At 35.8% G+C, this 243,793-nt stretch overlaps 4 protein-coding genes across 11 annotated transcripts; 3 read left to right on the forward strand and 1 right to left on the reverse strand.

The window, feature by feature from the left end:
• Window positions 1-3,577: 3,577 nt before the first annotated feature.
• LOC6033272 (nucleosome assembly protein 1-like 1-B) lies at window positions 3,578-4,659 on the reverse strand. The gene has a single exon (XM_001843691.2). The coding sequence runs from the start codon at window positions 4,600-4,602 to the stop codon at window positions 3,625-3,627; it is 978 nt and encodes a 325-aa protein (XP_001843743.2). The 5' UTR covers window positions 4,603-4,659; the 3' UTR covers window positions 3,578-3,624.
• Window positions 4,660-49,878: 45,219 nt separating this feature from the next.
• Window positions 49,879-76,625, forward strand: LOC6033271. The gene is made up of 5 exons (XM_038255542.1): window positions 49,879-50,660; window positions 68,165-68,338; window positions 73,865-73,974; window positions 74,040-74,186; window positions 74,685-76,625. Exons 2-5 carry the CDS (start codon window positions 68,165-68,167, stop codon window positions 75,646-75,648), a joined length of 1,395 nt encoding a protein of 464 aa, XP_038111470.1. The 5' UTR covers window positions 49,879-50,660; the 3' UTR covers window positions 75,649-76,625.
• Window positions 76,626-80,559: 3,934 nt separating this feature from the next.
• On the forward strand, window positions 80,560-82,018 carry LOC6033270. Its single transcript, XM_001843689.2, has 2 exons — window positions 80,560-81,463; window positions 81,533-82,018. Exons 1-2 carry the CDS (start codon window positions 80,648-80,650, stop codon window positions 81,794-81,796), a joined length of 1,080 nt encoding a protein of 359 aa, XP_001843741.2. The 5' UTR covers window positions 80,560-80,647; the 3' UTR covers window positions 81,797-82,018.
• Window positions 82,019-119,417: 37,399 nt separating this feature from the next.
• On the forward strand, window positions 119,418-236,405 carry LOC6033267 (trissin receptor). Of its 8 annotated transcripts, none has more exons than XM_038255889.1 (11): window positions 119,441-119,514; window positions 119,773-120,601; window positions 184,289-184,598; window positions 188,820-189,443; window positions 192,612-192,756; window positions 199,441-199,600; window positions 211,779-211,976; window positions 212,151-212,312; window positions 221,636-221,853; window positions 227,658-227,859; window positions 236,240-236,377. In XM_038255889.1, exons 4-11 carry the CDS (start codon window positions 189,038-189,040, stop codon window positions 236,285-236,287), a joined length of 1,539 nt encoding a protein of 512 aa, XP_038111817.1. In that variant the 5' UTR covers window positions 119,441-119,514; window positions 119,773-120,601; window positions 184,289-184,598; window positions 188,820-189,037; the 3' UTR covers window positions 236,288-236,377. The 8 variants fall into 8 exon arrangements, with proteins under 8 accessions (XP_038111822.1, XP_038111816.1, XP_038111819.1 ...); XM_038255892.1 differs by having other exon boundaries at window positions 120,000-120,601; XM_038255893.1 differs by having other exon boundaries at window positions 119,442-119,514; window positions 120,104-120,601.
• The last annotated feature ends 7,388 nt before the right edge of the window (window positions 236,406-243,793 follow it).

Here is a 243,793-nt window from a genome sequence, read left to right on the forward strand (position 1 = left end):
ATTTTATTTTTATATTTGACATTACTAGACAAATTAGAAAATCTTAAAAAAATAGAAATATCTTAAATGTCTGAAATAACATAAAAAAACAACAAAAAATTTAACCAGTCAATGAAAATATTTTTAGATAATTTAAGATTTTCATGATTTTATGTTTTATTTTTTTTTAAATATTATACAAATTATCTTTAAGTCACAACCGCCAACTGAGGAAAATTGGGACTATAGTCTGAATTGATACAGAAGATTTCAGAGCAATAAATTTGGAAATCTGTGTGCTAATTGTTTTGTTCTGTTCCTGTTTTAACCGAAATCAATTTTTAAAAATCATATCATTATTCAAAAAAATACTAAAATAGCTGTCTTGATTCAAAAAGTTTGACCTGGTTTGTCAATAAAAGATGTTTGATGAAAAATTATTTAAAATAGTATTTACTTTGTTTAATTTAAAATCACGAATATACGTAGCAATTAAAAAAAATTAAATTAAAATATTAAGCGCTAAATTTTAATAAAAAAATCCTTAAAAGTCTAGTGAATGCTGATATAATAGGAAGTTTTTTTTTATTAAAAAAAAGTAATTTTCAGACCAAAATTTGTTTTTTTTTCAAAAAAAAATATAAAAAATGCAATTACAAGTCATGGATTCAAATTTTTTTATGAAAAAAAGTATTGCGAAATAAATTTAACTATAGACCAGTTGTTTTACAATCATTAATTCTCAAAATTTGTAACTGACTGATACTTTTTCGATACCCTGCATCAGGGGTGCTCAAAGTTGTTGGGGGCCGGGCCAGATTTGGCCCTCAAATGAGCTTGCGGGCCAAATTTACAAAAGAAGTAAATAAAAAAATTAATTACGTTTTTTTTCAATTTAAGGGACAAGAAATACGTCTAGGTATAAGTTTTTTTTCTGTTATATGTTAAAATTTCCGCTAATTTAAAATAAAAGATAACTCAAAATGGCAGTTTTTTTACCGATATTGTTGAATTTATTGTTTCAGGTATTTGAAAAAAGTGTACTTTTGTTTTCAACAAAATTTTACAGTTTTGTTTCCATATTTTGAAAATGGTGACATGAAAACTGAACAATTGTGAACAATAATTGTGGTTAATGAAAAATCATTAAGAGCCATAATTTCAACATATCATTTAAAAAAAATGTTAGAAAATGTTTTAAGCATCCGTAAAGTCAAACGGCAATCAATATTTTCAAAAAAAAAAATTAGTTTCGACTTAAAATATTTTTTAGCGGAAAAACATTTATTCATCCAAAATTCATTAAAATTCAAATTATTTTTAATAAATCCAAACATGCTTAAATAATTCTAAACGCTGATAAATGCATTTTTTAATGATTTCGACTGATTCCACTAAAATTTCCATTGATTTTTTGAAGTTTTTAAAAAATATTTTGCTTTTGGTTTTTCGATCCAATTTTTTAACAATGGGGGAGGGCAAGGTTAGTCGAAAAAAGCTTTGTAATATTTTTGCAACAGCCTTGATCCTCCGATTTCAACATTTTGTCTGACTGAATCAGATGGTAGTCAATCAGATTCGTTATCTAACTGTAATGAGTTCGAATCCCGAAGGAAGGTTTCTAAGTGCTAAGCATGTTTGAAGGTCAGTTCATAAAAGGGTCATTATGATTTTCAAATTAATATAGAATACTTATATTTTTGCAATTATTACATATTTCTTTCTAAATAAAATTTGAACGTATTATAATTATTTCCAAAAATCTTTGATTAGAGTTTTGATGATATTTACTAGTTACTCACATTGAAACATGTGAAAAACAATTAATTATTTAAATTTTTGAACAAAATATTTGTGTTTAGAACAATCAATATATTGATAAAATATTAGTTTTTTTTATTTACAAAAAACAGTATTAAAAAGTTTAAAATAAACCTAAATAAAAACATGATCATTCAAAATGGGTCCGCTGGCCACATAAAATCACATCGCGGCCCTGCCCTACATAGTGATTCCACAAAAAATCAAAATATTTTAAAGAAAGTCCAAACATCGTTGCTCGTGTGCTCTTTTGTTCTATCTAGATAGGAATCTCAATAAGCTTGATGAGCTTTAATAGACATGATGAGCTATTCAGGAAAATGCATTTTTATTTTTCAGTTAATCAGGCTTGAACTTTCATCATAATTATGAAGATTTTTTTGAAGTGTACATAAGTGTGAATCTAAATAAGCAAATAAATTATCATTATTAAACATAAAGAAATAGATTTTTTTTTATTAATTTCTACAACTAAATTATAACAAGATTAACACTTTAAAATATCGAATTCCTTTTGAAACTGATTTAAAATTAAATTATTCATGAGAATTATCAAATTGCTAAGGCTTTGGAAATCATGTTCTTTTATCTACACTCAGCTTTGGTGACGAAGAAATAAATGGTGAACCATACATCACAATCTCGCTAATATTTGGAATTTTTTTTTAAGGTAAAACAAATATTCTTATCAAAAAACAACGAAGGAATCAACACTCTGATTTCTTTTAGATCTTCGCTTTAGAATTTTAATTCGATGTTGAGATTTTTCAAAAAAACATATTTACTTAAAAAAAAATTCAATAAGGTTTTATCAGGTCCCAACATAACTTTTATTAAGTTTTAATGTTAAATAAATGCATGATTATTTTGAATAAATAACCATGGTTACGTTATCTAATCTAAGGTTTTTTTCCAGAAATGAATATTCCCGATTATATTCGTAATTTTTTTTATGGAAATTTAATGTATATTTTCAATCATACGAGTGAAGTTGAAAATAGTTGAATTCTTTTGTTGTTAATCAAGCTCTAAAAGATAACGGCTTAGTTGCAAGGAACACCAAACTTTTATGAACTACTGTATGATCGAACAAAGGTTTGTCAAAAAAAAAAATTATATTTCATATCGTTATCAGCCACGTTCTGGTCCTTTATTACTTTTTTGTATATTGTGCACTATAATAGTTCAAAGGACTCAAACCAAAAAAGATAACCCTGCTCTCTCCCACTCCAGAACCCCTGATCCACGATCCATAGAAAACCGATACCAAAAAGTACATAAAAAAACGTCGCAACAACAAAAGTAGCGAAAAAACAGACGACGCACATGAATAGAAAGGGCAGACAAAAACATGCTCACGATAGAAAAAAAGTCGAGGCGGAAATTGGTTAGATCATTAGTAGCATCCACACACAAACGCACACGCACTTACAAGTGTCACCCGGAGGCGCCCTTTTGAGGCCCGACTCCGTCCAATCGACCGACCAGCGAACATCAACGATTAGGAGATTACGAATAAGCCGACACAGAGAAGGAGAGCTGGTTCGCTACTTGATGGTTCCCAAACTCGATTACAACGACGACGACATGCTCTAGTTGTAGTGGAATCGGAAACGCTTATCTGACGTCAATTTGGAAGGAATTTTATTGGTCACTGGTGTGCTGTCCTCGGCAAGGGCAAGTGGAATTCAATGAAAGAATTAGATCACTGGGAGATTTGCTCTTTGTCTTTTGTCGTGTTTGTAGAAGTACAAAGAAGCTACGTTGAACATTGGAACTCTTTATTGAACATTTATAACCAACTCCGGACTGGTAACTCGTACTTCAAGCTTCCTCCTTCAACTCCGCCATCTTCGGGTCTCGTTCCTCATCCATGCTGTACACTCCACAGACGGCTTCCTCCTCCAGTGAGTCCAAAAAGTCCTCAACATCGTCATCATTCTCCCCGAGGAAGAACGAGACCGCCCTCGGAATTACGCGTTCCTTGATGTAATGCCCAATCTCAAAGTCCATCTCCAGAAACTGCGCGCTCAACTCCGGATCCGTCTTCTCGTACAGCTTCTTCGGGTTGAAAAAGCTGAAGAAGCTATTGACCATCAGCTCCCGCCGCTGGCCGTCCTCATCCATCACCATTTTCGTCGTCAAATCCGCTCCCTCCTTCCACTGAATCTCCTGCCCAACGGTATTGTAAATCTCGAACCCGTCAAACGCAAACATCTTGTCCTCCGTCGGGCAACACTTCATCAAATAGCTCTTCTTCAAAATCCGATCGTTAAAGAATTCATTCGGCTCGAACTCAAACAGCAAATCAAACCCTGCTTCCGGTTCCTTCCTAACCTCCGCCCTCACATCCACCAACCGCCGCAAAACCGCCTCGTCCTTCTCCTGGATCATAACCTGCAGCACCTGGGTCATGCTGAACACGGTCAGCCAAAAGTCCGGCACGCCACGCGCCTGATCCGCCGCATCATCGCCCATCCCGGCAGCCCACCCCGTCGGCAAATCCTCCGGCTTCAACTCGTACGACCCGGTCACAATCTGGCGCCGCTTCTCGTTCGGCTCGCTGAACCGGCTCTGAAAGTCCACCTCCAATTCGTGCACCTTCCGGTGGAACTCGGCCTGCTGCTCGATCAGATCACGTTGGTTACGGCGCAGGGCGGCGACCTTGGCCCGCTGTGCTACCGGAAGCGACGCGATCCGCTTCATCTGGTTGATCTTGAAGTCCAGGTTGGAGATTTGGCGCAGCAGCGATTGGGAGCGCTGCAGGCGGATCGATTGGGACGGGGGCGGCAAGGTGGACATTTTCGTGGAGGAAGTCGGTGGGTTCTTGAGGGGATGGTTTTTAATAGTTGATTTGACTGCAAGTTGTAACTGAATGATTCTTGATTTGCAATGGTTGCTACGTTTTCATGTTTTCAGGAAAAAGTTGGGATCAATTCAAGTGCCACCCTAAACTTGCCCTAAACTCCGGATCAACTTCTGTTTGCTGTAAAAAAATGGGATGGAAACATAAATATTCAAGAGTTTTATTTTTGAAAGTTCTCTTTGATGAATATATTGATGAAAAATTCAAAAAAGTTTTTTGATGGCTTGAGCAAATTTTAGGCATTATTTTAAAACATACTCATTGGTTTTATTGAAGAATAAATTAATAAAAAATAATTACCTTTCTTTATTTTTTTAATTCATAAAATTGAATCAATCTCTTCTATTAAATATTAATCGAGGTTGAAGGCTTTTCAATTCATAAACTTAAATTTTGGACTAGTTTGCCTCTATTCCTTAAAAAATCCAATGGATTCAGTAGCTGGTTAATTCAAAATAGGGATTTTGCTCAAATCCTAAAAAGCGAATGGGAAATTCTCTACCAACTCACGCGAAATCGGGAAAGTTGCCCCGATCCCTCTTCGATTTGCGTGAAACTTTGTTCTAAGGGGCAACTTTTGTCCCTGATCACGAATTCAAGGACCGTTTTTTGATATCTCGTGACGGAGGGGCGGTACGGCCCCTTTCGTTTTTGAACATGCGAAAAAGAGGCGTTTTTCAATAACTTGCAGCCTGAACGGTGATGAGATAGAAATTTGGTGTCAAAGGGACATTTATGTAAAATTAGACGCCCGATTTGATGGCGTACTCAGAATTCTGAAAAAAAAAAAACGTATTTTTCATCGAGAAAAATACTGAAATAGTTTTAAAACCTCTTCCATTTTCCGTTACTCGACTGTAAAAATTTTTGGAACATGTCATTTTAAGGAAGTTTTACTGTACTTTTCGAATCTTTAATGACTTGGAAAGGCCATTTTTTCATTTAAACCAAAATTTTCATTTTAAAATTTCGTGTTTTTTCTTACTTTGTAGGGTTATTTTTAAGAGTGTAGTAATGTTCTACAAAGTTGTAGAGAAGACAATCACAAAAATTTTGATATATAACATAAAGGGTTTGCTTGTAAAAATCACGAGTTATCGCGATTTTGCGATAAAAAGGTTTTGAAAAAGTTGGTCGGCGTTGATCATAGCCGTTCATTGTCACCCGCGACAGACACGGACGACGAAACAAAGAGAAACGCAAAAAATAACATTTTTGCGTTACAAAGTTTCACGCAAATCGAAGAGGGGTCGGGACAACTGCTGTGTGAGTTGGTGGAGAATTACCCACTTACTTTCCCAGTTATTTTCGAACGACAAAACGGCCTAACAGTAATACTTCTTAATAAAAAAGCTTAAAAGTTTAAAAAAAAATACTAAAATGGGTTCTGGAAAGTTAGCACTTATTCAATTCCGTAGATTTTGTTTAGTTATTGTTCAACTCATGCTGAAAAATCTTCTTTTTTCAACTTGTTGGCTATAACTATAAAACTATTTTCAACTATATGATTTGAGGTAAATACTCAAATAAAATTTTTAAACCAACTAGACACAAGCTAGTTGAATTGAGGTTTTATGGTAGCATCTTTAATGCTTATTAGTTTTATTTCGACGCACGCAGCAACCAATATGTATGAGCTGATTAAAAGGCTCAAAGAAGGTTTTATATCTCGGACATAAATCCTGGTGACAAAAGAAGCCAAATGGCTTTCAATAAGGTTTTATGAAAGTTTTAAGAGAGTCTTGAAAACCTGATGGGAATGTCATGCCAAACGGTTTTATGGCATGCTTCTTTTAAACTAAGGGTGTTGTAGCTGTCAAGTGACATACGGCATACAAAAGCTACTTAAAACCATGTGCTCCTAAAAAAGAATTTATCGCGGCCAAATAGCAGTGCATGAATAAAGTGCTGATTGCGTGGTCTGATTGAATGTGATTAACCGTAATCTTGGTAGAAAAAAAAATAGCAATAATAATCCTGACTAGGTTTTTACAAAGGTTTTGATGAGTTTGATATGATTCAGATTTACAACTGTAACTGATACCATAAACGTCTATGTATAGGCTTTATAAATAGGCCGTGACAACCTTTTTTTGGGCTTGGGGTTTATCGGGGTTCTGGGGAAGTAATTTTAATGTTGGTTTTGGCTGATAGATTTTATAGCGGTTGAGGCTGTTGCTATAAAGCCTAAAATGTTACCTGCGTAAAAAATAGAATTTTATTTATTTGGCTGTAAAAAAAAGTCAGATAAACGCAATGTGTAAATTAATTATGGAAACATTAGCGTTGAACTGCTCTCCAAACTTATGTACATATTCTTTTAATATTATAGAAATTTATACAAATATGGTTAAAAGTTGCTTAAAAACACAGTAGCACAGCAACGTAATGAAAGCTAAAATTAGATAAAAATATCAAGTTCATTTTAGGATTCTTCTTTAATACTCGTTGAATCCCAGCTCAAATTAAATTTGCTCTAGATAAGATAATTTTCAACCATAAGAGCTGATATTTGGAATGGAAACCAATGTATATCATGACTCACTTGATCAAAATAAACTCAGTTCACGAATTTCAAATCATATGGTTTAACATTTACTCGGAGTAATGTTCTTCATTTCTGGAGTTTTTTTTTTTTTGAAAAGGACCAATAAACCAAATTTTCAATTTTTGCTTTTTGGGTGTTTTTTATACCCCTGACTCAAGGCGGTTCTAAAAACACCCAAAAAGCAAAAACTGGAAATTTGATTTATTGGACCTTTTCGAAAAAACTCCAGATTTTTACTTTTCTTGATAACACCATCTTGACCACGATAGAAGAAAAATGATGGCTTTCACGGCTTCTGATTTCCCCCAAATGGATGGATTTCTGACTCATCCAGCTTTTTAGGTTGTTTTGTTCTTCTACAGCCCGGGCTGCAGATAAATAAAATACTCTGGCAGACGCTCCGGCGAAGAAATTCCTTTCAACTTCACGGTCACGGTTTTTGCGGTTTCGCCTCCAACTGAGGTGAAAAGCAAACCTTTATGACGGCTGATAGAGGTTTCCATCACTTACACCATGCGGGCGATGGTCAAAGACCCTGCTGCTGGCTGCAGCCAGCCACCAGCACCCATTAGTCATAACCGTCTGGGAGGTTATTTCGTCTAAAATAAGCAATTTTTGTTGTGATGATTCGCAAACCTTTTCTTACATTTTATTTGAAATTTTAGTAAAAATGTTTACTTTATAATTGTTTAAAAGTTAGTTTAAAAAAAATTAAATTACAATAACAAAAAATTACATGTTTTTGATTACCTCATCCACCAAACCAAATCATCAAATTAAATAATACTCAAACCATCTCAACTATGACGCCAAGAGTTCATTGTTCTAGCGCCAAGCATCAAACCGTGGAGTTCTGCAGTGAACGGACGCGGCATGCCAATTATGCTCGCGCGATGATGAGCCAAAGTATGCGCGATAGTCTGAGTCTGAGGAATGATGGAAAGCTTTTTGCCACAATTCAGTCCGCTTCAGCTTAGGTGAAACGTGTTCAACAAAAACAGTTTTTCGCATAACTGTCCTTCGTGTTGATTAGTTTAAAGTTAACTTTTCAAATTCAAATTAGGTCAAATCTCAAGTAGGATTTAAATATATTTTTTTACAGTTTTATTATTAATTTATCCAAATTATACATTTATGCATTTATCAGCTTGCATAACTTATCCTATGAAAAATAATTGTACCGTGGAGAGAAGAACTTTGGATTAGTCACCCCTGTACCCAACACCCTCGTCTTGCTTCTTGCTTTTCTGTTCTATACAGAACAATCGTATTTAGCAACTCTGACTAAGTGTCAGATTGTGATCGTATCATGGTGGTTCGTCATTAGCAGTGACATGTGATTGAAAGGGGTTACGTTTTCTGTTAATTTTTGTATAAAGTAAAAAGTAATAGCATTATTTCAATTGAATTTGAGAAATTACTTCAAACATGTATAAACATACAAAATAAGGAAAACTGGTAATCAAAAATGTCATGACCCCTTAATTTGAGAAGCACCATCCATACAAGCTAAACATTTGCGAGAAATGGCACCTGGGGGAGTCGTTTATGGGAGGGGGCTGCTGGTTTGCAAACAAATGTACACATTATTGCCCCACCACATTAAGGGTTCAAATCCAAATCAGAAATTCACATTCCACCACCACCCACGCCCCCGGGAGATATGTTTTGCGTGGTTATGTGGCAAATAATAATTAGCTGTATTTATCAGCCCAACCGAGGAGCGCAACAGAGTGTAATGTTGTTTTTGCCAAACCGTTATGAGTTGCTGTTGTATTTTTTGGGTGAAAATAATGGAAGCAATTACGATTGCTATTAAATATTCACGATTGCCGTAAAAAGATGGATTTAAGTACCGATTGTCCACTGGGGAGAAATTTTAAGTATTAATTTCAAATTGGCGAGTCATCGAAGCGGACTCAATGGATTGGAACAACTATTGATTGTGTGTTGAGATCGTGAATTTAATTAGCTTTGTTAGGGGTGATTACGCACATCTCGTAAATTGATTGCCAATTACGGTGGTTCAGCAGATGACTAGGGTCTGGTTCAATTTAATTCCATTAATTATTTTTAGCACAGTATGACAAGATTATGAATAAAGAGAGACAATCAAACCTTTTCAGATATAATACAATTTACAAATTAGGAAATAAGTGAAAAACATAAATTTTATTTTGATTTTACAAACTTAGAAATCAATATTTTATTAAGTAAACTTGTTTTTGTTTCAACAATTATTAAACAGTTAGAGTTACACTGTACGTTTTTACGTTTAAATTTTTGCTTGACTTTTCTTAATGGGATGAAACCTTGTCTACTATGTGTTTATTTGAAATCTATGTTAACATTTTATAAGAGCATTAACACTTATTTCCGACATTTCAAAAACTAGTATAAGGATAATTCTCTACCAACTCACACAAGATCGGGAAAAGATGCCCCGACTCCTCTTCGATTTGCGTGAAACTTTGTCCCAAGGGGTAACTATTGTGCCTGATCACAAATCCAAGGTCCGTTTTTAGATATCTCGTGACGGAGGGGTGGTAAAAAAGGTGTTTTTGGTACAGTTGCTAAGGTATGACAATAAACAGCTCGGTTTGGGTTCTAGAGTGACACGAAAACCGCACCACGGCGCACTTGATCTTGGTGTTCAGTGAAGAATTCATCAAAATAATGATCTGACTATTAAAAACGTAACTTAATCCACCCTAGGGTGGTTGGTGCCTTCCTCACATTTAAAGGGTGCTATCCAAAATATACACAAAAGGGCGATGTTTTTCAGTGTTTTATCAATTTGACTCATTATTCATACCACTAGATTGAATAGTCTTCATATTGCAGGGCACTTATATGCTTAAACCTTATGATAGGGTAGCCAGATCCCCAATCCAATTCGTGCTTGTTAAAAAGGTCTTTTGATTATCTATCCAACGATATGTCGCATGAGAGATCCGGACAACGTTTTCATCAAAATATCTGAGATCCGGCCTCCAAAGGTGCATAAATGACACTTAAGTGCTTATAACTTTTGATAGGGTTGTCAGATCTTCAATGTCTTGGACGCGTTGGAAAGGTCTTTTGATTACCTATCCAAGGATATGTCGCATGAGAGATCCGGACAACGTTTTCATCAAAATATCTGAGATCCAGCCTCCAAAAAGTGCATAAATGACACTTAAGTGCTTATAACTTTTGATAGATTTGTCAGATCTTCAATGTCTTGGACGCGTTGGAAAGGTCTTTTGATTACCTATCCAACGATATGTCGCATGAGAGATCCGGACAACGGTTTCATCAAAATATCTGAGACCCGGCCTCCAAAATGTGCATAGATGACACTTAAGTGCATATAACTTTTGATAGGGTTGTCAGATCATCAATGTCTGGGACGCGTTGGAAAGGTCTTTTGATTACCTATCCAACGATATGTCGCATGAGAGATCCGGACAACGTTTTCATCAATATATCTGAGATCCGGCCTCCAAAAAGTGCATAAATGACACTTAAGTGCTTATAACTTTTGATAGGGTTGTCAGATCTTCAATGTCTTGGATGCGTTGGTAAGGTCTTTTGATTACCTATCCAACGATATATCGCATGAGAGATCCGGCCTCCAAAAAGTGCATAAATGACACTTAAGTGCTTATAACTTTTGATAGGGTTATCAGAGCTTCAATGTCTTGGACGCGTTAGAAAGGTCTTTCAAATACCTTTCTGAAAATGTATAACATGACAGGTTTTCTTACAAAAACCACCCTTTTTACAATCTTCCGAACTTTAGTCAAAATTGTTTTTTTAACATAACTTTTGAAGTACTTAACAAAACTGCATAATTTTCAATAGCGACTTATGGGACCCCAAGACGGATCGAATGACGCCAAAACGGACAAAATCGGTTCAGCCAATGTCGAGATAATCGAGTGACAATTTTTTGATCAACATTTCACCACACACACAGACATTTGCTCAGAATTTGATTCTGAGTCGATAGGTATACATAAAGGTGGGTCCAGGAGGTCTAATTGAGAAGTTCATTTTTCGAGTGATTTTATAGCCTTTCCTCAGTAAGGTGAGGAAGGCAAAACATTGTGGTTCTTGGGAAAAGGGTGTGTAATTTTATCAAAAAATTTCCCAAATTTCCAATAAAACCTTTATAATTTTTTCCCTTATTTTCAATAACTTTGCGTGCTTCAGGAAAAATGTTCTTTGCATCATTTCCCATAAGAAATGATATGATCTGAACCATAAATCATGTCCAAGTTGACTTATAACAGTACTTAATTGAAATAGACGAAATTTCGCCCCACAGAAAAAAGTTCAAAAACTTCAAATGAGGATAACTTTAATTTTTCCCGACCAAAAATTTTCACACCGCAAATGAACGGGGATGTTCCATACTTTCATATATATATGACAGTTTTCTTGCTAATTCTCAAAAAATTCTACCCAATGTTTTGAAAAATATTTATTTGAATATGTTTAGAATTAGATTCAATGAAAGCGAAAAAAGTGTAATTTATAAAGGAAAAAAGAGTAATTGGCTATTGAAAAATTCAAGCTGAAAAAATTAAATGTGAAAAATAAGTAGGCAAACCTCGTAGTTAGCAGTCTGACTAAAAATTATTAAACGACGTTTTGTAATATTTGGAAGTTCCTTGACATCTCGTTCAAGGATACATCCGATTTTTGCACCACCCAAATTATTTTGGTTATATACTTTTAAAACAATATTTTTTATTCACTCATTGTTTAAAAATGCAATATACACCTGTCCAGTTGATTTGCAATCATTAGTTTTCATTTCATTAGTTAAGGGAGACTTGATCCCTGCATTTTTACAGTCACTGGAATCAGCTTCAAGATTAATTTATTGGGCTGGGTTTTCTTACATAGTTTCCTTTTGTATAGTTGTACATAACTTACTGCAGTTTTAACCTTTTTTCAAAAGTTTTGTAAACAAAAATTTCCAGCTTTTGTAAACATGCTTAATTTTGGTCTAAAAAATAATAATTTAAGTTTTTAAATATTTTACATGCATAACTTGTTATATTTTGAACACAAACGTACAGGTTTTATGTGAAATTGCTGTAAATTATAGAAAATTAAAAGTTTGGATGAATAAGAAACATTTTGCTTAAGATTACTTCAAAATGCTGAAAGGGGAATCCCCTAACATTTTGAAAATGCCGGTTAAAAATATTTTTTTAAAACGCATTCATCTGATGAAATACCCTTACTAGCCAAACATAGATGATTGTTTAAGCTTTCAATTCATGCAAAAAGTTTATAGTTTTGTGAGAAATTGACAGAGTTATGTGCGATACAAAAAAAGGGGATCAAGTCTCCCCACTCTCCCTATTTTTATTAAAATTTTGTATTTTTTTGAAAAAAATATTTTTTTTTGTGCCCTGATTTTTTGGACCAAAGAGGGGGCGAAATAAACTTTGAAACATATTTGCAACGACCTTACTCATAAAAAAATAAGTTTGAATGAAAATAATATACTGAATAATAAAAAAATTGTTAACGTCAAAGAATCATCTATTTTGTTCATTACGTTATTTATTAAAATTCTCTTAAACCACACCCGCCACCCACGATTTTTATTGATGGTTCCAACAAACAATTACTTTTTTTAGTACTTTTTTGAACACGCTTTTCAGGATTTGAGCAAAATCCCGATTTTGGCAAAATCCCTGTATTAGATATATAAAAATCGCGTCTGGTTGCCAAAAACAAGACGGTGCTGTATTTAAAAAAATCATGTTTTTCCCTCATCTATAGACGAAGTTTGGTTGTGTGATGTTAAGAGTAGATAACGTTTCTCACTCAAAGAACTGAAGATTTTGTCAAATCCCATACTCATGGAAGCAAATCTTAAAGGATAACCAAATTCAAAACAATTTCATCTTGGCTGTAATCATTTTTCCATCTCTATTTTCACTCTGCAGATTTCACCACCAACCAACTTGCATAATTTTCATGATGTCAAAAGAAAGAAAGGAGCTTTTCTGCTGCATAAATTGGCTTTGGAAGGGGTTCCCGTTTAAGACGAAGTCACCAGGACCAGCACATTGTTCTAGCGCCAGTTCCTTCAGTGCAGTGCATTCTTCCTTATGCAGCGGCAGCACCAGAGTTCACCCAGAGATTGCAGCACTTTTTGACATCCAGATAGGTTGTTGAAAGTTGGCACGGAGGAAAATTTTGCGTAAAATTGTATTCATTCATATTACAGTGACTTGCGAAAAAATCTATCAGTGTCTTCAAATTTATTACCAAAAGCACTATAAATTCTCCGAAATGAAATTTTCGCCCGCATGGGCCACAAAGTGACACCAGTGTTTTTTTCTGTCTTTTTGTCGCAAGGTCTCCTCTGAATTTAGGTCAGCTCCTTGGTGCAGAGTTCAACCGCCAACGACAACGACACCCTCACCACCAACCAACAGCACCGACTTCAAAAAGAGGCGGCGAACTTTGGTTGGCCACAAGAATGAAGGATCAATTTCAGGCGAATCTAGCGTGAAAACCAAAGCTAATGTGGCACATGAAAAGGACCAAGGAGAGAAGGCGACTTCCCGCTGAGGGTCGTCGTGTAACGCCTTTTTTGGGACGATGATGATGATCTCTGATTTTGGAGAAAACCACAATAAATCCTTGGAAAATTGTAAGATCTTTGTTGGATATGGAGGCAGCCAAGGCTGGGTCTGGGATCTTACTGTCGGCATGCTGTCGTGAAGTATAAGGAGGCTGGAATCGAGATTTATGGTGAGGGCCTTGAAGCAAACATTTCAAAAATAAACTATTTTCATTAATTTCGTTTCGTTATCTCTTTTGTTCAATATATAACCGTTATAATAATTTATGGAACAAATAGCCGAAAGAAACATTTTCAGCACAATTCGTACATTTATCCAACGAGGTTCCTCGAGCTACTACCAAAGATCTGCTGGCCAAACCATCAAACGCGCAACAAGCACCGAGGGATCGCCCAAAAAGTGCACCAGAGCGTAGACCAACTGCAGGAACATATTATCTCATATTACAAGTAGCAGCAGCAGCATCATCTTCCTCTCTTCCCAAGCCGCCTTCCGAAAGCTGTGAAACATATGGACGTTTAACATAGATTTTCTCAGCTTTTTTGGTCCGTTTGTCGGTCATATTTTTTTCCACTCCACTCCTTCTCCTCAAGACTTTTTGTCTATTCCATTCACATCGTTCAATATGTGCCATCTACTGTTTCATAATACGTTATCACTTCCCGTCCGTTTTCTTCCGTTGAGTTTGAGTTTTTTAAAGTTTTTTTTAAGCCATCTTCCTCATTCCGGTCCCGAACCTTCTTCCCGGTTTATTTTTGTTCAATTTTTTCTACAATAGTTTACATCACTGCGTTTTATGAGAATTTTTTTCCAGATTTACTCCCAGAGCAGTTGTACGATTGACTGACCTTCCGGGGATGCACCACCACCAGGGCGGAGATCTTCCGAGAAGTGGCATCAAGTGGCCTTTGAGTCTGGTGCTGCCCCTGACGGACGAGTTGCATCATCATCATATGGTGGATGATGCTGATGAGGTTTGTGTGCATTTTTCAAGAAAGCAACTGCAGTGGCCGGGATTGGTTCTGAGAATTTGCCAATACGAAAACTTGTGTGGAATAAGAAAAAATCACATCTGGTTTGTCCAATACGTATTTATCTACGTTGTTTGCATTTGATTTGCATGTAAAATTTTTAACAGACACCATTCTCTTCAATGTCTGATGACTGACCAATATCGAAAAACGAATGCATTACATCTAAAAATATTTTCAGAAATCAGTTAGAGTGTTATTCACAAACCACGTAGACCTTTTGAGAAATATTGGATTATGCGATTGTGTGCCCATACAAAAATGGTATTTGGAAAAATCAAAAATAAGTTTTTTATTAAGTCTTCGGCAAATTACAGGTCCTTGACAAGGACTTATGATCAAGAGCATTTCGTATTTTAAAAATTTCTGTATCTCGAAGCCTTTGCCTAGTATCAAAAAGTAGTCAAGGACAAACTTGTAGTCGATTAGACGGACTTTCTGCAAAAAAAAAAAAAAAAAAACACGGCACTTCTATGAGATTTTTAAATTTTAGGGGTTACATACATGTAGAAAATCACTAAATTTCATATTACAGAAAATTTATCGGAACCACTGAAAGGAGAATGGGCAAATTTGTATGGGAGCTGGTCCAAGGATGTACACGAACGGGAGAAACTTTATTCGAAAGATCTCACCGAGGCATGAAAAAAAAGTCTTCTAAACGAACTCTCTAAACCCCGGGGTTTAAAAGTTACATGTTGTTGAAGTTTGAGTATTTTGGGTTAAAATGTTCAAAAAGTCGTATTTTTGCTATTTCTGTAATCACTCATAAAATCCTTATTTCATTATGGATTTCGATCATCTTGACTTAATTCGACGCGTATCAGCAAAAACTATAAATCCTGATATGTTTTAGCATGATTGAAACATGACTTCTCTTGTCTTTATCCGTTTAAACCGTTTGTGCAAGAGGCTTACCATAGAAACAAGTCAAAACTTGAAGATTTTGAAAACGAATTCTACCCAGACTGCTTCAGTGAGTATGGAAGGCTACAGTGCATTGTTGTAACAACTTCTTGAGATGTTCTGGCTCATCCAAGAACTCCTTGGAGTTAAGACCGGTGGGTCTACCGCCGTAACAAGCAAGAAGTCAGTGATTTTTTACCACTGATCATAACCGCATAGCTTCAGTGTGTAAGCTAGACTACTTTGTTACTTTGTTCAGTGTGTAAGCTAGACTACTTTGTTAATGTTTTAAAATGTCCTGGGTCATTCTAGGACTCACTGAAGTTAAGAACTGTGGCTACCGTAACTAGCAAGATGTCGACCGGTATTGCCCACGGATCATACCCGCATAGCTTCAATCAGTATAGCAGACTGCCTTTTTAATGTGTTGGGATGTCTTGGATCACCAAAGGTCTCCCTGGAGTTATGATCTGTGGCTGTTAACTCCAGTGAGTCCTGGGATGAACCAAGACATCCCAACACTTTAAAAAGGCAGTCTGCTATAATGATTGAAGCTATGCAGGTATGATCCGTGGCCAATACCGGTCGACATCTTGCTAGTTACGGTAGCAGACCCACAGTTCTTAACTTCAGTGAGTCCTAGAATGACCCAGGACATTTTAAAACATTAACAAAGTAGTCTAGCTTACACACTGAAGCTATGCGGTTATGATCAGTGGTAAAAAATCACTGACTTCTTGCTTATTACGGCGGTAGACCCACCGGTCTTAACTCCAAGGAGTTCTTGGATGAGCCAGAACATCTCAAGAAGTTGTTACAACAATGCACTGTAGCCTTCCATACTCACTGAAGCAGTCTGGGTAGAATTCGTTTTCAAAATCTTCAAGTTTTGACTTGTTTCTATGGTAAGCCTCTTGCACAAACGGTTTAAACGGATAAAGACAAGAGAAGTCATGTTTCAATCATGCTAAAACATATCAGGACATATTTTTGCTGATACGCGTCGAATTAAGTCAAGATGATCGAAATCCATAATAAAATAAGGATTTTATGAGTGATTACAGAAATAGCAAAAATACGACTTTTTGAACATTTTAACCCAAAATACTCAAACTTCAACAACATGTAACTTTTAAACCCCGGGGTTTAGAGAGTTCGTCCATAATACTTTTTTTCATGTCTTGGCGAGATCTTTCGAATAAAGTTTCTCCCGTTCGTGTACATCATTGGACCAAATCTGCCCATTCTCCTTTCATGAAGATATTACATGATAAAACTGAGTTAGAGACGAATTTAAGCTAAACATTTTGCCGCGTTTTTCTCAAACTTTTTGAGCGTTTTTCTCGAAACACCGAGTTGATTTACGGGTGCCACGATATCTCGAGATGGGATGGACCAAATTAGCTGAAATTCAGCGTGAAGACGCTCAAAACATATCCAGCGTGCATGACGAAGCCCGATTTTAAAATTTTGCTTTATAAAAAAAAATCAAAAACTGACGATTTTTATATGAAAAACTAACTAAATCCACCTATGTGGTTGATGCCTTCCTCACTTTTTACCAACAATGGGTAACATTGGACACATATTTCAGCTATTTTTTTAGATCCAGAAAAATAAGTACACATATATAACTTAAGTGGTCATAATTCGGGACAGGGTTGCCAGATCTTCAATGTTGTGGACTCGTTGGAAAGGTCTCTTGATTACCTAACCAACGATGGGTCGGATGAAGGATCCGGACATTGTTTACATACATTTAAGTGAGATTCGGCTTCAAAAAAGCACATAAATATTACTTAAGTGGTCATAACTCGAGACAGGGTTGCCAGATCTTCAATGTTGTGGACTTGTTGGAAAGGTCTTTTGATTACCTAACCAACGATGGGTCGGATGATGGATCCGGACTTCATTTACATGCATATAAATGAAAAACGGATATATGTGAAAACACATTTTTATACATAACTTTTGAACTACTTATCGAAACTTCAAACAATTCAATAGCGATGTATGGGACCCTTAACCAAGTCGAATGCAACTGGTTTGGTCAAAATTGGTTCAGCCAGTGCTGAGAAAACTCAGTGAGAATTTTGGTCACATACATACATACACACACACATACACACACACATACACACACACATACACACACACATACACACAGACAGACATTTGTTCAGTTTTCGATTCTGAGTCGATATGTATACATGAAGGTGGGTCTTTGAGCTTTTAATGAAAAGTTCATTTTTAGAGCAGGATTATAGCCTTACCTCAGTGAGGAAGGCAAAACACAAAAATATTTTTATCTTTCTTTTAAAAAAGGGTTTTTAAAATCGGCACACAGGACCGGTTTAACGAGTCTTCACCAAAATTTTGAGACGATTTGATCAAGGCAGTGTTGAGATATCGTGGCATCCGTTTTTTGAAACTGCTATCTTCAAATAGCTATATAAAGTGTGTGCTGACACTAACCTCTGACGTTTTTTTGTCGATTTACATGTATGTAACCTCTTAAAATTTCATTAAAAGGTAATGGTTTTTGCTCCCTTAAAATTTTTGAGGAAATAGCCTAAGATGATACAAAAAGAATCACGAAAAATGCTTCATTGAATTAGGAGATAGTATTTCCATTCGAAAGATTGATAAATCGCATTAGTTGAAAAAATTACGACTTGTTTGAATTTCGATCATTAGCAATGCAATATCTCGCTTATATTTGTCTGATTTATGCTGTTTTTATGGGAAAATTGCTAAGAATAAAATTCTTTACACGTTAATTTCAAAAATGGACTTATTCAAAAAATCCAAAATTTACTGATTCTAACTGGAAGTAACTCGAAAATGTTTTTAACTAAGATTACCGCACGGATAGAAATTCTGTAAGCTAACACATTAACTCTTTATTTTTTAAATTTATAATCACTGAATTGTTTTCAAAATCGTCAACATTTTTCTTGATTTTGCTTCAAATGCTTTCAAAATATTTTTTTTTACGAATTTGGAAACATTTCAGTGTTTACGAATTCAAAAATGTAGAGTTACCGAATTAGCTTACAAGATTCCTATCCGTGCACCTGTTCCCTCTTCGATAATTTTCAACTGCCCTTTTTGCCTTCCTCACTGAGGTAAGGCTATAATCCTGCTCTAAAAATGAACTTTCTATTAAAAGCTCCTAGACCTACCTTCATGTATACATATCGACTCAGAATCGAAAACTGAACAAATGTCTGTGTGTGTGTGTATGTGTGTGTGTATGTATGTATGTGACCAAAATTCTCACTGAGTTTTCTCAGCACTGGCTGAACCGATTTTGATCGAACCAGTTGCATTCGACTTGGTTTAGGGTCCCATACATCGCTATTGAATTGTTTGAAGTTTCGATAAGTAGTTCAAAAGTTATGTATAAAAATGTGTTTTCACAAATGCCGGGATCTCAATTATATGCATGTAAACGATTTCCGGATCCATCATCCGACCCATCGTTGGTTAGGTAATTGAAAGGCCTTTCCAATGAGTCCAAGACATTGAAGATCTGGCAACCCTGTCTCGAGTTATGACCACTTAAGTGATATTTATGTACTTTTTTGAAGCCGGATCTCACTTAAATGTATGTAAACTATGTCCGGATCCATCATCCGACCCATCGTTGGTTAGGTAATTGAAAGGCCTTTCTAAAGAGTCCAAAACATTGAAGATCTGGCAACCCTGTCTCGAGTTATGACCACTTTAGTGATATTTAGGTACTTTTTTGAAGCCGGATCTCACTTAAATGTATGTAAACTATGTCCGGATCCATCATCCGACCCATCGTTGGTTAGGTAATTGAAAGGCCTTTTCAATGAGTTCAAAACATTGCAGATCTGGCAACCATGTCTAGAGTTATGACCACTTAAGTGATATTTAGGTACTTTTTTGAAGCCGGATCTCATTTAAATGTATGTAAACTATATCCGGATCCATCATCCGACCCATCGTTGGTTAGGTAATTGAAAGGCCTTTCCAATGAGTCCAAAACATTGAAGATCTGGCAACCCTGTCTCGAGTTATTACCACTTTAGTGATATTTAGGTACTTTTTTGAAGCCGGATCTCACTTAAATGTATGTAAACTATGTCCGGATCCATCATCCGACCCATCGTTGGTTAGGTAATTGAAAGGCCTTTCCAATGAGTCCAAGACATTGAAGATCTGGCAACCCTGTCTCGAGTTATGACCACTTAAGTGATATTTATGTACTTTTTTGAAGCCGGATCTCACTTAAATGTATGTAAACTATGTCCGGATCCATCATCCGACCCATCGTTGGTTAGGTAATTGAAAGGCCTTTCCAATGAGTTCAAAACATTGCAGATCTGGCAACCATGTCTAGAGTTATGACCACTTAAGTGGTATTCATGTACATTTTTTAGGCTGGATCTCACTTAAATGTATGTAAATTATGTCCGGATCCATCATCCGACCCATCGTTGGTTAGGTAATTGAAAGGCCTTTCCAATGAGTCCAAAACATTGAAGATCTGGCAACCCTGTCTCGAGTTATTACCACTTTAGTGATATTTAGGTACTTTTTTGAAGCCGGATATCACTTAAATGTATGTAAACTATGTCCGGATCCATCATCCGACCCATCGTTAGTTAGGTAATTGAAAGGCCTTTCCAATGAGTCCAAGACATTGAAGATCTGGCAACCCTGTCTCGAGTTATGACCACTTAAGTGATATTTATGTACTTTTTTGAAGCCGGATCTCACTTAAATGTATGTAAACTATGTCCGGATCCATCATCCGACCCATCGTTGGTTAGGTAATTGAAAGGCCTTTCCAATGAGTTCAAAACATTGCAGATCTGGCAACCATGTCTAGAGTTATGACCACTTAAGTGATATTTAGGTACTTTTTTGAAGCCGGATCTCATTTAAATGTATGTAAACTATATCCGGATCCATCATCCGACCCATCGTTGGTTAGGTAATTGAAAGGCCTTTCCAATGAGTCCAAAACATTGAAGATCTGGCAACCCTGTCTCGAGTTATTACCACTTTAGTGATATTTAGGTACTTTTTTGAAGCCGGATCTCACTTAAATGTATGTAAACTATGTCCGGATCCATCATCCGACCCATCGTTGGTTAGGTAATTGAAAGGCCTTTCCAATGAGTTCAAAACATTGCAGATCTGGCAACCATGTCTAGAGTTATGACCACTTAAGTGATATTTATGTACTTTTTTTAAGTCGGATCTCACTTAAATGTATGTAAATTATGTTCGGATCCATCATCCAACCCATCGTTGATTAGATAATTGAAAGACCTTTCCAATTAGTCCAAAACATTGAAGATCTGGCAACCCAGCCTCGAGTTATGACCACTTAAGTGGTATTCATGTACATTTTTTAGGCTGGATCTCACTTAAATGTATGTAAATTATGTCCGGATCCATCATCCGACCCATCGTTGGTTAGGTAATTGAATGGCCTTTACAATGAGTCCAAAACATTGAAGATCTGACAACCCTGTCTCGAGTTATGACCACTTAAGTGATATTTATGTACTTTTTTTTAAGCTGGATCTCACTTAAATGTATGTAAACTATGTTCGGATCCATCATCCGACCCATCGTTGGTTAGGTAATTGAATGGCCTTTCCAATGAGTCCAATACATTGAAGAACTGACAACCCTGTATTGAGTTATTACCACATAAGTTATACATTGTGTTCTTTTTTCTGGATCTAAAAAAATTATGAAACCACTCATATACCCATTTTTGGTAAAAAGCGAGGAAGGCATCAACCACATAGGTGGATTAAGCTAGTTTTTTTTGTACGGTTTGTTTTTCGTTTAATACGGAAATTTAATCATGACAAAAACAACCTGTTTAATTTAAACTGATTTTTTTATTTGACCAAAGCTTTTGATAGTTAGACACTTTTATGTAACTTTCAGTTTGTTTAAAACATTTTTTGATAGTTTGTCTGGTTTTCGTCAGTTTAAAGTTGATTATCATTGATTTTTTTTCAAATTCCTCAAAACACATATTTATCCAAAGGTTTGTGAAAACCTGTAAAAAATATAATTCACAAATGTTTTAGTGAAAACAGTCAGAAAGATTTTATTCGTAAAAGCAAACTTGACATTTCGTAAACTTTTAAATGTTTCACAAAGAACATAAAGATTGGATTCTGCAAATCACATCAATTTCAAAAAAAAGCTTTTTGATTGCAAGATTGATTTGCGTTTAAAAATGTTTTTAATGAATAAAAAGAGCGAATTTTCAAAGATTTGGAAATTGTGAATTATTCAAACTTCACTGCCCATGTTCGCATAAATGTCCCATGAGAAAAACGCATTTGAAGTTTGTCCCATACATAAGGCTACGTGTTAAGTTTTCGCGAATAAACTGGATTTCCTCCTGATTTCTTGAACAAAGTACTGGATGTTATAGGCTCTTTTGAAAGAACACACAATTTTGAACCAAAATGCATCAATAACTCGAAATCGATGAAAATGCATATGGGACTTTTATGCGATCAGGGGCAGTTCATGCCTTTGTGAAATAAATTTTGTCCATGTTTTTTGTGGCACAAAAGTTGTTTTTTTACAACTGAAATATTTTTATATTGAGAGCTGCCAAAACTGTATGGAAAATCTATGGAAGAACCAATGCTGTAATATACCTGTTTTGGTCATAGGGAAAGCCTCAGCCAATTAAAACATTACAAATAAAATCCATTTCCGATATTCGTGGAGAATTGCGCTATTGCTTTGCGTTGTTTTAAATACATTCTTGAGTGAGAAAAAACATGTTTTTTCAGAAATTCAAATAAAATCAAATAATATCAATATTTCAATAACAATTGAAATTCAAATAAAGTACAAAACATTTATTCATGGGAAACAAACGTTCTTTTGAAAATTTAGTAGCAAAGTTTCAACATGAAAATCACGTTAAATTGCATTTTAGTTTCCCCCCCGAGGATCCATCTTTATTATTATCCCCCAACAAAAGCATCGTAAATTCTAAACTCTCTCCAACATTCCGGCAGGACCCATAACCCTAAAAGAATTCGGGCACTTTCTTCCCAAACTCAACGCATAAAACCTTTATCTCTCAACTCCACACAGCATCAACTCCCCCGGAACATTATGGGAAATTCGCTCCCGAACCACGGACAAACTAAAAGGTTGATGCATCGTATTTCCATTAAAAAAGGTTTTTTTCAACGATTTTTTTTCTGATGAATCACCGCCGCGCTGCATATCAGGAAAGGAAATTTGTGCTTGTGTGGGAACAGAGAAGGATCCGCCGCGAGGAACCATATGGCCAATCCGGGAATCCTTCCTCCAAGTGGAAACCAGAAGCCAACTGGGAACCGTTGCGCTAGTGGAAGAGGTTATTAATATTTTTTAAAGATTCTTTTTCACGGGGTTTTTCACGGTCTCTGTTTTTGACGTGGCCCTGGGAAAACTGAGCAGCAGCAGCTTGAAGGAATTGCTCAATTTCTTGGATGGCATTCTGGAGAGGATCTGTGAGAACAAGAAAAAAAAGATGTTTCTGAAATAAAAAGGTTCTGCACAGAGTGGTGCATGGGAAAAAAATCAAGACATTGGAGAGAAGTGCAAGGTGCTAAATGGTGGCTTTAGCTGATCCACCAGCTGTTGCGAGGTCGGGAAGGAAATGAGACTGTTCTAGGACATGAACGGACAGGCTGCCGGGCGATGATGATGGACGACTTGTGGAAATGAAAAGTCGGAAGCTTGTTATCTGACAGGAAGGAATAAGATCTGGAGAGGAAATTGGAAGCTGTACTGCAGTATAAATTGTACAAAAACTTAAAAAATAAAAAAAATATAGATTTTTTTAGCATTCAACTTTTTGAGCTGATCTGCTCATCTAGAATTCATCATTTTTTGCCGCCACAAGCTCTAGTTTATGTCACTTTTGATCCACGGAGCACTACAAAACCCCATCACCATCACCATCTTCCTCATCCAGCAGCAAAAAGTCATCTCAGCTCTTCTCATCTTCCGTGGACGAGGTTTTCCCACACGTCGAGTTTTCGCTTCGATTTCATTTTTTCCGCCCCATCTTCACGTTTTCATTGTCGTGCCCTTGGCTGACGAGATATGCTGTCGTCTTTACGAGCGGGAATTCGTCACTCATATTTAGCTCATCTGAAGCGTTTAGGATGACTTAAAGTTCCAAATACATCTCGCAATTTTTTATTAGAAATTATAGTTGTCAAATACCAGAAAAAAAACATATTTCTCAAAAAGTTAATTGTGTAATTTTTTTTTTTGAAGCTGAAGATTGACCCACTAATCCTAACCTTATGATATTTTTTTATGTAAAGATTTCTGCCAAACATACCAGCAATGGAATCTCAACGATCTTATCGTTGGTTCAAACTTAAAAATTACCCAAAGTTAAAAAAAAATAGTCACCCTATTGCCCAAACAAAGCCCAAGAAGTGTTGCTCATCCCATTTCAGCATTTTTAGGCGTGTGACATTCATGCTCTTTTTTCTCACTCACTCATTCACTTTCATTCGCCATTTGAACTGCTCGCTTTATGCCTCAATGTGCTGTTCTTCATATCTCTTTAAAAACTCTCGCTTTCGGTGAGATTGGCGTGAATGTATGCTCCACTTTTGCTTCCGCACTGCTGGGTTTTCCCCCCGACCATCAACAGCGTCAAACAAATTTCCTTCCTTTGACACAGGTCTGGTGTTCCAGAAGATATGAGCTCTTTTGGGTGGGATTATGGAAGATGTGTGGCCTTTAGTTACGAGAATAACCCGATAAAAAAAGCGATTGACGTCAAAAATGTGACGGAAAATTACAGTTCTTTAGTTTTGCATTTTATTTTAAACTCCAGAAAAAGAATTTAGAAGTGCATAATGTTCTTAATTTTATAAACTGTACACTTAACTTGATTCTTTCATTAATGACTTTAACTTTTTCCTATCCAACTCCGTTTCTAGACGGGGTTTGATCTAAAAAGTCAGCAAAAATCCTTATTTCACCCAATTTTGAATACTCATAAATCTATAAAAACGAGTTATTCTGATTTAAAAAAAAATCACGAGTTTGATGATTTTACTTGTTTTATGCAGCTTATAATTTAAGTTTATGCCAACAAATGTGAAACACACCCAAATTTCAAAAAAGTGCTCGATGGAAAAAACAGCAAATATAAAACAAGGAAAGAAACGTTTCACTGTAGAATAAAGGTTGCTCAAAAAGACCCAAAAGAAATTTGGGCAAAAGATGGTAAAGCTCAATCTTCAACTTCAAACAATTTTTATTGTCTATTTTGTGTTCTTAAGCAAAGCTTGCAAATTTTTTTTCCGGTAAATTTCTACAAAAGAAAAAATCATCTAAAAACTTATGAATGCAGTAAATTTATGCCAAATTCCTATCTACGTGACATTTTTTTACGATTTTTACAATAGCTCGGATTCAAATCGATTAAATTACTTCTGTTAAAATTGTTTTGTTGCGGTATTCTTGAGATTGCTTTACTGAGAATGGCAAAGTCTTCCATTTTGACAGCTGATTGAAGTTGAAGTACATTTTTGGCCAAAAATGACCCCTCAAAAAACAATCTTTTGAAATTAACTTCCAACATTGTAGCATGTCACAACGAATCCCTTGTCAGTGGTTCTCTATGATTTCGTAAATCGACTTATCTTTGTATTTTCTATTTAAAAATGTTAAAAGAAGTAATTTTACAGCATTAGTTTTTCCATACAAGTCTCCATACAATTTTTGGGGCTGATCATACAAAATTGGTATGCAAATGTATGAATTTATGTGTGAGAAGAGACTTTCTGATCGATATAGTGTCTTCGGCAAATTTATATGGGTGATTCTCCACCAAAAAAGTTGGCCCGACCCCTCTTCGATATTCGTGAAACTTTGCTCTAAGGGGTAATTTTGGTCCCTGATCACGAATCCAAGGCCCATTTTTCGATATTTCGTGACGGTGGGGCGGCACGACCCCTTTCATTTTTCTGGTTTTTTACTAAGACACGTTTTTCAGTGATTTGTAGCTCGCAACCGTGAAGAGATAGAGATTTGGTGTCGAAGGGACTGTGTAAAATTAGACGCCCGATTTGATGGCGTACTAAAAATTCCGAAAAAACGTATTTTTCATCAAAAAAAGTAAAAAAATAGTTTTAAAATCGCTGCAATTTTCCGTGACTCGACTGTCAAAAACCGTGAGACATGTCATTTTATGGGAAATTTAATGTACTTTTCGAATCTGAAATAACCAAGATATGTAATTTTTTCATTTAGAACAAAAATTTTCATTTTATAACGTGTTTTTTCTAACTTTGCAGGGTTATATTTTAGAGATAATCAATGTTCTACAAAGTTGTTAAGCAGACAAAAACAAAAATTTTGATACATAGACATAAGGGGTTTGCATGTATTCTTCACGAGTTATCAAAATTTTACAAAAAAGTTTTTTGAAAAAGTTATGATTTTGACCATTTTTGACCAGTTTTTCAGATTTTTAACCCCAAAAACTCAATTGTGTCCATTTGAAAGTTTTTTTTCGAAAAGCTCGGCTAATTTTGCATAAGAATGACCCCTTGGACGATTGTTGTGGCTTGTGCATTGCGAGAATCAGAGTTTTTTTTAAAAAACATATTTTTGTGATGAGTGAGTGTATCCGGCTTGGGATTTGTATCAGCTTATTATTTCAATTAAATGTTCCATATATAGTAGAGCAATTCTCTACGAAATCGGTCTTTTTTCTTAAATTTCAATTTTTGTATTTTTTAATCCGACTGAAACTTTTTTGGTGCCTTCGGTATGCCCAAAGAAGCCATTTTGCATCATTAGTTTGTCCATATAATTTTCCATACAAATTTGACAGCTGGCCATACAAAAAAGATGTATGAAAATTCAAAAATCTGTATCTTTTGAAGGAATTTTTTGATCGATTTGGTGTCTTGGGCAAAGTTGTAGGTTTGGATATGGACTACACTGAAAAAAAATGATACACTGTAAAAATTTTTTTGGTGATTTTTTATTCAACTTTTTGTTACTAAAACTTGACTTGATAAACCACTATTTTTATTTTTTTTATATGTTTTAGAGGACATCAAATGTCAACTTTTCAGAAATTTCCAGGTTGTGCAAAACATCTTTGAGCGAGTTATGAATTTTTAAATCAATACTGATTTTTTCAAAAAATCGAAAAATTGGTCGCAAAAATTATTCAACATCATTTTTCGATTTGCAATCAAAAAATACTTTAGTGAAATTTTGATAAAGTGCACCGTTTTCAAGTTAAATCCATTTTCAGGTGACTTTTTTGAAAAAAGTCGCAGTTTTTCATTTTATAAAATAAGTGCAAATATTTGCTCACTTTTGAAAAAAATATTTTTGAAAAGCTGAGAAATTTTTCTATATTTTGCATTTTTGAACTTTGTTGATACGACACTTAGTTGCTGAGATATTGCCATGCAAAGGTTTAAAAACAGGAAAATTGATGTTTTCTAAGTCTCACCCAAACAACACACCATTTTCCAATGTCGATATCTCAGCAAGTAATGGTCCGATTTTCAATGTTAATATATGAAACATTTGTGAAATTTGTCGATCTTTTCGAAAACAATATTTTCAAAATTTTTAAACCAAGAATAACATTTTAAAAGGGCGTAATATTGAATTTTTTGCCCTTTTGAAATGTTAGTCTTGATTTGAAAATTTTGAAAACATTGTTTTCAAAATGATCGGAAAATTTCCCAAATGTTTCATATTTCAACATTGAAAATCGGACCATTAGTTGCTGAGATATCGACATTGAAAAAGGGTGGGTTGTTTGGGTGAGACTTAGAAAACATCAATTTTCCTGTTTTTAAACCTTTGCATTGCAATATCTCAGCAACTAAAGGTCGTATCAACAAAGTTCAAAAATGCAATATATAGAAAATTTTCTCAGCTTTTCAAAAATATTTTTTTCAAAAGTGGGCAAATATTTGCACTTATTTAAAAAAATGAAAAACTGCGACTGTTTTCAAAAAAGTCACTCAAAAATGGATTTTACTTGAAAAGGGTGCACATTATCAAAATTTCACTAAAGTACTTTTTGATTGCAAACTTGATTTTACACCGCACCTTGATTTTTTTTGCAAATCAAGTATTAGTGACAAAAAGTTTAAAGAAATAACCAATTTTTTTTACCGTGCATCATTTGTTTTCAGTGTAGTCCATATCCATACCTACAACTTTGCCCAAGACAAAAAAATCGATCAAAAAATTCCTTCAAAAGATACAGATTTTTGAATTTTAATACATCATTGTTGTATGGCCAGCTGCCAAATTTGTATGGAAAATTATATGGATAAACTAATGATGCAAAATGTCTTCTTTGGGCATACCGAAGGCACCAAAAAAGTTTCAGTCGGATTAAAAAATACAAAAAAAATTCGAATGACCGAAATCTGAGAGAATTGCTCAGTAGAACTATTTCACAGGAAACTTATTTGAAATTTTCCATTTGATTAGCTTACAACTGACAGTGAAACAAGTTGAAAACAAAACCATGCAATGAAGCTTTAAATTGGTCAGGTGCAATTAAGACCAAAAAAATAAAAATTTAAAATACAAGCCACGGTTTCAAAATTTTGATGAAAAATGTGTTTTAAAATGCATGTTACACCAGTTCAGTTGTTTTGCAATCATTGGTTTTCAATATATTTGAGTATTGAGAGAATTTTGTTGTACATTGCTTTGGAATTTCCAAAAAATCGAAATATTTTCCATCGAGCCCAAACATGGTAAATATAATCAAAAACGCAGGAATATACATTTCCAATCGTTTTATGTTGATTGAACTTCTGTTTCTATTAAAATTTGGAATTTTTAAGAAAAATATTTGTGTTGCCTCCTGATTTTTTCGGCTGATTTTGAAAGAGATTTCAAAAAATATTGGCAACGGCTTTAATTTAATTTTTTTTTTTACCTCAACAATATTAATGTGTCAAGGTCAAGTCTAAATATGCATAATTATAAATTTTTTCTCATTACGTATCCATCAACGCATTTAAAACAAAAAGAATTCCAGCTCGAAAATTAAAAACAAGAAACTGAAACGAGCAAAACCAAAACAAGAACATCGCTCAAACACATTTCAAAGCTCGTTTCGCGTAAAGCCAATCGTATAGTGCTTCTTGCTTGTGCATATTTGAACAGTTCGGAGACTCGGCAGGCAGACACGGAGGGAAGAAAACACAAAAAAAAAACAAAACGTAAAATTAAGCATTGCATGGCCATTATCACCCGCACACTCCCGCGCGCGCAATTTATATTCTTCTTTTTTTGTTGGTATGTTTACCTTTGTTTTAGCGGGGGAAAAAATGCCAAATGTGTTGTTATGCCGGACAATGTGTAGAAGGGCTTGGTTATTGTCTAAATGTTAGTTTGTGCGTTTGTTTTGAAGGTTTGGCGTGGCGTAAACCAGAAGAAATGTGTGTTGAGTAGAATGTGTGTTTCTGCCTGGTGATGATGTTTGTTGAAGGTACTGTTTCGTACTACTTTGCCTTGATTGGATGCGTCCGGTAGATTTACTTGGAACAGAGAAAGAGTTCTTCTTGTTGTTGTAGTTGATGGATTAGACTTTAAACCTAAATGGATGGTTCCTTGATGATCTATTAGACTGCTGAAACATTCGGAGAAAATTGGGGCACACGTGTATTCTTCAAAACCGAAAAGAGTGAATTTATCAACATTTAGGGTGAGAATCAGGAAATAAGGAGGAAATTAGGATCAAATCCTTAACCAGCCAAACATACAAACATGTACGAGAATTCTCCCTTAGTTAATGTAACAGTCTAAAAACTAGTTATATTTTAGTCTAAAGATGAAAAAACGAACACTGATCATTTTAGTAACCTTTTCAGGATGAAACTAACGTGGGCCCTCCACTGTTAACGCATGTATGTACGTAACGCTTCCAACCAACGCATCAACGCCACGTGTCGACCTTACAATTACCGTTTCCTTTGAAAGTTCACTTACCCGCAGAGACAAACTGGCAAAATATATAAAAACAATCCTAAAGTTGCGCAGCCTACACCCAGCTCTCAGGCCTGAAGCCAGCAGTCTGAGAAGTCTGTGACGGCTAAATTTGCGACAACGATCAATCGCAGTGCCTGGAACTCGTAGGCTGACTCCACAACTCCACATGGCTCTGGCGACAACATAATTGTACCAAACAACTCAACTCAGACCAGACTTCTTTTTTTGTTGTTGTTGCTGATGTGGGGTCCCATAAAACGGCCAGAAACGCCCTCACAAAGTGTCACGCCGAGCGTTGCGGAAGGTTCGGCAATGATCACCGTCAACCCCCGCTCCGCTCAGTCATGATCACTCTTTCTGGAAGGTCTCATAACCACTGTTATGTTTTTTCACAACTCTGTTTTATATTTTCACCACCATTATTAATGAAAGCGTCATTTTCGTCGCCATAAATAATGTGGCAATAAAATGTATTAGAGACCGCCATCAGCGGCGGCGGCATCTCTCTTAGTTTGTTGTTGTTTTGATGCACGCACACAGAAACACTTTTGGATGAAAAAGTTTTGCTTTTAGCGCACTCCCACACGTGAGAGCGCAACGCCAGAAAGCGCACGTGGTCGTTTTATTGATATGTTTTGGTGTTGCGGAAGTGATCACGAGGCTGTCTGTGAAGGAAAGAGTCGTAAATTGATCTCAGTGTAACAAATTTCACGATTTTTTTTTGTGTGTTTTGAACACCATTCGAAAAAAAAATCGGTATCCTGGGATTTTTGGGTAATATGATTTTTTCTATTTTTTTTTTGTTTGTCACAAAAAAACAGTTTTTCCATACAAGTTCCAAGATGAAGCATAAGCAAATTTGCAATGAAGAATGCTTAAAATATTTGAAAAATTACTACAATTCTTAATATTAGATTGGTCTTTTAAAACATATTTTACCGAGGTTAAGAAAATAAGTATTAATTTTTAAACTAACAATATCACGGCAAACTATTATAACTTTTTTTATGAATTAAAAACAATATTTTAATGAAACAAATGTCATCTTATAAAAGGAAATATCAACTGTCTAAATTTATTTTCCAAGGGGTGCTTTTCCATAAACAAAATTAAAAAAAAAAACTTTTCAAAAAAATTCTTTTATTTAAAAAAATAAAAAAAAATGTTAGTTTCAATTAAGGCCGTTGCAAATATTTTTCAAAATATATGTCGCCCCTCCCCCCTCTTCAAAGTTGGCCTTAAAAATCATGGGGCAAAAAAAATATTTTTTCAAAAAAATTCAAAATTTTCATGAAAATTAAAGTTTAACCATTGAAAACCAGTTAAAATGCATTTTCCCACGTTTATAATCATATTTAGCATGTTTGAACTCCTTTGAAAACATTTTAAATTTTTATTAAATACAAATGTACAGAAAAAAATCCCACAACTTTTTTTTGGGGAAAAAAATTCCGTCAATACCTCGATATTTTCAAAACTAATGATTGGAAAGCAACTGTACGCCTGTAAAAAGCATTTTAAAACACTTTTTTCATCCAAATGTTGAAACCTAGGCTTGTAATTTCATTTTTTTTATTTTTTATTTTTTTGCCCCCTTGACTTTGGTCAGAGCGGAGGGACATAAACTTTGAAAAATATTTGCAACGGCCTAATGAAAAAAAAAAACAAAATTAATGTGCAAACTTAATTTTTTTTAATTATTTTTTAATTTTATTTTATTTAAAAGAAATTTAAATTTTATGGAATCAGAGTTCTAATTAGCTAAAAAACAATCTTCGTTAAAAATCATATTTTGCATGTTTGGGCACGATGAAAAATAAATATGTTGAATCCATGTAAAATTCCGATGTACTGTAGCGCAAAGCAAAGGATTGCAAAACCATGATTTGTAAATTAAATTATTATATTTTTTATTTCAACTAACCAAATTTGACTAAAATGAGGTCGCATAATACGAATTTGTTGTTAAAAATCAGAAAATTGAAAAATTCGAAAAAAAAACTCGACCATTTGACGGATAATCGAACTTCTGATAATCGAAACTTCGGATAATCGAGTCTAATAGACTGTATTGAAATCGATCATAACCTACAATTTTGATGAAGACAGCAAATCGATCAGTAGAGGAAATTCTCGTTTGTTTGTCAGGTTAAGCACTCGCTCCTAACTCCATCCAATTTACTGATTATCACTATTCAAACAACTAATTTTGCAAAACTTTTGATAGAAACTTTCTTGCTCACTTCTTATTGAGCTATTTATCACTCGATTTCAGTTGAAAACGCTTTTAATTAGCTTTAATTACGGCTGTACGGATTTTTTCCTTACCGTACGGATTTTCGACTCTCTTCGCGGATTTTTAACAGGCTGAAATTTTTGTACGGAATTTTTTGCATGATACGAATTTGTACGGAATTTTAAAAACTAAAAAAAAATAATTGCTTTTTTGATGTGGCCAAAGCTTTTCCAACTAGACATTTTTATTTAACTGTCTGTTTGATTTTAAATCAATAGTTCTCATGTTTTCCTCAGTTCAAAGTTGATTAACAATAAGGCCGATGCAAACAAATTTCAAAGTTTTTGTCCCTCGGATCTGGCCGGGAGGGGGGGGGGGGGCAAAAGTAAAAAAAAAAAATAATATTAATATTGAAATAACAAGCCCTACTTTCAATAGTTGCATGGAAAAGGTGTTTTAAATTGCATTTTACACTAGTTCAGTTGTTTTGCAATCATTAGTTTTCAAAAATGTAAGATTTGACGAAAACAAAAATTTTAGCTAAGAAAAAAAAACATTTTGCGATGATAAATATTGAAAATTTTCAAAAAATCAAAAGATTTTCAAATCAACCCAAACATGCTAAACACAGGGGAATGTATTTTAAATTAATTTCAGCTGATTGCACTTCAATTTCCATTGAAATTTTGAAGTTTTTTGAAAAAAAAAATTTCTGCCCCCTGATTTTCCGGGTGAACTTTAATGGGGTGGAGACAAAAACTTTAAATAAAATTTGTACCAGCCTAATTGATCTTTTCAAATTACTTACAAAACATATTTAGCCAATAAAAGTTCCAAAGGTTTTCACAAGCTTGTAAAAACATAGGAACATTTGAGTTAACAAATCTAGCGTTTTTTAAAGGTCCTATAAGCTATTGTGTTCACATGTTTATAGAACCTGTTCAATAAAAACTCTGGAAATGTTTTCGTGAAAACACTGAGAATGATATTGTTCGTTAAAACAAACATAACATTTCGCAAATTTTTAAATGATTCTGCAAATCGCGGCTTACTTTGTGTAAGCACTCTGATAGCCAAGTGAAATTTGTCACCTGTACAAACGACACAGTTTTATATTTTTAATTCGCAAATTCCAAATTTATCGAAATAATTCTTTGACAATTTTTGTTATACCATGGTGTCATATCGGCAAAATGTACGGATTTTTGCTCAGCAAGAGTTGGTAGCCTTAGCTTTAATTGAATGTCCATGTGCTGACCTGCCAACATTAGAGGTACGCTGAAATTAGGTGCCCCCTAAATCCTTTTCTTAAGATACAGATTTTCGAATATTCACTAATGATGGATTCGTTTAACAAAATAATGGCATGGACAAAGTTTTATCTTAACAAAAAAAAACACAAAATTTAAAATATCGAATTAATTTGCAAAATTGTAGAGGAAAACTATGTTGAGAAAATAAAAAAAAACGTCATATGTAAATACTTTTAAAAAGAATCTTACCTATTCGTTTTGTTATGATCACTTTTTTTCTAGCAACGTTAGAAAAGGGCACATGAGCATTTTGGCAAACTTTAAAAATATCTGCAACAGCCTAAAATATAGAAAAAATGTAACATATTCACCATGAACTCAACCCCAATATCACATGATCCAATTTCCTGACCCCTCCAGAGAAGCTGTATAAATCATCTTCTGCTTAAGCCCGAACCCCGTCGTTGCGCGTCGACCTGTACAACGTTTCGTAACCTTCCACCGGCAGACCCTCATTAAACCGATGGCCACCGCCAAAAACTTCATCTGGTTTAGGTTGAACTGAACCAGCCAGCAGCAGTGCGTTTTCAAAAGATCACCCCGACAATTTATCTTGTAGCCAACGCAACTCCACGCAACACTGTTGATGCTGCTGTTGGTGCCCTCTAATCCGGCCGCCAAAACAATCCGCGCGACTTTGCAGCATGGTTAGATACTCGATAGAGAGGCGCACCGAATCGGAAATGTCGTCACTTTGGGGGTTTGCTGAAGTTACACTCAGTTCTAAGTTTAATTTTTGGTTTAAATCTGAAATTATTGAAAAAAAAATATTTTCTATATTTTTACTGAGTGTACGCTAAAGCAGATCTTCACGGTTTCATGAATGAAACCAGACCAGAGTTAGTAGTATACGTAGGAAGCACCTCGTCGAGCCACACATTACCTTAGCGGGGGCTTTGAGTGGGTCGTTGAAGTCGCGCGCGGGGGAGGCCTATGCTCAGAGTTGGCGCCTGTTCGTGAATTGCTAGTTAGTAACGCGAAGAAAAAATCGCTCCACCAACGCTGTCTGCTGATCGATAACTAGGGTCTAACAGCAATTATGATTGATTTGCCCTACCGCCTGTATTGGAGTTGACCTTGAGGGTCTCAAGTTAATTATTTAATCATCAGTTTTTCGGGGGAGGCTCTCAACGAGCTCTCGGTATGGAAGTTAGGTAGAGTAGGTAGTGTTTGCGTTGGTTGATGATCCCACGATTGACCAGATTTCGTGCCAAAATGATCTCCTCCATGGTTGAGATTGAGCCTACCGATCACCATATGTGTGCGGTTTGTTGTATGCAAATGAAGTTAGTCCGACACGTAGGTGGTCACACGGTGTGGGTTTCGTTCTTGACTGAAGCGGTTCTTGAAAAAGACTTAATAAATTAGGCTGTATTATGTCATTCAAATTGTCTGAGTAAAGAACTGAGATTTCAAAAATTGGGTTGATATTCCTTTGAAGATTGATCTAAGGATGGAATAATCACAAAACAATTAATTTCGCTTGCGAACTTGCTTCACCCGCCAAAGAGAGAGGAGGCGAATCACGCAAAGGAAAATCGCTCCCGAAATTCTCCAAGAAAATCAATCTGCTGATGATTTGTGAATTTTCTAGTCACCACCACCTCAAATCATTTATTTCACTTTGTTTACACACATTCCCCATCTACAAAATGTGACAGGTCATTTTTCGACTTGTGACGTTAAACTTGTAAGTGTAGTAGTGAAAAAAATGTTTCGCCGAATAGACAAGATGATGATTTTTTTTATTAATTTTATCAATCTTTCGTGCGCGAGGGAGGAGAGCCATGCTCCCTTCGGATTTTTTCTATTGAGGCACATCCAAACATTTTCTTTTGATGATGATTATTCCATCGCTGATCACTAGTTACCCTAAATTTTCATTATTTTTTATCAATTTTAGCCATCTTATTTGATTTAAATAAAAGCCTTGCAAAAAATAAAAAAAATTAAAATATGTGATTAGTTTACATGCTTTGTTATATTTTTGAAACTATTTTCGAAACAAAATTAGCGAAACTGTTATGAATCATTTAAAAAGGTGAAAGGATTATATTTTTGAGTAAAAAATAGTTTGCTTGCAAAAGGCTACAATTTATAAAATTAATTACAATCTCGTTGAATGTATTTTAGAATATGTTTAATAATTCAAGTTGTCAGAAGAAAGGGACCATCCATAAACCACGTGAACAGTTTTTACTACCTACGGGGCTTATGGATGGCCCTAAATTAGAGTGTCCAATTTCCCAGAAAATTTTCGATACATTTTCCGGGAAATCCCGGGAAATTTTCAATCTATTTTAAAAATTGTTCTGACCATGGCTCTGATTAATATATGGCAACATAACTGTATGGGATAGCGACTTTTAAGTGTGAAGATTAATTAAAAGCTTGACGACTACAAGTTAATGTATATTTTTTTCAAATTTAATAAGATCAAATCGTACAATTTATCAAAAAATGATCTTTGGTATTTTTTGTTGAGAAGTATTTTTATTTCAAAGTGTTTGGACAGTGTGTAAAATGAAATCATAATCCACAATCATAAAACTTCAAGTAAATTTAGTGAATTTAGATCAGTTTGAGAGAGTGTGGTTTGATACATAAAGTTGAAGTGGAAAAAAAAACTTACAGAAATTATGTTTTCATGCCAAATATTTATTTAGAACAAGTCTGGAGCAACATTTGAAAAGGGCGCATAAGCAATTTGACAGCCAGCACTATTTTGCTAATTCTGAGCCAAAAGTAAACTATTTAACAAAATCCGCCGTGTTAAAAGGTAGCTGGGAAGGCCAACTATTAATTTACATTTCGAGTTTTGTGAAAAAGTTACCTGTTGGCTCGGAATTTGCAAAATGGTTCATGCCGTCAAAATGCTTATCCGCCCTTTTCTCGTGTTGCTCCAGAAGTCATACTTGTTTTAAATTATACGATAAATTAAAGTCATTCCACAAACAGTCTTAATTTTCATAATTAACCCTCTATCATTAATTGTTGCACCGATTCTCTTGTTCTTGTGCTTCAAATTGTAATTTCTTATTAAACGAATTGGTGCAATTCATCTCATTTCTTGAGATCATGGAATAAAAAACAAATCTCAATTTTGCTTTGGGAGTCAATATCTTTTTTTAATCAAACAGCTCCAATAATTCTTTAAAAAGCTAACCTAAATTGTAATATTTTGCTTTCATGAGGCTAGATCTATTTCCAAATCCTTCAGGAACTAATATTATCAGAAATAAATCTTGATTAAAATTTTTGTGAGCATCTGATTATTTTTATTTGAACTTAACAATAAGTTAAATTGTACAAAATTATGTTGATTATATCAATTTTTTTTTCAAGGCATTTTTATAAAAATCATAATCAAATCAAATCAAAATCATGATGGTACCAAAAAGTTAAGAAAATGTATGCCTTCAATTGGATTCCGGGAATTCCCAGGAACTTAACCAATTTCCCAAAAAACGGGAAATATTTTTTTACGGTAAATCGTGGGAATTTACGGGACTTTTTTCCCAGGACGAGAAATTGGACGCTTTACGCCCAATTTAGGTACCAACATTGTTTTTTTTTTTTTTTCGGAGGTTTAATATTGTAAAAAGAATGAAAACTGATACTTAAAGGTCTATTTGTGATTCATTTTTACTAAATGAAACAACCTATCAGAAGCACCACCAACCAGTGTGGCAGTTCGCGAATCGGCTACGGTTCACCAGAAGGTAATTCATCACCCTTCAACTTCTTGGCGCACCATGTGGATCCGATGCCGTCCTCCCAGAGAAGGACACCGCTGGGGGGAAGCGCAAGCAATTCGAGCCCCATTAGCGTGGCCTCCGAAGAAGCCGCCAGAAGCTATCCCAGCTGGTATCATGTGGCCAATACGGTTCGTTGGGCTCAAGTTGATGGCTTTCTTGGATAACATTTATTTTTATGTTAAGTTTTTTCCAAGTTATGTCTGGATCTTGCCCCACCGCAAAGACATAATTCACAGCCCGGAAGATTTATGACACAATTGGAACTCAGAACAGATCGCCTCCCCAAGTCTTTAAACCACTTGTCGATGCGGCTAGTTGCAGCCACTAATCGCGTTCCTATTATCTGGTTCAAGTCGTTAAAGATTTAAGAAATTGCCTGAGCTATAAAGTTCAGACAGAACACTCCTCATTCTTGTCTCTCTCACCATATCGGAGGAGAATGAAGATGATATCACTCACCCCCGACTTAATATGGCAGCTTGTTCGGCATGTGTTGCATTGCTTTTGCATAAACTGTGTACACTTAGTCAGACTGCATAGATTGTCTGGACAACGTCGATTCATGCCGGGACGTTTTGCTCATGTTTTTGTGTGACGCAAGAACGTGATAAAAACGATGAATAAGAAATTTGCGATACTCAGTACCATAAATCAAATTCCTCTCACTATGTGGGGAAACAAACGCAAGTCAGAGGCCTTACCCCAGGGATGACCGAACTTTACAAGAGGTCTACAAACGATCATCATCATCATCTTTTTTTGTCTTCTTCTTTTGGTTGGTTGAACTTTGTCGAGTAAACGGCCTGAACGAGATTTATAGTTTTGCGACCTCCTACGAAAAAAGGGACTTTCATGCAAATCAGCATAGAAAAACATAACAGCAAAACGAAAAAAAAGGTTTTGGCCAAAAGTGATTGTTTACTGCACTGGAAGTAGACGGGTACTTTTATGGCTGGGTTACTGAACAATGTTCGTTCGGGCATGACGTGTGTGACGTAGGATGAAAGTAACGGTTTTATGATGTGGACCAAAAGTGAGCAATGTTGGGGGTTGAGTTGTGCCCTAATGATAAGGATTTTCGATGTTACGTCATTATTTTACATTAGTTACGTCAAAATACACGATACCATTTTGCGTCATTCTGCAAAAAAATCTTGTTCATAAATAACTTAATTATGATTCATTCCTAAAGTTACGACTTGCTTGTGTACACAGCTAAAAAAGTAGTAATCCAACTGCGTGTAAAAGGCCTGGGTGTAAAATATATATTGCATTATTTTATGCAATTTTATGTGATTTTACACCCTGAAATATGTAGCCCATCAGTATGGGAAACCTACTTGACCGAAATGTCAAGCCCTTATATGCGTTTATCCTTAAAGCTATTCATTGGTCTGATGACCGAGGGGGCTAAGGCGCCAGTCCTTACTGTTGGTGCTTGGTTTTAATCCCGTCGGTTGCAACTTTTTGTTGTGTTTGCAAAAATTGTACATGCAGTGTGTAATATTAAGTGTTTATTTTGACGAAGGTGATGTGCATGCTTTTGCATGCGATTTTACCATCGGATTGTTTGCTGTGAGTTCTCCCAATAAATAGCAACAATTTCTGAAATTTAATTTTTGTACTTTTTGATTCGAATGAAACTTTGCGAGTACCGTAAACCTGGGTGAAATTGATATTCTGAAGTATTTTTTTTTTTTGCAAAATGAAAATAAGAGTCAAATAAAAACGGAATGATATAGTTTGTGAAATCATAGTGCGCATGGTATACAAGTTTCAAAGAGTTGTTTTAAGAGATCCTATAATCTAATGTGTTTCTGATGTGTATAGGACGTTTAAAAATACTCTAAAGGTTTAAAAAGTATTTCTAAAATTAATTTTAAACCAATTTTGAAAAAAAGAATAGTGCTAGTAAACTAACATCATAAAAACATTGATTAAATTCACAGCGAAAAATTCGATGTTAATATCGCAAGCAAAAGCATGCACATCACCTTTGTCAAAAAAGACATTTAACATTACACGCTGCATGTACAATTTTTGTAAACATAAATAAAGTTTCAACCGACGGAATTCTAAACCCACCATCATCAGTAAGGACTGGCGCCTTAGCCCACTCGGCCATCAGACCGATGAAAAGCTGAAAGGATAAACGCATATATGGGAGCGTTCTTTTATTACGTAACGCAAAAAAACTGATTTTAAGACCCCCTCCCCCCTTCGTAAGAAGATTTCCATACAAATTTTAAAAATTGTGTATGGAGCGTAACACGGCTTCCGACCCCCCCCCCCCCCCCCCCTACTGCGAAACGTAATAAAAGAACGCTCCCTATCAGCTCTACATTTCGGTTGAGTAGGTTTCCCATACTGAGCTACATATTCCAGAGCGTAAAACTACATAAAATAGCATAAAATAATGCAATAATTATTTTATACCCTGCACTTTTACACGCAGCTGGATTACTACTTTTTTTGCTGTATACTGTCAAAGTGCCATATTATTTTCACCAAAGATAAATTCAAAGCGGAAAACGAACTGCATTGTCGAATTCGTTGTACAGTTTTAAACTAAGAACAAAGCATTGTTCAGATTCATAAACATTTTTCCTAGAACAATTTTCTAAGCTTATTAACATTTTATTTAATCATGCTACAAAATTTGTTTTTTTTTCTGATGGTAATAAAAATTAATATTTTAATTAAAAATAAAATTTATTATGAACTTTGATCAAACATGGAACTATTTATTTACTTAATAAAAACATTATGATTAGGGCTAATGATTTTTCTCGGCACAAAAATTTAAATTACGCGGCATACCGTAAAACGGGGTGACTTTGATAGCCGGGGTGACTTTGATAGGTTTGCGATTTTTCCGCAAAATGAAGAGTACAATTAAAATACGTAAAGAATGGTTCAGAAACATACTGACCGTGGTAGAGAAGTGTTCAAAATACCTCATGAAGAACTTTTCATAAATTTTTGAAAAGTTTATAAAGTTAGTTAACTATAGTTGAGAAAATGTGGATGAAAGTCATTATTTTAAACTTCTCAAAGTGTCATGATTTTCTCAATGAACATGATTTTTAATCGGAAAACGGAATGCATTTTTGGATTCTTTGGACAATTTTCCACTTGGAGAAGGTTAAATAAGTTTGTAAATAATAAATAATATGTGTTTTTGAAACACAATTAAAAAAAATCTCCAAATTTATAGGCAAATTCAGTTGAACAAATTTCATGTAAAATGTGAAAACTTGTGATTCGTGCTTCGAATTCAGTTTAAAATTCAATATAAATCGATAATTTTATAAACAAAACTATTTTTAATAAATTTCAGGCAAAATTCCGACTTTTTAACAATTTTACCTAAAATTTATATGTATTTTGTTAAAAAGCTTATAAACTTAGTTAACTTAATATAAACATTGATTTTTTTCTTACAAACTATATCAGCTACTTTAGTGATGGTACATTTAACGTACAAATAAAGTTTGAACATCTTAAATATGATTTTAACAAGAAAAACTATGACTATCAAAGTCACCCCGGAATTAAAACCAAGAATTTTTAACGTAACTATTTTCTAAACACTATTGAAAAAACTTTTTTTTCCAAAATAGTGCATGGACTTTGTGTGGCCTACCCAAGTACATGTTTTAAAAATAATAATCTTGAGAAAAACCTTACCTGTTGGAAAATATTCTAAAAACAAATTGAAATCCTATCAAAGTCACCCCGGTTTACGGTACCAATTTCAAAACATTGGAATTTCACGGCGATTTCATTGTTCTCTAAAATCTGCTGGATATTGACGCAAAAATGAGTAGTTAAAAAATAATTGAGTACAGAAAAGTCACTGAAAAAGTTAGCTTTTGTTTTAGATACAACAAATAAAAACCATGACAAAATAACTACGACAAAAAATATAAGCTCAATTTTGTGAAATTTTGTAGTATTTTCAAAAGCAGATGTTTGGATTCAACTTACTTGTTTTTAGAGAGATTTTTTAAATTTAATTTGCTTTACAAACAAAACACATTCTAATCAATAACTTCAGTGAATGTAGAATCTGTAAAATGAAAAAAAAATAAAAAATTGTTTGCTTTAATGTTTTTATTTCGCAAATGGGAAATTGGAGTATTGCAATAGCTTAGGCAAAATTCTATATTTAACAGGTTTGTCAACATTTTTTATTCATAATGTCATAAAATTATAAAAGATTTCTAGGAGCTTAAAGAATATTCTACAACATGTTGTATTTAAAACCATACTGAATTTAAAAAAAACATCAATTATAACAAAAATATTCTTTTTTTTTATATTTTCCTTGCGTGTTATGCAATTTTTTCATCGTAACTTTAATAAATTTAACAGAGAAAATAAAATAGATGTGCTTTGTTGAATTGAAGTTTCTTTCACATTATTGGTTTAAATTCGTGTATAATATGGAAAAAATCTTCATTTGTTATTGCATGCTGCAAACTTCATATTGTATTATCCATGGCATGTTTAAAGCAAAACTTATTATGCATGAGATTTTTAATCAATAATCTGCATTTTATTAAACATTTTAATAAGCAATAACTCCAAAAATGAGTTCCAAAATAACTGTTGAAAATCAAGTGGATTGCATGAATTAAAAAATCAATGTTAAATACTCTGATGTACAATTTGACAATAAAATACTTAGAATTTCGCGAAATCGTGAAAAATCACAAGCCCTAGCTATGATATTATTTAAACAAACATTTTTTTTTAATTTTAAGAAACACAGTGACTGTCAAGGTAACTCAAATTGAAATAAAAAAAAATTAGCAAAACAATTTTTCAAAGATGGTCATCCTGGTTGAACGGCTGTAAAGTTACAAAAAACAAGAAATTTAAAATGAAAAAAAAAACAAATTGGAATAAGTCCCCCCAATAAATTTTTCATAAAATGGCGTGTGCTTCAAATATTCTACAGATAAGTAACAAAAAATGGCAAGATTTTTAAATCTGTTTTTGTTTTTTTTTTTTTTTTTCGTTGAAAAATACGTTTTTTGGGATTCCGAGTATGCCATTAAACCGGCCCGTACCTTGATGCAACATTTTCAAACAATCCCAATTTTAGACACCAAATTGTAGAAAACACGTATTTTTTCGAATATTCGAAACTAAAAGGGCGTAAAAAGATATCGAAAAATTGAGTTTATTTTTCACTATCTGTTGATTATTTCAATTATGATTGAAAAACAGATTAAAAATGACTAAAAGCAATATGCGAATTGTTGCCCATCCCATCAAAAACCACCAAAGCTCTCAACGGTCAAGTTCTAGCCGAGATAGGTCACGTTCTGTGCTCTCCGACTACTTGCCGGTACCGCTGGAAGTGTGGCTGCTGGCTGGCTGATGGTGTCTGCTAATATTTGCTACAGTTTGTTAATCACTTCTCTGCGCGTCTCTTGCCACTCCCTCCGAAGCCAGCAACAGGTGGCCAACAAATGTCGTTTGCTTTTTTGCCCTGGACCGCCACCAACTTTTGTTTTCTTTACACATCAACAACACGACATCAGGCAAGACCCAGTCAGCGGACATCGGAGGACAGATCGCTTATGCTTTTCCCAGTATTGTGTGGTTTACTTTTAATGGGAGTTTTTTTTTCTGCTCATTTTTGCTTCTCTTTTTAATTTATTTATTGTACTTTTTGAAGCTGTGTTTTGTTGGCAACTGTTTTGTGCTTTACCTAAAGTGTCGGACTAAATTGGACCAAATTAACCAACGCCAGGGTTGATGAACGATGGTCTGCTTGATTGATGATCGTTTGTTGAGGTTTACTTTGAAAGTGATGTAATTTTAGTGAAGAAAAAGATTAAATTTATTTAAAGACATTTTAGAAACTAGATGATGGTAGATTATAAAACTATGTTAACAAATGTTATAATTTCAGTAATTGTTTTATTAGTTTTTTTAAATGTTCATTCATTTCAGAACATGCTTAAAAATACTTTACTTGCTTTGGTCGACCTTTCAATAGCGACCAGTTCTCGAAGCAAGTACCATTTCAGAAATTTGGTCCCCTGGTAAAGGTCAACAAGATATTGATTCCATTTTGCATGTCTACCCGTCTGAGCTGGTGCTGGCTGGTACCTCGAGAGCTCAAGAGGCAAATTTCCTGCGGTTTTCCGCAAGAATAAAGGCAGCTACCATCACCGGATGGTGACGGGTTGGGGGATCAATTTAAGTACATCCGTACTCGGATGATTGTTTTTAAGAGTCTTTGTGCCAAAAGTTTTACTTTTCTTTACTTCACTATATATATATATATACAAGTTTATATTTTTATGCTGTTTATAAATACACTAATGAGCGAGTTGTGGCGCTATAACCACGGCAAATAGAGTCCAGGGCATTCGTGGAAATACAATGTCCCATCCCAGAGGGTCCCGGAGTACCAAACCTTCTTAGCATGGTGCTCCCAACGAATACAACCAAAATCTCGGAGCGTATGGTGGTGTGTCCCCACGCTTCTTCCTCCCCTGTCGATTCAGAATTGTGTTGTTGTTCGAACACTCTGTGCTCAAACTCAACTCAATTACGAGTCATCTCTGCGATACGGCTTTACGCAGTAGGCCTGGCCGGTTTAACGCTTGTGATGTTTCAATGCATTCTAATGCAATGGCGCACTGCAAATGTTAATAAATGACAAGAAGAGTGCTAGGCGTCATCTAACCTAAGGCACTCTCCAGGATCCCTTCGAAAGATTGGCTGCGCTAGGGTCTGATTAGATTAGATTAGATTAGATTATGCTGTTTGTAAATACACTAAGCAATTTTAAAGATATTGCATTAATTCCGCATTTGCAGCATTCCAAAAACAATGTCTGGCCTTTAAAAGGAAGTGGTTACCGGCTCGATGATCCCTGATCCCATATTCAGGACCTATTCTTTCTCCCATCATATCAGTACATGGAAAAACCGATCGAAATTTTTGTGGTAAGCAGGTTTTTTGCTCCTTTATACAAGCGATTCAGACCAGATTTTCGAATGAGCCTACAAGGATCTTAAACCTGAACAGACAAAAAAAAATATCAAAAATTCACATCACCTTCACACAAGCCCAATTCACCGTCCTCTCAAAAGTGCCACCACAAATTGCCCCCCATCCCTCAAACCCTACCACAACCAATCTCGTCTTCCCCAGGGGGCCTTGGCCAGAGAGGAATTTCTCATGCTTGGCTGCCACTTTGACGTTGCGATGCTGCGTCTTGGCATCTCATCTGCTCCAGCAGCAGCAGCAGCAGCAAAAAAGAGCCCATTTAATTCGCTTTTGATTAGGTTTTTGTCACGAGAAGAGCGCGCGAATACTCCGCTGTTGAGCGAGCGATCTGAACCGTTGATGATGCTCTACTTGAGCGGTTCCTTTTCCTTCCGACCGTTGCGTTGTCGACGACAATGTTGTCCATTGGCATGCACTCTTGAGAGCGGCAACGAACATCTGCTGGGTAGGGGTCGATAATGATGCTAGTTTGAAATTTTGGTTGAGTAGAGTATACAGTAATTTTATAAATTATTTCTAAAAAGGTTGATCGATTCTAAAAAGGTTAGATCGAAATTCAGTAAATTTATTAGTTTTTAGCTTTTTCTCGAGTATGAATACCCGTCTTTGTCAAAGTTTGTATGATAATCTGGTTTGGAACTTCCAAACGGCTTTTAACACATTTACATATCCCATTCCCTAGAATAGACCAATTATCAGAATGCCATACCCCAGAAATCTTTTTTCCCGGTTGGCGCATTCCTCAGAATAAAACATTCCTGGTTGCTATTGTTTTTTTTCTGATGAAGTGTTTATTTTATTGAAAATTAATAATAGAACTCAGGAATTATCTTTTTTTGGTTCATTAAAATCTTCAAGTTCTTAAATATTTTTATATTAAAAACTTCCAATAAAAAGGAAAAAGAAGAGTGAATTTCCTGTTCTTGTAAAAAATTACTCTTCCTTCATAAAACCTTCAAATCTTAAAAAAAAAACAAGGATAATATCTATTAGAGGTGGGCAAATAAAGAGCGAGCCGCTCAAAGAGCCGATTCACTGAAAAGAGCGAACGAACCGTGGCTCACAAAAAAAAGAACTCCGGTCTTTTAAAAGAACCGTTTTAATGCGGCATGAATTTCGTTATGAATATAATTTATTGAATTTCCATAAAAATGTTGTATTAAATTTCTTTTTGAGAATTGAAAAAAAAATCAAATATTTCAAAGCTTATAAAAATAAATTTTCTGAACAAAATGACAAAAAAATCATTGCACAACTGATTGTACATTAAAGTATTATCGGAATACAAATTTGAGAATAATTTGTAAAATATTTGTAAAATATTACCTAAAATCTACTGAATACTATGGAGATTTTGGAAAAAATCCTTTTGTTCGATTAAACTTCAGCGCTTGTACAAAAGAGTTCACAGAATATTTTCTCCAAATAAAATATCTGCATTAGTTCAATTCTTGCAGAAATAAACGCAGTTTTAAAATTAATCGCAATTTTTCCAGCATCCTAGATTTAAGTTTGGATGACATTCAACTAATCGAATGTTCTTGACATAGAGACCACCAAGACTTATGGTTTTCAAGAGCATCTTCTCGTTTTCAGTTTAAATTTTTGTTAATTAAATAATTTATAAAAGTCCAATGTAAAATAACTTATAAAAAAACCTTTTCATCAAAATTTTGAAAAAGAACGAAAAAGCCGTTCAAAAGAACGGCTCTATTTAATGAACGAACGAAAATGAGCGGCTCCTAAAAAAGAGCGGTTTTGCCCACCTCTAATATCTATGAAGTTCACAAGGGATGGAGCAATTCTTCAATTCTCTAGAAATAGTTCAAGAAGAACTTCAAATCAAGCTTCAAAACTTAAAACAAAAACAAAAACAAAAACAAAAACAAAAACAAAAACAAAAACAAAAACAAAAACAAAAACAAAAACAAAAACAAAAACAAAAACAAAAACAAAAACAAAAACAAAAACAAAAACAAAAACAAAAACAAAAACAAAAACAAAAACAAAAACAAAAACAAAAACAAAAAAAACAAAAACAAAAACAAAAACAAAACCAAAACCAAAACCAAAACCAAAACCAAAACCAAAACCAAAACCAAAACCAAACCAAAACCAAACCAAACCAAAACCAAAACCAAACCAAAACCAAACCAAAACCAAAACAAAACCAAAACCAAAACCAAAACCAAAACCAAACCAAACCAAAACCAAAACCAAAACCAAAACCAAAACCAAAACCAAAACCAAAACCAAAACCAAAACCAAAACCAAAACCAAAACCAAAACCAAAACCAAAACCAAAACCAAAACCAAAACCAAAACCAAAACCAAAACCAAAACCAAAACCAAACCAAAACCAAACCAAAACCAAAACCAAAACCAAAACCAAAACCAAACCAAAACCAAAACCAAAACCAAAACCAAACCAAACCAAAACCAAAACCAAAACCAAAACCAAAACCAAAACCAACCAAACCAAAACCAAAACAAAACCAAAACCAAAACCAAAACCAAAACCAAACCAAAACCAAACCAAACCAAAACCAAACCAAAACCAAAACCAAACCAAAACCAAAACCAAAACCAAAACCAAAACCAAAACCAAAACCAAAACCAAAACCAAAACCAAAACCAAAACCAAAACCAAAACCAAAACCAAAACCAAAACCAAAACCAAAACCAAAACCAAAACCAAAACCAAAACCAAAACCAAAACCAAAACCAAAACCAAAACCAAAACCAAAACCAAAACCAAAACCAAAACCAAAACCAAAACCAAAACCAAAACCAAAACCAAAACCAAAACCAAAACCAAAACCAAAACCAAAACCAAACCAAAACCAAAACCAAAACCAAAACCAAAACCAAAACCAAAACCAAAACCAAAACCAAAACCAAAACCAAAACCAAAACCAAACCAAAACCAAACCAAAACCAAAACCAAAACCAAAACCAAAACCAAAACCAAACCAAACCAAAACCAAAACCAAAACCAAACCAAACCAAAACCAAAACCAAAACCAAATCCAAACCAAAACCAAAACCAAAACCAAAACCAAAACCAAAACCAAAACCAAAACCAAAACCAAAACCAAAACCAAAACCAAAACCAAAACCAAAACCAAAACCAAAACCAAAACCAAAACCAAAACCAAAACCAAAACCAAAACCAAAACCAAAACCAAAACCAAAACCAAAACCAAAACCAAAACCAAAACCAAAACCAAAACCAAAACCAAAACCAAAACCAAAACCAAAACCAAAACCAAAACCAAAACCAAAACCAAACCAAAACCAAAACCAAAACCAAAACCAAAACCAAAACCAAAACCAAAACCAAAACCAAAACCAAAACCAAAACCAAAACCAAAACCAAAACCAAAACCAAAACCAAAACCAAAACCAAAACCAAAACCAAAACCAAAACCGAAACCAAATCCGAAACCAAAACCAAAACCAAATCCGAAAAACCATGCCATTAGGATGGCCTGCGCCATGTTAAGGTGGTCCAAATGGCATTTTCGTCGATTTTCACAAAAAAAACTTTTGTTTTTAGCAAGGAATAATGACCAATTTATCTCTCCTGGACGCAATAAAAGTGATTAGTGATTAAATTCTAGGGTAACATTTGAAAAGATCGTAGGCAAACTTAACTTTTCAAATTGTTGTAGTTTTAATTTAAAAAGTTGGATTTTTGCAATTTCCCCGCGTGGCCCGTCGAAAAAAAAAACAGATTCTGGAGTTTTTTTTTGAAAAGGTCCTATAAACCAAATTTTCATTTTTTTGCTTTTTGGGTGTTTTTGAATACCCCTGACTCAAGACGGTTCTAAAAACAACCAAAAAGCAAAAATTTAAAATTTGGTTTATAGGTCCTTTTAAAAAAAAACTCCAGAGATTTTATTTATAACAATAGATTTTAAAGAAATTATGAAATTTTATGTAAATTGTCTGATTTGAATCATAAAAAAAACTAAGTAGGCGTTGTTTATCATGTCAAACGGAATTAAATTAAGAAATTTTGGAGAAAGTTTATTTTTTTAAATTTACGAAATTTTACGAAAATCTAAAATAAGGTCAAAATGACTCTATTCGACGGTGCATCTTCTGCACTTAATCCACCACTACCATAAATGAACAATTTTTCATCAAAATCGCCTTACGTTGTCCCCAATCATCATCAGGATCACCATCACGATCATCATCTTCAGCACCGTTGGCCGTTCAGTTTTATCACGGGACATTTGGCCCACCAGCACTCGCGTGTGTTCTACTGTTGACCGCGAAATTCGGCGTTTTCGGCGAATTCGTCCCGACCTTGCTGCGTGCATTAGTTCCCATCATCGGTTCGGTCATCTCGCAATTCTAGGTGCTCTCAGGGACTGATATCTGTACGAATGACATGATGCATTTAGATTTTAGTTCAGCGCTGATGGTATTTTCCCGGTGGCCAACGGGGAAAATGCAACGGCCGTGGACGTGGGATAGCCGTCATCAGTTGGCAGACAGCAGATGATGCATTATCGTCGTGCATTCCTGGTCATTTCGGACCGGGCAATGAATCTGGCTGGCTGCTAGTGGGTACTCACTGTCCACGGAATGGAGATTTTACGCGATTTGGACGAATGATTCTTTCATTTGACGGAGCTTTCATGGCGTCGTAATAAATCAAGGACAACGTAGACGTGGAGCTCTTAGCGGGAAATAGATGTCCAAATCTGGGTTTATGATTTCTGGGAAAAGTATGCAAACATAAAAGTTGTTTTTAAAACAAATTTCAGTTGAAACTTTAAATATGACTAGCAAATTCTCAAATAAACACTCCCATACAGCTCAATCTGATGTTTAAATTACTATGGAGCAAATTTATCTGTCGATCTGTCAACATTATTCAAGAACCCATTTACCGCACCCGTCTGACTCCTAATTCCATCACAAACAGGGCGTAGATTCCGATCTTTTGCACTTAAAAAGTCACAAAGTTCAAGGAAGAACACTGCGGTGAAGGGCGACTCCAGAGATTGCAATCTCTCAAGGGTGTCTCTCCACCAACATATCCCGGATAATTAATTTCTTTAAAACGTATACTTTCATGGTTACGCACGACAAAATACGACATATTCCCCCAAATTAACCCCCATCAGAAGGGGGGAAAAGAACCCTGGAACGCATTACGGCGCAGCAAAAAAAGAAGGTGAACCCATTTTTTGCCATTCCCCGACTTCGTAAAACCACTTCGCAAACATCAATCTTCCTGTAGCTGCTACTAAACCTCCGTACCCGGACAATGTTTACCCAAAGCAGCGGCCCCCTCTCGTTCTACATGTGTTCCAGACTTGCTCCGCGTACACTCCAGCGTGTTCAGCGGTGCGTTCCCTTCAATCCAAACTCCACACGGTTGTACAGCCGAGTAACACCAACATCAACAACATCTCCCGAGCCGTATAGTTTCGGGTTATGCATAACTGTCTGGCCTCTGTCAACCCGGAGAGCTTCCAGCACGCAACTCCGTCTGCACAAACGCCGCTGGACAAACTCACGAGCACTGAAGAAGCTCCGCGAGAGAGCGGAGAGGTTCGCTTCTGTTGAACAATCAAGTCTACTGAACGAGAGCAAGCAGCGTAGTCGTCGATCAACAGAGAGAATCGATCAACCGGCGAATGAGCGAGAATGGCAAACTACGCGAGGAGAAGAGAGGGAAGCGTCGCTTAAGCCTCGGCTGAGTCCGATGCCGCAAGTTAGTCCAGCTTAAACCGTACACGAGAGTGGAAGTATTGTGCGCGTGATTCTTGTCGAACGTCGAGGTGTGTGTTTGTCAACGCGAAGAAGCTTCCAGTGGAGCAGCGCACAGTGTTTACAGAGAACATCGACGGGATTTACCGACCGGATGGACGGCGTCGGTCCTCAACAACGGTCAGCATTGTGAATGAAGGAGTACGTTCTAAGAGGGGAATACAGTGTGTGTGACGTCCGTGAAGAAGACGTCGAAGAAGCGACTGCGCTGATAACACTCTGTTTTGATTAGTTTAGCGTGTACAACTATTGGGAACAGACGAGGTCTTGGAGCCGCGTATCAGTAACGTTCCGGGCATTGTTGTGAAGAGTCAGAGTGAGTGCGGCTTCGCTATTTCTGGATTGCGTGTTTCGCGAGCGTAACCTACTGATACCATGGGAATGTGGCGGCACTTTAAGTGAGTTCTGTGAAAAGAAGCAAAGTGATTGTTGTGGAGACAGCTTAACCGTAAGCGAAGAGAGATAAGGGGATTTGCTAAAATCCGTGTGTGTCTTGGAGGAAGAAATTTGGAGTTCAAGACAGTGGATTATTTGTGTGTGCAGAGCTACGGCCTGTTGCAACTGTCAGGAAAATGATTTAACGAACAAATTGTTCGCCGATTGCCCACGGAACACCAACGGAGTCTGTGCGCCTGTTCACCGAACCGGAAACGCGCTTGGAGATAACCTTTTCTTGGATTGAATCAACGACAGCCACTGAGGCATAACATAGGCGGAGACCCGAGCTACTACATCAAGGTGAGTAATCGCGCGCCCTTTTCTCGAACTCCACCGAGTGACACATCGCGCGAGCGTCACCAAGTTCCAGGAATGACCAACAGGTTGAGCGCCAACCTCGTCCGCTAATTATTCGACATTCTTCACCTCGTCGGCGATAAACAAGCTCGAGCCCTAGAAACGTGCTCATCTGTGTAATTTATGGGTAATTTATACGCGCCGAGCAACCTCTTCGTCGAGTCTTGAGTTCACGCTCGAGCGGAGTTGTAGGTGAGCGCACCCGCGCGCCTCCTAGAACCTCGCGCGTAATCTCCGGATGTTACGCTCTAGCGCTAGCGCTGGCGCTCCGACATTTCTCGAGTTGGGAATTCTAATCCGAAGGCGCTGGAACGGCCCTGCAGGTAGGGTTACCAGAAGGTCGGCGGTTCGCCCGAAAACTCGCATAATCACAGAGGGCGCTCTTGCCGAATCTTCTTCAGCGAATGAAGAGGTAAAGGGCGGCAACTAATTGATTGGAGGTTTCGGCAAGCAAGAAAAAGAGCGAAGATTGTGAAGATCATCGCCAGAAGCGCGCGTTGGTTTTTGCGCTCTCCTCTCGTTATCGCTGCGAATTTCGGGAGTTCTTCTGGGCGGTTGCGTGTTGACGGGTTCGCGATCCAGACGTGGCTTGCCGACTCTTGGGCGGACAGCTGGTTGATTCGGTTGTATGGACGAATTAGCCACATCTGGTTAATTTGAGGGTGAACCCCCCGAGCACAGTGTATTGACAGAACAATTGACTGATTGACAGAAGTTTTGTACTTACCCAGTGACTTCAACTGCACACCTGCTCTCTGAACACTTGTAGATCGAGTGATCTCACTTTGTACTTACCTGTCTCAGAAATTTGTCGAGTCAGGTTGAGGTATCTCAATGTTGAAGTCCGTAATAGAACGCTTAGAATGTTTTATTCAAATTTGTCTGCAATTAACTGCCAAATTTGATAATTTCGACTAATTGTGAAACCTCAGTCTCTCGAAAACCCCAGTTTGGCCAACGACCCGTCACTAATCGCTCCCTTTTGGACGCCCTGGAACTCAAACACATTGTAATTACCCCAATTGAAACCCACTCGATAATCGCTCTCAGTTCATAAACCCTTTTGCTAATTATCGCATAATAGTTTACTGTCGATGAGCAGCCACTACCAGCACCAAAGACAATGGAGCCCAAGACAATTTGCCTCATAAACACTTTCGCCGTCCGTCCGCCGTCTCGCCACACCAATTGCTGGAATTCGACGGATCCTCCCTCTTCGAGTCATCTAATCGTCTTCTAAACGTCTCTCCGGTCATTCCAAGAGCACATAATTTTCCACTAAAAATAGAGATTTCCTCCGCCTCTGAGTTCGATCTCCGAGCTGGAGAAAAACACAGAAAGCAAGAAACAGAGGAATTTTTTAATAATTACCTTTGTTTTTCCTCCTATTTTCTTAAATAATTGATCTCCGAGAGCGAGAGGCGGTGAGTAATGGGGGCCTCAATCGCTGGATCGAACTCTGGCGAGATTAGAATCCAACTTTGACTTGGTTCGATGAGGCACGAACGCCGGAGAAATAGAAGAACTTAGAACATCGCGGTGGGGAGGTTAATTATGGCCGCGGTTCGAACTGTTGGATTTCGGGGGGAGAGCAATTTGAAAATTCTTTCGGATTACCGGTTTCGAGAGCCCGTCCTTGGGATCAAGCTTTCGCGAAGTGCCGAGTTGGAAAAATGCCAAATGTGGCGATGTTCTGAACTGGTGCTTGTTCCCTCACTAATTCGACGGAACCACTGAGGGTGAACTTGAGCGTCGTTGGCGTTACATCGAAAACAGTCGTGTAACGCCAGCGGCGTAGTTATCACAGATTGACAGGTTGGGAAAGGGGTTTCACTGTAGCGTACTTACCGACAACTGGATTATCTGCAACTCTGCTGACTATACTTACCCGTAACGGAATAACCTAGAACACTTACCTGCTAGCAGACGTCACTACCCTTGTTTGCACTAGCTTTATGTTGAAGTCCGTATTAGAAGTGCTTCTGAGTTCACCGGCTTAGCTGTAGTGTTGAATCACTCGCTGAGTTCGATCATTTCACGGAAATAACAATTCACTAACTGCGTTCGACCGGACACTCCGATTGCCCCCCGAGGGCATCTTTCTCCCCACGGAATTGTCCCCTGTCTTCGGGTGGGGACCATTTTGATAAATAGTCAAATGGCGGCTTCCTCTCGGGCACGCAAAACTGGACTATGGGACCCGAAAAAGGTTACCGTAACGTAAGCAAATTTCACGAAATGATAAATTTTGGCCGCCCCTAATGGTCATTTCAGCGCCAGTCGATTTCACCAGCGGCATCCGCCGCCATTAACTTCCGGCACGACCCCTCTTCGATTGCAAATCCCCTCGAAGACCCCGGAGCGACCGCGGAGTTTTGTGTGTGAATAAATCATACACGTTGCATAAAGCCGGGCCCCGTTTAATACGAGAATAATGAGACATTCTAATCGGGTTTGATTAATCATCTTTCCGGGCGTACCTTTCACCAAGTCCAGCTTTCAGCTGGAAGTGCAGCTTTCAATTTGGAGAAAGGTCAGAATTCCGAGCGGGATACAGTTATCTAGTTCGGAAGCCGCAACCTCGCAAATCGCATATCTTCCCCCAATCGAACGTAGAAATCCATTAAACTAATGTGCTCATCTGTGTTGAAAGCACGGTCCGAATTCCAAAACGCAGAACTCGAGATTAGCTCCGACAAACAAAACCGACCTCGAGGGTAATTATTACCATCATCATCGGGGCTTCTCATCGTCCATAATTCGCTTCCTCCAGAAGGTTCAACCTGGAGAACTCCGGGTTCTCCGAAAAAAAAACTCCAACTCTTCCGAAGCTGTAGCATCATCATCTGGGGGAGAGTGTTGCCAGAAATGGCTCCCATAAAGTTGTGAACGTGCTGGGCAGTTCGATAAATTTAAAGTTCTCTTTTCTATGTTGTAAACTGCGCGTCTTGGACGACCTAGCCTAGCATTCCCGGGATAGATTTCAAACGACACACACTCACAAAGAAAATGGGTTCCGTAATGGGTCTGTCTAGAGGAGAAGGGGGACAGGAAGTTTCAATTTATAATTTACATTTGCTTGCGTTGTCTGGAGGCAGCAAGGGGGATCTCTTGCGCGAATAAAAGTTACCTTAAGTAGCACAGCATCAGCGCGCAGAGTACATCACTGAGTGCAAATAAGTGTGCTTAGGGCAGAGTTATGTGAGGCGGATGGATGGGTGATGTTTTCTAACGGTGAGTTTGCGTAGCAGTGGCTATGACATAAAAGCAACATGTAGGGGAAAGTGGGGCAAGTGTAACAAGCTAAGGAAATGCTTGTTATAACCCATCAAAAACGTTAAAAATTTGTCGGATTTTTTTATAATCATCTTATTCCAGGTCTTGACTAAGACTTTGATAGAACAGGTTTTTTAAAAATCCAGTTTTTGACTGTAAAAAACTGATTTTAAAATTTTTGATTTTCCGTGCGTTCTACTCAACTAGTGGGGCAAGACGAACAACCCGTTGGGGCAAGAGGAACAATGCATGAAATAACATGTTAATTTGCTAACAATTGAACTGTTATAACTTAGGTACATCAGATTAGAATGTATTTGAAACGTTTCTTTAATATTTAGATTAATTAATAATATTTTACTAAAAAAATGATCGTTAATACAAAAACAAATTATTACTTAGATGAAAAAAAGGAAATTTTCATAATATCAATATATTTTGTATGGATTTTTTTTATCAATTGTTTATCAGTTTTTAAGTACTTTTATGTATTTATTTTCCAATAAAATATGATGTTGCAGCAATTCGTATTTTTTCCATAATAAAAATCCATATGGTACACTTGCCCCACCTGAACAAGATTTGTTAAAAGCTCTCAACAAAAATAGCCAAAAGTTAAATCATACTTTATAATAGGTGCAAGTCATTGGTTGGAACACTACTGATCTAGGAAAAATAGCATTTTGATAAAATGAGCCTTAAATCGAACCCTAAGCCTTATTTTGTACTTTCCAAATATTATAAGAAAACAAAGGTTTTGAAAAAACTTCATTAAATCTCATGCCCCGTGGCGTTTACGTCGTTTTGGCGGTTATGTGGTAGTAGAATCAGCTAATTGCATTGCTAGCAACAATTCCTCATACTGGAAATAATCAAAATTGTAAAAATTACGGCCGTACGAGCGATTGTTCCTCTTGCCCCATATGGTCGTCTTGCCCCACCTTCCCCTACTACTTGACTTGGGTTGAGTATAGTTGAATAATAGGTCACCCGAGACTCATCTCACTGATGGGGTATGATTTCATCGTTGAGATTGATTTGTTTTCGGGGAGGCTCGCCGAGCCCCCTAATTGGGACGGTCGTCGTTTTACGATGGGAATAAATGTGATGGAATGTGGCGTTTCCTGTGATTGCACAGGGCTGGTGCACGTTTCAGCGAAAACAGTCGTGAAACGTGACACCGGACTGGTGTTTGACAGTTTGACAGAGTTGACAGAGATTTGTACTTACCAGATATCCGGATGCTGCTACCACTTACCTGCACGTCAGCTGGTTCACACTAGAATCTTCACAGTACTTGATGTTGAAGTCCTTAATTGAGAAGCACTTCAAATTTTAAAACATTACTAACCAGGTTGGTCAAAGTTGAAGTCCGTTTATGTGATGTCAATTTCCAAATTCTTTGAAAAACTCAATATCAACGTCCGTTTTAGAGCAAACCTCGATTTCGTCCCCAAAAAAGCAGCTTAACTGCTCAAGAATGCAATCCGTCATGACTGATGCGACGAACCCTTCCGAGAACTTGTACCCGGCTTAACCGCTACCCAAGTAAATCCTCACCGACGTTTTATTGTTCATCATCATCAATTCAGCACAAAAACGACACTCAAGCGGTCGAATCGAAAACAAAAGCTCGAGGACAGAAATAAAGAAGGTACCAAACCGCAGCGCGAGGCCAATTTTGAATACCAAATACCTTCGTTGTTGTGTTGGACGTGGTCATTTTTGCTGAGCTTGCTGCAAAAATAAAAACAAAAATAATAAAAATATAATTACCATTCTCATTATAGCGGCGGGGCTCTGGAAAGCCGTTGCGCAGTTGTCATTTGTGTGGTTTGCAGGAAGCATTAAGTTGAGTGGATTTCCGGCGCGCACATCAACGTGACAAAAACGCCGGGGAGTTAATCTCCGCAGAACTAATCTCCCCGGGGAAATTACCGCCACTTTGCATGGTGGAACGGAACCCAAGGTCACCGTTTCGTACACACACGCGAAATCCAACTTAGCTGGAAGAATTGACAACTGGGTGTCAACGGCCTTAACCGCGCCAAGGCATCACCGTTACTGAAGCGTATCTTGACAAACTACGCGACAAATGGAATAAAGATGTTCGATTTGTCACTTGCAGTAGCGCAAAAAGTTGAGCGGCAATCCGCGGAGATCCGAAATTGGCACCAGGGAGCTAGCTAGCATTTATCACAATTTGGAGCCCGGATTTTTGCTGCTGACGACACTGATAGGACATGTTCTCCCAGCTCCATCTTGCGTTGACACACGTCTGCCAATCTATCGGCGAACCCCTTTTTCTCGAAACATACATCATTCACGTACGACGACACACAATACGAATTCGATTTGAAGCTTGAAGCGAAGCGACACTCCTGGCGGAAATTAGAACCATGTTACGTGGAATAAAACCCATCCTTCCGGTTCTTTCAGGAGGCGAGATTCTTTGTAGGAGGCGAAACATAATCCGACGCAACATCGGGGTGTGTAAAATTATGATTGAATCGAGAAATAGCTCATTGTCAGCTTCGTTCCCTATGGGTCTTTCAAACGGGAAGGGTGCCGCCTACGAAAATCTGCTTTATTAGGGTGGCTGGGAAAGGGACGAACCCGTTCTAAGCAGAAATTAATTGTGAGCAAACCTTCCAAACAAGGCAAACATTTTAAGGAAATTGCTGCACCAAGTCGGTCAAATATTTAACCTTCCAATCGATGCTCCAGAAAGCCCAGAGTACGCATACGATATCGTATTTTTCTCCCTCTTCTAGGAAGAGACTCTAGCGCCAATCGCCCACACACTCGTCGACGTGCCTGTTGCTTCGTTGGACGATGTTGTTGTTGGTTGTGAGTTCTTAGCTTGCAGTTTTTTGCCACATCCTCCGGTTTTATGAAAAGAGAGCAGTGATGGAAAACTACAAGCTTAAATCACTAATTGGATGACGTTTCAGCGAAAACAGTCGTGAAACGTGGAACCAACTTTGACAGAATTGACAGGAGCGTTGACAGATTACTTTTACTTACCATATGTATGAAAACTGGAACAAACACTTCAAACCTACCTGATTACCAGATGCACGAAAACCGGAACAAACACTTCGAACTTACCTGCTTGGCACCACGCAGTGCTTGATTTTGAAGTCCGTACTTGAAACGTCAAACGATTTTTTTTTCTTTGTACTGAGTTTTTACGTCCGTGTTTGGGAATCTCATCAATTTCAAGGGATCTTAAAAGTATTTTTCGCGACCATCCATCCTTTGATTATTATTTCGTCCAAAATTCACCATCGCTGCCCTCAACCGATAAAAGTTGCACTTTTGTTTCACTCGAGCACGTCAGGACTCCTGCTGTGCAAGGATGTGTGTGTGCCGAACATGATGCTGGTAGAGACTCCCACTCCGCTGACGAGCATCCTCTTCTCCATCAAGAAAAGATGAAAAATGATCCGCCGGAGAGAGGAGTTGATCCTAATGGATGCGTTTAATTGAATACCGCTTTCGAAGTTCCGTTCTCGGGGCTGTAAAGTGGAAAAAAGGACCAGGAAAAAAATAATCTCCTCTGGTGGCGTGCGATAATGGTGGCGATCGAGATAATTGTCGGAATGCCACCCACGAGCGCCGGAGGTGTGATGGCGGTGACACAGGAAACAGGATCCTGGAGATAAGCCGCTTAGGCGGTTTCAAATGGGTGCTTAAAAGGCGGAAATTAGTTGGAATTTTCTCGAATTATTAAGGAAATTTATTGTAAGAAATAGTACGACTAATCAATAGTGATTATTCATTGCAGACATCAAGTACCTAATCAACGAGGTTATTATGTCGAGCAGCACTCAATCTCCCCAATATCGGGAATTACCGTTTTTGTACACGTGATTTACGTCCTACGGCGTAGCACTACCAAAAGTGAACAGTTAAGCCATTGTTTGCGGAAGAGCCATTGTACGTTTTGGGGTGAAACATTGCTGTCATGTCTTGTTAGCTACTAGTAATGCACGCTGATAAAGCGGAACACCGATCAATCACGGCCCTCCCGGAAAACTAGGGCAGCTCCGTGCGGGCAATCGGGCACCCAATTTGGACGCAGCCGGTTCCAATCAACACAAAACAACTTCCACAACGATGATTGATGGTGAAGAAACAACTTGTATCGTAGTTCAATGAGCTATCGAAATTGGAACAATTCAACGCAATCTTTAAGGAGTAGGTCAACAACCCTCCGGATCACCCACGTGGTTTCAAACGTGATTTCAGCCAAAAATCTTCAACTGTCACTCATCCCCGTCAGTGCGGACAAATTTGCACGCCCAAATAACTCAGTTGATGAGCCACTGGTAGTATAATCGTCGTCGTCAGTCAATCACTTCCCACTTCGCTCATCGATTATGAAATCGAAAAATTTCCTGTTCTATTTACATTCTCTCGAACCGAGCACGAACAAAAGAAATACAAATCGTTATGAGTTTGATGAAACTCTCCCGAACCCCGGATTAGCCTCCCATTGGCATTCCGGGCACGCAAGGTCCGTGACAAATCGGAACGCCCGGCAGGGGGCATCTTCTCGATTTCGTCTTCCCCCGCTCGGATTAAGTTGTAAAAACTCGCGTGCGCTCTCTCTGTTGTGATGGGCGATTATGATCGTTGGACGAGTCAATCGCAACAGCAGGAAATTGGGACGGCGGTGCGGCGCGCCTTATCAGTCGGTGTTGATGAACTCCGCTCGGTCAACGATTTCGGTTGCGATTTGCTAACAGAGGGGTTCGGGGGGAAAGTGTCCCCGCAGGCTTGGCGTTGCAGCGCAAACAGTCGTGCAACGCGAAGCGCTGCCAAGCGTGACAGATTGACAGAGTTTCACTGTGTTGGTACTTACCGAAATGAGGTTTGAACTGGAACAACTACGTTACACACTGGGGTACTTACCGGATGCAGCTACAACTCGAACTGCTGCGCAGTTCGCAGGGGGGTACCTCGACTTAGACGTCCGTAATCGAGATGCGCGACTTACCTGATTTGAAGAATTTTCGTTAAACCTATGGGATACCTCAATTCTGAAGTCCGTAATTGAAGCGTCAACAATTCTAATCCCCGCACCACAAACTCATAATTGCGCAACAAGGTTGCGCCCTTTCGCCTCGGACCATGTCGAAAGTGTAATTCCAGCACTGAAAGCATCACAATTAAGGCTTAATCAGCCACGCGAGCCCCACCGGCGTCCGACAACGGCCGGATAAATGAAGCCGAACTAACGCGATTGTGCGCGAGGTAATCGGGCTCGTGAAAGCTCGTAACCTCAAGTTGTGTAATGATTTCTGGGACTCGACGGAAGCTCGGGGAGCTCTCGCATTTAAATGCGAGCAGGAGTAGCAGTGTTCGGTTGGTTGAACAGGTGATTGCGAAGGAATTCGCAGGAAACTAAAGACCCTTGAGAAATGTGGCACCCCCTGGAAGGCAGGGTGCATGACGAGAGGGTGTCAAGAAATGTGGGAACCTGCCGCAGCAAGTAGCCTTGCTGAAATGCAATAATATGTGTGGGAATTTCTTTTCCTTCTCCTGTTCTGTACACACATTCGCTTGGGATCCTTTTTGCCCTTCGTCATGGTAGCGCAGGTTCAGCCTCACCATATGGTGAGGCTGCACCCACATCACGTCTTCGCTCGGGATATCCGCAATGAAATTTCATCTCCGTGTTTGCACTCGTTTTTCCTGAATCACGGATGCTGTTCTACAAGACTGCTGTTTGTTCCGTTTTTTTTAGCTGAATTGGGTTTAAAGGTTCGTCGCTTCCGTCGAGTCTCCCAACTTAGAACCAAAACGAGAAACGATGCTCAATAAATTTGCTTCGATTGGGTCTTCACAGGGCGAAATTGTCTTCCGCTGGAAGACAAAGACTCCGACGAATTGGACATGGCAAAAAAAAAAAACAGTACGACAAACTGCAGTCGGCAGCGCGCAGTGAATTATTATCGTTTTATGGACGCTCATCCAAGCGTGATTCCCGGCATGCCGACAGTTTTGCTCTGTTTTGCCGCCATGAATGCCATGATGGAAATCCAAGCGATTTCGTAACCATGCTCGGCTGGAAAGTATGACTGCCTAGAACGCCATCGTATTGCCAGCCAATAAAAGCATAACATTTTCACACTGGACAAACAGTCGTAAAATTCTCCCCCAATCGATGAAAGTGGTGAGGATTTCAACATTCAGCTCAGCCGATTTCCGCGTGATTGTTCTGACCCGATAGAGATATTCTGGAGTCGACGCGCAACTTTAAGCTGTTGATTGATTTGATTTATTAACGCGCTTCGATGGTGGATCTTGCGCAGTCCATATATATGCAAATACGTCGCGTTACTCCGTTGAATTTGAAATATGGGTGCTCGTACGGCACCCACCCGTCGAAACCATATTTTCATTACATTTTCTGCCTCGGTAGCTCTTGGAGGGCTGGCAAAAATCTGGGGAACCGCAGCGAGAGGATGGTTTGCTGGAAGCCCACATGAGCAATTTATGTGCATATTAAAGTAAAAACATTTTACAATATGAATAATTAATTCATTGAAGCCCCGGCTTCTGCTCGCGGGAGTCTTAGCTTGGCTCCACTTAGAGCCCAACGTCGGGGACGAACTCGTTCCCGCTCTCGTGGGGATATTACGCAGACATGTGAGCCAGGATTTATGGTCTGGCGGTGGCACAAAGGCAGCCTTGTTTGCTCCTCGTTTGCGTCGTGATAAGAACCCGTCGTGCAAATACGAGGCCCGGTTGTACACTCCTGCGACAGGATTACACCGGATAATCCACTTTGGAGCGGGATTCTTGACGTTCGTCGCTCTCGGGAAGCAAACTGGAGCGTCTGGCGTTGCAGCGAAAACAGTCGTGCAACGCTAGTGCCTTTCTTTGTTGACATATGACAATTGACAGGTACTTACCGGATTTTGCTGCTCTGGAAACCACTGTTTTTGCACACTTGTACCACTGATTTCACTGCATACACTTGTACTTACCTGAAAACATCGAGTTTTGGGACTGTCGTTAAGGGGTAACTCGATGTTGACGTCCGTGATTGGGAAACGTACCGTTATTACTAAGAACTTACCGCCGTAGATCAAGCTTGACAGCAATTCTTCTCAATATTGATTTGAAGTCCGTATTTGAAATGCAAATCCGCTCAATTTCCAACGCTGCGTGGGAAATCCAGCTCCGGACGTTTCACCGCCCAAAACCCGGTAAATCTCACACGATCCACATTGGGCGATATGCTAATCCCAAACTTCCCCCTTCTCTACTGGTTGTGGTGCGTGCTTCCGGCAAAAAAGGGAAACTCTTTGTATTCATCGACGAACCTCACCGCACCTCGAGAGTGGGACTTCCGTTCTCCAAACCTCCAACCAGCCAGCCACATGTAATGGAATGTAAACATAAACAAAACACCCGGACCTGTCTGGCGTGTCGCTCTCTGGACATGGGCAACACTCGGTGCGAGGGAATTTTCATAAATTCAATCACAACGAGTGATTTGATTAAGGGGCTAGGGCCGTTCTAACCCCGGTTTCCGGTAGCTGTTGTTTTTGAGCTCTTGCGCGCGCTCTCTTTTATGTAGATTTCATTGTAAACAATCATCACGCTCGCGCAGTTCCGGAGTTTGACGGGCTTTTTGGGAGCGATGCCGACACAATAACAATAACAAACCAGCCGTGATCATATTTCGCCTCTTCCCCAAAAAAGGGCCCCGCGCGTAATGCAATAAACAGCAAGACCCCGTCATAAATATCAATAAAACGCATCGCGTAGTCGGTTCCGTAGTCGGCTTAATTGCCGCTCGGGCGATTGCGCTGATAACCCTTTCCGGCCCTACCAAGAACCGGGTGAGGCTGACCGGAGGATGACGGGAAGGCCAATTTAAAATGGTCCACTTTTTATTGTCGTCAACGAGGCGTTGAGTGGCGCGAGCCGTTTCCTCCCGAGCATCCGTCAGACGCACATGTGCTCAGAACGTGGAGTTCTAGTGAAAAACTCCGACAGGAAGACGGGGTGAAACGGGGAGGGAAAACGTGAATTCTTTCATCTTCTGCGGTGGGTGCACTGAAATAAAAAACTTCTGTTTAAATCATGTGTTTAAAAGAAGATTCACACTAACGTCTTTTCAAAATCTCAGTAGCATCTAAAGATGCTACATTAATTTTGAAATCGCTAAGCAGGGCATTGCATTTCAGCGAAAACAGTCGTGAAATCAATGGACTGTATACTTTGACAGATTGACAGAATTACTTGCCAGATTTTATTTTATAAGCGCCAACTTCACTTCACAAGACTTACCTGAAAAATTATTACACACAGTAATCACTTACCTTCTTCAGTTAATGAAATAATTTGAACACCTATCTTTAGTCTGAAGTCCGTAACAGTAATCCAAAGCTCCGCCAAGCACAACTTCTTTCCGTGTACCTGGCGTGCGCCAAACTGGTTACCCGTGGTAACATCTTAATGTTGCCGGCAAGTGCCGCTGGCCAGCATCCGCCGCGTGACTTTGCAAGGCCAGCCAAATCGCTGGAAAGGGCTCAAAACGGGATCAAGCTGTTATGCTGCTGCTCACATTCTTTGCCGTAATGCTCTCTCTGGAGTGCCGCTTGGAGGCCTTCCTGCCTAGAAGATGGCACAGCGCTGATACACGCTGCGAGCACAGGATGTCAACCGGTTGTGTCCCGTGGCGTACTAATCTGCCTGCGAACATCTCTCGCGATGACCTGGAATGCGTGCAGATTTTTTTTTCTGGGGCACCAAGATCCAAATTAACGTCCGGGAAGCATAAATTTGGCGAGCATTTAAAAACTCATAACATATTTTCGGTGGTCTGCAGAATCATTTCTCCGCCGACCACAATTGCATGCCAGCAGTTCATCGGAATTGCTTTCGAAACTGTTCCCGGGCCCCGAAACACAAAACTTTTTTATTAAATGTCGTTCCTCAGCCCCGAACAAACAGTCGCAGTCAACGAAGAGAGAAAAATAAAGTCCCATAAAAGCGAAGCGGATGTCCCTTTGTCACCCGCGCGTTGTACTCCCACAGTCCCAAATCAACCCTAGACAAAAACAACAGGAAACTGCTGGCCAGCGCGCCTGAAAGGTCCTATTCAAGCTGAACTTTGACTTTCCGTTTTGACGTGGAAAAAGTCGAAACTCACACTGTCATCGTCGCTTTTCACTCTCCCCTCCCGAAAATTCAAATCAAACTGTTTGCCCTTTTTTGCTTTTAAAATTGTTTTGCAGTGAAAGCGATTGACCCGCGCGAGTTGCTCGGGAAATTGATTTTTGCATCGCTTTTTTTGCAACTGGTGTCAATTTAGAGAGAAGTGGTTTTGCAGCTGTTTGCGCGGGAAGTTTTCCATCATTAAGACTCTAGATCGATCGGTAGCGATGCACAGGCCGTGTAACGTGATGTTAATTACGCGCGGACATGTGCGGAACGTGTGGTGTAAATTGAGCGATTTCCGATTAGTACACTCAAAACAGCTGGTGGAGAACTTGTGCGCGTGACGCACTGTTTTTTCGACCACTTTTTGAGCGTAGTTGACAGTTTTGACGGATTGACAGAATGTACTTACCGATTCGATTGATTTACACTTTTCACTAGCACTGAGTACTTACCGATGTTCCTGGATCAACACCTCAACTTTTCCAATCGGATCTTCTGAGGTACCTCAATTCTGACGTCCATGTTAGAGAAATGCACTTTTTACTTGCACTTACCAGAATTCCTGGAACAAAACTTCAACTTCAGTATTCTGATCCTGTGAGGTACCTCGATTCTGACGTCCATGTTAGAGAAATGCACTTTTTACTTGCACTTACCAGAATTCCTGGAACAAAACTTCAACTTCAGTATTCTGATCCTATGAGGTACCTCGATTCTGACGTCCGTGTTAGGGAAGTGCTAAAAGATTTACAGTTTTCAGCTATAATCTAAATGAAGTCGGTGACATCAAGCGCTCTTATTAGGAAAACTTGAGACATAAAAGGACAAAGTGACGTAACCACCATCATTTAACAAAGTAACGTACGTGCAAGTTCAACTCAATGCTTAAGTCTAATTTCAAATTGGTAACTGACGACACAGCTTCACCGTTTCCGGTTATCCATCACCATTGTTCCGGGCGGCCTGACAAATGACTTTCGTTGACGAAACCAACGCAATCTTGCAACATCGCTTTTCATCGCGCCACACCAAACGAACCTCCGCAAAGGGAAAGTAATTAGACCGAATTATGTGGTGCTTCTCTCGCAGCTGAGATCCAAACCTTTTTTTTCACGCCAAATTCAGCGGCATTGTTCAGTTACGGTCCCCGAGTACCGACTGCTGTTTTGGGCTAATTTGAATTCATCATATTTGTTTTCCGCGCCATGGTTATTTGTAGCCTTTGTGAAGGGACTGCCGCCGTCGACTTACCCAACAAGTCGTATCGAAACAGCCGCTGGGAACCGAGGGTGTCCAAACTCTTTGTCAACGCGTGACTTACCTGCTTTACGTCACAATATCTCATCTGGAGGTGGCTTCCGCCATCTTTTTTTGTTGTTGTCTGAGATTGCGAGTTTGGGTGACGCGGATTTTCCCAGGGAAAAACAACAATGGCCACCGACGCGGGATGACCATGGGATGGCACCGAAAGCGACTTCCAAAAGTGCAACTCACGCGCCAGGGCGCGCGCGCACGCGATATGACTTTTGAGATTTGTCGAGAGGAACATGAGCTTTTTGTACGATTGAGTACGATTTTCGCACGTAAATTAGCATTGGACGGGGGTCGTCGCGGGCACGCGAACGGTGGTCTAAGCGCTTGGGAAGTCGAGATTAATTCGGGGTGATAAACATAGCCAGCAGAATGGCGGTTTGTTCTCATTTTGCTGGGATGGTTGACTGACGTGGGGGCATTAGGGGTGTCAAAATCTAAGAATCTTGCTAGGTATCTTAGTTTTGACATCGCTAAGCAGACGTTGATTGCATTTCAACGAAAACAGTCGAGAAATGCAATGAACGTTTGAACTTTGACAGATTGACAGACGTACTTACCGCACATTATTCACTACACTTAGCTGGACATCAACCTACACTTTTCACGAAACCGCATGTACTTACCTCTTTGGCTTTGGTTATGATCTCAAAGACCTACCTAGAATTTGACGTAATTGAAGAGACACTCTGATACTTTCACGAGATCAAATGAACTTACCTCTTCGATTTCAGTTATGGTCTCCAAGACCTACTTAGAATCTGAAGTCCGTAATTGAGGTAAAATGTGAGAAAAGTGTCGACGTCATTTTTTGCACTGATTGCATCACCAATCAATCTTCGCCTTCATCCCAAAACCCATCGAGTGTCGCAACGACCATGTAACCGACTCTAAAATTGGACGGAAATTATGTTCGAAGACCTTTCCCGTCCGCAGCACACTAAATTGTCATCAAACCCGAATGATTCGGCGCCACTGATTGACCATTGTGGCTTCAGGTGAAAGAACGCTCGTCTTAGATAACCCACAGCGGAGTGCTTCCGTAGATCATCAGAGGAAGTCGGTCCCGTCGAAAGACAACGCAAATTCAGCGCGTTGCGCTGAGGAGAGGAGAGTGAGGTTATATTACGCGACATTAAAATTAATTAAAATACTTCATCATCGTGAGGTTGGCGGGGTGGCGAGGAGGTCTCCATTATAGTCGTGTGCACCATTGACGGTGATGGCGCAGCGCGCTGATGGATTTCGGTTTACGAGCGCCTCTCGCATTCCTGCGCTGGATCCGTTTCCGAAAAAGAATTTGTTCTCGTTCCTAGAATGTTCGTGGTGCAAGAATTTCATTGATGCTTTCTCGCTTTTCTCGGGGGAGATTTCCCCTGGGAATGGGATGGCCATCGGTCATCCCGGCGAACCTAGGTGAAGCAACCTAAAAATAATGCTCCAATCTCAGCGAGCCATCAACGACCAGCCGAACGACCTTTGAAGGAATTTCAACACTCCCAGACCCTAATCTTCTCCGTATCACGCCGCGTTCGATGCGGCCAACCCGACGTGTTCCTCCCACGGCGACGAATGTGTCCAGCTTCATTAGTGAATGATCAAATCACCTCCGCCGTCGTCGTCTTCTCCAAAAACCCGAGGTCGTAAAACGCGCTACACGAGGCCACAAATAAAACTCGTCGTTACAATTCCAAACAGCTTCCTCCTTTGATGGTCTCTCACTAGGGTTCATTCGTCTAGATTAGACCACATTCTTTCGGCTAGTTTGCTTTTACCCCCTTTCCATTCACAATTTTTTCTCTCTTTCCCTTGACTTCTTCAAGTCTTCGGAACCCCACGAAAAACCCCGGGACAGTGGCTATGTTTTTCTTGCCCAAAACTCGCGTTCCCTTTAAAGTTTTCAAACTCTCTCTCTCTCTGTTTTGACAACGGAGTTAAAGAATGTTTCGGTTTCCTCGCGTAACGGGCCCTGCTACGGGTTGTCCGGATGCAGCATCCGCTCACGCGTTGTAATCTTCACACACACTTGGCTGATTCGCGTGCGGTGTTAATTTGCATAGAATTTCGACGACCTGGTGCTGGCGATACGGTTGCGGTTCAGTCACCTTTACCTGTGCCGACCCAGTTCCAGGTGGAAATTGGATCGCAATGTGAACCGACAGCGCCGCCAACAACAGTGCGACGGAATGTCTACAGATGTGGTTTTGCGGTCTCACGTCGGTTGGAGGTTTGTTTGTTTGCTGTCATTCTTTCTCACCACCAGCAGATATGCAAATCATACTCGCTAGTCAGAATTTCGAAATGATCTACGACTCGGCATTGTGGGTGGTGGCTACCAGTTGGAATGACTGTCATTGTGGCCCTAATGAACTGTTGTTCGGATGTATTGTGTTTCAGCGAAAACAGTCGTGAAGCACAATAAACATCTGGGTGGATTGACTGGGACAGATTGTTGCCGTACTTACCTGGGCGGAATTACACGTTCTGGAGCTTACACTGAGTACATACCGATTTAGACTGAGATATTCACCACTTCCACATATTAACACTAAGTACTTACCGTATGAACTCCATGGCTTCTGTACTGACCTACCTTGAATCTGAAGTCCGTAACCGCAACCTGAACTCTCTCGACCTCTTTCGTAACTGAAGTCCGCAATAGTAATGCTATCCGCTCAACCAATCGTCCAATGACCCCTCGTTTGACTCCACAATGTCCGCTGAACAAACCCGTCGCCGGAAAATTTGCCCAACCATTCACAAATCAATTAAATTTCATCAAAACGCACCAGACTTCCTGCCCTTTTCTAGTTTTGCGAGCGCGCGCGACATGCCGGAAGACTACCGGCCACCGGAATAAATCACCAAATTCCGGAAGAATCGCGTTGGGGTTTTCCACGCGCGCAAACCCAGAGGAAACAATAAAACCGCTGCTGCTACTGGAACTTAAAACTGTGGGAATCGGACTCCGCAAAGGGAAGAGAGGGCGCCACGGCGAACTCGCTGGAACGTTGCCTAATTTAATTAATCTACCGGGAAGCTGAGAATGGAATGTAGCGGGAGAATAAATCATCACCTTTGGCTCAGCCGAGCGACCTCCTAAAAGGCGTAATTACTCATTCATGTAGCTGCTCATCTCAAAGTGTTCTCGAGCCGAGCGAGTGCGCCCTCTCGAGAAGTGCGCTGCTCTCGAGCACCCTCGACGAAGTGGCCATTTGAATGGTTTGGAATTTTTAATTCCAATTTAAAGTTCAAGCCCGGGTAGAATCAGTTGGACACGGGTCGTCGAGGGCGTCAATGGGCGCTGACATTGTGAGTTAATTAAGAGCTGGAAGCGTTCCGATGCACCATATTGTGCAGCAGCAGCATCGGAGTGATAACTCCAGGAAAACCAGGCCACTCTCGTCACACACAACACTCTCGGTGAATGAACGCTCGCGAGAGCGGAAAACGATCCGGTTTCCGTAATTGGTCAATTAGCTACCGCTCGCGAAGTCGTCGTAGACGACGACGTCACCCGGGAATGTCTTGGCGGAGTTTGTCACGGTACCGCTGGCGTGCAAACCCAATAAATTATGCCTCATTAGCTGATACCGCGAGGGTTGGACCCTCCGGGATTCGGACGTTTGAACTTGAAAGTTACTAAATTTCTTCTTTTTTTTTCTTTTCAGATGCTGAAACACGTGCAGGTCTCGCCGATGCGCAGCCGGTCCGACTCGCTGTCGATGCGATCGTCGACCTCGTGCGCGTCCTCCCTGTGCGGAAGTCCCGAACCGCCCAACGAGCAACTGCGAAGCCACTCGCGGGCGTCCAGCTACTCGAGCCTGAACGAAACCATACCGCAGGTAGGTCACCAACATTTTTGTTCTTCAAATCAGTTTTCCCAAAATCAAAATCTTGAAATGTTTCGCCCCTTAATTACTGCCCCCGAAAAGCTTTCCAATTAGTCACACAAAGAAAGGCAAATTTTCGGCGTTTTGCTAAAAGACAATGAAGCTGTTGATTTTGGCTGAGAGCACTTCACCTTAATGAGCCGTCAGTTGTCAGCGTCCTTCGTGCCAGGACGCCATCTACCGGTAGTGCACCAAATCACAACGTTGCTTCTGCATAAAATTATCTTCCACAATTATCTATTGTTGGTTGCAATCAAGAATTTTTGAAGAGTCGAGGCGGACCTTAATTATTCCGCGCTTCACAGCGCGACCTCATAACTCTTCGTATTTGTGAGGTTCGCTCCCTTGCAAACAATTGAAAACGAAACGCTTCGCACAATGTGTTTATGTATGAGTTCTGTTGCGGTTTTCCAGTGCGCACACACATTACACATTTAGCGCCATCTCGCTGGTTTCGACAGAATAAAATGTATATTTATCATATTTTTACCACGAGCGTGCCCGCAGCATCCAATATGGTGGCGCTCCGCGCGCACACACACCAGTCAATCTTTTGTTTTCGCACAATATTTTAATTAAAAAACGAGCTTCATTTACGCTCTCTGGTCTGGCTTCATTCTGCGCTTTTTGCCGCAGCTCCCAGACCATAATTGCAAAATATGACTAATTAAATCTCACTCACTGGTAGGTCTTTTTGTGCAGTCTCCTCAGTTGGTTGCGGATTTGAACACTGCAATTTTATCATCTTACCCGCCTGCCCACACAACTCTGTCTTATCGCAATCTCCAGTAGTAGCACCAGCACAGAAGCTCTCAGTACGGCACGGCGGTTGATTTCCCAGGCCGAGTTGCGCCGAGGGTCGGACAGGAATCTGTGCCCCAAATAGCCTGCCAGAAAGCAACAGCAACTTTTTTTTGCGAGCCAGCACGGTTGAAAATCGAAAGTTGAACTTCCGGTGCGAGCAAAAAGTTGCTGCTGCGTTTCAGCTATTTGGAAAATCTGACTCCAAGGTTGACCGGTGAGAAGGATGTTCCAGCGGACGAAAACAGTCGCCGTGGAACGTCGAGCTCAGCGTGGTTGACAGGGTTGGGTACTTACCGATTGGGAACAGCAGCTGGATCAAACACTGTTATCACTGGTACTTACCTGAAGATGCTTCAAATTGACACTTGTTGATATTTGGTATATCAATGTTGAAGTCCGTAGTTGAGGTGTCAACTGCAATCTATACTTACCTGAAGACTTTCTCAAATTGATACCATGGTTGATACTTGGTGTATCAATGTTGAGGTATCAATTTTAAAAACAAACACGATATTGTGTTCATAAACCCTGAAGTCGTTGCTTTCAAAATGCAAGAAGGACGATGCAACGAAAACAGTCGTTAAACGTCGATAACTTGCTCGGGTTGACATATTGACAGGGTTGTGTGTACTTATTGATTGGGAACTGCAGCTGGATCAAACACTGGTTTTATCACTAGTACTTACCTGAAGACACCTCAAATTGACACTGTAATGTCAATTTGGTGTATCGCTGTTGAAGTCCGTAATAGAAACATTAATAACACACAATTAGCTTGCTTCAACGATTCAATTTTCGGTACATCAACGCTGAAGTCCGTAATAGAGGTGGAAGCCACAACTTCCAGCGACCTCAGCCGATTCCGGTGTTTGTACCTGCCCGAATCGCGCTCGCCCATCGGAATAAATTACGCTCCAAGCTTGATGTCCCGTAAAACCCCGTCCCGAGTGCATTGTTTTCCCCCAAAACCATTCACCACCACAGAACGAGAGAACCCTTTGGGCCATAATTTCCCCGCAAACATCCGGCCATGTGTGCGCACCAGCTCGGAAAGAAGGTTCTACTAGGCGCGCACGTGCTCAAAACTCATCAACAACAATCGCAGTTTAACGCCCCCCCTCGCTAGAGGCAGAGTAGTTCTCGTATTACCATCCCAAAGACCATAAACGCGCTGCGCTTTTCCCATTCAGTGACTTCCTTCCAGAGACTTAACCCGACATCACCGGAAGGACGGTTCTTTTCAATTTTAATATTTTCCAGTTGTTGTTTTACGACCCGCCAAAGAGTTACGCGCTGGCGGTTCTTCAAAATCTGATTACGGTTTGAAGCGGGGGGAGAGGGGTTCTCTACGCTGTCATTCGGAATAATTGTAAACATGCACGATTTAGCAGATGGCGCACGTGGCCGTCGTCGATGGTTGAATGGCTTGCGTGGCGCACGCCAAAAAAGCGGCAGCGATTGTCATTCCAGCGGGGGTCATGCTGGGTGGTCATTAGGGGCTTGCGTCCAAAATTGAACGCTACAATGAATAGCGGTAGATGGTTATCGCCAGGGGGGCTTCTGATTTCTGGCAGCGGTCCAGACGCGCTGGAATCTGTTGCAGTGTCCGAAATCCCGACGGATGGAAGTCCTGTACTGGTCTTCAACAGTTGCTTTAATAAAGCGACTTTAACGCAATGGCGCAACAGCTGTTGTCTCGCAGATCGCAATCGTTTGTTCGCAAAAACGTCCTTTGTTTACCCCCCAGATGAAAACAACAAAACAAAAACCTTCAACATTTTCCCAGCGCCAGCCAGCTTCCCATAGTTCCTCGTTGGCCAACTAATAAATTACTCGAGCCCAAAACAAAAAGTTACACACACTTTGTTCAAACGCCCAAGTTGCTCGGCAAAATTTGCTGGAATTTCCCACGCCACCGCGCGACTCGGTGGAAACTGGAGCCACCCACCCAGCCTAAAACAATAACCGGCGTCAATGTGGGGGGAGAAACAAATTACGAAAAAAGCGATCACGAGCGATTTTTCTCGCGCTTTCTCTCCCCGTCAGCTGATGAAAAGTTCACGCTTTTCACGATTAAAGATTCGATGGCTGGGCTGATAAACGATTCTCAGCTCATCTGCACATGGTTGGGTAATTAATTGCATGCGGGCGAACGAAAGTGAACGCGCCTCACGTGATTAGATAATGGCGCGAACTTTCCCTTTCAAGGTGTGGTGGATCCCTTTAAGGGGGATTGACCTCCAGGCGGAAACAGCCGTTTGGAATCTTGAAAGGGTTTGACAAAACAGATTGTGTACTTACCAGAATATGATTGACTAACACTCATCACTTGTACTTACCAGATTCCTCCTTCCTTACAACACTCCACACTCTTACTTACTACGTACTTACCTGTTTTCTACAAATCGCTTGAATTCTCACTTTATATTCTAATGTTGACGTCTGTAATAGAGATCAGCATCGCAAGATGCCCTAACGTAGGAAACTTCACTAATTTGCATCACCAGTACTTACCATGAACTTCAACAAGACTGAATCTTCACAGCAGGTACTTTGATAATGAAGTCCGTAATAGAGGTGCTAATCTTGCCAAAACGCCCGAGTGTAGGCAACCCCTTCTAGCTACGCAAAACTTTGTCGTCCCACTCAAATGAACAAACCTCATTTTTGGGCAGCTCCAACGACCCAAAAAACCCAAGATTATGTCCAAGAAAGTGCTTCCTAATTAGAACGTAACACCCGTCCAGAAACCAAAGCCATGTAATCTCAAACTACCCCCCTCCAAAAAGTCCGCCAACTTCCCGTGCCGTGTCATTTGCATTCCTCGCGATGACAGGGCCGAAAGCCCGCGTCTGGAAAGTTTACGCCATAAATCTTTATTAGGCGCAAGGGTTCGAGGCCGCGGCACATCTTCCCGCACTAATTACCCCTTCATTTTACGACCCCGCGATTCCGGCAGCAGCTTCGCCACTACAAATTAGATTTAATACGATAGGGACCGCGGCGGCGATGGTTCCGCGTTCGAAAATTAGCTGTTATCAAACAGCAATTTGGTCACCTGGGCCTGCTCGCTAGGGGTGGTCTTCGGCACATCAACAATGGTCTGCACTTCCGCCGCTCTCGGTTGGTGTGGAAAGTGAAATTGAATCACGGTATCGGATTCCGCCGCGGTGAACCCTTAGCTTAGATGATCGCCCCCCGAGGGGTGGAATTTCCAAACAATGGGGCCCGACCTGGCTGGGCAATTAATCGAGACCGATACGGCTCCGATTGCGGACATTATTGGGCTTCACCCGGACGATGGGCGCGGAGGAAGTGGTGAAATTCATTGTTGATTGATTTGAACACCACTCGAAAGGTTGGGTGGTGAGTTAATTTGAATAGCTGAGAAGGACGTTCCAGCGAAAACAGTCGTGGAACGTCGAGCTCATCAGGGTTGACAGATTGACAGATTTTAGGTACTTACCGGTTCCTGGTTCAAATCACTTACTTGTCACTTGTACTTACCTGATCAAACTTCTAGATTTTCAACATTTGGTACTTCGATGTTGAAGTCCGTAATTGAAAAGTTTTAACTCCAAACACTTGTACCTACCTGATTCAGCTTTTCTCAAAAGAGCAGGTGGTATATCGATGTTGAAGTCCGTAGTCGAGACGTTGATATCAATTTTAAAGTTCGCAGAACACCCAAACCTGTATCTGTAATTATTATCTCAAAGAGTAAGAACTCATTTCCTCTGACCGTCAACTGTGCCATCTGGCTGATGGGTCGCTCAATCCCACGTAACAGGAGGCAATCCCAGCCGGAAGGGTCTCCCGTGTCCCCACCGCCATACCTCCCCTAGGACCCTAATTATGGCGACGCGAACTCCGTATGGCCACAACAGCATCCGCATCGCAGCCGAAAAGGGAAAACATCTGCGCTTCTCGGCTTACACTTTCCGCACGTCCTGACCGTCCTAAAGGCGAAGGAGGATTCCGCCCGTGATGAAATGCGATGAAGAGAAATAAATCAACACTCTCACCCTCGGTCCAGTTTGATCCCTCAGGGCACGGTATCCTTTCGTGAAATTCGCTTTTGCTTCGCAATTCGCGCACTGGACCTCGGTCTGGACGATGGAAGAAATTTTAAAAATTGCGTCTTTCTCCCCAAGTCGCCGACAGCTGGGCCAACTTCAAGCTGCATTCCAGGTTCTGAAATTGGAGCTCGATAAACAAGTCGAGGGGCCATTTCTTCGTTGTTTTGCGACGAGTTGTGGTGGCCATCGGAGTGGAAAATTTTTGCGGTCCGCGCCAGCGGTTCCGCATGAAGAACTCAACCGACTAGACTCCGCGCTTTGTTTGGCTCTAAACTCTAAATGCCATTGCGGCGGCGGCGGCGTCTATGCTAATGGCACGTCTCAAAAACCCGGGATATCGGGTGTTGGATTTCTTCGTTTAAAGGGATTGAGTTACGCCCGCGCTAGACGGTTCCTGGACGGCAGATGTTCTTTCCCATTTTCTTCCTTGAAATTTGTTGGGCAGTCCTCCTACGTGCAATTTGTAAACAGACTCCGTAATTTCGACAATTTGTCACGCCCCCTCAACAGGTTGAGGCGAAAGTAGCAGGTGCCGATGATAATCGCACCCTGATTAACCATTATCTGACTAACAATTTTCTCCTCATTTTTCCAGACCACCATCAAAATCTACACCGCCTGTCTGCGCCAGGACATCGAGTACAAAACGTTGGGAATCTCGTACGACGCCACCAGCAAGAGTGTCGTGCAGCAGTTGCTGCGACGGTAAGTTTAACCTCAGTGTGACCTTGAAGACCGCAAGCTAACCTTTACTTTTTTGTGTTTTACAGATGCAAAATGCGACACCGAGACCCCCGGCTGTTCTACCTGACGATGGAGGTGACCGTGCGCCGGCCGGGCGTCAAATCTGTACTGGAGCTCGACGACGAAGCCCGACCGGCGCTGTTGCAGGCGTGCCATCCCAAGGGGGACTCCAGGTAGCAAGCTTGATAATTGATATTGATAATTTGACAGACTTTGACTGTTGACAGAAGTACTTACCAATTTTTGAGCTTTAATCAGCAGATTACCGAATGATTACACTTGTACTTACACGATTGGCATTTTTTTTGTACTTACCTGAACTTGGGTTCGACTTTGAAATCGGATTCCCACTAGGTATATCAAGCCTGAAGTTGGTATTTGGGAAGGGAATATGAAATTTCTGCGCAAGACTCTTTCCATAAGGTTAGCAAAAAATACTAAATTGACAGTTGACAGACAAACTTACCAGATGTTGACTCTCGAACTGAAATGTTAACACAAATCACTACACATGTATTAACCTGTGCTCCGACTGTTTCAAACTTAGAACATAAATATAAATAACACTTTCACTTACCTTGACTTTGTTTGACTATGATTTGATACGAGGTCATCGAATCTGAAGTCCGTAATAGAGAAGTCATAAATTGAACTGTTTTTTCTCCTTCCAGATTTTGCCTCCAGCAAAAACCTGGCGGTCTGATCCGGGTGCACACGTCCGCCCTCCAGCCCAACTCGCAGTACAAGTCGCTGCTCATCTCCGAGGACACCACCTCGGACGAGCTGCTCTCGCTGCTCCTCTCCTGCTACAACTCCATCGAACCCGTCGAGCAGTTCTCCCTGTACGAGGTGTGCCCCGGCCAGGAGTACCAGCGCAAGCTCCACCCGGACGACCTCCCCCTCAAGACCCAACTTCAGCGCCAGCAGAAGAACGAAATTATGCACTTTCTGGTGCGGAGGAACCCGAACTACCCCCGACGGCGCCAAATGCTCGCTCCAATCTCCGAATCCACCAAGCACTTTATCATCAGCCCGAACGGCCACCACCGGTTATCGCTGCACTCGACGACCTTCCCGCTGAGCGCCGTTACGACCCCCACCAACACGCTCATCTCGGACATCGTGGACGGAGTGTCCTCGCTGAACACGCTGCCCAAAGGTCGACTAGCATTACGCGAGTCCTGCCTGTCCAGCTCGTCCTCCAGCTCATCCTCCTCAACGACCTCCTCCTCCTCTTCCTGCTCGTCAAGTTCCGCCAGCACCTCGTCCCTCGAGGACAACAACAACGACGACCGAACGAGCTGTGCGGACGCCCAGTGCCACCGGGACGAACCTCCCGCCATCAAGTCCAAGAACCTGGACCGGTCCGTCCAGGCACCGCCCCGCCCATCCAAAGCCTCCCTCCTCCCCTCGCTGCTGACCGCCCCGAACGCGCCCTCCTACAACCCCGTATACAACATCCGGGAAATTCGAACCGTTTGCAACTCCTTCTCCGCGCTCGGAATCGACAAAAAGCTGGTGGACATCAGCGGAACGACACCGGGCTCGACCGCCCCAATCGTGCGCAGTGCCATCGTCAAGGAGGCCGTCAACACGGACCCGATGAAGGGGGTGGGAAATTTCATCTACATTTGAGCGACCATCCCGCCCCAGGGGAAATCGAGACAAAGAGAGCAGAGTTCTATTATTATATATTTTGTTTCATCCTAGTCAAAGTTATTAATGTTATTAAATCGATTTTATTTGATGTTTTTTTTCTGCTGCGAAAAAATATAATTCTGTTTCGTGGTCCTGCGAGAGTGAGCTTCGCACAAAGCGATCAAAGAAATGATGAGACTCGAAGTGTGGTCTCACAACATAAATCACGGAAGAAGATGTAATTCAAGCCAAAATGGAGAAAACGAACCCCCTCGTAACTGCTAAGGTGTAAAGTTCTAATTTTTGTACTCAACTCCGTAATCGAATCTGTAAAGTTAGTTAAGAGAAAGAAAGCAAATAACCCAAATCGCCCTAATCCCACGTGTCGTCAGCGTTGTGACAGCTTGTCATGCGAACCACTTTGAAGAATCGTGTAAACAAAAACAAATCTATGGATGACAAGTCTCCACAACGTTGACAAATACACCGCTGCTAGAAGAATAGAAAAGAAAAGTTAGTTTATTTTTTTCGGAAACGAGCGCTAGATGCCAAAGAAATCAACCGTTAGCGTGTGTTAGTATGTTTTGAGCAAAGTCTCTTTTCAAAGCGAATCAATAGAACCAAATATACACAAATTCTCAGTTAAACACACTTAAGCAAACCTCCAATGAAAGTCAATCGAGCTATATTATCGTACAGGTGAAAATATATTAAATAATCTCAGAGCGTAGTCAACGATTGTATTGAATTTGCTAAACTCTTTTTTTTTTGCTAGTTATGAAGTTATTTTTGTAAACCCACACAGAAACACATACTCCACGAAACCAACACATACACAAACACACAAGCTTGTATAATGTAAATGATTATTTAGCTTCTAAGACGAGCAAACCCCGTCCAAGGTTTGCGCCAACCTGCCCAAAATAAAGTACGAGGACAACGAAGAAATATCGTTGATTGAGTGAAAATTAAAACGTGCCTTGCCTTCTGCTTTTTTCCCTCGCTAATACATACCGAAAATTGAATCCATTTCCCGAAAACGAAACTATTGGCACTACGCCCCCCGGGGCATGGCCTTCCTCTAACGTGGGATTTCTGCTCCAGCGCCTCTGACGAGACAGGAGAAACCGGGACCGACGTTTTACTTCACCATCCGATAGAAGCTCAGTGGATAAGGCGGGAATCGAACCCGCGTCTCATAGCATCATCGGGATCGGCAGCCGAAGCCGCTACCCCTGCGCCACGAGACCCACGAATCCATTTCCCACTTTCGCCAAAAAAAAAAAACGCTGGTTTGTGAATCCTTTTCTGTGCGTGAGATTATCTTTCTCCTTTTCCCCTAAGATTGTTCATCGAGGTGTAAAGATCCCAAAAAGATTGGATCGAGAGAGAAAAAAAATATCGGAAAAGGGTGGAGCGCGTCTTGATGGAATTTTTATGCTGCGACTCACTGGAAAGCGGCGGAAAGTTTCAAATTTTCGCCCAACTTGGAAGCTTGGCGTTGTTCTTTTGCACCCCCGAAGGTTATCAGCTCCGACGATAAACCGTTAGTGGCGATGCGTTTGGGTATGAAAAAATGAAAGAAAGCATTTAGCAGGAAAGGGTTTTGTTCTCGGGAAAGGATGCTTCTGTGCACGGAATTGGTCCACGATGGTTAACCGTTCTCGAATTTCGATAGATTTTTGCCTTCCTCACCTCACTGAGGCAAGACTATAACATCACTAGAAAAATGAACTTCTTAAACACACCTTCTAGGTATAGCTATTCACGTATACTTATCGACTCAGAATCAAATTCAGAACAAATGTCTGTGGGGATGTGTGTATAGACATGATATTTTTCCACACGATTATCTCAGAACTGGATGAATCGATTTTGGCCGGATCCACCTTATTCTGTTCGGTTTGGGGTCCCCTAAGACCCTATTAAATTTTATTCTGTTTAGTGAAGTACTTTTGAAGTTATGCCATGAAAAAGTTTTTTTTTTTTTGTAGCTACAAAAAAGGGTGATTTTTACATAACCTCAAAGGCCGGGTCTTTTTTCTTACACGCGAGAGTCGCGCAGCATGCGTATCGTCTGGTTGCCACATTGCTTAAGCAGTGTCTGCGTCTCTTCTGGAAAAAGTCTTTATTAATTATGTTGCTGAATACATAATTTTGTCTCGACAAAGATTTACACGATCTTAAGATAAAAATTTGGTAATTTCAACAAAGTTACTTCGAATGATATGCCTAACAACTTTCTACAAGAAAAGAAAGTAGCAAAAATATTTTTTATAATCAAACACCTATCTTCGTCATATGGAGAGTTTGATGCTCGATTAAAGCTCTAAAAATACGATTTAGGCTATAAACTTACCATCAACAGCACCGCCTCGAGTAAGCACGCAAATGGATGCCACTTACTTGCCAAAAAGATCAAATTTGATGCACTTTTGATCTCAATTTCTATTTTGCGAGAATATTTCTCATCATTTTGTTGGCACACACAGTGACACACGTGAGAAACCCTCAAACGCTTAATGAATATCGCCAAAATCTGGAGTTTTTTTGAAAAGGACCAATAAACCAAATTTCCAGTTTTTGCTTTTTGGGTGTTTTTGAAACCGCCTTGAGTCAGGGGTAGCATAGCATTGGTGTCTACCCGTAGCTGCTACTTCGTTATTGACCAGGACCCCAAAACATTGCTCCGTGGACCACAGATGAAAAGTAGGAACCAATCATCACCCCTTCGCAATTTTCAAAGGTCCCTATCATGCTGATCAATACCGACGCCGGCCACGACCAGAGGTAAGACACGGGGAAGTGGATGGGAATGTTAGTCCGATACTTGAGTGATGGGACCGCCAAATCGACTGCGTCTCCGACAAAGTATCACATGAGTTTTGAGGGGTTAGTAAGATGGGTATGAGGTCAGGAATCACTGTGGTAGGTGATGCGACCATAAGCAATTTGTTTATCGGTTGAAATTTTAAAAATCTTAGGCAGCCGGCTGCGGAAAGATAGCTATCTAGGGATTTAAATATAGTATTAATTCGACCGCGATTCTCCAGAAATTCTCCGTCGGCGTGCCTTCCGATCAACGGTGATGTAGGAAGGGCTTCATTTATTGAAATGATTATTGAAAGGGCTTAATCCAGCAATACGACTTGCTAGTCTCAAAAAATAGGTACTTTTTTATAGAAAACTATAAATAGAGAACAACACAAAAAAACTCATCGGCCAACGAACGCGAGTGAAAAAAAAAAACAATGAAAAAAAGAAGGTAAAAAAACAGAACTGCGCGTCCCGAAAAGCACCACACTACTGATGCCATTATTTAATTATAATAGCCAATCACCCCATGCACTCGAACACCGACACAAAAGAGACGGAAAATAACACGAAAAAAAACAGGACTGCGCGTCCACACAGGCACCGCACTACTGATGCCATTATTTAATTATAATAGCCAATCACCCCATGCACTCGAACACCGACACAAAAGAGACGGAAAATAACACGAAAAAAAACAGGACTGCGCGTCCACACAGGCACCGCACTACTGATGCCATTATTTAATTATAATAGACAATCATCCCATGCATTCGAACAGCGACACAAAAGAGACGGAAAATAACACGAAAAAAAACAGGACTGCGCTTCCACACAGGCACCGCACTCTGAAACCGCCTTGAGTCAGGGGTATTGAAAAACACCCAAAAAGCAAAAACAGGAAATTTGGTTTATTGGTCCTTTTAAAAAAAAACTCGAGAAATCAACTTTTCACTTTCGCTTACTTTTTCACGGCGCTTTCGATACAAAACTGCCCCCAACTTTCGGCAACATAAACATAATTAGCAAGCGCCTTAAAAAAAAAAACAAACGCGCCAAGTCTTTTGACGTTTGACTTTTGACTACCCATTCCAATCGAAGGCTGAAGAAAACCGAGCGAGAAGCGAAGACAAATAAAGAACCAAGGGTGGCTACCAACACCGCCTGTTAGAGTGAACCAGTGATGCCGGGAATTGTTCTCTACAATTGCTACTCTTTGTGAGTGTTCGCTTAAAATTTCATCAATTTTGGCTGCACTAAGCAGACCCAAAAGAGCGCTGGAAGAAAAAAGAACTAAGCTGAAAATAGGAAAATGGGCTTGGCCCAATGCACTCGACTGATTAGAATGCATTTTGAAAATATTTTTTTTTCAAATGCTTGTAAAAGGAATAGAATAATTTTTAGTAAAAGTGAAAATAAACAGAAATATTCACAAAAAGTTGCTCTACTCGCTGGTCTGCTTGGTTTTAGTAAATTTGAAAGAACACTCCAGATTATCCAGCATCATTCAAACAAGACCGCTTATTAGGCTAAAAATGGGTATATTTCCCCTATAAGTATCTAAAAAACGAGATACGAAAATATTTAAATGACTTACACTCTTCTCAGATTTCATGCTCGAGTGCAACTAGCTCAATTAAACGAGCGCCGTGCTTAAGCGATCAAATTTATTTTATAATCGTATTGCCAAAAATGGCAAGATTCAGTTTATCTTATCCAGCCCTCAATAAGTTCAATGGTAGTTAACACTAGAGATAACAATATACACCTCTTATTTCACCACTTGGCCCAACCTTATGCAATTGTCAAATATTACCTTGTATTTGTTATTTGATATGGACTATTTGAATGTGACATTTTGATATTGTTATCATACGATCGTATTTTTTGGTTGCTTATATTTATTATCAATGGCAGAGTGCCAAAGTTTTTTTTTTACCATCCGTAGTACAAACTCTCGCTCTCATGTAACACTATGCAACAAACCCCTAACAGTATGAGTACAACGCTCGAGTCGTGTGTACTGATAAGATATCAAGCGACTTCTCTCAATTCATCGTTATATGTATTGGTGATGAAAGCTATTAAAGTCCATGCACGGACCGTCTAGCCGATTAAACCAGTCCGCTGAGTGAACTCCACCCATTCACAAGTATACACCGCAGCTTCCCCAGCCTTAGAGATGTCCGGTCAGCGCAAGAAGATCACTCCGATGTTCAACGACTTTCTGTACGAGGCCATCAAGCGGATCGCCGTCGAGCAGGGCTTCACGCCGGAACTGTTCTCGGTGGACTTTGACGAGGAGACCTGTCTGGAGTGCGATGGGTTTGTGAGTTTCGTGTTCAAGGCGATAATCAACGGGGACGATCGGGAGTTTGTGCTGTGGTGCAAGGTTCCGCCGAATGATGACCCGCGGTCGTTGGCTCTTTTTAAGCGCGAGGTGTTTTTCTACCGCGAAGTGTTGCCAGCGTTCTACGAGTTCCAGGCGGAAAAGGGACTCGGTGAGGAACAGCAGCAGCCGGGGGAGGCTGGGTTTTACAGTGCACCGAGGTGTTATCTTGCGCATTGTGATACGGAGAAGGAGGAAAGTGAGGCGGCTATTATTTTGGAGTACGACGAGAACTACGAACGGTGGGACTGGGACAAGTTTGAACCGATCAATGTGGAGCACTCGAAGCTGTTGATGGAACAGTTGGGCAGGTTGCACGCGATCTCTTTCGCTATGAAGGAACAGAAGCCGGAGATGTTCAGCAAGTTTCACGCCAAAGACGTGCTGGTGGAGAACAACGATCTGGTGACGCTGATGAAGGAGTCGTTCGACCGGGCGTTGACCACCATGAGGACTCGCTTCGCGGCGGATCAGGACAAAATTCAGCGGATAAAGGATGTCGTGTTTCAGCAGCTCACCGACTGTGGCAACCCGGACAAATCGGAACCGTACTGTGTCGTCAGCCACGGCGACTGTTGGATCAATAATCTTATCTTCACTCATGACGAGGTAATTGGCCAACCCCCAAAAAGTTGTGTTACAAGTTGTCTAATCTATTTCCCCTCTCTCTTTTTTTAGGATAACGCTGCCAAAAGTGTAATCTTGACCGACTGGCAGGCGTCGCGATACGCGAGTCCGCTACTCGATTTAGGCTACTTTTTCTTCATCTGCACCAGTGGCCAGTTCCGGCGGGAGCACCTGGACGAGCTTCTGCAGCACTACCACGGTGCCCTGCGGGACCTGCTGGACCGGCTCGGCGGAGATACGGCACGGCAGTTTCCGTTTACGGCGCTGCTTCGGTTGGTGAAACCGTACCGGGACGCGATGCTCGATGGGCAGTAGGATGGGGGCGACGAGAAGGATATAAATCATACGAAAATGGGATGTGCACCAGCAGGAATTGAAGGTCAAGGAGCAATTTTCTCGGACGTAATATTGTTTGGGTAGATTTGTATTATGCATGTACGAATTGTGTATTTTTAAGCGTTCATAAAGTACAAATGAGTTAACAATATGATGGTCATTCAAAAGTCAATAAAATATTAATTTCCTGAAAATATAAAACAGACATTCGTTTATTTTCACGATAACGCTCCAATGTTCAAGTTCTGGCCATTCCCTGTGCGTTCATCCGCGTCCCAAAGAATCGATTCCAAATCTCTGCTTTTCAACTAATTTGCCCTCTTGTTTGCGCTGTGCTGGTTGACACAGCTTCCGACGGAGATTTGTCAAAGATTTGGCCCGGAATGATTGAAGAACAAAAAAGAAAAAACTCCGGCCAGACCAGCATAAAAAAATGCCAAATGATTTGAATCCCGAATCTCGAAGGTCACTCAAGTGATCAGGAAAATCAACCATCCGTCCATCATCAGACCTTGGAGAAGAAACACAAAAAAGTTGGACTTAAGAAACCGCCGAGCCTCGTCAAAGAGAGAGAGCGTGATGGTTGTCGGTCTTGTTTATTTTCAATTGATTTTACCCATGGGACGACGATAATGATGAGGAAACAGAACAGCACACAAATCAGCTTCGGTCGGTTTAGGGTCCTTTTCGAGTACGCGCGTCCTTTTGTGGCGGCCATTAGTGATGTGGTGGAGGCCGTAATCCTGGGAAAACTTCAGGAAAATTTCCCAGACTTTACCGAGCTTTGTTTGCCAAATTGTGTCCTGGGAAGGCATTAAAAAAGTCCAGAGATTTGTCTCGCAGAAATTTTAGCGATTTAATTCAATAAAATTGATTCCAGACGAAATTAAAAATGTCATCCTTTTTCAGCACAAAAAACATCTTTGCCGTTCCAAACAATCAATAAAAGAAAATTTGCGATTTATTGTCCGTTCCCGCGTAGAGAAATCAATTCACAGCGATAATAAATCAGCGATCCCCGCGGGGATTTTCACCCCCCTAGTGGTGGTCCGCGCAGATTTCAGCGAAGCCATTTCCAACCGATTTTCCTATTTGAACGGGTCGTAGTCATTGTTGGGGCGAGACCGAACGGTGGATCTTCTTTTTTTTGCAAATTGAAAGATTATTCCGAACTACCTAGCTCGGGACCGAGCGATTTATGTTTGGAGATTTGACTAACGGCGCTGGAAAAGGTTGTATGGGAAGATTTATTATTCTGCATTTTATAGTTGTAAGATGTTTCAAAGGTAGTTCTGAAATGATGTTAATATGATTTGTCCAGTGCTACTATAATGATAAACCCTCTCAAAGGATTTGTAGGGAATTAAGTTCACAGTTTTATTGAATTTCATATTAAATTTGGTTTGCCTAAATCAGATGAAAGCCACTCAGAATCGTAACCCATACGGCTTTAGTCAAATTTGCACGTTTTATAGTCCATTTCCAAAAATGTATTACGATTTTTTTAAAGAAATTAATTATCTTTAATCACGTTTAAACATGTGACATTGATTCGGACCAAAATCGACGTCGTCGTGCTATCTTGTCGCACCCACCATTTCGACGTTCCGAGAATAATGCATTTTAATGTTTGACCTTGAATAAACAAAAACAAAAGCACGCAATGTAAACAATAACATGTTTTGTTTGACTGACCATTATGTGCATTGTCCCGAAGTTTGGTTGAAGTTGGTTGCTGGAGTCCCGAGTTATAATTACAAATGTTTACGGTAGACTAGCTTATACGTGCGTCAAACGCATCATGACCTGAAATCCTTTGGCCTTTTGTCGCACTTACATCAATTTTCAGGAGTGACAAGATAGCACGACAAGATTGAAACTACTTCTATATGAAAAGTGACAAAAATTTTCGGAGCTTTTTTGGTTTTCATTAAATATCTTAGGATTGAAATCGAATTTTGGGGACCTGTGAAGGTGAAAAGGTGAGGCATTGTGAGCTGCACAAAATGGCGTTCTTAACTCAATCTGAACCAAAATGCACGTACGACAAGTTAGCACGTCGGCGACGAAATGTTTTATACTAACAAAAATTGAAAGGTTGAATTAAAAATAACCTTCATTCAAAAGAATTAAAAAACCACCTAACAGATGGGTCAAACAATATCATTCGAAATGAGTTCATTCACCACAAAAAAATCATGTCGTGGGCCATGCTCGTCACCCCTGGTGTATTAAGAAATTATCATTATTTTCAATTTAAATGAATTTCCAGAATTTTTTTTAGTTGCTTTTCTGTTGAAAAATATTTAATAAAATTTTATAAATATTTAAATTAAAGTTACTAAAACTTTGAAAAACATCTATCAAAAATCTTTCTTGATGTGAACAATTTTAATTGTTGGGTCTCGTAACATTAACAGCTCACAAGGTGTTTTCTAGAACAACCTTTTATGAAAAAAAAATAATCATCGCTACTTTCAAATTTGTCTTATAGGATATTTTCTCAGCTTTCCAATGCTTATAAGAGCGAAATGTTTTCTCGAGAAATTTCAGAGATATTCATATTTTAAGTTATTTGTTTTGAAATCCATCATCATTTATTGGAAACTTTTTTAAAACAGTACAGGAAACTAGTAAAATGATGTGTTTTATGTGTCATTTACTCATCAAAATGTGCAAAATAAGACAAGAAACAAATTTGTAGAAGGTTGCAAATCGCTAAACATTATGAACATTATATTTTGTTTGAGTTTTGGAATTTGTGAGATTAATTCAGAAATAAAAATCATGAAACCGAAATTGCAGGTGTGAGATTGATAAGGGTATTATTGAATATTTATGAATAAATATGATATTTCCTTAACAAACATGACCCAGGAACATGGAAACAAAACATGATTTAAAATCGAAATGTACTACAAATTACTGTTGCAAGTTTCAAAAGTCATATTTGCATGAGTATAAAGTAAAAATTAAATTTTATAATATGTTTTTCTGTTGAAAATGCATTTGAAAGTAGCAATTAAATTCGTGTGTTTCGACTGAGAATGTTGAAAACACATTTACATATTTTTTTTTGAGTTATACATAAATAATATATTAATTTAACAAAAAATCAAACAGAACCATCCAACACAAGCTATTTGAAAGATTCTCAAGGTTATTGTAAATCGTTTTGAAAAATATAAGACTTCTATAATATTACTTATTCCTTCATTATTTCATGCAAAAAAAAAAAATAAAAAAAATGAAATGTATTTCTCTTGAAACTCTCCACAGTAACTTGTAGTTCAATTTCGAGTAAATAACATGTTTTTGTATCAATGCAACTGGTTAATGTTTCGCTAAGAAAATATGATATTTAATCATAAAAATCTAATTACCCTTAATAATCTCAAACCTGTAAAAAATTCGGTTGCATCAGCTAAATCCAAGCTAAACCAGAGCAGACAGCTGATATTTGTAAACAAAAATTATGCAATAATCTATTAATATTTTTACTTTTATTAAAGTTCTAACTTTTTTTATAAAATATTCAGAGATTTGCAACCTTTTACAAAATTGTTTCTTGCCTTATTTTGCACACTTTGATGAGTGATTGGCACATAAAACACATCATTTGACATGTTTCTTGAACTCTAATTACAAAGTTTCAAATAAATGATGAAGTAATTAAATACAAAAAACTTAAAATAATGATATCTCAGGCATTTAAAAAAGTCCAGAGATTTGTCTCGCAGAAATTTTAGCGGCATTAAAAAAGTCCAGAGATTTGTCTCGCAGAAATTTTAGCGATTTAATTCAATAAAATTGATTCCAGACGAAATTAAAAATGTCATCCTTTTTCAGCACAAAAAACATCTTTGCCGTTCCAAACAATCAATAAAAGAAAATTTGCGATTTATTGTCCGTTCCCGCGTAGAGAAATCAATTCACAGCGATAATAAATCAGCGATCCCCGCGGGGATTTTCACCCCCCTAGTGGTGGTCCGCGCAGATTTCAGCGAAGCCATTTCCAACCGATTTTCCTATTTGAACGGGTCGTAGTCATTGTTGGGGCGAGACCGAACGGTGGATCTTCTTTTTTGCAAATTGAAAGATTATTCCGAACTACCTAGCTCGGGACCGAGCGATTTATGTTTGGAGATTTGACTAACGGCGCTGGAAAAGGTTGTATGGGAAGATTTATTATTCTGCATTTTATAGTTGTAAGATGTTTCAAAGGTAGTTCTGAAATGATGTTAATATGATTTGTCCAGTGCTACTATAATGATAAACCTCTCAAAGGATTTGTAGGGAATTAAGTTCACAGTTTTATTGAATTTCATATTAAATTTGGTTTGCCTAAATCAGATGAAAGCCACTCAGAATCGTAACCCATACGGCTTTAGTCAAATTTGCACGTTTTATAGTCCATTTCCAAAAATGTATTACGATTTTTTAAAGAAATTAATTATCTTTAATCACGTTTAAACATGTGACATTGATTCGACCAAAATCGACGTCGTCGTGCTATCTTGTCGCACCCACCATTTCGACGTTCCGAGAATAATGCATTTTAATGTTTGACCTTGAATAAACAAAAACAAAAGCACGCAATGTAAACAATAACATGTTTTGTTTGACTGACCATTATGTGCATTGTCCCGAAGTTTGGTTGAAGTTGGTTGCTGGAGTCCCGAGTTATAATTACAAATGTTTACGGTAGACTAGCTTATACGTGCGTCAAACGCATCATGACCTGAAATCCCTTTGGCCTTTTGTCGCACTTACATCAATTTTCAGGGAGTGACAAGATAGCACGACAAGATTGAAACTACTTCTATATGAAAAGTGACAAAAATTTTCGGAGCTTTTTTGGTTTTCATTAAATATCTTAGGATTGAAATCGAATTTTGGGGACCTGTGAAGGTGAAAAGGTGAGGCATTGTGAGCTGCACAAAATGGCGTTCTTAACTCAATCTGAACCAAAATGCACGTACGACAAGTTAGCACGTCGGCGACGAAATGTTTTATACTAACAAAAATTGAAAGGTTGAATTAAAAATAACCTTCATTCAAAAGAATTAAAAACCACCTAACAGATGGGTCAAACAATATCATTCGAAATGAGTTCATTCACCACAAAAAAATCATGTCGTGGGCCATGCTCGTCACCCCTGGTGTATTAAGAAATTATCATTATTTTCAATTTAAATGAATTTCCAGAATTTTTTTTAGTTGCTTTTCTGTTGAAAAATATTTAATAAAATTTTATAAATATTTAAATTAAAGTTACTAAAACTTTGAAAAACATCTATCAAAAATCTTTCTTGATGTGAACAATTTTAATTGTTGGGTCTCGTAACATTAACAGCTCACAAGGTGTTTTCTAGAACAACCTTTTATGAAAAAAAAATAATCATCGCTACTTTCAAATTTGTCTTATAGGATATTTTCTCAGCTTTCCAATGCTTATAAGAGCGAAATGTTTTCTCGAGAAATTTCAGAGATATTCATATTTTAAGTTATTTGTTTTGAAATCCATCATCATTTATTGGAAACTTTTTTAAAACAGTACAGGAAACTAGTAAAATGATGTGTTTTATGTGTCATTTACTCATCAAAATGTGCAAAATAAGACAAGAAACAAATTTGTAGAAGGTTGCAAATCGCTAAACATTATGAACATTATATTTTGTTTGAGTTTTGGAATTTGTGAGATTAATTCAGAAATAAAAATCATGAAACCGAAATTGCAGGTGTGAGATTGATAAGGGTATTATTGAATATTTATGAATAAATATGATATTTCCTTAACAAACATGACCCAGGAACATGGAAACAAAACATGATTTAAAATCGAAATGTACTACAAATTACTGTTGCAAGTTTCAAAAGTCATATTTGCATGAGTATAAAGTAAAAATTAAATTTTATAATATGTTTTTCTGTTGAAAATGCATTTGAAAGTAGCAATTAAATTCGTGTGTTTCGACTGAGAATGTTGAAAACACATTTACATATTTTTTTTTGAGTTATACATAAATAATATATTAATTTAACAAAAAATCAAACAGAACCATCCAACACAAGCTATTTGAAAGATTCTCAAGGTTATTGTAAATCGTTTTGAAAAATATAAGACTTCTATAATATTACTTATTCCTTCATTATTTCATGCAAAAAAAAAATAAAAAAAATGAAATGTATTTCTCTTGAAACTCTCCACAGTAACTTGTAGTTCAATTTCGAGTAAATAACATGTTTTTGTATCAATGCAACTGGTTAATGTTTCGCTAAGAAAATATGATATTTAATCATAAAAATCTAATTACCCTTAATAATCTCAAACCTGTAAAAAATTCGGTTGCATCAGCTAAATCCAAGCTAAACCAGAGCAGACAGCTGATATTTGTAAACAAAAATTATGCAATAATCTATTAATATTTTTACTTTTATTAAAGTTCTAACTTTTTTTATAAAATATTCAGAGATTTGCAACCTTTTACAAAATTGTTTCTTGCCTTATTTTGCACACTTTGATGAGTGATTGGCACATAAAACACATCATTTGACATGTTTCTTGAACTCTAATTACAAAGTTTCAAATAAATGATGAAGTAATTAAATACAAAAAACTTAAAATAATGATATCTCAGAAATTTCTCGATGAAACATTTCGCTTTAAGAAGCATTAGAAAGCTGAGAAAATTTCCTATAAGACACATTTGAAAGTAGGTTGCCCAGAAAACACGCCGTGAGCTTTTTTGTTTACAAAAAAAAACTGTTGAGTTCAAATCAATGTGTAACATATTTAATTGATGTAACACTTAATTACGCTTTCAGTTCTCTACGTTTTCGCAAATCATCTATTAAATGCATTTTTTTTATTTGACGAAACTTTGTCCATCGATTACTTATAGCCAAACAAACCATTTTGCAACCTTGTTAACTCAATAAAACTTGAGGGCCGCGTCCATACAGAAGTGCTATGAAAATATTCTAAAATCTGTAAAGTTATGATATGGACTTCAAATCGCAGCATTTGAATCCTACACAGCTAAAAAAGTAGTTATCCAGCTGCATGTAAAACGCCTGGGTGTAAAATAAATATTGCATTATTTTATGCAATTTTATGTAATTTTACACCCTGAAATATGTAGCCCATCAGAATTAGAAACCTACTTGACCGAAATGTCAAGCTCATATATGCGTGTATCCTAACAGCTCTTCTTCGGACTGATGGCCGAGTGGGCTAAGGCGCCAGTCCTTACTGTTGGTGCTGGGTATGAATTCCGTCGGTTGCAACTTTTTTTTGTGTTTGCAAAAATTGTACAGTGTGTAATATTAAGTATTTATTTTGACGAAGGTGATGTGCATACTTTTGCATGCGATTTTACCATCGGATTTTTTGCTGTGTAAAACGTGCAATTAAGCTATGCACCAAACTTTGCGCAAGAATCGGAAGTTCGGGGATCTGGTTTTCGTTAGAAAGCATAAACTTTCGATGGCTTGCTTACTTCCATCTTTGACGATAAAGTTTCACCAGAGCAAATCTAAGGCAACTGATGTGATGTTCGATCTTTCGGTTCATGCGTTAACAGTTTCGTTCAACTTAAGGAGCAGTTGCTCGGGCACCAATTACATCCCATTTCCTCTTCTGTCTCTAAGTGCTCTAAATACTTTCATTCCAGCTCAGAGAGCACACACAGCGCCCAAACTCGTTGTTGAGACTGGCAAGACAGTTTCCAGCCCTGCTGTCAAGTGCCAAAGGCAAACATAAATCGCAAGGATTCTGGGTGATATCCTTGTTGGCGCCCGACGACGACTCGACGTAAACAATCCTTCATCCGATATAGTTTGTTGACAAAGTCCGGGGCTGGTGCATCGAATTATAACAAGGAGTGTAAATCGCCTTCATTCCTAATTAGGTTTACATTATTGAAGCCTTGCAGTGCTGTGCATTGCTTGGGAATGGTTCAGCGAGGGAAAATAAATCGTTTCGAACGATGCGATGGTGCGTGTGTTTGGAGTTTCATAAGTTATGACTACGATGAGTTACGGACGAAGGGTCCTGGCTGGTTGTTTGCACTACAGATGAGCTGGATGTCCTTGATGATGTCGAGGAAAATGATGAAGCTCAAGTAAATGTATTGTTTGTTTAGGCATAAACAGTTTGCGTTTTATGACTTTGTTTGCCAATATAAATTTATTCTTTATATGAAAATTAAAGGTAAAGAAAATCATCCCTTAAATTTAGTAACAATTGAGTAACACAATTTGCAAAGTTTTAACAAAAAGCAAACATTAGAAATGTTAGACTTCAACGGTAGAGATGGTCCATAAAAAGACGGACATGTGCTGGAAAGTAAACCAAATTTGAGAGTGACACTTCAAGTGGGTGATGTTTTGCTCTAAAGTGAACAAACTCCTCGAGGGGATGTCCTTTTTTGCGCATGACACACACACGCTCAGTATGCAGTACTTTTGAACCAACGGGACCTGTGATAATTATAATCATAAACTAAAATAGACTTGCAACACACAAGTAAGCAAGATTTGGGATATTTTCAAGCGTGGGCCCTGAATTAAGTTATGTCATCATTATCCTTTACAGCCAAAAATGCACAATTTCCCTTTTATGTGCTGTCACATTAAAGAGAGACAGTTTTAGCAGGTGTCACCATCTGCTGCAAGGTTCTGCTACAAAAAAGTCAATCTACAAGAGTTAAACCAACTCTGCAGGATGTCTGTGAACAAGGATTAATTGGATGCACGTGATGTCACCCAGTCAGGCAAGAGTTGTCAGCTTTTGGGAGATTCGCTTTTGCTTTGCTTCATTAAGTGGGTTTTGACAACTTTAGGCAGGGTGCACTCGAGTTTGAAGGGCTTAAGCATGATGCATTACAATGAGATGAGGCTTCTGTAATGTTGTTTTGCATTCACTGTAAAAAAAATCTCAATTCTTATTTTCTAAAGTAGACGAGATAAACAGTTAATTTCTTGTTATCTGTATGCTTTCTGTGTTTAAAGTTTTGTTTGTTTGTTTATTGCATGGCTTTAGCTTCTCTTAACGTCTCGTATATATCAGACTTTATCAAAATAAGAATAAAAATCATAATCAAATTATGCAAGAAATCTCAACAAAGCAACTCCCTACCTGTCAGCGCGAACGCGGTAATGGTGGCAGCTGACTGCCCTTTTCTTAGCTTTATGAAATCTGCTCTACTCCGGGGAGGATGTTTCATGGAACTTCCGGCCCGGGCACGGACCACGAACTTCCTGCAGTAGCCAGTTACCGGGCAGCAGGTGCTGCTCGCCTCCGAGAGCAAAAGTGACGGATGGACCCTTTGTATGCGCGCCTTTGCTTATGCTGCCTTTTTTATTACAGACAAAAAATCATGATTTCTCTTTCGCTTGTATTTTATTACGGAAGGGACTTGGCCATAATAATAAAAAATACGCTTTAAACGACGTTTAATTTTTTTCGTGTTTGCCTGGTTCTGGCGCGTTACACTGCGTTTATTCCACACGATTTAAGCGGAAATCTGTTGTTTCTGGAAGAAAAAAAAATCCTCCAAGGGACTTCAAGCCAACGGCATAGAGTTGGCTGGTTGGTCGGACTCAGGACACGTGCTGAACAATCTGTTCCCAACTTCCTGTCCGTAGGGCTTCTCGACGGGCTTCTGCTTTGCGTTTCGTTTCGTTCTTCTGCCTTCTGAAACGGATTAGCTGCATTGTGCACTGAAAACTCGAAGGGGGCTCGGTTTGATGTTTGTTTTGGAAATCCTCTTCATCGTCTGATCCTAATCCTCAATTATTTCAAGAAAGTAGATTTACTGGAACCAAAATCTTTCAAGTGCCAGATGTGTCGGGGTGAGTTGAAGAAATGTTTAAAGTTTATAGTACATATGTTGGATTGAAACTAGGAAGATTTTCTAGAGTTTTAATTTATTAGTAGATTTGTAGACTCCACAAGTTATTTTTAAGTTATTTTTTAACTATAAATTACAAATTAAAAATGAAAAATAACAAATTACAAATTACAAATTACAAATTACAAATTACAAATTACAAATTACAAATTACAAATTACAAATTACAAATTACAAATTACAAATTACAAATTACAAATTACAAATTACAAATTACAAATTACAAATTACAAATTACAAATTACAAATTACAAATTACAAATTACAAATTACAAATTACAAATTACAAATTACAAATTACAAATTACAAATTACAAATTACAAATTACAAATTACAAATTACAAATTACAAATTACAAATTACAAATTACAAATTACAAATTACAAATTACAAATTACAAATTACAAATTACAAATTACAAATTACAAATTACAAATTACAAATTACAAATTACAAATTACAAATTACAAATTACAAATTACAAATTACAAATTACAAATTACAAATTACAAATTACAAATTACAAATTACAAATTACAAATTACAAATTACAAATTACAAATTACAAATTACAAATTACAAATTACAAATTACAAATTACAAATTACAAATTACAAATTACAAATTACAAATTACAAATTACAAATTACAAATTACAAATTACAAATTACAAATTACAAATTACAAATTACAAATTACAAATTACAAATTACAAATTACAAATTACAAATTACAAATTACAAATTACAAATTACAAATTACAAATTACAAATTACAAATTACAAATTACAAATTACAAATTACAAATTACAAATTACAAATTACAAATTACAAATTACAAATTACAAATTACAAATTACAAATTACAAATTACAAATTACAAATTACAAATTACAAATTACAAATTACAAATTACAAATTACAAATTACAAATTACAAATTACAAATTACAAATTACAAATTACAAATTACAAATTACAAATTACAAATTACAAATTACAAATTACAAATTACAAATTACAAATTACAAATTACAAATTACAAATTACAAATTACAAATTACAAATTACAAATTACAAATTACAAATTACAAATTACAAATTACAAATTACAAATTACAAATTACAAATTACAAATTACAAATTACAAATTACAAATTACAAATTACAAATTACAAATTACAAATTACAAATTACAAATTACAAATTACAAATTACAAATTACAAATTACAAATTACAAATTACAAATTACAAATTACAAATTACAAATTACAAATTACAAATTACAAATTACAAATTACAAATTACAAATTACAAATTACAAATATTTTTTTTACGTGTGGTTAGTTTTATTTTTAAAATTGCAGTTCTTAATTAATTTTGACTATGCGTTCAAATAAGCTCATCTTCAACATAAACGTAAATTTTGAAATCAATTTGTAGAAAAAAATTGACACTAAAAAAATAGTTTTAGGAGCTTGATAGCTATTAAAAAAGTCACATGCCTTTTATAGCTTTTTTGAAGTATCTTGAAATTTGATTTAAATTTGGTTGAAGTTAAAAGGAATGTTGTATAAGCTGAGTTTGAGAAATATTTTGTTTTCTAAAGAAAAATTTCAAAATGATTAAAAAACAAATTTTTCATTTTCAGTGCTCTCCCAACTAAAAGCATAATCCTTTCACCAAGTCCGATATTTATAGGTCATCTTCTCGGCCCAGCCTGAAAGCCACGCTCCCCCAAGGAAACCCTCCGAGTTCCGAGTTCCAAGTTCAACTTACAACAGAGCCGGCAAGGAAGAAAAAATCTGGCCCTCTGTTTATTTATACCACATGCGACCATGAGGCGCACACACACACAATGATGAAATTCCATGGCCCAGGACAGGCTTCACCCAGGAATGCTAATTCGAATCCTTAGAAAGGACCTCCCAACAGGGACAAACAGCCGGAGACCGAGAGGAACTCTAGTTGTGCCAGACTCAATCAGGATATTCAAATTAGTTTCAACTTTTGCACTAGGTTGGAGGGATATTTTTAGTAGTTTTTGGTTGAAAGAGTTGAGGTCGTTGAGGAGCTTTTTTACAAAACATGTTAAGTTTGGCTTTTCGAAGTTCTTATGTCAGGCTTTTTTTAGAAATCTTGGAAAAGGCTTCTGATAATGATCGGATGTTTACCCTAATAACGAGTTGGGGACACTGAATTGGAATTATGTCACGATGTGTAAAGCCTAATCTGCTAGTTGAATGACAGGAATGAATATTCTATTGGAGAATACTCTTTCGGCTGTCTGACGAAGGAACAACACATCCTAGAATAACAAATCTTCTCGAAAGTCAGCCCAACGGAAATTTCAGCAAATATTCCCACATGTTGACTAAATTTAAAGGGAAAAACTAACTTAATCCACCTATGTGGTTGATGCCTTCCTCACTTTTTACCAACAATGGGTAATATGAGTGATTTGGACACATATTTCAGCTATTTTTTTTAGGCCCAGAAAAATAAGTACACAGATATAACTTAAGTTGTCATAACTCGAGACAGGGTTGCCAGATCTTCAATTATGTGGACTCGTTGGAAAGGTCTCTAGATTACCTAGCCAACGATGGGTCGGATGATGGATCTGGACATCGTTTACATGCATTTAAGTGAGATCCGGCTTCAAAAAAGTACATAAATATCACTTAAGTGGTCATAACTCGAGGCAGGGTTGCCAGATCTTCAATTATGTGGACTCGTTGGAAAGGTCTCTTGATTACCTAACCAACCATGTGTCGGGTAATGGTTCCGGACATCGTTTACATACATTTAAGTGAGATCCGGCTTCAAAAAAGTACATTAATATCACTTAAGTGGTCATAACTCAAGGCAGGGTTGCCAGATCTTCAACGTTGTGGACTCGTTGGAAAGGTCTCTCGATTACCTAACCAATGATGGGTCGGATGATGGATCCGGACATCGTTTACATGCATTTAAGTGAGATCCGGCTTCAAAAAAGTACATAAATATCACTTAAGTGGTAATAACTCGAGACAGGGTTGCCAGATCTTCAATTATGTGGACTCGTTGGAAAGGTCTCTTGATTACCTAACCAATGATGGGTCGGATGATGGATCCGGACATCATTTACATGCAGTTAAGTGAGATCCGGCTTCAAAAAAGTACATAAATATCACTTAAGTGGTCATAACTCGAGACAGGGTTGCCAGATCCTCGATGTTTTGGACTCGTTGGAAAGGTCTCTTGATTACCTATCCAACGAGGGGTCGGATGATGGTTCCGGACATCGTTTACATACATTTAAGTGAGATCCGGCTTCAAAAAAGTACATAAATATCACTTAAGTGGTCATAACTCGAGACAGGGTTGCCCGATCTTCAATGTTGTGGACTCGTTGGAAAGGTCTTTTGATTACCTAACCAACGATGGGTTGGATGATGGATTCGGACATCGTTTACATGCATATAATTGAGATCCGGATATATGTGAAAACACATTTTTATACATAACTTTTGAACTTCTTATCGAAACTTCAAACAATTCAATAGCGATGTATGGGACCCTAAACCAAGTCGATTGCAACTGGTTTGATCAAAATCGGTTCAGCCAGTGATGAGAAAACTTGGCAAGATTTTTGAACACATACATACATACACACACACACACATACACACACACACACATACACACACACACACAGACATTTGTTCAGTTTTCGATTCTGAGTCGATTTGTATACATGAAGGTGGGTCTTCGAGCTTTTAATAAAAAGTTCATTTTTAGAGCAGGATTATAGCCTTACCTCAGTGAGGAAGGCAAAAGTTAAAGGGACACAACGACAGTCTCACCACAATGTCACCACAAAAGCCAAAGGATGAGCTTGTTTTCCGGACATCAACAGAACCAAATCAGAAATTCCTTCGAGAAGCCCCACCAATAATGTCACAGTATTGTGATGGCGTTCCCCGTTCTTAAGGGTTAACGGGCTTCGGTCCCTCTTTTATTTTCCATTGGACCATAAAAGGTGTGTGACGAACGCCCAAAGCTTCCGGCCACCTGAGTTCAGAACCGTCGGACCGTATGGGGATCATCAGGACTCTGGCGTGAGTCCCTTTTTAGGCTTTTTTTGGGATTGGGTAATTTAATATGTAAACGATATTTTAGGGTTGCTTGACTTAGTTGACTACGTGACTCAAGTCTTAAATTGACACAAAAGTTAGTTCAAACCAGTCACCAATAACCCTATAATAAATCAAGCGAACCCCGTTTCTGGAAAGGTCCCACAACAAGAAGGTTGACCTGTCCTCCTTCGGGTATGAAGGCCAGGACAGCCAGGAAGAACCGTGATTTTCGACGCCCCCTTCCACATAAAATATCAAAAATTGTTTGTCTCTGTTTGTTTCCGGCAGCAGCAGCAGCACCTTCCCCATGACCTCAAAGGGGTACGGTGTCGTCGTCGACGTCCTGCTCAGGTGTTCATAATCACAGCCGGGTAAGTTATGGGATGGGAGAAGGAAATTGTCCCCACCCCGACCACGAAAGAAAGGTGCAGGAAATGTTTCAATTGGATTTCAGGTTTAATCCATTTCCCTTTCAGGGTTTCTGCTTTGAGTGGTTGTTTGGGGTTTTGGTTTTGAGTTTGTAGAGCTATTGAATTTAAATTTGCTTTCATGTAAGATAGTAAAATGTACAAAGGTTAAAATCGATCGATTATTAAGTAGATTTATAGCAGTTTGTGTTTGGCCTTCCTCACTGAGGAATAGGCTTTAAAATCATTCGAAATCAAAAAAATTCTAATCAGCAGTGCTAGGTCCACCTTTTATTATTATTCAAATCGACTTAGAATCACATGTTCACATTTTAAAACCTCAAGTAGTCCTACGCCTTTCGGTTATGTCTGTGACATAGCTAATTTGACTTTTTTTTATAATTTTTGAAGATATTTCTATTTTTTTTAAATATTATGCTTTATACATATGGCAATTCTAATCGAAAACAGGAAATTGATTGAATTTGTATCATTTGATTTGGCTAAAACTTTCAATTCAAATATATTTTGAATTTTCAAGCTTCCTCTTAGTAAATATTTTTTGATAATATGGTAACTTTCAAAGTATAATTACTGAAAAAAATCACAAAAACCCGTTTTTTATTAATGTACTCAAATTATAATAATTTGCAATATGGGTATCAACAATGCGAAATTCTGCATGAATTTTCACTGTTTTAGAGATTTTTGAATCAAATACTAAAATTTTCACAAAATACCGTTTTTCTCAAAAATACTATTTTTTTTATAATTTGCAATATTGCGAATTATGAAATATGAGTTTTTTTTTCAAGAAAATACGGTACTTTGTGAAAATATTGATATTTCAAGAAAATACGGTATTTTGTGAAAATACTAGTATTTCATTAAAATAATATTTTAAAATTAAAAAGCAGGTACAATTTCGCTTCGTTTGATTCCCATATTGCGAATTATAAAAATTTGAGCATTTTCGAGAAAATACGGTATTTTGTGAAACTTTTAGTATTTAGTAAAAAAAAAACTCTTAAACAGTGAAAATGCATACAAAATTTTAAATTGTTTGATACCCATATTGCGAATTATAAAAAATACGCTATTTTGTGAAAATTTGAGTATTTATGCTTTGAAACTTACTTTATTAATAAAACATATATTTTAAGCGAATGCATTGAAAACTTAACAAGATAATGATGGATTAAGTCGATTATCGCCGATAGAATTATCGAAATAACGATAACGTTAGATTATCGTTATCGTCGGGACGACTTTATCGTTATCGTTAGATGATAATACTATCGACGACGATAATTCTATCAATTAACAACCTTGGTATTTTCCTGAGTTGATTATCATATTCGAAATCTCTAAAGTAATTCATCATATTAACAATGGATTTCGTGTTGAATCAGCCATTTTACCAATTCCAGGTAAGTAAAGCTTTTATTATCGTCAGTGGGGGTGACTATGGGTCAAAAAGTGATACACCTCTCATGATTTCCTTATGATTAAAACAATTTAAATAAAATCTTTTAACGTACAATTGTTCTTGGATAGTTTTTCAACATTTTCCCAGAACATTTCGACCATTTTTATTTTTTGTATTTTTTGATTTGACTCGAACTTTGTGAGTGCCTTCCCTATGACCAATCATTTTGCGTCATTGGTTCACCCATACAAGTCTCCATACAATTTTGGCTGCTGTCCATACAAAAATGGTATGTAAATATTCGAATAACTGTAACTTTTGAATGAATTTTCTGATCAATTTGGTGTCTTTGGCAAAGTTGTAGGTATTGTTGAGGACTCTTGAGAAAAAATAGGTAATCGGAAAAAAATCAGATTTTTTAATCAACTTTTTTTCTACCATAAGAAATGATATGATCTGAACCATAAATTATGCCCATGGGTGCCCAGAATATGGGACTTTTTTTCAAAACCTTGCTCCACAAGCTGAATATTGTTTCTTGACGTTTTTTAGGACTCTGGGCCAAATATGAGCAAAATCGGTCATCATTTACCCATTGATACTCGGAGGTGAAGTTTGTATGGGAAAAAATCGAAAAAATGTATGGAGATCCCATGTTTCTTAAAAGTGAGATTCTTTTTGAAAATTTAATGCTCTACAACTTTGTAGAACATACCAAAACTGTAAAACCTGATCCTGAAAAGTTATTAACGATTTAAAAAAGTCATTCTTGTATGAAAAACATTTTTTTCACCAACTTTATGCTCGGGTATCAATGGGTTAATCTCAACCAATGTCGCTCAAAATTTACACAGATGCTAAAAATAAAACCAAAAAACCATTTTCCGCTTGTGGAGCGGAAATAGGGAAAAAATTCAAAAATTTCAAAGAGGATAACTTTAATTTTTCCCGACCAAAGATTTTCGTTAACCCCGCAAATGAACGGGGATGTTCCACACTTTCATATGTATATGACAATTTTCTTGCTATTTCTCAAAAAAAAAAAATACTACCCCCTGAAAAAGACCCCGTGCCCAGAAATGAAAAAACTAAAGTTTATATTTTGAATTCGAAAGGAAGAAATAGTTCTTCAAAATAATCAGGCTAGTTAAATTTATTTATTAATTGTTACTAAATTCATTGAATAGAAACAAATCTATTACTTTTTTTTATTAAATTATTGGCACTTTTGGCATATTTATAAAATGCTCGGGTCCCGGGAATTCCTGGGAAATTGCTAAATTCAACTCTTGATTTCCGTGGATGTGGATGATTGCAAACGATTGTCTAATATTTTGGAAAATTATTGAACAACAAAAGCTGCTCACGGTTTTTTTTAACCCGGGCAGACGGTAATAACAAAAATCATGCCATTTTAATAACAAATACTGTTAAAATAACAGAAAGTGTTATGGAATCTTCTTGAAAAATCAAGTTTTGCATAAGAGTTTAATCACAGTTTATGTTATCATAACAAAATTTGTTATTGGTCTGATATTGGTTGAAAGCCAAAACAACTTTGGAATAACATTTTTTGTTTTGGAAGAATACCTCAAAATGTTATTGGGAAGATCGGATTAGTTGTTAAAATAACAAATAATAATAACAAAGATTTGTTCGAAGAATAACTAAAAATGTTATTAGTCTGTTATCACAATAACAATCCAATAACAAAAAAATCATAACGACGAATAACATTTTTTTTTATAAATAACGTAAAATGTTATCGGCTTAGTATTTTCAAATATCAAACAATATTATTCTCAAGTCATTTACGTCTACTCGGGAAGTAAGAGAAAATTACATGACCAAAATTATAAATCAATTTCATAAAACTTTGTTACATAAACATAAAAAATTGTTTCGATACTAGGAAACACTGGAATATTTCAAACAAAAGGTCGTGCTTGTTCAGTAATAATTCACAAATTAAACCTATTTCCCTTGCTTCTCTTCACAATCAAAATCAAATCAAATTATTCGCTCTACAGCATTGCCTTGGCGTTCTCGTTTGCGAGATTCCTACTCGAAACTAGGTGTCCGAAGGCTTGATTGTTGAGGCAATTGCAAACCTCTTTTTACACCTTAGCTTCCATCCACCCCGGGATTCGAACTGACGACCTTTAGATTGTGAGTCCAACTGCCTACCAGCGACTCCACCGAGACAGGACCCAGGGAGACGACTCCTACACCTGGACTGAGCTAACGACCTAACCTTTTTTAGGTTAGTCCGGGGCCAACATTTACTTCCCGTCCGACGGAAGGCGTGATCAGACAAATCTCGTCTCAAAATTTGCCACCGGGACCTTCTGGGATCGAACCCAGGCCGACTGAGTGAGAGGCAATCACGCTTACCCCTACACCACGGTCTCTTCACCAGATAAATAACAATTTACATCGCTTACCGTTTGAGTCGAAAGGACGACGACCCAAAATTGTCGGAAAAAGGTGGCAAATTTAGCCAGATTTTGAGTGCAAACATATCGAGAGCTCAGTTTATCTCTGGTGATCCTGTTTTTACCACGCATGGCAGACGTTGCAAATTATGAACCCCTTTCTTGGCAAACTGCCCACATGGACTGAGTAAGACAATTTATTCTGCTGTCTAGGGGACGGTAAGCCTTTAAAATTAAGGAGAGGACCTTCGTTCATTCACGCGCACTGAATTTTGGGAAGAACATAATGAACTAACGTTTTGGGTTCCGGCGATCCCTTCGATTAACGATGTGTGAGGAAAACGCTTACCAGCTCTGCGGGTTGCCTACCGAGTGGGCGTATTGCTAGCTCGATAAACAGAGAATGTTAAGGGGAAAGCAATTCGTCGAAGCATTCAGAACCATTCGTTTTATGGTTACACGTGAGTTCAACAGATTGAAGCTCGTAAAATTAGAAAACTTTTCAACGCTCCTAAACTTTTGAACCCATCATAAATGTATAAATCAAATGTTCTCCTTTGAGCAAAGTTTTCTCACATTGCTCATAATAAAACGAATCAAATTATGTTTGTTTGCTCAAAACTCCACCGAAACTTTCGAAAACCACACAATCGACAAACGATCATGTTATTGAATGTTGTTCCTTTTTTTTCGTTTTTGTTCAGAAAGGAATTATATTGCCCAAAATAGCCACCGTCGTCGCCGCCGCCGGGCTTCATAATTCCAGAATTGAAGAGGCAAAAGTTATTCCGAGGGGGAAGGGAGAGTCAAAGTTTTACATTTGCCAGCTTTTTGGAATGTTCTTTTCGGCGCGTGCCATGCCAAAATAGCAGCTGCAGCAGATGAGGGGGGAAAGCAAACGCTTTGGCTTCTCAAAGTTGCTGTGAGTTCTTGGAAAATGACAAATGTTTTCACTTCATAGCTTGTGATGGGTTTAGGAGTTATCATTTGGAGATGAAAGGAAATTTAAGTCTTGAAAAATGGGAACATAGTTCTACACTAGTAAAATTAGCTGCAAAATATAAAATTTTATTAATTCTTGTTTATTCAAGAAACAATTGTTGACAAAAAACGATAGTCCAACTAAACCATTTTTGTTCCATCGAGTGAACAATCATAGATCATTTAATTGAATAATATTTGTTCATACAACACAAAAAAACTGTTCTTCATTTGACTGAAGATGGTTGTTCGTTCAACTGAACAATGATTGTTTGTGAAATTGAACAATATGTGTTCCTTAAACTGAACAAGTTTTGATCGTTTAAATGATCAAATTTGTTTGTTTAACTCAGTCAACTGAACATTTTTTGTTACTTGAACTGAACAATTGGGTTTTAAACAACTGAACAATAAAACGTTCATTTGAACAATTTTTGTTCGTTCAACTGAACAATTACTGTTAGTTCAACTAAACAATTATTGTTCGTTTAATTGAACAGTTGTTGTTTACTCAACTGAACAATTGTTGTTCGTTCAACTAAGGGTCCATCCACAAACCACGTGGACACTTTTTTTGGAAATCTCAACCCCCCCCCCCCTCTCGTGGACAATTCTCCATACAAAAAATTACTTTTTGTATGGAGCGTGGACAATCGTCATACCCCCCCCCCCCTCTTAAAGTGTCCACGTGGTTTATGGATGGTCCCTAATCAATTATTGTTCGTTAAATCGAACAATATTTGATCGATCAGAGCAGTAAAAGTAAATGTAAGTTTTTCGATCAACTGAACAATTACTATTTGTTGAACTGAACAATTATTGTTCAATACATTGAACGAATATTGATCATTCAATTGAACAAGGTTAGTTCGTTAAAACTGATCAAGTTTTGTTCTTTTAACTGAACAAATTTGTTCATTTAACTCAGTCAACTGAACAAGTTAGTTGAACTGAACAATTGTTGTTAGTTTTAATGAACAATTGTTGCCCGTTCAACTGAACAATTATTGTTCGTCCAACTGAACAATTGTTGTCCAACTGAACAATTATTATTCGTTGAATTGAACAATTGTTGCCCCTTCAACTGAACAGATTTTGTTCGTCCAACTGAACAATATTTGTTCGTTCCACTGAACAATTGTTGTCCAACTGAACAATTGTTGTTCATCCAACTGAACAGATTTTGTTCGTTCATTTGAACATTTGTTGTTCGTTCGACTGAACCAGTTTTGATCGTTCAGCTGAACACAATGTCCGTTCAACTTAACAATTATTGCTCGTTCAATTTACCAATTATGTGTTCGTTCAACTGAGCAATTATTGTTCGTTCAACTGAACAGATTTTGTTTGTCCAACTGAACATTTGTTGTTCGTTCAATTGAACCATTTCTGATCGTTCAGCTGAACAATTATTATTCGATCAACTTAACAATTATTGCTCGTTTAATTTAACAATGATTTGTTCGTTCAACTGAACAGATTTTGTTCGTAGAACTGAACAATTGTTGTTCGTCCAACTGATCAGATTTTGTTCGTCCAACTGAACATTTGTTGTTCGTTCATTTGAATCATTTTTGATCGTTCAGCTGAACAATTATTATTCGATCAACTTAACAATTATTGCTCTTTCAATTTAACAATGATTTGTTCGTTCAACTGAACAGATTTTGTTCGTAGAACTGAACAATTGTTTTTCTTCGAACTGAACAGATTTTGTTCGTCCAACAGAAGATTTGTTGTTCGTTCAATTGAACCAGTTTTGATCGTTCAGCTGAACAATTATTGTTTGATCAACTTAACTATTATTGTTCGTTCAATTTATCAATGATTTGTTCGTTCAACTGAACAGATTTTGTTCGTAGAACTGAACAATTGTTGTTCGTCCAACTGAACAGATTTTGTTCGTCCAACTGAACAATTATTGTTCGATCAACTGAACAATTATTGCTCGTTCTATTGAACAATGATTTGTTCGTTCAAGCGAACAGTTATTTGTTCGTTCAACTGTACAATTGTTGTTCGTTCAACTGAACAATTTTTGTTCTTTAAATTGAGCAACTATAAGAAATGATTTAACTAGATTTCAAAACAATACCTGCCGATAACAGAACCAATCTCATTTCAACTCAACTTCTCAAATAGAACTTCTAACTGAGGAAGCCTCATGATTGCACAACATCACACACATGGAATTTATGTAACATGCATAAGCTCCGGCAGTCGTATGCGGGTGGCAGTGCATCATGCATAATGCATGTATGAGCATCCACCAAAGTGGCCTCCAACTTCATCACATTTCAAGTTCAAGGCATCGCAACCGAATCCGCTGGGTGGCAATAGATTCGTATCATCGAGTCTTCTCCATTGTTGAGATAAGGGTGCATCAAATGGATAGAGTCTGATTCATGAACTGCGTAGATGCAGTGCACTTTTCTCACTTGAACCTTGTTTGAAACTTTTTTGATTAAAAATGCGGCATGCAAGTTGCATAAAAAAAACTTGCATGCAATTGCACTCTTCATAAGTGGCGCCATCTTTTATTCAATAGGGGAAAGATGCAATTCTCAGAATCACTTAGCTTACATTTGTTCAAAAGTAATAAACTTTCCACGAAGGTACCTGCTGATGCAAATTTCCGCCCACACATCCGGTACCCGGGAGTTGAGCACGTCAAGACGTAATCATCTTTTCCTCAATCCAAACTTTGGAGAGCTCCTTTGCGAGTCCATTTGTGGAACGACTTGTGTCAAGTTCATATCAAAAGGCAGGTTACGGGGTGGGTGCAGAGGGCAGAAAGAAGTGCTTCACACATCCTTCGTGGAAATGTATTCCACATGATTTTGTACTTTTTTTCGAATGCCACAAAACCAGCAGAGAGGCCTCGTAATAGTTTTACCACTTCAAAGTGCAATTGTTGGTCGGTTCTTTGAAGGAGTTGCCCCTCGTAAGATGAGATACTTGAAATTCCGGGCAAACAGCACTTGCACAGTGCAGCTCAGTTTCAATTTCTGCACTATTTGCATGCTTCCTCAACGTTTGCTGGGAACACTGGAAAAGAACACGTGTGTGAGTGATTTTGCAATGTGAAAAATGCAATAAGCGCCACCCTCGCCTCGAGAGTTTGTGTGAATAAGTTTAACTTGGCGAAAGTGTTGCAAGTTCTGAGGAAAAAAAAATTCATTTTACGGTCCAGGTTGTGCAGCGAAATGAAATTGGCATCCGTTTTTAAGAGTTGCTGGCTTGAAAAATTTGTTCGGGATTAGTTTTCTTCAAAACTTGGTAATAGAGAAGAGCAGTGATAATATTCATTACTTTTGAACTATCTCATGCAGAAATTTGAAGAAAAGATCACGTGTCACGATAATCACCCATCTGTGAAAAGCCCCTTTTGGGTAACATCCCGCCAAATTGCCAGACAGTCGGCCTCCATTTGAATGGGCTTTTTCATAGCTCCTTTATTCAATCTGCTTATCATTCACGACGAAAATGATTTTCCGCTTTCATCCGATACAAAGTACAGCCCCAATAAAATGCGCCAAATAAAATCATAGTCCAAACACGTGCGCACGTTTTACCCGCCGAAACGTGCCATGGGAAAAATCGAGCCACGTGGAAGAAAAATTCTCAGCCGCAGCAAAGTGGCCCCAATTTGTTGATGTCCTGGTTTTGCCCGCGCGCGAAGGTAAGTTCGTGACGTATTGGAGAAAAGCCAGGATAATCGCGTTGGAAAAACGGCCTTTCAATCAGGGACTAAACGATACGTGAAACTTTCGTCTCAAGGTCGATCGCTGGCTAGACGGCTGCTAGCCGTAAATGATTTGATAGCGGGGAAAATCTTAGAGCAGGGGTGCTCAAAGTTTTTGAAGGCCGGGCCAAATTTTAAGCTCAAATGAGCTTGCGGGCCAAATTCACAAAAAAAAAAAAAAATTACGTTATTTTAATTTAGAAGATTTAATTTCTGTTATTTATAAAAAATCAATTCAAAATAATAGAAACCACAAAATAACGGTTTTCTATCGGTATTGTTGATTTTATTGTTTCAGGTATTTGAAAAAAAAGTTTTTAGCTGAATGTACTTGTGTTTAAAAAAATAAAGTTTTGTTTTTATATTTTGAAAATGGTGATGTCATGTTAAACAATTCATCTACAGGAGAAATTTAATCTTTAAGTTAAGTGTGGCTAATGAAAAAGCGTTGAGAGCCAGAATTTCAACATCCCAATGAAAAAAAATTAGAAAATGTTTTAAGCAAGTTAAACTGCAATCATTATTTTCAAAAAAAAAGGGTTCGACAAAAAAAAAGATATTAGCGAAAAAACATTTATTTATTTCATCGAAAATTCACTAAAATTGAAATTATTTTTAATAAACCCAAACATGCTCAAATGATTCTAAATGCAAAGGAATGCATATTTAATTAATTTCAGCTGATTGCACTTAAATTTATTTTTTTTAAGTTTTGGGGTTTTTTGAAATTATATTTTTGCTCCTGGTTTTTCGAGCCATTTTTTTAATAATGGATAAGGGAGAGGTGGGTTGATCGACGAAAGCTTTGTGAAATATTTGCAACAAACTTGATCCTCCGATTTCCACATTTTGTCTGCCTGAATCAGTTGGTAGTCAATCAGATTTGCTATCTAACTGCAATCCTGAAGGAAGTGCAATGTAAGTTTAAGGGTCAGTTCATAAAAGGGTCATTATGACTTGCAAATTGATAAAGTAAACTTATATTTTTTCAACTATCACAGAAGTCTACCTAAGTCAAACTTGAACGTTTTTTAAAATATTTCCAAAAATGTTTGATGAAAGTTTTGGCGATATTTTCTAGTTTCACTCACATTGAAACGTGTGAATTTGTTATAATTATAAAAAAAATGAACAAATTGTTTCTATACAAAAGTGGGATCAAAATATTGATAAATCATACGTTTTTTACTAACCGCCGAGCTTCCGTGGCCGTGAGGTTACGGGTTTCGCCTTGTAAGCGGAAGGTGATGGATTCGACTCCTGTCTGGCTCGGCAAAGTCAGATCCCTTCAAAGATTAAATCTGCTCACTGGGAATACTGACCGGTAGGGGATGGGTTTCGACTAACGGCGTGCTGGATTTCCGATCCAGAGGTCGTGAGTTCAATTCTCGTACCGGGATGATGAAGTTAAAAAAAAAATAGCATATAAAAGTTTAAAATAAACCTTAATTTTGAAAAAGTATAAAATCACTTTACAAGTGTTCAACGGGCCACTTTACATGATCATTCAAAATGGGTCCGCGGGCCACAAAATATCACCTCGCGGGTCACGTTTGGCCCGCGGGCCATACTTTGGTCACCCCTGTCTTAGAGCAATTCTCATTCAATTATTCCACTAACAAAAATTTACAAAAATCTGACAAAATATCATACATATAATAACGAAGTAAAAAATAAAAAATTACAAATTACAAATTACAAATTACAAATTACAAATTACAAATTACAAATTACAAATTACAAATTACAAATTACAAATTACAAATTACAAATTACAAATTACAAATTACAAATTACAAATTACAAATTACAAATTACAAATTACAAATTACAAATTACAAATTACAAATTACAAATTACAAATTACAAATTACAAATTACAAATTACAAATTACAAATTACAAATTACAAATTACAAATTACAAATTACAAATAACAAATAACAAATTACAAATTACAAATTTCAAATTACAAATTACAAATTACAAATTACAAATTACAAATTACAAATTACAAATTACAAATTACAAATTACAAATTACAAATTACAAATTACAAATTACAAATTACAAATTACAAATTACAAATTACAAATTACAAATTACAAATTACAAATTACAAATTACAAATTACAAATTACAAATTACAAATTACAAATTACAAATTACAAATTACAAATTACAAATTACAAATTACAAATTACAAATTACAAATTACAAATTACAAATTACAAATTACAAATTACAAATTACAAATTACAAATTACAAATTACAAATTACAAATTACAAATTACAAATTACAAATTACAAATTACAAATTACAAATTACAAATTACAAATTACAAATTACAAATTACAAATTACAAATTACAAATTACAAATTACAAATTACAAATTACAAATTACAAATTACAAATTACAAATTACAAATTACAAATTACAAATTACAAATTACAAATTACAAATTACAAATTACAAATTACAAATTACAAATTACAAATTACAAATTACAAATTACAAATTACAAATTACAAATTACAAATTACAAATTACAAATTACAAATTACAAATTACAAATTACAAATTACAAATTACAAATTACAAATTACAAATTACAAATTACAAATTACAAATTACAAATTACAAATTACAAATTACAAATTACAAATTACAAATTACAAATTACAAATTACAAATTACAAATTACAAATTACAAATTACAAATTACAAATTACAAATTACAAATTACAAATTACAAATTACAAATTACAAATTACAAATTACAAATTACAAATTACAAATTACAAATTACAAATTACAAATTACAAATTACAAATTACAAATTACAAATTACAAATTACAAATTACAAATTACAAATTACAAATTACAAATTACAAATTACAAATTACAAATTACAAATTACAAATTACAAATTACAAATTACAAATTACAAATTACAAATTACAAATTACAAATTACAAATTACAAATTACAAATTACAAATTACAAATTACAAATTACAAATTACAAATTACAAATTACAAATTACAAATTACAAATTACAAATTACAAATTACAAATAACAAATTACAAATTACAAATTTTGGTCCCGGTATAACCTAGTCGATAGGTCGTTTGCTAAATCCAGGTCGACTCCCTGTCTCCTGTCTCGGTGGTTGGATGCAGTTTGACTCTCAATCCAAAGGGCGTCATTAGGGTTAGTGAAATTTCACGATTTCGCGGACAGCGTGAAATCCGCGAAATTTTATGTTTGTGTGAAAATGTAACGATTTTCCTCAAAATATTTAATCAAATTCAAAAAGGAATAAAAATAACTTTATGAACTACTGTAGAATTAAGAGAGTGAATACTTTGGTTTAATTACTAATATAGGGTTAGTAATATTTGACAATTTCGTGAAATTTATCAATTTTCTAAAACTTTTCTTTAATAACAACAACAACTTAATAAATATTTCATCCAAAAAGACAATTTCATGAAATATTATTAGTTTTCAATTAAAAAGCTTAAATATACAATATACATGTATGTCAAGTTGATACGAACCATTTGAAGAAATATTCAGTATTTGAGTTTTTTAAACTAACTAAATATAGTAATATTTTTATTTGCTGAATTAAAAATTTTACTTTTATTTTATTTGAATGGTTTTGTTTTGGAAGAAATTAAAAGAATTAAGCTTTGTTTAATTGAAAATCAAATGAAGAGTATTTTTTATCTTTGGAATCATATTTTAAAAACATATCAAATTTTCATTTAGGGCCTGTTTAATTTTAGCACTATTTGTTTATTTTGGTGAATTATTCCAGTGAAAGTTTAAAAATATTACTTATCTTGTTTTCCTTTCTCATTTAGAATAAAAATTTAAATTTAGTTAAAAATGATATTATTTTTGCAAATTGTTAAATTTAGTTTTTGAAAAGTGAGCTAAAACCCTTGAAAAATATGCTTAAGGCCGATGCAAATATTTTTAAAAGTTTTGTCCCTCGGCTCTGGCCGGAGTCGAGGGGAGGGGCAAAAAAATAAAAAAATATAAATATTAAAATAACATGCCATAGTTTCAGCATTTGCATGGAAAAAGTATTTTAAAATGTATTTTACACTAGTTCAATTGTTTTGCAATAAAAGTTTTCAAAAAATGTAAAATTTGACGAAAACAAAAATTTCAGCAAAAAAAAAACTTTGGCGAAAGTAAACATCGAAAATTTCAAAAATTCAAAAGATTTTTAAATCAACCCAAACATGCTAAAAATGATTCTAAACGCAGGGAAATTCATTTTAAATTGATTTTAACTAATTGCACTAAAATTTTCATAAAAATATTGAAGTTTTTTGAAAAAATATTTTTTTCGCCCCCTGATTTTTCGGGCCAACATTGAAGGGGGGGGGGGGACAAAAACTTTAAATAAAATTTGTACCAGCCTAATGGGCTAAATGTCACAGAAAATTTGAATTATTTTACTCATTTTAACCGTAGAAGATTGTTAAATCTTGCTTTCCCTAAAGCTGGAGATTTTTTTGGAAATTAGTAGATTTTTTTGTGTGGCATTCAAATTAAGTGAAGATTTTTTCAAGTTTATTGAAGAATAATATATAATGAAGCATAAAAAGTAGTTTCTGTGATTTAAACATAGGATTTTCAGAGTCATTTGAACATTTGTAAAGTTCCGCAAAATTTGCGTGAAATTTGGTGTTTTGAAATTGTGGTCCCCGTGAAATTTACAATTTTCGAGCGTGAAAAATCACTAAGCCTAGTCGTCATGTTGAATCCCAGAGAAGACAGAAGCTTAGGTGTTCAAAAAGATGTTTGCAGTTGCCTCAACAATCAAGCCTTCGGTCACCTAGTTTCGAGTAGGGATCACACAATCGAAATCGCCAAGGCAATGCTGTAGTGCAAATAATTTGATATTTTTTTCTTATTTCGTGATTTAAAAAATATGTTCTTATGCATTTTTTTTTTAAAGAATTCAGCAACATATTAAAACGCAACAAAACACTTAAAGGCAAATGACCGTAACAAATTTTCCGACCTAAAACCTGATGCATGTGAGTAAAGCCTCTTTCAGTCATCCTTCTCGGAAGGAAAACGCCGAAATGCTTTAGAAAGAATGTTTTTCCATTTTTCGTAGAAATTGTAGAACAACCAAGTCGAAACAAAGCACTGCGCATTTGTTTGATATTTAATCCAAAGAGCCTTTAAACATTGCTTTCCATTTTTCTTTTGAAAGTTTAATTGAGTATAAGCGAAGAAAAAACTTAGCACAGTCTCTGTCTCTTTCAGGTGAAAAACTTATTCCCCGTGAATTAACCTTAAAACGCGATTTCATGTCATGATAATTGCTCTACCGAAATTTCCATCTGGCTGCTCTTGAAAGTGTCTACCCGAAAACTTAACCATAATTAACATAGTTTGGATGCTTACCTCTCTGTAGGGAGTTGACCGACATGGCAAACCCGAAAAAAAAGGAACATCGCTCACCGTCATAAAACCCGGTGGATTACATTGCCCGGAACAGGTTTTCCCATAAATCTGTCCCCTAGGAAGTTCCTATTTTCCCCAGATAGATTTATGCTTGAGGTGAGCCCGAAATTTGCCCATTTTATTCTATGTGCTTACGTTTTGGACTATGTGTGCGATTAACTTTTTCCGGTTTGACCCGAACGGGGTGCTTGTCAGGTCAGGTGTAATTCATAAAAAAAAAGTTGATGATAAAAGTTTGAGCGGTTTGTTTTTCATCTTTACGTCATAATTTTCGGATCGATTCTAAGTTACGATGTGATAAGGGGCACGTCACAGTTTTGATGAAATAGGTTTTGTTTTGCCTGAGAAGCTTTAGTGTTACTGTGTAAATCAATCCTTATCAGCCTTTGTCGGCGAGCCTTTTCTGCAAGCGGGACTAATTATTCAACACAATATAATCAGGTAGCCATAACTTGTGTAGGTCATAATTTCTCGGAAAACTAAACATCCGACGTAGTTTGGTAGGAAAAGACAAATTGAAAATCTGGCTCTTAAGTGGTATAGAAATTAAATCAAATTTTATTTTATATCAAAATTCATTAAAAACCACATAAAACAAATAAATTGATCAACATTACAGTCCATTGCTCTAGTTGCACCAAATTTTCTTATCTCCGACATGACACGAAGGCAAGCCCCCGCTGTAATTTATGCACAATCAGTAGCACTCATCACTCCACAAAAGATCCAAAATGAACCCTTTACTTGACTTATTTATGGTTTCATGAATGTTTATGTCGATGTACTGACGAGTTTTTTTACTGACGAGTGTCGTGTTTCCAGGAAAGGGATTATTTGCATAGTGCGCATTTTCTAGCTGATGAATGTTTATGCTAGGAATCAGGCAGAGCAGTTGAATAATTTTAGGTGAGAATCCAAGATTAAGTGAAATTTAAAAAAAATTGTTAACAAAAAGTTGAGCATTTATTATGTTGAAAAATTGCAATTACTTAAACATAATTAGAAAAAAATATGCTTCAAAATACACATTAAACATTAAACATTAAACATTAAACATTAAACATTAAACATTAAACATTAAACATTAAACATTAAACATTAAACATTAAACATTAAACATTAAACATTAAACATTAAACGTTAAACATTAAACATTAAACATTAAACATTAAACATTAAACATTAAACATTAAACATTAAACATTAAACATTAAACATTAAACATTAAACATTAAACATTAAACATTAAACATTAAACATTAAACATTAAACATTAAACATTAAACATTAAACATTAAACATTAAACATTAAACATTAAACATTAAACATTAAACATTAAACATTAAACATTAAACATTAAACATTAAACATTAAACATTAAACATTAAACATTAAACATTAAACATTAAACATTAAACATTAAACATTAAACATTAAACATTAAACATTAAACATTAAACATTAAACATTAAACATTAAACATTAAACATTAAACATTAAACATTAAACATTAAACATTAAACATTAAACATTAAACATTAAACATTAAACATTAAACATTAAACATTAAACATTAAACATTAAACATTAAACATTAAACATTAAACATTAAACATTAAACATTAAACATTAAACATTAAACATTAAACATTAAACATTAAACATTGAACATTAAATAACATAAAAAAGTATTCCTTTTTTTTCAATTGACAGATTTTAAACTAAAATTTAATTTAAAAAAAAACTGTGTAAAATTGAATATGCATGTTTAATAACAAGGCAGATAAAAAAATCTAAAAATTGAATATTTTTCTGCGCTCACACTACACCCATCACTTCAGATCGTTGACGCCTTCATCCGTTTTGAAAAGCAAACAGAGGAAATCGTTTTTTGCCAAAAAAAAAACATATGGTCCATTTTATTCACTAAATCGTAATCCCCTCCCCGATTCTTTCCAATGTAAAAAAACTGCTATTCCCGCAAAAAAAAAATCGCCATTAAAACCCAATCGATGATCGCCTCTATTCAGAAAGGGGTTCAACCTGCAACAACGGGGGAAAATATAAGCTCGCAAAATCGTGTGCAATTTTTATCGAAAACGTAAACATCACTAGAGCTAGTGCAGGTTTTTCTCCCCTTTAGAAAAGCTGGTTTTAAACCTCTCACACACACAGTACGAGGTACGGCAACAAACTTTTCCCATGATTTTCCACTTTGCCCTCTTAGACACTGAAAATGTGGGGTGAATAGTTTTTTTTTATAAATAGATGATTTTTGTATTTTAATGTTTAGTGTCAATTATATCTACATTATGGTTAGGTTCATTAAAATTTTCATTTATCAAACCCCATTTTTCCCCAAACTCCCCCAAAAGACTCCAAAGCCAGATAAAATATAGCAGAAAAACTATCTTTCCAAATCCAGCAAAATCTATGCTACAAACCACACAAACATTAGAGCAGTTTTGGAACGCGGACAGTTTGGCAGCATAAAGGAAAAGGCCAAGCTACAAAACTCTCCAGCAAAACAGAATCCACCACGAAAAACTTTAAGATAAACACACAGCTCACACACCCTCGCCAAAAAGCATCGAGCTCGCGCCACATCCTCGAACACGTGAGTTGGCTTTTCTCCATTTTCACAGCTGAGTGAAGAAAGCTTCAGCAGCAGTAGCACAAAAAAGTGGTGCCAAAAGAGCAATTGAGTGAATTTACACCATTTTCCAGCGATAACAACTGACAGCATTGAATTTGCTGGCACACATCAAGTCGGAAAATTCATCGCGTCGTGTTCGGGCTTGCAACACGAAATTCATGTCGCGCGACGCATTTGAGTGTCACGCGACAAAAAAAAACTAAGGAGACCTTGTTGTTGCACTTTACTAGCATCAGGTGCAACGGTGTTTTCACGACGTGGCCCAGACGAGGACGGCGGTGGCAGGCCTAATGGGAAAATTATGGGTAGCAGATTTTGTGTGTTTGTGAAGAAGCGAACCCCAGACCGTGCGTGTTTGTGAGTAGGTGTGAACTTGGGAGAAACTTTGTCTGGCCGGAAGTTGAAATGATGGTTGTTGTTGTGGCGCTATAAATTTCGTGTTTGGAAGGTTGCACGGCTGAGACTGTGCTAACTTTCTTGAGGCGGTGCGATTAAATTGCAGTTATGTTTTGTGAGAGGGTTAATATTTGAGGGAAGTGAAAAACATTCTGCACCCGATTTGAGCAAGGTATTTATAGCAACCGATTTTGTCTGTTTTTATGTGGATTTGAGTGAATAATTTCATCAGGATTAACAGAAAGAGCAAAACTTTATGAGGCAAAGTTACTTTTTTTTTATTTATTGATTTAGTTTTTGCCTTCCTCACCTCACTGAGGCAAGGCTATAAAATCACTCGAAAAATGAACTTCTTAAATACGCCTCCTAGATATACCTTCACGTATACCTATCGACTCAGAATCAAATTCTGAACAAATGTCTGTGGGGATGTGTGTAGACATGATTTTTTTCCACACGATTATCTCAGAACTGGCTGAACCGATTTTGGCCGGATCCGCCTTATTCTGTTCGTTTTGGGGTCCCCTAAGACCCTATTAAATTTTATTCTGTTTAGTTAAGTATTTAAAAAGTTATGCCAAGAAAAAGATTTTTGTAGATGCAAAAAAGGGTGATTTTTTGCCTAACCTCAAAAGGCCGGGTCTTTTTGTTTACGTGCGAGAGTCGCGCCAGATGCGAAACGCCCGGTTGCCACATTGCTTCAAATGAGAGTCTGCATGTTTTCTGGAAAAGTCTGTATCAGGTATAAATTTTTTCATAAACTATTTTCATTATTACATTGTAAATGTGAGGAAGGCACCACCCACCTAATGATGGATTAAGGAACGTTTTTTTTACAAAATTGTCAATTTTGATTATTAAGTAATTCAAATACATGTGTAATTCTAAACCATCTAGTAAGGTGGTTGCTTTACAACGCAAATTCCTGCTTGTGAAAAAACTCGGGTTCAAATCCTTGGCTCCCCGGCCCAACCTTCCAAGCGTTTTTCGAGTGCAAATAATCGCCTAGCATTTATCGCCCGGTGCAAAGGTTGTGCTCAGAACCTAGCGGTGCTGTGTAAGAAACTTGGCCACGCGCTGAGAAGAGCTTATATAGCAATACAATACTGCTCTGGTTCTAGCGATGCACAATATAAAGAAAAAACGCATGGAAGGTGGTCTACAAGAGTTACGGCTTTTCGGCTGGTCGACACACGCGTTCACCCAATACAATGGTGTTTGCGTGCGAAGTCAACAGAAAGGCCCAACAACAGTAACATTGGGCGATCCTATACAATAGACCTATAATCAGGTTTCAGTGGTAGATTACTCAGACAGAAAAAAAACCATCTCACACGAAATTGGTAAAAGAAAATACTAGGCCAATATATAAAAAAAATCAAACCATCCACATTAACGACCCCCGGGTCTTTTGTGGTCTCTATTGCAAGTTTCTGCTCGAACCTAGGAGTCCGAAGGCTTGAATGGGGAGAGCACCCAAACTTCTTTTTACTCCAAGGAACCTTCCACCCCAGTGTTTGAACTGACGACCTTTGGATTGCGAGTCCAACCGCCGCCAGCGATTCCACCGGAGTAGGTTTGGTTTGGTGTGTTGTTTGTACTTATGGCATGGAGACGACTCCTACACCTGGAATGACTTAACGGCCTAACAACCAAGGCCGGGACCGACATTTTACTTCCTCATCCGATGGAAGGTTGCAGCAGATGGGAATCGAACCAAGAATCATCCGCGGACAGCGTAACCATTCGGCCACGCACAGGCCAATATCATTATATGTTATTTTTAACAAGATTTGTTATTCGTCGTAATGATTTTTTTTAAATATTGGATTGTTATTGTAATAGCAGACTAACAATAGTTTTAGTTAATCTTCGAACAAATCTTTGTTATTGTTTTTTGTTATTTTAACATCTAATCCGTTCAGGGGCGTCGACTCCTGGGTTGGCATGGTTTTTGCCAAATACAGATAAATTTCCCATTTTGTTTGGCAAATTTGGAAAGTACTTCAATTTGGTACATCAAGTATCTTCAAATGAATGAACTTTTTTTTCGTAAAATCACGATAACTCGTGAAGTTTATAAGCAAAGCCCTTATGTCTATATCAAAATTTTTGTAATTGTCTGCTCCATATCTTTGTAGAACAATGTTGCACTCTAAAAAATAACCCTGCAAAGTTAGAAAAAACACGAAATTTTAAAATGAAAAATTTTGTTCTAAATGAAAAAATGACCCTTCTGGGTCAATGTAGATTCGAAAAGTACATTAAATTTCCCATAAAATGACATGTTCCAGATTTTTTTGCAGTCAAGTAACGGAAAATGGGAGAATTTTTAAAAAGTTTTTAGTGTTTTTTTCGATGAAAAATACGTATTTTCGGAATTCTGAGTACGCCATCAAATTGGGCGTCTAATTTTTCATAAAAGTCCCTTTGACACCAAATTTCTATCTCATCACCGTTTCAGGCTGCAAATTATTGAAAAATACCTCTTTTTTCGCATGTTCAAAAATGGAAGGGGTCGTACCGCCCCTCCTTCACGAAATATCAAAAAATGGACCTCGGAATCGTGATCAGGGACAAAAGTTACCCCTTAGGACAAAGTTTCACGCAAATCGAAGAGGGGTCGGGCAACTGCTGTGTGAGTTGGCGGAGAATTACCCATAATTTTTTGAATTTCTTGATTCCTTTAAACTTCTTAAACTTAATTGAATCATTTGAATTTTTTTATATTGTTTTTTTTTATTTCCTGGATTTTTCAAATTTTATTTCGTTGCTTCCCAAAAATTCTTGGATTTCATTAAAATCCTCCTGTTTTATTTAAATTCTATTTCTCATTTTTTTTTGTTATAAGCAGGGCTGTGGAGTCGGAGTCGGAGCCGGAGTCGGTGGAGTCGGGTCTTTTTAGGGATCTGGAGCCGGAGTCGGAGTCGCCAAAATTCGAACAGCTGGAGTCGGAGTTGGAGCCGGAGTCGGCTTAATTTTATCAGCTGGAGTAAGAGTCGGAGGCATAGCCGAAAATTTACGCCAATTTGACGGAAGGTGATTTTCATTGCAACTAAATGTACCTAAAAAAATTGTCTTGGAAAGGTAACTTAAGGATCTTTTTAAAATATCCGTAACCTTGGAAATATTTTACCTGTGGATTTTTGTTTTTTATCCAATTGTAAGTTTTTTCATATATTTTGATGCAGACGCGACCATACATAAAGCTTCGTTTTAGGTGAAGATGCAAAATGTATTGCGCGCCTCCTTTTAAATATATTGAAAATTTTAAAATTAAAATAAATCCAAAATTCCCAAATAAAGTATTTTCTAGGTAACGGATATTTAAAAAGGTGCCCTGACAACGAAGATTTTTTAAGATACATTGATTTGTAATAATAAACTTCTTAAGGCATGGCGTGATGTCCATGTACGTCTTAAAAAAATCAATGGAGCTTTAAAAAATAGTTGCGTTTAAAATTATTATTAAAAAAAAAAACAAGGTGACTATCAAGTCTATAAATGCCACTCTAAAAGTGAGCAAATTGAATTTATATGTTGAACCGATCATTAAGGCCAGCTTCCTTTTCATTCTGAAAATGCCTTCAAAACTGGAGGTATTTTTTGATTTCTGTTTCAATAACGTATGAAACTTGTAAAACTAGAAACTTTTTTCGTTTCTTTTCCACTTAGAGAGTTTTTAAATAATCCTATTTATCAATGTTTTCGAAATAACAGTTAACTAACTTTTGAAACATTTAAAAATATGTGGAGTTGGAGTTGGAGTCAGAGCCAACCATTTTTTGAAAGCTCGGAGTTGGAGTTGGCTAGAATTGGTAGGCCGGAGCCGGAGTCGGAGTCGGAGTCGGCCAATCGCATAAAGCCGCAGTCGGAGTCGGAGTCGGAGTCGCTTGAAATATGACCCGACTCCGCAGCCCTTGTTATAAGCTTCATATTCTTATTATATTACACTTTTTTATGAAACTAGGCTATTTTTAACTAACGGAATCAGCTTCTATTGTTTCTTGTCACGGCAAGCAAACAAAAACTAGACCTTTTGATAAAATACGCTTGAACTACTTTTTTTAAAAAGTTCGTAAATATATGTGATAACTAGAGTTTTTTTTTAAATGTTTCATCTTAATTTCTTAAATTTAATTAAATTATTAAAATTTTCCGAATTTTATAAAAATATTTAAATATCTCAAATTTTCTGGAAATTTCTAAATTCTTAAAATTCATTAAATCATTAAACTTTCTTCATATTTTTAATTTCTTCAATTTATTTCGTTAAGTTCTGTGCCACAAGCACGAATTAATTCTTTCAACAAAGTACGTTTAAATTCCTTGCTTTAATTATTTTAATTTCACGGGATACTTAAATTTTTAATAATTGTTTTTTTTTTAATTTAATTAATAAATTATCTAATTTGGATTTATCAAATTTAATTAAATTATTCGAATTTCTTGAACTTTAAATGATTTTAAATTTCATCAATTTCTCATAAATTTTGCATTCATTTCAATTCCTTGATTTTTTAATGTTCTTAAATTTTAAAGGGTTCTTGAGCGGGCAAATAGAATATTTATTAAGTCAAATGTTTAATGGAATTTTCAGTGCAATTAAATTAATTTAAAATGCATTCCCCTGCGATTAAGATCATTTTTAGCATGTTTTGATTAATTTAAAAATCTTTGGAATTTTGTTGAATTTTTAATGTACATAACCGCAAATAGCTTTTTTTGCATTTTTTTTACTTAAAATGTTTCATTTTTAGAAGACTAATGATTGCAAATCTCTACGTGTTCTATGCATTTTCCAATGGTATTTGTTTCACTTAAAATGTTGAAACATTTTGAACTTTTTTTTATGATGCATTTGTATAATTCTGAATTACAGATTGTAAAATTTTCTTAAGCTATCACGTTTCCATGTAATTTTAAAAAAGTAAATGTTTGAGTAGGCTTTTGTCTTTTTTTGTACAAACGTTTGCTTTTTCAAAAAATTTACAGTTTAAAATATCCTTTTAAATTTATTTATCTGGATATGCCAAACTTTTTAAATAGATTTCAAAATATTTCTTATTGACGCACGATTCAATGAAATTTTGAAAACCTATTTTTGAATTGTGAATTTCAATTTTGTTTAACTTAAAAATCATTAGAGGTTATCTGTTTCTTGTCTGAATACAGTAATTTGTTTAACAGAAAAAAGTTCTGCAATAATGTCTAATAAGTGAAACTGTTTAGTTTCTTATTGCATTTTGCTCTTCGTTCTGCGGATTAAGTATTTCAGACTCGACAGATAATTTAAATTTAGATCATATAAAATGATTTTTTATCGCAAGACATTTGTTTTACATTTTTGTTTCCTTTAATAAAAAAAAGTTCCCAGATTTGATAGTTCAAACCAGTTCCATAAATGGACAATTCTTGCCTAAAAAAATAAGATTTTAATAATTTACCAACTGAAAAGTATTCTATCAGTTTAAAAAGTTGGGTCTATTCAGAAGATCTTTTTGGCCGTTTGTATTGTTTTAGTTTTTTATATTGTTTATTTGTGATTTGATTTCATGTTACATTATAAATACAAGTCTCAATTTTTAAATTCATGCATATTTGAATTTGTAATAATACTTTTATCAATGTTCTCTTGCTTAGCAACTGATTTCTCCTACCAATCATCAGCCAATGTGATGCAACGTACATCCCAGTTCAGGAATCGTGCGTGTCGCATGACCACGCTACAAAACCGATCCTACACACCCTCTTGCCCCACCGTAATTTCCTCGAACCATTCCTGAAGTTCACTCCACTTCTCTACGCCCGTTTGGGGGTGTCGCTTTCCACACTGTTTTTCCTCCTCTTCGTCCACCGTCGTCGCCGAGCCCCACATCGATTTCGCGCCCTTCTATCAGCTGTTTACTACCAGCCAGCAGGCCATTCGTACCGCCGTGCTTGCTGTGAATGAGCCGTTCGTTCGGCTCCGTCGTCACATCTTCCCACAGCCGTGGCCGGTCGGTTTTCAAGTTCAGTTCAGTATCCGTCTGAACGTGGCCGCGTACGGTCGTGATGGTTCCCCGGGCACGACACCGCTGACTCTGGACTAACGGATTTGTGAGGTTGGATTTTCACCGGATTTGTGGCGGGGGTCATCCCTTTTGAAGTGTGTTGTGTTGTGGTAGTAGAAGCCGCCGCGGGTTAAGGTGTAAGGTCGTCCGTCACACAGGTGTACATTTTCTTAAGGGATGAGGTCAGAAGGTCCTGCAAAGCAATTGCTGTTGATTACTTATTCCGTTTAATCAGCGTCGACGGGTGGTTCTTCGACGGATCCTTCCGGGAGTGAGGACGAAGGATTTCATTTTTTTTTTTGCCTGAAGTTTTAGGAAGTGCAAAACGTGGAATATTTAAGGGGTGGTCGCTCGTGGCACCGCAAATTGATAATGGAAATGCAAATCGACGGAAGTGGTCGCCTCGGGGCAGGAAAAAGTCCGGGAAAATCGTGAAGAATCCCGCGAAGAGATAGAATTTGAAACCTTCATCAAGTGGAACGATTTAACGAGGAGAGGAAATTGAAAGTTTTTTTTTGCGTCCTTTTTTCGTTCAGAGTAGTACGCGAACCTGGGAGATTCCTTCCGGGAACTTCTTCCTGGAATTCCTTCCAAGATAAAGTGATTAAGGAGTAACCCCCACGAATCTCAACCTCAACAGACCTTCTTGCCCGGGGCGCAATCAATCATCTGGATCGCGGTGACGACTCCGACGCCAACCGGTTTGGATTAAAGTGGATCAGTGTGGATGGCCTAATTGAATCAAATCGACTCAAAGTGAGTGAGTTTAGCACGCCAAATTGGATCAGCCGGAGTCCAGCTGAATCGTTGCTAACGACGAGTTCTGCGAATCAATCAACTCTGGGGAAGAAGAAGAAAAAGAAAGAGTTGAATTGAAATACGAGCAAATGAAATACAGAAGATAGAAAAAGTTTCCTTCATTGAATTTCGAAGTGCATCATCCCAGAATTGGCAACCAGCTGGAAGCAATTTATTCCTGGGAGAAAACGAAGAAAAGTGAGTTTTCCTTTAGTTTCAACTCGATGGACTGCAGCAGCTTAGAAGACAGCAGCAGACACCAGATGCGACTGCATCGGGGCTGAATCGGGGCGAAACTAGTCGATCATCACCGGAGAGTATACGGCGGGGGAACCCGCGGGTAAGTGTGATGCGAAAACAGTTTTATGTCTGACCGGGTAATGGTGTGCGATATTTACGAGTTTGGGAAAGACTCTCCGAACCACCCCCGCCGCGGGAAAATGGTGTGACATCATCAATCATCTTTTTTGAGGGTTTTTTTTTCCTTGGGAGGGTTTTTTTCTTTTATTCCAGGGAACACCCTGCAAGGATGATGTATGTGAGCCTTTAATGTGAGATGTTTCTTTCTTCGGGAAATAATGACACATTATGATCGCTTGACTTTCATTGTGAGAGGTCTTTGCCAGGGTGTTTGTTATGGTGCATTACAATATTTTCATGTATTTTAAGGAATGGCTAAGAAACAAATTGGTATTTGGGCAATTCCATGTCAAATAGGGAATCGGTTGTACCCGACCCTCTCCGATTTCATTTCATTTCAGCTCGTCCAATTTTCCATAAGTTTGTCTGTGACCACATTTCAATTGGATGTATGGGCTTACAGATATAAGCTTATTACATTGCTCATAACTGAAAACATAATATTTTTTCAGTGTAGTATAGTAACCTGGATAGTAAATTAGCTTATATCTGTAAGCCCATACATCCAATTGAAATGTGGTCAAAGACAAACTTATGGGAAATTGGACGAGCTTTCCGGTAAACATATTTTCGAGACTGAAAAATCAAGTCTTTCACATAGAAATTGCCAAAAACCGCTGTAACTTCACAAGGATTGGACTTAGGACAATGGTCAATATGGAGACTTTTATGTAAAATTATCCGGAAAATCGACTCTCGTGTTCAGTTTTTGAAAATTTTGACGTTTAGAGCACGTTTGAAAAAAACAGTTTTAGTAAATGATTTTTGTATTTTTTAGGTGAGTTGCTCCATCCTGCATTTTTCGTGAGTCTTTTTGTAACATCTTAGGCTATTTTCACAAAAAATTTGAACGAAAAAAATCGTGGGCTCACCTTCAAATTTAACTTTTAAACTTAAAAATCAAAAAATCTCATAAAAGTAGTGTGTTTTTTTCTTTCAGTGTATTTTTTCAGAGAGCCCGTCAAATTTCCTACAAGTTTGTCTTTGACCACTTTTTGATACGATGCAACGGCTTCGAGATACAGCAATATTTAAATTACGAAATACAAAAATATTTAAAACACTTACGCCCTTCTCAAATGTCATTATCGAGTGTAACTGGCTCCTTATACACAAAAATGGCTTAAATATGCCTAGGATAACATGTCTACAAAGTTTCATTGAAAATGGAGAAGGTCGAGAAAAAAGTACCTAAAAAATTCCTGTTTTGGGCTGGAATTGCTCATTTACCTTTTTCTTGATATTTAAATTTATAAAATCATAATAATTCTAAAAACTTGTTTCATAGAAACGATCTCTGACTGAAATTTCCATTGGCCAGTTGTCGCACTTTCAAAGCGTTTCAAGAAAGCACGATCATATCGCAACTAAATTTTATATGAAAGGTGACAACATTTGATAGTTTAAAAAAAAAAAACAAGCAAACAAACCATTCACTTTAACGACTCCCAGATTTTTTCTGGTCCCTATTGCAACTTTCTGCCCTTACCTTACTGTGAAGGTCAAAAAATGAGGCTAGAACTTATGTACGGTAAGATAGCACGATCTCGATAAGTACAATACAATATAAACATGCATTTATTTGCCTTATTTTTTTTGAAAATTTTAATACCAATAGATGTTTAGCAAATTCAAATAGATTCAAGATAATTGTCTATCCTACTACTAAAATTGGACGTTTGATCAATTTTATTTTAACTGTCACCAGTTTTCACCACTGATGATTTTTTTTTGGTTATTAGCAGAAAATTTCACACGATTTTGCTTCAAATATAATAATTAGGAAAAATAAGGTTATCTGAGGGTTACCCAAACAACGACAATTATTCAAATGCCGATATCTCAGTAAAGGACCATCGTCTGATTTTGAAAATCATAACATTGAAAATCCAATATATTCTCCGAACCTTTAGATACATTATTTTTAATTTAAATTCAATTCAAGCCTAACTTTTTTAATGGTCAGAATTTAGTATTTTTCAATAACACATAAAAATGATTTTATTTGTTGAAACACGATTTAATATCAAGAAAAAAAAACATTATTTAAAAAATCAATGTTCTCCAAGGCCAAAGCTAATGTTATCGCTCTGTACAAAAGCACAAAATATAGCATTTTTTGTCGTATTTATCATATCCAAAAATATAAATGTCCAAATGTTTTGTTTTTGTGTAACAATGTAAAAATCTGTAATTTTTGAACAAATTTTCTGATCAATTTGGTGTTTTGGAAAAAGCTGTATTGTTGAAGAATATTCAGAAAAAATGCCAAATTTCAATTATCTTTTTTCACCAAAAACCAAATTTTTCAAAATCAATATTTTTTATTTGCGAGATTTTTTTATATGTTTTAGGGAACAAAACCCTGCAACTTTTGAGCCATAGGAAGTATGATCAAAAATTCGCTGCCGGGTTATGATTATTGGAAAACATCGAAATTTCATACAGTGACCATGAGTAACCATTAGGGTGGTCCAAATCTGGGGCTACCTCCTGAAATCAAAGATTGATCCATCACTAGGCTAAATTCCAAATTTGAGCTCATTTTGACGACGGGAACCCCTCCTTCTATTCGCTTGAATTTTCTATGAGTAAAATTGACAAAATGTATGGAGAAGAGCAACTGTTTCAGATTTGTACCTGTGGAGGGCGCAATGGTCGTTCAATCTTAATCAATTATCAAATGTAGGACCTTTATTAAATTTAGAACAACTTTCCGAAGACACCACATTTTTAGGAGAAAGCCCAGATTTGGACCACCCTAGTGACCATTTCTGAAAATATATTTTTAAGTTCAGATAATGAAATACAGCGGCTGAAAGACAAAGAAACAGGAAAATTGAAGTTTTTTGAGTCTCCTCACAACCTTCCATTTTCTAATGCCGATATCTCAGCAACTAAAGGTCTGATTTTTAATGTTAAAATATGAAACATTCGTGAAATTTTGCAATCTTTTGAAAAACCATGACGATTTATTTATAAAAATTGAAAAGCTGCAAATATTTCGCTGAAATAAATCTTTCGATGGCTATATCTCGAAAACAGGGCCCTATATCAAAAAATCTGTTAAGTACTTTTCGAATGCAAATAAAATAAGGTCAATAAACTTTTATGTATAAAATTTAGATTTTTTTTTCCAAAAATCATAACTCATAAAAAATTGCGGGGTTTTGTCCCCTAAAACTATGTAAAAAATGTATGATGGGAAATTGAGATTTTTGTAAAACAGAGTTAATATAAAAACCGGCAATTTTCTTTCGTGTACCTATTTTTTCAGAGTCCTCAGCAATCCCTACAACTTTGGTCAACATATTTGGTATTTGATCAAAAATTTAATTCAAAAATTAAAGATTTTCGAATATTTACGTACCATATTTGTATGGGTGAACCAATGACACAAAAAAGCTTTTTTGGTCATATGGTAGACCCCCACAAAGTTAGAGCCAAATTAAAAAAAAAACATTTCCAGTTTAGGTAGAGAATTGCTCTATGGATAATTTTGTCAAACCGTGCCTAGATTTTCCTGAATTTGCTTTACCCATTCCTACAAATTTGTCGAAAACATCAAATCCATCAACGAAATTATTTATCTGGGTTTATATATTTCATGAAGAGCACCCGTCACGAGGTATCGGAACTTGGTGCTCGGATTCACACTCAGGGACAAAAATTACTCCTTAGGACATAGTTTCACGTAAATCGAAGCGGGATCGGGAAAACTGCTGCACAGCAAAAAATCCGATGGTAAAATCGCATGCAAAAGCATGCACATCACCTTCGTCAAAATAAACACTTAATATTACACACTGCATGTACATTTTTTGCAAACACAAAAAAAAAGTTGCAACCGACGGGATTCAAACCCAGCACCATCAGTAAGGACTGGCGCCTTAGCCTGCTCGGCCATCAGACAGATGAAGAATGGAATGGATAAACGCATATATAGGCTTGACATTTCGGTAAAGTAGGTTTCCCATACTGATGGGCTACATATTTCAGTATGTAATATTACACAGAATTTCATAAAATAATGCAAAATTTATTTTACACCCAGGTCTTTTACACGCAGCTGGATTACTACTTTATTTGCTTTGTGTGTGAGTTGACGGAGAATTACCCATGTAACTTCACCTTAATGTTATCACCTGTGAAACCATAATTTCACACAATAATTTCAAAACCTCTCGTCTTAAGTACTTTCATCTGTTCAGCATTGCACAGAGGCCAAACGAACGAATGGACAGACAGACAACCTGGTACAGTGTGACAGTTTGAAACGCCACTCGGCAGCCACTTCTATCACCTTCTAACGGTTGCATCTAAACATTGACCGGTTAAAAATAACCATCCATCGGTGTGTGGCCAGCGCCAATCAATCCACGCAAATATAAACAGCCTTCTCGCAAACTAACGTGGCTGGTAGGGTGACTTTTACTCTAAAAAATTGTAATTTATGGATTTTTAAAAAGTATTATAGCTATTAAATATTCAAAAAAAATAAATTGAATGAAGTAAAAAATATTTATCATAAGAAACTATTTTTAAGATGTTGAAAAAAGTTGAACCCAAAGTCACCCTAAACTCGTTCCGGTCAGTTCACGTTTCGTGCGATTGTTTTTGCCACCCAATAACAACAACAACAACAACATTTGCAATTCCGAGAGTGATGGTTTGTTCTGAGTTTGGTTGGGATTCGATTACAATTGAAACATGGCAGATGCCACAACGGTGAAGACAGTGTAACTGCCATGTCGTCGCCGTCGTGCTTACTTGTCGTACGTGCATTTTGGGCCAAATTGAGTTAAGAACGCCATTTTGTGCATCTCGCAATGCCACATCTTTTGACCTTCACAGATCCCCAAAATCCGATTTTAATCCTAAGATATTTAATGAGAACCAAAAAAGCTCCGAAAATTTTTGTCACTTTTCATATAAAAGTTGTTTCAATCTTGTCGTGCTATCTTGACACTCCCTGAAAATTGATGTAAGTGCGACAAAAGGCCAAAGGGATTTCAGGTCAGGATGCGTTTGACGCACGTACAAGTGAGACTACAGTAAACATTTGTAATTATAACTCGGGACTCTAGCAACCAACTTCAACCAAACTTCAGGACAATGCACAGAATGGTCAGCCAAACAAAACGTGTTTGTTATTGTTTACATTGCGTGCTCTCGTTTTTGTATATTCAAGGTCAAACACGACGACGCCGATGTCGAACGATCGATCGGTTTTGAGTGTGGTGTGAGGGAGGAATGTTTGGTATGCAAAAAACATTGTTTTAGTGGGGACAATGTGCAAGGTCTAGATTGGTAGTGGTTTCTTTTTCGTGAACTTCTTTGAATAATTTTAATCAATTCCTTACATTTTGTGCACTACTGCTAGTAGATGTAATTAAATATGTTTATACCAAATTCTATGGCAATTTAAATTTCCTTCAAACTCCATTAGACACCTCTTTATGCCAACATAGACTTTCGTGGAAACCAATATAGCGTCTGAGGCACTATCACAACATGTTCTCATCAAACTGTTAACCAAAATTGATGCCACCTTCTCCAGTCGAGTGGAATTCCTGGTACGTCGAAACTTCCCTGCCTCCATTAGCTTCTAATTCCCCAACCTTCACCGAACCAAGGCCAAACAAGTTGAACCCGTATAGACGAGCAACAACTTGGAAGAAGATGTGCTGAGGAAAACACTCACACCATCTCTATCGGTAATTAATTCGCGGTATCGTAGCAATAACGCTTCCAACCTTAAGTTACAGGTCCCCGTTCCAAAGGACGTCTGCGAGGCACGTTCTCCCGTGGAAGAAGCGTCAGGAACGTGCCACCACCCGCAACGAAAATTCCTGAAGGTGATGAAGTTGTGATTACCCTTTAATTGAGCATCGATGCTAGACATGATAGCTCGCCCTGGTTGACACGCCACGCTCTCTCGAGAGGGTGTCAAAATTGGATCGGAAAATGTAATTAAAGTTCTGTGTGCTGTTGCTCTTTATAATTCGCTCGAGCCAACAATGAGCGCTGCTAATACAGATGAAAAACGGAAGTTTGGAAAGAAAATTCGAGGGAAATTCAATTACTTTTTGGAACGTGCCTCGAGATTAGTCGTATTCATGGGACAGAGTTGGGTCAGAGCAGTTTCAGAAACGGTGATGGACGATGTTGGCCGCTGCTGTTTCGAAATGCAAATCATACTGCTGAGTGGGTCTCTTCACGGAATTCATGAGGGTCAAACTGGAGTGATATTTCCGGAAAAAGAAACAACGTGGTGAAAATTGATTGCAATAATCCGTCATGATTTTCTTTAATGAATAAAATTTATCCTGAAGAAAAGGTAGAAATTGTCAACACAAGGAAATAATACAACATTCACCATTACTTAAAGATTGACGAAAAAATTTCAAATCAGCAAATGTAAATTTGTTTGCTGATTCCAGTTATAAACACAAATGGAAAATTTCCAGCTTGAACAAAGTACAATTCAATGAGGATACCATAATTATCAAGAATTAATTATTCAAACGCCCCCCTTCGAAATGGTGTTTCCCGTAAAAAAATCGATAAAAGTACTTTGCACTTAGTTATAAGCTGTAATCTTACTTGAGTTCAAAAGATGAAGAAGATATTTAGCATTTGCTATGCTATTTTTTTCAAATAAATAATTGCCATTTAGAAATATGCTTCTGAAATAAAATCACGATTTTTAATTATTTTTTTTATTTGGAGCAAAATAAATATAGTTATTTGATGAAATTTCAATCCAAATAATGGCTTTTATTCTTTTTCCATTATTTTTTAATTTGGGACCACCGATCCCGGGCAGACGGTAATAACAAAATTAATAATATTTCAATAACAAATCCTGTTAAAATAACAAAAAGTGTTATTATTTTATCCTGAAGTTCAACTTCAAGAAGAAAAAATAATAACAGTTTCTGATAAAATAACAAAATTTGGTATTGAAGTGATATTATATTGAAAATGTTTAATAACACGCTTATAAGAGGAAATGTTATACATTTCAAAAACTCTCTAATAACAAAATTTGTTATTCGTTCGGTATACTGACTTAGAAATAAAATTACCACAAATCGCACAAATGGAAAAGTTTCTAAGTGCCCATAACACAATCTGTTATTATTTTTTCTTTTGTTAAATATGTTAAGATCTTTGGGATAATTTTGACCAATTTCGTCGGGGTCATTATTTTGGCCATGAAATGGGGTCCTTATGCTAAAATTATTCTAAAAAGTTGAAATTTTGAAAGTTGATTTTTTTAATTATTTGATATACCCCTTAAGAGACTTTGCTTAAATTAGCTAGAACTATGAAATAATTTTGACCAATTTCGTCGAGGTCATTATTTTGGCCATGAAATGGGGTCCTTTTGCTAAAATTATTCTAAAAAGTTGAAATTTTGAAAGTTGATTTTTTTTTAATTATTTGATATACCCCCTAAGGGACTTTGCTAAAATTGGCAAGAACTATGGGATAATTTTGACCAATTTCGTCAAGGTCATTATTTTGGCCATGAAATGGGGTCCTTATGCTAAAATTATTCTAAAAAGTTGAAATTTTGAAAGTTGATTTTTTTAATTATTTGATATACCCCCTAAGAGACTTTGCTTAAATTGGTTAGAACTCTGAGATAATTTTGACCAATTTCGTCGGGGTCATTATTTTGGCCATGAAATGGGGTCCTTATGCTAAAATTATTCTAAAAAGTTGAAATTTTGAAAGTTGATTTTTTTAATTATTTGATATACCCCCTAAGAGACTTTGCTTAAATTAGCTAGAACTATGAAATAATTTTGACCAATTTCGTCGAGGTCATTATTTTGGCCATGAAATGGGGTCCTTTTGCTAAAATTATTCTAAAAGTTGAAATTTTGAAAGTTGATTTTTTAATTATTTGATATACCCCTAAGGAACTTTGCTAAAATTGGCAAGAACTATGGGATAACTTTGACCAATTTCGTCAAGGTCATTATTTTGGCCATGAAATGGGGTCCTTATGCTAAAATTATTCTAAAAAGTTGAAATTTTGAAAGTTGATTTTTTAATTATTTGATATACCCCTAAGAGACTTTGCTTAAATTGGTTAGAACTCTGAGATAATTTTGACCAATTTCGTCAGGGTCATTATTTTGGCCATGAAATGGGGTCCTTATGCTAAAATTATTCTAAAAAGTTGAAATTTTGAAAGTTGATTTTTTTAATTATTTGATATACCCCTTAAGAGACTTTGCTTAAATTAGCTAGAACTATGAAATAATTTTGACCAATTTCGTCGAGGTCATTATTTTGGCCATGAAATGGGGTCCTTTTGCTAAAATTATTCTAAAAAGTTGAAATTTTGAAAGTTGATTTTTTTAATTATTTGATATACCCCCTAAGGGACTTTGCTAAAATTGGCAAGAACTATGGGATAATTTTGACCAATTTCGTCAAGGTCATTATTTTGGCCATGAAATGGGGTCCTTATGCTAAAATTATTCTAAAAAGTTGAAATTTTGAAAGTTGATTTTTTTAATTATTTGATATACCCCCTAAGAGACTTTGCTTAAATTGGTTAGAACTCTGAGATAATTTTGACCAATTTCGTCGGGGTCATTATTTTGGCCATGAAATGGGGTCCTTTTGCTAAAATTATTCTAAAAAGTTGAAATTTTGAAAGTTGATTTTTTTAATTATTTGATATACCCCCTAAGGGACTTTGCTAAAATTGGCAAGAACTATGGGATAATTTTGACCAATTTCGTCAAGGTCATTATTTTGGCCATGAAATGGGGTCCTTATGCTAAAATTATTCTAAAAAGTTGAAATTTTGAAAGTTGATTTTTTTAATTATTTGATATACCCCTTAAGAGACTTTGCTTAAATTGGCTAGAACTATGAAATAATTTTGACCAATTTCATCGGGGTCATTTATTTCACCATGAAATGGGGTTTCAAGCTAAAATTAATCCGATAAAATTAACTTTTGAGAGTTCATTTTTTTTTAATTTTTTATATTCCCTAACGGAATTGACTTATTTATTGAGAATTTTTGAAGTGTGAATAACAAAAACTGTTATTATTTTCACAGAGCCAGGAAGTCGGATCTGACGTTGAAGTTCGAGCTGGAGTGAGACCTCGGAGACTGCATCGGATTCATCTAATTTTCAGCAACTTTTACTTGGAGTCGGAATCTGTGAAGTCGGGTATTTCTGGAGAGCTGAAGTCGTCGTTGACGTCATATCGTGCATCCAGAGTCGGAGTTGTCTTCAAAGTATGGATTCAAAGTCGCTTGGAGGTACCCGACTCTGCAGCCCTGACTAGTGCAGTGGAGTTATGGCAACTGCAGGTTTATTTGCAAATTACAAATAAACCAAAACAATAACTTTTTTTTGTTATGGAGACATACCAGCTCAATAACATTTTTTGTTATTATGCTGCTCCACCTCTCCGCACAAAATAACAAATCTTGTTATTCCTTCATGATTCCTTCTGTGTTATTGGTTTGTTATTGCAATAACAACATAATAACAGTTTAAGTTATTCTTCGAACAAATCTTTGTTATTAATTTTTGTTATTTTAACAACTAATCCGATCATCCCAATAACATAATTCGATCTTCTCACAATATCAAAAACTGACCTTCCCAAGTTATTTCCGTCTGCTCGGGGAACGGAAAATAGGAATTCAAGTTTTATCATAATCTGATTTTAAAACAGTTGGTGGCAATGTCAAAACTGCTTCAATGTATATGTCTTACGATACTTTTTGCTTGAAATTTTTGATAATTAGGATTAACATTAATCAAAGTTTGTTCAAGACAAAACACTCATAATTAAATCATTTGGCTAATTTGGGATGTAAAATAAATTTGCGATCGAAAATTACTGTTTGGGATATTTTAATAAGCATATTTGTTTTCAAATTGTAATCACTTTTTAGTCAAATATTTTCAAGCAGCTAAGAAAATTCTCTAAATTAAACTGTAAGAAGTTATAAGAAGAAGCACAGTTCACAAAGGTTACATTTTTTGACTATGAAAATTGAATCAAAAGCTTCCATGATCAGAAAGACCTGATTGGGTAGAACTCGAAAAGATAATGGTTTTTCTTAATTATCATTTTCCGATGATTTGATATCTCGGTAAGCAAAGAACCAAATAATAGTATTTTTAAATTTTTTAGAGAGATTTTTTATTTTAATTTAAAGAATAACACATTTTTCGAAAAAAATACGTGGAAATGATTATAACTTGAAATCGGTGCACTTTATCAATATTTTACTGTTATTTTTTTCGATTTTTTGTGTTTGTTCGAAAGCCTCCAAAAATTATAATTTGCATACAATTTTGAAAAGTTCAAAATGTTAGTTAACTAGAATTTCACTATAAATTGTTTAAGACAAGCGTTATTTCAATATTCTCAGAATGTCAAGATTGTCTTAATAAAAACTAGTTCAAATCGTCAAACGGAATAAATTTTCGGAAGCTTATAATTTTTTGTGTTTTTTAATCGCAATTTGAAAAAAAATATTTAAATTCATGGACAGTTTAATTAAAAATGGGTGCAATTTTTAAATAAACTATGAAAAATTTCGATATTTTTATAAATAAACGAAATTTTTTAATTACAGAAAAAATGCCGAACTTCAAAAAACACATCTGAAATTTTTTAATGTTTTCTAGAAAAGCTGTTAAAAGTAAACTAAATAAAAAAATATTTTTTTTTCGAGCAAAACTAATTCAGCAGCAAAATCTGACGAATATATAATATTTTAACACTTGAAATCTGATTTCTTGAAAAACTATGACCACCCTGGAAATAACAAAAAGATCTTTAACCGCATTTTTTTTTAAACTGTTATTGGAAAAATATCTTAAAAGTGCATGGAATTTGTATTGGCTACCGGTTTTACCGGTTGGAAAAAATTTCAAAAATAAAAAAAAACCTTTCAATGTTACGTTATCAAAAAAATAAGATTAAAAATGTCAAAATTGTCAAAACCGAGAATTTCGAATTGATCGGAAAATCCCTTTTCGAGAATGCATTTTCGATCAAAATTGCTTGCATTATGCAATTATGTAAAAAAAAAACGATAAGAAAACTCGATTTACAAAAAAAATTTACAATGGCTCCATTCCAAAATAAATTTTTAAATGCTCTTTGGACCTCTTTTTTCAACGAGGTCTTTTATTTTGCTTTTAATCTGGAAATGTATTATGTGTTTTGTATAAAATGAGACAGATCTAGAATGTTTTCTTAAGTTTTTTTTCCCTTAAAAAGCACTAAGCTGGCAAAGTATAAACATAGAAATATGTACCCTCCCTGCAAAGGTTTATGAATTGATCTCGGTTAAAAAGATTCTCCTTCATATTTTTTCGATAACGTAAAAAGATAGACATTTGGAGTAATATTGCATTCAAATTTGCGAGAAAAAAATTTCGTCTGCAAAAGTTCTCAAATAAGTTTCACCTAAAATTATAATAATTAGTACAGTTCATGCATACATGAAGAATATTCGGTTTTAGAACTGTGTATGATATATTTTTATTTAAAAAATACTTTTTACTGTTAATTTAAATTTAAAATGTTGTTGTGTAAGATGGAGGCGAATGGCATGAATTAGAAAAAAAACCAATAGAAATCACAAAAATAAACCGTTTTAATAAAAAAAAATCTTGGAGAGGGTCATACCGCCCCTTGTCATGAGATATTAAAATTTGTAGTTGTGTTAAGCGACCAAATTATTTCTACACAGAAAAAATGATGCTAATATTCCTCAGCTATTTGTGAATTTTAATCAATTTCTGATGAATTTATGTAAAATTCTGATTAATTTTGGTAAAATTACTCAAAAAACCACAATTTTAACGTTCCAAAATCAAACTTTTTTTTGTGCGCCCAAAAATATTGGAACTTCTTTTGATAAGGCCGAGTTCACCGAGTTAAAAAAATGTGTGTGGAAAGTAATAACTTCTGCCAAAAATATAACTTATAACATTGCAACGAATCATTTACCCTTGGAGCACTTCGAATATAAGGGAAAGAAGTCCCGTCAAATATGCATTAATTATGCGCTCTGGACGAGCAACTTTTCCAAGAAATGCACTTCTTGCCGAGGAAGCTCGCTTTCCCTAATGAGAGCTGTAATTTTCATTTCCCACTTAATTGATCCCAAAATTATGACCCAAATCCAGTTTTCCCTGTTTCGCATCCAATAATTTTGAACGCAAAAAAAAAAACTAACCTAATCCACCTATGTGGTTGATGCCTTCCTCACTTTTTACCAAAAATGGGTAATATGAGTGGTTTGGACACACATTTCAGCTTTTTTTAGATCCAGAAAAAAACACAGATATCACTTAAGTGGTCATAACTCGAGATAGGGTGGCCAGATCTTCAATGTTTTGGACTCTTTGGAAAGGCCTTTCAATTTCAATTTCTAACCAACGATGGGTTGGATGATGGATCCGGACAAAGTTTACATACATTTAAGTGAGATCCGGCTTCAAAAAAGTACATAAATCTCACTTAAGTGGTCATAACTCGAGACAGGGTTGCCAGATCTTCAATGTTTTGGACTCTTTGGAAAGGCCTTTCAATTTCCTAACCAACGATGGGTTGGATGATGGATCCGGACATAGTTTACATACATTTAAGTGAGATCCGGCTTCAAAAAAGTACATAAATCTCACTTAAGTGGTCATAACTCGAGACAGGGTTGCCAGATCTTCAATGTTTTGGACTCTTTGGAAAGGCCTTTCACTTGCCTAACCAACGATGGGTCGGATTGTGGATCCGGACACAGTTTACATACATTTAAGTGAGATCCGGCTTCAAAAAAGTACATAAATCTCACTTAAGTGGTCATTACTCGAGACAGGGTTGCCAGATCTTCAATGTTTTGTACTCATTGGAAAAGCCTTTTAATTACCTAACCAACGATGGGTCGGATGATGGATCCGGACATCGTTTACATGCATATAATTGAGATCCGGATATTTGTGAAATCACATTTTTATACATAACTTTTGAACTACTTATCGAAACTTCAAACAATTCAATAGCGATGTATGGGACCCTAAACCAAGTCGAAAGCAACTGGTTCGATCAAAATCGGTTCAGCCAGTGCTGAGAAAACTCAGTGAGAATTTTGGTCACATACATACATACACACACACATACACACACACATACACACACACATACACACACACAGACATTTGTTCAGTTTTCGATTCTGAGTCGATATGTATACATGAAGGTGGGTCTAGGAGCTTTCAATAAAAAGTTCATTTTCAGAGCAGGATTATAGCCTTACCTCAGTGAGGAAGGCAAAATACATGAAACGTAATAATCCACAGGAAGCCGTCCATTAAAATTTATCGCTTTAATCCGCTTTTCAGTTTACGATAAATTTGAAAGCGTGGTTGGGGAAGTGCATTCCCGCTGACGGTAGGCGGTTTTCACCGAAATTTCGGATGCGGTTTTTGGCACACAGTTCCGCCGGAAGGGCACGGAATGGTAGCTGCCACAAATGGTAACATTTTGGACAGGGCGGTAAAAATTGAGCTTTTGGTAAAAGTAAACGTAACAGACTTCAAGCGAGGGTATTTTAGTAACAAGGTTGAAATTTATAAGTTTTGTTGAACTCGTAAAGATAGATAAATTGTCATTTTACAGACTGATCTGTAAATAATGCAACGAGTCAAAAATAAATCAACTACTAATTTCCAAAAAAGTTATTCTAACCTTTGTTGCTTGATTCTGACGCCGGAACGATGCTGCGAGAGCCACATTTAAAATTCAAATTTTCCACATTTAATCCGCTTACGAGTACATGTTTAAGTGCTTTAGGATGCAAATTGTTTCCAGCTGAAAACAAATGATAATTTGTTTGCGTTCGCAATGTGCTTTGTGCACATACAAATACATACAAACAGACAAATACAAACAAACAAACAAAAACTCAAACATTTGAAGCGGTCCTGCTGCTGGTCCTGGCAGCATTGTTTTGCACCGGACAGGCAGCACCGGCAAAAGACAGCATTGAATGGCGTAATTCGGGCGCTGAGAGTTCAGAGTGGGTGTTATTTTTTATGCGGAAAATTGAGGAAGCTTTCACTGTGGCTGTCCACTTGACGGGCGTTTTCCGACGCCCCCCCCCCCCTTCTTGTTGTAGCGCAACGTTGTAAACAGAGTAATTAGGACAGACAAGATAACGGCGTGTTAAATAGAGGGAAAGCACAATTTGATGGGCCATTGGAATGATGGGAATAAAAAGTTTGATTTTATAAATTAAACGAGGAAAAGGTTGAATGTAACCCTCGTAAAATTTCATAACTAGCATTATTTTTTGCATTCCTCTCTGAGGAATGATAATGGAACTTCTTAAATATGTTACTTCACGTATAGATGTACAGTAGGGTGACAATAAAAAATTGAGATTCTTTTAGGAAATTTAATTTCCTACAACTTTGCCGAAGTGTGCAAAACGATCCGAGTTGATCCTGATTTTTTGTGATTTTTTTAAGAAAAAAAAACATTTCCTTATACTTTCTATATACCCGTTACATACTTTTACTAATGTACAACAATGTCCCTAGAAAACAGCATGATTCGAAAAAAAGTCTCACCGATCGGACTAAAAAAAAAATGTCTGGGCGATCCTTGGCCTTAATAATTCGACTCGTATTTTTTTTGGTTATTAGGGTGACCTACGCCGTGTTAGGGTGGTCCAAAAATGGTCAAATTTTGTCGAATTCGCAAAAACTACACAGCTTAAAAAGTAGTAATCCAGCTGCGTGTAAATGGCCTAGGTGTACAATAAATTTTGCATTATTTTTTGAAATTCTATGCAATAGTACACCCTGATAAATGTAGCCCATCAGTATGGGAAATCTACTTGACCGAAATGTCATGTTGATTTATGCGTTTATCCTTTCTTTTCTTCATCGACTTGATGGCCGAGCGGGCTAAGGCGACAGTCCTTGCTAATGGTGCTGGGTTTGAATCCCCCCAATTTTTTTGTGTTTACGAAAATTGTACATGCAGTCTGTAATATTAAGTGTCTTTTTTTGACGAAGGTGATGTGCATGCTTTTGCATGCGATTTTACTATCGGATTTTTTGCTGTGTATATTTTTCAAAAAAGCAAACCATAACCAACCGATTTTAGCTGTCTTGGATGTAAATGAGAGGATATTAGACATGGTTTTAAGAAAAAGTAGTTTAATGTTTCAAATAACTAACCTGTCATTTGAAAAGGTCGTTTGAAAACTTAAAATGGCATTTTGACCGTGTCTGGACTAGAGAGCCTATAAAAACTGCAATAACTTTAAAATTTCAACAATGATCTATACTTTTTTTGGTACTCAAATTTTTGTAATTTGAACAAAAAATTTTTTTCACCATTTTCATTTTGTAAGAGGTTTTTGTATGAACCCTCATTTAAAAAAAAAATGAAAAATGTAATTTTTAATGGTTTTGTGCTTCTTTAGTGTTTTTTGTAACGTATTTGAGAAGGTTCATAGAACAATTTTTAAAAACAAGTGTTGCCTGAGTGAATATTTGTTTTATTTGTCCTTTTTGTCATTAAAAATATTTGGCTCGTTATCGCTTTCGAAACCTTAATTGAGTTGGGCACCCTTATGCGCTAACATTTTAATGGTGCACATCAACCAAAGCTTTTGCACCCATATTTTTGTTACAGACAATTTAGTAGCTTGAAAACTACGGGAACTATCGATATATTTTTGTATTCATCCCCTAAGCTACTATTGTCATAACTATTTACAACTAAATTGGTAAATTTTTATAATCAAATTATTTTAGGATTGAGTCCGTAAATTCAACAATTTAAGAATAAGAAAACAACAACTTCCTTGGTTGCTGTGCATCTTTAAACCTGCACGAAAAACAATAAAAATAAAGAAAAATATGAAAGAAATAACAAATAAAGATTTGCTCTTGAATAATCAGGGGGAAAACAACTTTTTTTTAAACTTAATTTTTTAATGAAAATAGAAGTTTTATCGGCTGAAAACTTCTTGAAATAAATTCATAATCAGTTTGAGCATGATTGGGTAATTTCAATGCAAAGTATCGCAAAAGTTTTTTTATGCGCGAAAAGAAAAAATCGTCAATGCTTAGATACGAAAAAGAATTGGAAAACAACAGTTAAATGTTTATACCACGGATTGAATTGTTTTTTATGTTTATTTTTTATATATTGTTTTTGTCCATATTTTCGTTATAAAAAAACACATTTACTTAAAAATGTATGTCTCCTTAACCAGATTTTGCAACAATACGCATTATGGCTCATAAGATGTTTTTTTTCAAGTCCCTGAAACTAAAAAAATAAAGAATTGGTATTGATGAAAATAAAAAAATAAAGTTCTCTTGCGTCCCTTTTTTATCCCGAAAGACACCAAATTAACCTTATGTTCCGACCATCCGTAAATTTTTAACAATTTTCCCGGGAAATTTGATTTTTTCAAAATTGATCTGATTTTGGTTCTGAAAATATTCAGAACATAATTAAACAGCATAACAAACATAAATCGTCAAAATGAGTGTGAGGATCAATCAATAGCTTGGCTGCATGTAAAACAATCTTGCAACATCGAGATAATACAGTACTTGTTCGGTAACTGGGATGAGATCGTAGTCCAGTCACCGAATGCTGCTCGCTAACAGGGCTGAACGAAAAATAACGAGGGGACCACCGATGAATGATATTTTATTGATGAAATTTAAAAATAAAAGTTAGTAAAATTAATTAAAATGCTTGCATTTCATATTTATTTAATTTTGACTTGAAATTAAGTGAAAGTTTGAAAAAAGTTCTAGAGATTTTTTTTGAAGGCCCTATAGTCTTCCATATGGTTTTGGACCTTTTCAAAGACAACTCTTGACTGTTTAATTTATCGAACATAATTTTGGCATCCATAAACCCCTCGGTCATTTTGGTTTGTTTTGGTTTTTTGTGGTTTTCTGTTGTTCCGAAAACCTAGTTAAAAAGCAGCTCAGTTCAACAACGTACAGTTACCGAACAACTACTGTGTTGTTATTCTAATTGAATTAATTACGGAAATAATGCTCTCAGTTTTGTATTACTGCGGGCGTTAATAATTAGAGTTCACGCGCGGTGATACGACCGCAAGATAATGGTCGCATGACAGCCGCATGACAACCGCAGAACACATTTTTGGCTGTTGCCAATGGTTGCCTTGATTTTTCAGCTGACTTTTTTGGAAAATATTCAAAACAAACCAAGTTGACAGCCAAATCAACGTAGAATTTCAGTTCAACTTGCGGATTTTTACACTGCGGCAGTTAGGCGGCAATTATTATCTCCTGTCACTCACAGCGATGGAGAAACGTGATTTTATCTCGCAATAAGCAATATTTTTTGACAAATATTATTTTTGCAATTCCGTCGTGAAACAACTTACTTCCTGACATTTTTGAATGTCAAAATCGCCTGCTTTTCTGTACCAAAAATAGCAAAATTGAATAGAAATACTTTTTAAAATATAAGCGATTTATTGAAAAAATACATGAACCTTTGACTTATAATTTCACTCAAAGGGTGTTTTTCGGGATTGCAAAAAATGCTGTATGGAACTCGTTGCAAAACTTATTTTTTTCAGCACTCGTCGTTTTTATCCTACTCTGTGAAATAAATCCTGTTTTTGCAACTTGTTGCATAAACTACTATTTTCAGTGTTTGGACATTTAGTAAAGTGAATCCATACTCTACTACCATAAAATTGATTTGAAATTTGCCTCTGTGACCATTTTGTAGTCATGCGAAAAATATTTTTCAATGATATATAATCTTTCTGGAACAAGTCAAACTGGTTTTAGCTCTTAATAAAATAGTAAAGCTATTGAATTTATTCCTTAAAATTTTCACTTCTTTTGTTTCTTCACTTGAAAACAGTTCAACGTTTTTTATAAAATGTTTGCATTTTTTGGAAACCTTTCGTACGTAGTAAACTTTTAATGATTAAATTGGTTGGAAGTGTTTTCACAACACAAAGAGTAAATTTAAATTATAAGAGAATTATCATAATTCCACCATATCATTTTTAAATTTCTAACACTCAGTTATGAATACAATTTAAGTTGTTTCCAGTCGATAAGACATCTATTTTCATTAAAAATTGAAAGCTTATGAAAAAATAATTTAATCTTCAATGACAAAATTTATTTAGAAAAAAAATTAAATAGACCAGTGTATTTCTCACACACTATTAAACTAATTGAACTTGGCATTGACTGGAAGGAGTAATACAACAGATTCAAATGATGTAACAACACCAATAATTATTCTTTGAAAAGTTTACCTAAAATAGAATAGTTCATTTTCATTAAGCAAGATCTATTCCTAGTTTTGAATTCTTCAGACATTTATTGTTTCAGAAATAAATCTTGACATGAAATTTTCTGTCGATCTGATTAATTTCATGATAAACATTGTATTACACTTTATTAATTTATATTAATTTAATTTCATTCTGAACATTTTATAGGGACAAAACGTAAAAAAAAACGAAATTGCCAAGAACTACTCAGAAACTACCAAAAATACGATAAAATGTCGCAATTCACAATAAAAAAAATATTTTTAATATTAGGGCGACGGAAAATCAAAAAATCGACAGCCAAGGCTTAGCAAACTCGTTTCTGGACAATATTTGCCGTCAAGTTTGCCTCATCTCTTAAATTTATTTATATGAAAGTATGCAATCAACGGCTACAAAAGCAACCTTGCCCAAAATAAATTCCCACTGCAGCATATTTGCTAACCCTTCCCAAGGAAAACAAAACAATCGATTTCAACCTTAAACCAACCAAGTCAGCATAATACTACCAGGGATCAATGTTTGATCGCCCCAAACCGTTTCCCAGCGTCAGACCCGACTGCTCCTTCGTGGGCGTTCCCGTGACGGTGTCATTCACGTCATCCCAAAATGGTTGCCCTGGGGCAGAAAACTTGTTAGCAAACCCTTTTTTCGTGTTTTTCTTCGAGAAGAATTTCAATCAAAAATGTGGTTATAACCACGCCAGGGATTGGAATAATAAATTATTAAAAACATCAAGGATGATTTGAAGCCAAAGCAATAACACTATCGGTAGCGCAACGTGGAAAACTGATTTCGCCAACTAATTATAACTTTCGTGGTGGAGCGGTTTCCAAAACTTCTTCACGGACCATTGCACGTGATGGCCTGCTGGAAATCTGCCCCCCCCCCAAACCGGTGACAAAGTTGGTGGGAAAACTTTCTCGTTACGAATCAATTTCCCTTTGGAAGCACGTTTTCACTTACGGACGCCCTCGCAACTCATTAACCGCAATGCCGCCAGCTGCCGGAGGGGCAAAGATTTTTTTTTGGTTTGGTCAGATCAAATCGTTAGAGCGTCCCGGGAAAAATGACAAACCAAAGATATCGAATATTTCGGAATTAATCTGCGGCCCCAATCAGAGGAAACAAATGGGCCGTTTCAATTTTCACGTCCAACAGCTGGGCCGATGTGAGGAGCGGGAAATTGAATTCGGCTTTTTGGGAAAACCAATTATTTTCATCCTTCTGCTCTTAGGCTTTGGGAGCAAGGGGCTGTCAGAGGGGAATTAACTCACGGAAAAAAAACCTAAAAAATATAAAATTATGGTGTCCAATTAAAAACAAAATCCAATCAAGAAGTTTGCTAGATCAATTCTCTGTGAGATCTGGGAACGGATTTCATTAGTATTTTTGTTTTACTGGTTGACTAAAGAAGACATACAACCTTGACAGCTGCCAATACAAAAATTGTGTGTAGATATTCGACAATCTGTATCACGGAAAAGAATTTTCTGATCGATGTGGTGCCTTCGGCAAAGTTGCAGGTATTGATTAGAGAGCAATTCTCTACGAACTCGGTCTTTTTAGCAATTTGCATCATTAGTTTGTCCATATAATTTGCCATACAAATTTGGCAGCTGTGCATACAAAAATGATGTATGAAAAAGCCAAAAATCTGTATTTTTGAAGGATTTTTTTGATCGATTTGGTGTCTTCGGCAAAGTTGTAGATATGGAGACGGACTACACTAAAAAAAAAATGGTCCGATTCACAATGTTAAAATATACATTCGTGAAATTTTCCGATCTTTCCAAAAAACAATATTTTCAAAATAATAAAATCAAGACTAACATCTCAAATGGGCCAAATATTCAATATTGCGCCTTTTAAAAATATTAGTTTAAAAATTTTGAAAAAATTAATTTCAAGAATGTTTCATATTTTAACATTCTAAATCGGACCATTAGTTGTGCGCTAATTAAAAAAAAATTAAAAAACTGCGACTTTTTTCAAAAAAGTTAAATGAAACTGGCTTTAACTTGAAAACGGTGCACTTTATCAAAATTTCACTAAAGTACTTTTTGATTGCAAATTTAATTTTATATCGAAATATGAAGTTGAAAAATTTTTGAGACCAATTTTTTGATTTAAAAAAAATCAGTATTGGTTAAAAAATTCATAACTCGGTCAAAGATTTTTTGCAGAACCTAAAAATTTCTGAAAAGTTGCATTTAATGTCCTCTAGAACAATTCAAAAAAATAAAAAAATAGTTTTTTTTGCAAATCAAGTTTTAGTGACAAAAAGATAAATGAAAAATCATCAAAAAAATGTACCGTGTATCTTTTTTTTCAGTGTAGTCCGTATCCAAACTTACAACTTTGCCGAAGACACCATATCGATCAAATAATTCCTTCAAAAGATACAGATTTTTGAATTTTCATACATCATTTTTGTATGCACAGCTGCCAAATTTGGATGGAAAATTATATGAACAATCTATTGATGCAAAATGGCTTCTTACAGCCAAATAAAAAAATACAAAAAAAAATAGAATTGCTCAAGTAAGCATAAGCATACCCGCAGTTGCTACTCCGTTATTGACCAGGACCTCCAGGGTGCTATCTTTCCTCGCTTCGCAACTTCTCAAAGGCCCTTATCATGCTGATCAATACAGGCGCCGGCCACGACCAGTGGTAGGGTCACGGGGAAGATGATGGGAATGTTAGTCCGATACTTGAGTGATAGAGACCGCCCAATCGACTGCATCTCCGACAAAGTATCACATGAGTTTTGAGGGGGTTAGTGAATGCCTAAGTAACTTTTTTCCAGGAGTTCTACAAGAGCTCTTCAAGATAGCTACAGCATAGCAGTTTGGACCGCGGTAGGATAAAATTCTCTTCAAAACTTCTTCAGGAGTTTGGAAGAGTACTCGAAGAGAGTTTTATCCTACCGCGGTCCAAACTGCTATGCTGTAGCTATCTTGAAAAGCTCTTGTAGAACTCCTGGAAAAAATGTTGCTTGGGTGAGTATGAGGTCAGGATTCACGATTGGTAGTGATGTGACCATGAGCATTTTGTTTATCGGTTCAAAATTTCAAATCTTAGGCAGCCGGCTGCGGAGAGATATATAGTTGATTATTTAAAAAGTTTTTTTTTATCGAACGCGTGCCAGCCGAGCAGTAGTTCTATGGGCTGGACTTATCAATATATTTTTACTGTTTTTACAATTTAGATAACGCTAGCAAATTTTAAAAATAGTAAATAAATGACGCTTTACTTTTCATAAAATCGATAGTTTGATGAGTTAATACTAAAACTGCCAGTTGGAATAAATTTTTACGATCATTTACGACGAAAATTATCGCGAAAAAACAGGACGTCCCCAGAAGCACTGCACTTATGATGTCATTATTCAATTATTATGACTAATCACCCCATGCACACAAACGGCGACACAAAAGAGACGAAAATTATTGCGAAAAAACAAACCTGCGCGTTCCCAGAAGCACTGCACTTACCCAAGTAGCACACTTTGTTCGCCAAAAGATTTCCGAACTTGTTGTTGAACTCAGTTATTATGTTTTCCCAACGTCCCTGAGAACTCTTGAACGCTGGAAAAAGCGCACGTTTTTCTGTTGTTGAACATCTCTTAACCTGTTAGAAATGTGCGTGGTTTAATTAAGTTTTACCAGCGCACGTCCTACTTGCATAGAGAACGTTTGTTGAACATGTCATAAGAACTCTTGACTATAAGATTCTGAACCGGGTTGGATAACGTCGTTAGAACCGTTTAACAACATACTGCCTTTAAGATTCAGGAGGGAGTTAGGCAAACGTTTTTATAACCTTTCAAGAACATATCGTGGCAGACAAGAATGTTAAACAGGCTTTTCATAAAATACGTTCAAGGTTTTCGCTCAAAAGTTTATTTTTTTCTTAATTTAATCCTTTATTTGTGAGTAATATCGCTTTACGATACTTTAACTACTAGTTTTTTTTGGTAATTTATTAGTTTGGACAGGGATACGCCATTTATGAATGATAATAATATGAATGATGGATAATACAAAAATATCAACCATAAAAAATCATTCAATATCCTAATTATGCCTTTGGGGATTTTTTTTTTCAATTATATTTGATTGCTAATTAACATCGCTTGCTACTACTACTCTACTACTGCTGCTGATTCCCGGTGCTGCATTTTCAGTTTTCCTTTTTGATGAAGAATGCTCAGGGCAAGTATCGAACCCAAGATCACTCCAAATATCAAGTCCGGGCGCGCGTCTGCTTCTTTCCACGAGGGGTTATGTTGGATGAGCAGGCCTAAACGTCAATAAGAAGTCTGCGATCATCTAGGTTTCACCAAGTTCACTAAAAGTTTGCCAAAACTTCTTTTGAACATAAACCGTTTCTATTTTTAGAACTATCTGTGCTTGTTTCGTCAACATGTTCTTGCTCGGGTTTTAAAACACGAATGCGAACTACACATAAACAACTTGTTTACGTGAAATCCCATCCGAAGCCAGAGGTCAATTCTTCTATGTTGTCATGTTTAGCAAACTGAAATGGAACATCATGTCTGCAAATGTGATTTTGTTTTTTGCAGTTCTACAAGCATGTTCCATTTGAGAGTCCGGTTGGTGCTGTCATCGAGTGCGGATCGTTGTGTTTCGCGTGTGCGGTTTTTTGTGTTTTCAGGCTGTTTTGGGAAGTGTTTGTTCCATGTCTTGTGTGATTCGGCCCATGTTTGTGCTGGAATTGCTTTTGCGGTCGAGTTTTTGATGGTTTTTTGTTTGATTCCCGTTGAATTAAATTTTTCTCTGAGATTTTTCCAATCCAAATTGATGGTTTGCGCGGCGTCGGTTCGATTCGGTTCGGTGCGTGCTTGTGTATTAGTGTCGTCGAAAGAAAAAGGAACGAGTTTGGTTGTCTGTATGCGTGCGTTGTTCAGCGATGACACGAGGTTACAGCGGGTTACAGCGTATGTTGTAGCGCGGGTTGCGTTGGTGTAAGTGAGCTGTAATGTGAATGTGGTAACGAAACTCTGGACGAAAAGAAAAGGGCGAAGGAGACACTCAGCAGCACACATGAATTTGAGAGAGCAGAGCGGCAGCCGAGCCGAGGTTTTGTGACAAATACTTTGGTCGTGCCTTGGGATTGGTGTTGAGTTCTCGGCGGGAGCAGCGGCAGAAACTGGTGAGGAAATTCCAATAGGAACCCAGAGCGAGAGAGTGCCAAAGCATGTATGCGTGTGTGCATGTGATTGTATAGATCAGGGTTGCCGGATTGTCTAATTATTATTTTTACAACCATTTTTTTACGATTAATCAAAAGATGAGCCTTTTCACGTTTCTTTTATTTTGCTTTTCTTTGGCGCTAAAATGCACCAATAGCTAAAATGAATTGATATTCAAGCACATGTCTACGTCTGGTTCAATGGGTTGGTTTTTATTTTTTTTTGTCGCTGTTTGTGTGCCTTAAACAGTAATTTAAATTAGTTAGTTTTTTGTGTGATTGGCTGAGTGAATGAATGAATGAGAGAGTATGAAAATTACTAATGAAATATTTGGTTTCAGGGCAAGCTCTTTCTGATATAAAAACGAAAGGGTAGCGTTTTTCGGTAGTCGTGTGATAGATTTTTATATAATGTATAAATAAACAAATTTAGTTCGATAGTTAAGTCCAAGCAACGCGTCGGGTTAGTTTTGTTTTGCGCGTTCGTCGCCGTGTTTGAGAAAAGATATAGCCGTTTTCCTTGTATTATTTCTACGACTTGAAAATATGTGTTTTGTAGGTGCGCTATACGCTTGCGAGGTCTAAATTTAAAATTCGAAAAGACGTTTCCCGTAAAACGCGTGAAAAAACTCTCAGCATTATAGCCCGGAGAGCACGATAACGAGTATTTCTCCTACACGATTGCCAAGCCCTTCTTGTATCTTCGTTACTCATCAGTTATCGGTCGCTATTCTTATAACTATTCAAAAATTGAAATCGTCTATGATCCACTCGAACTAAACACTTTACGTAGAGTTTAATATCTCACCTGTTAAATACATTCTTTGTGGTTTTATCTTTCCACAGCCGGCTGTCTAAGATAATCCATCTAATCCTAAATAAATCACAAATAAACGGGAATAGTCTCAACAGCAGCATCCGATTGCTTGCCTTGGGAATAATACATCACCCCATTAAACAAAACTTATCGATTATTTGGGTCACATCATCATCTTCTATGATGAATCCTGACCATTATCCTTTCCTACTAACAAAATCCCAAGTAGAAGTAGTTTTCCGGCACACGCGGGGGTGTGGATATCGTATAGAACCCACCCTTGGTAGCAGCCTGTGCTTACTAACATTCCCGTCCCATTCCCTCGAGATCTACAAACTGACATGGCGGGCGCCGTTGGTGGCCAACGACTGTTACCTATCTGCAGAAGTTCTAGTTTTGATGACCTTGATGTTTTATCTTTTCATCGCATTCATGCATGCTGTTGATAAGGGAAACATCACCAGATCGTTGAAGCGTATGATCGGTTGTGCTGATAGGTTATTACGGTCCTGTTCAGCAACGGAGAAGGACAACCATGGGTGGTCTCTCATGCTCATGCTCATGCTTATGCTTCTACAAGCATGTTCCATTTGAGTCAGAATAAACTTCAAAATCAACTATTCGTAATCTGTTCCTAGATTTGGCATTTGTGTTACACAACCATGTTGAACAACAGGTTTTTGATCAAAATGAGAACAATTGACCAAATTTTATGACACTTGTTCAATAATTAACGTATAAAAACGCTTGTGCAACAATTGTTCAACAAAAAAATAAAAAGCGATGTTTTACTTGCTACTTGGGATGAAGTTAAAACAAATTTGCGACCAATTTTTCGATTTAAAAAAAAATCAGTATTGGTTAAAAAATTCATAACTCGGTCAATGATTTTTTGCACAACCTGGAAATTTTTGAAAAGTTGGCATTTGATGTTCTCTAAAACATATCAAAAAATTAAAAAAAATTAAAATAGTGTTTTTTTTTTTGCAAATCAAGTTTTAGTGATTAAAAGTTAAATAAAAAATCACCAAATTTTTTTTACCGTGTATCATTTTTTTCAGTGTAGTCCGTATCCATCCCTACAACTTTGCCGAAGACACCAAATCGATCAAAAAATCCTCCAAAAGATACAGATTTTGGAATTTTCATACATCATTTTTGTTTGCACAGCTGCCAAATTTTTATGGAAAATTATATGGACAAACTAATGATGCAAAATGGCTTCTTACAGCCGGATTAAAAAATACAATCAAAAATTTAAAAAACCAGAATTTCCCAAGTGTAAATAATTTTGGAACATGTCATTTTAAGGGAATTGTAATATTCTTTCAAATCTGTAATAACTCAGAAGATTTTCCTCTTTTTCATTTAAAACATTTTTTTATTTCATAATTTTGTGATTTTTTCTAGCAATGTTTTTGAAAGATGTGGAGGTTAAGTATATTTTAAATCAGTTATTTGTTTTAGATTGATACAGCTTTTATTTATTTTTTGTTTCAGTGTGTTCAAATACTACCCCTTTTCCTGAAAGCTGAAACTGGCAAAAAGGCTTCAGACATAACAAACACTAGTACAAAGCATGACTTTTCCAATAATGGCTCTGTTACGTTTTTCAATTGTGAAGGATGCTTGCTTTCATTCCCATTTGGATTAGTACAGATTGAATTTCCCCAGCCGGTATAGTTTTTTTTTTCCGGAAATGGATGAAATGGATACGTGTATACCGTTGTAGCAATTTTAATCGAATTGGGGATTTCAACCGAATGATGTACATTCATTTTGATGGGGGAAAAAGTTTCTTTTCCCTCGACAAACACACGTCGTTAGTCACGGTGCTTTTATGACCGTCATAATCATGCCAAAGTTTGTGCCCCAAGTATGTGACAAAGATCCATGGAAAGTCCCGCCCTCCCAAATCCCAAACGGCTCACCACCTCATTATTTTCGCCCTTGGTGGGGCCATTTGGTTAAAGGTGTTACAGTGCACGATTTGCAGAAAAGTTCAGAAGAAAGTTTTTCGACATTACACGGTTTGTCACCGGATTGGTGACCTCCTTGGGGTTAAACCGAGCACATTGGAAAGTTTTTTTTTGTGGAAGTTGTTCGTGTCAGTCTAAGAGGACAAATTTCGGTAGGGTAAAGGTGTGTCAATTTGTTCAAATATTTTAAATTGTTAATTTAGGACATAATTTCTTATTTTTTCTAAATGGGCAATGAGAATTTTCCCAAGGGTTGTAACGGCATCACACCGCAAAAAGAGCCCTCTCCCCTCAACTGAGAGAGCCAAAATCGAAAGAGATAAACTTTTACAACCCGAAACGTCACGTCTGTGTGAGGAAAAAGTGGACCGTTTGTCAAGCTTGGAAAGTTTTCAGATGTTTCCCCAGGTGCAAAGCTCCTGGCGTCCGTTTCGGTTGGGGATGTTTGTCATGGACCTTCCTGGGGGTGGTAGGACAAAATTGGTTGCGGTTCTCAAGAGAATGCCAGAATGGGGTAGAAGCTTGTGCTTGAAGGGTTGATTGTTGATTTGGTGACTGAACGTGACAGCAGAGTATCCTCAACGAATTTTTGAGTGCAAAATCGGATATCATTTTTCAGGAATGTTATAGTGTTTGATAACTATATAAATCGAATGCATGCAAATGATGGAGTTATGGTCGATATCGAAGGATGTTATGAAATGTTAGGATTTGTTCCAACTGTCCAAAGATAACCAATTTTATTAGATATTGGAGGGACCAAGATTTTTTAAACAAGCCTGGGCTGCCCACCATTGAAAAAACGGCTAATATCCACTTTTGACAAAAACGAGATATTAACACCAGGTGATAGAGGATGTTCCAACGCATCTTCTGGAACTTGAATTTTGCTGAAATATTGTTTGGACTTGGCTGGCGATGCGAAAAACCAAACGGCTAATATGCCACTCTTATGGGAAATTGCCTTGACGCAGATTTTGTGACAAACCCTAAAACGCGTTTTTCTCGGAATATATAATAATAGCCGAATTTTCAATTATGGGCAGTGGGTTAATCGATATAACCAAAGAAACCATTTTGCATCTACCAATCATGCCATTAAAGTTACTATAGAATTTTGAAGATATCTATCCAAAAATTGTTTGTAAATATTCCACAGTAGTTCAGATTGAAAATTTAATTTAAGAAAAATTGTGAAAAAGTATGGAGGGGTAAATTTTGGCATGGTTGATAGTTAGGATGGTTCACGATTAGAGTGTTTTATAAAATCCAACTTAATAGGAGTATTAATCCATGTACTGTGTCTTGGATTTTGACCACGTTTTTTTACGCTATTGACAACAAGAATTTGACAAGAAAAATCAATATTTGGAAACTTTGGCTCAATTCTAGGCAAAGATTCAGATACAGTGAGCAGAATTGCATGGAAAAATCAATAGTTGAACGACTTTCAAATTTCGTTTTTCCTCTGGAAAAAATTACATTTCCAAATGAAGATATTTTGAGTTTCTAGAGATTGTTTCTGATGGTCCGAATTATATATTTTTAATATTAAAAGAACACTAAAAGTGTTAGAAACATTACATTTCTCTAAACCTTAATCCTGAATTGTCATGCTGAAGAAACATATTTTAGTGGATTTGCTCTGATGCTATGAACCAATTTAGTCATAGAAGAGGTACATTACGAAATTGATGTCCTCAAATAAATTTTGGAATTTCATTCTAAAAAAATCTGAAGAAGCAAAAAATTCCAAAAATCAATTCTGTTTTACAGCCTAGTCAAAAGTTGACACTTTCTATTTTCAACAAAAATTCTTAAAACTTCACAATTTTTTGAAAAATTCTTTTTCTACTTAATTTTGCGATCAGAATAGTAGAAAATTTAAACCTTGGAAAGCAATTTTCTAGCAAAAATAAGTATATTTATGATTGAAAAGATAGTGTCCATGTTTGTCTATTTCCAAAACAATATTTTTTGAGAAATAAAAAAACCAATACTTTTTTCTAGAGTTTCAAAAAACATTTAAAAAAACTTAAAAAAAGAGAAATATAGTCTTGTAAAAGTTTAGCTTTGAAGTTATTTGCAAAACAAATCAGAATATTTGTTTATAAATAATTTTTTAATGGTAAATTTCAAAAAATGTACATTTATTTACATTGAAAACTGGGAAGGGTTAAAAATCTGTGATTGGAAAACGAAGGTTTAAACTTTTTACTTTACCTGTAATTCTACTTTTCTGTACCAGAAATAATTGAATGGAAAATTCATAACTTTCATAACCAGTACTGAAAAGTTTTACTTTTCGGCTAAGTGCTGGGGGAAAGGGGCAGGGGGGTGCCGAAAAGTTGAACTTTTCAGGATTAGTGTATGTTTGACACAAAATTCATTGAAAAAACGGTTTTCTGAAATGCAAAAAATGTTGTAAACTTGATTTTTTCAGCTTTAGATAAACTTGTACGATTTTTGAATATTATTTAACTTTAAAAAAAATTGTATTTAATTTTCAACTTAAAAATGCAATAATTTTTTAAAGATTTTTTTTTTGCAATCGCTATGTTTTAAAGTAAATATAATCATCCAAAACTACACATTTTTCGCCCTTTCAGGAATTTTCCGAAGGATGGCATTTTATGTCTCCTAAAACATATAAAATAAGAAACAAACTGTGTTTTTTTTTAATTTAGTGACAAAAAGTGTTTTTTGCTAAAAACAAAATTTGTTTTAATGCATCATTTTGTTCTGTGTTGTCTTCATTAATACTAACAACTTTTCCGAAGATACCAAATCGATCAGAATTCCTTCTGAAATATAGTTTTTATTATTTTCAATTACCTTTTTTGTACGGACAGTTGCCAACCTGATGATGCAAAATGGCTATTTGGGCATACGGATGGCATCAATAAAGATTCAATCTGATTGAAAAATAAGCAATTAAAATCTAAACCTTAAAGAATTGCACTGTTTTTCAACTTGCCCTAATTGGTCTATATCATGAAAAATGACTAATTGTAATGTGTTAAATCTTTTTTAATTTAACAATAAATTGATCATTTATTTGTTTTTTTTTATTATAATCCATATTATATTAAAATTGAGACTTATATTAATATTGAGACTTTTCACCCATCACAACCCGTTTTTTTTTTGGAAACTTAGAATTATAACTTGAGAATTCTCAAGAAGACTCTTGCAGTTGCAGTTTTAATTAGCTCTTCAATGGATCATTCTAAGTCAATTGAGCACAGCTAAGTAAAAAAAAAATCAAAATTTTCTAATCAAACAGAATAATGACATCAGACCAAGCAAGCATTTCAACTTTCATCCTAATCAAACCACCTCTCCGTTTTAACACCACTACAAAGTTTCGCCTTTTTCCCAAAAATGGTGATAAATCTTTTACTTTGAACGGCGATATCTCTGAAACCACAAATAGAAGAAATTGATAATCGAATTTTGTTGTTTTTGAGTGCTGATACGTTTGAGTCTATATTTATTATGTTATAGTATTTTAATGTTATAATGTTAATAGACATGAAGAATCGAATTTGATTTAAGGTCAATAACTATGACGTGAAATTCCATGCAAACATGATTCATTTTGAAAAAAAAGTTAAATTAATTTGGTGCAACTTGTTTCTAACAGCAAGGCCATTAAACATAATTAAGGAAGAACATTTGAATCCATTCCAATCAAACTTGTGCAATCAACTGGGTGGGGGAAAACAAAACTTTGCCACTGCAGCACTGTGCAGCCAACAATTTATGGCGTCCACCCACGAAAGGGCGCGGTCGCGTGTCGTTTTCTTACATCGCCGGAGTTAAATCAAAATTTCTGCCATCAAACGGGGAAGTTGTGCACCTGAGAAATAATTTTCACCGTCTTTGAATTTCCAGCACGCACGTTAGAAACATCTGCTCCTTGAGTTTTAAAATTTAATTATAAAAGTTTCATTTGAGTAACACCGTGCTGCTCTTTTTCGACGGGGTTACACCCAACAACCGGGCCAACTTTCATCGCTATAATTAGAATTTATCGCTTGGGCACTTATGTATACACTTTTGGTGTTATTTTTTTTTTGGAGAGGGCCATATAACCTCCAAAAGAACCATGAAAATAAAGCCGCAAAGTTGGGAAAGGTCGTTAGTTGAAGCTAGAAGAAAGAAGGACCTTCCCTGGGGAAAGGATCGTAACCACAAAAAAGCAACTGGATTTAAAATGGGATGCTTGAACATTGAATTTTGTATGCTGTGTCAAACAGCTCCTTTCAAGCTTCGTAACAGTTTTTTTTTCTATTTTTTTACAAATTAATCATGAAATGCACCTCCTGTAGATCTTCCGATGTTCAATTAGATATCTGCTTTGCATTAATTATCGCCTTTGGGCACAATTAATGGAGCTCCAAAACCTATAAATGATTGCAATTAGAAATGTCCTCTTCTCAAACTACCACAGGCGTTTTTGCAACAGTGTCCGAATCTTTTCATGGAAAGCACATCAAAAAGACGTAAACATCGTTTCCCACTTACCCATCCTCAAAAAAGGAGGTCAAAGTTGTTTACCACTTGTCGGCTTTTCGCAGTCACAATTTGTTCCAGCTGGTGCTAATTCCAATAAGGAAGCTGGTCCGTGTTTCCTTGATCCATCTTCTACACCAAGCGTGCTGAATCAGGGATTTGCCGAGCATAAATATTCCATTCTCTGGAATTAGTGTGTGTGTGTGTGTGAGTTTGAGATTGAGATCCAAGTTAATTATTTCCTCAAACTGACTGCCGGAAATGGCAGCCGGTCGCCCAGATAGGGATAGTGTAGGAAATATCCCAAGAAGAACATATTGCCTAGACATATGGAAGCTTCCTAACTAATCGGAAGTAAGCAAATCCTGCCAATCTTGGCACACCATCGGCACCCAATCTGAGCTAATTGGTTTTCCGGGGGAGTGACCCTTAGCGCAGAATCTTTAAAGAGAACCATTTTGAAGAGTTTCTTCGAATGATGGAAAGTCGTTGAATTGTCATTGTCAAGTCGACCCTGTCGTGCTATCATGTCGCATCCGCCATTTCGACGTTCCGAGAAAATCGCGTTTTAATGTTTGACCTTGAATAAACAAAAACGGGAGCACGCAATGTAAACAATAAAAAACACGTTTTGTTTGGTTGACCATTCTGTGCGTTGCCCCTAAATTTGGATGTATTTGGTTGCCGGAGTCCCGAGTTATAATAACGGGTCTAGCTCATTTCCCCGAATGACATTTCCCCGAATGCCATTTCCCCGAAAATCATTTCCCCTAATTGGCCACATCCCCGAATATCACTTCCCCTAATCATCCACATTCCCGAATGCCATTTCCCCGAATATCATTTCCCCTAATCGGCCATTTCCCCGAATGCCATTTCCCCTAATCGGTCAGTGCCATTTCCCCGAAGTGACACTTACGCCAATTGCCGTTTATTTAAATTTAAATTTTCCCGAATTTTCATATGCCCTTATCATCATTTTCGCTAAAGCCTTTTTTCATGAATAACAGATATTTTCTTTCTCAATTTTACCGAACAAACAGCTTTTTCGGGTATGCTGTTGATTAAATGTTGTAAATTGGGTAGTAAAGCCCTTTGTCAATTTTTATGAACAACGGTAAGAAACATGATTAAAAACCATTTCAAATAACGTTTTATTCATTTTTATGCAAAAAAAGTTATTGACAAGACAACATTTTTTCTATGGATCCACTATGGTCCCCTTGGAACGAGCTGCCAAGTAGAAGCTTTTGTGCCAAGAAGGGCCGTGAAGTGAATTTTTAAAAATTGAATTAAAAATCCATTTTAAATCCTTTGCGGTCGTTCAAAGGGTCATTGTACTTAGAAAAATAAGCCATATCGTTGTGAACAATAATATCACAAATTTAAGCTTAATTTTAGGACTCAATTACAGTCCAGACTCGATTATCTGAAGCCTCGATTATCCGAAGGTTTGTATGGGACTTCGAATAATCGAATCATGAACAAAATTTTTTTTTTCGTTTTTTTTTCAATTAACATTTGTATTTAACCGCATAATTAGATGTTGTTTTTGAGAAATTTGCAAGGAAATTTGTCTTTTTTCGAATTTTGTTCAAGAACCCAAAAATCGAACAAATAGGTACATAAGGCTGGTACAAATTTCATTTAAAGTTTTTGTAGATTATACTTTTCGCCAAATCCCAAACCAGCAATGTGAATAAAATGATCAGTGTAAACGGGGTTCTGTACTACGAAAATCGCACGGTATGTTTTTTTGAATCATAAAAAATAACAAAAGTTCTATTGCATTATTATTATCGTGTCTATAAGAAAAAAGTATTTGTTTTGAGAATATATGTATAAAAAAAGTCTGTAACAATATTCATTGTATTGGAATTTGTATTGAATCCCCCCTAAAATGCTACGTCTGTTCTGAATGAAGCCAAAAAGAAAGTTGATCATTCAAGGCCATTACGAACCTTTAAATATGTAGTTTGATGTGATAAAAATTGTCATCATTTTTTTTCTTTTAAAATGCTATTTCCCCGAACGCAGTCAAGCGGAAATGCCCGGTGCCCAGGAGCGCATGCGCTCCGGGGCGCCGGGCATTTTTGCTTGACCGCGTTCGGGGAAATGGCATTCAGGGAAATGACTATTCAGGGATATGACTGGGCGCTCTAAAACTCTTTGTGTAAATAAGGATATTTGGTGCCGTCGCTCCGTGCCATACTTTCATACACTTAGGAGCCCTGGGCGGCGAAGTCCTTGTAGATAAAAGGAAGACACTAGTGGTTGGTACTAGCAATGGTGGCCAACTGCTATAAAGTCAAATTCGTTTTTACTTATTTCACCATCATTTCTGGATTTCCAAACCATTTGTTTTCTATTTTGAGAATTTCTTGGGTATAATATAAAAAAATACCGGGATTCGGGAATTTCTGATTTTGAAAAAAATCCCGGAAATTTTGACCCGGGAATGCCCGGGATGCTCGAACTATAAGTAATATGTCCATGTTTTTTTTTTTCAATTCACCGTTTAAATCAAAACATCATTGAAAAGTATTTCTTTTCGATATAAGTGCTGAAAACTTCAACTTTTCAACACCTATTTAACTGTATAACTATCGGGGCCGTAAAACGGATGGCTTTGATAGCTTTGCGATTTTTCCGCAAAATAAAGTGTACAATAAAAATACTTACGGAATTGTTTAGAATCATACTGACCGTGGTAGAGAAGTGTTCGAAATACCTCGAAAAGAACTAATAAAATTATGAAAAGTTTGAAAAGTTAGTCAGTAGATAGTCAAACAAATGTTGATGATATTCATTATTTTAAACTTCTCAGAGTGTCAAGATTTTCTCAATGCACATGATTTTTAATCGGAAAATGAAATTCATTTTCAGATTCTTTGGACAATTTTCCACTAGGAGAAGGGTACATAAATTTTTAAATAAAAAATAATATGCGTTTATGAAACACTATTTAAAAAAAATCCAAATTTAAAGGCAATTTCATTTGAACAAATTTCATGTAAAATGTGAAAACTTTTGATTCGTGCTTCGAATTCAGTATATTCAGTATAAATCAGTAATTTTATAAACAAAACCAGTTTTAACAAATTTCACGCCGAATTCCGTCTTTTTTCAATTTTACCTAAAATTTATATGTATTTTGTTAAAAAGCTTATAAACTTAGTTAACTAAATGTAAACATTGATTTTTTTCCTTAATAACTACACTTAAAAACTACTACTGGTACATTTAACGTACAAATAAAGTTTGAACATGTTAAATATGATTTAAACAAGAAAAACTATGACTATCAAAGTCACCCGGAATATAAACTAAGAATTTTTATCATAACTATTTTTCTAAAAACTATTGGATTTTTTTTTCGAGATTAGTGCAGTACATGTTTTAAACATAAAAATCTTGAAAACCTTACCTGTTGGAAAATTGAAATCCTGTCAAAGTCACCCCGGTTTACGGTACTTGTATCGACAGATTTAACTTTTCAATTCTGTTATGTTTCGAAGAGAGAAGTATAAACGTTATAAAACGACAGGAAAGTGAGTAGTTTCACGAATAAAAAATATGGACTAACTAACTCATTAACTCAAAAATATATTTGAAAAAATATTTAGGCGGATAAAGTTTTTTTTAATAATGATAAACATTTAAACCAAGACTAACATTTTAAAAGGGCCAAAAATTGAAAATTACGCCCATTTAAAATGCTAGTCTTGATTTAAAAATTTTCAAAATATTTTTAGAAAACTTCAATTTTCGTGCTTCTTTTTCTTAAAGCGGCTCTATCTCAGCAACCCGAGGTCCAATCTTTAATGTCTCTTAGACAATTTTATAGCGAATTTTCTGAACTTTTCAAATAATATTGTTTGAGAAATGGTCACTCATGGTCACTACTTTTAAAAAATTGAAAAACTTCAAATATTTCGCTAAAATCAAACTTTCGGTGACTATATCTTGAAAACGGAGCCCTTTATCAAAAAATCTGTAGAGTACTTTTCGATTGCAAATTCAATTTTGCATTAAAAAATAATGTCAAACTTGTTTTTGCATGAAACTTTGATTTTTTCCAAAAATTACTATTTTTTCAAAAATTCATAACTCGGCGGCAGATTTTTTGACCATGTTGCGGATTTTTGTCCCCCAAAAACATATCAAAAAATCTCGAAAATATTTCAATTTGGGAAATTGAGTTTTTGTGAAAAAAAAAGTTGATAATAAAATCTGCATTATTTTTCCGTGTACCTATTTTTTTCTCAAAAGTACCCGTGGGAGTCGCTCAACCTGCATTCCTGTCACACATGAGGTCTGCACAGCTGATTCCACGTAGATTTTTCCCGCCAGTAATGACAGGAAACGTTGACAAACGGAATATGTGCCAAAATCATAAGTGGTTTTAACATATGAAGGGAAATCATCGTGAACTGGAACTGCCGGTCGTTAGCCCGGGTAAAGTGGAAACGTTGAGATGATTGTTGTCCTCTGCTCTCATCTAGCAAAAGCCATACAGAGAACCACGTCCCATTCAACCGGCTCCGTGGCTTAATGGTTACGGCTTCTGTCTCCCAAGCAGAAGGTTCAGGGATCAAATCCCGGTCGGTACCTTTGAAATTTGGAATCAGGAATTTGAATATGAATAAAAACTAAAATGAATCAGGTGGGATTCGAACTCACACCTTTGGATTGGTGGTGGTCTGGAACGCTAAGCAGTCGGCCATCAGAAGGTTTACACTCTAGCAGTGAATTGATCCGTAGTGTTGAAACATGTTATCTCTTCTTCTTATATTATTAAATACGCGCTGATCCCTGATTTGCCTGAGGGGATTGGAAGTCTAAATATAGATCGAGTTTCCTTCAGATGCTTGCTTCTATGTTTAAGCGGGGCCGAACAATGCCCAGCGACCTCGGAATTGGACCGCAAGGAGCTCTGTCATTCTGAAATGGGTCGTTGGAAGCAGCGCGAGGGCTATCACCACCTAATACCCGGGACTGAGATAAGCTGTATCAGCATTTGGCATATACAAAGTCTGATACAAACTATACTTTCCCATAATTTCGCTACCGGTTAGCGGGTATTGGATTGGACCACACACACACACACACACCTATTTTTTTCTCAAAAGTCCTCAACAATACCTACAACTTTGCCGAAGACACCAAATTGATCAGAAAATTCACTCAAAATTACAGCTGTTTGATTATTTACATACCATTTTTGTATGGACAGCAGCCAAAATTGTATGGAGACTTGTATGGGTGAACAAATGACACAAAATAGCTTATTTGGTCATAGGGATGGCCCCCACAAAGTTTGAGCCAAATAAAAAAAAATACAAATAAAATCCATTTCCTGTTTTGGTAGAGAATTGCTCATACGGAGCCAATTGTATTTGAAAATATTATTTGAGAAGGGTATAAGTTATTTAAATATTTTTGTATTTTGTAATTTAAAAATTTCTGTATCTCGAAGTCGTCAAAAACAAACTTGTGGAAAATTGGACGGGCTTTCTGAAAAAAATACACTAAAATAAAAATACAAGCCACTTCTATTAGATTTTTCAATTTATTATTTTTAAGTTAAATTTTAAGGTGATGTCACGATTTTTTTTTTCATTTAAATTTTTTGAGGAGATAGCCTAAGATGTTACAAAAAGACTCACGAAAAATACAGGATGGTATGTCTCTACTTAAAAAATACTAAAATCATTTATTTAAACTGTTTTTTTTTTAAGTGGTCTTAACGACATTTTCAAAACCGATAATAATAATCGATTTCCCAGACAATGTTACTTATGAAACTTTCAGGAGCGACTGAAAATCATCTTCTTATTTGATTCAATAAATTTTCTGTGATATGAAATTTTGTGATTTTCTACATGTATGCATGGATAATAAATGGAATAATTGAAAATTCTTCAAAAATCACAACATTTAAATAAACTTTACGCCAAGGGATACTCACTCAAAGGGAAATGTGTGAAACCCCTTAGTTAGGAAAATAGTTTTCCTCTCTAGCTCTCCTCGGAATCTTAGGATCGTGCAAAGTTCATCATTTCACCTTTCAGCACCTGCAAACTATGCTCTTCCTGCTTCCAGCAGATAATTAGTGTCTTTAAATAAGGTTAGTTATAGTATTTAGGGGGAAAACTCCAACGCGAAAGCACTATTAATTTTGCTAACATAATTAGCTCGGCGCCACGACTCGAAAAAAATGGCGCAAGGGAAAAACGGTTCCCACGGAAAAGTTGAATCTGTGTCGTTTCCCAGATGCCCGGATTGATGAATTTCGCTGGTCCCCGCGGGGTGGAGCTTGCTGTCATCCGACTCGTAAATTAAGCCCAAATTAAAAGCAGCTCAGCCGGACGGCAGCTCGTCCGGAAAAGCGGATTGTCACACAGCTCTGCCTCGCTAATGGGGCCCAACCCGGGACGAGTGGCCGCAGACTTAATCGGAGTTGATGGTTTTGGTTGGGAAGGTTCATTTAATTAAAATGTAATCTGTTATGAAATGTTGTGGATTTGAAAGATATTTTTTTTTTCAAGTGCAGGTGAACATTTCTGTATCGATATTGTTTCGTGAGAATTTCAAGTCTCGTTTCAATTAATTCGTAATGCTCTGAATGAAAGAACCAATCAATAACGTTCTGTTACATAGCCTCTCTTTTACTAGGTTGTGGCTGAGACAGCTAACTTTTTTTTTTCTTTTTTGTTGCCCTAAAAGCTTTTAGTTTCGGTACACGGTTTTCCGTGTTAACACACTAGCACATGACCTGCTCTCACAGTAGTGGAGGAAAGTGTTTCTAAGTAGAAAAGTTTCCGATGACCTATGTTCGATAAGTGAAACTACGGGAGGTGTTGAAAAAGATTAAAATAGGAAATCGATCCATTCAATGGTTGAATGCACTGCATTGAAACATCAAATAAAAAATTAAGAGCTGGATAAAAAAGTCTTGCTAAACAACTCGACAAACTGTGCTTACTCAAACAACATATCGCACAGACTGCATCATTATGCAGTGCATACAACGTTTGACACGCATAATTGAACTCGCTTAAACACAACTTTTGCGAGAAAAGAAACCACGTCAACAGACCTGGAGCATTTCTAAACTTTCCTCTGTACACCATATTCACGAAAAAATACAGAGAAAAAAACTCGTTTGCATTCCCCCCACAACGTCAGGCTGACGTGCTCTCAACCGATATCGGCAGAAAACTTCACCTTTACCAAGTTTTTCACAAAAAAAGAAAACAAACGCTTTTCAGGGAGCTTTTACCACGTCAACATTCTCCAGACTCCAAGCGCTCGAGGCCAAAAAGCGAAAGGAAAAGTTATGCTGATGCAACAAAGGATGGACTTTTCCGTGACTCCTGGAAACTGCGCTGTCATGCAGTGCCGTCATCGCTGTCAAGGAAAGCTGATATCTAACCGTCTTATTTTCTCACTTCTTTTGAATGGGGGAATTTTAGGGAAAATGCGTTTCCTGACTTTCTTATTAATGAACTTCATACAATAAGTTCAGTCAAAACTCCACAAAATTTGTTTGAACTTGCAGAATGATTCTTCGAAAATTAGGGGGCTGTTAAATACCATCAAAACATTATAAAAAAAAACTTATATTTATAGCTGCGATATCTATGAATCTACAAATCCCAGCAACTAATGGTCCAATTTTCAATGTTTACAAATGAATCATTCGTGAAATTTTGAGATCTTTTCCAAAACAATACTCATTTTTTGAATCAAGATTATAATTTCAAAAGGGTCAAACAATCAATTACTTTGCCCTTTTAAATTAATATATTTTGAAAATATTGTTTTCGAACATATCGTAAAATTTCACGAATGTTTATTTTTTTAACAGAGACCATTAGTTGCTGAGACATCGGCATGAGGAAATGGAGGTTTGTTAAGGTGAGACTTAGGAAACTTCTTTCTTTTTTTTTCTTTACACTGCTGTATCTCACTCAGCAACCAGAGGTCCAATCCTCAATGTCTCTTAGACAATTTTATAGCAAATTATTTTCATAACATGTTCAGAAAAACTTCAAATATTACGCTGAAATCAAAAAAAGGACATTTGGATTGCAATTTCAAATTTACCTGAAAAAGTAAGGTCAAAAGATAATGTATGAAATTTAGATTAATTAAAAAAATACGATTTTTTCACAAAATTATCACTCGGTGGCATAATTTTTGAATACTTCTCAAATTACAAAAAAAAAAAATCAAAAGAAACTGAACAAACAGACTGTACTTCGTTTTGGGTCAAAAGTTGCGGGATTTGGTCCCCTAAAACATATCAATTAAACCCGTAGAAATTAACAGATTTTGGGAAATTGAGTTTTTGTTGAAAAAAGACTTTTATTTTTAAAACACAAAGTTCATGCATTCTTTTTGAAAAAACTTTTTTCAATGGTGTTTAAAATAAAGTTGCGTTAAAAATTCTTATTTTGAATTCGGGGTGGTCTTTAAAATTCATTGTGTTTTTTTTGTTAAAATCAGATTGAAAGTGTTAAAATTTTATGTTTATCGTTTTTTTGGTCGAAAGTAGGGGACTGCCCAAATTTTTTTTCGTATTTTTTTTATTTTTCGCTTGTTTAAAAGGTCATTTTGACCAACTTTTGTTCTACGAAAAACTTCACTTCTGTAGTTTTATGTTTTTCTTGTTTTATTTTTATTATTTTAATTTTCATTTATCTTGTCAAGTTTATGTTTGTTTTTTTTTTGTGTTATTTAGCCTATTCTAACACCTCCTATCATTACATTTTGCCTATATTATTTTTTCATGTTTTTACAGTCACTTTTTCAACTTATTACTTGATTTTCACATTTTCTGCTATAGAATGGCACCATTATCATTTAAATTGTAAAAAATACGTAGAGGCATAGTCTGGGACTCTACAAAAATTACTGCATACTAATTTTTACTGAAAATGTAGGAAATGTTAGTAAAAAACACAGCAAAACTTGACCCCTAAAAAATGACATTTTTAAAAACATTGGCAAAGCCACATAAAACAAGTAAAACTTCCAACCCTAAAATTATCTAAGATTTTAATTGTTCTTCTTTCCAAAGCATTTTAAGGATCAAAAATTGGTTGAAAAATGGATTTTTGGAGATTTTTCAGATCGAAGCCCGTCAATTTTCTTTTAAATTCGGTTTTCCAAGGTTTTTCAATGTAAAATTATGATTTTAATTTGGAACAATGCATGAAACAACATGTTAATTTGCTAACAATTGAACTGTTATCAATTAGACACATCATATTACAATGTATTTGAATTGCTTCTTTAATTTCTAGATTAAAAATAATATTTTTCTAAAAATATGATCGTTTTTGCAAAAAAAAAAATAACTTAGATGATAAATTGTAAATTCATAATATCACTTATTTTGCATGGACATTTTTTTCAATTGTTTATCACTTTTTAAGTACGTTTATGGGTAATTCTCTACCAACTCACACGAAATCAGGAAAAGTTGCCCCGACCCCTTTTCGATTTGCGAGAAACTTTGTCCTTTGGAGTAACTTTTGTCCCTGATCACGAATCCGAGGTCCGTTTTTTGATATCTCGTGACCCCTTCCATTTTTGAACATGCGAAAAAGAGGTGTTTTTCAATAATTTGTAGCCTGAAACGGTGATGAGAAAGAAATGTGGTTCAAAATGACTTTTTTGTAAAATTAGACGCCCGATTTGATGGCGTACTCAGAATTGCGAAAAAACGTATTTTTCATCGAAAAAAACACTAAAAAAGTTTTAAAAATTCCGTTAGTCGACTGTAAAATTTTTTGGAACATGTCATTTTATGGGAAATTTAATGTGCTTTTCGAATTTACATTGACCCAGAAGGGTCATTTTTTCATTTAGAACAAAATTTTTCATTTTAAAATTTCGTGTTTTTTCTAACTTTGCAGGGTTATTTTTTAGAGTGTAACAATGTTCTACAAAGTTGTAGAACAGACAATTACAAAAAATTTAATATACAGACATAAGGGGTTTGGTTGTAAACATCACGAGTTATCGCGATTTTACGAAAAAAAAGTTTTGAAAAAGTTACTTTTTGCGTTTCTCTTTGTTTCGTCGTCCGTCTCTGTCGCGGGTGACCATGAACGGCCATGATCAACGACGACCAACATTTTCAAAACTTTTTTTCGTAAAATCGCGATAACTCGTGATGTTTTTAAGCAAACCCCTTATGTCTGTATATTAAAATTTTTGTAATTGTCTGCTCTACAACTTTGTAGAACATTGCTACACTCTACAAAATAACCCTGCAAAGTTAGAAAAAACACGAAATTTTAAAATGAAAAAAAAAAAAAGTTCTAAATGAAAAAATGACCCTTCTGGGTCAATGTAGATTCGAAAAGTACATTACATTTCCCATAAAACGACATGTTCCAAAAAATTTTACAGTCAAGTAACGGAAAATGGGAGAATTTTTAAAACCTTTTTAGTGTTTTTTTCGATGAAAAATACGTTTTTTCGAAATTCTGAGTACGCCATCAAATGCGGCGTCTAATTTTACATAAAAGTCCCTTTGACACCAAATTTCTATCTCATCACCGTTTCAGGCTGCAAATTATTGAAAAACACCTCTTTTTTCGCATGTTCATAAATGGAAGGGGTCGTACTGCCCCTCCGTCACGAGATATCAAAAAACGGACCTCGGATTCGTGATCAGGGACAAAAGTTACCCCTTAGGACAAAGTTTCACGCAAATCGAAGAGGAGTCAGGGCAACTTTTCCAGATTTCGTGTGAGTTGGTAGAGAATTATTCGGTTGGAATTTTATTTTTATCAAATTCCTTGGACAATTTGCTATAAAATATAACTTGTAGAAAGTCTTTTCCTCAAATAGTTGCAAAGTTATGATTAAAAGAAAAAAAAGTTCTTTCATGAAATCGAAAAAAAGAGGACGGTGCCAAAAATAGAGGTGATTGCGCTTATAAGAGCGTCTCTTTGATCCTGTCGCACTTTCTTTCCCGGTAATTACAAACAAAAGTTCTCGCGGTACAAAACAAACTATTTATTGCAAAAAACTGTTTATTTGCTGTTAAACTCTACTGTATTTAGCAGTTACTGTACTGAACGGAACTGTTCTGACCTGTTCTGAGGTCTGTCAAGGAATGGGACTGATCTTGGGATGTTTTCCCTCAAGAAACTGAGCGGTCAGGACAAGTTCACTGACCCTTTTCCATCTGTTTGTGTTCTGTGAGTACAAATATGTGTGTGTTTACAAGTAACGTAGAGTGAGAAAACTAGACAACAGAAATTGCGGTAAAAACTACACGAAAACAGTACAGTACAGAAGTTTCTGACTAGAATCTTAATCTTGTGTGTAAACAAGAGGGATGATCTAATCAGCACCAAACTTGAGATTTCTGTTAACTATCGATAGATGTACGTTTTCTCCAAGTTTGGACCAAATCGGTAAAGGTCGAGTCCAAAAGTGTACCCAATTGACCTGGAATGACCCTAACATAGTTTTTAGAAAATATAATCGATATTTATATGTAGTTAGCCTAGTTAATCAGGTTTAAACAAAATATATATAAAATTTTAGAAAAAAATTTGAAAAGTGCTGAAGCCCGTGGTTGCTATGTTTACCGATTCTTAAAAAGCTGAAGAATACTAGTTCAGTCGACTCTCTAGTTGTCGATCTTCTCGATATCAATCAGAATAAAACTCCGTGCATTGTTGTCACTCTTTATTCGAAATAAGTTTTAATCGTGCTATCTTGACACACCCTGAAAATTGTATTTCAGATCAGAACGCGTTTGACACTCGTACATGCCTGACTCCCTCAAACAATTGTAGAGTCAACTCGGGACTCCAGCAATCAAATTCAACCAAAAGCTGGGACAACGCACAGAATGATCAAGCAAACAAAACGTACATGTTATTGTTTACATTGCGTGTTATAGTTGGTGACTTTAAATTAAATTTGTACCAGCCTTATAAAAACCAAAGTCTGGCTACCAAAAGTGTTTTTTTATGTAACTTAAGCATACCTTTATCATGGTGTTATCTCTGAAACTTTGAACGATGCCTCGTCGTGGTGCAGCCTGTGCTGGAATTTTTCCAGTGAATTTTCCTTTCCCGAGCTTGGGAGTAAGGTAAACTTATCTAAAATTTACAACACCACCACCCACAGCTGCTGTAAACTGTTTCCAGCTAATGTAATCAAAACTGACGAAGGGTGAAAACAAAAACTTCTCAGGTTGTGTCAGACACAGCTTGCACGTCTGACCACCAGGTTTCGCTTTCAACCGACCTGATCTTCCAGGTCTACCTGTCTGTGCTACTGATGCTGGAGGGGAGACATGCATGCGAAATGTAAACCCCGTTCTTACAAACCCCTTCGAGGACGTGTACTGGTGCAAATCGGATTTATTCGTAGTGCCCCGCAGGGAGCAGTTCCCGGGGCTGTCGGAACCGGTGTGTACATATTTAACTAGGTGCCCTTTCCCTCCGCTACTGCCCACTGTTGGTGGAGCGCCTGTAATTCTGCAACGCACCCTGCAGCCGACAAGATTGACCATCCGGGAGGGAGGAAATTGTGGCATCTGTTTATTTCATAACAAAACACAAATCCAGTTTGTGGCGCACTTGTGATTCCAACGGTTTCTCTCGGCCAGCAGTGTACACACTTGGTTGGTAGCTTTGATCAAATCTGCAGCGCCGAGAAGATGGTTGGGTTGGTAGGTGTTACTTGAAGGGTAAGGTTAGGATGCTGGTGAAATTGTGGCGAAGGGATTATTATTAGCAGAGGCTGAGAGATCTGGGAATGTAAATGATTAGCATTAACCGCGGTTGCTGATTTATTCAAGCACGTTCGGAGCGCCGAAGGTCTGCAATGAAGTGGAAGTGCACAGTACAATCAAAAGCATTCCACAGTCAAGTGTGCTGGGGCAGTGAAATTGCATCAGAAATTTCACTTCTTTAAAGAGGATGAGCAGACATGTAATTTCAGCAACGACAAACCATCTGCTTTAACGACCCCCAGGTCTTTTGTGGTCTCCATTGCAAGTTTCTGCTCGAACCTAGGAGTCCAAAGGCTTAAATGGGAAGAGCACCCAAACCTCTTTCTACTCTAAGGAACCTTCCACCCCAGGGTTCGAACTGACGACCTTAGGATTAGGAGTTCAAACGCCATCAGCGATTACACCGGAGCAAGCTTGGTTTGGTGTGTTGTTCGTCTTTATAGCAGGAAGACGTCTCCTTCACCCTGAATGGCTTAACGGCCTAAACCAACCAAGGTCCCGACCAACGCGTTTACTTCCGAGGGAAGGCTGTAACAGATGAGAATTGAACCCATGATAATCCGCTTAAAAAGCGGACAGCGACCACGCCTACTGTGAAGTTTCAAAACATGAAAAAAAGTTATGCAGTCGACTCTCTGGTTGTCAATATCCAAGGGACCGTCGAGGACGAGAAGCATCAGTTTACAGAACGATGCAAATTGAAGACTCGATTGAATTTTGTGTTTTTTTTTTGCTAACCAGCTATGGAAGAGAATCATGGCAACGTCCAGCAAACAAAAACAAATAGATGTCAAATACCCTTCAAAGCTTTCAGTCCTACAAAAATGTCTATACATGCCATGAGAAAGTGAAATTATTAAATAGAAGTTAAAGCAAATAGAATCGAAGGAACCGTCGAGGAAGTGATCCTTCAAGCAAGAAAAATATCGAGGAATACAGGCAATCGAAGTAAGCAGTTTGAAGGGACAAGGTTCAATTTTGATTAAGGGATTACATACATGTAGGAGATCACAAAATTTCATATTTCAGAAAATTTATTAAATCAACTTAAAAGATGATTTTCAATCACTCCTGAAAGTTCCATGAAGATATTTATTGATTAAAGTGAGTTACAGACGATTTAAGCTGAAAATTTTGTCATGCGCAAAGCGAACTGTCAAACTTAGCGAGCGTTTTTCTCTGAACACCGAGTTGATTTACGGGTGCCACGATAACTCGAGATGGGATTGACCAAATCGGCTGAAATTTAGGGTGAAGACTCGCAAGACATATCCCGTGTGTATGACGAAGGCTGATTTTGAAATTTTGCATTTTTTCAAAATGCAATAATTAAAAACTTTAAATTTTTTATATGAAAAAAAAAAATAAAAAATATTTTAACCTTTTTTTTAAATAACTTTTTGAAAATCGGTCTTCGTCATGCAAACAGGACTGTTTTAACGAGTCTTCACCAAAATGTTGAGCCGATTTGGTGAAGGCAGTGTTGAGATATCGAGGCACCCGTTTTTTGAAATGCTAACTTCGTATAGCTGTATCTCGGCAATGATGCAACCAAATGTCTTCAAATTTATTTTGCTTATTTAGTTGAAAATGTATATTTTAATGTCCATAAAAAGATTTAAAGAAAGTTTGAGTTTGTGCTCAAACCAACGTCTGACATTTTTGCCGATTTACATGTATGTAACCCTTTAATTTGCGTGTTTTGACCTTTTTTTGTATTTTTTTATAATTTTCGATTTAACATTAATATAATTTCTTTTTAAATATTCAGCAAATTTTATTCTATGCTCAGTTGATTCACACAGTTAACCTTCTCGGAAGTCAAACAGGATCATTTTTCATATGAAAAAGACTGTATGGCTTTATTTCCGGGAATGGTGGTTATCCCTCTGTATCAATTCAAACGAGCTTTTCAGAATTTTGATTGTGTTTACTTCCTAGAATATGATCGATATTGAAGCAAACACAAATCGATTCAACATGCAAAATTAACGCTTTGCCAATCATTCAATTGATTGCTTTGAAATTTCTGAATTGCATTCCTTCATGATTCTTTCCGTGTATAATTCAAGTTAAAATTTCCAATAATCATTTCCTCCACAGTTTAACTTGCTATTGAAAATTAATTCAAAAAAATTCTGTAGAAATTGTAGGTTCAACCAGAGGGCTATTTGGACCGGCACGATGTCATCATTCTTCCACCTTCGGGAATTTTGATCCAAAATGGTTTCAAGCAATTTCGTTAATTGCAATTCCCTCCGTCGTCATTGAACACCCCCGCAAAAGGTCAGGCTGCCCTCGAGATTCCTGTTCGTGTTTTTCCGATCTAATTACATTTTTTGCTCTGAATTGCTCGCACATTGCTCGCTTTTATCTTTTTCAATGGGAAACAACATTGGGTGTAATTGCTTTTCGATTTGTTGATAAAAATTTTAAATGAGTAATTACACTAACTTTAGAAAATTTATCATTGATTTCACTGATGAATAAAACTAAAGTTAAAATGTCAAAAAGAAAGAAAAAATAGTTGCAATCAACTGCTTCGCTATAGAAGGAACGCAATATTTGCCGCAAAGGGTATAAACAAAACCTACGATGTTCACAAGTGGATGGTGTTGAGAGATAGTTTTATTATATTAGAAATATTAGCCCAGAGACCGTGCTTAGCAGAGCTGAAGCCGTTTGCATCTACTGTTAGGGTGGATATAATTTTTTTAAATTAAAAATAAAATTATACAATGCACTTTTCTGAAAAATCTTGATCACGAAGTTATTTGCAGTTTTTTTTATTTTACTTTTGATTAAATTTTCATTAATCTTCATCGAACAACCCTATTGAAAAATTCCCTACTGCGGTTTATTGTTAGCCAGAATTACACTTTATGGTCGTTGATGCAATTTTCAACAAGCCGCGTGTGAGCACTAGGCCACCGTTAATCACTTTTGCTAATGGGATTATACTTGCTTCACGATGCGGGGCATGTAAAAGCTTTAAAATTGCAACGACATTCCCCATATGCGTGAAGATGTCACGTGGGACACCTCCCCCTCCTCCTTTGAAGTCACCATCATAATAAAGTTGGGACTTTTATTTTCAATGAGTTTTTCTTTAAGCATCCAATAAAATCATAACAATCCTTATTAAGTCCTAATCAAAGCAGACGTCAGCCCAGCCAGCTCGGGACAACCTTTTTCCGAGGTGAAGGATGCTTGAGCTTTGATTAAATTTCTCTTCTTCCTGCTCACGAGTGTTCCCATTGCTCCGCGCCCCCAAGGGAACATTTGGTAAGGAGGTGTGTGGAGATAAGAAGAAGCAGGGAAGCTCTTAATTTACACTCATAACGAAAATTAAATTTTCCTCGTTCCATATTTTATGATGAACTTTATATCATCTTGTAGGTCATTGTGTTACTTGAAGACTGAATCTTGAAATGAGAACATTGAGGAATGGTAGTGATAACGATTTCAAACACATAATTTTTCACTGATAAATTATTAAACAGGCTACTGGCCCTGTTGTGTTATTTTTTAAAGTTTGAACTTCAACCATTCATAAGTATTTTTGAAACTGTTGAAATAGTTTAGCTGGGCAATATTTCCATATATTGGTTTATTTTTAAACTAACTTAGGCTGGTACAAATTTTATTTAACGTTTTTGTACCTCAGCTCTGGATGAGGTAGAAAGGAGGCAAAAATGTCATATTTCAAGCTTGATTTTCGCAATTTTGAAACAAAACATAACGAAAATTTCTTTATGAATCATTGAGCTAAAATTAAAAATTTAAACAATATCAATTAATTCTTAAACATACATTTTCCCAAGACATTCACGTCTTTTATCGATATTTGATCCCAAAATTCAAAACACATTAAAATATAAAAAAAATAATGAATATGCATGAATAAGCGTCATACAATCTATTCTGAATAGTTTAACATTGAAAATTCTAAATTTATTCTGCTGGGCATGTTACACTAAAAAAAATACTACTATTGAATAATTTACTGAGATAATTTAAATGACTGAACTTAATCGCGTAAATTCTAACTGAACTTATCGCGTAAATTCTCAAAAATTGCAAAATCAAAAAAAAATATGGTTGTTTAAAAAAAAACACTTCTGAAATAGTGATGATTTCTAAAGTACATGAATTTTCCCATAAAATGCGATGACCCACAATTTATAAACTATAAGTTACGAAAAGTGGTAATGATTTTAAACTTTTTAATTTTTTTTTATTTTGAATATACTTTTTTTTTCGAAATAATCAGTAGGCTATCAAATCGAGCGTGTGTGTGTGTGTGTGTGTGTGTGTGTGTGTGCAACCAACCAAACGGGACCACGCGGTCGCTTTTTACAAATTGAGTTGTTTCCATGTATTTTTAGATCTACATTCTATACATGCAAATAACTCGCATAGGCATTTGGAAGGTGTTAGCTCTGCCGAGCTTCGGTGACCCATTTCTACGCTGGCTAGCCGAGCGCGAGGTACTTCAGCTTTATCGACAAGCCTCGCCCTGAAGAACGTTTGGACCAATCGGATTCAAACGTTATTTAGAACTTCCGAACCCTTGTCAAATGGACAAGGACCCAGCGCGTATATAGTTGATAGTAACAGTATTCCTAATTCCAGTCATAGCTAACCAAGTCGCGAAGGCATAGTGGTTAGCATTTTTGCTTACCAATCCAAAGGACGGGGGATCGAACCCCGACTCGAGCGACTTTGATTTTCGTTCATGTTCAGAGTTTCAAGATTTATATTTCCTATACTTTCTCGTTGGGAGCAGATGGGAATCGAACCCAGGACCATTCGCTTACAAAGCGAACACCGTAACCAGTCAGCCACGGCCGCTCCTAGTAGGCTATCAAATCGAGCGTCCAATTTAAAAGAAATGTCTTTCCACAAAATTTTCAAATCTCACCTTTTTAGGCCTCACTTTACAACACAATGATAGAAAGTAGGACATAGGTCCTTACTGTTGGACAAGTATTTAAGCATCATATGAATTAGAAAGAATTTTTTTTCTTATTTCATGCAAAATCGGTTGACCATTGTATTTTTACAGATTTTTTTTTGTGGTAAGATACCTAACATTCTAATGATCTAAGGGTCTTCGTTACCCAGAGAACTTAGAAAAATGCTGTAAGCTTTTAAACTTACAGACTTGGCATTTTCTTACTTTTACGAACAATCATTTTTCAACTGAAAGCAATCTTAAGCGCTCTCTAGAAAGAGCGCCCACAAAAACTAACGTTCATGATCCTTAGGGGTCCAAAGAATCTAGGAATTGAAAAAGCTGCCATAAATCAATTTTCAACTGATTTTCAGACTGACTGATTGTTAAAAGTTCTGATTAAATTAAAGTTAAGTTTTCTCAACTTAACTTAACATAGTTAACATAGTTCCAAATAAGAGTTGAGAATTCTTTGTCATGAGGTTATGCCAATAGCATTACCATTGGTTCAACGACCCCGAATTTGTTTAATTTGACGTGTTACCTTATCTATATTTTGACCACCATCTTTGATTCCACACATTGTGATACAATTCATGATAAGATTTTTATTTCATAGCAAAAACTACAAAAACAAACAAAAAAAACCCGATTTAATATCACCAGAGGTGAAATAGAGCCTTTCTTACAAAATGATGAAACTCCGACAAATATATTGGTGCAATTAATTTTTCAGAAACAAAATGATACCACCCAGTGAGAATTTGACCTAAAGCTTCGAATATTTTTAGGCTAAACCTCGAATACCATTTTTTAAATTTCAGAGGTACATTATGGGTCGCAAGGTATTTACATTTAATTAAGAAAAACATATTGGATTGAAATTATTAAAAAAAATACAAAAGGTACCCAGACTTTAATGTTAGTCTATGATTAACTTAATAAAAATATGTATCGTTATTGCACTTGGTCGATCTATTATAAGAAGCCAGAAAGAACACTTTCACGCGCAAGCGTAAATGTGCTGGCGTTTATGCTTCGACTTGACGACTGGTCGATCTTTCGAGCGAGAACGAGCCGGGTCTTCGAATTTGATGTTCAGTATATGATTCTATAGAAAAACATTAATGGGAAACAATAGGGTAAAAATAAGACGAAAAACACTAATACGGCTACATCTCTGGAAATACATTTTGGAAAAGCTTCAAATTTTGGGCCCAAGCAGTTTATGGCGCATGTTTTCGAATGGTTTTTTTTTGTTTGAAACTGAATTCTTGTAATTTGATAGTGTTATCTGTAAAATAGTCCAAAAAATACCTCTAAAAATGGCTTTGACCACATTTACTGGTCGAAAATTGCTACAAATCTGAAATATACAAAATTTGTGTTTTACGAGCAGTTTTCCAATGATGGAAGACACAATTTTTTAAGAGCGGATACAAACATCGCTCAAGTATTTCAGAAAAAGAGCTCTCAAAAATCAGACTTTGGGTTCCGGGTTTCAGGCCAAAATTCAATCTAAAGAGCGCATTTAAACCTTCAATTTAGTAATAGGATTTTTTCCTGGGACGAATCCTCGCCGCTCACGAATGTTTTAAGGATTCTGAGAAAAGTGTTTTTCCAAAACCAAACCTTAAAGCTATCTTTTGTAAGAAAGGCAAAAGATACAAGATTCATAGGCCTCGAATTATTGAAAAAAAACTTTACTAAACAAAAGAAAACACAAATAAAATAAAATGAAAAGCTAGATTTACTAAAAACGACCTCCTGAGCAAGGAAAAAACGGAATGGTTCTAGAATTATGAGCTTCAGTTCACCTGATTGGATTGTAAAATTATCATGCGAAATAAATTTTCAAAAAATCACATCTCGGAAATATACGGTTCGTCATCGCCAATTTAACTAAATGTTATGTGAAATTTTCCGAGGAATCCGATAAAAATATTTTCAGACATTGAGTCTTTGGTCCAGACATGGTCAAAACGCCTTTTTAAACTTTAATACGACTTTTTCAAATGTTAAGCTAGATTTTTGAAACTTCTTACTATTTTTTTCAAATAGCCAAACTAATCACCTCTCTTTTGCGTCTAAGACAGCTAAAATCGGATGAAATGACGCGGAGATATGATTTTTTTTTTGTTTAAAAAGTGGTTTTTTCGAAAAATGACGAAAATTGCCCTTTTTCGAGCCACCCTAGCACGATGTAGGTCACCGTAATGGCCAAACAAAAACATACGGGTCTAATTATTTTGGTCAAGGATCCCCTAGAAAAAATTTAAGCCCGATCGGAGATTTTTTTTTCGGTTTAGGCTCTTTTCAATTGGAATTGCTGTTATAGGATTTGATTAAATCAACAATTTTTTTTACCGTGTATTTTTTTCCAGTGTAGTCCATATCCATAATTACAACTTTGCCGAAGACACGAAATCGATCAAAAAATTCCTTCAAAAGATACAGATTTATGAATTTTCATACATCATTTTTGTATGGACAGCTGCCAAATTTGTATGGAAAATTATATGGACAAACTAATGATGCAAAATGGCTTCTTTGGGCACACCGATACAAAAATTGAAATTGAAGAAAAAAGACCGATTTCGTAGATAATTGCTCAACTTTAACTTTAGCTCATAATTTTCAACTTGCTACTCCTGGTCCCCAAAAAGACCCGACTCCGGCTCCAACTCAGACTTTGACTCCACTGCCCTGCTTTGCTGGTTATTGATGTAAGACGTAAAATGATAAATAAATAATAAATAAATGATAAATCATAAACTATAAAAGGTTCTTGATGCACCTCGTTTCACCAAAGAGTTCCGGTTGTGGCGCAGTCCATATTTGTTGATAAAGCAATTGAATTTAACCGCTTTTGCACCGAAGGAAATTTTGAAATAAATTTTCCAGATGCACAAATGTTTGGCACTGTACGAATTTCTGTAACGACATGCCAAATTGACAGTTATGGAAAGGAAGCAGATCGAAATAAAAAATCATGATTTGATTTAAAATTTGAGGAAGTTTTTTTTGAGTTTTGAGTGGATACTGGTTTTGAAGGAATAATAGCTCAAATATATTTTCAGTAATTTACGTGTTATTTTTTTCCTCAATCAAAACGGGATTAAAATTTAGGGCGAACATTTGGTTTAAATATTTATTCTGATAAATCCATTCAGATGATCAAATTATTTACCTCATTTTGCACCTGTCTGTTTACGTGAAATCTAGGTCAAGCATTTAACTGCCGTCCATCACCGTTTTTAGTATTCCTGTCTAGACAATAAACTTGGCACTGCTCTTCCATAAACTGTTACTTGTAAAGTCAATATCTTCAATTCCTCAACCTGAACTGCATAAAACACCACAGAAAATTGTTTACAGCTTCCACAATGGTTACAGTTTGTTTGGATCTTCAAAAAGCAAAAAAAAAAAAACCAAAAAGAACTTGAGCACAAAACTTTCCCACTCAATCACACCCCACATCCTGTGTTACTGGGTCGGGTTGGAAGTTTTGTCAATCGTGTCACAAACAATTCCCGGGAAAAACCCCCGTTGACTTGGTGTGGAGGAGAGTTGGTACTTGAAAGTTTTCCAATAACTGCTCTTTGGTGGTGAGCAAAAGCATTTTCCGAAAAGAATGTCGCCCACAAATAACAGAGAAAACTGTGATGAATCGGAAATCCGATACACATCGGAACTGGTTTCTGTAAAGTTTTTAATGCATTTTGAGAAAACCGGAAAGCTCTTCCGAATCAGATTAAGCACAAACGCTTAAAGAACAATCCGTCCTGCTTAAGCTCGGTGTTTTTACTCAGTGGCACACCCCCCTTGAAGCGTGGTCAAGAACTTTTTATTCTTCCACAGAAACCGGTGCCGATCGGTCAAGCAATGAGCAAAGTTTTTCCCCTTCTCCGTTTTTTTTTCTGCCAACGAAAGCAGAGATTTTCCAGCGAAGCTTGCGGGAAATTAAGTGTACAAAGTTTGCCCAAGCACGGTAATCAATGGGTGGCTCGTAATGGCCCACCACTGCTGATTAACCGTGGGGAGAGGGTGGTGTCCTCTCCTGCAATTTGGGGTTTTGTGGAAACTTTTGCTCGTTATTACGAAACAATTTAGAGCAGAAAATGGCCCGGCTTTGATGAGCAAAAACGGAGCATTTAAGAGCGGAATAATTATCGGTGGAGTTTGAGACGGTGCAAGATTTGCATTTTAATTGAAATTTGATCAAGTTGATTATTGGGTAGCATTATCTTATGATAAGGAACAAAAAACATAGAATATTTTAGCACTAAATTGGATGGCTTTACACAATAAATAAAAAGGTTTTAAATCCAAACGAATAAATCTTCTGGAAATTGTTTGTTTTAAAAGTTACTTTACCAAGGTTTTAATAAATTTCATAAGTTCTGATAACAAAACTATATATTGAAAATTATAAAATTTAGAAAAAAACTATCTCATTGTGACAACTTCTTTTGAGATCAAGAAAAAAAATTTATTTAAGGTGAAGCCGTTGATCATTTTCGAAGAAATTTGATCATCACTATAAAATATTCTGTATTAAATTCAATTTAACGAATTTCAGCACCAAAAGGAATCATCATGTGCCGGTTATTGCCATCTTGAAGCCACTAAAGGAATTTTTGATCTAAATCAATTGTGCTTCAAAATTTATATAATTTTGTGGCACAGTCATTGACGTCCTAATTGGCAATCATTGATTAATGACGATTTTCATAACTTTACAAGGAATGGGATAAACGTTACCAAAAGGAATCAGCATGTGTAGGGCACTATTCTAAACAACTTGTTGAAAGAATTTTGTCAAAATATTGAAAGCGACACAAAATTTATATCTTTGAACGAAAAATCATGACAATGATGGAAGTCTTCACGTTAACGGCAAAAATGACAAATAAGATCCGCATAGGACCTTCTTTGTCCCATTACACAATGTAGGAAAGATAATGGAACATTTAAAGTTGCCAAAATATAAAAAAATACAAATAAAGTCATTCCCAGTGAATCAGCTTAAAATAAATTGAGCAGTTCTGTAGAATTTCGCAAAAAAAAAAAACTTTTTTTTTCTGTATAAAATGTTGTGCATTGATTTTATATTATATGCTCATATAAGTCATTTAGCAATCATTAGTTTCTTCATACAAGTCTCCATACAAATTTGAAGGCTGTCCACAGAAAAGTGCAATAAAAATATTTAAAAACCTGTTTCTCGAGAAGGGCTTTACTCATCGATTTGATGTCATCGGCAAAATAGTTACACTCAACAAAAATAACCAATTTAAATTATCTTTTTAGTAGACAAAGGTGCCAACTTATAAGCAATAGGGTATGACGGACGTTTTGTGTTTGGAAAAGTTATGATATTAAAAAAAGTGATTTGGAAAGTGTCGAAAATACACCCAAAATAATCAAAAAAATAATTAACATGAGCAATTCTCTGCGGAATCGGTCTTTTTCCTTCAATTTAATTTTTTGTATTTTTTAATCCGGCTGAAACATTTTTGGTGCCTTCGGTATGCCCAAAGACCATCATGAAGCCATTTTGCATCATGAAATTGTCTATATAACTTTTCCTTACAAATTTAGCAACTGTCCATACAAAAATGATGTATGAAAAGTCAAAATTCTGTATCTTTTGAAGAAATTTTTTGATCGATTTGGAGTCTTCGGCAATGTTGTAGGCATAGATACGGACCACACTGGAAAAAATTAAACATGTTAAAAAAAAATTGGTGAATTTTATTTAACTTTTTGTCACTCAAACTTGATTTCCAAAAAAACACTATTTTTATTTTCTTTTAATTTTTTGATATGTTTTAGAGGACATCAAATGCCAACTTTTCAGAAATTTCCAGGTTGTGCAAAAAATCTTTGACCGAGTTATGAATTTTGAATCAATACTGATTATTTTCAAAAAATCGAAAAATTGGTTGCAACAATTTTTCAACATCATTTTCTCGATGTAAAATCGAATTTTCAATCAAAAGTACTTAAGTGAAATTTTGATAAATTGTATCGTTTTCAAGTTAAATTCATGCTTGCCCACTTTTGAAAAAAAAAAATATTTTGGAAAGCTGAGAAAAATCTCTATATTTTGCTTTTTTGAACTTTGTTGATACGACCCTTAGTTGCTGGGATATTGCCATGCAAAGGTTTAAAACATGAAAATTTATGTTTACCAAGTCTCACCCAAACAAACCACAATTTTCTAATGTCAATATCTCAGCAACTAATGGTTCGATTTTCAATGTTAAAATATGAAACATTCGTGAAATTTACGATCTTCTCAAAAAAAACTATTTTCAAAATTTTTTAATCAAGACTAACATTTTAAAAGGGCATAGTTTTGAATGTTTGGTCCTATTGAAAAATTGCGAATATATTCAAAAAAGTCACAAAAAATGGTTTTAACTTGAAAACGATTCACTCTATCAAAGTTTCACTGAAGTACTTTTTGATTGCAAATTTGATTTTACATCGAAAAATGAAGCTGAAAATTTTTTGCGACCAATATTTCGATTTTTTGAAATAAAAATCAGCATTGATTAAAAAAAGATTTTTGCCCATTTTGGAAATTTCTGAAAAGTTGGCATTTGATGATATTTTTCTTGGAATTCTGAATAATGCATATATTAAAAAAACCGTCCTGTTTCAAGATTTAAACTTATTATGTTGTTCTCTTTTTTCTAACTTTTTCAAGTTAAAAAAGAACATAAAGATTTGTCAAATCTACCAGAATTTTTGGCTAAAACATGTTTGTCTTTTTAAAAATGTTCTGTCCTGAATTAGAAATTTCGACTATACATTTTTCAAATGACTTTTGACATTGAAAATTGGATCAATAGTTTCCTAGAAATCGGGAATTGAAAAATGTGAGCTTTGAACTTAGCACGTAAAAATATGTACTTTTCGTAATTTTATTTTGTTAGTCCATGTTTCAGTTATCAATGATTCTTAACTGACGAGGATAAATACTATTAATTTTATTTAGAGAAAAATTAGTTATTAAAAATATATTTATCGGTTGTTTCATATAAAAATTTCAGAAATATTCTTTTTGGTTACAAATTCATTTTTGAAAATATTTGCGCGTGTTCAATTGAAACATTTAAAATATGACTATGAAAAAAAACATTATTTGATCGAAATAAAAAAAGTCTCTCAGGTTTAAAAGTTGGCACTTTTGGAATACTAAAACTTAAAAAAAAACCAAAAGATTATTGTTCAATAGTTTTTATATTGTTTTATTATGACCTTAAGTAAGAGAACAATATTTTAAGTAAAACGACAACTCTGAGAAAAAGTGTTTAAGAAGCGAAAAAAATTGTTTGTTTAATGTGATGTTTAAAGATAGTCCAAAATATGTTTTGAAATAATAGGTCAATTTCAATTCTTTGCTAAAGATGCCAAATCGATCAGAAAATTCTTCTCAAGAAGGTTTTCTTTTATTTTATGTTTCAACAGCTCCCAAATTTGTATGAATACTTGTACTGACAAACCAGTTATGCAAAATGGTAAATGCATTAAACCAACATCCGAAACATTTAAAACAAAACAAAAATCTTTCATCTAACCCTTCCGGAATCAACCTGGAAACAGCTTGCTGTGAATCAATATCGCTGGGAACTCTTTTATGACCCCACCGAGAGAGAAGAAAGCGCAAAAAAAATCAATTTCACCGCGGGTATCGTAAAAAATCCGCTAACCACGGTTTTGGATCACTTTTCCCTCCCCGCGAGCCTGCGGTTTTCCGGCCGATTTTCCTTCAGCCTTAACGACGCCGCTCTCTTGAAGTGGCGGTTCGCTGCTGCTGCTGGAAAAATAACCTGTTGTGATGGGTAAACATAAATAGTGGGTTATTTCGAGAACCGGGGGAGTTTTTATTTTATCATTTTCGTTTCGCTGAAATTGATTGTTTTACTTGCTGGAAAGCAGCATGGTTCATGTTTTATCACCGTTTTTTTGTGAGGTGTTGTTTTTTCTTTCCCTGACTGGTTAACTTTGTTTATCTGATTTTTCAATATCCTAATGGTACTGGGTACAATTTGTATTCTTGAATTTCTAACATTTTCGTTATTCAGTAGAAGACAACAATGGGCTCTGTACCCTACAAAGCAAGACGACCGTGTGTTTGACTCCATATTTTTTTGCAAAACTTGACGCCACCCGAATTGTTGTTTGTGCTTTGTTTGGCGACCCAATTGACAGCACGTGAGATAAGAGCTCTTTGTAGAATGATAAACGATTTCCTGTTGCAAGATTTTTCGAGCAGCAAGGTAGGCTGCCTGTTTGAATAAAATACAAGCCGGGGAAGCTTTTTGAGGTTATGTTCGTTTGCGAAAGCTCATAAATCGTATTTTCGAACGGAAGTCTTAAACCCTGGATTGATTTATTAAGGCATTCAAAAAGTGGAAAAGAGAATTAAGCTTAATCTGCACTCTCGTCCCAATCGTATTTCCTCAGACTGACGTCACTCAGCTGTCCACCTACATTAGTCATGTCAACGGGGGAAGATTCCTTGGCAACCTTTTTACAGCATCATCAAGATCATCCTTCTCGGTGCAATAAAACTAACTCAACTTTACCCCTTTCCCGAGAGGGTGCACGTGACCACGTGGGCAAAGGACCAGCAAACGATGCAATTCGTACTCTTGAAACGTTCGCTTTTCGGGACCTGACTGTTGGGATGGCATGACCAAAAGAGAAGGTGTTCGAGGGCGTCTTCATCCCATCGAGGACATTCGTCAGATCATCAAGTCTATATTTGCCTCAGCGTTGAGCTGTGCCAACTGAATGCCCAAGGATAGTTATAGAAACGATGTCATTACCGGTCAAGTAATAGGCCTCGAGTGGATAACTTCTTTGATGAACACGGTATTATTTGTCCTTTTACCGGTAAAGTTAGGTTCAAAAATAAAATAATAAAAAACACACATCAAATAGATTACAAACATTTTTTTGAATATTTGTTTTTATACTTTCCAGCCTTTGTTTAAATGATTTTTACATACATTTTTGGAATTTAAATAAAACATTAGCTGAAAAGCGCAAAAAAAATCAATGGAATAAAATATATTACACATCTGTTTTTTTTTTCTTCTAAAATACAGGTGATTTTATGTTTAAAGACAGCCATAGCTGACCCCTGAAAATGGCAATTTTCAAAACGATGCATTGACTCAGTTAACATTAATAAGTATAAACAACAAAGCCGTTATTTTTAAAATAACTGAGAATATTTTTTCAATGCTTTTCAAGATCAAATTTAAGATCATTTTAAAGAATTTCCAGATCGAGCCCTGGTCGGTTTGGAGTCAACGGCAATATAGTTTTGCTTTAACAAATTGCCATTTTTTTAATTCGACTTATCACACAAAAAATTGTACTGCGCATAATATTCATTTTAAGAATAATCATATTTTTGGATATGTTTTACATTCTTTTGAGCTAATACAAAAGTTGGTCAAAATTTCTTTGGCAGTGTTGCCAATTTTTCCAAATAATTTTGATTTTTGAAAAATAATGGAAAAAAACGATAAAATGATAAAATGATAAAATGATAAAATGATAAAATGATAAAATGATAAAATGATAAAATGATAAAATGATAAAATGATAAAATGATAAAATGATAAAATGATAAAATGATAAAATGATAAAATGATAAAATGATAAAATGATAAAATGATAAAATGATAAAATGATAAAATGATAAAATGATAAAATGATAAAATGATAAAATGATAAAATGATAAAATGATAAAATGATAAAATGATAAAATGATAAAATGATAAAATGATAAAATGATAAAATGATAAAATGATAAAATGATAAAATGATAAAATGATAAAATGATAAAATGATAAAATGATAAAATGATAAAATGATAAAATGATGAAATGATGAAATGATAAAATGATAAAATGATAAAATGATAAAATGATAAAATGATAAAATGATAAAATGATAAAATGATAAAATGATAAAATGATAAAATGATAAAATGATAAAATGATAAAATGATAAAATGATAAAATGATAAAATGATAAAATGATAAAATGATAAAATGATAAAATGATAAAATGATAAAATGATAAAATGATAAAATGATAAAATGATAAAATGATAAAATGATAAAATGATAAAATGATAAAATGATAAAATGATAAAATGATAAAATGATAAAATGATAAAATGATAAAATGATAAAATGATAAAATGATAAAATGATAAAATGATAAAATGATAAAATGATAAAATGATAAAATGATAAAAAGATAAAATGATAAAATGATAAAATGATAAAATGATAAAATGATAAAATGATAAAATGATAAAATGATAAAATGATTAAATGATAAAATGATAAAATGATAAAATGATAAAATGATAAAATGATAAAATGATAAAATGATAAAATGATAAAATGATAAAATGATAAAATGATAAAATGATAAAATGATAAAATGATAAAATGATAAAATGATAAAATGATAAAATGATAAAATGATAAAATGATAAAATGATAAAATGATAAAATGATAAAATGATAAAATGATAAAATGATAAAATGATAAAATGATAAAATGATAAAATGATAAAATGATAAAATGATAAAATGATAAAATGATAAAATGATAAAATGATAAAATGATAAAATGATAAAATGATAAAATGATAAAATGATAAAATGATAAAATGATAAAATGATAAAATGATAAAATGATAAAATGATAAAATGATAAAATGATAAAATGATAAAATGATAAAATGACAAAATGATAAAATGATAAAATGATAAAATGATAAAATAATATGATGATAAAATGATAAAATGATAAAATGATAAAATGATAAAATGATAAAATGATAAAATGATAAAATGATAAAATGATAAAATGATAAAATGATAATATGATAAAATGGTAAAATGATAAAATGATAAAATGATAAAATGATAAAATGATAAAATGATAAAATGATCAAATGATAAAATGATAAAATGATAAAATGATAAAATGATAAAATGATAAAATGATAAAATGATAAAATGATCAAATGATCAAATGATAAAATGATAAACGGGACTGACGATTTTCCACGCTTCATACAAAAAAGATTTTAAATGAGATTTCCAAAAAAGTGTTCACGTGGTTTATGAATGGTCCCTAGACCATTTATTAATTTTATATGATAATTTTATTTTAATGTGATCATAAGGCAAAATATTAAAACACCCTCTGCGAATATGAAAAATTAAAATTAAAAAAATCAGAATTGCAATTCTTATTTACATATTTTTTTATTTGCAAATATATCTTGTTTATTCGAAATTCATACGTTCATATTTCAAAACAAAATTAAGATTGACAATGAAGAAATTGCCCATGACATTCACAACTCAGAAAATGTTCAAAATTGAAACAAAAAAATATGCCCTGCTTTTTTAAAAACACCAAAATGCATATTCAAATATACTTTAATCTAATCAAACGCAAATAATTTACACAATTGGATTTTTTTTAACGAATTCAGTTAAAATTAACGAATTTTCAACTGCTTAACAGTTCAGTAAACTGAAATGACCGAATTTGGTAAAAAAAACTGAAATTTGGTATTGAAGTTCCTTAATGTTCATCGTCCAACCGAAATTTGGTAAAATTTGTTCATTTTGACAGATGTTTTACCGATTAAAACTTTACCGATTTTTCAACTACCGAATTCGGTTAAAAAAAATCTAAGTTTGTAGGCGAGATTCATTTTTTCAATTCGAACTAAAATCAGCATTTTGACACATGTTTTACATTTTTCAGAACTTTTTTTTAGTTTTTCTTTGTATACGAACCAGAAATCAGAGATGGTCGATCGATGATAAATTTCCACCTCCAACTAGATTTGCCTAATTGGATACGACTTTAATGTTTAAGAAGAGAGCTATTGTGGAAAATGTTTAATGTGGAAGCAAAAGATGTTTTTATTGTTTTAAAAAAATGTTCATGTTTCAAGGAATGTTAACATTAGTTTTAACAAGATTTATTGGAAGCGAAATATTTAAAAGATCTAATGCTACGGAATACACATGAAAAAATATCTGCATTATTTTCATTACCGTCATCATCATTGGGTCTGGGGAGTGAGGTTGGTTCATACAAATTTCTGCATTTTTTTTATGACTCAAACTCATCCCCCAGACCCCTGATATCGGTACATTTAATTTCAGATTTCAAAGTTAGTAAACGGATCTGATTATTTTTCAATTAAATTAAATTTTTCACCGGATGTCAAGGTCACAATTATTTCCGTCTACTGTACCAAGCCTCAAGAATGGTTCTGGCACATTTCTTCGGCCGCAAAGATCATCCAACAGAGAGGTCATATTTTTGGCATATCACGAGATGAAACGTCGACCTACACGCCAACATCGGTTCTGGGCTCAACAAACGACCCTCAGACTCCAGTCTGCCAGCGCATCAAGAAATGACATCAGCAATTTGGGAAAAAGCTAAGGCTCAGACACACCACACAAACTGAGTATGGTGGCAGTGAAAATGTATTTGTTATGCGCTCGTTTCTTATTCATGGTATATTATTGTGCCTTTTTTCTTCCTTTCTCTAGATGGTTGAGTGCTATCATCAAGTGTAGATAGAGCTCGACGTGTTTGTGTGAAATGAAAGTGGCTTTTTCGCCTTAATGTTTAACATATAAATCAAATAAAGTTCCACGGAAATGTATGACAATTTGACTTGATGGTAGCAAATAATTGGTTGATGAGATGTTATTTTCAAATTTAAAGTAATCGTTCATGTAACAGGCTGAAATTTAAATTGTTAAGAATAGTAAAAAATGCCAATTTGTTTGAGTTATGACCCCCTGTCACAGAGCCAGATGTTTTCTAGGCAATCATAGGAAGAAGAAATGTGTCATCCTATTGTTTGTCCACAGAAAATGACTGTGGTAAAAACACTTTCCACATCTTTGCTCCAACTTTAGAGCTTTGGGGAAAAGCCGAGAAAAATGGATGGTCGTTATTTTGGTCTTTTGTCGGTTTCATTTCCTGTGGCTTTCGGGCACATGTTTGGCGACAAATTTTGTCAGATTTATTATCCTCCGAGAGAGAGAGCAAGGATAACACACGAAATTGTGACGATGACAGCGACGATAACGAAGGAAGGCATGTGGGTAATTCTCCGCCAACTCACACAGCAGTTGCCCCGACCCCTCTTCGATTTGCGTGAAACTTTGTCCTAAGGGGTAACTTTTGTCCCTGATCACGAATCCGAGGTCCATTTTTTGATATCTCGTGACGGAGGGGCGGTACGACCCCTTCCATTTTTGAACATGTGAAAAAAGAGGTGTTTTTCAATAATTTGCAGCCTGAAACGGTGATGAGATAGAAATTTGGTGTCAAAGGGACTTTTATGTAAAATTAGACGCCCGATTTGATGGCGTACTCAGAATTCCGAAAAACGTATTTTCATCGAAAAACACTAAAAAGTTTTAAAATTCTCCCATTTTCCGTTACTCGACTGTAAAAATTTTGGAACATGTCATTTTATGGGAAATTTAATGTACTTTTCGAATCTACAGAAGGGTCATTTTTCATCTAGAACAAAATTTTTCATTTTAAAATTTCGTGTTTTTTCTAACTTTGCAGGGTTATTTTTTAGAGTGTAACAATGTTCTACAAAGTTGTAGAGCAGACAATTACAAAAATTTTGATGTATAGACATAAGGGGTTTGCTAATAAACATCACGAGTTATCGCGATTCTACGAAAAAAAGTTTTGAAAAAGTTGGTCGTCATCGATCATGGCCGTTCATGGTCACCCGCGACAGACACGGACGACGAAACAAAGAGAAACGCAAAAAGTAACTTTTTCAAAACTTTTTTTCGTAAAATCGCGATAACTCGTGATGTTTATTAGCAAACCCCTTATGTCTATATATCAAAATTTTTGTAATTGTCTGCTCTACAACTTTGTAAAACATTGTTACACTCTAAAAAATAACCCTGCAAAGTTAGAAAAAACACGAAATTTTAAAATGAAAAATTTTGTTCTAAATGAAAAATGACCCTTCTGGGACAATGTAGATTCGAAAAGTACATTAAATTTCCCATAAAATGACATGTTCCAAAATTTTACAGTCGAGTAACGGAAAATGGGAGAATTTTAAAACTTTTTAGTGTTTTTCGATGAAAATACGTTTTCGGAATTCTGAGTACGCCATCAAATCGGGCGTCTAATTTTACATAAAAGTCCCTTTGACACCAAATTTCTATCTCATCACCGTTTCAGGCTGCAAATTATTGAAAACACCTCATTTTTCGCATGTTCAAAAATGGAAGGGGTCGTACCACCCCTCCGTCACGAGATATCAAAAAACGGACCTCGGTTTCGTGATCAGGGACAAAAGTTACCCCTTAGGACAAAGTTTCACGCAAATCGAAGAGGGGTCGGGGCAACTTTTCCCGATTTCGTGTGAGTTGGTAGAGAATTACCCATGTGCGATGTTAATGGGAATTTTTCGTGATGTTGGAACGTTTTTTTTTTTGTTTGTGTTCTTGTATAAATTGAACATCATCAGTAGACAGAACTGTTGTACAATTTTACCAAATTTCTTACAGTGCAGTTTTATACTTATCTATGGTTTACTTCTTTTAGTTAAATTGAAAAATGTGTTATTTGAAAACATTATAATTTGTATTAATGAAAGAATATTCAAATCGAAGTTTATTTTAGAACCAATTTCCATTTGATTAAATTAGTTTATTAATCTGCCAACATCCAAATCAATAAAAACAAAAGTTTATTCGTTTCCGTCAAAATCAGTTCGCACATATTCAAATAATAACTTTTCCCCACACCTTCAAATCTCATCAAATCAATCGAGCCGGAAATAATAAAAAATATCCTTCTTTTTTTCTCACTCTCCAATTTCAGATGAGATCGAGTCCTCCAGATTCATCAGCCGAGCCATCAGCCGAAAAACAAAGTGAAATCGTCTCGCCTTATCCCGTAACCTGATAAGAAACCGCAGACGTCAACGTGACAGAGAAGAAGGAAAAAAGAGAAAAAGAAGAAGAAAACAATGGGAACGAAGACGACGCCGGCGACTGTTGGTTGTCTTTTCACGCAGATAAGCGAAGTACGTCGGCAGTGTTGGTGTGGTTGTAGGTGTGATGGTGACACGGCACAATAAATCTTGTTCACTCGCACAAGTGAACAGAGGAGAGGTCTTTTCTGCAGTGCGGTAGGTGGGTGATGAGGTGGAAATGGTAGTGAAATTTTTAGTGGCTTGGGAAAATTTATATTTCTGAATTTAATTTGAAATGGGAAATTTATATTCGAATGTGTGCTCTTTTACATTATGCTTATAAGGATTGGTTTCTGTACAATTTCTGGCCACGGTGTGTTTCCTAGAACAAAGATTAGATAAAAAATTCGGCCAGTCTGATATTTGGCACCATGAAAGGACGGCTCTTGACCACCAAACTCTTCAGAAAAGAAGCTTAAAATCGATGGATTCTTGAGAATTTAAACTACGTTTGAACTCCTTACGAGCCATTTTATCAGTTTTTCTAGCTTTTTAAGTTAACATCCAAGCGAATTTTTCTAAAGCAACTTTTATGAAGCAAAATCCAATAAAATTTAAAAAAAGCTTTAAAAAAAGTTGCTCAAGACCCCTGGATGAAATATTTCGACGGATCCCGCAAAATGTCGGAAAAAGCCCTTTTTTCATGGTGTCAAATTTCAGACTTACCGAATTTTTCACCATACGTACTCGAAAAAATACAGCGTGTTCAGACATATATCGAAAAATGCATGATGTGGGAGAAATTTTGTTTTTTTAAGTCAATCAAATCTAAGGCTATTTATACACAAATTTAATACTTAATTTAACAAGTTTAAAACTAAAAAGTAAACCTAAGTAAAAAATTCCAGACCTTCGCAATTTTTTTCGTTTTTTTTTATTTTGTTCTGTTGATTTCAATGACATTTTTTTTATCACACTTTTTGATTACTATCACAATGTAAAAAAACCACTTTTCAGTCCAATTTTGAAGGTGTTGATACAATATAAAACTGTGAATATTCAAAAACCTGAATCTTTTCTGATTGATTTGGGGCTAAAGATTGAAGGTTGTAGTTCTAGGTTATGACTTGTACTTTTTCAAAAAAAAAAAAATAAGATAGGTTCATGGAAAAGAATGTCCAAATTATTATTTCTCTTTTTGTTACTAAATGTTGGAATCACGAAAAATATGTATATTTTTGCCTTTTTGCGTTTTTTTATGTGTTTTGGTGACCAAAGAAGGCTTCTTTTGCACTTGCATTAAGGATGGTGTAAATTCGTATGAACTTATGAAAAACTAATGGTTTTTGGACAATTTCATACAAAAATTGAAAAAAAAATCATACAAAAATTTATGAAAAAAATAATTGAAATGAAAAATGTTTTTTTTTAAGATTGTGACGTTAACAAGTTTAAGGCATTATTGGGTTGAAATTTGGTAATATTTTAACATTTTCAATGGTTTACAAAAGAATAACAACACTGCTTGAATATTTTCAAAAAGATTTAACATCTTTTCCTTTGAACAATATTGATGCTTCAGAGATATAGCCTCTTTGAGTTTACAGTCATGCCCCGGTTTTGTACGCCTCGGTTTTGCACTGCCTTAGTTTTGCATCGTACAGCTGCCTCGGTTAAGTACGGCTAAATGCATAATAATTTTTTAATTATTGAAGAACAGAGCATATGGGATTTTGGCTTTATGGGAGACCTTGGTTATAATCCTATGAAAAATCATCCAAACTTCAAAAATTTTTAGAGTTTCGGAATCGGGACGATGTCAGCTATCCATTGCAGTTATAATCACATAAAAAATCACAAAAAATGCAATGTTTCTAAAAAAAACTCAACATTTTTGTTACTGCAATATGATAAAAGATCGGAATTTTTTCATACATTTCAAAGGTAATAGAAAAAAATTTAATACTCAAAATTTTCACAAAATTCTGTATTTTTGAAAAAAATACTCCAAATTTCAGTTTTTTACAACATAGATATCAATGATAGCGATTTCTTCATACATTTCGAATGTTCTCATGCATTTTTTTTTGAAAATTCTAAAAAAAATTACAAAACTGCGTATTTTTTTTTTAAGTTCTAACAATTTCAGTTTTTTGCAATATGGGTATCAAAAGTTCGGAATTTTTCCTCAATTAAAAAAAAACAAAATTTTTAAAAATTCAGAAAAAAAACATAAAAAGCAACGTATTTTTGAAAAAAAAAAATAATAATTTAAAAATCAGTTTGTTTTTATACAATATGGGTGTCAAATGATCGTGATTATTTCGTATATTTCGAAAGTGGTAAAAAAAATTACGTATCTTTGAAAAAACACTTGATGTTACTGTTTTGAACTGAACTGACCGATAAAGTATTTTTTTTCGAAAATACGTAGCTGTGTGAAAAAATTGATTTAAAAAATTATGTGTTATAACTTTCCAAGAGTTTAAAAAATCCCAATTATTTGATACTCATATTGTAACATAATGATATTTCAAGTTTTTTTTAAATACGTAGTTTTTTTTTAATTTTGAGCATTTTTAAATTTTTGTTTATTATTTTCAAAATGTATTTAAAAATCCCGATCATTTTAGATCCAAATTGTAAAATATTGAAATTTTGTAGATTTTTCTTCGAATAAACGCAATTTTGTATTTTTTTTATAATTCAAAACATTGTGTTGTTATTTTCGAAAATATGAAAAAAATCTAGATCATTTGATACACATATTGTTAAAAACTAAAATTTTGGCATTTTTTCGAAAATACGTAGTATTGTTAACACTTTTGTTATTCAAAAAAACAAATTACTTCCGAAATGTTTTTAAAAACTCCGATCATTTGATATCCAAATTGCAAGAACAAGGATCTTTAGATTTTTTCGAGAAAAAAAAAATCAATTTAAAAACACAGGAAAAATACATAGTTTTGAAAAAATTTCATGTAATTATGATTGCAAAGGTAAGCTGACATCATCCCAATTCTAAAACAGTAAAACTTTTTGAAGTTTAGATTATTTTTCATAGAATTATACCCAATGTCTCATATAGCCACAATCCAATAAGCTCTGTGCTTCAGTTATGCACGCCGCGGTTTTGCGTCCCCCATATGCGGTGCTAAACGGAGGAATGACTGTAAAATCCGTTAAAAATTGTTTTTCTCAGAGTCATTTTACCAGCTTTTATTTTCACGTCGGAAACTATTGGTTGGATTTTGAAATGTTAAAAAATCAAAATTTTATGTATGTTTACCCCCCTCAGTAAAACTAACTACTCAATTTTTAAATTTAGTCAATCAATTGAGAGTGCTCATGAAGGTCTTTTTTGGCGTAATTTAAAAAAAAATATCCTTCATTTATTTTACGTAAACTGCTGTTAGGACATAATAAATGCAAAGATAAAATTGAAGTGAATTAAAAAAAATAACGGTTTGATTTTAGTTTTTATTAAAAACTAAGAGCTTTTCATACAAAAATTAACATGAACCTGCTGAGTAAATGATAAAATTGTAAATTAATGAAAATCATAAAATTTCAAATTCATATCAGTTATTATATCTCTAAGATGTTTTTAAATTGGTGAATTTATCTTTTTTTTAGAAACATCAAACTACACAATACTTTTTCGAAATTGTTTGGATTAAATACTGTAGTTTTTTCATGCCTCATATTTTTCTTGTGTTTTCCTGAACAGCACAAACATTTATTTAGAATGTGAATAAGTAAAATTTAAATAAAAAATTTCAATCCTTTTAATATTATTCAAAAAAATTAAAACGATACAAAGAAAGCGTGAAGATGAAGGATATTATTATTTAAGGAAAGTACTTCGTTTTTAAACTTTTTAAAACCTCACCTTTCATAAAATATCTGTCGATTGACTTTTTTTTATCTTATTTCATCAAAGTAAATTGAGGTACATTAAAGTCAAACGGATGTTATATATTAACAAAATTTCAATCTTCACGGAAATTAATTGTGTTGTGTGGTTGTGTTTGAGTAATGCCATCTTTGTGATGCTAAAAAGATTTGGAAATTTCATATTTCGACCTTATTTGCAAGAAAATCGTATGATGCACTGAAAAACTATTCCAAATCCTAAAAAAAATGTTTTTCGAAAATCGATCTTCAATTTGTTCCGGTTCTGCGTATCAAAACAAAATCAATAGAAGACACATCGAAGCCAACACAAATATTTGATCTTTTTCTGTCATGCTTCTAGACTTAATTAAAACAACATGATTTTTAAAATTATTTTTTTCATTATATGTTAAACATGCTAAAGATACAGTGCCTCTATCATTTCTTGAGGAATCTCATGCAAAAAACAACAATTCAGCTCATAAATAAATTTAAGAATTATTATAACTAAAGAAAGACTTCATCCAAAACATTTTTTAGATCTAGAGCAGAACCAATGATCTTAGAATGCAAACAACGTTAAATTGAACCATGTTTCTCGTGAAACCCGTGTCATCATCACCGTTAGACAAGCCTCCTGAATGTACCAAAAATGTGCTTAAAAACATAGTGAATAAACCACGAAAGTTTTCCAAAGGAAACCCCTGAAGCAGGGAAACCGCCCAAAAACCACAACGAAATCAAACCCCCCTCGCAAAATGTCCTCGCTCAAATTCATCGACTACATGAACATCAGCTCGCTGAGCGCGATAAGCTTCGTGAACGCAAGCCTGGCTTTTCTGAACAGCACCAACGGAACCAACGGCAGCACTGCCTCCTACCCCAGCGCTGTCAACCTTACCACCGCCAACGGGAGCATGTTGCTGGAAATGGCCTCCCCACCTTCGGCCGCGTCCGCCCTTCCGGCCCTGTTCAGCCTGAACGGAACGGCGCTGGACTTTGGACTCGGGGGAGTGGGGGCTGGGCCGGGAGGAAGCTACCCCGCCCCCAACTACAGCTTCCCCTTTCACAACTTTGTGCAGAAAGAGTTTATCTTCGATCGGACCGATGTGAGAGTGATTTTCATTACGCTGTACTCGCTGGTGTTTTGCTGCTGCTTTTTTGGTAAGTTAATTTTTTATTTTTATTAAATTTAGTGGATTGTGGTGTGAACTGGAGAAAAGTATTGTGATCAATCTTCTTGCATAATAGAGTGATAAAAAGTTGTCAGTATTTAATTGCACTATAGAGCAAAAAGTTTGAGTAAATATTTATTTATTATTGCAGGTCTCATAATTTGTGCAAGCAAACTAACCGTGCTGATGATCAGCGCACTGCAGATAATTTATGGTGCTTGTGACATTTGTGGTATTCCATCGCGAGCAGATGGAAGTTAGGGGTGGATGTTTTGTGATTATTATCATCATGACTGCTCGAATGCGAACAATTTGTTATTAAATTGTTTGCGAGGATTGCAGCAAGATTCATGCAATTGCAATCCCTCGCTGTTGCTTTGATATATTGTTTGCAATTTTTTTTGCAATATTATCCTGTGGATGTTCTGCGAAACTGTTAATAATATCTGCAACGAGGGCGGTTGATGAAGATGCTATACACATTTTGAAAGTCAGGATTCGTAACGAATAAGGATCTTGATTTATACTGGAGTTGTGCTTTTTTGCTTTGTTTTATTTGCATTTTCTGTTGTTCGGGACCAATAAGAAAAAAAAAATCCAAATATATATTACTTATTGAGAACTCTTGCCCACAAGTTATCCACTGATAAAAAATTGTATTTTGTTCCAAAATATATTTTTTAACAATAAAACTTCCCATTAAAAAAAAAAATCTGACACAGTACAGATTCATTTTTTTAAGGGTATCTGAAACCTCAAATGAGCAATTTTCTACGAAATCGGCCGTTTACGACTATTTTGATTTTTTATATGTTTTGATTCGGCTCAAGCTTTGTGGGGGCCTACCCTATGATTAAATAAAATATTTTGTGCCATTGATTCATCCATACAAAACACTCCATACACTCCATACGATTTTGGCAGCTGTTCATACAAACTTTAGGGATGTTCTAATCGGTTTGGTGTTTTTGGCAAAGTTGTAGGTATTAATGACTATTCAGAAAAAAATCCGATTTTTGAATTAACTTTTTCCCATAGAATTTTTTTTCCAAAAGTCACATGTTTTAATTTTTGTTTTTGTTTTTTTATGACAGAGAACAAAATATTGCTTCTTTCGAGTCAAAGATATGTATAGACAACAATTTTGTCGCTGAGTTATAATTTTTTGATAAAACATGTTTTTTTGGAAGAAGTAGAATTTTTAGTCACGTTTTTTTGACTTCACTTTTAAACGTAAAATCAAATTTTCAATCGAAAATTAATTTACAGATTTTTTGAAAAAGTGCACAATTTTCAATATACAAGCACTCAAAAATAAATTAAAAATTTCATTTTTTTCTGGAATTATATCTCGCTTACTTTTTCAAAAGGTCCTATGTACATAGGAAACCCATGGAACACAGGTTGTTTTGAAAAAGCATTCAAATTATGGATTAATGAAGATTAGAAAAGTACATTAAATTTCCCTTAAAATTACAACTTTTTTAGTGTTTTTTCGATGAAAAATATGTTTTTTCGGAATTATAAGTACGCCATTAAATCGGGCGTCTAATTATACATATGACTTTTGTACATGTAGGACCTCCTACATTTGAAATCACTGAATAGCGAAAGCTACAATATTTCATGAATAAATGAAAGTTGCTAGTATTTAAAATTGAGGTGAAAAGTCATCGTTTGTGATTGGACACTCAATAATATTTTAACTGAATGAATGTACATGGAAAAGAAATTTGAATAAATATAAATTAAAAAAAAAAAAAAATATACATATGACACCAAATTTCTATCTCATCACCGTTTCAGGCTGCAAATTATTGAGAAACACCTCTTTTTTCGCATGTTCCAAAAATGGAAGGGATCGTACCACCCCTCTGTCACGAGATATCAAAAAACGGACCTCGGATTCGTGATCAGGGACAAAAGTTACCCCTTAGGACAAAGTTTCACGCAAATCGAAGAGGGGTCAGGGCAACTTTTCCCGATTTCGTTTGAGTTGGTTGAGATGAATAATTGAACATTTTTATAATAAATAAAAGTAAATATTAAATTCTTCCATTTACCTACGTTTAAAAAATTAATCAGGAAATCTTAAATCTAGTTGCATTAACTACAGTTGTCTCCCAAACATAAAATTAAAACTCCTAGTTTCCGTTGTGTCTTCTTACTGCTGACTATAACCCGCTTGAGACAAACCGGCGAGTTGGGTTTCATTTACTTCTGGGGACATGTTCTTTGCTACAGAGCTAAAGAAAATTTACGACCCGTTACGATTCCCAAAATGGAACTGCTGGAGGAATTCCTAAGCCACAATGGCAAGTGGCAAAAATATTTCCAGAGCATTGCCCAAAATGTTTGTTCCCTGCGTGGCTGAGAGCTACCTGATAGCACTGCGCTGTGCGCAGACCATTCGTTACGCAAGAAGCAATAAATTATTTAACTCTATCCGGAGTATGCAAATAAACATTGTCGGTTGCGCTCAATAAAGGTAACCCTTGAACAACGGTACAACATTATAACAGCTATGTATCTCTTTTCACTTTTGTTGGGCAGTGTTTTCACTTCGGCTGAGGGATATTCCACTCCGGAAGAGACCATTTGCATGCTTTTATACACCTGAGGTACTAGATGGCAAAATACACACACATGACAACACCCAAACTTCAGGTCAGATAGTGTGAAATAGTGGTTCACCAAAAGGAAATACATTTTCTGGAGCCGACAAAAAATTCAAGCGTGAAAATGGTCCAAATATTTGCCAATGTTTTATGGTTTTTGTGCTATACAAAGAATTTAAACTAAAATTTGCTTCATTGCATTTGTGATGATGATTTTAACAATTAAATTTGTTTTTCCAAGAAAAGGAATGATCTCAGCTTCTCACTTAATTGCCTTTGGCAGCTGCAAATCATGTACCTCTGTTCGTGATACAGTAACATTTCCAACAGTTTCCTTTTCTATGAACATCAAGAAAATCGAACCAAAATTACAACCAAGAAACCAAAAACCAGTTCACACCACAAACCACCAAAGTAGGGAAAACACTTAAATTTAATGACCATTCCTGACGTTGGCTGCCAGTTTCCGGTTCCACGACTTCATTGTTCCCGAAAATTCATCAACCCATTTTCTTTTCGCTCTCAACTTCCTTTTCCAGGCAACCTGCTGGTGATACTGGTGGTAACGATGTCCCGCCGGTTGCGCTCCATCACCAACTTCTTCCTGGCGAACCTGGCCGTGGCCGACCTGTGCGTGGGGGTGTTCTGTGTGATGCAGAACCTGACGATCTATCTGATCGAAAGGTAAGGGAGTTTTGGGAAATTGGAAATCAGACGAATACGCATATATTTTTCATGAGTTTTTTTTTTCTCTAACGGATTCAGTGGTTGAAAAATCAGTGAACTATCTGTCTAAATCCAGATTTTTGAGCGAAAATGGCATTACGAATGGTGCACGTCCGAAACGTCAAAATCACGCAGTGGTACCAACATTAGAAAAAAAAGTGTGACTGTCATGCCATTACACATTTTTTTACCACTGCGTGATTTTGACATTTCGGGCGTGCATCATTCGTAACACCATTTTTTATCAAAAATCTGGATAGGGTTAGAATTCTTTTAGTACAATCAACAAACAACAACAACATCTGTTTAAATGAGCAAAATTTGACCATAATCGATTTTGAGACAACCAATTTCTGTTTGACATCCATAAATTTGCAATACCTTTAGAAAAGTCGATTATTCCTTGTTTTGCAATTTTTGATTTGATTAAATATTACGGTAGTTCACAAAAACGGTATTTTTGAATTCACACCTCTGAGTTTCACAGAAGTTGGTTTGTTGGCATCAGATTTGCTTTCTATTTCCAGATTTTTTTTTTTTGAAGCCTTTTTTTATATTTATAAAATCAAAAATGTGGTTTTGAAATTTTAGAAAGTTTAAAATTTTATGAAATTTTTAAAAATATAATTTGTTATTTTTTTAAATAAAAAAAATGAAAATTATTGCGCAATTCTCACTAACATGGACTTCGCAATAAATAATTGCTGTGGATGGCACTATTGCGACTTGTCAAACTGCCTTGGGATATTTGAAATAAAAAAAATGATCAAAGCGAGCCAATGTTGCTCGCTTGTTTTTCAGCTGTAAAGCGCATTTTTTAAATGCGGATGATCAGTTTGGTGGAAACTGCGACTGGAAATGTAAATAAACAACTACTGGTTGTCTAGTTTATTGAATTCATGTTGTTAAAAGGGCAGTCCAAATCCAAGGATCTATATCACGAAATTTTTATATATATTTTTTATATGGTTGAAATTTTTTAAATCTCTAATAAATCTGGTTATCATTAATTTTAGAATTTTTCGTTTCCCTCGGCTCTGGGCAAGGCAAGGTTAAAGGAGGGGAAAAAATGCATTGTATGCAATTTCAAAAAATGTAAGATATGACGAAAAAATGACAAAAAATAACTTTTCGCAGGTAGTTACACAAAAAAATCAAAAATCTAAGGATGAAATTTTTTTGAAAAATATTTGTACAAGCCTAATATTACTTTTATTTTAATATTTAAAAAATTAAAACACATATCAAAATCTTTGCAAAAAAATTAAAAAATAAAATTTAAATTTAAATCAAAAGCAAAAAAATAAACAATTCAATCATTTTTTTAAGAAAATGGGGCAAATCGGAATATACGGGGCGAATTGGGTCAACAGTTTTAACAATATTACAGCTAAATATTTTGCTTTTCGGAAGTAGTTTCGGTTAGACCAGATTCAAAGCAACAAAATTTGTTTATTTATTCCCAAATTTTAAGCTTTTAAGTGCCTATTAAGACTGTAGTCCTGATTCGCCCCAGTTGACAGTACCTATTTTCCGAAATGTCCAAATCTGACCTGAGCAATTCTCTACCGAAACAGGATATGGATTTTATTTGAATTTTATTATTTGATTAAACTTTATTGGGGCCTTCCCTATTACCAGAGAATTGTGTCATTTGTTCACCTATACAAGTCTCCATACAAATTTGGCGGCTGTCCATACAAAAATGGTACGGAAATATTGGAAAAATTTTAACTTTTGGATGAATTTTCTGATCAACTTTTTTTTTTGCTTTCACAAATACAGTCATCACACATATTCGGAACACCCACAAATTTGGAACACTTTTGTGGTAATTTGCCAATAGGATGAAAAATGCAACTGTTCTGCCGTCCCTTTTATTTTTAGGATCTTTATTTTGTCATTCTCTTGCTATTTCACTAGTAAAATTAGTACTTTTTGAACAAAAAACCTCATTTCAAAAATATTTTATCCAGAGCAGCAAAACACTGCCTCCAAATTACCTGTTCCACAATTGTGGGATGTTATTGTGCCTCCCACAATTGTGGAACAACTGAATTTAATGGATATTTTCACAAAAAAGTTATCAGACCATGTTTAAAACATCACTAAGCTTGAGTTTTAATGGTTTCAGAGTGTGAAGTCATTTTTTTTGTAAAAAATATGTACTCCTGGAGAGAAAAAAAGTTTGTTTACATCTTGAGCATGAGCATGAGCATGGTTGACTGCCAATGAGCTGCTCCTCCGTTATTGACAGATCAGCTGCCACATAATTGACCGCGCGTCACCACCCAACAAATTGAACTGATTTTCTTCTGCTTGTGGGCAAGCCAACCAGGATGAAACACGAAATAAAATTCTCTTCTTTTCACACACAATGCCACATAATTGACCGCGCGTCACCACCCAACAAATTGAACTCAGAAAAAAAAGTTTGTTTACATCTTAAGAAAAAAGTGTTCCGAATTTGTGGATTTCAAGGGTCAATGTTTTTTTCAAAAACTTAATATAAGACGTAAAAATGTACAGCCTGTCTATACATCAATTGAAAGATCGCAAGAAATGCGTTCACACGAAGGAAAAAGCAAATCATTATGTTCAATTATCGATTTTCTATGATTTGTTGAACATTGGCAGATCTGTAAACTGTTCCGAATATGAGGGATGACTGTACTTAATTTCCCAAAACACGTATTTTTTTCATTTTCATTTTTTTAACGGTGCCCATCAACCAGAGCCTTTGCACCCAAATTTTTGTAACAAACATTTTGGTATCTTCAAAACTACGGGAACTATCGATATAATGTTTTATTCGTCCCCTAAACTATCGTCTACAAAATAATTTACAATAAAGTTTGAATCTTTCAAAATTCAGATTTTTACAGGATTGAGTACGTAAGTTTCATAATTTTGGAATAAGAAGACAACAACTTCCATGGTTGCTTTGCACCCTTAATATGTTATAAAACCCGCAAACTTTTGATCCATTCAGAATTATGGTCAAAAATTCCGCCAAGTTATAAATTTTAGAAAAAATAGTGCTTTTTGTAAAAAAAATTCAATATTTATTTTATACATTTTTTTTATTTACCTGATTGTAGTTAGGCTGGTACAAACTTTATTTCAAGCTTTATTTAATGTTTTTGTCTTCCCCCATCTTCAAATAGACCTGAAAAATTAGGGGATAAAAACAAAGAAGTTGAAATCAATTTAAGCTGCATTCGCCTGCGTTTTGAATCATATTTAGCATGTTTGGGTTGATTAAAAAATCTTGAGCTTTTTTTTATATTTATTATCGCAAAAATTATAATTAACTAATTTTTTTTTGTCTAATTTAAAATATTTTGGAAACTAGCGATGGCAAAACAGCAATACTTATATATATTTTTTATTTTTTTTAATTTACCATACAGATTTTTAAGAAATATTCACTGAAGGTTTGATTTCATCGAAATATTTGTAGTTTTTTGATTTTTAAAAGTGGTGACCATGAGTGACCATTTCTGAAAATATTCATAAATGAAATTGACTTAGAGACATTGAAGATTGAACCTGTGATTGCTGAGAAAAGAAACAGGAAAATTGATGTTTTCTAAGTCTCACCCAAACAATCCTCAATTTTCGAATGTTGATAACGTCATGATTCTAAATCCGGACACATAGTAGCATATCATTTTTGTTATAGCTGGCAAAAAATCATGTAATTAGTCGGAAATGTTTAAATATCATCAGGATGTTCAACTAGTAAATTTTAAAAGAATACCTGCAAAATATATATTTTCTAACCATTTTTCATCAAAATTTCAAAATTATAATTAATTATTGTGCTTTGAATCCCGGACTCTGATGAAAGCTGATTCGAAATCCGGTCACTTTTGATTCGAATTCCGGACACTCAATTTTGCTTATGAATCCCACAAATTTGGACTGAAATTTAAGTGAATCGCATTCTTTAGGTCTCAAATAAGCTATTAACATCAAAACAATCGCTAATTTGTATAAACAATTGCTAGAATTTAAGGAAATTTGAATAATACATTTCTGCTATTGGCCTCTGTGCTTCGAACGCCTATGCAATATTTCAGCGAAATGTTTCACAGTTTTAGTAAACTCATGTTTTTATTTAATTTAATTGTGTTGGCATTGTTAAAATACGAAACATTATTGAAATTTTCCGATCTCTCAAAAAACAATATTTTATTTTTTTTCAATCAATTCTAACATTTCAAAAGAGCAAAACATTCAATATTATGCCCTTTTGAAATGTTAGCATTAACAAAAAAAATAATAAAATATTGTTTTCGCATCTGCTTTCTCTTCCTCTGTGATAGGCTGATTCTCCTTCCTCACAAGCTTATTCAGAAACATCTGCAATTGGTTGTAGTTTGAATCATTGATTCGTTTGATTAAAATCAATGTTCTCAAAATTATTTGCATAAATTATGTTTGCACACGACTTCTCGAACAACTACCGCCATGCCAAATTAAAATTTACAACTAGATTAGTGATAGTTGAGTGAATGATTTCCGACCATGGAATCACAAATCAGGACACGCGGTTTAGAGTTGAAAATTTAAGTGCAAACATATTTTTAATCTGAATTTCGTTACGATTTTTCGCAAAAATTTCAACTCCATTAGTAACCTCAGTGTTAATGGTAACAACAATTCACTCCGCATCGTAATCAGTCTTGTTCAATACGTTCCAATTAGGTAACACGTAAGGTTCAACACCACCTAAGAAAGGTGCACACCCCCATGACTCAGCAAATACTTTTCATTTGGAAGAAAATTGCCCCCCTCCGGCAAGCTATTTACTGTAAGGCAACACTCACACACAAATTTCCCTCTAATTGAGCAGAATAATGCTCATCAAGAGGGAATTGGATATATGTTTTTCTTCTTTCGATTTTTTTTCCGTGTGGGTGAAAAATCCACCACACGCAAGCAATAAAGTTGTTCCTGGAAAGAAAAATCGCATTTTTCAGAGGCAAATAAAAAAGTTCAACACTGATTAATTGAATAAATTTGCCAATTTGAAGGTGCTCGTCGCAGACGCTAACGCCGCCTCTGGGGTTGTTAAGGCTGAATCAGACATTTTAACCTGCCAGTGGGAGTGATACACGCTTATTGGAAATTAAGGAAGGGGGGTGGGGGCTTCCTCCAGCCTCAATTTAATATTTTTCAATTCTGTTTCGATAAATTGTTCTCGAAAAGTTGAACGCGAAAAATTTCCGCCCAGACAGCACCATTTGAGGGAAAAGTAATTTAAAAGTTAATTTAACCGCGTGCCAAGAACACACCTCCAACACTCCCCCAAAAGAAGAAACCGATTTAATCTACACCCGATAAACCACCATAAGTCAACGTGTTAAGCGCTGTCAAAGTGCGCCGGCAAAATGTCGAAAAGTTCACGGTTGTACGGAGTGAAATGTGTGGAATTTTCCGCGAATCAATTAGAAATCGGGCTGTGTAGGTGGGGAAGTTGTGAATTCTTTGAGGATTTTTTTAAAACATTTTACGTGATTGAATTATTTTTATTGAGATTTCAATTTTGTTCAAGTCAATTTTTGGTTATTGAACTTAAAATCTTAATTGTATCGAAACTATTTTTAGTTTATGTGTGTGTATGTGTATGCAACCAACCAAACGGGACCACGCGGTCGCTTCTTACAAATTGAGTTGTTTCCATGTATTTTTAGATCTACATTCTATACATGCAAATAACTCGCATAGGCATTTGGAAGGTGTTAGCTCTGCCGAGCTTCGGTGACCCATTTCTACGCTGGCTAGCCGAGCGCGAGGTACTTCAGCTTTATCGACAAGCCCCGCCCTGAAGAACGTTTGGACCAATAGGATTCAAACGTTATTTAGAACTTCCGAACCCTTGTCAAATGGACAAGGACCCAGCGCGTATATAGTTGATAGTAACAGTATTCCTAATTCCAGTTATAGCTCACTAAGTCGCAAAGGCATAGTGGTTAGCATTTTTGCTTACCAATCCAAAGGACGGGGGTTGAACCCCGACTCGAGCGACTTTGATTTTTCGTTCATGTTCAGAATTTCAAGATTTATATTTCCTATACTTTCTCGTTGGGAGCAGATGGGAATCAAACCCAGGATCATTCGCTTACAAAGCGAACACCGTAACCAGTCAGCCACGGCCGCTCCTATCGAAACTATTTTTAGTTTAAAGCCAAAATAACCAAGGCTGATTTGACATGCGGGAAAGTGAAATAAACCTGCTAATTAAAATTGATATCACCTTTGAAGACTTGGATTAATCATCGACGTATAATTATATTTACAAAAATAAGACATCACAGGCTGTATTTAAAATGTTTTGTCACACCATTGTTAATAAATGAAAAGTCTCCTCACTTCTTATTTTACGATTTGTTCTCCTTCAACGAAGTATGTCATAAGACAAACCGGCTCTGAGACTTTTCTGTGGCTGGTGAAATTTCTTTTGAGGTCTTGGATGAAAAATTGATGATTTATTTTGAACATTTTCCATCAAACCATTTCGAGTTGCAATTTCCACCGCTCGAATCCCGCATTTCGGTCCCGTAAAACCCGAATATCAGTATTCAAGAATTAATTGCAAACATTCCCTCCTACCTTCTCTCTTTTCCTTCCCAGCTGGGTGTTTGGAGACTTCCTGTGCAAAATGTACCAATTTGTGCACTCGCTCAGCTACACGGCGTCCATCTTCATCCTGGTGGTGATCTGCACGGAGCGGTACTTTGCCATCATCCATCCGATCACCTGCAAGCAGATACTGACCTCGAGGCGGTTGCGGGTAAGTTGTAGTTTTAAAAAATTGAACTTCACCACTTTGGTGGATTCCTAATTAAAGTTTTGCTTCTTGGCGGTACACAATTACTCGTAATTTGTGGGAAATTTCGGTGGGAAAGAAGCAAAAATTATGCAACTCCAAAAACTCATTACAACTACTTGGCATGCAAAATGAACCCTTGAGCATACAACAGCGTGGTGCACCGACAAATCGGTCGGTAGGGTGACCCAAATAAGTTATCTTGTTATCCAAAATCCTGTTCAATTATTTAACATTTCAAATACAGTTTTAAAATTACCTATTTAACTGCTTTTATAACCATCTAAAACAAAACAACATCTCTTAAAGCAACATTAGCTGAAAATAAGCCAAAATGGAGATTCAGAACAATTTTGAATCATAAATGTCATTGGAAAGCCAAACTCTGAAAAAAGCCCTTGTTTGATAATTGCTTACATGCTTTCCAATCCAATCCAATCCAATCCAATCCAATCCAATCCAATCCAATCCAATCCAATCCAATCCAATCCAATAAAATCCAATCCAATCCAATCCAATCCAATCCAATCCAATCCAATCCAAACCAATCCAATCCAATCCAATCCAATCCAATCCAATTCAATCCAATCCAATCCAATCCAATCCAATCCAATCCAATCCAATCCAATCCAATCCAATCCAATCCAATCCAATCCAATCCAATCCAATCCAATTCAATCCAATAAAATCCAATCCAATCCAATCCAATCCAATCCAATCCAATCCAATCCAATCCAATCCAATCCAAACCAATCCAATCCAATCCAATCCAATCCAATCCAATCCAATCCAATCCAATCCAATCCAATCCAATCCAATCCAATCCAATCCAATCCAATCCAATCCAATCCAATCCAATCCAATCCAATCCAATCCAATCCAATCCAATCCAATCCAATCCAATCCAATCCAATCCAATCCAATCCAATCCAATCCAATCCAATCCAATCCAATCCAATCCAATCCAATCCAATCCAATCCAATCCAATCCAATCCAATCCAATCCAATCCAATCCAATCCAATCCAATCCAATCCAATCCAATCCAATCCAATCCAATCCAATCCAATCCAATCCAATCCAATCCAATCCAATCCAATCTAAATCACATACCGTACCAAACGCTCCGATTTTTAGTTGCAATGTTGTTTTGTAGGTTGTGTGAATTGTAGCATTTTGTAAATCTTTTACAAATTTTACAATTTATCATATCATCCACCAACTCACACAGCAAAGTGCCCCGACCCCTCTTCGATTTGCGTGAAATTTTGTCCCAAAGGGTAACTTTCGTCCCTGATCACGAATCCGAGGTCCATTTTTTGATATTTTGTGACGGAGGGGCGGTACGACCCCTTTCATTTTGGAACGTGCGAAAAAAGAGGTGTTTTTCAATAATTTGCAGCCTTAAACGGTGATGAGATAGAAATTTGGTGTCAAAAGGACTTTGTGTAAAATTAGACGCTCGATATGATGGCAAACTCAGAATTCCGAAAAATTGATTTTTTTCATCGAAAAAAATATTTAAAAAATAAAAAAAACAATGCCATTTACCAAATTTTTGGAAAATGTCATTTAAAGGGAAATTTAATGTATTTTTTGCAATTCCGTCGTGAAACCACTTACTTTTCCTGTCATTCTTGAACGACGAAATAGCCTACTTTTCTGTACCAAAAATAACAGAACCGAATAGCAACACTTTTCAAAATAAATGCTGAAAAGTTGAACTTTTCAGCACTTGTTTCAAACACTTTTCAACATTTTTTTTTGATTCAAACGATTTATTGACAAAATACATGAAAATTTGACATAAAATTTCACTCAGTGTGTGTTTTTTGGAATTGCAAAAAATGTTGTATGGAACTCGTTGCAAAACTAGATTTTTTCAGCACTCTTCGTATTTATCCAACTCGGTGAACCTCGTTGGATAAATGTACGACTCGTGCTGAAAAAATCCTCTTTTTGCAACTTGTTGCATAAACTACTATTTCGAATCTACATTAACCCAGAAGGGTATTTTTTTCATTTAGTACCTTTTTTTCATTTTGAAAAAAATGTGTTTTTCCTGCTTTACTGGGTTATTTTAAGAGTATAATAATGTTCTACAAAGTTAAAAAGCAGACAATTTCAAAATTGTTGATGTAAAAACATGAGGGGTTTGCTTGTAACCATAAAGAATTATTGCGATTTTACGAAAAAAAGTTTTGAATTAGTTGAAAACGCAAAGAGAAACTATTTCAAAAAAAAATCGGGGCGGACCCCTTAAGTTGATAGCATTTTTTTTGTAATTAGTTGCTATAAAACTTTGTAAAATATTGTTACACTCTAAAAAATAACCCTGCAAAATTTAAAAAAACACAAGATTTTTAATTGAACATTTTTGCTCTAAACCAAAAAATGACCCTTCGGGGTTAATGTAGATTCGACAAAATGCCATGTTCCAACAAATTGTTTAATTGAGTAAAGAAAAATGGAAAAAAAATTTTTTGCGATGAAAAATAGCCTTGATTTTTTTTTTAAATTGTTGTTTGGAAAATATCGAAAATTTCTAAAATCATTTCAAGATGAAAACCAAATTTGCAATAAAAAATTGTCAAGCCCAAAATGTTTAAAAAAAATATGGTTGCCCTAATTCTATCCATTTTTGTTGGATTACGATATGTTTTTTGCCTAGCGTGCCCGTGTAAGCTCCATAATTTAAGCATAATGCAAAAAACCCTTCAACTGCGCACCGACTGTAGTTTTCGCTCTGCACACACACAAACTCACACAAAATCCTTTTAATTCAAAAAGGCGGTGGCACCAAAACGTAAAACTTTGCCCCCCCTCAAAACTTTTGGTTCATTTGCGTGCAACTGTACGATTGTCTTCTTAGCCGTGGGATGGCTTTGTGCAAAGAGCATAAATCTCTGCAACAGAGTCGCACTTGCACAGGATGTCAACTTTGCATGGAAGTTATGACCATTATAGAAGCTGCCGGCAGGTCTTTTGAATATGTTTGAGCAACGGATAACACTTTGTTCGATTGACTGTGCGAGGTTTATTAGCATGTTCGACGCACCAGCTGGGACGTATTAAACTTCAACGATGGACAGCACCCAGTTCGATTCGATTATGGGCGATGTCGCTGCTGGGAAACTTTCTCTCTTTGCGCAGCCACTTTTGCTGCGTTGGATTTAATCCTTTGTGCAAAGTGCATTCTGCACTTTGTGGAATTTTCCCGACGATAAACAGATTTTCTCTGCGGAAAATGGCCTTCAAGTTGTTAGGCGACAGTCGTTTCTCCTGCATGGAGAGGACTTGGCAGTCTATAAACGGAGTGCAAAAGTGGCCACCAACTCGCACTGGAGCTGGAGAAGTTTAGAGGAAATCTTAGGACCGTAGAAGCATCATCAAGACAAGGACTGCATAAGGTACACTTGGTGCACTTGGTTCGTAATGGTATGGAGAAACTTGTCGTTAGAGGGTTTCATTTCTGCGCATTACCTTTATTGTTTGAATTTCCTTTAGAGGAATTGTTAGTTATTTCACCTTTTCTAACTTAGTATTAATTTGAAAAGGCAGTGAATTACAATTGTTTACGCATTTTTTTTTATTTGAGGTATTCTGTGATTAAAATAATTTCTCTTTTTAATTGTGTCAAAACAGCGTAAAATTTTACATAAAAGTCCCTTTGACACCAAATTTCTATCTCATCACCGTTGCAGGCTGCAAATTATTGAAAAACACCTCTTTTTTCGCATGTTCAAAAATGAAAGGAGTCGTACTGCCCCTACGTCACGAGATATCAAAAAACCGAGCTCGGATTCGTGATCAGGGACAAAAGTTACCTCTTTTGACAAAGTTTCACGCAAATCGAAGAGGGGTCGGGGCAACTGCTGTGTGAGTTGGTGGAGGAGGAAATTTTTTGCTCACTTTAGTGTGAAATCGGATGAATACTTTTTAAGATAATTTGATTGAAAATGAATGCTTCATTCATCACACTTGATAGTGTTATTTTATTAATTTTCTGATTTGCAAGGTAAAATTATGTTTGGAAACTTCATGAAAATAGTTTGAAATAAACTGGATACCACAAACCGGGGTTGAATAGAAAGATTTTTAAGGTTATTGCACGGCGTGGCTGGAAAAAAATGTTATAAACCGAGATATCCCTTCGGAGATTTATGCGTAGAAAGTTATGTTTCACCGGCCTGAATCAGATAATTCTCTCACCTCTAGGATTAGTAAATCCGTTTTGACTGTTAAAAGTAAGGTATTCAACTTTTAAGCCAACCATATTTAAGCTGATTTTTAAGTGACAAACATGGTCCCAGAGGTTCAAGGTCAAACGAAGTTTGCATAAAATATGGATGTCTTTAAAATGGAATATATTTCGACAATCAAATCGAATTTATAAACCCTGAAAAGCATATAAAAGGTGAGAGATTTCTCTTCAAATAACTTATAAAACAATATTTTGCCAGATCAATCAATCCGTACCAAAAATCAAAATCATAAAATTTTGAAAAACGCAATTTTCACCGATAGAATATTTTCATATCTATAGATTTTGATTCAGGCCGGTAAAACACAACTTTTTACGTATAAAACCTCCGATGGGGTATGTTATAAAAATTGGAGGAATAATAGCTGAAAAATCGTTTGCAGCGATTTATCATTTAAGTTGTACTTTGTTTAAAAATAGTATTTGTGAAATTACAGTTGTCTCCAGCTAAAAAACCACTAACCCGAACAGGTTTTTTTGTGGCATGGAAATTTCAACGAAAAGCTTGCTTTTATGTGTTTTAGTTCTGTTGATTTCTGAATTTAAAAGCTTTTTTTGACAAAACTGTGAAAAACAACAACAAAAAAATAAAAGGTTAAAAAATCCCTGAAAAAAAAAACAAATCAACTAATATATGTTTTCTGTTTTATAGATTTAAATTGCGTAAATTCTTTTTTTTTCATTTGGACCGCAAGCTCATGTGAGCTTCAAATTTGGCCCGCCACTCAAAAACTTTGTGCACTCCTGATTTAATTTCTACTCCAACTACATTCGAAATATGCAGAAATAAATGTAAGACAGGCCGGGATTTGAACCCCGACCTACCACTTACGAGGCGTAAGCGTAACCACTGGGCTACGTGACTCAATCAATCAATGGTACCTAATGATTTTTAATGCGTAAAAAAACGAAACTATTGGCATTTTTGGATTTTTAATGCGTATAGTTTTTAAATAATATTACTGGCTATTTTGCCACTTAAAGTTCGATATTGAAGAAAAAAACATAGCATATTTTTTTTCTTTTTTATGAAATAGCGATCATGAGAGTTCATACCCGATTTTTTTTAAATCACTGGCTAAAAAGTAAAAAAAAAAATCAAAATTGTATGGAGACTTGTATAGGCAAACCAATGATGCAAAATAGGGTTACCAGGTCAAAATTAGGAAAATCTGGCAAAGTATCGATTAAAAATCTGGAAAAATGTGGCATACGAAAACCATACCGTTCTCAATAAGGCTCATAAGGAAGCCCACTGAATAGTTTTAACCAAATCAAAAAATACGAATACGTTTAAAGAGAATTGAATTTGAATCTTAAATAACCCTAGCATTTCTTCAATTATAATTATGAAAATTTATTTTGTTTAATGATCAACCATTTCTTGGTTAGGACATCAATACTTTTGAGTTTTTTTAAACACGTCACCCAGAATTTCATGAAACTCTTCTGAAAATTTCAGCTCATTTGAAGTTGAATGGTTTCACCCTTAACCTGAAGTTGAAAGGGGAGTTTGGGCAGTGTATTGAATGAATATCTTAGAGCTCATATCTAAGATAGTGGCTTACACAACGCATATAGTGCTCACATCATGCAAGCACTTTCGGTGGCGGAGACGGTGGTCGTCAGATTGTCGTAGACGTTCATCACAGAAAAGTTTTCCATCCTCATGACACAGTGCTGGAAACTATGTAAGGGACAAAGGATCCCTTTCCGGTGCAATTGACTTCCCCTGAAAAGCTGTTCACTTGTGGGAATCGTCAGTCGCAATCTTCCAAAAGTAAATGTCGGTCTGAATCGTGACTCCTGCTGAACGGGAACGAGAATTTGCTGAAATTCAATTTTCGACATCCGATTTAGTGCCTGGCAACTCAATTAAAAATTAATTTCCATTTTGAAACGTATTTCACGGGGAATCATTCCCGGTTAGCAAAAAGTTCCATGCGTTACGGTACGTTTCGAGCAAGGAATTACTCTCTTGGGTATTGCTGTAAAGTTTATTCTTTTTTTTTTTCATTTCATAAAGTTTATTCTTTCTCGAATACAGTTAAGTTTAAAATCTTAATTTTGTTTTTTTAAATTATAAAATCTTTAGTTGTTCATTTACTTTTAAGTTCTCGGTTTTGAGTCATATCAAACAGCAGCAATCAAACACACTGAGAACGTGTGCTCTTTCGCAGAATTTCCCGGCGGAAATTATCTGACGAGGAAAAAGTTCTAACTTTGTCTTGCCTGCCTGGTTGGAAGCACAAGGAAGGATAACATTGACTGTGCTGTAAAGTTAAATAGTTTGCTTGTGGAAATGTAGAGCGTGACAGTTTTCATTGTAGAACGCACCAAGTTGGTGAAACCATTAAAAGTTTGTCTGCCAGTGATAGTGAGTAGTTTTCCAGTTTTACTGGAAACGGTTTGAATGCTCGTGATGTTTGAGAAAGATCGAGGTTTTCAGTAATCTCAAGTTATTACCCATCAATTGGATTAACCTAAAGCTCATTTTACAACAACACTTAAATTATGTTTCTTCAAAATTATTATGCTCTGGTTTTGAATAGTGCAAACATAATTTTCAGCTCCCCGCAATGGGCACTCCATAAATTATAATTAAAGGGCGCACAATTCCACCCGTCGGTTGTTCAGGACATCTTCCATAAATTCATTGTTACACGGAGAAAAAAGATTTCCCAAAATCGTGAACAAGCGTTCATGAAAATGGGAACCACGAACAAAGTGTTCAAATTTCATGGTACGTTTTTCAAAATCGTACCATGGGATTTGAACACTTTGTTCGAGGTTCCCATTTTCATGAACGCTTGTTCACGATTTTGGGAACTCTTTTTTCTCCGTGTAGGAGAATGGGCAAAGACTAACATTTAAGTATGAGTCAGAACGACCAGAATTCACTAAATTTACAGACAGAATTTCAACTCCTGAGAGAAGCCGTCAATCCTTGTCTACCGTTAGTGGAGACCGAGCTCATCAAAATGGTAATTCTTTTGGACTGAATCTGATTACTTTTGTTGGGTCTCTTCTAATTTGATTATCTATTCTACTGAGGAAACAACTTTGTTTGGTGAATTCATGCAGAATCATTTTTTCATCTAGCAAAATATATTTTTAAAATCGGTCGAAATACGAAAAAAAAATCACGATACATTTTCCATTTTCCCAACTTGAGACACTAAATTTCGTTTTCTGAACCAACGAAGGCAGCGAAGGCTCAACGAAGGCAGCGAAAATTTTGCCTAATTAAATCTCAGCTTCCAAGAAGTAGTGGCCCAGGCCAAAATTATCCGATCCTCTAAAATCTTTAATAATTAGCCGCCTCTTCTTGGCGTTGGCTGCTGTGTGGTCCGCTGTCAAGGAGAACATAATCCTCCGGTGGGCCACTGGTGTCCTTTTTTTTTGAAGTGAAATGACCTACATCAGATGACATCACTTTGGCGGGCAGGATGTCGCCGCTGAGAGTGAAAGTGGGGTTGAAAGTGGGCAGGAAAAGCCGGAAGTGATTCTGGGAAAAGTAATTGAATTTTAGCTAGATTTACGGTAGTCAAGGCAGATATTGATTAGACTTTTGGGGATACTAAATCTCGGAATGTAGATTTGGTGAGATCATAAATTTTACATTCAATTTGTCGAACCTTAGCATAAAAACAATATTACTTTCAAAAGACACATGTGTGCTCACCACAAAAAATGCCATTTATTACTTCAGTTGAGAGCTTAAGATGTTTAAACTGAACGTTTTGGAGCCGCTATTCATCTAACTGTTGAATAACTGTTGTTCATTTTTGAAATACCATAGAAATTCGAGTTTTTCTGCAATTTAAAAAAAAATGCAATTTCATTACATGATCTAAATTTACTAAAAGTTAATGAGCAGTTCTCTACGAAATCGGTCTATTATATTATTTTTAAATTTTTGTATTTTTTAATCCGGCTCAACTTCTTTGGTGCCTCCGGTATGCCCAAAGAAGCCATTTTGCATCATTAGTTAGTCCATATAATTTTCCATACAAAAATGATATATGAAAATTCAAAAATCTGTATCTTTGGAAGGAATTTTTGATTGAATTGGTGTTTTTGGCAAAGTTGTAGAAATGGATAAGGACTACACTGAAAAAAATAATACACGGTAAAAAAATTGGTGATTTTTAATTTCACTTTTTGTGACTTAAACTTGATTTGCAAAAAAAGTTACCTAAAAATGGCACTATATCAAAATTTCACTTATTACTTTTTGATTGCAAATTTGATTTTACATCGAAAAATGAAGTAATAAAAAATGGCGACCAATATTTTGATTTTTTGAAAAAAATTCAGTATTCATTCAAAAATTCATAACTCGTTCAAATATTTTTGCACTACCTGGAAATTTCTGAAAAGTTGTCACACGATGCTCCCTAAAACAAATCAATAAATAAAAAAATAGTGTTATTTGCAAATCAAGTTTTAGTGACAAAAAAAATAATTAAAAATTACAATTTTTTTACCGTGTATCATTTTTTCCAGCGTACTCCCTATCCATACCTACAACATTGTCGAGGACACCAAATCGATCAAAAAATACCTTCAAAAGATACAGATTTTTGAATATTCATACATCGTTTTTGTATGGACAGCTGAAGGCACCAAAAAAGTTTCAGTCGAATTAAAAAATACAAAAATTAAAATTCTAAAAAAAATACCGATTTCGTAGAGAATTGCTCTACTATAAAAAAAAACATAAAATAAACATGAAAAATGCAAATAAACCACAAAAAAACAAGAAAAATCAAAAAAAAGTAAAGTTTTTGTACAACAAAAGCTGTTCAAATGATTAGGAGGTCGAAATTTTCGATAAAAATTTGGGCAGTAGAGGGTTAAGAGGAGAAGATTCTAACTATTGATATAAATGAGCATTTAAGATGTCATAACTTACAATGCACTATGGGCCATCTCCATACAAACAGGCGGCCAAATTATTTTTTTGCTTTTTAAATGTTTTTTCATACAAATTTGGGTAATTATATGGTATTCAAATGATATACGTCGATTTTTATGAGTTTTCATGTTTTTCAATAGTTGAATGTTTATAATAAATAGTCTTTTCATACATTTGCAAGTGCAACAGAATTGCGTATATATTGTATTGCAAGTTTATATTATTAAATTATGGATAAGCTAATACATCCCACTTTAAGGACACAACCCCTCCCTCATCTGTCTTTCACCACCCCCCCCCCCTCATCTCCTCCCCTCCTCCCCAACAAAATTTTGTTAAGCGTAATAAATTCATTTTAAGTCAAATATTTATTATTTACTGCTGTGTGTTTCTTTTTGTGAGTCCATGCCATATAACTTGAGACCCCCCCCCCATCCTTACAGGCATAATTTTCGAAAATTTTAATTGTTAAATAAAATAACAGAAAATTGATTTCATTCAAAATATTAATTATGAAGTAAAACGATAAAATACAAACCATATTCTTACTAATCCTAATGTTCTTGTTCATGAAAATTCATATGATTATAGAGTTTCTGATAGCTTCAGGATATGTTAAAGGTACTTTTTATGATGTTTTGTACTAACCAACATAGAACTTAAATGTGGATCAGTTTCATGGATTGATCGCAGAAATTCATCATCATCATCTAACTCAATATTTTGCTGAATACTTTTTTTGGTATCAAACTGAGATTCTCCAGTTTCGCTTGAGAAATTTCGGTACGAATACCTCATTTTGACTAAGGCACTCAATTTTAAATGTAGGTAACAGAAAATTCCAATAAAATAATTTCGAACTTCTTGAAACCAGGTATTGATTTTTGAAGCGACGATGCCCACGAAGTAGGTAGCAAAGCAAGTGAAATAAACGGGCGCATATGTAGATTGCAGCAAATTTTGATAAAACGTAAATGTTCAAAATGGCATATCTCCGAAAACGCAAAAAATCGCAGGCTGGAAATTTCAGCAATGTTAGATTATGATCCAATCTTTCAAGTGATCTTAGTTTCATGTTTAGCATCGGTTAGCAAAAAAGTACTCGATTAACAAACACAAAAAAATAAGTTTTGTCAAAAACATGCTTCAGTTATTCAATGAAAACTTCAGTTTTTGGTTTGGAAACAACATTTTATCTATTAATAGTTTCAAAGCTTATCTCATTACCTTTCCAACGATGTATAATTGTCCTAATAAAATATTTAAAATGGCTGAGCTATGTTAAAATTAAACAATCAGCCTTTTTTACGAAAAACGCTAGATTTTTACTCCATTTTTTGACTTTCAGCTTGCGTATCTCCGTAATGAACAAACTAAGAGCTTTGAAAATTTGGATTTTTCTTAGTTAGAATGTTTACTTTTGAGAAAAAAATACCAAAAAATATTTGGAGAAGGTGACTTTTTTGAAACTTGGCCACCCAATGTACCATAGTGCAATGTACTATCAAATTATGTAAAAAAAAAAACTTACTTTAAAGGTTGAAGAATGCTCAAACACAAAAAAAATGTGTTAAGTATACCGTAATAAGGCCGTTGCAAATATTTTTCAAAGTATATGTCGCCACCCTCTTCAATTTTAATCGTAGAAGGGGTCTAATCTTCTGAAAACAGTTTTCATGCATGTTTGATATCGATGAAAAATATTTGGAATTTTTCTTTTTCAGTAGTTACATATTATGAAACATTTTTTTTTTTTTGAAAAACATCTGAGCAGGTGTAGAAAGCACTTAAAAACATTTTTATCATTGAAATTGTAATAACATTTCTAGTAATTTTAACTTTATTTTTTTATTTTTTGGCCAGATGCTAGTTTTATATGTACAAACAATCCCTGAAAATTACAGGCCGATTGGTGAGGTCCCAAGTAACATTTTTTTCGAGGAGTTCTACAAGAGCTCTTCAAGATAGCTACAGCATAGCAGTTTGTACCGTGGTAGGATAAAACTTTCTTCAAGTACTCTTCCAAACTCCTGAAGAAGTTTTGAAGAGAATTTTATCCTACCGCGGTCCAAACTGCTATGCTGAAGCTATCTTGAAGAGCTCTTGTAGATCTCCTGGAAAAAATGTTACTTGGGGTAGTTGCGAGATAAATATGCTTTGCTCGTGGACTCGCTCCTAATAAAATGGACTGCATTTTCCATTTATTTAACTAAAGTGTAAATAAAATTATCAAATTGGTAACATCTCAAACTCACCAAAATCAATGAAGCTACAACGCTCATTATGACAAGATAAGCAAAGCTTAATCCAAACCAACAAATATAAACAAAAATCGTGCTATGAATTGCAGAGATTAATTTAAAATAATGCTTTTCGTCTAAAAGACAGATAGTGTGGTAATATAATTGGGATCAAAAACATTTGCCATCCTGTTTGTCTCAACCTAAACCAGAAGAAATAAAAACAATCTCCATCATTTTAACAGTCCTTTAATCTGACAAAAACTCTTATGAAATCACCGAGTAGAATTATTTACAAAAATATTGGAAGACAAAAAATGCTAGCGTCAACATCAAAATGTGCACGGACAGATGATGCTTCCATAATTTATAAAAAAAAATCTAATGTTTCCAAACAACAGGATATTGTCATTGCATCCGTTTGTTCGTCCACAACAATATTGATCGAACCTTCGATGGGAAAACTTTTCAGCAATTGTCGGTATTTTATTTACCCTCCGTCGCTAAAAAAAAACAATTTGACGGGGGTGGGGGAACATCAGGAAAGAGGTAAAATTTTGCCATCTCGACATGTTTGTCTACGTTCGGTTATCTCTGCACAAAAAACTGGTGCAGAGCGTACCGGTTGCCGGAAGTGCCGCTGCACACTACCCTCTGCTTAGAAGTTGTATCCATTTCACTCAGGCTCAATTTCTCCTGCTCCTTCTCCCTTTCACAGCTGGTCATCGTGGCCGTCTGGATCACGTCGGCCGTCTACTCGGTGCCAAAGTTTATCTTCGTCCGGACGATTACGAACAACCTCGGCGACGACCAGCTCGAGACCATCTGCATCGTGAACCGGAAGGCGTTCAACTCGGAGCTGTTCGACATCATCAACTTTGCCTTACTGTACCTGCTGCCGCTGCTGGTCATGACCGTAAGTTGGCGACGGTGGCTTTTTGAGGAACGGTCGTGTTTCAGCGAAAAGTTGTTTCACCGAAACTCTATATGTTTTTGTTCAAAACCAAAGACCAAGTTAAAAGACTATTTTCGTTGAAACTACTTTCTACGTAAAATCCCAAATTGACATGTTTGCCTGGTCTCGTTGCAGATTCTGTACAGCCGGATAGCGATCGCACTGTGGAAGAGCTCGCGGGGGTTGGAGCGCCACATTGCGCTCCAGAACACGACCTCGTCCAGCTACTCGAACAACTTCCACCGGAAGCCGAGCAGCAAGTACGAGAAGCGCGCCGTCGGCGTCACGGAGAGTCAGGTGAGGAACTGTAGGGTGGAAAGATGAGTGCGGGAAGGGATAACAGGTACAAGTTAAAAGTTTTGCTAATCGATAGTTAAGGAGATAACCTGATAAATGGAACGATTTGAGCTTATTTTTAGCAGACGTTGGCTTTTTAGATAGAGGACATTGTTTCCAGTTCATGAGGAAGAAAATCAATTCGATTAGCAATAACAATCTATTTTAATTTATCACAAATGGGAAAACTACTAAGAAAATGTAGATTCATTTTGTCAGTTAAGTTGATTCTGAATGCCACCTATAAATTAGAAAAAAATCTTTTCAATTTGAATATTTACTAATATTTTCACGAAATACCGTATCTTTTAAAGAAAATACTCAAAATTTCATAATTTTCAATAGGGAAGCAGTTCTTTACAAAATTAGTCTTTTTTTATTAATTTTATTTTTTGTCCGGCTGAAACTTTTTTGGTGCCTTCGGTATGCCCAAAGAAGCCATTTTGCATGATTAGTTTGTCCATAGGATTTTTTATACAAATTTGGCAACTGTCCATACAAAAATGATGTATAAAAACTAACTTAATCCACCTATGTGGTTGGAGCCTTCCTCACTCATTACCAACAATGGCTGATTTGATGGGGTTGTACACAAATTTCATCTATTTTTTAGATTCGGATTAAGAAAGTACATAAATATCACTTAAATGGCCATATCTCGAGACAGGGTTGCCAGATCTTTAATGTTTTGGACTCGTTGGAAAGGTTTTTTGACAACCTATCCAACGATGGGTCGGATGGTGGATCCGGACATAGTTTACATACATTTAAATGAGACCCGGCTACAAAAAAGTACATAAACATCACTTAAGTGACCATATCTCGAGACAGGGTAGCCAGATCTTCAATGTTTTGGACTCGTTAGAAAGGTCTTTTGATAACCTAACCAACGATGGGTCGGATGGTGGATCCGGACATAGTTTACATACATTTAAGTGAGATCCGGCTTCAAAAAAGTACATAAATATCACTTAAATGGCCATATCTCGAGACAGGGTTGCCAGATCTTCAATGTTTTGGACTCGTTGGAAAGGTCTTTTGATAACCTAACCAACGATGGGTCGGATGGTGGATCCGGACATAGTTTACATACATTTAAGTGAGATCCGGCTTCCAAAAAGTGCATAAATATCACTTAAGTGGACATATCTCGAGACAGGGCTGCCAGATCTTCAATGTTTTGGACTCGTTAGAAAGGTCTTTTGATAACCTAACCAGCGATGGGTCGGATAATGGATCCGGACATAGTTTACATACATTTAAGTGAGATCCGGCTTCGAAAAAGTACATCAATATCACTTAATTGGCCATATCTCGAGACAGGGTTGCCAGATCTTCAATGTTTTGGATTCGTTGGAAAGATCTTTTGATAACCTATCCAACGATGGGTCAGATGGTGGATCCGGACATAGTTTACATACATTTAAGTGAGATCCGGCTTCCAAAAAGTGCATAAATATCACTTAAGTGGACATATATCGAAACAGGGTTGCCAGATCTTCAATGTTTTGGACTCGTTGGAAAGGTCTTTTGATAACCTATCCAAAGATGGGTCGGATGGTGGATTCGGACATAGTTTACATACATTTAAGTGAGATCCGGCTTCCAAAAAGTGCATAAATATCACTTAAGTGGACATATCTCGAGACAGGGTTGCCAGATCTTCAATGTTTTAGACTGGTTGGAAAGGTTTTTTGATAACCTAACCAACGATGGGTCGGATGGTGGATCCGAACATAGTTTACATACATTTAAATGAGACCCGGCTACAAAAAAGAACATAAACATCACTTAAGTGACCATATCTCGAGACAGGGTTGCCAGATCTTCAATGTTTTGGACTCGTTGTAAAGGTCTTTTGATAACCTAACCAACGATGGGTCGGATGGTGGATCCGGACATAGTTTACATACATTTAAATGAGACCCGGCTACAAAAAGTACATAAATATCACTTAAGTGGACATATCTCGAGACAGGGTTGCCAGATCTTCAATGTTTTGGACTCGTTGGAAAGGTCTTTTGATAACCTATCCAACGATGGGTCGGATGGTGGATCCGGACATAGTTTACATACATTTAAGTGAGATCCAGATATATGTGAAAACACATTTTTATACATAACTTTTGAACTACTTATCGAAACTTCAATCTTTATAAAACTCGATCTATGGGACCCTTAACCAAGTCGAATGCAACAGGTTCGGGTCAAATCGGTTCAGCCAGTGCCGAGAAACATGAGCTAGTTTGTTGGTCACATACATACATACACACACACATACACACACACATACACACACACATACACACACACATACACACAGACATTTGTTCAGTTTTCGATTCTGAGTCGATATGTATACATGAAGGTGGATCTACGACGTTTTTATACAAAGTTCATTTTTAGAGCAGGATTTTAGCCTTACCTCAGTGAGGAAGGCAAAATTAGAAAAATCTGTATCTTTTGAAGAAATTTTTTGATTGATTTGGTGTCTTTGGCAAATTTGTAGGTATGGATAATTACTACACTGAAAAAGATGATACACGGTAAACAAAATCTGGTGATTTTTAATTTTACTTTTTGACACTAAAACTTGATTTGCAAAAAACACATTTTTTTTTATTTACTGATATGTTATAGGGGACATGGAGTGCCAACTTTTCAGAAATTTTAAGAATGGGCAAAAAATCTTTGACTGAGTTATGAATTTTTGAAACAGTACCGATTTTTTCAAAAATTTGAAATATTATTGTCAACTTCATTTTTCGATATAAAATCGAATAAAAAAATAGTTAAGTGAAACATTTCAAAAGGGCCAAACATGCAATATTACGCACTTTTGAAGTTTAGTCTCGATTTAAAATAAAAATATGATATTGTTTTCGAATAGATCGGAAAATTTTACGAATGTTTTAAATTTTAACATTGTAAATCATTGGGTTGTTTGGGTGAGACTTAGAAAACATCAATTTTCCTGTTTTAAAACTTTGCATGGCAATATCTCAGTAACTTAGGGTCGTTTCAACAAATTTCAAAAGCTAAATAAAGAGAATTTTCTCAGCTTTTCAAAAAAAGTTTTTTTTTACAAAATGGCTACAACTATCGGTGCATTTTATCAAAATTTCACACAAGTACTTCGTGATATCAAATTCGATTTAAATCGAAAAATCAAGTTGTAAAATTTTTGCGAACAGCATTTCGATAAAACATATCAGAAAATGAAAAAATAGTGTTTTCGGTAAAAGCAAGGTTTAGTGACAAAAAGTTAAATAAAAAACCACCAAAAAAATTTACCGTGCATCAATTATTTCTGTGAAGTCCGTATCCATACCTACAATTTTGCCGAAGACATCAAATCGATCAAAAAATTTCTTCAAATGATACAAATTTTAAATTTTCCTATATATTTTTTTATGGACATCTGTCAAATTTGTATGGAAAATTATATGGACAAACTAATGATGCAAAATGGCTGCTTTGGGCATACCGAAGGCACCAAAAAAGATTCAGCCGGATTAAAAGAACACAAAAAATAAAATTAATAAAAAAAATACCAATTTCGTAGAGAACTGCTCATATAATTCTGTCCGCATAATCTGAATCAGCCCTCTGAAGTGCATAAAGTCACAAAATATTGTTTGGTCATATTTTAGGGGTTTTATTGCATTTTGTGATAATTTTACACTTTTCACCTGGAACCTTTTCAAAATAAAGATATTTTGAGAAATTTTCGAAAAAATAATGCTTGCGTTTAGTGATATTTATGCCACTTCTTTTCAAATCAAATGTTGGTTGGTAAAAAATATTAAAATTTTATTTTCAATCTGAATTTTTAAATATTTGAATGAAAAAAAAAACATATAAAAACACAATTACATTTTGAAATATAAAAAAAATATTATTTTGCGATTTTTTCTGTTTTTTTTAGTGTAGGAACTGTGCATTAAATTTTACTAATATTCAAAATACTGTCAATACAGTCCTAACACACTAAGAATGATCATCACCGTTGGAAAATGTAATTCAAATTGTTTAAGTTTGATAAAACTTCTGTTACAATTGATCTTTTAAGTTTTTTTGTAAAAAAATCTGCTCTGCCTTGATGTTCCGAACTGATTTTCAAGGGTGAGTTTGACCTAGACTTTGAATAATATATTCAACGGCTTAAATTACGAAAAAAAAATCTTTTTGAATGGAAATATGATATTTCTTAAAATAACATTAAACAACACACAGTCTTCTTGTTGAAAAAATCTTTTAATAAAATCTCAAATTTGACCCAACAGCCATTCACACGTTGAAATTTTGTCTGTTTGCCAAAAATTTGGACCTGGGCAATAATTTAACTTGCCTTTTTGTATCTGATATCTACAGTTAAAATGCACTTCCTTTCTATTAATTCATACTAATTCAAATAACTTTCATGAAATGTGGCTTTATTTTAATTTCAATTTGATGCAATTTAACAAACAAAAACTAACTAAATCCACCTATGTGGTTGATGCCTTCCTCACTTTTTACCAACAATGGGTAATATGAGTGGTTTGGACACATATTTCAGCTATTTTTTTTAGGTCCAGAAAAATAAGTACACAGATATAACTTAAGTTGTCATAACTCGAGACAGGGTTGCCAGAATTTCAATTATGTAGACTCGTTCGAAAGATCTCTTGATTACCTAACCAACGATGGGTCGGATGTTGGTGCCGAACATCGTTTACATACATTTAAGTAAGATCCAAAGGCTTCAAAAAAGTACATATATATCACTTAAGTGGTCATAACTCGAGACAGGGTTGCCAGATCTTCAATGTTGTGGACTCGTTGGAAAGGTCTCTTGATTATCTAACCAATGATGGGCCGGATGATGGATCCGGACATCGTTTACATGCATTTAAGTGAGATCCGGCTTCAAAAAAGTACATAAATATCACTAGGGCCAGTGATTTTTCGCGATTTCACGGAAGCCGCGTAATTCGTGAAATTTACCCTTGGCCGTGAAATCTGGTCAATACCGGGAAATGCCGCGGAATTCGAAAAATCACTTGAAAAATTGCTCCTCAGTATTGATTTATAAATTGAAACCAGTTACTAAAATAAATTTAAAAAAAAATTCATGGTCAATTAAGATCTTAAATTTTAAAGATATTGATCACTAAATATTTCTATCGAAATGCTGATTTTTACATATAAATATACAGCGAAATGACCTTTGATTGCAACATGTCATGGATGGAACACAATAAGAAATTCAATGAAATAAATCGCAAAACAATTTTAACTATTTTATTTTTCAATTTTTGTTAATTTAGTAAAATATCGATAAAAAAAGTTGCATTGTAAAACGTGAGGAAAATTCAAAATGTTTTGAATAGTAGTTTTAGTAAAAATTAAATCTTTTATTCAATTTAAACAATAATACACATTCATAAAAATTTCATTTTAAAAGTAATTTTAATTGTTTCATTTTTTTTTGTTATTATTATTAATACCAAATCCTGCAGAAACTGTCATAAATGGAGCTTTGCCAAAACCAATTCGAAATAATCAAATATTCTAATTCTACTTTTGGTTCATTAAGAATGGTTTTCGGTTGGAGAGACTTTATTAAACTATTTTGATATTGAATTTTTAAAGTCATTCAGATGTACAACTGGATAAAATTAGACTCATACAAAAATTGCAATGAATATTTTGTGCCACGGAGTAATATTTTGTTTTTTGAACTATTGATAATCCTCAAAGTAATTTTTCTTTACACAATAATACTAGAATTACATATTTTTGCATTTATTTCAAGCAGATTTTCGAGTACCGTGAAATTGCCGTGAAATTCCAATGTTTTGTAAATGGCATGCCGCGAAATTTAAATTTTTGTGCCGTGAAAAATCACTAGCCCTAAATATCACTTAAGTGGTCATAACTCAAGACAGGGTTGCCAGATCTTTGATGTTATGGACTCGTTGGAAAGGTCTCTTGATTACCTAACCAACGATGGGTCGGATAATGGTTCCGGACATCGTTTACATACATTTAAGTGAGATCCGGCTTCAAAAAAGCACATAAATATCATTTAAGTGGTCATAACTCTAGATAGGATTGCCAGATCTTCAATTATGTGGACTCGTTCGAAAGGTCTCTTGATTATCTAACCAATGATGTGTCGGATGATGGATCCGGACATCGTTTACATGCATTTAAGTGAGATCCGGCTTCAAAAAAGTACATTAATATCACTTAAGTGGTCATAACTCGCGACAGGGTTGCCAGATTTTCAATTATGTGGACTCGTTGGAAAGGTCTATAGATTACCTATCTAATGATCGGTCGGATGATGGATCTGGACATCGTTTACATGCATTTAAGTGAGATCCGGCTTCAAAAAAGTACATAAATATCTCTTAAGTGGTCATAACTCGAGACAGGGTTGCCAGATCTTCGATGTTGTGGGCTCGTTGGAAAGGTCTCTTGATTACCTAACCAACGATGGGTCGGATGATGGATCCGGACATCGTTTACATGCATATAATTGAGATCCGGATATATGTGAAAACACATTTTTATACATAACTTTTGAACTACTTATCGAAACTTCAAACAATTCAATAGCGATGTATGGGACTCTAAACCAAGTCGAATGCTACTGGTTCGATCAAAATCGGGTCAGCCAGTGCTGAGAAAACTTGGCAAGATTTTTGAACACATACATACATACACACACACACATACACACACACAGACATTTGTTCAGTTTTCGATTCTGAGTCGATATGTATATATGAAGGTGGGTCTTCGAGCTTTTAATAAAAAGTTCATTTTTAGAGCAGGATTATGGCCTTACCTCAGTGAGGAAAGCAAAACGATACATAACCCACCTTTAGGTGGTTGGTGCCTTCCTCACATTCATAAAGTCAATACATCCAGTAAAAATATCAACATTCCCTTAACATGTTTAACAAATCAATTTTATTACTGATTTCTTTTGATAGGGTTCGCAGACCTTCAATTTTTCTGGCTCATAGGCAAGGTCTAATTAAAAAAAGCTATCCAACGAAAGTTCACATGGAAGATTCAGACAATATTTTTATCACAATATCTCAGAGCCGGCCTCCAAAAAGTATATACATAACACTTAAGTGCTAATAACTTTTGATAGGCTTGTCAAATCCTTGATTTTTTAGGCTCATTTGAAAGGTCTTTTGATTATCTAACTAAAGATGGGTCGCATGTTGGACCCGGACATAATTTTTACTGAAATATCTGAGATCCGGCCTCCAAAAAGTGTATAAATAACACTTAAGTGCTAATAACTTTTGATAGGTTTGTCAGATCTTCAATGTTTTGGGCTCATTGGAAAGGTATTTTTAATACCTTTCTGAAAATGTATAACATGATAGGGTTTCTTGCAAAAACCACCCTTTTTACAATCTTCCGGACATACGCCAAAATCGTTTTTTTAGCATAACTTTTGAAGTACATAACTAAACTTGCTGATTTTAAATAGAGACCTATGGGACCCCAAGACGGATCAAATGAGACTGAGTCGATATGTATACGTGAAGGTGGGTCTACGAGGTTGAATTAAGAAGTTCATTTTTCGAGTGATTTTATAGCCTTTCCTCAGTAAGGTGAGGAAGGCAAAAAATGTTCAGCCCAAAGAGATCAAAATGATAAATACAATACAAGTCATAGCTAGGGCTAGTGATTTTTCACGGCACAGAAATTAAAATTTCGCGGCATGCCATTTACAAAACATTGGAATTTCACGGCAATTTCACGGTACTCGAAAATCTGCTTGAAATAAATGCAAAAATATGTAATTCTAGTATTATTGTGTAGAGAAAAATTACTTTGAAAATTATCAATAGTTCAAAAAACAAAATATTACTCCGTGGCACAAAATATTCATTGCAATTTTTGTATGAGTCTAATTTTGTCCAGTTGTACATCTGAATGACTTTAAAAATTCAATATCAAAATAGTATCATAAAGTCTCTCCAACCGAAAACCATTCTTAATGCACCAAAAGTAGAATTAGAATATTTGATTATTTCGAATTGGTTTTGGCAAAGCTCCATTTATGACAGTTTCTGCAGGATTTGGTATTAATAATAATAACAAAAAAATGAAACAATTGAAACTACTTTTAAATTGAAATTTTCATTAATGTGTATTATTATTCAAATTGAATAAAATACTTAATTTTTACTTAAAATATTTATTTTGAAATTTCCTCACGTTTTACAATGCAACTTTTTCATCGATATTTTACTAAATTAACAGAAATTGAAAAATAAAATAGTTAAAATTGTTTTGCGATTTATTTCATTGAATTTCTTATTGTGTTCCATCCATGACATGTTGTCATTTCATAACGCTGTATATTTATATGTGAAAATCAGCATTTCGATAGAAATATTTAGTGATCAATATCTTTAAAATATAAGATCTTGATTGACCATGAAATATTTTTTATTTATTTAAGTAACTGGTTCCAATGGCTTGTGACTGGTTTCAGTTAATAAATCAAATTATCATATACTGAGGAGCAATTTTTCAAGTGATTTTTCGAATTTCGCGTCATTTCACGGAATTGACCAGATTTCACGGCCAATGGCAAATTTCACGAAATACGCGGCTTCCGTGAAATCGCGAAAAATCATTAGCCCTAGTCATAGCTTTTACCAAAAAAGTAACACTGAATTCTTGGTTCAAAATTAAAAACTTTACTTCTAAATAAAACTGGTGCCCTGGAAAATGGAAGGAAAATCCACGCAAAACAATACAATAAATCTTGACCCAAAAGTGAACACAAAGCCACTTCCGTCATAAACTTTAGCACTCGAAAAAGCTCTCGTAGACAGTTAATCTCCGGGGTGCGCGCACATAATGGCAATAAATTACAATAATTGGCTTCCACACCGGAAGCCTCAGAGGTTTGTGGAAAACATTTAACCACCCATCATAAGAACGGGAGCTTGGAGGGCGGGGTGAGTTATTTAATGCCACACCCGTTGTAAGCTCGAATTTATAGTACTTCCGGAAAACAATCAGAACTCGACCCTTCACCGGTAATCGTTCTGGGTGGTGTCGTTAAAAAGTTGTTCTGTAACAGCTGTACGGGGGTGGTTTTATTTACCTTTGAAATGATTTAGGATTAGGAACACCTTATTGGATTTATGTTCGTAAAAATCGAATTTTTCCTTCGGAAATTTCCCAAACGAATATTTATATTTCAAAAGAAAATAAATCACTTAAAATCCTTTTTTTTCTCCAAAACGCAGGTCTCGGTGGAGTCGGACAAGGTGGTGGTGACCACGTGGCGCTCGCAGAACAGCTTCCACCAGCAGCGCCACCACGGCACGCAGCTGACGCAGGTCAGCCACTCGTCAAACAACGTGCTGCGGGCACGCCGTGGGGTAATCCGGATGCTGATGGTGGTGGTGCTCACGTTTGCCCTCTGCAATCTGCCCTTCCACGCGCGCAAGATGTGGCAGTATTGGTGAGTTTTCGTTGAGATGCGTTATGACATGATTTCCGAATTTTGGTTAAATTGCGAATTTTACTATTATAAAAGGTGATTTTATAAGAAAGCAATTCCTTAGGAAACCGGTCAATTTTGTGCATTTTTTACATTTAAATTGGCTCAAACTTCCCTATTCCCTATTACCAAAGAAGACATTTTGTGAAGCCATACAATTTTGGCAGCTAAAATGGTACGTAAATATTCGAAAATCTGTATCTTTTAAAGGAATTTTCTTAACTTAACTATTTTCACAGAAATTAAACTTATTTTTTTTTTATTTTTTAGGGGACAAAAAATTGCATTTTTAAAAATCATTTGATAATAATTTTGTCTGTGAGTAAAAATTGTTAAAAAAAAATTAACATTCGACATTTTTTTACCTTAGTTTCAAAATTTTCAATGGAAAGTAATCTAATAATTTGATGATAGAGTGCACCGTTTTAAAGATTTAGCCACTTCAAGTTTAATTTAATATTTTTTTGATTATTTTAATAAGTATTTATGACTATACCTAAAAATATTATTGATTTCGAAAAGTTGAGATTTTTTTTCATGAAATTTCCTACGAGATTGAAGATTGGGCCTCTGGTTGCTGAAATACAGCGAATAGAAGAAAATAAACAAGATAATTGTCAGATTCAAGTCTCATCTAAACAGCTGTTTTTTTTTTGTATCATATACAACTTCATTATTGTTGAAGTTTTGCGTTTAAATGAAGTGGTCTGATGTGCCTATTTTCGCCCACCCATGGAACCAGTTTTCGCCCTCGACAAAAATAAAAAAAAAATCCAATAGAATGTTGGCACAAAACATATCAAATATGGTCATTTAATAATGCACAACATGTTCTTGAAGCTCAATATTATTGATGTGCACAAAATTTGTCGAAAATTTAATCGAAGTTCAAAAACACTCCAAAAGATTGTTTGAAAGATATTCTCATGGTTGAAAGACAATCTTTTCGAATAACGATTATCTGAAGAAAGGCCTCTAAGTAGGGGAAAGTGGAGCAAGTGTAACAAGCTAAGGAAATGATCGTTGTAACCCATCAAAAACGTTAAAAATCTGTCAGATTTTTTAATTATCATCTTATTTCAGGTCCTGACTAAGACTTTGATAGAACAAGTTTTTAAAAAATCCTGTTTTTAATGCAAAAAAATGATTTAAAAAAAAAAGATTTTCCGTACGTTCTACTCAACTAGTGGGGCAAGACGAACAACCCGTTGGGGCAAGAAGAACAATGCATGAAAAAACATGTTAATTTGCTAACAATTGAACTGTTATCACTTAGATACATCAGATTAGGATGTATTTGAAACATTTTTTTCATTTTTAGATTAAATAATAGTATGTTACTAAAAATTTGAACGCTTTTACGAAAAAAAATATTACTTTGATGAAAAAAGGGAAATTTTCATAATATCACTATATTTTGCATGGACAATTTTTTTTAACAATTGTTTACCAGTTTTTAAGAACGTTTATGTATTTATTTTCCAATAAAATATGTTGTTGCAGCAATTCGTATTTTTTTCCATACTAAAAATGCATATGGTATACTTGCCCCACCTGAACAAGATTTTTTTTAAACTCTCAACAAAAATAACCAAAAGTTAAATCATACTTTAAAATAGGTGCAAGTCATTGGTAGGGACACTACTGATCTAGGAAAAATGCATTTTGATAAAATGAGCCTTAAAACGAACCCTAAGCATTATTTTGTACTTTCCAAATATTATAAGAAAACAAATGGTTTGAAAAAAACTTCATTAAATCTTATGCTCCGTGGCGTTTACGTCGTTTTGGCGGTTATGTGGTAGTAGAATCAGCTAATTGCATTGTTAGCAACAATTCCTCATACTGGAAATAATCAAAATTGTAAAAATTACGGCCGTTCGAGCGATTGTTCCTCTTGCCCCATATGGTCGTCTTGCCCCACCTTCTCCTATGCTTTAATCTCGTTTTTCCTGAATATCACTTGATCGCTGAGTGTGGCAGAGACAAATAAAAATTTGAATGATTGGGCTCAGTCACCAATTTGCTGTGATCCAACTACAGTTTTCCCCCCTTGCTTCCAGCGCTATTTTTTATTGTTTTCTGTCCATTCTAACTTAAACCAAAACATGTTAATACTAAATCAAAATATGATAAAATTCGCTTTGCCGATAGAACTCATGTGTCCCTATTCAGGACATACAATTACAATTTATTCCATATAAAACTTCGAGTATCTGTTTAATGAAAATAACAAAGCTTATACGATAAGTTTACCTTCAAAAATAACCTGGAATGTTCGAAAAAAAAATTTCAAGCCCTTTTCGCTGCGTTTAGATAAGTTTTCATGGAAAACGAAAAGTGGTTCAAGGTAAAATTGTTAAACACAGTACTAAATTTCGCCCTGAACGAAAATTGGATATCATGAATTTTCATGACCATTGTTAAACTTTAAAACATGTCAATTATTAGATTTTCTTGAAATTCAGACATGCAGTGAAACACTAAATTAATAATTTAATTTTTTTTCCGACAAAGTGTTTTGTTTTTCCCACATTAGCACTACTACCCGCTGTATGGCGGCTGTAAAGAGGATATTATTCAAATGTTTCTAATAGTAGTTTATGCAACAAGTTGCAAAAAGAGGATTTTTTCAGCACGAGTCGTACATTTATCCAACGAGGTTCACCGAGTTGGATAAATACGAAGAGTGCTGAAAAACTCAAGTTTTGCAACGAGTTCCATACAACATTTTTTGCAATTCCAAAAAAACACACACTGAGTGAAATTTTTTGTCAAATTTTCATGTATTTTGTCAATAAATCGTTAAAATCAAAAAAATGTTGAAAAGTGTTACTTTTCAAAACAAGTGCTGAAATGTTCAACTTTTCAGCACCCATTTGAGTGCTGAAAAGTAGAACTTTTCAGAATTTATTTTGAAAAGTGTTGCTATTCGATTCTGTTATTTTTGGTACAGAAACGTAGGCTATTTCGTCGTTCAAGAATGACAGGAAAAGTAAGTAGTTTCACGACGGAATTGCAAAAAAACTTTTTTAACATTGGAAATAATTTTGTAAAGTTTTAATAAGTGTTAGAAATTAATAAACATGCATTGCTGCATAATCAATTCAATCAAAAATGGTATAAGTAAGATAAATACAGATAGAAACCAGTAGGAGGGCGAAAGCTGGAACAAAGCGAAAACAGGGTCCTCTACCCCAATCTGATCAATTTTTTATCTTCCGCAAAATTGTAGGTATGGATGTGAAGAAATACTTAAATTCCAGTCATATTCCAGACCCAAATTTTCAGGAACTATATTGTAATTTATATGCATACATAAGATCGGAAAATTTCACGAATGTTTCATATTTTAACATTGACAATCGGACCATTGCTAAGATATCGATATTAGAAAATGGTGGATTGTTTGGGTGAGACTTAGAAAACATCAATTTTCCTGTTTTTAAATTTTTGCATATCTGCAATATCTCAGCAACTGAGGGTCTTATAAACAAATTTCAAAAATTCAAAATATAGAGAATTTTCTCAACTATTCCAAAATATTTTTTCCAAAAGTGGGCAAAATAGGCACTAATTTTTAAAAAATGAATAACTGCTTTTTGATTGCAAATTTTACATCGAAAAATTAAGTTGAAATTTTTTAAGATTAATGTTTCGATTAAAAAAAATCAGTATTGATAACTCGATCAAAGATTTTCTGCCCGTTCTGAAAATTTCTGAAAAGTTGGCATTTGATGTTCACTAAAACATATGAGAAAATAAAATAAATTTAAAATAGTGTTTTTCTGCAAATCAAGTTTTAGTGACAAAAAATAAAATTAAAAATCACCAAAAAATCGATCAAAAAATTCCTTCAAAAGATGCAGATTTTTGAATTTTCATAAATCATTTTTGAATGGACAGCTGCAAAATTTGTATGGACAAACTTACGATGCGAAATGACTTCTTTGGGCATTCAGAAGCCAAATAAATTATACAAATGTTCTTAAATAAATATAAAAATATATTTTTTAAATTAACCAATAAATGCGTACTGTTGTTTCTTGACCATATTGTACAAAAAAATTTAAGATTATAAAAATCTTATGGTTGTGTATATGTATTTTCAAAACTGATTTTAACTTTCGATAAGTAGTTTTGATGGGAAAAATTAACTTATTTTGCAATTGTTAAGGAAACTGACCATAAAAAAACCAACTCGCTCAAATTTAGAACTATTAGAATAATACTATTGTAAAGAGAAAACAACATTTATAATAAGTTTGAAGTACCTTGACTAAACTTTTCCAGGTTTGTCAGCCAAATTCTGAGTTTTTCCGATTTCTCCAAATCGATCAGAATGTTCCTTCTCAAGATGCAGATTTGGTATGACCAGCCCACAAATTTGTATGTTGACGAGGAAAAACATGCAAAAGAGATCGTAAGACCTGTTGATTGTCAATGGAGAATGTTTGTTAATTGTTGTATGTTTGAATCTTACCAAATCCAAAGTAGGGGAACAGCATCTAATTCCAGCGTGCCTCTAATGTTGGCAGGTCAGAACTTTGTCGTTCAATTAAAGCTAATTAAAAGCGTTTTCAACTGAAATCGAGTAATAAACAGCTCAATGAGAAGTGAGCAAGCAAGTTTCTATCAAAAGTTTTGCAAAATCAGTTGTTTAAATAGTGAAAATCAGCAAATTGGATGGAGTTAGGAGCGAGTGCTTAACCTGCCAAACATACGAGAATTTCCCCTAGTTGTTTTTTTTTTTTCAATTGAAAATTTTAAAGCAAGCTTTACTAAAATAGCAAAACCATATTGATTCCACAATATTCATTTCAAACTGAACAACGAAATGGAAATAGTTTGCAATCGCAGTTAACGGCAAGGGATAAGCTTTGATAATCTCATCATCAACTTCCGCAATAAAAAGTTCCACTTCAGCCACGTGGAACGGATTTTAATTGGATTAAAATTTAATTACATCAATCCATCACTGACGCGCGCAACGGCTATCGACTATCGATCGCTAACGCGCACAAACACAATGTAGTTAGTACGAGCGACTATTTTCCATTTACTAGCTCTAACCGATTGATTGCGAGTGTGCAAATAAATCTGTTCAATCCGCGCCACGCTCCACAGATTCATCTTCCTGATCCTGGCTTTTTCCCAGCGAAAAACTTCAACTCCTTTTTGTTGATTTTTCCAATCATCATTCATCGCTGACTGCGAACGAGTAAAACGTGTGCTAAATTTAGCACGCGGATTAGCACGCCGCGAGTCTCGAAACTGCCATGGTGGTGGCGGCGCCATATGGAAATTTTCCTCCTTGCGGTCGTTGATTGGACGCGTCATGAACAGCCGCCGCCGGCAGCAGAAGCCGGCTCGGTAAAGTGGTGGCTTTATTTTAATCAGAAGTGAGCCAATTTTCATTCACCCGACACAGGGTACTCATGTCAACTGAGAATCATGTGGCGTCGGGCTCGTTTTTCGTTGGATTCGGACTTGTTCAAGGCAGGGTGAACTTCTTCCTGCAAAAGCCAATTAAGATCGCCGTCATAACGAGTGTGCATCTCTGTGCATCTGAATATTTCCAACTCAAAGTTATGCAAACAAAGCTGCTTGGCATAAAAATATGGATAAAACTTCGTGAAAATTTCAACCCGTAGCACAAACCCAGCGAAATTACATGCAAATCCGTGCCCATAAATAAAGTGTCCTCAAAGAGCATTCCACCTGAAGTTTTTCCTCTCTTCTTCTCTCTATCTCATCCCAACCAGGTCAACCGACTACAAAGGTGACTCCAACTTCAACGCCCTGTTTACGCCGCTCACCTTCCTCGTGACGTACTTCAACTCGGGCGTCAACCCGCTGCTGTACGCCTTCCTCAGTCGGAACTTCCGCAAGGGAATGCGCGAGCTGTTGCTGTGCTCCTTCAAGAAGAACAAAAACAAATCCCTCAACCAGCGGATCCCGATGCACGTAAGTATTAGCGCACGATTTTCGCGTGGAGAGTAGCCGTTGAACCTTGTATTAGCTTGACGCTTTGCATGAACTAACTAGCCTCTAGCTGTGCGCCATTTCACCTTTTTAAGTAACTTCTGTGGTTTTGTATCGTAATGACTTTTTTATTTGGGATTATTTTAAACATCGTTTATCCTAAGGAACCTTAATTAATTTGTTCTCAGTTTTCGAAATAGTAGTTTATGCAACAAGTTGCAAAAAGAGGATTTTTTCAGCACGAGTCGTATATTTATCCAACGAGGTTCACCGAGTTGAATAAATACGAAGAGTGCTGAAAAACTCAAGTTTTGCAACGAGTTCCATACAACATTTTTTGCAATTCCGAAAAACACCCATTGAGTGAAATTTTATGTCAAATTTTCATGTATTTTGTCAATAATTCGTTTGAATCAAAAAAATGTTGAAAATTGTTACTTTTCGAAACAAGTGCTGAAAAGTTCAACTTTTCAGCACCTATTTGAGTGCTGACAAGTAGAACTTTTCAGCTTTTATTTTGAAAAGTGTTGCTATTCGATTCTGTTATTTTTGGTACAGAAAAGTAGGCTATTTCGTCGTTCCAGAATGACAGTAAAAGTAAGTAGTTTAACGACGGAATTGCAAAAAAACGTATTGTTCATCGAAAAAACGCTTAAAATTTTTTAAAAACTCTTCCATTTTCCGTTACTCGACTGTTAAATTTTTTTTGGAACATTTCATTTTAAGGGAAATTTAATGTACTTTTCGAATCTACATTGACCCAGAAGGGTCGTTTTTTCATCTAAAACAAAAAATTTCATTTTAAAATTTCGTGTTTTTTCGTGTGCGTTTGAAAGTATTTTTTTCGCAAGCTAATTTTGCATAAGAATGACCCCTTGGACGATTGTTGAGGCTTGTGCACTGCTTGTATGTGGGGATTTTTCAAAAATAAAAAAACGGATACACTCACTCATCACAAAAGTATCTTTTTTTTTTAAAATAAATTCTGATTCTCACAATGTACGAGTCACAACAATCGTCCAAGGGGTCATTCTTATGCAAAATTAGCTGAGCTTTCGAAAAAATACTTTGAAAAGCACACGTTTGAGTTTTAGGGGTTGAAAATTCGAAAAACTGGTCAAAAATGGTCAGAATCAAAACTTTTTCAAAAAACTTTTTTGTAAAATTATGATAACTCGTGCAAACCCCTTATGTCTATATATCAAAATTTTTGTTTTTATCTGCTCACTTTGTAGAACATTGTTACACTCTAAAATATAACCCTGCAAAGTTAGAAAAAACACGTAATTTTAAAATGAAAAAAATTGTTCTCAGTGAAAAAATGACCCTTCTGGATCACTTCAGATTCAAAAAGATCATTAAATTTCTCATAAAATGGCATGTCCCTTTGACACCAAAATTCTATCTCTTCAAGGTTGCGAGCTACAAATCACTGAAAAACGTGCCTTAGTAAAAAAAACAGAAAATGAAAGGGGTCGTACCACCCCTCCGTCAGGAAATATCGAAAAATGGACGTCTGATTCGTGATCAGGGACCGAAATTACCCCTTAGAGCAAAGTTTCACGAAAATCGAAGAGGGGTCGGGGCAACTGTTGTGTGAGTTGGCGGAGAATGACCCTAATATTTGTTTTATTTTGAACAAAAAAGCAGAACTCTAAAAATAGTCATTTTATTATTTTATTTTTTGTAATTTTTGAAGCCAATTCTATCATCAGTTTGCCCATATCATTTTCCAAATTTTAATTTGAAAACTGTCCGTCCATACAAAAAACGGCATTTTAAAATTCAAAGTCTGTATCTTTTGAAAAAAAATGATCTGCAACACAAATACGTGCATTTTTTTAAAGAAAATTTTCAGAAAGGTTAGAAAATCTTTCATTATGTTCAACAGTACATAGTTTTAAAATCGAAAAAATGTTAAAGAAATTGTTTTTAATGTAGAATCAAATTTGCAATCAATACGAAGTATATTGAAATTTTGATAAAGTGCATTCTTTTTCAAATAAAAGTCAGTTTAGGTCATTTGTAAAAAAATCAAAGTTTTTCAATTTTCGAAAAGCAATCGAATGACAAAATCTAGCTAATTTTTTTTGATACGTTTAATTCGTTGGACATTGATAAAAGGTTTGTAAGGGATACACTCAATGTTTACATTTGTTCATAGGACCTAATAAAAAAAAGTCCAGATATTTTACTGAAAAGAGCAAAACAAAATTTACAAAACATTCATTTTTAAACACTCAACATCAGACCATTAGTTCAAGAGCTATCGATGATTAACAAACGAGGTCTGATTAAGCAACACTGAAAAAATCTATTTTTTCCTGTTTTTTATTTAACAAATTTCAAAATAGGAAAATGTAGGCCAATTTTCTAAGCTGTCAGCAAGTTTCAAAATTGCTAAAAAAAACATCAGGTGACCTAAATCTTGAAGAATTTCTCAAAATGTGTTAATTTCCAATTTAAGATAAATAGAATATAACCAAAAGGAAATTCCGTTTAAAGTTATAATTCGATTTGAAATCGAGACAGTTTATGCTGAGTTGGACTATTTCACATTGAGTAATTGCAAAATTACTGAGTTGCTATCTAAATCTGTTTTACTTGTTTTAAAATTTTGAAGAAGATTACACTAATTTAATTTAAAAAAAAAATCCTTTTGCTTTAGTCGAGGTCTAAGGCACCTATTGACCTTCACTAGAGCGGAAGGAAACAAATTCAATTCCTTAAGCCATTTATTTTTCTCAAGTTTCACGTTATTTCTAATTTGTGCACCAAAGCTGTGGTCCAAAAGTTCAAAATTTGTTAAAAGCTAAGCTTTTTGCAATGTTGGTTTAATAGTTTGCAATAGACCGTTCAAACCTTTCAATGATAAATATTAAAAAAAAATCACCCAATTATGTTTTTGGGGAATTCTGATTGACAAAAACTTGATACAAAATGTTTGCATTGGTTTTTTAAACACAAATAAAATCGAATTGTTCCTTTCAATGTTGCTATTAATCAAACACCCTAAAGTAAACCTTCAAGTATGCCAGTATCTGGAGAATCTTGAGCCAATATTGAGCAACAACAGAAATTCAAAGAAAATTTTATAAAATAAATCATAATGTTATGGTACAAGAGCCCATAACTCGAACGATTCTTCCTTCCCTCGAGATCAATATTCGGTTCAATCGCTTCTGCCTGGGAGGCAATAAACCTTTTCCCATCAAAGGACGGTACCTTCGACGACGACAGCGAGCAGGGATTCCGACAATTGACAAGTGATTGAAAAGTACACTGTCTGGGGAAAATACGCGCCCTGATTGGCTGCTCAATATTTAATGAATGCGGAGGGAGCGTCGTAGAACAGGATAAACGATCCGACGACACTAATTGGAAGAACTGGGGTGGCACTAAACTTTCTCCCGATGAATTGTTAATGGTTAAATGAGTGAAAAGTACGCTAATTGGTTGAAGGGAACCAATATAGGAATCAGTTGAGGAAAACTATGATAGTTGTGTCTCGATTGAACAATTAAAAATGAGTTACAGCAGAATTTATGAAGCATCACAAAAAGCGTGACTGCTTCTCCATATAACATCTCAGTTAGTAGTTGAATGAAATTTACCGTGATTGTTTTTAAAACATGTCAAACAACTCGAAACCGACTGACGCAAAGTAGCGTTTTCCCTCTTCCGTACAGTGTAAACATTATTACTTTCTTTGCCAAACTTATATTTGGCTTACTACCGTTTGATGACTACATATAAATTTTTTTCAGCTTTTTTTATCAATTCATGAGTTTAAATGCAAATTTCAAATTCATAAAACTCAAAACAATTTATAGTTTACCACAGCTAAACTAACCCAATTTGACGGTACTTTTTTGTCTGGAACAGTTGAACGCATTTCGGCGATTCGGCACTGTCGTGCTATCTTTTCGCACGCTGATTTTTGACGTTCCGAGAAAAATGCGTTTTTCTGTTTGAATAAAAAAATAAGAGCACGCAATGTAAACAATAACAAACACGTTTTGTTTGGTTGACCATTATGTGCATAGTCCCGAAGTTTGGTTGAATTTGGTTTCCGGAGTCCCGAGTTAAATCTACAAATGTTTACGGTAGTTGGGCATGTCCGTGTGTCAAACGCTTTCCAACCTTAAATCCCTTTGACCAGTTGTCGCACTCACAGCAATTTTCAGGCTGTGTCAAGATAGCACGACAAGATTGAAACTTCTATCATTTGAAATTTTACAACAATGCACGGAGATTTTTTGGTTTTTATTGAACATCTCAGAATTTAAATCGAAATTTCAGAAATGCACGTGCGCCAAAATAGCACGACAGCGACGAATTGCCACTCTCTGGCTGACTGGAGGCGGAATATATTGAGTGAAATGTTTGGATTGTTTACAATTGGCAAAAACACACACACACACACAAACATAAAAACACGCGTGCAAAGCAACGAAATTTGTTTACAGACCAAAGGACAATACACCACCAACACGATTGTTTAACCAACGAAAGAGTTTGGTGGTGAATAAACATTAGAAGAGCGAACACGTGCCAAATGTGTGATGGGAATTGATGTTGTTGTGGGTGTAGTGATGGAGAAATGAGTGTTAAAATTTAAATTCTTTGGAATTTGCACTTTGGTTGGTAATTGGCCTTGACTAAAACAAATTTATCTTTACAGCAAAATTTGTCTATATTTTATGTACTAAAAATATAAACATTGAAATTTAGTTTGTAGTAAACAATGTCTAATTTTAAGTTTTTTTAAATGCCTAACTTAATATAGGTTAGAGTAAATTGGATCAAATCTACAAAATAACTAAATAATTCAAGAATTAGTGTGCTATCTGCAGCAAACAGAATTTCCATTCTAAAATGTTCACTAAATAGTTAAAAAAATATTATGTCTAGTTCATATCTCATCTACATTTTGGCCGTCAATTTTTCTTTCAAAACCTGTGCGTTTTTCTTTTGCGTAAGAAGTTAAGAATGTCGCTAGACCCGAATTGATGTTACTTGCAAATCATTGAAATATATTATATTATTTTTGAAATATATATCGAGTGTTATAGTTTTGACTTTTCACTTTGATGCTAATTCTAATTGTAGATAGAGAAAAATGTCAGCTGTGAATTTAAAGCTGAGTAGTTCTCATTTCCTATGTCAAAAGAAGACATCTTGCATCGTTAATTTTTCAATAAAAGTCTCCATAAAATTTTGAGGGCTGGTCAAACAAAATGGTCTTGTGAACATACGAAATTCTGTATCTTTAAAATAGATGTTTTGATCGATTTGGTCTCTTTGGCAAAATTGTAGCTTATGATAAGTACTTTTTGGAAAAAAATATTTGCACGGAAAAATATGTTTCATATTTAATTTTCTATAACTAAAAACTACTTCTTCTGGGCAATAATAAAATGACAACTTCTGCGTCATAGTGCATGATGATGCCTAATCTGATTTAAGAGATATGAATTTTTGAAAATATCGTGTATTTGAAAAATATCGAAAACCTGGACAAAAAAAAATATAAAATCATTTTCAAAGCAAAATCATAAATGCGATCGAAGAGCACTTTACAATTTCTGTGATGAACGTTTTCAAGATAAAGGTAAAAAAAAATCCTCAAAGGAGCGGCCGTGGCTGACTGGTTTCGGTGTTCGCTTTCTAAGCGAATGGTCCTGGGTTTGATTCCCATCTGCTCCCAACGAGAAAGTATATGAAATATTAATCTTGAAACACTGAACATGAACGAAAAATCAAAGTTGCCCGAGTCGGGGTTCGATCCCCCGTCCTTTGGATTGGTAAGCAAAAATGCTAACCACTAGGCCATCACGGCTTGGTGAGCGACGCCTGGAATTAGGAATACTGTTACTATCAAACTATATACGCGCTGGGTCCTTGTCCATTTGACAAAGGTTCGGAAGTTCTAAATAACGTTTGAACCCGATTGGTGCAAACGTTCTTCAGGGCGGGGCTTGTCGATAAAAGCTGAGGGACCTCGCGCTCGGCTAGCCAACGTAGAAATGGGTCACCGAAGCTCGGCAGGGCTAACACCTTCCAAATGCCTATGCGAGTTATTTGTATGTATAGAATGAAGATCTATAAATACATGGAAACAACTCAATTTGTAAGAAGCGACCGCGTGGTCCCGTTTGGTTGGTTGCACACACACACACACACAAAGGTAAAAAAAATCCTCAAAATTATTGTTATTGCAATTTAAGCATCAAATGATTGGGATTTTTTATGCATTTCGAACGTAATTTTTTTTTTTGAAAAAACTGAAAAAAAATCACAAAATAACGTATTTTGAAAAAAAAATATTCTCAAATATTAGTTTTTTTTATAATATGGGTTTCAAAAGATCGGGATTTATTCATACATTTCTTAAGTTTTTACAAAAAAAAATTCAGATAACTCAGTTTTTTCACAAAAGTACGTATTTTTGAAAAAAATACCCAAAATTTCATTTTTTCGCAATATGGGTATCAAATGATAGGAATTTTTTTGTAAACATTTCGAATGTAAAAACAACAAATTTTTAAAATACTAAAATACTAAGTATTTTGAAAAAAAAAAATTTTCCATATTTTTCAATATCAGTCAGTATCAAATGCTTGGGATTTTTTCATACATTTCGAATATTTTTTTTTAAATTCTCAAAAGTTTTTCAAAACTACTTATTTTCTAGGAAATACTCAAAATTTTCACGGAGCTACATATTCTTTAGAAAATACTAAAAATTTCAAAGTTTCAAAATTGATGACATTCGAAATGTTTGAAAAAAATCCGATCATTTGTTACCCAACTGAAATTTTGAGTGTTTTTTTTTTTCTTCCAAAATACGTATTTCTGTGAAAATTTTGAGTATTTTCAAAACATTACATTCGTAATGTATGACAAAATTCCATTCATTTGAAACTCATATTTAAAAAACTGAAATTTTGAGTATTTCTTCGAAAATTCTTAGTTTTGTGAAAATTTTGAGTATTTTCAAAAAAAGTTGTTTTTACATTCCGATTGTAAGAAGAAGTCCCGATCAATTGGTACCCATATTGCAAAAAACTGAAATTTTGAGTATTTTGTCAAAAATACATAGTTTTGTGAAAATGTTAAGTATTTTCAAAAAATGTTGTTATTACATTCGAAATGTATGAAAAATTTCGTTCATTTGATACCCATATTCCAAAAAAACTATGAGACGCGGGTTCGATTCCCGCCTTATCCACTGAGCTTCTATCGGATGGTGAAGTAAAACGTCGGTCCCGGTTTCTCCTGTCTCGTCAGAGGCGCTGGAGCAGAAATCCCACGTTAGAGGAAGGCCATGCCCCGGGGGGCGTAGTGCCAATAGTTTCGTTTCCAAAAAAACAGAAATGTTGCGTATTCTTTTTCGAAAATACGTTGTTTTATGAAAATGTTCAATATTTTCAAAAAAATGTATGACATTCGAAATGTATGACGAAAACATGATCATTTGATACCCAAATTGCAAGGACAAATATTTTTAGGTTTTTTAAGAGTAAAAAATTGCATTTTCAAAATACAGGAAAAATATGTATTTTTGTAAAAAAAAATCGTGCAACTATAATTACAATGGATACCTGCCACCATCCCGATTCCAAAACTCTATTATTGTTGATGTTTGCATGATTTTTCATTCGATTATAGCCAATGTCTCCCATATAGCCAAAATCCCATAAGCTCTGTGCCTCAGTTATGCACGCCTCGATATTGCATCCCCCAGATGCGGTGCTAAACCGAGGCATGACTGTACTTGAAAGAAAATCACCAATGAAAAACAAATTTCGAAAAGCTGAGAAAAATTTCTACAATTTTCTCTCTGGAACTTAAAAAATCGTCAGTAAAGGTAAAGTCACTTGCAGGCAGTTGGACTCACAATCCAAAGGTCGTCAGTTTTAATCCCAGGGTGGATGGGCTCTTAGGTGTTAAAAAGAGGTTTAAATTGCCTAACCATTGCACGTTTTTGGACTCCTTGTTTCTTTATGTTATTTTTCTCTGAACTACAACTTCTCTAGTGCTTAGCTTAGCCTTTCCTAACCTATCCTTATCTGCTTTCAAATATTTGTAGCAAATTCTCTACAATTGGTTTAATTAAATTTTCTTTTTTCGCTGTTGCTCACGCTCACTTGTACCACTATTCATCTATGTACTAATCGATGTTCAGAATTAATTACAAACAAGCCCAACATAATAATTGCATAATCTCAACATAAAACTACATAAAACCGTCGTACAAGTGCATCGTGCAATTTGATTTGAAAATTTTATCTGTTTTTCGCCAAAAATCCGATTTTTTTTCTTTCGTTTTTCGCGCCTGGACCCCGCCCACCCTCAGAACCATTCCTTACGAACCGATTCAACCCATGTAGGATTTCCCCAATGATGCTACGACCTGATCGTGTGCCGGCGGCGGTGGCGGCAAACCTCCTCCTGCTGCTGCTGCTGCCCCTCGTGGAGCTTCCGGAGCTCGCTGGCACCCCGGTGGGCCCTCTCCGGTGGCCATAACCCAACTCAACCACTCGGAAGCGAGCCGGCCAACGGCAGCGACATTGGTCAACTTCAACTCCAACAGCAACAACACCAAGAACTTCAGTTTCGGGGGAATGGCCACCGGCCCCGGAGGAGGAGCAGGTCCAACGGTAGCAGGTTCCAGCAGCAGCAGCAGATCGAAATGGCCGAAACGTCTCACTGCTGTGACGGCAGCAACAGCGACGGTGACCTCTCGGTCATCTCGGATAACGAAGATGATGAACCGGTTGCGCCCGCCCGGGAAGAGGACAAAAACGACCCTGGAAGAGGAGACCGTTGACGACAGCAGCAGCTTCCTGGACGAGGACACGACGACCTGCGGCGGCAACGAGAATGAGTTTGTGTCGACAGCCACCGTGACGTTTGCGCTGTCCACGGTGTACTGCGTGGACGATGACGAGGGCACCGGTTGAGGTTGGAGCAGGAAGCGAAATTGAGATTAGAGGTAGAACTTTAGTTCAGAAAGGTTGTAAGACGAAAAATAATGATGAATTTTAGCTCAAAATAACTCTTGAAGAATTTTGGGTGCAACTGGAAATTCTTCATGGAGTACGAGCAACTAGTATTTGTAGCCCAAGAATGACACCGAAGAGTATTGCCGCAAAAAAAAAAACGTGACTGAAAGTGAGAGTAACCTGGAACTGAACACCCCAAAAAACACAAACTGTAAGGTGAGGTGGATGTTGTTGTTGCTTTACAAATGATATATCCTACCAAGAATTGGTGTACAACATATTCTTTTCGTATTTATTTACACCAGTGCGAAGCTAGTTTTGTGACAATCCCTAAGATGACTAATGGACTGTATTGTTAAGTAACATCTCATAACTTCATTCTCATATGGCTACTGGAGTCTACCCTGCCCCATTAGGGTGTAATATCAAAATCGATTTTCCAGCACAGTACTTTTTCAGTTCGTTTTGGGGCCCTTAACAAATCCCCAAAGTTTTGGATCAATTGGTTTAGTCCTCACTTTGCACAAAGCGATTCAATTTCCCATATAAATTTGCATGGGGAAAAGGGACCATCCACAAACCATTTGGACAATATTTTGGAAATCCCAACCCCCCTCTCCCCCTGGTGGACAATTGTCCATACAAAAAAAGATTCTTTTTGTATGGAGCGTGGACAATCGCAATACCCCCCCCCCCCTCCCCCTTAAAGTGTCCACGTGGTTTATGAATGGTCCCAAACCATTTTTTTTTTTGGATTTTGATATTTATCAAATCCACGTTTCATGCTATATCAAACCCGGACTCATACTCGGATGCTCTGGAATGTGCTCTACAACTTTGCTCAAGAGAGTATGGTGCTAACTTGCTCTTGAAAGAAGATTAAACCTCGCATAGTGCGCAGGTGTTACGCTTTGTACGCGCTTTCTCAAACACGGCGTAATATTTTTACAATCTTTTTTTTGCAATTTGTTCGTCTTGGTCCAATCTACAATTAGCTTCAAAAAGAATTCAAAAATACTCTGTCGTTTAAGAGTAATCGAAGAAATACAAAGCGTAACGCCTGCGCACAATGCGAGGTTTAACTCGGTTTAACTGTATAGCGTCCTCAAAACTCGTCTAAAACATGATTTTCGAGCAAAAATCACGTTTTAGACGAGTTTTGAACACGCTGTATCTTTTTTTAGGGACAAGCTAGCACCATACTATCTTCGGCTAAATTGTAGAGCACATTTCAGAGCATCCGGTTTTGATATAGCATGAAACGTGGATTTGATAAATCTAGATTATATTTTCAAAACAACCTATCCCTCATGGGTTTCCTATGCAGAAAATTTAATCTTGAAATATCAAAATCCAAACAAATGATTTTCCTCATACAAATTTGTATGGAAAATTGAATCGCTTTGTGCAAAGTGAGGACTAAACCAATCGGTCCCAAACTTTGGGGAGTTGTTCAGGACCCCAAAAGGAACTGAAAAAGTGCTGTGGTCACTAAATTTGGACAACTTTATTTTTTTCCATACAACCATTTTACACCCGACTGCCCCATATGCTATGGCTGATCACCCGAACTGTTCTGACCTGGTAAGAAATCAAGTTTTCAAAAAGTTTATTGGTTATGTTCAACTGCTAACCGAGTGAATACAATTTAAGAGCATCCCTGCAGAATTTGAAAGAAGTACCAGACTGCCCACCATTGAAAAAACGGCTAATATCCACTTTTAGCAAAAACGAGATATTAGCACCAGCTGGTAGAGGATGTTCCAACGCATCTTCAGAATCTTGAATATCACTGAAATAGTGTTTAGACTTGGCTGCCGATGCGAAAAACCAAACGGCTAATATGCCACTCTTATGGGAAATTGCCTTTACGGAGATTTGATGACAAACACTAAAACGCGTTTTTCTCGGAATACTTGATTTGGCATAATAGCCAAATTTTCAATTATGGGCAGGAGCAAACGGAAATAGCTTTCGAATAACATTTTTTGATATTTATTAATAACAAGCTTTGTTATTCATCTTTATGAATTTTTAGTTATTTGATTGTTATTGTAATAACAGACTAAACATAATTTTAGTTATTCTTCGAACAAATCATTGCTATTATTTTTTTGTTTTTTTTTTCAACAACTAATCCGATCATCCCAATAACAATTGGAGGTATTTTTCCATAACAAAAAATGATATTCGAATGTTGTTTTGGCTTTCAATCAATTTCAGGCCAATAACAAATTTTGTTATGAAAAAATAAACTGTTATTAAACTCTTATACAAAAATGAATTTTTCAAGAAGATTCCATAACACTTTCAGTTATTTCAACAGTACTTGTTATTGAAATGGCATGATTTTTGTTATTACTGTCTGCCCGGGTAAAAGTAAAAGAAAGTAAAATCAAATTAAATCAGGATTTTAATTAAAATTTAGGCAAAGCCAATTTTTCATGTCAGTATTTTAATTTATTTTTTGATCTCATTATTCTTTTGACACATTATCAACGGAAAAAGTCTCAAAATTTAAAAAGCCTCCAAAACAGCTTATGTCTAAAAATGTTAGCTGTTCTCTTAAAAAATCATAAAAAATATACATATTTTTTATTGTTTGATACTTCGGGTTGGCTAGCAAAACTTCAAAACAGCCATCACGACCTCCGACACTTTTTTGATTTTTCATCTAACATAACACAAGCCCAATTTGAAATGTTTTTCTGTAAATGTATTTCAAGCACTTGCAGATAACCCATTTGAAGCATTTTTTTAGTTAATGTTTCGTAAATTGATCGAGAATCATTCAAAAAATGGCTTTATTTAACCCTTTCAAGCCTGAATTTTCGAAAAAGTATTTTTTTAGTCAATGATGGGGAAATGATTCTTATGACCATACGAAAATTATAGGCTAGCTTTGAAAATTTTGATATTTGGGTCATATATGACCCATCAGGCTCGAAAGGGTTAAACATGGCGCTAAGGAACTATTGAAAAACAACTCGAGATATGATTGTTAGGTTTCCTTCCAGGGGTGCCAGGTTGCCAGATAAATCTGGCATTGCCAGATTTTTTGAGCGCCAATTAGAAAAAAATAATTTTTATATTTCTTCCTCACATTGTTTTATTGACGTATTTTTTTTTATTTTGTGAAGCTATAATGTACACCCAAAGTTAAAGAACGAGGGGATAGTCCTCACGAAAAGAAACGTGAGGAAAGTGCTATTTTGCGAGAGTATAGTCCTCTCGCGTGTTCATTCGTTCATTGGAACAGTTCATCCTATGAGTGGCTTATATGGACAAACGACCGCCACTTAGTCACCGAACCATGGTGGCCCATACGGCAAAGGCACGGTTCAATATACCGAAGGTCTTGGGTTCGAGTCTCGGTTCCGGTACTTTTTTTTTTGATTGATGAACTTTTTTTGGAAAATGAACCATGAGTAAAGTACTCTCGGTAATTTCGGGATTTATCCTCTCCGTCCGCACACAGTACCATTTTACTACCGAATCGTGCTCTTTATCCTCTCGTATGCCGATGCCCAATTCTGGGTGTATAAAAAGTTAAAATACACAGTTTTTGAACAAAAAATTACTTATTACTTTGAGAAAAGTGGTTTGCCAGATTTTTCCCAGATTTTTGCCAGATTTTTTACTCTTCAGACCTGGTAACCCTGTTTCCTTCTGAACAATACATTTTCATGTTTTAAAAAAACACTTAAAAATTTAATGAAAAGTTAGATGATTGACACTGAAAAACTGGAAGTTTCCCTTAAACTTTTCAGGATCAAATTGAACAGCTTTTATCTGTAGGACAAAGTTGTAGAGCATGAAAATTCCTATGACAGTTGAAATGAGAATTTCCCATGAGAAGATTTTTAATTGATAGAATATAATAAAAAAATATTTTCAATCAGTTCAATAATATTTTGTCAAACTGACACTGAATCAGTAATCACATAAAATAACAGTTTTGTACACGATATACCAGCCTTTAAATTGTGCAACTTGGAAAGGAACTATATAAAAAATATGTCAGCGCTTTTTAAGGAAATTTTTATTATAATTTCAAAAATATGTGTGGATATTTGCTTTCTAACAAAATATTATTTATTATTGTTGTATTTTATTTTGTTTTGAAACGTTTAAATAATAATTTAATTGCAAAACTTATTTATTTTGTACACCTAATTTTGTAATATTTTGTTAAATTGTGGCCAAGGAAACATTACAATTGGAAAATTCTCTACCAACTCACACGAAACGGGGTAACTTTTGTCCTTGATCACAAATCCGTGCTCTGTTTTTTTATATCTCGTGACGGAGGGGCGGTACGACCCCATTCATTTTTGAACAAGCGAAAAACGAGGTGTTTTTCTATAATTTGCAGCCTGAAACGGTGATGAGATAGAAAATTGGTGTCAAAGGGACTTTATGTGAAATTAGACGCCCGAGTTAATGACGTACTCAGAATTCCGAAAAAACGCATTTTTCATCGAAAAAACACTGAAAAAGTTATAAAAACTCTCCCATTTGGTGGCACTTTGCCACCAAATTTCTATCTCATCACCGTTTCAGGCTGCAAATTCGTTACGCTATGCTATGCTATCACCGTTTCAGGCTGCAAATTATTGAAAAACACCTCGTTTTTCGCTTGTTCAAAAATGAAAGGGGTCGTACCGCCCCTCCGTCACGAGATACCAAAAAAACGGACCTCGGATTCGTGATCAGGGACAAAAGTAACCCCTAAGGACAAAGTTTCACGCAAATTGAAGAGGGGTCAACTGCTGTGTAAGTTGGCGGAGAATTACCCGTATAGATTCGCTATAGAAATCTTAAAAACCGGCCGAATTTGTGAAGAATAGTTCATTATCAGTTGAAATAATTTGCCTCAAAATTTAACAGAATTGTTAGTGGAATGAAGTGATTTGAGATATTTAAACTTTGAATCTACTCAATGTATGTTGAACACCAAACCATTTATGCATCAAGCTTATAAAACAGTCAGAAAATGGCACAAATTGACTAACAATTTTTAGCAGGAAATTTTCTTGGAACTCTCAGCATTGATTTTGTTTCAAATCAAATGACATCAAAAGATTGTTGATTCTGAGAAACAAAGCGTTTGGAGCTTTCAAAGCATCAACATTTATTTAAAGATCAGAGAGTTTTCCATTTTTGGCATTATGTTTCGATTTGAAGAAGTTTGGTTTTTATTTGACTTTAAATTTAGTGTTTTTGAAAGTATCATTTTCCAATAAGATGCAAACAAATTTTTATTGGAAAATACTCTATAGTTTCATCCATGTCATGTCCACTAATGAGCATAATCCATTTCTTGTCGGGTCGATGACAGCCACGCATTCCCCAAAGCCCCACCGGCAAACTTTCCACCATTAATTGGGAGGACCCCAAATTCTCGACATCATTACTTTCCCTCAGTAATTATTTCGACGGTCGGTTGGTGGTGGAGGATTCAATATTGGTTGTTCTCACTTCTAATTAAGCCTGCAAGATGAATGTTTCGCTTGCTTTTTTTTTTGGGAAGCTTAGTCCGAACTCTCGTTTCCAACCCCGAGGGAATGCCCACGTGTTTGCGGACCAGTCGAAAGTTCAACATCAAGCTCCACCACCAGAGAATACGATTAATTCAATTAGTGCGGAGCTTCCGCCCAAACTAGTCATTGATTAATCACGTGGCCCGGCCCGGGAATTCGGAGGGAGGGCGCGAAATTTACCCAGAGCAAACTTCATTTTGGAGGGTAAACTTTCCAGTCGAAGAACAATATTGAAGTGCGTCAATTAGGGACGAATTGTGAGTTTTGCGACGATGAGGGGGGGGAATTTTGCACGGAAAAGTTTAAAGCGACTCGAAAATGATTAGCAAGGACGTTTTAACGCAAAATAGGAATATTAATTACAGAAAATAAAACAAGTAGAAGAGACGGTCCTTGCTCTGTCAACAGTACTGTGATACGTAATCAAATAACGAAAAGATAAAAGTAAAAGAAATGTTAGCAAAACAGACAGGACAAACAAAACACAAGAGTACACTGAAGTTGAGGTAGAGTAAGCAACATATTTTGAGCGCACATGAGATGGATCCAAGAGTTTAACACCTGTTACGAAGTAAGTCAGAAAGTCTAAACTGAATTGACGCAGAAAAATCAATCGAAATAACACCATTTATATATCATTCAGCTATGAGCTCTGGTAGTTCAAAATAGCGACATTTACTAAAAGTTTATTTACCAGAAAAAAAGTGACAAAGGAAGTAAAAAAAACCACTAAGTTTTGTACAGAACCGTACTTACGATAGTGACTGTAGCTAAAAGCTTTAGCTCGTAATTGTATCACTCAAACTCTCAAAATCGAATCGATGCCAAAGAATGAGCCAAACGAAGAGATTTCAAGGAAAGGTGAGAAATTGATTAGAGAAGAAACGGTAGATCAGCTCGAAAAAACACACACAAAACAGCTCTCACAATAACACACATTTCTCTTCTCCCGTTCTGAGGATAATAACGTTCTTCACTAGTTCAAATAGTGCTGAGAAGTCATAGCAATGAGAATAATTTTTTATTGTACATTTACGACGTGTATTTGACTGTTACAGAATAAAAAGTATTTATAAATTCAAAATCTGGTTTTGTTTCATTGTTTGCAATGTGCTTGATAAATCCAGTCTTTTAAAGTTTCATCGGATGACGTACATCAGGTAAGCTAAACTTCAGTTAAACTACATGAAATCTAATAGGAAAATAAAACCATTAATTTGTTCAACAATTCCTTAAAACGAGCGGCACTACTCTGTAACGTCGATATTTCTAAAATTTGTTGAAAATTTTGTGATAAAAAGAATAAAAATAATAAGAATTTCATTCAATCAGCGTTTCGGATTCCCTGAATACGTTCTCAAA

This window comes from Culex quinquefasciatus, chromosome 2 (genome assembly GCF_015732765.1).
Source record: "Culex quinquefasciatus strain JHB chromosome 2, VPISU_Cqui_1.0_pri_paternal, whole genome shotgun sequence".
Classification (NCBI taxonomy): Eukaryota; Metazoa; Arthropoda; class Insecta; order Diptera; family Culicidae; genus Culex; species Culex quinquefasciatus.

What these genes read in the sequence shown, in the direction of transcription:
- LOC6033272 (XM_001843691.2), bottom strand. Translation starts at nt 4,602, where the DNA reads ATGTCCACCTTGCCGCCCCCGTCCCAATCGATCCGCCTGCAGCGCTCC.
- LOC6033271 (XM_038255542.1), top strand. Translation starts at nt 68,165, where the DNA reads ATGCTGAAACACGTGCAGGTCTCGCCGATGCGCAGCCGGTCCGACTCG. An exon ending in GTGCAGCAGTTGCTGCGACG is followed by an intron (nt 73,975 to 74,039) that starts GTAAGTTTAACC and finishes TGTGTTTTACAG; the next exon opens with ATGCAAAATGCGACACCGAG. An exon ending in CATCCCAAGGGGGACTCCAG is followed by an intron (nt 74,187 to 74,684) that starts GTAGCAAGCTTG and finishes TTCTCCTTCCAG; the next exon opens with ATTTTGCCTCCAGCAAAAAC.
- LOC6033270 (XM_001843689.2), top strand. Translation starts at nt 80,648, where the DNA reads ATGTCCGGTCAGCGCAAGAAGATCACTCCGATGTTCAACGACTTTCTG. An exon ending in TTATCTTCACTCATGACGAG is followed by an intron (nt 81,464 to 81,532) that starts GTAATTGGCCAA and finishes CTCTTTTTTTAG; the next exon opens with GATAACGCTGCCAAAAGTGT.
- LOC6033267 (XM_038255888.1), top strand. Translation starts at nt 189,038, where the DNA reads ATGTCCTCGCTCAAATTCATCGACTACATGAACATCAGCTCGCTGAGC. An exon ending in ACGATCTATCTGATCGAAAG is followed by an intron (nt 192,757 to 199,440) that starts GTAAGGGAGTTT and finishes TTTCCTTCCCAG; the next exon opens with CTGGGTGTTTGGAGACTTCC. An exon ending in ACCAGCGGATCCCGATGCAC is followed by an intron (nt 227,860 to 236,239) that starts GTAAGTATTAGC and finishes GCCCACCCTCAG; the next exon opens with AACCATTCCTTACGAACCGA.